Source organism: Lemur catta, chromosome 10, assembly GCF_020740605.2.
Source record: "Lemur catta isolate mLemCat1 chromosome 10, mLemCat1.pri, whole genome shotgun sequence".
Lineage (NCBI taxonomy): Eukaryota > Metazoa > Chordata > Mammalia > Primates > Lemuridae > Lemur > Lemur catta.
The window spans coordinates 24388950-24677307 of record NC_059137.1 but is presented as its reverse complement, the minus strand read 5'-3'; the positions used below and the strand labels follow the sequence as shown (position 1 = coordinate 24677307).

The 288358-nt window shown below is 40.3% G+C and overlaps 5 protein-coding genes and 2 pseudogenes across 9 annotated transcripts; 4 read left to right on the top strand and 3 right to left on the bottom strand.

Moving 5' to 3' along the window:
* Positions 1–132046: 132046 nt before the first annotated feature.
* ACTL7B (actin like 7B) lies at positions 132047–134035 on the bottom strand. The gene has a single exon (XM_045562554.1). The coding sequence runs from the start codon at positions 133360–133362 to the stop codon at positions 132109–132111; it is 1254 nt and encodes a 417-aa protein (XP_045418510.1). The 5' UTR covers positions 133363–134035; the 3' UTR covers positions 132047–132108.
* A 1895-nt stretch (positions 134036–135930) lies between these two features.
* Positions 135931–137427, top strand: ACTL7A (actin like 7A). Its single transcript, XM_045562553.1, has one exon. It carries the CDS (start codon positions 135978–135980, stop codon positions 137298–137300), a length of 1323 nt encoding a protein of 440 aa, XP_045418509.1. The 5' UTR covers positions 135931–135977; the 3' UTR covers positions 137301–137427.
* A 5861-nt stretch (positions 137428–143288) lies between these two features.
* Positions 143289–210167, bottom strand: ELP1 (elongator acetyltransferase complex subunit 1). 4 transcript variants are annotated; one of them, XM_045562547.1, is made up of 37 exons: positions 209786–210158; positions 206848–207052; positions 205398–205550; positions 202791–202872; positions 201670–201750; positions 198378–198463; positions 195951–196047; positions 195164–195254; positions 193896–194019; positions 192859–192952; positions 189468–189698; positions 188220–188390; positions 184954–185053; positions 182957–183139; positions 180089–180195; positions 179654–179757; positions 178392–178445; positions 178191–178296; positions 177250–177365; positions 176807–176880; positions 175984–176062; positions 175819–175898; positions 174478–174615; positions 174283–174368; positions 173827–173981; positions 171428–171551; positions 170447–170544; positions 169788–169989; positions 167838–167899; positions 159077–159139; positions 157028–157088; positions 155368–155481; positions 154765–154876; positions 152785–152912; positions 151939–152093; positions 149142–149217; positions 143289–143617 (listed from the first exon to the last, which is right to left on the bottom strand). In XM_045562547.1, the coding sequence occupies exons 2-37, from the start codon at positions 206995–206997 to the stop codon at positions 143550–143552; spliced, it is 4005 nt and encodes a 1334-aa protein (XP_045418503.1). In that variant the 5' UTR covers positions 206998–207052; positions 209786–210158; the 3' UTR covers positions 143289–143549. The 4 variants fall into 4 exon arrangements, with proteins under 4 accessions (XP_045418503.1, XP_045418504.1, XP_045418501.1 ...); XM_045562548.1 differs by having other exon boundaries at positions 209873–210158; XM_045562545.1 differs by having other exon boundaries at positions 206848–210158.
* On the top strand, positions 150128–150484 carry LOC123646324 (annotated as a pseudogene).
* Positions 204887–205031, top strand: LOC123646829 (annotated as a pseudogene).
* A 97-nt stretch (positions 210168–210264) lies between the features above and the next one.
* Positions 210265–217396, top strand: ABITRAM (actin binding transcription modulator). The gene is made up of 6 exons (XM_045562552.1): positions 210265–210441; positions 211534–211585; positions 212472–212601; positions 215177–215253; positions 215335–215404; positions 215496–217396. The coding sequence occupies exons 1-6, from the start codon at positions 210363–210365 to the stop codon at positions 215631–215633; spliced, it is 546 nt and encodes a 181-aa protein (XP_045418508.1). The 5' UTR covers positions 210265–210362; the 3' UTR covers positions 215634–217396.
* A 372-nt stretch (positions 217397–217768) lies between these two features.
* CTNNAL1 (catenin alpha like 1) lies at positions 217769–283428 on the bottom strand. 2 transcript variants are annotated; one of them, XM_045562550.1, is made up of 19 exons: positions 283155–283428; positions 271741–271930; positions 265741–265928; positions 263668–263787; positions 260091–260180; positions 258869–259039; positions 255797–255997; positions 253008–253094; positions 249326–249484; positions 247450–247542; positions 240824–240974; positions 232667–232704; positions 227899–227949; positions 227599–227753; positions 223730–223778; positions 219906–219962; positions 219657–219770; positions 218853–218936; positions 217769–218722 (listed from the first exon to the last, which is right to left on the bottom strand). In XM_045562550.1, exons 1-19 carry the CDS (start codon positions 283293–283295, stop codon positions 218657–218659), a joined length of 2205 nt encoding a protein of 734 aa, XP_045418506.1. In that variant the 5' UTR covers positions 283296–283428; the 3' UTR covers positions 217769–218656. The 2 variants fall into 2 exon arrangements, with proteins under 2 accessions (XP_045418506.1, XP_045418507.1); XM_045562551.1 differs by lacking the exons at positions 271741–271930; positions 283155–283428 and adding an exon at positions 270488–270561.
* Between the last annotated feature and the right edge of the window lie 4930 nt (positions 283429–288358).

The window sequence follows — 288358 nt, the reverse complement described above, 5'->3', positions numbered from 1 at the left end:
TCCTAAGGACTTGGTACATATTATGGTTTGAATTGTGCCTCCCCAGCCCCCCAAATTCATATGTTGAAGCCCCAGTACCTCAGAATGTGACCTTATTTGGAGATAGGGACTTCACAGAGGTAATCAAGTTAGAATGAGGTCATTAGGGTACACCCTAATCTAGTAAGACTGATGTCCTTATAAAAAGGGGAGATATGGAGACAGACACACACAGGTAGAACACAATGTGCAGACAAAGGAAGAGATCAACCAGGGTGATGCTTCTATGGGCCAAGGAACTTCCAAAGTTGCCAGCAACCCACCAGAAGTTACACTAGAAGCATGGGACAGATTCCCACAGCTCCTAGAAGGAACCCACCCTGCCAATGTCTTGATCTCAGACTTCCAGTCTCCAGAAATGTCAGACAATATATTTCTCTTATTTAAGCCACCCAGTTTATAGTTCTTTGTTCTGGCAGCCCCAGGAAGCTAAAACACTACTCTCTCCCCTCTATACCCAAGAGCTCTGAAGAAAATGGGAGGCCATTTCAGCTGACTTTTAACGGGAAAGCCTCATATCATACCTCTTTACAGGATGGTCAGAAGGTCAAATGAATTGCATGGTAGGCAATTTGATTATCCATTCCATTGACTAATGTTTCCTGCATGCACACCAAGTGCCACCATAGGCGCATCTCCATCCCCACCATCAGTGAGCACACACGTGAGCCACAGAGGCAGGCTCAACACCAAGCATCCTAAGCACAGCACAGTACTGGCTCAGAGGACTGTGCAAGCAGCCATGTGGGAGCCCTCAGTCTGCCTGGGAGAGTCAGGGAAGAGATTTCACAGAAAATGTGACTTTTGAGAAGGTTTAAAAAGAGGATTAGGAGATTCCCAAGCAGAAAAGGTAGATAAGGATTCAGAGATGCCCAAACCCCATATGCCAAAGTCTGGAGTCCCCATTGAAGGGGCACATTGAGGGAACAATGGGCAGACTCATGGATGGAAAGGAGTCAGAGCTGTGAAGGGCTGTGCTCATTACAGGTTATTAGCCTGTGTGCAGGCGACGTGAGCAACAGCGTGATCTGGTCATTTTTCACGATGATCACTCTGAGGAGGACAGTCTAGAGGAGAGAGCCTAGAGACCAGGAGACTAAGCAGCAAGAGGCTTTTGTCACCATCCTGGTGATAGAAGACAAGGGCCCGAACAAGAGAAGCAGCAGAGGAGGCGAATGGACCCCCAAGACATTCCTGAGGCCAAATTAGCAGACCATGTTAACCCAGTCTCCACAGTATGTAAGGCAGCCTCAGAGGAGGTGACTCTGCCCACAGGCATGATCCCAATGTCTTCTTCCCACCTTCAGGAAAGAGGGCAGGTGATCCTGGTCCTCAGATCTCACACCCTTCCTAATGAATGTAGTGAGAAACCCATGGAGATGTCCTAATAGGGAAGCCCTCTGAGGGCAAGGAGGTGACATAGGTGAGGTTTCCCTTCAAAGCTTGTGCACACCCAGCTGGGTCTGCCCCCACTTTGGTAGATGGTGGCACCCAAGGCCATCCTATTATGCCCTGTACTCACAAAAAGAGGCAACCCTGTGCCTACAGAAAGAAGCAGGGCATCAGAACTCCAGCCAGGGGATACAGGCCCGTGAGGGAGTCTCATAATCATACCCACTCTGTCTTGGAATCTCAGGATCTGGGGGTTCATGGAAACTCAGCCCTCTTCTAGCCCAGGCTGCTGGCATGGGACCCAGTGGCCTCGAGAGCCTTCCGTCAGCCTCTCACCCAGTGTACCCTGAACCCCTCCTGGAAGTGGGTATCACCTCCTCCCTGGCAGCCTGGTAGATAGGTAGACAGCTCCGACTGTTCAAAAGTCTTCCTTATACCGAGCCCAATATGGCTCCCTGCCCTACCCCTGAGTGCCACAGGAAAAAGGTTTAATTCCACTTCTGCTTGAATCCGTTCAAGCACCTCAGGAGAAGGCTCATGTCTCACCCCCTTTTCTGGTGAAAGCCCTCCAGTTGTACCAGCCTCTCCCCAAGGTGTGACTTTACATTTACCTGTACTCTGCTCACACTCCTCTGAACTCATGCCAAGACCAGAACCACTTCCAGTTTAATCATTTTGGATTTTTATGTTGGAAGGAATCTTACTCCAAAGACTTCAAACATATTATTCCCTCTTCAGCATGTCACTACACCTCTGTGCATTCCAAAGACATCTCTGGTCCTTTGGGATAAAATGCACAAAGGGTGTAGAGTAGAAGACAGAGGCAGCCTAGGGGAAAGGAAGAATGGTGTGTGTGTGTTGAGAAACCAGGATAAGGTGGAAGAATTGGGGTGGTGGCTGGAGATGACCCCCTTTTCCTTCGTTCTGGTTCTTCCAAGTACACACCCAATGCCAGTACACTGGCATTGACTGGGAAGTCTGAAAAACAGTGAATTAGACCCTGGTGCCGGGGTGACCACAACTGGAGGTTCTATCCTCTCATACAGAGATTTGCTTTGTTTAGCAAATGAACACTGAGCGTTCTGAATGCTGGGGACAGGAACGTCCCCAGGTGGTGTGTAAGACAATCCAATAAAGTGAGAGTGAAATTAGGAATTATTAGGAATTTTATTTCTTATTTATTTCATACTTTTAAAATTTCTAATTTTTATATGCATTCTGTGTAATAGTCCATTATATAATGTATAAGTAAATAAATATATACATATTAGAGATACATGCTTAATATATTTTTACCAAGACACTTGAATAATCAAAGAGGTTTAAAGAACACTGCTCTAGATGGCAGTCAATTAGCCCACACATGCCTTCTTTTGGCATCGGGTGGTCAGGTGAGAGTGTGGCTGCTCAGAGCAAGGCATCAGCACTGCTGTAAGAATGGTCGTTTTGCACTGGACCCACAGACCATTGGAAAGTACATTATGAGGAGGGTGCTATTTAAGCTGCACTAATAGTAGTAGCATATCTGTAATGAAGAAGGGAACAGACCCATTCACCCTTACTTGTCCAGACCACACCTGAAGATTATGTTCCATGCTGGAAGTTATATTTTAAAAGATGACCCTAAAAGTAAGTCGTTTAGAGGACAGTGACAAAAGACCAAGGACACTGGAAACCACATAAGTGGAGGAACACTAGACGGAACTGGAGGTGTCCAGCCTGGCTGGAGTGTGGGATACCTAAGAGTCAGCTTCAGATTTCTAAAGGACTGTCTGGGGAAGTGAAAACAAACATCCTTTATGTGACCCAAGAGTTAGAGCTAATAGGTAGAATTACAGGTAAGAAAATGCAGGCACAATCTACAGAAGGACTTTCTGGCAGAGACACCTTAAGATAAGAACTGAGCTTCCTATCACCAGAGATGTGCAAACAGATGCAGGGTGAGAAGGTCTTGCAGAGCAGACTCCATCTTCAGCTAGGTGGTTCCACTAGAGTGTAAGCTCCCAACAAAGGTGTGCAGGGTGATTTTACGTAGTCCATGAATAAATATTTTTTATCTTAATAGTTATATGAGGATCTCCCAAGTATCTTTGATTCAGATGAGGCTGAGTTTACTGAAGTGGGTCAGTCAAGGTAAAGAAAACCATCAAGTAAAAGACAACAGAGGGGACAGGCAGACTTGGCAAAATGCATGAAGGACTGAAGACCAGGAAACAATGGGGTAAATGCTCCTCCCTACCTTGAGATTTCAGGATTCTCGAATCTTCAATTCTCACCCTCAAAGTCAAGATCACTTTTGACTTCTGACTTTCTCCCTCCAGCAAAGTGCAGGCCCCACACCTAGGATCCCCAGAGCCTCTATGTTCCCCTGGCCTCCAGAAACACCCAGTCCGGGCACCTTTCCTTTCCTTGTCCTCACCCAAATGCACCTGTCCTGGAGCCTGAACAATCTGCTTTATGTTACAAGACAAGATGAAACCGAGCCCCTGTTTATCCTGGGCTACCCCTCCTACCTCCATCTCAGGGAATGTGGGCTTATTTGAGCTGTGGCCTCCCGCAGAGTGTATTTGAATCCCAAGAGGGAACTCCAGAGTCAAGGAGGTTAAGCATTAAGGCAGGGGCTTTGAGGGAAATATTTTTTACTCAGGAAGGGCCTTAGGGCCCTCCCCTAAATCACATACTTACAGTGATATTAGAATCAGCTGTTTAGCTGTTCACAGTTTACAAAGCATTTCCCACACCCATTTTTCATCTGATCCTCACAACAGCCCAGTAAGATGGGTCTTATAATGATTATTCCCATTTTGGGACAAGGAAAGTGAGACTCAGAGAGGTTGCTTAACTAGCCCAAGGCCACACAGCTTTCAAACCCACACTCAAATCCCCTCACTCCAAATCCCCAACTCAATCCACTGTACCACACTGCCCCCCAGTGTCCCAGAGGAGGGACTCTTGCCCCTCTACAAAGAGCAGCTGCCATCCCCACATTCCTAACAAACAAGGGCTCTTTTTAGTTTTTATTGACTATCTTGATTGTGATGTGGGTGGTTAGCCTCCACACTATTCTCACATAGCTCACTCTGCCCCTCAAGGAGCCAAGCAGTATCTTCATCTGTTTAATATATGTGGTTAATACCTGCCCATCTCCTACGATGGTTCTAAATGAAATAATGTAAACAAAAGGGTCTGGCATATAGTAGGTGTTGCTCCACCACTGCATGCTGGGTCTGTTGGCACACCTCACTACTCTATCTGAGATCCAGATTAGAGAAGGAGGTGTGAAACAACTAGCTGAACTTATTATAAACTGAACTGGAACTGAAACCACAGATTTCCACGTCATGTATCTCCATTTGAAACCTAAGTGCATGCCCCTTCTTGTTTGGCCTACAGGAATTTTGTAAAATGAATCATTTCAGCAAAATGCATCTTCATATCAGAGAAGACAGAAACCCAGGAATTTGGGGGAAAAGGCAATAAAATGAACACTACTAAATTCCACTCTTTGTACACAAGGCATCTTCAGCACGTTTTCACCACATGTCCCAGATTTTCCAAGACGGTCTTCATTTCAGATGTTCTGTGCCTCTCTCAGACCATGTGGTGTACACTGTGCCAGGCCATGTGACTCATTTGGGTTTAGGAAAAGATGGTCAGTGTACGTGTGTGCCAGACCCTCCTTGGGAATACAAGAGTGAAGAAGGCACAGTCTCAGCCCTTTGAGGTATTCAGCCTAGAAGAGAAGGCAATAGAGACAGGATGGAAAAAGATGCAAAGTGACATAGCAGAACAGGAAACTGAAAGATGTTGGCAATTCAGAGGATACCAGAAAGTCAGAGAAGGTTTCCCAAGGAAGGGGCATTCAAATTGGATCCTGAAAGTTGACTAGGAAATTGCCCAAGGAGAAGAGGTCAAGCGGAACCTACCTGTGCTCTCATTCTGCCTGCAGTCCTTCGCCCACCTGCCTCAAACCTTCCACTCCTTATCTGGATCTGGTGGTTCACCTTCCCACCCATCCCCATAGATGGCCCAACCTCCTCCTCTTCCCCTCTGATCCTTTTCCAACCCAGCCCTCTCCCTCCTCCACATCTTCCTTTCACTATGAATCACAAGGCCGCAAAGAGCTTCCTTCTCTCTGAAAGACTCAAAATGGTTTATTTATCTAAGACTCTCCCTCCACCCTCAGTCCTCTCTGTCCTCATAAGACAGTGAAGTGAGGAAAACACCAGACCCAACAGAGGATAGAGAGCATGGTGGTGCTGCCGGGTCATGATTCATGATTCAACAGAGATGAGTGAGAGAGGCCGTGGTGGGTGTGGGAGCTGCCAAGGCACAAAGAGGAGGAGAAGGATTAATTGAACCAAGCCAAGCTCAACCTTAAAGATCCTGGTTTGGTTTGTTCCTGAAATAGGGTTGAGCTTATGGCTGGTTCTTACTTGTTAGTAACCAGTTCACCCATCCCTTCTCTTAAGTCCTTGTTCATTAATCTTCTTAAAGAAAGCAACTTGACTCTGTCAGCTTTGCTGGCTGTGTATCAAAAACCCATTCTTCCACGAAGAGAATGCAGAGGTGAAGTACACATATAGAAATCTTCACAGAGAACTTCCATACAGAAGAGGGAAATCATTCTCCCCATCCACTGTCATGAGGTACATATTGGTGAAGATCTGTATACTTAAGCACCAAGAAGGTGAGTTTACTTATTCCTTCACTCACTCATTAATTTATTCATTTATTTCAATGTATGTATTAGACTGTGATCCAGACATGAGCTACGTATTGTGAATATGAGCAACAATGAACAAGTCAGGTGTGGTCTCTACCCTCCTGGAATGATGAGGAAGAAATTAGACACATACACAAATAACTGCAACACACTGTAATCAGTGGTATAATAGAGACCCTAAGAGCATGCTTTGGGAATTACCAAAGGGATTAGAGATGTTTTCCCAGAGAAAGTAAGACTCAAGGTTTTTTTTGAGGTCAGGGACTGTGTCTTACTCATCACTGTGTCCCCTATTCATAGCATAGGGTTTTGCTCACAGGACGTGCTTGTAGATGCGTGCCAAATAAGTAATCAAGATCTCAGAGAATGAGTAGGAGTCACCAGACAGAAAGGAGAAAGGAGGTGCATTACAGGAAGAGGGCCCCATGAGGAAAGGCCCAGAGCATGGGCCTCTGGAGGAAAGACAAGTATTTCAGTATGGGTGTGACATTGCGAACAGCAGATAAGGCTGGAGAAGGAAGCTGGCTCAGTATGCCATGCCAAGAAGGTGGAACTTCACCCTGGGAACAAAGGGTAGATTTATTACTGGGGGCTTGCAATGGGTGGATCCATGTAGAAATACTTCCTCAATTAAAAACACTGTCTCTTGGATGCCAGTGAGTTGGAGACTTTTTTTTAACAGTAACAGCATTCATCTTGGTAGCTTATGGACTAGCCCAGGAAGCGAAGTGAATGTGTGAAGATTTCAATCAAAGCCCAGCCAGGTGTCTGCCCAGAGGCCTAATGTCTCCTACCTGGAGGGCCTTCTACAACTGAGAACCCAGGTCCCCCACTTCATTCTTCAAGGATATTACAAATGTGCCTGCTGGCTGACTGCTGCTCCTCTGAATCTGCGGTGGGCAGCAAATGCACAAAGCAGAAAGGGAAGTCACCAGAACCACAGTGGGGACACTCCCAGGCACCAAGTTGAGCCCAGCACACTGAAGCAATAACTGCAAGTCAACGTTTCCTAGAGCTTCAGCCATAAAACAAATAGCACTCAGTCACTGGACTTTCTCTTGTTACTTTGTTCCTTTTTTGATAACATTCACCATATTAATACATATGTCAATATTATAAACCTGGGTCCAATTCTAGCTCCACAACTCACTATGATACAATGATCAAGTCACTTAAAGTCTGTGACTCTTAGTTATGTCATCTACAGATGATAATGCATCCACATGGCTATTATAGGGACTAACAGAGAGGTCTCCAAAGCCCCTGTCAAAGGTCCTGGTGCTCCGCAGGCACCTGAGACACCTGACTGTTCCTCTGGCCTCCCCACCTATCCTGGTAGAGAATCATGTCAGGCCTGATTTACAGTGTTCAGTGTCACCTCCCTTGTAACCTCAGGTTACCGATGCCCTAAAAAGAAAACCTCACTGCTGGCTGCTTTATGAAATTGTGTCATTTCCTAGTGACTGGGGATGACTAAATCAATAACCAAGAAACAGACACAGGATCAAGTCTTGGCTCCTTAGCCTGGTGCACAGGGCCTCCATATTCTATCTCTCCCCTTCCTGCAAGAATCAGCTCCCATTCCGGGACCACCCCACCCCCACACACCTATGGCTCATAGCCACCATGTGTACCATGAGCCCTGCTGTTTCACTGCTTTTGCCCAAGAATGTCTTTCCCAAATCTCTTCACCTGGATTGATTTTCTCATCTTTCAAGTCTCAGCCCAGGTGTTGACTCCTCCAGGAAAAGAATTCACATGTTAGAACAGCACCCCTTCCCCATGCTCTTTCCACACCTTTTGCTCTCTGCATCTCATCATGTATCACATCATGCTGAAACTCTCTGGTTTTGAATTTGTCTCCCCAAATGGCATCCAAGATCCTTAAATACAAGAACCATGACTTGGGTGTCACCTTATCCAGGGACAAAGTGAGTATCTACAGCAGAGGGTTGTTGAAGGGAGCTGACAATAAGTGTGGAAGGAGTCCTGGAAGATTGTTTTCATCAGTTATCCTGTTAACAAACACCTAGTATCCAGAGGTGGCTCCCTCCCCATAAATTGTATCTCCCTGTATTAATGCCCTTGTATAGCTCCCTTCCGCTTGAATCTGGCTGGCCCTTGAACTCATCTTGGACCAGCAGAATGCAGAGGATGCGCCTGTGCATAACTTCCAAGGCTAAGTTAGGAGAAGCCTTGCAACTTCCACCTGGGTTTCTTGCAACACTCACTCTAGAGAAGTTGTCTCCCAATTCTAGGCAATTTTGTTTCCCAGGAACATTTGACAATGTTTGGAGACATTTTTGGTTGTCACAGCTGGATATATGGAGGCAGGTAGAGGACTTTCCTGCACCAGATGTCAAGGATGCTGCTAAATATCCTACAATGTGTAGGACAGCACCCACAATAAAATGGCCCAAAATGTCAATAGTATTGAGATTGAGAAATCCTGTTCTAAGAGAAGCTGGATACCATGTAAGAAGTCCTATTGCCCTCAGGCCTCCATGCTAGGAGGAAGTCTAAGCTGTCACATGGAGAGAGGGAAACCTGACCAGCCTCTAACTATTCTACCCATGAAGCTGAGGCCCTAAACACGTATGTGAAGAAGCCATCCCAGAAGCCAACCCTCTCAAGCATTCAAATGACTCTAGCCCCAGCCACCATCAGACAGCAGCCACAGAAGAGATTCCAAATGAGAACTGCCCAACTAGGCCAAGTCAACCCAAAGAAGTATGAAAAGCAGTAACATTGTTTGAAGCCACTGTGTTTTGGTATGATTTGTTATGCAGCAATAGATAATCAAAGCACCTAAACTGTGATGTTTCTAGGGTTCTTGCCTTTCCTACATCTCTCCTTTTCATTCTTTTATTTATCTTCCCCCTATCCTGAAGTCTGGGATGGTAAGTTTTTCATGCAAATTGGTCAGCTGGTTTCCCAGGTGCTTCAGACATATGCAAATTCCCTGATAGTTTCCTTTGTCTTACCAGTCTGGGCAGCAGGAATCCTGCAGCACTTTGTAAATGAGGGGCTGAGGTCATTTTCATTTTGTTGCTGGACAAAGGAGATAGTAAAAGTCAAACTGCTACTGTAGTGTGCCCAAGTAACAGGCCTCAGGAACTGCACTGGTCAAGGTGAGAAACTTCTGCCAGCGAAATAGGAATGAACTGTGGCTGAGAATTAGAGTCAGTACAAGGGGAATCCATCGATAATGACACAACACACCACAGTATCCCTGGCTTCCAAAACCACACAAATTTAATCAGCTAACTCAGTTCAATTCAGCAAGCCTTTCTTGAACATTCATTGCTGAGAAATTACACTGATCCCCATTGGAAGCCTCAGAGACGAAAAAATCTAATCCCTGCATAAAGTGGTTAATATTTTAGTCAGAGAGACTAAATATAAATAATCAATAGCAAGCTACAAAACAGAACAAAATGAAATCAATGCTAAAGTGAAATGGAAGCAAGTAAAGGGTCTGTTTGCATAATTATGTTAAGGAAGGGACACTCATTCAATCCATACCTCTTACCAAGCACCTGCTATATATGTTGTACATTAGGTCTCCAGAACTTATGCATCTTACAACTGCAAGTTTGCATCTCCCCATTTCCCCCACCTCCTAGGCCCTGGTGACCAGCCTTCTACTCCTAGTATCTATGAGTTTGACTTTTTTAGACTCTACATATAAGTGAGATCAGGCAATATTGTCTTTCTGTGTCTGGCTTGTTTCACTTAGCATAATATCCTCTGGGAAGAACTCATAAATCTCACAGTATTCACTATATTTTAAAAATTAAGAAGGAATGAGGAAATAATCTTTCCATAAAAGAAGGGAAATCCAGCATCTGAAATTTTTCATTTCACATCTGTGTTCCTCATCTTCCCAAATATGGAGTTTTAGACAAGATGCTTTTAGGCCATGCTTTCAAAATGGGGGCAGGCTCCCCTTAAGGAATTTGAGGGTAGTTAAGGGGTATGATGAGTGTGTCAGTCAGGATGGCTAGGTCATACTGTGACAACAAACAACCCTGAACTCTCAGTGGGTATAAACAATAGCATTTACTTCTTATTCACCCAACCTGTCTAACATGGTTTAGCAGAAGAACTCAGCTCCTCAGGTTCACTCAGGGACCCAGCTGTTGGAGGCTTCCTCTCAGCCCATACCTGTACCTCACCACAACTTGGGAATGTGGTCAGAATTGATATACTTTCCTTGGCCAAAGCTAGTCACATGGTCATGCCTGACTTCAAGGAGTCAGGGATACGTAGTCCTACTATGTGCCTCAGAGGGGGAAGAACCAGAAATATTTGATGAACAGCACTAATAACCATCACAAATCATCACAGCATAAATTCAGAAGGGCACCTTTTCAGAGCATCAATTTTACTTGAAGATTGATAATTCAAAACACTGATTTAATATTAAAATAAATATAGATATATAATGGGCTCAAGTTCAAAATATGCATAAATTTTAAATTGAAAAAACAAAATTTGAAAGGGATTTCAGGCTTCTAGATTCTTAGGACTATATAAACTCCCTTCAGTCATCATGCTTTGCTATTTTTAGCAGTTCCCTGGGAGAAAAAATTAAGAAGCACAAGTTTAGGATAAGTATTCCATTTAAGGGGCATGGAAGAAACAAATGTTTTGAGGCACTCAAGATGAGCAGTGGGTAATGTTCTAAATTTCCTGACAGGTGAGGCAGAAAAAATAAGACAGGAACATCGCTTCCATTTTTTTGTCAACAGAAAGCAAACATATGCATGGACAGAGGCCAGTGTCTTTCTGGCAATGTATTGTATGGGTAATGAGGTCATCTCCAACTGCCATTTATAAGAGAATAAAAATGCAATTCTTGCATCAACTACTATTGATTAAAGGGGTCACATCAAACCTGGGTCAGTGGAAGTAGATTATTTTCTGTATATTGAACTTAATTCAGGGGTAGAATGTGGGAAATCTTGAAAGACTGATAATAGCAACACATACTGAGTTCTTATTATGTGCCAAGCATTGTTCTAAGTCATCTCTATGCAATAACTAATTAAATCCTCAAAGCCACCCTATGTGGTAGGGGCTATTATTATCTCCATTTTACTGATAAAGAAGCCGAAGTACAGAGATATTAACATGCCCAAAATCACACAGCTTTTATGTGGTGGAGCCTGGGTTCTAAGTCGGGCAGTCTGACTCAGAATCCTCACTCGCAAGCATCAGGCTATTCCACCTCAGCGTGATCCATTATGATCCATCCACTGGGCATCTTATGTGCTCACTGAGCTCTGGAAAAATGCTGGAACTTACTCAGCTCCTTATTAAGTTACCCAAGTAGGTGTGGGGCAGACAGGCTGTGCTATTGAGTACAGCCCCGTCAATAGGCCTTCCTTCTTTATTAGGCCAGGGAGGTCAGGCCTCATCTGAGGACGATTCTGGACCAGATTCTCCTCTGACCCACAGTCAAGACATCTCAAGTTGGGCCTGGCATGGGTATCTGGGGCCAGTGTGATTTTCTGGGGGAAGATTTGCACTTTCTCCAACTCGCTTCCCAGTGATTAATGGAGACCCCAACGCTCCACACACTGCATTAAATGGAAGAGATGACTTCAGCATGGAAACATTTCGGGGGATGTAATACCAGCTGCCCTCCCTTTCCGTGAGAGAACTGACGAAAGTGAACTGAATGTGGTCCTAGGAGTGTTCCTTACTTTTAAAAGAAGAAAAGAAAAACTTTAGTTGGAGCTATTGGGTGAGGCTAGCTTTACAATATTTTTCTTTTATTTGGAAAATAATGACCAAGCATCCAGTGTGTGCTACACAGTATCCCCACTACTATCACACTACCACCATCATCCCCACCCCAAAAACATCTAGGAACTATACGAGAATTTGTGCTTGCCACAAATGGTTTGGGTCTATTCAATCCAAAACTGATGGTCAGTTCATGGGATTGAAGAAACTATAGCAGGGATAGTGAGTCAGTAAAGACCCAGAGAGATCAGCAGTGCAGGTTTTGGCCTTGTCAGAAGCAGGTAATAGCTGTGAGCCCACTAGAAAGAGCCCTGGATGTGCAAATAGCACATCTGAGCCAGGATTACTCTGCCCAAAGACCAAGATAATAAAGGACAAGGGCTGGACCTCAGCAGTGGAGGGACCACAGTGACCCTGTCTAAAGGCATTCCCATTGCATAGTTTTTTCCTCCATAAACGATAGGCAGCCCACACAAAACACGTGTTGAGGCAGAACTGAGCTGTGAGCTGCCTGCTGGCGACCTCTGATGCTGAGTTCCACTTTGGGGGCCATCAGCACAGCTACAGGACTCCAGGAATGTCATGGAGCTCCTCTGAGGTTTGATTTCCTTATCATTCAAGGAAGAGAAATAATCATCTCAACCTCAATGGAGTTGTCTAACAGTTTCCCATAGCCATTCGTATTTGAGCTTCTTGAGGGTAATGACTATTCTATCACTAGCTTTTGACATCCAGTCTGGCACACTGTAGGTTACTAAGTGACTTTTGAAAGAATGAATGAATAAATGAATGAATGGAATGTATGCCTACTATGTGCCAAACATTCCACTGGGTGCTCTACAACTACTGTGTATCTCATTAGAAAAGAAGGGGGCTCAAATGCAATCCCATTGGTCACAAACCCAAATCTTCCAAGTTCATTCCTTGTCCCTTTTTTCATCACTCCATGTAATCAATTCTTTAAGATGGAGGTGGGTTTTAGGCAGGAATTGACTACGGGTGGGTAGGATTAGGATCATGGCTTATTTCCATTAGCTTCATCCAGACAGCCTTTTCTCTCATTGTACCAACTTAATCGCTCACTTCGCTTGCTTATTCGTTTATTCACCTGCAGCTTCCTGATCCCTACACACTGTGCCAGGCTCCTTGCTACACCAGGGGACAAAGAGTTGTTGCCCTTGGTCCTGTCTTAGAAGAGCTCACCTTTTTAAGGTGCTGCATTTGTGGGACTCTAAACAAGAACACCACAGCCCACGCCAAGCCTCCAAATTACAGCAATGTTCTAAGGAGCAGCTGGGGTTTTATTTTTCATTTCCTCAGCACACCCGTCTCTCCACATTTAGTTGATATGTTCTAAAGAACAGGCCCTGACACCTGGGGGTATGTTTTTGAAAAATGTGTGGACCATATGCATACCTAACATGCAACAGGGCCATGGAGAAATTGGTACAATGCGGCTTGGCACCAGCCAGCATTTTTTTTTTAAATTCCTTAACATCTTGCCTACAAATTGCATCCTCAAGCACTTCAGAGAGTTGAATAACCCCCAAATGCTTATAGCTTATTTCATTATGCTTTATTGGGGGCTTTAAAGGAGGGGGGACCAGAGAACGTCAGGAATAGTTTAGCAGCATCAGGGCTGATTAGGTTGAAGAGCATTCAAATAAATTTATTTCTATATTCCTTTTGTTACCAAGATCATGTGTTTCGCTGAAAGCGATCTTGTGATTGCCTTACAAGTATGTTTCCTAACCTCTCATGAGCCCATTAGCCATTCTTGGCTGCCTTTTATTAATTTTTTAAAAAGAAAAGGGGGCAGGGACAGAGCTAGAGAACACTACTAAGGCAGCAGCCAGGGTCAAGCAGGACCTGTGCTAGGAATGGGGAAATGCAGCTTCTAGCCACTCTATTACTTCTAAGCTGTGTGGCCTTAGGCAAACCATTGCACTTCTCTGGGCTTCAACTGCCATCTTTGTGTAAACACAACCAAAGTGATGATATCTATCTCCAAGGAGTTGTACTGCTTACAAAGTCCTGACACAGGCATTGTCTCAGGGCCATCATGGAATCACAGCTCCAATCTGTGAACTGTGCGGCCTTATGCAAGTTAACTGAGCTCTCTGAATTCAATTTCCTTGTAAAATGGGGATAGGAACAGAAGAGCAGATGTGAGGCTCAAATGAGGCAAAGAATTCAAAAACCCTTTTTAAAAAGTTGTGTAAACATTTACAGTCATCTTTCCCTTGGCCCCACCTCCTCCTCCATTATCTTCACCAACATTTTCCCTAGCTTCCCCAAATGAACAAATTCATGACATAAGTAAGAACAGCTTGCATGCTGTGCAAGGACAGTTTCCAGATAAGTCTCTTAGCATCCACATCCAGCCAAATTGCTTTCCTCAATCCCTCCTATATAGAAGCTGCCATGTTGAGTTATGCAAATATTGTCATTCTTATTAACGTTATCAGTCACTGTATGACAGATCCAGTTAGTCTGAATTCTTAGGACTCCATAATTTAAAGATCACCTTTCAATGATAACCATAGGGAGGCTCTAACTCAGGTGGGTTGTAACAGTATGTAGTATTCTGATAAATATTATAACTAACATCTGCATAGTAATTTACAAGAAACTTTCACAATATACTTGTAATCCCATTTGAGCCTCATAACAACCCTGTGTTGTAATTAATTTTATGTCCGTTTCACAGATAATGAAACGGAAGCTCAGAGAGGTTAAGTGACTTGCCCCAAATCACACAGTAAGTAGGGGATTGCACATGAGACCCAGGTTTTCAGATTCTAAATCTAGTAACTTTTCACTTTCCCACTCTGCCTCTGGCATAGCACAGATGGTCACATTGTAAAGAAACCTTCCCTAGCTCTGCTTCCCATAGCCACTATCATTTGGGGTGAGGGATCCCCAAAGCCAACACTTTGCTTCCCTTCCTGGGAAAAGTAAGAGACAGAAGGAAGAGGGAAGGTTCTATCTAGAAGGTTTTGCCTATCCCCCTCAAATTTTTTTGTCTTGTGACCACTAAAAAGAGCTTTTGGGCCTACACTGTCTGAATGGCCTTCACATTTATACATATGAAAGCTTTTTGCTTCTTTTTTTTTTTTTTTTTTTTTTAAGAGTGGTGTGTTTCTCTTTAGGCCAACTTCTGAAAGCTCAGCCTAAGGCCGTTTACTCTTCACTGTCAGAACCACATTCAACTGAATTTCTCACTTTTCAAAGCTCAATGGCCACAACTTGGACTAACATTCTAACCCCTCACCTATTATTTATATATTGCTACCAGGAATCAAAGTTGTTATTAGAATGATTGGAGAAACCATTTTAAACAATGTTTATACAATGTTTAACTTATTGAGTGCACCTATGTGCAGCCCCTGTAAGAGGCCATGGGTCCTCACAGCATCACCCCATTCCCCAGGTGAGGGGAATGAGACTCAGCGAGGCTGAGCAGCTCGCCTGAGGTCCACAGGAACAGGAGCGCAGGACTGGAAGTCAGACCTGTTTGAGTCCAAAACCTAAGCTTTTAGCTGCAACACCAGTTCTGCACCCTGAGTCATGCACTTCTCCCAAAGGCATCTCCACTTCTAGCTAGTTATAGCTAAGAGTGGAAGGAAAAACTCTGTTTCCTGGTAAAGGTGGTTTAGATGAGAATTTGAGAAGAGGGGGAGGAGAGATGAGGGACATCAAGGAAACCATAGAAATCTCCCTAGATCTATCCTTAAATCCCACCTGGAAGGTAAAGGTGAGGCTAACCTGAATGGAAGGAGAAGGGAGTGAAGAGAAGCCTCAGGGGTGGCTGCTCTCCAGCCCCTCCAAGAAACACAGTTGTCCTCCCCATTGCCAGTTCTGCTGCCCAGCTGAAGAGGGGCATGGTGGCCATAGGCCCCATCCCTACAGATTCCTCCAGGCTTTGCCCTCCTTCCACAGCCTGAGCACCTGTCTGGCCTCCCCCAATGGCCTTAACTTTAAACCCCACTGTCCTCCTTGCTCCCAGCCCAGCCTTCCATGGGCATGTGTCATTAGATGTTGATTTAGTTGGTTTTGTACACTGTTCTCATCCACATCCCTCCAATAATGAGATTTATGAAAAGAGGCATCTCATGGGAACACATCCTCTCTATTTGTAAAAAGTATCATTGCTTTACCAGGTCTTGCAAAATATCAACACAGTACTTCTTAAGTACCTACTCTGTTCCAGGCATTATGTTTTTAGGCACAATTTTATTTTAATCCTGTGATAAATGCATTATTCTTACTCCCTCTCTAAAGAATAGGAAATGAGCCTCACAGAGACTAAGCGACTTGCCTGGGGTTATCCAGGTAATACCAAGATTTTACCTCAAGCCTTCCAGGTCTGGTGTCCGTGTTCTCTCAAATTCTCCACACCCTCCCCCATTCCTGGAGTCAACTAAGAAGGAAGGACCTTACTCAAAAACATAGCACTGAATAACTCGGCATACTTATGCAAATAATAATTGTGTTAGTCTGGGTCATCTGAGAAGCAGGTGTCAAGATAGGATTAAATGTGCCAGAACTGTATTACAGGAAACAGCTGTGAGAAGAAAACTGGTGAGGAGGTAGGGAAAGCTGGAGCTTTCAATCAGACCACGATGCAGGTGTGATCCCGAGTGAAGGAGAGAGGGAAGGAAGGACAGAAACAAGGCTGGGTAGAAATGTGTCAGATGCCATTCAGACCCCAGGGAAGTCTTGTCAGGCCATTGTGGGGAGTCCTCAGGCCAAAATAGCCCATTAGAGAGTTCCTCATTGTCCAGCAACAGGCCTCCTTTAGTGTCTATACCAGGTCCACTCACTAGCTGGGAGCAACCCATGGGAAGTGTGGCTTTGGCACAAACACAGTGATGAACTTCAGGGCAGCTGGTGCCCTTGGCTGATCACATTCCCTGTAGTCAGAGAGGCTCCTTTTTGTGGCTTTCATGATACTTTTGTACAGAATCATATGAAATATTTAGAACTCTTCTGAAACACTTGTGGTTGATTTGTAAACCTGGTTGGACATTTTGCGATTTTCTTCCTAAATACAAAAATAGCCAATATTATAAAACCCTTTATAAGAGACATGGATTCAGCATGGAAGACAATTCAGGCATCCTGTATGTGATAAAACTCAACTCTGACAAGAATACAGAATATAGATGATAATAGAGTTTGGTGTATGGATGGGTGCCTCCTTTTCCATCCTAATAAGCTCAGATGGAGTTTTCCTGTTTCTGATGTACCTGAATGGCGAGTTCATTGGACAAACTGCAAAGAGTCACTACAGCAGATAGACCCTAAAGTGATCCCCAATCCTTGGTGTTCACACTGTTGTAATCCCCTCCCTGAGTGTGAGCAGGACCTGTGACCCACTTCTCAACCAGAAAACGTGGCAAAGGCTATGAGATGTTACTCCCATGATTATAGTACAGTGTATAAGACTGTCTTTCTAGGGTCACTCTTGCCTCTTCCTGCAGGCCTTGAAGAAGTAAGCTGCCATACTGTGAACTGCCTATGGAGAGGGCCACGTGGTAGAGAACTGTGGGCAACATGCAGACCTGAGGCCCTCGCCTCCTATAGGCTACAAGGAAACAATTCATCCAACAACCCAATGAGCTTGGAAGCAAATCCTTCTCCAGTTGAGCCTCCAGATGAGAATACAGCCCAGCTGACACCTTGACTGCAGCTTTATGAGACCCTTAGCAGAGGAACCAACTAAGCCAAAGCCAGACAGCTGACCCACATAAACTGTAAGATAACAAATGTGTGCTTTTTTAAACCGCTAAGTTTGTGATAATGTGTTATGCAGCCATACATAAATAATAGTTATAAATATGCTTTATGTTGGGCACTATTCTAAACACAGTGGTCATAGTAGCTTGGTAGGCCATGGACCCAGTATTGGAAGGGGCACTGGAAGATGAACTAGTTAAACAGAGACAATAGTTATATCTAAACTCCAATGTAATTTACAAAGCATTGTAATGGACTTATAAACAAATTTCTGAGTGTATGCAGCCACAGAAGCAATTATTTCTGCTTTAGGGAATTAGGGAAAGCATTAAAGATATAACATCTGAACTGGGAAGGAAGTTCTAACACAGTGAAATCATTTCACATTCACAGAAAAGTTCTACATTTTGGGTTAAAATAATAGCATCCTTGACATGATGCACTTATTTAAATGTCCATTGAAACTCTAAGAAAAATAGTTTTTTCATCATGAAAGAATACTGTAATTAGAAATATTGTTAGGCTGGGCACAGTGGCTCAGACCTATAATCCTAGCACTTTGGGAGTCTGAGACAGGAGGATCACTTGAGGCCAGTAATTCAAGACCAGCCTGGGCAATACCAAGACCCTGTCTCTACAAAAAAAAAAAAAAGAAAGAAAGAAAAATTAGCTGGCTGTGGCAGCACACCCCTGTAGTCAGTCCCAGCTACTCAGGAGGCTGAGGCAGGAGAATCACATGAGTGTACTTGAGGTTGCAGTGGGCTATGATGACACCACTGCACTTTTAGCCCAGGCAAAACAGCAAGACTCTGTCTCAATAAATAAATAAATATTTTTACACTTGCCTATCTCCTCTGTGTCCCAGCTTAGCAAAAGACACACCTGTTCCTCTATCCTACACAGGGTGTGAAAGAATTGCTTGCCTGCAAAACCCAGAGGAATAAAACAGATGTTGGCAACATCACTGAAGAGGGTTTCCCTCAACCAACTGCCAGTCTCCATGGCGACTGCCAGCCACAGCCTATAAACAGTTACCTCGATTGCATTACACATCCCTGCAGACTCCCATGGAGGGAATTCTTGTTGATCTGTTGGTCGTCATGGTTTCTGTTTCTGCCATGATTTTGGACATTCTCTAAGCGTGTGTGTACACGCATATGTGCATATTAATGCCTGCACTGAAGCCTAGCTCATGCTGCCCTTTGCTCTTGGTGGAAGCCAAAACATGCTTGAGGAGTGACTAGTGTAATCTTTGTGATGAAAATGAAATAGTAATCCTTGCCGTAGTGAAAGGTCTGTGGTTGCTCATAGGATCAGGTGAAAAATTCCTTCAGATTGATTTATAGGAATGTAATATGATTGAATCTCCCCAGAGAAGAGTACATCTGCAGGCACTAAAACTACTTTTAAATTTTGGACTTGATGGAAAAATAATTCACAATGGATGGGTCAGTTTTGCTCAGTTTCCAAAGTCACCTTTGGAGTGGAAAGTAGTGTGCATATTCATAACATTTGCTCTAAATGACTAACATTTACAGCCTCAATGGTGCCACCATCTCATCCAGAGTATCAGAAACATGAACAAGAGAGTCATCATTGGAATAATTTCTAAATTGCTACAGTTGTACTTCTATTTGGATGCTGAGGAATCAGCCCCATTGTGATTTGGGAGCCACTGGTGTTTCTCAAACTTTAACATGAAATCAAATGGCCCTGCAGGTATTGTGAAAATGCAGATTATGATTCTCTGCATGAGGCAGTAGAGGAACCACTGAGCTACAAAAGGCTCTAAGAAGTTCTCACCATGATTGGAGCATGTGAGGATTCTCAGTAATAGCATAATTTATGTAAAATGTCACACACAGCCCCTTGCATGGAAAAGTACTTGATAAATGTTATTTCCCTCCTTTACAGAGTGTTTCCATCCTCATTAGCTCATTGGACTGTCACATAATCTTTCAAGATAGCTGGGGTAGAAACTGGGTGTAATTCCCATTTAAAAGATATAGAAACTAAATTTTAAGGAGGTGAAAAATTTGCCCAAATTTATGGAGCTAATGGAGTAAAGGCAGGAATTGAAACTTTGTCCTCTAATTTCCAGTCCTGTGTTCTTTCCATCACACCATACTGAGAGCCTTCATATCCACATTAGGAATGTCACTTAATTGATTCAAGATGAAGACCATCCCATTTTATTTTTGAAACCCAGAAAAAACTTGAAATCAAAACCTGGCACAGACACTACTCCCAAAAAACTCTATAGGCCAATCTCAAAAACATAGAAGCAAAAATCCTAAATAAAATATTATCAAATCAAATCCAGCCGTTTATTTGAAGAATAATACAAAATGACTAAGTAGAGTTTATTCCAGGAATGCAGGATAGTTTAATATGAGGAAATATATTAACATAATTCATCACATCAACAGGTCAAAGGAGAAAAACCATATGATCATTGCAAAAGATGCCAAAAAGACAGTTGATAAAATCCAAGAGTCATTCAAGATTACCAAAAAAAAAAAAAAAAAACTGGGAATTGAAATCTATTTCTTTAACATGAGAAAGGATAACTATCTGAAAACAATAGCCAGTAATCTACTTAACCATGAAACACTAGGAATAAGAACTGCCAAACCTCACTCCTATTTTTCACCTTGTTTTAGAAGTTTTAATCAATGCAATAAGACAGGAAAAATAAATAAGAAGTAGAAATAGTTGAAAGGAGGAAATCAAATTATAATTATTTTCAGATGCTAAGAGTTTTCTCCTAGAAAAATCCAAAAGAATTTATTTTAGAACTAGTAAAAAGAGTTCAATAAGACCAGCAATGACCAGTTTAAAAATAGTGTATTTAATCCAAGAGCAGATAAAAAAAAAGATTCCATTCAAACTAAAGACCCAGGCCGGGCGCCATGGCTCACGCCTGTAATCCTAGCTCTGGGAGGCTGAGGCAGGTGGATCGCTCAAGGTCAGGAGTTCGAGACCAGCCTGAGCAAGAGTGAGACCCCGTCTCTACTAAAAATAGAAAGAAATTATCTGGCCAACTAAAAATATATATACAAAAAAATTAGCTGGGCATGGTGGCTCATGCCTGTAGTCCCAGCTACTCGGGAGGCTGAGGCAGTAGGATCGCTTAAGCCCAGGAGTCTGAGGTTGCTGTGAGCTAGGCTGATGCCACGGCACTCACTCTAGCCCGGGCAACAAAGTGAGACTCTGTCTCAAAAAAAAAAAAAAAAAAAACTAAAGACCCAAAAAAACTGAAATACCTACTAACAAACTTAATGAGTAGTATTCACTAAGCTTCAGAATTTTACAATGAGGCATAAATGAAGGACTGAATAAATGAAGAGAAATTTCATGCTCCTGGATGAGAAGTCAGACTTTGTAAAGATGGTAAGCTTTCTCATTAATTTACAGACTTACTACTTAGTCAATAAAAATTACAATGATATTCTTGGAACTTGAGAAAATAATTCTTAAGTTCAGCTAGAAAAACAAATGCATGAGCACTATCAAAAAATATTGAAAAACAAGAATAATGTGAATAAAAACTTGCCCCAACAGATTTTAAAACGTGGCCAGGCGCGGTGGCTCACGCCTGTAATCCTAACACTCTGGGAGGCCGAGGCAGGTGGATCTTTGAGCTCAGGAGTTCGAGACCAGCCTGAGCAAGAGTGAGACCTCGTCTCTACTAAAAATAGAAAGAAATTATATGGACAACTAAAATGTACTATAATCCCACAATAAATAAAATATAGCTGCAAAGGTGTCAGAAAGAGAAGATAGACCAATGAAGCAAAAAAGAAAGCTCAGAGAGGGCCCCAAATATAACTATCTAAGAATGTATTAAATTACAAAGATAGCATTTATGTTCCATGGGAAATTTTGTTGAACTAATGGGTTAACTACGTGAAAGAAAATTGTCACACTTTTACCATTTATCACAGACCAAAATAAGTTATAGTTGGATTCAAGAGTTAATGTTTTTAAAAAAAATCACAAAAGAAATAGAAAACAAAAGTTATATATAATATGGAATTTCCTCCTTAACATAGCAAACTCAGAAAACTTAAAGAGAAATACCAATACATAGAACTACATAGGCCGGGTGTGGTGGCTCACGCCTGTAATCCTAGCACTCTGGGAGGCCAAGGCAGGTGGATGGCTCGAGGTCAGGAGTTCGAGACCAGCCTGAGCAAGAGTGAGACCCCGTCTCTACTAAAATTAGAAAGAAATGATCTGGCCAACTAAAATATATATATAGAAAAAATTAGCCGGGCATAGTGGCACATGCCTGTAGTCCCAGCTACTCAGGAGGCTGAGGCAGGAGGATCGCTTAAGCCCAAGAGTTTGAGGTTGCTGTGAGCTAGGCTGACACCATGGCACTCACTCTAGCCCAGGCAACAGAGCGAGACCCTGTCTCAAAAAAAAAAAAAAAAAAAAAAACTACATGAAAATAAAGAACTTGTGTACAGAAGAGAAAAAAGCAAATGACAAACTAGAAAACTTAAATAAAACATATATGATAGGGAAGGAATTAATGTCTTCAATGCAGTTAGAGGATTTTATAAAAATGAGGAAACTGTGGAGTCAGTTTCTGAAGCAAAGAATATAGTCAATAAATATATGAACAAATGTTCAACTTCAGTATTAATCAAAACCATTCAAATTAGAAATTCAAGATGGGGTATGTTTCCCATAAAGTTGGCAAAGACTATAACTCAGGGAAGGTGTTTAGAAATTGGCACTCTTGTACACTGCTTGGAAAACAAATTAGTACACAGTTTTTGAAAGGCAATTAGCAATACATCTCAGAAGTCTTAAAATGTAGGTACTCTCCAGTCAAGCACTTCCACCTCTGTAGGTTCATTAACCCCCCAAAAATACAAAATACAAATAGGTACAAGATAAATATTGCATAGGAATACATTTCATAATGTTATTTATAATAAAAAACAATGCTTTACAATAGGGAATTAAACAAGTCAATTACGGTCAATCTAGTCAATGGAAGCCATTGACTCATTGAATTATCCTATTTATTGACCTAAAAAATGTTCAGAATATATGACTAAGGCTTTAAAAAGCAAGGTATGAAATAGTATGCAGTGTTTGATAGCATTTTTATAATACACAGACACAGAAAAAAGTGGAAATATTTATAGGGATTATCCTAAAGTGATTAGATAGTAGGAGATCTATTTTTCCATTTGCTTTTCTGTATTCTGCTATTTTGGTACATCATGCATGAATTGCTTTTGTAATAACCACAAAATTTGTGTGTGCACATGTGCATCTTATTTTAGAAACACAAATGAGAGCTAGTGTTTAATTCTGATGAGTTGAATGACACATACTAAGTGAGGCTTAGGGAAATTGTTTTCACTGCGGAGAGAGGATTAGGTCAAAGAAGTGAGGATCAAGAAGCAGCAGCATAGCTGAATTCTGCTGTCGCAAGTGCCATACAAGATGTTTAGGGCATGGCCCAGAGATGGTTACCAGGTTGAAGCAGGTGAGATCCAGGAAGCCAGATGAAGATGAATCATCAGGAAGAAGTGATAGAGAAATGAAGATGTGGCCACTGTGGGGAGTGAGGGTGGAATGAGCCTTAGAGACAAAGGACTGCTGATGCAAACATAGCCACAACAAAGTGGGTCAGCAGGAACGTAGAGACAGATCATCTTTGTGAGGACACAGCCACGCAAGGTGGATCCTGAACATGAGGACATTCAGGGCAGAAGCTTTACTTGGGATGGAGGTTCAGAGTTTCTCCAGAATACTTCCGTCTCATGTGAATAATTATGTTTTTTTCCATTTAAAATATTTTTATTAATAGACTTTATTTTTTAGAGCAGTTTTAGGTTTACAGAAAAAACTGTGCAGAAAGCATGGAGAGTTCCCCTACATCTCCTCACCTTCTCCCCTACACCCAGTTTCCCCTATTATTAACATATGACATTAGATGATGCATTCATTGTAATTGATGAACCAATATTGATACATTATTACTAACTAAAGTCCATAGTTTACAATAGCACTTATGCTTTGTGTTGTATAGTTCTATGTGTTTTGCCATGTATAATATCATGTATCCATGAGTAAAGTAGCATATGGAAGAATTTCAGCACCCTGAAATCCTCTGTGCTCCACCTGGTGAATAATTCTTCATGGTTTACAAAAGTTGTTCTCTTCACTGATCTCATGTGATTCTCACAGGTGATCTGGTGACACAGGCATGCCAGTCATTGTCACTCCAGTTGTACATATGAGAAAACTGAGACTATTTTAAACACTGCCCAAGTCTCTGTTAAGTGGCTGAGACAGGATGGGAACCCATGCCTGTCTGTCCTCAAATCCAATGTTCTTTCACCTACATCCTTCTGTAAGAAGATCAATTTGCTTTAAAAACTGAAAATATTGGCTATAAAATAGAGCCCTTAAAGTCAGAAGGCCAAAGGCAATATAATTATACAAATGAAAAAGAACTGAGGAGATTTAATTAAGATTTACAATGTAGAATCCAGTGGTAAGAATAGAAACTAGAAGTGGATTTATCCATTCAGTAAATAGTTACTGTATCTGTCAGGATAATCTAGATTATATTGTGATAACAAAAAAATCAGAATTTCAGTGCATTAAAACAATAACTGTTTCAGTTTCTTTCTGGTTCATAGTACAAGTTGATCATGGGATATCAGAAAAGCTCTCTGCTCATCAAAATTACTGATGGATCCAGACTGATCAAGAAGCCAGCATCTTCTAGCACACTGGCAGTCATTCCAGAAAGAAGAGAAAGCTTTAGAGACTCTTGCATCAACAATTAAATGCCCTGAGATGGAAATGACACACATCATTTTCACCTCCATCCGTTAGCCAGACCAGTCACATGTCCCACCCAGCCACAGGGGCCAGAAGTTAGAGAAACACAAGATGGGTGAGCAGCATTTATCATCACTGGGGATACTGAATATCTGTGCTTGGCAATGGGAGAAGCACCACAATTGATTGCACTCAAGAAAGAAGAGTAGCCCAATGAGGAAGCTGACAGATGGATGTTGGCAAACAGATGAAAAAGTCTACCTAAGAAGATAAGAAATCATTTTGTTGATTTCAAATAACAATACAAATTATGTAAATCATTCAAAAGAAGATTGCTTCTCTTAGCTAAATGGCAGAACTTTAAAAAAAGAATCCTGGTTCTTCTTTACCTTCTAGCACTTAAGTAAGAAATGCTATCAGGGCCAGGTGCGGGAGCTCATGCCTGTAATCCTAGCACTTTGGGAGGCCAAGGCAGGGGGATCACTTGAGCCAGGAGTTCAAGCCAAGCCTGAACAAGAACGAGACCCCATCTTTACAAAAAATAGAAAAATTAGCCAGGCATGGTGGAACATGCCCGTAGTCCCAGCTACTTGGGAGGCTGAGGCAGAAGGATCACTTGAGCCCAGGAGAATTTTGAGGTTACAGTGAGCTACGATGATACCATTGTACTCTAGCACAGGAGACAGAGCAAGACAAGAAAAGAAAGGAAGGAAGGAAGGAAAGGAGGGAAGGAGGAAGGGAGGGAGGGAGAGAGGGAGAGAAAGAAAAGAAAGGAAAAGAAAAGAAAAGAAAAGAAAAGAAAAGAAAAGAAAAGAAAAGAAAAGAAAAGAAAAGAAAAGAAAAGAAAAGAAAGGCTATCAGAAGAGAATTAAGGGTTACAACCCAAAACAATAACTGAGTTGTAAATAGCGAGTCAGTCAACATTCATTTCAAAGATGCCCACTGGATGCAGAACGTTATCCCAAAACCGAGCTCCAACCAGTCCACCCACACAAGACAGTTGTTCTTATGAATGTTGAGGGACCAGAATCCTTCCTTTGCCCCAAGTGAAACTATTTGGTGCTCTTGGTAAATTTTTTTATATTGTTGACTTGGAGTGGCAACAAGATGCACTCAGAAGATGATTAGATTCTGGTTCAGAAAGCTGGAGTTTGCATCTTAACTTTGTCCAGGTTGTTTATTATGTAAACTGGTAATAATAATAACCTCAACTTACTAGTTTGTTGTAATAAGGTAAAGTGTGAAAAAGCCTAACACTTAGTAGGCATTCAATAAATACTCTTTTCCTTGCATTAAAATAGCATCTCAAGTTTGAGAATATCTGCCACAAGCAAGATTCCAGATGTGCAAAGCATGTTTATGACATCAGATTTCATTTTACAAGATTCATATCTGGACCTTGTGTAATAACTTCAGTAGAGAAGGTGTTAGATTTTTCTCTCACCTAATTTCTTTTGCATATTGTACCTCCTTCAAAAGCCAAATTGCTAGTTAAAAATCAACCCTTTCTAGAGGCTTGCCTCATATTACATGACAATTAGCTCAAGAATAAAGTTCAAACATATTTTAGCTAGTGATGAGTTTGAGGGATTTGTCAGTTAACTAAACAAGAACACCAGGAAAACTGACAGTCTGTTATTGGTGCACAGCCCACCCTTTGAGCCAGGTTAGGAACAAAAGCATTTGCCGTAAGGACCTAATTTATCACTGGAAAAGATAGCAAATATGTTATTAATGAAAGAATAAATCACTCTCAGGCAAGCAATGACTTCATTTTCTCTCAGGGGTGCTCAGAATAATATTTTTCCTGCAAACTATACCCATAAGGCAGCTCATGAGAGTCCTAGGAGAGAGGCCAGATGCAACTTTCTGCAGGCCTTGAGCACTATTCTGTGAGCAAAGCAGCAGATGCCCCAGTTACCTGAAGTTCAGAGCCTGTCTAGTAGCAGAGGGGTGCCTCCATCTCGGCAGGGCATGCCCTGGAGGATAGCTCTCTTTTCCTGGGCCTTCAACATCTTCCAGCTGTACCAAGAACTAGCCAAAATACAGATGACCACACACTGCACTGTGCATGAGCTTCCTAGGAAATACGTCCCCTCAGTGACTGAGCCACAAGTGGCACAGAGGGCGGACGTGAGAGGAGGAGAAGGGAAAAGATTAGGGGGCTTGGGGGGAAGGCAGCTAGGAGTTGGGACAGAGAGAGTAGGCACCACAGGAAGACCCACCAATAGGGCATGCAAAGGACAATGAGCACAGTGATACTGCTCCCAGGGATCTGGTACTGAGGGCAACGGTGTGAGACTCCCAAGGGCAATGGGAGGAACATGGGATATAGCAGCAGAAGACCAACCATGCATCCCAACTTGATCATGCCACTTTGGAAAAATTACTTAGCTTCTCTAAGCCTCTGCTTCCTCACACGTAAAACAGGGATATTGATCATCCATCACAGAGTTGAAGATCAAACGAGATGATATGTACTAAACTAAAAAGCCCTGTATAAATGTCAGCTGTTATGATTATTATGAGAGTTTCACTTATTCTTTCATTAAACACTCACTGGGTGCCTTCTATATGCCAAGTCCTGCACTAGGTTGGCAATACAAAGATGAACGGGTCAAAAATAACAAGATAAAAAGCCCTGCCATTTAGGAGCTCCAAATCTAGAGGAACAGACAAGGAAAACACTATGGAAATACTATAATGCAGGGGTCAGCAAATTTTTTTTTGTTAAGGACCAGATAGTACAGTGGAGCATGCCTGTAATCCTAGCACTCTGAGAGGCAGAGGCAGGAGGATCACTTGAGCTCAGGAGTTCGAGACCAGCCTAAGCTAAAGCGAGACCCCATCTCTACTAAAAGTAGAAAAATTAGCTAGGCATCATGGCACACCTGTAGTCCCAGCTACTCAGGAGGCTGAGACAGGAGGATCGCTTGAGCCCAGGAGTTTGAGGTTGCTGTGAGCTAGGCTGATGCCACCGCACTCTACTCAGGGCAACAGAGCAAAACTCTGTCTCAAAGAAAAAAAAAAAGAACCAGATAGTAAATATTTTAGGTTCTGTCCCAACTACTCTGCAGGCATCATCAAAAAGCAGCCACAGACAATATGTAAATGATTGAATGTGGCTGTATTCCAAAAGAATGGGGGTGGGAGACACGGTCAGAAAAGTAGGCAGGTCCGGATTTTACAGAGCTTTGGAGGCCATGTTAAGGACTTGGTTTATCCAAGGGGGAGACAACTAAATACCTGTCCCCCTGTGTACAGTAGCACTGCCCAAAGGCCATTCCTGAGGAACTTAAGATGCTGAAGAGCTCATTAGAAAGTTCCTCATGCCCTTTGAATCCGTATGGTAGGCATTCTCAATGCACGTTAGCATATTAAAGATTCTCAGGGTCCAATACAGTGGTTTATGCCTGTAATCCCAGCATTCTGGAAGGCAGAGGTAGGAGGATGGCTTAAGGGCCTAGGAGTTCAAGACCAGCCTAGGCAACATAGTGAGACTTCATCTTTACAAAAAATTTTAAAAACTAGCTGGGCATGGTGATACATGCCTATAGCCCCAGCTACTCGGGAGGCTGAAGCAGGAGGATCAGTTGTGCCCAAGAGTTCAGGGCTATGGTGAGCTATGGTCACACCTGTGAATAGCCACTGCACTCCAGCCTGGGAACAGAGTGAGACCCTATCTCAAAAAAAATTGAATTTCATTTCAAAAATAAAAAATTTAAAAAGACTCTCAGAGTTCTCTAAGAAAAGAAATCCATTTCGTTAAACTTTTCACATTTACTGGACTAACGAAAACTTTTTTTTTTTCCAAAGAACACCTGACACAAGCCCCTAGACGCAGCATTCCATGATGGAAAACACTGGCTGATGGGTCAAAAGCAACTGCCTTAGGAGCACAGGAGCATGTTCCCAGCCATGATCTGCCTCCTACAGACTATACTCCAGCCTCATCATCAGCTGATCCCAAACACTCTGGACTCTACCAACCTCAAGCCACTGTGGTTCCCTAAATACACTATGCCATCTCTTACCTCCTTATATTTAACACTCCCTATTGGATATGCTTGGAATGTTCTTCTCTTCCTTGTATACCTGCTGAATTCCTTGATCTTATAATAAAATCCAAATCAAGAAGTCTTCCCTTGTGAAATTCTGAACAACACCACTCTCTGAATCCATCCTGCCTTACACAAGACACACATCCATACACGAATGCACATACACACAGAAGGCACTATTCCCTTCTCCATATCACTTTATATCTTGTGCTGAATTCTGTTACGGCCCATATCATATTATGTTGTAAGCATATGTTTACCTGTTTGTGTCCTCTATAATAAGACCACTCCAGTGTCTAGCTAGTGGTAACCACTGCATAGAATTTTATCTGTGAGAAAAGGATACTATGAGTTCTACCCTTATTGAAGTCCTAGCTAATCTCTCCCATTCTCCTGTGAGAAGATAAAGGTGATTTAATTGGGGAAAATCCAAGGTAACATGTGAAGGCATTTCTAGTCTTTGATCCTATGTTGAAAGACACAGGCTTAAATAACTTAATGCGTGGCACATGTGGTTGCAACATTGTGGTGAACTGACCTGCCTTACCATCCATGCCATCAGTTAGCTGCAAGAAAGATCACCGAAAAGGGGTGTCAGGTGTATCCCTGCCTGCCTGCCACATGATACCAAGGTCAGAATGAGTGAAAAGCAGCAGGAAGTATGTCTCATGATTACCTAAGCCAGAGGTTCTCAAGCTTGACTGTGCATCAGAATCGCCAGAGGGCTTGTTATTACACAGATTGCTGGGCCCCACCCTAGAGTGGCTGATTCAGTAGGTCTGGGGTGGGGCCTGGGAATCTGCCTTTCTAACATTTCCCAGTGGCTGCTGATGCTGTTGGTCCAAGGACCACACTTTGAGAATTACTGATCTGTGGTTCCCTGACTATTAATGTAGAAAAATACCAGAACTACACTAGGAAGTAATTGAAGTAATTGCTTGAGCTACCTTCTTACTGCTCTTAGGGAGGTGGCAAAGACACCAGCACTAAACTTACATTCCAAAGACCAGTGCTGCCATTCTGTCTTCCAGTGGTGTGACAACTGGCAAATCATGGAATCTCAGAACACTTTAGCTTCTTCCACCAAGTAGTGGCAATTATTAGCCTATCACTATCTACCCTCACTGGTTTGCTGTGTGAATACCACGTAAAACTGACTTACAAGTATCTTTATATGCTGGAAAGCACTAAAAGAATGAGAAATTTGCTGGAATGAAATCAAACACACATGTGAATGGTAAAATACAAATTTTAAAGTGTCTGGAAAAGTGGAGGGCAAATCAGAGGAAGAGTTCACAAACAAATTTCTCTATATTAATAAAAAACTTTTTTGGACATTAACAGTTAGCAATAGAATATGACTTTAACCATTGAAGGGTTTTGCTGGGCAGAGACAGAAAAAATGCTTCTCTGCTATTTGGGAAAATATTTCATTGTTGTTTTAATAACATTATTTATCTGAAAAAGAAGATGCAGGCAGGGCACGGTAGCTCACACACCTATAATCCCAGAACTTTGGGAAACAAGAGGATTGCTTGAGGCCAGGAGTTTGAGACCAGCCTGAGCAATACTGCAAGATCCCATGTTTCTATAAAAAAATTAGTGCTGGAGTCCAAGCTATTCAAAAGGCTGGGGCAGGAGGATTGCTTGAGCCCAGTAATCCAGAATTACAGTGACCTATGATCAGGCCACTGCACTTCAGCCTGAGCAGCAGAGTGAGGCTCTATCTCACAATAAAAAGAAGAAAGGAAAGGGAAGGGAAGGGAAGGGGAAGGGAGGGGAGGGGAGGGGAGGGGAGGGGAGGGGAAGGGAAGAGAAAGGAAAAGGAAGAAAAAAAGAAAGAAAGAAGAGGATGCAAAACATAAATTTTTCATCTATTTTAAGCTAATTTTATTATACCTGATTTCACATAGTAGATATTCTACATGTTCCTAAAAGCTGTTTTTGTTGATATCCTGCACAACTTAATATATAAGAAATTAATTATGGATTTATTGAACCAACATTTGTCTAAAGAGAAAGGTCCCAGGTATCTAAAACATAAGAAGACAGGTTTTTTTATGCACCTTACAATCTAGCATTTATGGCCATAAAGAAAAAATTGAGTACTTGTGGTTTCCCCTTAGCTTAGTTATCTTATATTGCATTTTTAATTAAACTTTTTTGTTTTGAGATAACTGTAGATTCACATGCAGTTATAAGGAATAATACAGAGAGATCCCATGTATCCTTTATCCAATTTCCCCAATGGTAACATCTTGCAAAATTGTAGTAAATATCACAACCATGATATTGACTTTGGTACCATCCATTGATCTTATTCAGATTTCCTGTTTTACTTGTACTGATTTGTGCGTAGGTTGTGTGTGTGAGGGTGCATTTAGCTATATGCACTTTTATCACATGTGTATTCACCACCACAGTCAAGACACAGAACAAATTCACAAGCATCCCTCAAGTTGCCTCATAACCACATCAACTTATTCCCCCAACTCCTTTTTCTAGGCCCTGGCAACCATTAATCTGCTCTGAACCTCCATAATTTTATCATTTCAAGAATGGTATATAAATGGAATCATGCAGTATGTAACCTTTTGGGATTTCATTGAGCATAATTCCCTTGAAATTCATCCAAGTTGTCTGATTCAACAGTTTGTTCCTTTTTATTTCTGAGTAGTATTCCATACTATAGATGTACCATGGAATTTATTTGTTTAACCATTCACTCATTGAACAGGAAAACATTTTTTAAAATGCATGAAGGTGAAAAAACTTCAAGTGGTATCCAGGAAACATCATACATTTTTTAACTATCCTGCCTTATTCCAAAAATAATTTAAGAGATGAAGAGTAGACCCATTTGGTTAGAGCAATGGGTTCATCTAGAGTCAGAGTCCACAAATTTGTTCTATGAAAGGCCAAACAGTAAATATTTTGGGCTTTGTGGGCTACACTGTCTCTTTCTTACAACTATTCAACTCTGCAGCACAAAAGTCACCATAAAAATATAAATAAATGGGTATAGTTGAGTTCCAATAAAACTTTATTTACAAAAACAGGCACAGGACATAGTTTGCTGATCCCTGATTTAGAGGAATAATGGAAGAAAAAGTTGAAAGGGCAAGTTAGAATTAGATTGTGAAGAGCCTTAAATGTCAAGTAACTGAGTTTAGACTTTGGTAAACATTTGGAAGTCCCTGGAGATGTTTTGAGCAGGTATCTGGTGGATAAAGGAATGTTTTAATCATAATTAAAGTGAAATATGTGGAAGATTAATCTGGAAGTAATAGATAAAATGAACCTCATGGCACAAACAAGAAAAAAATGGAAACGGTAGGTGACTTAAATGACTACCAGAATTGTCCAAGCTAAAAATAAAAAGGGCCTGAACTGGGCAGCTATCATTGGATGTAAGAGGAAAGGGTGGAAATAAAATAAATTTTAAAGGGAGAACTGATAGAATTTGGAAATTGACTGGATACCGTGGCATGAGAGACAGAAAAAGCAAAAATACCTCATAGTTTTAAGGATAAGCTTTGGAATGAACCTAACTTGACCTTGAAATGTCTGTTCTACCATTTAACTGAGCAAACTATGAAATTTCACCTTTGGTTTCCTCATCTGTAAAAGAAGTAAGAGCAGTACCCTCCTTATAGTGCAGTTGGACAGACTGAATGAAAGAATACAGGTAAATCCCTTAGCACAATAACTGGTGTATATAGCAACTGTTCATTACAGAGTAGTGATCATGGTGTTAATTATGCCAAAATATCCCTCTCTGATCCCCAACTATGTTCTGGTAACAATTTTGTAACCTAATTTTTATACTTTAAATATCATGAACATTGTATGCTATCTCATGGTGTGAATGTTCCATAGTTTATTTAACTAATACTTTATTGGTGGACATATTATTAGGTGAAATAATGCACATTTAAGCCATTTTGAGTTGAGTTTGTTATTGTTGTCCTTATTTATAACCCAAAGTTATTTGCAATACTTACTGATCCATAATTTGGTACCAGAGTGGAATACTACAGGCAATTGATCCTAAAATGTAGAATTGGTGAAATAAAAGTGTCCTAAACTGAGATGACCCAAATTACTTCAGGTTGAGAAGCTGTTGAGTCTTGTTATGTTACCATGAAACTTTTTCTTAAGCTCTCACCTATGACACCTTTAGGATCTTGACTCTATGCCTTCAGAGGTATAGCACTGGGGGAATGGTAGGAAAAACTGAGGATGTTGGCATGGGTGGCCTAACTCTATTTGTTTTCAGTGAGATCCTGTAAGAAAGGGACAATCTTAGCTGAAGCGGGCACATCTGAATGCAGAAAGTGAAGAAAAGGCAGCTTTTCTAGAAGTTTTTTCTGCCTGTGGCCTGTAATATAGTCCCATAATTTGGTTTAAATACGCATTATTTCGCATAGCAAGAATAACTGAGGTGGGGCAGTTCCTGTCTTTTTTAATTCAATTTTTATATACAGGCTCACTGTCTATTCATAGTTCTCATTTCAAGATTTGCCTACTTATGTCCTGTGCCCATTTTAATTGTGATACTTGCATTTTCATTTGATTTGTAAAAACTCTTTATATATTAAGAACTTCAATCAGTTTTCTATCATATATGTTGAAAATATTTTCCCAGTTTCATATGTGCCTTTCAATTCTGTGATTTTTTTTCCTTTGGAGTTTTATGTTTAGCTTATTTGCTTAGGAAGTCCATCCCTACTTTAGATTGAATAACTATATCCTCTTATATTTTCTTCTAGAATATTTATGGTTTAACTTACGTAGAAATAGTTAAATTAATTCATCTGAAATTTATTTTGGTATGAGTTGTGAGGTAGCCATTTTTTTTCCTAAATGATAGCTAGTTATCCCAAAATACCTTATAAGGTACATCCTCTCTCCTCTGAATTTGAATGCCACTAGTGGTATATGCACTTTTACTGTGTAAAATTTATTTGGCCTCTCAAGTTCCTAGTCCACTTCACTCCTATGTCAGCTTCTTGTGACTTATGGTCACACTGTAGCATGATAGTTTCTTTTTACCACCAGGCAGAAAATTTTACTACACATTTCTCTTCTTTTTGAGAAGACTCTTGGCTGATCTGATTTTTTTCTCTCAGATGATCTTTGCACTTTTTTTGTCAAGCTGCCCCAAAATTTCTATTAGAATTTGGGTTGGAATAAAAATAAATTGTTGACATTAATTATGGAGAGAACCATAATTTTTATAATACTTAGCCATCCCTCCTTGAAACATCTTTGTCATCCCAAAGTTTTCTTTAAGGACCCTCTGAGAAGTTTTATAGTTTTCTTCATATGGAATCACATGTATTTCCAGAGTTTGTGGTGGTTATTGGTGGTAGTCTTCTATTGTTATTGTCATTATTGTTGCCATTATGAATGAGGTATCTTCTATTATTCTGTTGTTGTCTATATTTTGTATGGCCATCTCACTAAATTCATTTATTGGGATTCAACTCTTATTAAGACTCTTAATTTTTCAGGTGATTTCTGTTGCTTCTGCAGGTAGGCCATTTCATCCTCGGCAATAGTATTTCCAATACTATACCTATTTTTCCTCGCTTTATTACATTGATCAGCATTGAATTTCCAGGAACATGTAATATAATTAGTGATAGCAACCATCTTGATCTTGCTGTAGACTTTAATGGGAATGCTTCAAATATTAGGGTGAACCATATGAAACTAACACTCCTCCAGGCCAAAAAGGATCAAGTGTCAGCAGTTTCATAGGTTTCAAACAATTATTTGGCCATTAGGTAAAATATTGGAATTTGATTTCAAATAGGAATTCATTATTAATTAAACAAATATTTTTGAGCACCTACAATAGACAGGCACAGAGTTAAGCCATGGATATATAACTCTTACACAAGACACACACAGTTTCTGCCTTCTTAGAGTTGACACTACTATGGGAGAAAGCAGAGACCATACTTCAGCTAACAAAAAAAAAAAACTAATTAGAATGCTGAAAAAATTTTAGAGACATTACTACATACTAGAAACCAGAGTAGGGCCCCTTCAGACAGGGTAGTCATGGTAGTTCCTTCTGAGGAGAAATATCAAAGATGAACCTGAAGTCTAAGACCAAACCAGCCATGTGATGAGCTATGGGGACACAACTCTAGAAGGGACGAGCTAGGAGTGGACTCTGAAATGAGATGTGCTGGTGAATTCTGGGGTCTTTCCAGAGGCCAGTGTGGCCAGAAACCCACAAAGTGGTTCCCCAAGCCACAAGCCAAGCCTGAGGAATGGAGACTGGAGGAGGGAAGAGCCATGTTTTGAACTGGACGTGGAAAAACATCTTTGTCTGTACTGGGCTTCTAATACAGTTGAGCATCCCTAATCTAAAAATCTGAAATCCAAAATATTCCAAAATCAGAAAATTTTTGAGCACTGACATGACACAGTGATTTTGCTTTCTGATGGTTCAATATACACAAACTTTGTTTTACACACAAAATTATTTAAAATATTGTATAAAATTACCTTCAGGCTATGTGCATATGGTGTATATGAAACATAAATGAATTTTATGCTTACCTCATTATGTATATGTAAATATTCCAAAATAATAAAAAAAAAACTAAAATCCAAAACACTTCCAGTCCCAAGCATTTGGATAAGGGATAATCAACCTGTACTTGAAAATGAGACATGGCTTGTGGCTGAAAGTGACCCACAAGGAACAGGATCTGTCCTGAGCTATTCCCATGGGGTGGGAGAAGGAATACTGTGGAAGCACCTTTAGAGGCACTGGTAAGAGAAAAACCATTTCCTGATCATACTAAATAGCATTCAGTCATCCTATAACCTAGTATCCCAGGCTGGAGGCACAGTTGAGGACAGATTAAGGAAGGTGTTGAGCTTTACTTTGGAAACCAAGAGGAAGCAGTAATACTTTTGGAGCAAATAAGTTTACTTGATTCTCCAAAATCAGAGAAGGGGTCGTGGGACCCTAAGACAGAATTGAGGTCAGGGATTTGCCTCCCTGTAGCTCTGACCCATGGCTGGGCCTGCATTATTTGTGCACTCTTCTGTAAAAACCAGTAGAAAGCCCCAGCTAAACAACATAAATGTTCACAGCTGCCTCCAGGCCCTATTTTCCCAGAACGTGACTCAACATGCCCCACTGGCCTGTTGTATTTCAGAAAAGATGAACAAGTTGTGCCTGTTGCTGGCTAGAAGGCCAGGTGGCAGAGAAACCTCAGAGCTGGGTTCCAGTGAGGCCTATAATGTTTCAAGAAAGTTTGGAGGTGGGGAGATGCCCAGATGACAGTGGACATTCAGGCAGGTAAGCAAGGGATTTGCAAGGCGTAGTGTCCAAAGGAGTGAGTCTCAGTTGAAGGTGGGAGTCCAACGTGAACATACATATGGGTGTTCTGGTAAGGGGTAGAGTGTGATGAGGAGCAGGGGACACGAAAGCCAGGCTGGAGCAGTTGATTCTGTGTGTCAGAAGTAGCAGCAAGTCATCAGGCCCTATCCCCAGGAGGCAACAAAGTCCCAGGCAGGACTAAGGCTCAGACCTTCCAAAAGTCCCACAGGACCAAACATTTGATTGGAACAGGAGTGTGAGTCCAAAAAGAGATCTCCATGGGGCTGAGGCTGCTTACTCAAGTCCAGTAAGATCTAGGGGCTGAGTGGGAGCTAGTTGGTTCGGTATTTATTTCTTATTTGTATAAATTTAAGGGGTACAGAGCAATTTTGTATCCATCACCCAAATAACACACATTGTACCCATTAAATAATTTCTCATCATCCACTCCCTTCCACCCCCCATTCTTCCGAGTGTCCAGCCAGTTGGAAGAGGGAAGGTCAGTGAGTCTGGCCTGGGAGAAGGGGGCAAATCAGAGGCAGGGCGAGGACAGGGTGTTTGGCTTCACAGGATATTTTAGCCTGACAACAGCAGCGTCTGACCTCACCCTTTCTCTCCTTAAGGAAGCTCTCCTCTCACTCCCAGCCTTTCCCTGAGTATGTCTGGGCATGCCAAACCCTGATGTGAGCTATTGGAAACCTAGCCTGCTACTTGCACATAAGGACGTAACAGAAGAAAGAGGAAACACTGTGAGCGTCACAGAAGAGTCTCAAGAACTATTACCTACAGCACTGTTCATCACCGGACCAATGAGCCACTTGTCACCATGGTAACGACAATCAAAACAACAATTCCAGCTTTCTAAAGCCAGTGTTCAATGACAATTGTGTTACACAGAAGAGTAACTAATCCAACAGTGCATTATAAACAGAGTTGCTAGTATCCAACATTATCAATGAGGGAGAAAAATAACTTGTGACAGGACAAATTACATTTCTCGGGGTGTGTGTGCAGTTCACACCAAAAATGCCAGGAGGGAATCTCTTTCAGCTCAGCTTGAAGTAATTGCTTTATCCCCGCCTCCTTTTTTTCCTCTCCATCCCTGTTTTTAGGGAGGAACACCTTCATGAAATATTAAGAAACATGATAAATTTGTTTATGAACCCAGATATGCACATCCCTAGCCCTGCTGGTAAATCAGACAGAAATTTATTGATTACTATGAAATCATTGCATTTGGAGTGGATCTGATAATTCTCTTTTATGTCGTCAGGGCAACATATAACTCAGGCTTACCTCTTTGAAGCAATTGTTCCTTTCCAAATGCCTGATACAAATGTGAAACACAATCTCCCCTCTCCTCTTGTCCCTGCCCCCAAGCTGAGCAGCAGGACCCAGGTTCTAGGCCCATTGCTGCCACCCGTTGGTTGGGAAGCCAAATCACAGCCTCCCTGGCCTTGGATTTCCCATCTCTGCAAGTTCACCAATCTATGTGGCTTCTTTTTTCAAAGCCTGTTCCCTTCCTGTCTCTCATCAGGGTCTGAGAGTGAGAGAACAATTTATATAAGAGGGAGAAGAGCACAAAGAGAAGTAGACTTCAGTTTTCTTTTCCATTCTGACTGATCACTGGGCCAAGGGCCAAAACCCAACTTACTCTAGTTCCCACATCCCACTTCAAATTTGCATGGAAAGTCTAATAAGTTGTTGATTAGGCAATGAATTGACCACCCCATAGTCAGGTGTCCACCCCTTGACCAATCAGCTATGGCCAAGAGTGGGTGTCATCTGGTACCCATATGGCTGTCCAACCTCAGTGGTCATTCCCAGAAAGTGGGGGCACAATGGGGTTCTCAGGAAACCAGATTCTTCCTTGACACAGTTTAACCTTTGGTTGTCACTTTCTTTCTCTGTGTTTCTGTGTCCCTAACTTTAACATTGAGATGGTATCATACAGACAGTTATAATCAAGTGCCTGCTCTTAGGCAGCTATACCATTTCTTGGTTGTGAAACCAAGAACAATAACATAGCCTCTCTGAGCTTCCATTTTTTTTCATCTATAAAAATGAATCTACATTGTGGGATTGTCATGAGGATTTAAAAAGAAAGAAAAGATCATGCATGTAAACCACTTAGCATGGGGCCTGGTACCCACTCAATACAAAATTAATATTAGTTGTTGTCACCACCATCGTCACCATTATCATCATTTTTTCAGGAAGGCTATTTTCAGCGTTTCAAGTTGAGCACCCAGACTTACTTCCTGCCAAGCCCAGCCTCCTTTGTCCCACTTATGATCGGCGATCATGAAACACTCCCCGTTACTACCCAAGATCTGAGTCTTCCCATCCAGCATGGTGAGAAGAACAAAGTCAGTTCTCACCAAATTCCTCCTGAAATTGCATAGGCCAGAGACAGGAAAGAGACTGTATGAGAATGAGGGAAAAGGCACCTTCTCAAGTTTATGACCCCTAGGATGCTGGAGTAGGATTCATTGGAATGATGTGACAGCAAAATAAAATAGCAGAGATGGAATTCTAACAGTAAATCTGGTCCTATGTCAAGAAGTTTACTTGGGAGGAATATATTCCCTAAGAGTAGGAAGGTATTTCAGGAGGCTCATCAATAAACCCTCAAAAAAGAAGAGACTCTCTATTGTGATTTTGTGGGTTTGAGAGACACCACAAAGCAATCCAGCCATTGGGCTGCTCATATGGCCCAATGACTGGGAAAGAGATGCATGACCAACATTCCTTGGTACCTTCCTTTAACTCCCCCTGGAAAAAAATTTGCCTAGAGATGGAATTGAATAACACTTCAAAGAAGTTTACAATGTATATCAGAGCAGGAATGTTGGGGGAGAGCATGCGAAGACACATAGGGAGGGCCACTACTCTAGATCCTAGAGAACTGATTTTGAGTCCTGGCTCTGGAATGTACCACCAGAGACCTTGGGCAAGCACCCACCTTCTATATACCAGGAGAGAAGTGAATAAAATCAATGATTTTCAAGCACCTCCACCAAGTCCTGTAGTCCCTCTGTAGAAATTCAGGGGCAACTGCAGATTTTGGCATGAAGGAGTCCCAGTAGGGGTAAACCTCTGGGTCCCACTCCCTCCATCACCCTTCAGCTAAACAGTCACTGCCCTTTTGCTTTAGAGATCACTGTTCCAGATTCCAAGATTTTGATAAGAAAAATCTTTCATTTTTTTCTAGGCAAGAAAAATAACTAGATGATCTCCAAATGCATTCCAGTTCTGGCAGTCTATGATTTGAGCATGGAGGGAATGGGGTTACTTCAAGAAGAGGCTGGAAAGGAGGATTCTCACAAAACCACAAAAAGCTTTGCCTGCCGTGCTAAGGCACTTGAGTTTTAGCCAGTAGAGAGCCATGAAAGGGAAATAATATGAGCAGGTCCCTGGGCTAGCAAAGCACCCTGACGACTGGAAGAGTGAAGAATGCATTGGAGGGTGGGGTAAGGAAGCCAAGAGACCATGTTATTCAGAAATTCCCAACAGGAGGTAAGAAAAATGGATAGATGGGAAGGTGGAGGGTTGGAGTTGGTATCCTTCCCTACTCAGCAACTTCTGTCCTATGTTTTTTTCTTTTACTTTTCTTTGTCTTCCAATTGCATTCCCATCTTCAAACAGTAAACATGACTCTTCTCACTGTCAATGACATTGACCTGTCCCCTCACACCAGAGAAGCACAGTGATACCATAGCAAAAGGCATGTCATCTTCAGCTAATTAACAAAGGCTACGACACTGTTCCCAGCCAGATCCTGTCAACAACTGGCTGCCTGTCCTAGATGGATCCTCACTGCCCCCCGTCCCAGACATCCCAAGCTCCCAAACTATGTATCTGCACCTACCTAATTAGTTTCAAAGGATTTTCAGAATGCCACTGTCCCAGCAGCTTCCTCACCCACCATACCTGCCCCACCATCCACTCGGCCAGGGCAAGAATTCCCACAGGTTTCCCAGAGGACTTGTTAAAGATGAAAAAGCCACATCCAGACCTCTGATTTATGATGTAACATGAACTCGACACTTTTCTCATGTTCTTGAGTCCAACACAAAAGAGTGAAAGCAAATACTTAAAACTAGAAGTGAGAAAATACTGTATGCCTTTAGAAACACCAGATGGGACACTCCTCAGCTGTCCCACAACCTGGTGTGGAAAGCTCAGTGAGGAGCAGGGGACTGTTCCCTTGACTGTAGCTGAGGACCTGTTTCTGGAAAGAGTTGCCAGCCCAGACCACTGGCACCTGGATTCAATCCCATTCCTTCCTCCAGGTTGTTAGCCCTGAGTTTGTGCACATGCTATTCCTCTCCCTTTCTCTGTCTCTTTTCAGTTGTTCATACATTCATTTTTTAATTGATTGAACAGAGGAATGAATGAGTGATAACTACTTCTAGCAATCCAGCTTCTTGAAATCAACTTTGCTTTATATTATATTGTATATATTATATTTTATTATATTATATATGTTATATTTTATTATATCATATATATTTTATATAACAGCAACAAAATTTTGGAACCTGAGGATTGAAATGCAAAATTTTCAATATTCAGGAAGTCCAACCCATTCACTTTGAATTTGAAGAAATAGACTCCAACAGGGGAAATGCCCACTCCAAAGTCACCCAGGAATAACAAAGGCTAAGAGTTATTGATTGCTGGGTGCTAGGGGCTGTGCTAAATGCTTCACATACATTATCGCACTTAGTCTTCACAATAATCCTATGAAGCAGATGCCATTACTAGCCTATTTTCCCAGTAAGAAAATTAAGAGGGGAAATGACTAGTTCAAGTTATATAAGCTTGATGATGTCAGGTAAAATTCTAGGGTGGGTAACACTTGGCAGAGAAGAGAGAGAGAGAAGTTTCAATAGAAGGCTTTCTCCATGTACAGTCAATTACTTCACCTCTCTCATCCTCAGTTGTTACATCTGTGAATTGAGGATAATGACATAATTATTTATATTCCTAGGGTAGCTATGAGATTTTAAAAGAAATAATGCATGTAAAATTACTTGGTAAGCTGCAGAGCATTATAGAAATGAAGGAGAAAAATATCCTTTTGTCAAAATGAAAAGAGGATTTATTGGGTCTTTTTTCTGTTTAAAAGAATAATACGTACTTTTGTTTAAATAGAATAAAACAGTACAAAATATATATAGAAGAAAATAAGCATTATCTAAAGTTCCACCATCTAGAAATGATGATTAGTAACTACTACTACTGCTAACACTTCAGGAAATCACTTTGAGTGTGTTTATGTATGTATGCATATAATTATTAATATTAATAAATGATATCATACTATTCATGCTGTTTAGTGACCTGTTTTTTTCACTCAAGTTATACATGGTGAAAAATCAACAAAACTTTATTTTAAAAAGGCCATTCTTCTAAGTTTAGCTCAGCCCTGTGAAAAGAACCCAAGTAGTTTATTTATCATCCTCTTTTTGACTCGTGAAACTGGTCCTCAGAGGTGGTGTTGTCACCTGTAGTGGTACAGCTTGTGCCCTGCACAGAGGCCAGGGAGACACATGGGAGCTGAAAGGCAGCCTGTTCCAGTCCCTGGCATGGCTGCAACACCCAGGGAAGGGGGCCCTTGTGTGATTTGCACAAAGGCGCCATGTGTACTGGCCTCTGAGCAGGGCTGACACTAGCCATGGAGACCCTAAAGCTAGAGGGCCTGCTTCCGAGCAATGCTGGAGCCAGCGAGGGCAAGCAGAGTGGTGCCATCCATCTGCTACTTCCATGCCAGATCTCTGCCCTGTGCCCCAGAGCACAGGGTCAAACGCCATGGCATACACAGAGCAGGCTCTGAGAATGTGTGCTGAGTCAGTTCTGCTCTATGTGTGGAGTGCTTGTGGTGGTTTCATTCTTCTCCTCTAAGCAAATTGTAGGAAAATATTTAAGGGACAGGAAATTAAGCAAAGCTTTGGCCAAATGCTGCTTGTATGCTTCCTGGGAGAACTAGAGCCTCAACGTTCAGTTTCCCGAAAGGCTGTTTTTGGAGGTCTCTATATTTACCCAAAGCTCACTGAATGTCTCTAAAGCACTCGCAGGGTGAATGAGTTTTATATTGTTACATAACAAATTACCCCAAGATTGAGCTGTTGCAAATGAGTATCTCTTATTTCAAAGTTCCTGTGGGTCAATAACCCAGATGCAGCTTAGCAGGGTACCCGTAGTTCAAGGTCATTCATAAGATTGTGGTCAAACTGTCAGCCAGGGCTGCAGTCATCTCAAGGTTCAACTGGGGCTGGAAAGCCACTTCCTAGCTCATCCACCTGGCTATTAGCAAGCTTTGGTCCCTTGCCACCTGGGCTTCTCTATAGGGCTGCCTTATAACATAGCTACTGACTTCCATCGGAACCAGGGACAAGAAAGAAAGAGAGGAGAGGGGAGTACAGAGGGCAAAGAGAGGGTAGTCTTTTTGTAACCCAATCTCAGGAGCGATAGCACATCACTTTTGCTATATCCTATTCCTTAGATGTGAGTCACTAGCTCCAGCCCACACTCAAGAGGGAAGGATTACAGAAAAGCACCAACTTCTATCCTCCTGCTGGAACATGGATATAATGTCTAGAGTTCTGGCAGCCATGTTGGCCCATGAGGATGAGGGCCACAACCTAGGGATGGTGGATCAGAAAACAGGAAGCAGGAGACTGAGTCTCTGGTGATTCCATCACATCATCATTGCCTTTTACTCAAAAGAATAAAACCTTAAGTGTTGAGTTTCCTTCATATGCAGGCGAGACTCATCATAGTTGACTTAAGTTGCTAGCAGGGTTCAGATTCAGATTCAACCAGCATTTCTTTCTTTAACAGATGGGACACCTAGACTCAGAGAAGTAAAGTTATTCACCCATGATCACTCAGCTAGAGACTGCCAGGAATGAGGCCCAAACCCCTGCTCTCCACATTTACCCAAGCTGGTTCTGAGTGTCCCCAAAGCTTGTTGAACATTCAAGGCTCTGTTTGGGATGTTCCTGGCAGCTGGAAAAGTTCTGACTCCCTCAGGCTATGTATTTGTACCAGAACATTCCCTGCTCTGTTTCTCTGCTTACCAAGTAAACAAGTGAAATAGAAAAGGGAAAATATTTTGGATGAATCGATGCTTTGCAGTTCAAAAACTTTTGTCTTATGCACACTGAAGCCAGTAGCTATGGAAACCCTCATTTCACTTCCTCAGCCTGTCTCTTTGTACACCACTCCTTCTTTTGGAGCCCAGAAGTTAACAGCAACCATAGATTAAATAAAGTTCTATAGAGTGGCAAGGTGGTATAATTTTGCAAAGGACCTTGGTATACAAGTCCATAACCTGGAAATGATCATGTTTCCATTACAGAGTTGTCTCAGATGGCTCATCTTTTCAGAAAAACCCTTCCAGCCCACTTGCCAGAAGAATTGTCAGCAGAACCACACATTGTCACAGAGTCATCATAGCTGTAATGATAATAAACACTGTGTGTTTGTAGGAGACATGCTTGGTATCCTTGCCCAACCATGTCCCTTGCCCAGACTGGCCCACACTTGGCCCCTGCCAAAGGGCTGGGCCTAAGCCCCCATATTTGAACTATGTCATACTGCTCTCACCATCTCAGGTTGGCCACTAAGCCCAGGGGAAAACAATACATCAGCTGAGAAACTTTCTCTTGTATATTTAAAGTAAGAGACACAGAGAGTGTCATTAATCAATTGTAGCCAGTAAAACTAAAAGGCCATGTAGCATTAGCACTGGAGCAGCATTTTTTGGCCTTATACATAATAATAATAATAATAATAACAATAATAGAAAGCCAGTGCAAAGGAAGTGGAGACTAACTCAGAGAGAGAAAAAATGAAAAGAAAGCCTCAATTTTTAATGACTTCCCAGTTTCCAGCTCCAATGCTCACCAGGTAAAGCTGTGCTCCATTTCTCAGTGAGGTCCCAGGGCCCTTTCCAGAAGCTAGGTCCATCCTTGCCACAATGATGCACCTTCCAGCTTGCAAATCATTTCCACCTACATTATCTTGTTTGATTTTTCCCAACTCCTTGAAGACCAGCAGACCAGAAATGATTACCCTCACTCTTCTTTTATACGTAGGAAAACTGAGACTCATAAAGGTGAAGTTACTTTTCCAAGATTATTCACCCAACTAGCTGTAAGGGGCAGAACATGAACTCAGATCTTCTGATTCATGGTCTGATGTTTTACCCACCCATGTCAATGTGATCAAGAAAAATAGAAACTGAGAATGAATTTGACTGAAACTCCCATGATTTTCTCAGGTATTTAAGGTTTCAGGAAGAGGCAAGTAGACGTGGATCCTCAATGATGAGAGAGACAAGCCAAATCATTGAAGCCTATTTTAATTATTGATTTCTTTCCCTTTAAACCATGGACTGCAAACTCAAATGCCTATAGGGGCCAGACAGGTAAGGAAAAAGAGGAAAACAAGCAAGTGTATGACAACTGGAAGTGGTAAAGACTGGGGCAAATTGGAGTGCTTATGCCCAGCTTGAAAAAGTCTATCATTGTTCAGGTCTAGTCACGTGGGAATGCAAAGCCTACATTACCAGATTTTCTGAAGTTTTTTGAAAAGCCAGAACTCTGACTTTTTATGTGAAATTTCCTAATTGTTAAAATATACATCAACCAAATTATACTTGCTGGCCAGATACTACCCTCATACCACCAACATGCCACTTTTGCTCTGGATTGAAAGCATTGAGGCCAGGACTATGAACTATTCATCTCTACATCTCTAACACCAAGCACAGAGTAGGCATTCAGGTGATCTGATTAATTAAATGGATTGAATAAAAATCATGCCATTCTGGTGTCTATTCAAATGACACCTCCTCAGAGAGGTCTTCCCTCACCACTTGTGATTACCCCCAATATCCATTCTCCTATTTTTTTCTATAAAAAATGACCCTTGATTTTTAGCTAGACATGTGGCTACCTGGAATAGAGAAAATGTTTTTCAGACTCTCTTGCAGCTGGATGTGGCCATGTGACTAAGTCCTGGACAAAAGGATGTACACAGAGGTAGTATGTACAACCTCCAGGAAAAATCTTCCAAGAGAGAGCTATGCCCTTTTCCCTCCCTTTCCCCCTTCCTGCTGACTAGAATTCGGGTTTGATGGCTGGGGCTGCAGCCAGCCATATAAGGTCATGATGCATAAGCCACATACTGAGGATGGTGGAACAGAGGATAAAAGGAGCTGGGTCTGTGATGATTTTAGAGCTATTTTAACTGCTTTCAGAGCTACGAAAATCAAATGGACTGCTTGATTTTGCCTGAGGAAAAAAACATCTACTTGGTTTTATCTACTGTTTGTGGGAGGTTCTAAAAGAGCAAATTCTCGTATTCTATCCTCTCATTCTGCTTTATTTTTATTTAGTAATTATACTAAGCATAATAGCATATATTTATTTAACTAGTTAATTATTTTTGCTCCCTATTAGACTATAAGCTCCATGAGGGCAGGGAATTCATTTTGCTCACAGTAATTTTCCCAGTGTTTAGAAGAATGTCTAGCATAGAGTAGATGCTCAGAAAATATTTGTTGAATGTGTAATGAAATAGACTGGATTGGGTTAAAAGTGAAACTGAATTCAACGGTAACTGATACTCAGGTTCATGTCAGCCACCATCAGCCAAATTTCCTCAATGCTTTCAACAAATTATCTTAAAAGTTTTGGTGAAATGCAAATGAGACCAGGAAAGAAAAGTTAAAAAAGAACTGCAGCAATCCAAAGGACTTGTCCCAAATTTGCAAAGATTATGGGAAAGGAAAACAAAATCTGAAAATATGTTTCCACTTCCAAAAGCAGCACTTCCATACACAGGCCCTATTTTTACACAGTGACAGCCCAAGGCCAGGTGCAGGCAGGGCTCTAGGGCACTGCGGTGTGAGAACGCACATGCATTGAGTCCTTGTTGCTGCTGGGAGCTACTCAGAGTATTGGATTCAAGGGTGGCCTCCTGGATTTTAAAGAATATATTTTTTATAATTGTTCAAGCCTCATTCTGAAAGGAGAGTGCTGCCTCCTTCATAGGAAGGTAAGTCTGTGTTCAGAAAGTGAAGCCACACAAGCAAGGCCTGGCCCGGCCAAGTGGAAGCCCAGAAGACTTGACCCAGAACACCTCGGAAGGTGGCACGGCCCAAGGCACTGCATGGCTCTTTCTCAAAGCGGTAGCAGCAGTTTTCCTAATTAACAGAGGAGGCCTCAGGGAGCTGGAGAACCCCAGAAGAGGTAGGAAGTCCAGTTAAAAAAACTCTAAATGCACAACACTGGCTCTAAGTCCCAGGTCTGGAGGTAGGGGCCCAAGTCTGGACTTTTTCTGAAAGAACATTTGGGGTGCAGTTGGGGGATGGGGGAACGAAAGGCTGAGTGTGCTAAAATGCCACATTATATACTCAAAACAAACACCTGGCAGAATACCTTCACATCTGGAGCACGTCACAAGACTGCAATTACATTTGGCCAGGCCAAGTGCTCCACAGCTGTTACAGGGTAAATATGGATAATTAAAAACAGCAGGTTGCCATGGTACAAAATTGGTCGCTGCTGAATAATTTGTGTGTTTTTCTTTGGAGCTAAAGTACTAGAAGTGAGTTATGTCTTTGGGGGGACAGGAAGGTGATTTCTCTAGATACCTAAATGGAGAGGAAATAAAGGATAAAGGGAGCTAATTTATTAAGCACCTCCCCTGTGCCAGGTGCCATGATGTACTTTTTCTTTTAATATCCACCACAATCCTATAAATGGGAATTATTATCCCCCTTCTCCAGACAAGGAGATGGAGGACCAATGACATGCCCAGAGTCCCACAGCAGAGCCAAGTGGCCCAGCCAAAATTCAATCCAGGTCTGACTCCAGAGCTGTTCTCCTTTCCACCAGCTCATTGATCTGGGCCTGAAAATGCAAACATCACCAGATGATGGCAAGGCACGGGGAGAAAGAACACCAATGAGCTCATGGACATGGGGAAGGTTCTGGATCCCCAAGTCATTTTCTGCTAGAGGATAATCATTGAACACACAGACACACACAAGCATAAATTACATGTTAATTATCTGGTGAAGAAGGAGCCTGAGGCATCATGAAAATCAGCAAATGGTTCTGATCAGAAGATGAAAAAAGGCCTTCTGGTGAAGATGAAGAAAGTGGTATTTCATTGCACGTTTACATGAGGGGGCAGGGCCAAGAAAGGGCTTTGGCATTCAAGATAAGATGGTTGTCTCATTGAAGGATAATGCACAGGGCCATACACAGCAACATGGGGTGAAGAAGGCTCACAATGCCACTGCCTCTGCTCTCTGGCTGCATCCCATCCACCAGAGCACTAGGCCTCAGACCCTCCTCAGTGGGTTGGATGTTGACCTCCAAAAAGATATGTCTACATCAAACCCCTGAACACTGTTAAGTGTTGCCTTATTTGGAAAAAGGAAGCTTGCAACGTAATTAAACTTATAATCTTGAAATAAGATTATCCTAGATTATCTAGGTGGGCCCAAAATCCAAAGACAATTGTCTTTATAAGAAAAAAGCAGTAGAATGGTGGTCATCAGGGGCTGGAGAGAGGGGAGAATGAGATGTTGCTATTCAATAGGTATAAAGTTTCAGTTAAGCAAGATGAAAGTTCTAGAGATCTGTTGTACATCATTATGCTTACAGTAAATGATACCATGCTGTACATTTAAAAATTTGTTAAGAGGGTATATCTCATGTTATCTGTTCTTACCATAAGAAAAAAAGGGAGGGAGGGAAGGGAATGAAAGAAAGAGGCAGAGGCAGATTTGCAACACAAGAGAAGGCCAAGTGAAGATGAAGGCAGAGACTGGGGTGAAACAGCCACAAGCAATGCCAACAGCCACCAGAAGCTGGAAGAGGCAAGGAACACATTGTCCCCTTCGGAGGGAATGAAGCCCTGCCAACACCTTGACTTCGGACTCTGGCCTACAAACTGTATAAAAATACATTTCTGTTGTTTGAAGCCACCCAGTTTGTGGCAATTTGTTACATCAGACCTAGGCAATTAATAAATCCCTCCCCTTTCAAAGTTTCCACTCTGCACCCATGGGGCAGGAAGACCACACGTGGGCACATGAGCAAGTTTTGCCCACCCCCACAGTGCCCATTGGTTTCCTTTTCCCCTGTAGTGTTGTCCTTTGCTGGATCTTCAGCCTCTGCTGGGCAGCAAGTCATGTGACTGTGCCTTCTGCCACCATACTGTCAGCATCCACCAGCAATGGCACAGTAAGTCAGGGCAGAGGCTCTGTCCCCCTATGCTCCCAAAGCCACCAACATTTCCTGCTGCACAGCTTTAGGCTGCTCTTTCAGTCCCCACTAAAGCCCTGATGCTGCCACCTAATGAAGATGCTGGTACCATGTGCCATGGAGGAGCCTCAGGAAAATCCCCCCACTGGGGCCTGAAACACTTGGCACCAGCCTTGCGAAGATTCCTCTTGCTTATAGGCACGGGGTGGGGAAGGGGGTGCTAATAAATCCAGGCTAAGCCTTCTTGCCTCCAAGATATCTGTATATCTGTACTGAAGGAAAGGAGATGCTATCCACTAAACCCACTTCATCTGCTGTCAGAAGTGTGTTGTTTGCTCTTCTGAAACATCTGTTGCTAAAAATAGATTAAAGAGAAATTTGTCTCTATGTCCCAAATAAAGCAAAAAGAAGTCTAATTGAATTTCACCTTGGGTCCACAATTTCTGCATCAAAGCAAATAGTGACAAAGATCAGAAGAGATCCCTCTCTTCACTAGAGGGGCAGCTTCGGCCAAGAGAGATTCAGCCATGAGGATAGTTCCTCTATTTTGATCTACTCATTGGCTCTGGGGCCTTAGACCATTCCAAAAACTGAAGATCCTCACTGTCAAACAGGTTCCACTGACATATAGCTTAAGCTTTGAATTTGGTAGTGAATAAAACCTGGTAAGACTCTTAATCAATCTCTGTCTCTTGTGGCCCAAGATTGTCATCCCATTGACATTAAGAAAAATGAATGAATCTCAAATCATGTTAACCAAAAGAAGATGGGCATAATAGAGTAGATACTATATTATTTCATCTATAGAAAGTCCTGGGCACAGTGGCACAGGCCTGTAATCCTAGCACTTTGGGAAGTTGAGGCAGGAGGATCATTTGAGACAAAGAATTCAAGACCAGCATGATCAACATAATGAGACTCCATCTCTATCAAAAAGCAGAAAAATTAGCTGGGCATGGTGGCACACACCTATAGTCCCAGCTCCTTGGGAGGCTAAGGAGGAGGATCACTTGAGCCCAGGAGTTTAAGATTACAATGAGCTATGATCACACCCCTGCACTCTAGCCCTGGTGACAGAGAGAGACCCTGTCTCAAAAAAACAAACAAACAAAAAAAAAAAACTGGAACCATCAGTCCCAGAGAAAGGAGAATCCCAACACTGGGCAAACCCTGAAAAGTGACCACAGTACTCCAGCTGAAGATTCTGCCAACACCCACTGATGTCAGCCACTCAGTTAAGACCCTTGTGCTAAGACAGCCAGTGCTCTATGCTGCCCCCTACCAAGTGGGAGAACCCCTCTCTCCTCTCATGCCACATTCTCTGGCACTGGTCCTGAGGCTGTATGGCCTTGGACTCAGCATCACAGAATTATTTTAGATCAATGGAAAAAATAATAGAACCATTTTTACACACAACACCCTTTCTTCTCAGGACTAAGGTAAAGTTCACAAGAGCTGAAGCAGAGGAGAAATAAAAGTGAGAGACAGGCTCAGAGTTGCTCTTGAGGCCTGGCACCTGACCTTGCTATTGGACCAAGCTTACACACCAGACTCCTTCTTCCCTTAGGATGACATTTTACAGGAGGCTCCATGGTGGATGACAAAAATAGATTTCTGTTGGCAAACCCCACCAGCTCTTTATCCCAGGTTTGAACCCAATGGGGCCAAGTTTAAGCTGGGCTACTTCCTACACAAGTTCTGAACAGTCCTATACAGCCTCTACATGAAAACAGGAAACTCATCCTCAATTCTGAGAGTCCCTTTCTTGTAACTAAATGTAATAAGAGGTTGTATTTATTAAGCACCTATTATAGGCCACCCATGTCATAGACATTACCTCACTTCCTCATTACCAGCCCTGCAGGATAGGTTTTATTATTCCTGTTTTACCCACTTCAGCTGTGACGCGTCTGCCTACTGGGGACAGGATTGCAGGCAGCCTCAAACAGAACATGAAAAATATTATGACCAGTAAACATTAGCTGCTGTAACAAGTCCTGGGTGGGGTGTGTCACAGGCTAGAAGTTTTTATTCTTTCTCAAAACATGAAGCCCATAAATTAGAGGGCACTCAGTCCTGACAATAACATCAGCATCCGCTTCCCTGGACTATTTTCTTTAATAACCATGCTATTTTTCTTGAGGAGAGAACTCTTTGAATCCAACAAAAAAGCTGAATCTTGCAGGTTCTATGAGCAACAAAGACTCAGCAAGGAGTGACCAATGGGGTGGGGAGGGGATGTGGAGGAGGGTAAGTGACAAGTTACTGATGTTGAAAGTTTAGCAGGGCTTTGCAGCTAGAACTCAACTGAAATAATACTCATGGTTCTGGATGTTTGTTAAAAAGTTTGATGCAGTTCCAGTTAGGACATAGAAAATCAGAAGAGACTATTGTTCACACAGTAACAACATGACAGTCAGGTAAGGTACAATATCATAGTTTTTTAAAAAAAAAAACCTCAGAGAAATAATGACATAAAGAAACCGAAATGAACTAAATTCCATAAAGTGGAAAACTTCCCAGGAGAGAAAAGAAAGATTCACCATAGACAGGGAAAAGAGTAACCAGCTAAACTTTCAATGAACTGTTAACGCCAGGCATAAGATACAGTGATAGATCAGAATTCCAAGAAAGTCAGCCTCTACCAACCAACTCTTCCCCACAGGCTTTCCTCAAGTGCATCCTCATGGTATGCCAAAGGTGTGGGCAGGGCAGGAGGACTGAGAGAGATTCCCCTGGGTTACGTAGAGGCTGCCTCTAGCACAAGGCTGGAGCCTACAGACGACTGAGGATAGGCCCAGGAGAAATGAGAAAAACCCTCTGAGGCATGCCAGGACTTCACAGAGTGCTTAGCAGTCAGTGGTCTCCCAAAAAGTAGGGGCAAGCAAAAGAACTGACAGAATTCCCTGCCGGTTCCTCAAGGCCTTTATCAAGTGCATTGCAGTGGGCATTCAAAGACAGGTCAGGGCACAAGCTTGGAAATAGATCTCTCAAGGAGCAGAAAACAGCAGCAGAAGAAGAGAGGGAATATATGTTAAAGGTAACAAAAGAAAAGGAAACTTACATCTATACACATATTAGTTTCTTTGAAAAACTGACCAAGGCAAAAGTAATAACAATGTATTATGGGATTTATAGCATAATTAAAAGTAAGTATATGATAACAAAAGCACAAAGATTGAGAAGGGGGTAAATTACAAGTTCTTATATTGTTTGTGAAAAGGTATAATAATATTTGAAGGTAGAATGTTATAAGGCAAAAATGAATATTGTAATGTTCAGGGTAGTAGTTCTCAACTAGGGCAATTTTCCCCCAAGGGACATTTGGCAATATCTGTATATTTTTTGTTGTTACAACTGGGGAGGGGAATGCTATTGGCACCTAGTGAGTAGAGACCAGGGATACTGCTAAATATTCTACTATTCACAGAACAGCCCCCTATGGCAAAGAATTATATAGAAATAGTATCAAAGTTGAAAATTCTTCTCCAGAGAAACCAGTAAAATATAACACAATGAGATATAAGGAAAAAGATGATAGAGGCAATAAAATGAAATGTTAAAAATATTCAATTCACCCAAAAGAAAGCAGAAAAGGAGAAATAATGAGACATATCTTTAAAAAAGTATCAAGATTCTAAATTTTAACTAATCATATCAATAATTATGTTAAATGTACGTGGATGACATGCCAATTAAAAGGCCAAGATAATCATACTACGTGAAAAAGCAAGACCCAACTATATGCGGTTTGTTAGAAATATGCTTAAACAAAATAACACGGCCGGGTGTGGTGGCTCACACCTGTAACCTAGCACTCTGGGAGGCCAAGGCAGGAGGATAGCTTGAGGTCAGGAGTTCGAGATCAGCCCGAGCAAGAGCAAGACCCTGTCTCTACTAAAAGTAGAAAAAAATTAGCCAGTCAACTAAAAATAGAAACAAAAAATTAGCCAGGCGTGGTGGCTCACACCTGTAGTCACAGGCACTCAGGAGGCTGAGGCAGGAGGATCACTTGAGCCCAGGAGTTTGAGGTTGCTAGAAGCTAGGCTGACATCACGGCACTCTAGCCTGGTCAACAGAGTGAGACTTTGTTTCAAAACAATAAATAAATAAATACAGTAACACTAAGAGATTGAAAGCAAAGGTTTAAAAAGATATATCTTGCAAACACTACTCATAGGAAAGCTGGTGTGATCATATGAATCACAAAAAAAGTAAACATAAGAAATATTATCAAATACAAACAGGACATTTCATAATAATTAGAGTTAATTCAACAGGAAGACATAATCCAAATGTGTATGTACTTAATAGCAGAGTTTCAAATTACATGAGGAAAAAAATCACAAAACTAAAGGGAGAAATAGACAAATCCACAATCACAGTTGGAGATTTTAATATTGTTCTCTCAGTACGTTATGGAATCTGTAGACTGAAAAAAAATGAATAAAGATATAGAAGATCAATGAAACCAATTTGATGGTGAGTACATGTGGTGCTTATTTTTCCATTCTTGGGATACTTCACTTAGTAGAATGTGTTCCAACTCTATCCAGGAGAACATAAGAGATTCTATATCACCATTATTTCTTATAGCTGAGTAATACTCCATGGTGAAATAAAAAAAAAAGATATAGAAGATTTGAATAACACTACCAATCAAATTGCCTAATTGGTGCTGACAGAACACCACACCTCACAACTGCAGAATACACATTCTTTTTAAGTGTTTATGGAACATTCACCAGAATTAGCCATAAGTTGGGCCAAATAATGAATCTCAATGAATTGCAAAGGAGTCAAATAATGCAGAGTATGTTTTCTGGCTACAACTGTATTAAATAAAAAGTAAATAATAAGATATCTAGAAAACCCCCCCAGATTTTTTGAAATTAAGCAGTGTGTTCTAAATATCTCATAAGTTAACAAAGGAATCATAGAAAAAATCAGAAAATATTTTAAACTAAATAATAATGAAAACATGACAAAAGTAGGTGGGATGCACTTAAAGTAGTGCTTATCGGAAAACGTATAGATTCAGATACTTATATTGGGAAAAACATAAGGTGAAACCAATAATCTAATCTTGAATATTAAAAAACTAGAAAAAGAGGCTCAAACTTCTAAGTAGAAAAAGGAAATAAAAAATAACAGAATCAACGAAATAGAAAATGGATAGAGAAAATTTTAAAAGTCAAAAGGTGACTTTTATTCTTTCATCAGAATAATAAAATTTATAAAATACTAACAAGATCAATACATTAAAGAGAGAAAACATAAATTACCAACATAAAAAATGAAGGAATGAACATCACACCAGCTCTGACAGACATTAAAAGGATAATAGGTGATATTATAGATAACTTTATACTAACGAATTTGAAAAATTAAGATAAATGTATAAAACTGGTGTGTGCAACAAATGAATGAATCTCAAATCATGTTAACCAAAAGAAGATGGGCATAATAGAGTAGATACTATATTATTTCATCTATAGAAAGTCCAATAACAGGAAAAACAAATCAATGGAAATAGAAATCAGAAAATGTTTTTCTCTGGGGTTGCTGGAAGAGCAGAGAATTTGCCAAATTGGTGCATGAGGGAAACTTCTAGGGTAATGGATTGTACAGTTCTATATAATTGTCAAAACTCATCCACTTGAATACTTACATGTGCATTTTACTATATGTAATTATAAAATATACAAGTTTGATACAGAAATGTCTTCTGGAACATACAAACTTGGAAGGGAGGTTCTAAAAATCTACATACCCATAGGATTCTCACCCAGGCCTGTCTCTCTGAGCTCACCTAGGCCAAGGTACCACTGGGCAATTCCCTCAGGCACCTTGCGGTGGCTCCCTCTCCCCTTTCCCCAGGGACTGCACCAAGACTTCCCTACATTCCTTTAAGCCCCAACCCTGCCCTGGGGCTCACCTCTTCTCATGGCATGGTTTTGACTTCTCTTTTATTGGGAATATGCTGGCCCCTAAAACACAGTTCCTCAGCATCACCTCTTTCATTTCTTATCACAATATTCTCGCCTCCTCATAATTTCTATGTATCCTCCTTCTTCATGCCCCACCTCCACTTCTGCATCCTGAAGGAATAATACGACATATAGATACCTCTAGATAGATAGATAGATAGATAGATAGATAGATAGATAGATAGATAGATAGGCATACAAAGTTGGGGGTGGGGACAGTCCTAGCTTTCATCAGATTTTCACAGAGATCTGTGACCTTTTTGAAAAAGGTTTAGAACAAATGCTTTAGTCCTTATACTCTCTCCCTTGGCAATTTCCCGTGACTTTGACTCTTTCCTACATTCCAGTGAATGTCATACTATGCAATCTTGGACAACTCATTTAATCCCACTGATAATTTCTTCATCTCTAAAATGAGAGATAATAAACTAATAAAACCTACCACACAAGGTTGTTGTGAGGATTGAACAACACAATTGTACGAGAAACTAAATGCAGACCTGCTATGTAATAGATAAGGATCAGCTAACTTTTTCTGTAATGGCCCAAATAACCCATACCACTCCCTTGAAAAACATTGCTTCATGCCTTTACCTCCTACCTCTTACTACTTCCAACCCCCAAATCTCTCTTCAGTTCTTATTTCCAGGCCTGGATCTCTAACTGCCTATAGGAAAACTTCACATGAATGTTCTCTGCAACACAACACATCAAGAATGGAAATAATCATTCCTCTTATCAATCACTGAACCTAACATGGAACCTGTTACATTCCCCAAACATGTGAGCACTCCCAGGCTTTTGTGCTTCTCCCTCTGTTCTTCTGTCACCATCCGCCTCTCACCCAGCTGCTGAACTCTTACTTGTCTTGTAAGACCCAAGTCAAATGTCACTGCTTCTCAACAGCATCTCCTGACATCCACACTACTACCAGCAGCCACCATGGAAGATGGGTTGCGCTTGTCACTGCACTCCCACAATATGTTGGACTTTCCTTTATGGTATCTGCTATGATATTTTGTGCACATGTCTGCCTCCCCCACTTGAATGTGAACTCCTTGAGGGCAACATTTTTAAAACTCAAAATTAATGCAGAAATTAATTCAAATTCACACAAACTTAATACTACGGGGCAAATACTACAGAGAGGCAAGTGAGATACGTCATGCAAGTTCTGGGTCAGATCCTGCCTTTATTTAAAATTTTGACATTTTGTTTATCATGGAGCTTTTGCATCAATGTTGATTTTTTTTAATATTGCACTAAAATATTTTTATCTTGATTACTGAGTTTTTTGACACCCCCTTAAATTTGTAACCAAGGTGAGTCTTGGCCCTGAATTAGTAGCCAGCAGCTCTGGGATTCTAGTCTGGGTTTCGCTATTTCCAAAGCCATACTGCTTCAAAGATCAAAAAGACTAGACAGTATTTAACCTCTCAAGTTCATAGTCTGATTGCAGAGAGTGACAAGCAAGTGGACAGCTACAATAGAAGTGACATCTGCCACCTTGGATGTGACTACAGGGGGATGTGTACAGAAGAACGAGTGTCTAACCCTGCCTGAACCTATCAAGGAAGAATACACAAAAGAGAAAAGGCTTGAGCTTAAAGGATTTCCCTGATGTGGATTAACCCACTTGCCTTGGAAGACAGCAACAGCTACAGTAAATTTTGGACAATTGTTCATCTCTCTACCAACTATAATTGTCTGTTATTAATACCTTTGTTGTTTCCCATTAAATTTTAAGCTCCCTAGAACAGAGCTGAGTGACATATAGCAGATGCTCAGTAAATGGGGGTAGAATGTATGAGTGAGTAGACAAACAAATGAGGAGGGTTGACTGTAACACTGCAGCCTCTCTCTTCAGTGCACACTGAGGGAGCATAAGGCTCCAGGTGCCAGGGTGCTGCACAGGGACATCTGTGGGCAGACAACAGGGGGCAGCCACACCAACCTCTTCCCAGAGAGACATTCTGACAAGCTGATCCCAAGGGCCTGGGCAAGTGCACACACGTGGCCCACACAACGCTGCCTTTGAGCTGTGTGTGGAATGTGGCCCCTTTATGGTATGTGCTCTAAAAAGCCTCCGGTGTCCACTGGGCAGACAGATGGCACTGGCCCAGGGAGTCTAGCTCTGTGTCCACAGCAATAAAAATACCATCCGCAGCCACACTGGGCAGGGCTGGAGACACACCAAGGGAGGAGGCAGCACGTGATGAGGGTTGAATAAGAAGCCACTGTCAGGTCAAACCACGGCAGAGGACAACTGTGGGAGCCCCCATCCTTCCCAAAGAAGGCAACCCTGTTCTACAGGAAGAGTAATAAATGTGTGACCTGAGCAACTAGCTCACCTTCCCTGTATATTAATTGGGGGTAAAATTTCCTACCTGGTTATGAGGATTAAGAGTTTAGGTATAAAACTGCTTCCCCCAGTGTTGGCACACAATAGGTGCCCAAGAAATATTAGTCCTATTTTTAACAGTTTGTATTTTGTAGAGCAGTTTTAGGTTCACAGCAAAATTGAGAGGAAGACAGAGAGATTTCCCATATACCCCCTACCTCAACACATGCATAGCCTCCCCCTATCACCAACATCCCCCCTAGAGTGGTACATTTGTTACAACTGATGAACCTACATTGACACATCACTATCACCCAAAGTCCATAGTTTACATTAGGGTTCACTCTTGGTGTTGTACATTCTATGGGTTTGGACAATGTATAATGACATGTACCCACCACTGTAGTACCATACAGAGTAGTTTCACTGCCCTAAAAATTCTCTGGGCTCAACCTATTCATCCCTCCCTCCCCACTAACCCTTGGCAACCACTGATCCTTTTATTGTTTCCATAGCTATGCTTTTTTATCAGTTTTATTTCTGGTCTGCCTTCTCACCCAGAAAAATAAAATATGGTTCCAAACTAATTATCACCAGGGGTTTCTCAGAGCTGAAAAGTGATGGGATACATGGAGAAACATCAAACCCACTTGTGCTTCTCCCGTATGGAGTCCCAGGGTAAAATCCAGCTCTTCCACTTACTAACTGCCACCTTCCGCAGGTGACCAGATCTCTCCACTCTGATTCTTCATTCATGCAGTGGGGATAGTAACAGTGGTAGAGACTATCAGCTCTTTGAAAAGCATCAAATTCATTGCAAGTTTGTTCAGTCATTTATTTATACAGTCCACTCTTTTAAGCCTCTGGTGGGATGCCATGAGCTCATGTGGTGCCTCAACAATTCTATGAGGCAGAAACTGAGTAACTGTGATATTCAAGGTAATGAGGGACAAAGCTAGATTTGGACTCGGGTGTGTCTGGCTCCAAAGCCTCAGTTTATTCCATTACTAGCAAGTAACTTACATGTTGAACAGGGCAGCAAGTTCTATGCTTATAACAGTAAAAAGCAGTAACTTTTCAGCCCTGCCCCAGTGAGTCACAGAGGAGGTCATATGTGAGTTTGGTCTTCGCAGTAGATGCTATTGGTACCTTTGGCCCAGGCCCAGGAAACCTCTACTTGGTGGGTGTGCCAACCCCCCCCCCCCCCCCCCCGCTGCTGTGTTGGCTGCTAAGTGCTCACGGCTATACCTTTTTCCAGAGAATTGCCTGCAGCAGATAGAAACCACCCGGCCTGACAGTGCCTGAGAGGCTACACACTTCTGCCAGCCTCCCAAATCCCAAGAGGAACCCTCAGTCAATAGCTGGATGATTCAGAGTAGAAAAGGCTGGCCCCCTAGCTTCAAGGGTGCTCTGCACCCTCCAGAGCTCCCTGGAGGATCAGACTGAGGCTAGACTTCAGGTGAAACCCTCTCTTTGGCTTCATCCACTGCCTTATTCCATGTCCCTTGCTTCCTTACAGGCATGTCTTCTATAAGCACTTCCTCAGTAAGCCACATGCCTAATTGTCCCCATGTCAGGCTCTGCTTCTAGGAATCTGACCCAAGACAATCTTGAGGAATGAGTGGATATGTTTTTTAATTAAGAAAAAAAGGGGAGGGCATTTCAGTATGACGGAATGTCTTCAATAAAAAAGAAAACTGTTAAAGCTACTGAAACTTGTGTCAGGCACAGCAGTATGCACTAGGAGAAAGAGAATCAGCAATCCAAAATGCCTCAAACCTCAAGGAGAAGAAGGGGCTTACAGATTCTATAGAATGGGAGGTTGTATAAGGAAAGATCTAATCAGGATGGGACTTGAGAAAGATGTTCCTTGTCCTAGCAGGACCACGGGAGAGTAATTGGACTGGCAGAGGAAGACTAGAGGCAGGAAAATTGGATGTAAGATGGTGTTATCAGGCAAATGATTTAATTAGAGTCAGGAAGCATGCTGAAAGAGAAAGGAGCACAACATTAGAGAAAAATAAGTAACTAAAAATGTGAAACATTTATTAATAAAATTTTTCAAATATTAATGTAATCTGTTCCCAATGACTTTCTCTCATTCCAATGAGCATTTATTTCAGGTCTCAGGGTACAAACAATCCTAAACCCCATCACCTGGGAGCCGCCTGCATGCCAAGCCCTGTGCTGGGCACTGACCCCTGCCCTTGCAGCCCCCACAGTCTGGTACCTGAGCCAGGGACAGCTGCCTCCAAGATTAAAAACAAACCAGCAATAATCTTTTCCTTTTCATGTTAGCCCTCCCCCAATCTATAATGATATTTCTCATTTGATGTACTCTAATCCAATGTGTCACTGATAAATAGTGTAATTTGGGCAAGACGAGAGAGTCCTGATAATCCAGTGTTTGTATAAGGGCTGGTGCAATTTGAAGCCCGTGGGCTCCAGCATCAGAAAGACCTGGGATGCAACCCCAGCTCCATCTCGTACTGGCTGTTTGCACTAGGCAAATACTTTAACCTCTCTGAGCCTTGTTTTCTCATCTTAAAAATTGAGGACTATAATATCTACCCCTAAAAGTATTTAAGGGAATTAAATAGGACAAGAGAAATGAGTGCATAGAATAGTACCCAGCTCAGAGTAGACGTTCAATGAATGAAAGCAATTGTATTAACATTATTTAAATCCTGCTGCATTTTTAAAGTGATTTTTAAATGTGGATCCAGGGGAGACATTGATCTCCAGCTGTCTTCCTCATCTGGCTGTTCATCTCCTGATCTGCCAATCACCTGTGCCATTTGAAGGGTGACTGTTGAAAACAGATGTCATTTTGTGCCATGACAACCGGTATGTGGTTTCAGGACAATTATTGGGTCAGGTGGGTCAGGTGGCATCTCAAAAATGCATAGGAAATATGTGTCCTGGCGTAATATTCTGAGAAGTGAGCCTTTGTTCCCTCCGCTTCTTTACTTTCAAAGCAAGGAGGTGACATCTGTCCACATTCCACCTGCCTGGGATGCCAGAGAGACACAGCCAATGGGTGGGACCCCATGTTAGAAGAGTCTAGTGTCTCAGCTATGCTCAAAGGCCAGGAATTTGGGGAAAGTGGAGGTGATTGCCTACCCTTCTGCCCTGCAAGGCCTCCTCCAGCCCTGCTGCAAGAAGAGACAGAAACCAAGGAGGCTATTACTGCAGCTCCCTTCCCCTGTCAGGATTCCACAGTCTGAGGCCTCAACATTTCTGCCAATTTAGTTCTAAGGAAGCCAGCATCTGAAATCTCAAGGCCATGGGCCATTCTCCTAAACCCCCTTATCCAGTCACTCTCCAAAGTCTTATTGAAGAGACTTCTTATGTCTCATCAAGCAACCACACTTCCTTATATCTTACCTGGACCACTCAGACAGCCTTCTGAGGTCTCTCCCAAAGACTTATAGGGAGAAATACCTGCAAACCACCTCCTATCCTGTCACCAGAGCCTCCTTTATGAACCTTCCAGGAAGCTGTAAATATCTATATCTTGATCTGGGAAATGGATGTATACATAAGGAAAAATTTATCCCCAGTACACAGAAGACTGTTAGTGCCCTTTGTGCACTTTACCATATATATGTTATTCCTCATTGGAAAAAAGTTTTTAAAAATGCCATCTGAAGCTCTGTATGTATACTTGTGGTAAAACACATTTTGAAGAATAAAAGCCAGAGCAACATAAAAACAAACAAACAAACAAACAAAAAAACATAAACATTTCCCTTAAGCTTCGCGATTTCAGAAAAAGAGAATCAAACTTGATGGGAAGACCTCCACACAGATGTGAAGGGAACCAGACTCACATCCCAGCAATTAAAGTTTTCAAAATAAAATAAAATATTAAAATGGCAGACTCTGTACTAAGCCCTGCAAATTGATTCTAGCCTGGACTCTGCTCCTGGCTTAGTGGAAGGAGGCTATCTTTCCATACCAGGGCAAGAGGACACCATGTGCTTAAGATGCAGTTGGCTGTGCTTTGTCATTTACCTGGTCCCCCAGCTCAAGACAATCTGGAAGTACCAGCTCCTATTGTTCATGGGGCAATCTCCAAGGCTTTCATCCATACCCAAACATCAGTATAGACAGGGCTCATGTGGCTATGAGTCAAATACTTCCAAAACATATTATTGGACTTGCAGGATTGCGCTGACTGCCATTCACAGAACAGGCCCACATTATAAAGTAGTGAGTTTCCCATTGAGGAGGGACTACAGAAACTTCCTGGGATATTGTTGAGAAGTGGACCACAGTCCGAGGAAGAATCATTTTCTTCTCAAAGAGCTGGTGTTTTATGGCCTCATGATGCTGTGTGAGAAAGTCATGGAGGGAATTAGAACCACAATAGGGTAAGAACCTGACCCTGTGTTCCACTGACCATCATTCCATCAAATTTCTCTTTAATACCAGGGGGTTAGAATGAGGCAAACATTTTCATGCAGAGTAGGTTGATGAAAAAAAATTCACATTCATAGAACAAGCTCTCATTCCCAAATGTTTGCTTGTAACTGAGCAGGAACACCAAAATGAATGCAAGTTAGTGTCACGTGGTGGGAGAAGTATGAGCTGGGAATTGGGGTCTCTTCCTAATCTTGGCTCTGACATCTCAGTTTTATCTACTATAAAATAAGGCAATTGGACTAGATTACTTTTTCCCAGACTTCAGTCATGTGAGCACCATCTTCAATATGTTTCCCATATTAGCATATGCTTGCTATATTGTGATTTTTGTCATATCTACATGTCACCTGCACCATTTACATAATATTTTTGGTTAAAGTCTCACTTTTTTTCCTTGAAATTGACTTTAAAAGGAAACTTTATAGAATTACCATGAATGGAAACCACTGTCACTTGCCAGAACAGAGGCAGCCATAAATGTAAATACAGTAAAAACAGAACAATGCTTTTAATTATCTCTGGAAAGTGCTGCCTGTTGAGGACTGGCTGCCTGAGATCTGCTGTCTTTTGTTAAAGCAGGGAGGTCAGTAAATGGTAGAAGTCTTAAGGACATTCTAGCATCCACCAGAGCTTTTACCCTTGACTAATCAAAAAGATTGAAAGAGAACTTACAAGGGAATAACTTTTCACTATAGTACTCAAAGTTAATGTTCTACCTTTATCACCTAAATTATTTCAATACTCCTATGTGTTTTAGGAAACAATCAATAACTTTTAAAGTCTTCTACATTGATATCCCATTTGTGTCTAACTATAAAGAGAGGATGATCATAATTAGTGGAAAATCTGAGTTATAGACTATTCTGAGAGAAGTTACTTTTAATATCCAAACAGAAATGTTGTCAGAACATCTTCCAATTAGAAGGACTTTGAACATACATTAATAAACAGATAGAAATGATTTGTGATTTTCATGGTCTTCATTTATTTTCAAATAAACATTTCTAAATGATTTGGCAGTGCCTAAAAAATTGTTCATCCTCTTGAGTAATTTAAACACCACTCCCCTAAAACCTTGTTTACACCATCGATTTGCTTAATGAAGTATTTTGTCAGGCACTATGCAAAAATAAATTTAACCAGAACCTATATTGTCAAATTAACACAAATTCCAGATTAGTGAAGTTCAAATGAATCATGATATTAGGGAAATTATTACAAAAACAAAATATCAATGGATGTTTTGGCTATATATTCATTATGATAGATCTGTTGGATTCACACTGCAATGCCTTCATTATACGACTCTACAAGGGACTCATTTCCTTGGAAACATTTAAATATAATAATACTTGTCTTATTTGGACAAATGAGGATAGGAAATGCCCCTCAAATATCTCTGAATAATATTAGAATAATTGATATGTCTAGCCTGTGGACTGTAGCAGAATATTCACTAATCTTGGTTTTTCTTTCATAAATTTTTGTCTTATTGCTTTTGCTAATTTCTTATGTGATCTTGGCCAAGTTCCTTTCTCTTTCTGGAATTAATATTGCATATTTGTTTTAAAAGGGGGTGGAGCTGGACTAAAGTAAGAGTCAGCAAACTTTTTCTGTGAAGGTCCAGATAGTAAATATTTTCAGCTTCATAGGCCATATGGTCTCTGTTGCAACTCAGTCATTGTAGCAAGAAAGCAGTAGCAGGCAATATGTAAAAAAAAAAACAAGCATGGCTATGCCCCAATAAAACTTTATTTACAAAAATAGGTGGTAGGCCAGATTTGGCCCATAGACACATAGTTTGCCTTTCTTGGACTAGAGGATCTCTAACTTCTAGCCCTGACATTGTCTTTGTGATGAAAGGAAGAGAATTGTCCACAGTCTGCCATTTGACAGAGCTGGGATTAAAACCTGGGTCTCTGAATTTTAAATTCAGAAGTCATTTCTCCACAGCAGACTGTCAGATCAATCAAGAACCTGAAGCTACAAGACAGGGCATAAAGTGCCTCCATAGAGAATGGGAAGAATTACTAATGTTAATCCCATACCCGTGATCGAGGTAGCATTAAATTTTTCCCCCATTGCCAAGAAATATATCAGATTGGAAGAGAAAAACTCAAGGAGGCTGGGTGGGGGTTAAGGGGGAGATTTGGATATTCATCGAAGTCCTGAACTGAAAAGGGAACAATTTCTTCTTCACCTCACATGTGCACAGCACTACATGGTTTATAACAAAGCACTTTCATAGGTGGTATTTGATTTGTCACAACATCCCTGTGAGGTGGGACTGAAAGGCTCTGAGTAACTACTTAGTAAGTGACATCAGAGGCAGGAAACAACAGCTGCATTTCATTTATTCATTTGTCCATTCATCCATTTAGACAAATATCTGCCAATCGACAAGGCAGGAGATGGGCACTGAAAATGAGCCACATTGTCCCTGTCCTCATGGAGCTTACAGCCCAGAGGGGTAAGAGACAACAAACAAAAAAAGAAACCATTAACTAAGCCACTATGAACAGTGCTAAGAAGGTGCTAAGAGAAGAAAAATATGGTGAAAGGATAGAGGACTGAGAGTGGGGAGCTTCCACAGGTGCAAGGGTCAGGAGAGGCTTCTGAAGAAGAGATTGTAGATGAGCGAGGCAGGATGAGATGAAGCCACGTGAAGAGGGTAACCTGATGGGTTCCAGGAACTGAAAGAAAGAGCCTGGGGCTTAGATTCAAAGAACTGGCACCCAAGGTCATGCCACAACTGTGAGCCCCAGGTCCAATCATCGGCAGAATGAAAGGGATGGAACCAGACTACCAGGGTCCAGGCTCTTTCCTCTTCGTAAAGGATATAAGATCAGGAGCAAGTTACTTAACCATCTTATGACGACCAGAATGACGATAATGATACCCACCTTTATGGTAGGTGGTAGAAAGGTTTAATGAGATCATCCCATAAAGCATTAAGCACAGAGCCTGGTATCCAGTAAGTGCTCAATAAGCATGGATTGTTGTGAGAAATAGAAAGACAATGAAAGGAAAGGAAACTTTTTTTTTAAAAGAGGGGTTGTAAAATGGGGCATCACTGTTTTTATGACAAGCCTTTTAACACTACTTGACAATGTAAGGTATATCAGTTTCATAAAAATAAAACATGAATTTAAAAATTTTTCATGTACCCACATGGAAAGAATACGCTTCCCTTTCTTTCTCTTCACCTGTCATCAAAGCCAATGAGTCTGTGACCTCTCCCTTTTCTCTCCATCTCTGCTACCACAGCCACCCCAGCCCAAGCCACCTTCATCTCCTGCCTGGAGGATCCTACAGGCCTTCTTCTGGTTTTCCCAGTTAGACTATAAACATGAAGGCCATGTATGCACCTAATTTTATACTACAATGTTTGCTCAATAAGCATAAACAAATGAATAAATGGCTTCCCAGGGAGCAAACATATTTCAAAGTTCTTGTGGGGCCCTAACTATCAGCCTCCTGGCCCCTGCATGAAGAAGCAGGGATAGATAACAGAGTGAGAATGAGGAGTGAATCTCCACTCCCCTTTTGCTTTGAAGAGGAAGAGGGTTACTGCAGGCTGCTGAGACATGCCTGGAGAGCCTCCACGAAGAGATCTGTGCTGCAGGACTGGGAGGCACCTCTGCGCACCTCCTGCATGCTGGGCTGTAGCCTGGGAAGAAGGCCTGAAGCTGCTCAGCTAGGGGGCTATGACTGGTTACCCCAGCTTCGATCTTACAGAATTTGGGAAAGGTTGGGATCAAAAGAAACAGAATTTTGCTTCTGCCCCTGTATTAGTTTCTTATGGCTGTCGTAACAAATTATTATAAACTCAGCGGCTAAAAACAAAACAAATTAATCATCTTACAGTTCTGGAGGTCAGAAGTCCAAATGGGTTTCAATAGGCTAAAATCAAGGTATAGGGACAAAGCTGTATTCTTTTCTGGAGGCTGCAAAAGAAAATCCTTTTCCTTGCCTCTTCCAGCTTCTGGGGGCTGCCCACATTCCCTGACTAATAACTCCCTCCCGTCTCCAAAGCCAGCCACAGCTGCTCAAATCTTTCTTGGCTGCATCACTCTGACCATGGGAAACATTTTTTAAACTACTCTATGCCCATGCCATATAAGTGATTATTTTCATTATCCTCACATTCCTACTTTAAAGACAAAGGATACATACATTCCTTACCCAAAGTCACACTATGGTAAATAGTGAGATCAAGATTTAACTTAGGTCTGGGCAATTCCATAGATCGTAATTTACCTGGCCCCTTACTGTCATCCCAAGGAAACATCAGAAGCCCAGTTCTGCCCTACAGGGAAGACCACCTATCCCACCCTGGTCACTCAGGAGCCGAGATCCTGGTGGGGGCAGGGAGGGGGGCACCACAGTTCTGTTCAGAGTGAATAGGGAAGCCATCTAGGCATGTGAGTTGGGCTCCCTGGCCAAGCAGGATCCAGAATCCAAGGGTCCATCCCAGGCTCTGTCACCCATCCCAGTCTCCACCTACTCATCACAGTCTCTGAAAATCCCTCCCAGTCTCTGTCCATCCATCTCAATCTCCATTGGTCCATCCCAATCTCTGTCCATCCATCCTGGTCTCCATCCATCTATCACAGTCTCTGACCATCACAGTTTCTGTCTGTCCATCACAGTCTCTGTTCATCCATCCCATTCTCCATCCATTTCTCACAGTCTCTGTCCATCCATCCTAGTCTCCGTCCATCCACCCCAGTCTCTGTCCATCCATCACTGTCTCTGTTCTTCACAGTCTCTATTCATCCACCCCAGTCTCCATCTGTCCATCCCAGTCTCCACCTATTCACCACAGTCTCTGACAATCCATCCCAGCCTCCATCCATCCAACCCAGTCTCTGTCCATCCATCACGGTCTCCATCCATCTCTCACAGTTTCTGTCTATCACAGTCTCTGCCCATCCATCCTAGTCTCTGTCCATCCACCCCAGTCTCCATCCATCACTGTCTCTGTCCTTCACAGTCTCCGTTGTTTGGAGATGGAGTCCTCAGGCAGTCAAGTAAGCCGCATACCTTCCCTCCCAGTATTTCCTGTGCTATTTATTCTATCCATTCTACAAACAAAAACTCTAAGGCTCAGAGAACTGAAATGACCAGCTCGGAAGTCAACAAATGGGAGATGGCAGATCCAAATTCAAACCCAGATCAGCCCGATTTAAAATATACATTATTTGGCATTTTGTCAGGAAGCTTCTTCTTAAGTGATAGAAAAGACTTAAGGTAGTAGATGGCATTTTGGGGACTTCATATTTTAATGAACAGGATAATATAGGAGAGAAAAAGAGAAGAGAGGAGAGGAGAGGGTAGAGTAGGACAGAACGGAGCACAAAGCATTTTCCCTCACATAGCATATGAATTGGACTAATACAGAAGTTGTAGTCTAATAAATTGTAATGGTTTTTTCCCCTTTCCACTTCCCTTCCTTACCTTTAGTTCCATCCACCTACTCCATAAAGGTGCTCTTGTGAACCTCCCTAAAGATGCTTAAAAATTAACTGAATCTTCAAAGAAATTCCACAAAGAGCCACCACTTACTATCTACTATAAGCCAGGCACTATACAAGATATTTTTCCAACATTGTCTCATTTAATCTCTAAAAGACCTCTGCCAGATGGGCAACATTACCCCCACTGTAGATGAGGAAATGAAGCCCAGACAGGTTAGGGTCCCTCAGTCACAGAGAAAAGACCAGAGCAGAGATTTGCCCTTGGACCTAATTCTAAAGCTCTTATTCTCTTGTACTGTCAGGCTGCCTCTCAAGCAGTGAATGGGGTTCACTTAAGGAGTAACTATGACCTGGTCACAAGGGAGGTGAATCCTCATCCAGGTGTCCCTCCGGAGCACCATCTGGTGACCACCTGAGAAAGCTGTACACCAGTGCTGCTCAAAATGTGGTCCCCCAAGTGGCAGCAATGGCACCAACTGGGGGCTGGTGAGAAATCACATCCTTGGGCCCCACCCAGACCCACTGAATCAGTATATACGAAGACAGGGCACAGAATCTGTGTTGGCAAGCTCTCCAGGGGATTCTGATGCCCACTAAACTTTAAAAACCTCTGCTATACACAGCATCTGTGTGTGACTGGCAGCAAGGAGCATTATTGGCCAACTACAGATAGGGAAAACTAGACATGAAAAAGGAATGTCTCTTCTTCCAAGGACTCAAGAGTTCCTTGGGAATGGAGAATTGAACCCAGAAAGCTTCACTTCAGGTTCCATTCCCATAATTAGGAATTTATCCATCCTTGCAGTCAGGAAGAATAGAAGCTGAAACTGGCAAATTAGAATGTTCAATAGCAAAGCCAGCCCCACCTTAGGAAATTGTGGAACCCACTGCACCCTCAGTTCATCATGGGACTTCTATCTCTGGTTAGTTAGTGAATCTAAGTCCCCAACAAATCAGGGCTTGCTTTTCTCTCTGTGGTTATTTATTGCTCATTTGTGTCCATTCTCACAAGTAAATATTGAAAACAAAAGTACTCTTCTCGGTTTCCAACTTGGCAGTCCTTTTGCTTTGAGTTTATTGATTGCCTTGGGATGCTACAAAGTATGGATTACAGATGCTTAAAGAACAGTTATTAACTCCAAGGGGGAAAAAAGTTGTGAAATCAAGTAGATATTTAAATTTGATCCTGCTATTAATAATGCCTTGCCTTCTTTTTCTTAAATCAACCTTAAATGTGTATTCAAAAAATATCTGACTTCAGTTTATTTTGGAAATGCTTTAACATTGAAAAGCAATGGCCCATAATCTCAGCACATTAATATAATTATTTTCATTTTTGCCCATTCTGCTTCAGGCCTTGTTTTCATTATTCATATACGATTTTGCATGGTTGCAATTACACAGTAGAAGTGATATTTAACTCTTGCTTTTTTTCCTGGTAAAAGGTTCAGCCTAAGTGAGTTCCTGCATTATCTCCATGAAGATCATTTTCAATTTCTGGACAATGGACTCATGAGTTGGCATACCAATTACACATGCCACAGTGAGTCAGGGAGTACTTATTGAGCTCCTACTGTGTGTCAGATGCAATTCTAGGCCCCCAGGAATCTAGCATTGAAGAGGACAAAGTCCCTGCTCTGGAGATGCCATTCACACTCTTGTCTACGTGAATGGTACCCCTGGAGCTGGCATCATACAGCCTATGTGGCTCACACTGGAGAGTTACTTCCTTAGGGCAGATTCCTTTCATTCCTTTAGGGATCAGGTAAATGTAACTAAAGGCCGGGAGCATTACATCTAGGGATATATACATCTTCACGGCTGTTGCTACCATAATATTACTACATTGTTCTCCTAAGGCATTATACCAACTTTCATTGCTAGCAGAGATAGTAAATGTGTCATTTTCAACAGAAGCTCATCAGCACTGGGTATTAATACTTTTTTCAAATATTTGCCAATTGAGTTGATTCACGACATTGCCTGAAGACAAGTTATGGATTTAAATATGCATGCTCCCTGGCTTATTCTTCCTTTAGGGGCTTCCTTCCATATATAGGATGACACTGTTAAGGACTAAATGTTTGTGTCCACCCTCAATTTGTATGTTGAAATCCTAACCCCAATGTGATGGTATCAGGAGGCGCTTTTGGGAGGTGATTAAGTCATGAGAGTGGAGCTCTCATGAATGGGATCAGTGCCCTTATAAAAAGACACAAGAAATTTGTTTCCTCTCTCTCTCTGTTTTCCACCATGTTGGGATATAACGAGAAGGCCATCTGCAAACCAAAAAGCAAACCCTCACCAGACACTGAATCTGCCAGCACCTTGATCTTGGACTTCCCAGCCTCCAAAACTACAGTAAATATTTGTTGTTGAGCCACCCAATCTATGGCATTCTGTTATATTAATAGCATCCCAAGCTAAAATTGACACTTATCGGATGACAAACATCAGAGTTAAAAATAGTACACTGATATATTTGAATGGTCTTCCTAGAGCTAAAGGCAGAAGAAGGCTTATCCACCAGGGGTTAAAAGTTTTCTCTGGGGAACAATCTGGACCCTTGTCTTATGTTGGGCATGAAAAGGGAGGAGAAAGAGGGTGCAGCATCCTCCAATAATCCCCATCATCTCAGCAGCACTCCACTCCTCGGAGGCTGGTTCTCCTCTCCCATCACTGGTTCCCCATCCCCTCAGGATCCCCAAGACACTTCCTCATTGGGCAGGTCTTTCCCCACCCCTGTCCAACAGGCAGAGCTGGATATTCCCCCACTCCTCTCTCCTTGCTGGGGCAGATCTCGATGGAGGCCCTTTGCTGCAGGAATAGTCAACTTGCCTTTTCACCTGGGTCTTCCCTATAGACCCTGAAGGCCAGGACCTGTCCTCCACTGCCTTGTGTCCCCAACAGTGACACATGCCTAGCTCAGGATAGGTGCTCAAAAGATGTTTGCATGGCCTAGTGAGGCAGAAGGGTCAGAAAGAGGATAAATATTCTGGCAGATGGATAATAGAAGATGAGTCATAGTCACCAGCTTGATGTGACCCTTGCCAATATGGTCCTTAAGGAATCCCCAATGAATTCCAGATCCCTAAGTTCCCTCCCTTCAGAAGCTCAGGGACATGAGCAGATCTTATATGTTTCCCATTTAATCCCAATCACTCTTTCCCTTTTATTTTCAGATATCTTTAATTCAGACTCTGCACTGAAATTCTGCAAGTTCTCCCATTATTGTGTTTCATTTTTTAACCCAAGCCTAACCCTACACATTTCAGAACAGAAAAGCATATTTCATCGTTCTTGTGCTTCAAAATGAAAGAAATAAAAGTAGTCTCATATTTCATGAGTAGCTTACAGTAATACCTTCTTCACAATCCTCAAAAACAACCCTGAGCAGAAGGTGGTATTATTATCCCATTTGACAGGTAGGGAAGTGAAACTCAGAGAGGTTAAGTTAACTGCCTGAAGTCATGCAGCCATAAATGGCAGGCAGATTGCAAACCCTGGCAGGCTCTGCCCCAGGTCGTTGACTCTTTGCTTTGTATTTTTGCTACAGTTAATAGCAAATGCCCCACAACTGTCAGAAAGCTGAGTTCTCCTTTAGCTTGGCCACTGACTTCCATGAGAATGCTTATCACCATTGCCTTCATGGCATGCTGTCCTGCGCTTAGCAAATGGAAGTAAATGCTAATGCTGTCCCAGCATCAAAGGACTATAAAAAAGAAGAATTGTGGGCCCCAAAACCAAGCAGGAGTTCGGAGTCTTTGATGCGTCCTTGTGTTGCTCATCAGAACAGCTTGTTCCAAGGCATAATGTCTACTTTTAGAAAGCCCCAACGTGGCTCCTAGGGCTAGGTTGCCACAACATCCATAAATCACAGTGACAGTCATGTATAACATGTCTGTCTGCTCTTCATAACTAGAATTCACACAATTCAGGTGAGTTGGAGAATCTCACTTGTGAGCATAGCCTCTGGATTTGAAAGTGAAAAAACGTCAGTGCTGGAAGAGTTTTGGAAAGTACTCAAACCAATCTTATTGTTTCACCCATAAAGGAACTGAAGCCCAAGGTCCTAGCCCCACTCTGATCCTCAGTCTCCTCGTCTGAGGGAAGGTTGAACTCACTCCTCCTGGAAGGCTTTTCCTAATCTAACCATCTACAAGACTAGAGGCTCAAACTCACCTCTCTGGACTGGAAGTGTATAGTCTCAGAGCTCAGGGGATATGCCAGAAACAATAAAAAACAAAGAAGCTGAGAATGCTCTTCTAAGGCAGGAAAAGGAAGGAGCCACAGCATATTTGGGGGCCATAGATGGGCCTCCTTGGTTGCATAAAAAATCATTGATCAAGACCAGTTTCACTTTCCTTCCCACAAATAATCCAAGCCATTGGAACAAGACACATGCTGTCTGCCAAGGGTGTTATGTGTACACAGAACAAAGTGAAGGCTAAGCTTCAGGTACCCAGCTAACAGAGCTGGTATCCCTAATGGAGATCAGCAAGGGACAAACAAAAAGGTGTCAACTTTTTACTAGCAGGCTACACTGTCTTAATTTTAATGACAGTGATTTAAATAGAAAAGGAATGCAGGAGCAGGCCATGTATCAATCTTAAATAATAAATTAAACGTAAAGTTGCTGAGGTTGAATTGTGCAGACTGGCTGTTGAGTAAGGAGATGAAAAAAAAGTCAGTCATGGAGCTCGCACGCCTCCTAGTGGCAGAGGTGGATGACTGCCGGGTCTACCCACTTGGAGCCATCAGCCCTGCCAAGTTTCACTGTGACACAGTCATTCCACATCAGTTAGGAGCCTTCCACGTACCAGGCTCTGGGCTATGTGCCATCACATACTTAGTCTCATTACTGTTCAAATTAGGTGACTCTCATTTGACCTATTTTATAGACAATGAAAGAGAAGTTCAAAAAGCTTAAATCACCAGTCCAGAGTCACCAAGCTGGAAAAGATTCCAACCAAGACCTAGGGAATTCCCAGTCCAGGGCTCTTTCCCCAACATCACGATGAATACAAAGTGCTGAGAGTACAGAGATGAATAAGACCCAGAATGTGTTGGGCTGTTTGATCTTACCGTGTTCACATATTTTAACTGGGCAGGCAGACTCATATTAAAGAATCAGAACACAAAGTCCTAAGTGCTGTTTGCACAGGGGTAGGAACTGAGCGTAGTTTATGTGCCCAGGTATCCCAGCCCTCCCCACCCTAGGGCATCCCTGACCAACACCCCCATGCCTGGGGGAGCAGGGTGCTGGTGTATGGAGCACTGCATTTTTAGTGAGGCCAGCTTGAGGAACTGCCTGCCTCCAGCCTGACACCTATGTAAGAAATGTGGCCCTAGGTTGAGTAACGGTAAAAACAGACATCATTAACTGGCCTAGACCCTCAAATGCTCCAAGTCAAGGTAGAGTCAAAAGAGAGTTAACAAGGCTTCCAGTTTGTCTTTTACAGGGTCTGATTTGTCAGGTCAAGGAAGACACAGAATCCTGTGGGAACTCGGCACACAGAAAGTCAGGCTGTTATTTTGGCTTATTGATGGGGCTGACAGGTTAAGAAATGACTGTGGCCAAAGAAGACCTGGGCATCTATTTTTGCAAGGTACCAGGGTGCCATTCTCTTTTTGGCACTGGTAACTAAACATCCCACAAGAGAGAAAAACAGTCACAGATTTCTTCACATGCCAGTCTTTTACATACATATAAATTATGAGGTGGAGTTTTTTCTTCTTTTGTTGATGCATATAAACGCAATTTTGTAGAATAACAACACAACTTTACATAGTAGGTTGCAAACTACGTTTTTTCACCTATACTGTGAATAATTTCTCATATTACTTAAATATTCCTCTATCTCATTTTTTGATAATTGCCTGGAATTCCAATTTATAGATTCAACTAATTTTAAAATATATAACTATTTACTTATTTAATAAAAATAGAAAATGAAATTCATGTGGCTTCATATTTTCATAAAAATTCTTAAATCTAAGTCGTTGCTACACTTTTATTTTTTACATTTAAATACATGCATGATATATTTTTCCAAATATTTAACCAGTAGCTCCACATCTTTTATTCACATAACACAGAGGTTAAGGGTACAAACTTTAATGTTAGGTCCGGGTTCCAACTCCAGTTGTGCAGCATACTAATGGGGTGACATCAGGCTGGGCAGTGACTGCACCTAAGTTTCATTCCTTTATAATAAATGAGTAATGATAGTCCATGCTTCCGGGGCTACTGTAAGAAGTAAATAAAATAATGTATGGAAAGCCCTTTACCAATAGATAATGTTCAATAAATGTTAGTTATCTGTATTCCTTCCCTATTAATTCAAACTACAATTGACCCCTAAACAACACAGGTTTAAAATGCACAGGTCCACAGATTTTTTTCAATAGATGTTACACCAAGTGTGCCTGCCTCTCCTGCCTTTCCTGCCTCCCCTTCTACCTCCTCCACCTCTTCTGCCTCTGGCCCCCTTAGAAAACAAGACCAACCCCTCCTCTTCCTCCTCCTCTTCAGCCTAGTCAATGTGAAGATGGTGATGAACACCCTTATGATGATCCAATTCCACTTAATGAATAGTAAACATATCTTCTCTTCCTTATGATTTTCTTAATAACATTTTCTTTTCTCTAGCTTATTTTATTGTAAGAAAACAGTATACAAAATATATGTTAATTGACTATACAAACATATAGAACATATACAAAATATATGTTAATTGACTATGTTATTGGTAAGCTTCTGTTCAGCAGTAGGCTATGAGTAGTTAATTTTTCAGAGAGTCAACAGTTGTATGTGCTCAGAACCCCCATGTGTTCAAGGGTCAACTGTATTACCTTTACACCACTCTAGATCTGCACATATCTGCACCTTTTTCTAGGGTTTCTATTCTGTCCCATTGTTCTGTCTGATTACTCTTGCACCAGTAGGACATGGCTTTAATTTAGTGCTATAATTGGTTTCAATAAAGATGGGCATGGTTCTCCTCATTACTCTTCTTTATGCTTGTTTCTTAGCTTTTCTCACATTTTTTCTCCCAAAGAACTGGAAAACCATCCTTGTCAAGTTCAAAAAGTTCATGAGCATTTTATAGAAATTCTATTAATATTGTGTCTTTCTTTTTGATATAAAATCTTCTGATCAAGGAATCACTGCATTATTTATTCATCTTCAGTCTTTCTTCATCTCCATCTTTCTTCATCTACATGAAAAAAGAATCCAGTCTTTTTTCATGCCCCCTGTAACATATTATAGTTTTCATCATTCATGCACCCTATATGTCTCAAGTTTATTCCTTTTTTAATGTCTTTTTCTATTGCTATTAATATTATGTTTGGGAACTTCTATTCCCATTATATTTTCTATCTGTTTTTGCTGGTATTCACTCATTTATTCATTCACTTACTCAGCAAATATATATATGAAGCACCTACTATGTGACAGGTACTAAAGGTTTAGAAAACATCCCATGGATTAATCTCTCATATACACATACACACACACACACATACATACACACACCTGCTCTTGCGAAGCTTATATTTAGCAGTGGAAAACAAAAAATAAAAAATATTATATAAGTAATATATTTCACAAGATTTAAGTACTATGGGATGGAGGAAGGCAGGATAATGGGAATCAGAAGTGTTGGGGGAGGTTGCAATTTTAAACAAGGTGGTCAGAGTAGTCCTCATTGAGGAGATGTCTTTGAGAAAGGGCACTAAGGAGGTGAGGTAGAGCTGCCCTGGAGAAGCGTTCTAACCAAGAGGCTTCAGCCAGCCAGTACAAAGGCCCCGAGGGAAGAGCATGGCCAGTATCTTCAAGGAAGAGCAAGGAGGCTGTCTTAATAGGAAAGCTAGTGATTTCTGTATGGCACTTTAAACATAAGACTCAGTATCCGTACCAGTACCAAGATCTTGGAGAAGGTGGCACCCACAAAGATGTCCTTGAACCTCAAATAAGTCAGAGCCTTGGTTTTTGGGGGGTGGCAACAATACCCACACCTTGATCAAACCTTGTGATTAGAAACCATAGACTCCTCTCTCATCCCTCTAATCTAGTGCTTCTCAATGTGGTATGTGAGGCAGGAAAATTCTTCATTGTCCAGGACTGTCTCATGTACTATAAACAATTCAAGTCCCTGCCTCCTGCCTGCTAAGTGATGTCAATACTCCCTGTCATTGTGACAATCAAAACAACCCCAAATTTATTCCAAATATCTCCCAGCTGATGTAGGGTCACCAGGTACCAGTATTCCAGGCAAGTTTTGCTATTAGGGTTTTGTACACTTATCCATGAAAAGGCATACTACGTTGCTGACTGAATGGGGAGCCCTGTGAATTACACAGCAGCCATGTTGGCAGGAAAACTGATGATTTTTTAAATTGAATTTCAAAGATGTGAAGAAATTTACACGAGATAACACAGCTGGCAAGTGGATGAATCAGGATATAAGTCCCGGACTTCTGGTTCATTTTACACGTATGTGATAATTTAACTATCAGCAAATACCACCAATTCTAAGTTCACCCAGCTCATTTCAATTTCAGTAAAAGTGTTTCATATAAAGAGGGAGATAATGGGGGGAAATTGCTAATCCTATATAATTTAACATTAATAATAATAGCAACTTTAATAATAGCCAACAGTTACTGTGTTCTAAGTGCCAGGTACAGTGCTAACCACCTTACCCACGTTTCCTGCTTATACTTTTACAATGCAGGTATACTTATCACCACCCTTTTAAAAATTAGGAAGCCAAGTCTTAGAAAAGTAACAGGGTCATATAAAGAGAAAGGCAGAGGTGGGGTTTGATAGCCACAGCTAATCTAGTAACCATTAGGCTATCCCACCTTCAAATAATAATATCTCCTTGTGCTTGCACAGCAGCAATTAATAAATTGTAGAAGAATAACCCTGCAGGATTCTGTCTCTTTTTAAAACATTTTCTTTACAACAAATCAACCAATCTAAACAATGGAATCCCAGAATAGTGTCTAAAAGCTAATTCACCCACTAATTACCATTAAGAAGGTGTTTGGCTGAATTTAAAAACACTTATTGCGTCAATGGTTGCCTTTTGGTAACTCTTAGCATCTAAATTATTTTAAGAAGTAAATCAAACTTAAAGCTTTTTATATGTCAGGCCATAAAGGTTTCTTGGATGTCCAATAGGTTTTGATGAGCACTGAGAGTGAATTGTACTAGGAATCAATACCATATGCTTTATAGTTCCCTGGAAATAGCATACACCTGGGTTTGAGAAACAAGGGACAAAGCCTTGCCCATATCTATCATTTCTTGCCAAACACAAGATGTTTGAAAAAAATCTTCAATCCTACTGAAACAGGTCTGGATTTACCTCTTTTTCTACTATGTCATTCAAGACATTTAGTAGCTGGAATAACACATAAAGTGTAAAACATTCAAGCGAGAGAGTCACAAGAGACACAGTTTGGGAGTCATTAAGAGCAAGATTCATTTAGTCTATCTAACCTTGTCTAACATCTTATACATGTGGGAAAGTATAGGAAAAATATTTTTAAATGATTATACTACTTCATAGCACAACTGAATATATTTATTTGTTCATGTATTTGTAATTTTAACCCCTAATGCTTCCCCAAAATTAGTATCCTCAAAACAGAAAGATAAAATCTGGTAGAGGATAAATAAATGTATCAAAAACCCAGAGTTAACAGGACTAATAGAGTTATTATAACAAAACATTAAATTTTACTTTACTATTTCTGGCCTCCAATGCCCCCCGCAAAAAAAAAAACAACAACAAAAAAAAAGAGGAGTTATAGACTTCTTATTGCCACATGAAGAAAGACTGGTTACTGTTTGTCAGGTGAGACAAAAATTTTCCTGATACTGATTTCTGGCAGGAATTTATCACTTGGCACTTTATATGAGAGACATTGAAAATCATTCCCAGTGATATCGTCCACATTGATTTTATTAATACTAAAGGTAAAATACAGATTTCTTCCTATGGTAACTTACACTGACCATGAATAAAAGTTAAGGCATGACATTAAACTGCTTTTGTCTTGTAGGTGTCTGAGTTAATGCAGCTCAGGGGAGCATGTTAATGCTGATTGGTCTTTACTGCTATGAGGGTACAACTTAGAGTACGCAGATGAAAGGATGAAACATCACTCAGGTTTACTTCCTCAAACAGCAACAGTTCTTGGCCTAGCTTTGGACAAGGGCTGGATCCTTGTGGCTTGGGCTTTCTAACAACAGCATGGCATGGGTTCCAAGGGCAAGCATTTCGCCTTTTCACATCTAGCCTCAGAAGTCATGCAGCATCCCTTCTGTTGCATTCTATTAGTTAGAAGTGAGTCACCAAAGATCAGCCTATATTCAAGGGGAGAATTTGACTCCATCTTTTGATGTGTGGAGTACCAAAGAAATTTTGGACCTGTTTTAAAATCACATTTGGGTATTATCATAAAACTCTCCCATTTGGAGTTTTTCTAGCCACACTTCTAGCCCAGGGCATGTCTATTCCTCTTCTCCACCCGGGCCAACCTGTAGGTTTCCTGAAGGGAAACAGCTGAGGACTCCACAGATGGGCCTGTCTTGGAATTAGCTGTGGTTCTTGAATCCAAAGCCACAAAGCAGGGTGTACCCTGCCCACCACCCCAGGAAGCCCCCAGGGTTTTAGTTCCTATTCCCTCAGAAGCTACTCCCAATCCTACCAAGTTAGGTTCATGTGCCCAACATCTGGGATAGCCATGACTGAACCTGAACTACAAGCTCATGGCTCCTACTTTGCTATGCAGCCCCCTCACCCACTCAAGGAGATCTTCCTAAGGCTCCAGGCCTAACCACTCCGGTAATCCACGTAGACTCTGAAGCCAGCAGAGCTGTCTCCACCAACCTCTTCTCTCTTCTCCACTAGATGACCTGAGAGGCTTGCTGAGCCATGCCTGACCCTCCAAAGACAGGCTCTGCAATATGCACTTCTTCCTTCTAGAGCCTTTGGGCTCCTACCCTAGCCTGTGATCCCTCCTCCCAAGGACCTCTGTAGGGATTGTATCTCTTCTCTGTACCTCATTCTTCCCCACAACAAGGCAGATGGACCAAGAAACGCCTCTGACTCAGGGTAGTGTCCAAGGGGGAAACTCCCATGGTCTTGGACTAGGCTAGAACTTCCCACCAAACACTCTTTTCCCAAAGATTTCAGGCATTGTAAGGGTCCCAGGGATTGGGGAAGGGATAGGAAGAGGCTGCAAACCTGGAGCAGGTGGCAGCTGGCTGGAGTAAGGAGGGAAACAGATGAAGGGAAGTGGCGGCCCCCAGGCTGAGGGTAAGAGGAGTAAGGAACACTTTACAGAGGAGCTGAAATGGGATTTGCACCTCGTAGAATGAGAAGGAACTATTATACCAGCATAACTACCCTTCATAATCCTAGTTTGTTTATGATCTACCATGTCTCCTTTGAACTACACTAACAGTCTGTGGGGTAACTCAGTTTAAGTTCTCTTTAACTCGGGAGAGGATAATTGCAAAAGCAATCTTTAAAATGTAAGCAAAATAACTGGGGATTCAAACTTGTAAATACATTAGCCATTTAAAAACAGAAAAGTATTTTCTTTTCTCTGAGCAGCTGACATCACAAAACAATTCTTCATTTAATGTTCTGGAAAAGAGACTCATTTCTCCACACTATGCCTTTTTTATATCTCACAGTTAAAAAGTTTTGTCCAGGCACAGTGGCTCACACCCAAGTGATCCCAGCACTTTGGGAAGCCAAGGAAGGAGGATCACTTGAGGCCAAGAGTTCAAGACCAGCCTGGGCAACATAGTGAGACCACATCTCTATAAAAAAAATTAGCCAGTTACTCAGGAAGCTGAGGCAGGACAATCGCTTTGAACCTAGGAGTTCCAGGCTGCAGTGAGCTATGATCACACCACTGCACTCCAGCCTAAGCAATAGAGCAAGACCTTGTCTCAAAAAAGAAAAGAAAAGAAAAGAAAAGAAAAAGAAGTTTCACCCATAGGTTTCTGGTTTTTCTAAAGGAAACCTTCAGAATATTATTTTTGGATGATTATATCTTGGATGAACTCCTCATCCAGGAGCCTGGTGAAGCATTTTTCTTTGAACCTGTAAATTACTTTTTTGTTTGTTTGTTTGTTTCAAGAGACTTCACGGTCTGGATTTCATTCCAAGTTCAGATTGCTCGGAGGTCCAGTGGGATCACAACTTAGCAAAATATATCCCGGTTCCTAAAAATCAAGCAACTGTTACCAACATCTGAGCTTCCACACTGAGCGTTGAAAGGGCATTTTCATATCACAAGTGGAGGCGGCTTCCTGCTGTGGGTGGAGCAGAGCTGGAATCAGGGGAGGCAGACCCAGCTGAAACTCTTTTCAGCCCCACACGCCCCCTCTCACACTCCCACCCCCACCTCTTGGATTTGCTGGGCCTGTCATTTGAGGCTAAGTCATATAGACAAATTCAAAGTTCACTCAGGGACATGGGCAAGGAAAGAAAACAAAACACACATTCTTCTTTCCAACATCTTTTCCCAGACTTGAGATACTGACCTTCACATAGTAGACACCCAGTAAAGTTTATTAAATGCTTGAAAGAAAGAAACAAAGGAGCAGGGGGGAGATAAAAGGGAGAGAGGAGAAAGGAAAGGAGGGAGAGAAAAAAAGGAAAAAGGAAAAGGAAGGAAAGATTCTAAAGTGATTTTGAATAAATGCTCATTTATATATTTACATATACTGTCTTATAATAATTTTTTTTTTTGAAACAGGGTCTCACTCTGTTGCCCAGGCTGGGGAGCCATGGTGTCATCATAGCTCACTGTAGCCTCAAGCAACCCTCCTGCCTCAGCCTCCCAAAATGCTAGAATCACAGGCATGAGCCACCACGCCTCACCTATAATAAATTAATAATAAATAAAATTTAGTGCTTACTATGTGACAGACACTGTGCTAAACTGCATTACAGGCGTTAATTTAAACCTCATGATAACACCATGAGGCAAGCACTGTTATTAACCCCATTGTACAGGTGAGGAAACTGAGGTTAGAGAGATGAAGTAACTTATCCATAGTGCCAAAAATAAGTGTGGGGGCAGAATCTGAGTGTAGGGCTACCTGATAAGAATCTGATCTCTTTCTTTCTCATTTTTGTCCTCTACTATTCATCCTCAGGGCCCGAGCACACTTTCTTTCTCTTCTTTTCACTTTTCACACTGGTGAAAACCAATGTAGGTCATGGGCACAAAGGTATACGCCTCAGCAAAAAGCAATCACATGGCTCACAGAGTTCATTCACCAAAATGGGGGTGGGGGTGGGTGGGGCGGTGCCATTGATAGGCTAGGCAGGCTGAGAGAGAGAGACAAGAGGACTCCTTCATGCCAGAAGTGAGGGAACGGCACTCTAAGTAGAAGAAACTGTACTACAGTTCTTAAGGCAGGAAAGAACATCTCAGGAACTGAAATGACCCAGTGTGGCTTCAGTGATAGGAGTAATGATAAGATTTTATCCTGAGCGCAACAGGAGACTCTGAAGGGTGTTAAGTAGATGAGCAATATGGCACCATTTATGTTTTTTAAAGAACACTCTAGCTACGGCACAGAAATGGACTACGAGCCAGACGCCCAGAGAAAACCCCTTGACACCAATCACTCAGCAAGCCTTCTGATCCCTGCTTAGTGCCTGGGGACAAATGATTCCCCTGATCATTTTGATCCCCAAAGGGGACGACCCAACGGACACCAAGATAATTCATACCTGATTCCTGTCCTCCATGAGCTCTCAGTCTGGAGAGGGAGGAAGATACTTAAATAGAGCAGTCACACTGTAATAGGGACAATGGGGGCTGAAAGACCAGAGTTGGGGGCTGTCACAGAATGCTCCACTGAAGAAGAAAGGTTTGAGCTGGGTCTTAAAGAGTGAATAGGAGTTCTGTAGGCAATTACGGGAAAGGCATTCCAGGCAGAGGGCACAGCATGGAGAACGGCACAAAGGCATGAAAGCGCACGCTATGGTTAGGTAACCTGATGAAGTTCTGCATGGCAGAAGCACAGGGTTGGGGTAGAAGTCTGGGGAAAGGCAGCGAGGAGGAGGGCAGGGAACTAAGGCCCCACACAAGCTCAGAAAGTCCTTGTCCATCATCTTACAGGAACAGTACTTTTCCTCAGGGACTGGGGAGATGTGGAAAATGATTGAACAGGGAGATTTTCCTTTTTAATTGATCCCCTTTGATGTAAGAGATGGAGAGACCTAGAAGGGAGAGATCTGAGGGTCCAATAGAAGAGAGAAACATACACTTCCAGTCTCTGACAGAGGTGACTGGGACGCACTGGCCATTACAATCTGCCTTGAGCCACTGCCCTCAGTCCCAGGCTTCTTACAAAGCCTCACAGGCCAGAGGCCGCTGGGCACTCTCAGCTCAGAGCAATCCTCTTGTTCCTAAGAACTACAAGCCAAAGAAACTCAGGAAGAGGGAGGGTTGCAGGAAACAGAAAAAGAGCTCTGGTGCAAACTGAAGTCAGAAGAAATTCTGAGAGCTGTGTGTCACTCCCACCCCATAAGCCCTTCCTAAGGGAGCTCTACTGTTCACAGGGCCTCTCCAGGCTCCTCCCCCAGGACCCCTATCCACATCCCTGGGGTCGCTGTATCTCCCGACCCCTCCATCCCCCACCCAGGGTCTTCACTAAGCTCAAGGCACCACAGTGGGAAGAACACAATTCTGCCCATCAATGGCCTGGACCCCAACACCCAGCTCCCACACCTATTAACTACACTCCATCCCTGGGCCTCAGTTTCTCTGTTTATAGTCCTGCCTCCCACAGAGAATGGACAGAAATGGGCTTTATGGGATATAGAGCACCACTGATGAGGAAAAAATCCTCTTCTCACTTCTGAATGCTTTTAAATCAATTTGATTTTAAAACAACTGCCTGAAGCAGAGATGATTGTTTTCTTCAGCTCATAGTGTGGGTACTTAGTAAGGACTATTGTTGTAGAGACCATGGAAGTTTCCAGAAAAGCAATTCTGGAGCTTAGGGCTCGCAAGATTTGTTTTGATGCTTTCTCTTGAGTTCATGGTCAAGACAACTGAAGCCTCACGAGAAAGAAGGGCAAGCCCAGGTCACTCCAACCAGTTCCCCTGCAACTTAAGTGGCTGGCCCTTCTTCCAATGCCAAGGAGCCAGCTGTGTATAGTGCACCCTGCCTTCCTGAGACAGAGATGGGCAGAGGGAGGTGGTGGCCTCACAAGGAGGGGGAGACAACCAGGCATTGTTTGACCCCTGAGTTCTGGCAGGGTTGAGCCTGAGTGGGCAGAGGAGTGGGCTGAAGGCTCTGGCAGCCTGTGGGGGCAACCCCTGTGGTGGGGGAATGGCCGGGAGTTCTGTGTGACAGCTGGACTTACAATGGGGGCATTGTTCCCTCCCTTTGATACATCTGTTCCCCAAAGGGTGGAGGGCAGTGAAAGAGAACTGAGTCCGGGAGCACCTGCCAAGGCCCAGAGAGGAAGCTGTGAGTGTCCATCTAGAGGAAGGGAAGTACTGAATGCCCCTGTGGCAGCCCACCCGTAAGCCACCTGACAAAGGTTAGAGATGCAACAGAAAACCATGCCCCATTTTCTCTGATCCTTTCTCTTATTTCAGTCACTTCATGCCATGCTGTGCTTTGTGGTTTGCCAGCTTTTGTAATTTTTTTTTTACTTTTTACTATCTAAGCATTTCTTTTACATGCTCCAAAATTTCCCTAAGTAGCTTTTTATAACTTTTTATATCTATGATATTGACCTTTAAAATCAGAAAATTCAATGCTGGTGAGTTTGCACTGAAACCTGTATCTTCTCATGACACCACTAATGATTCTGCCTTCTGAAAATAATCTGATGATATGGATCAAGAAGAATAAAAATGTCTTTAACCTTTCTGATGAAACTAACTCATTTGAGACTGCTATGGGCTAGTACTTACATAGTATCTCATTAATCCTCATTAAAATCCTATGAGGTACAAATCAAGTTTACAGGTGAGTTCAATGACGTTAAGAGTAATTTCCCCAAGATCACACAGGTAGTAGATCAGAGGCCAGGTCTTCCGACCCTAAAACCAGTGCAGCTTCCATGGTGCCACCCTTGCCAGGTCACCCCATAATCCCACTCTTGGGAATTCATGCTGAGAAATTTTACTTTTTAATTTTAAAATAAAAAGTGTTCACTGTATTGTGGATTATAACAAAAGTCAGAAGCAATCTAAATATCAATTACAGAGGAAAAATAAAGCAAACTGTAACAAATCAACTAGAAACAATATTATTAACAATTAGAAATTAAAATGTAGAATACAGAAACATAAAAATTTTTCAAAACTGAAAAATGCATACTTGTACTGTGAACGCAACTGTGTAAAAGTATACCTACATAAATCACGGCAGGCAGGGCATCAGGCAAAATGAAAGCATTATTTAACAGGAAAGTAGAATTCTGGGAGAATTTTTCTTTACAAGTGTTTTTTAATGCCATTTTGATGTCTTCACGATAAGTAAGTTTATAATGTTCCTGCTGATGTTTCAATGCCAGATTGTATGTGCTTTCCCAAATTATCTGTTCTGTCTGCCAATTCAAATAAATTCAATTTTGCTTTACAGAAATAAACATAAAATAACTTTCTTTAAACCAGGATTTTTTAATTCCATATTTTGTATGGGTTCTTTTATAATTTTTCACTTTCTCTTTTTGGGACCTTAGTATACATCAAAATCAGGCCAATATCTGCAATTTCTCCTTGCCTTTGACTGCAATTATTGTGCTGTAACAACAGTTTGGCATTCAACCACTGTGGGAAAAGAAGAAGAGAAAACCGCAGAAAGAGATCAACCCTGCTGAAAACGGGAGCTTGCCGCGGCTTCGCAGCAGCCAGGGGACTCACAGGAAAGGCGCCTGCTCCTACACAGGGCCACCTCTCTGGGCCTCAGCTACTGCCAGTCTATGAGGACTTTGAGAATTCCAGTGTTTAAATCATAGACTATTGGGTCACAAAGAACAGAAATCCACTTAAACTAGCTCAGGTTATGCAGGAGTTGACTGTAAGATTCCTGGAGATATCAGCGGTGTCCCCAGAGCACAGGAAGTTCAGCCAGGTCTTGTGGGACTGGGGAAGACAGGGCTTGTCCCTGTTTCTTTCTCTCTTTCTCTTTCTTCCTCAATCTCTCTTTCCCCCTCCCTCTTCTGCAGCCTGGACCCCTGCTCCTCACTCAACAAGTCTCAGGGGACTCAGTCCTGGGCTGCCCACTGCTTCACCAAGACCCTGACACCAGCATTTTCCTGGCTTTCTCAAGCCAGCTTCCTCTGCCCGCTTCCCCTCGCTGCCTCATCCCCTCAGACAGCAGCAAGTTCTATCACAATAAATGGAGTCCCAGTCTGATGCGAACAAAGATCTAGCACAAAGAATGCTCAATGCAAAACCCAGAGTAAAGGTGGGTGGATCAGGGAGGCTAACACAAGAACACCCATCCCGTCAGAATCAGCCAAGATCAGACAGGGTAAAAAATCAGGGGTTAATAAAATACCCAGGGCAATAATCCAGGGGAGAGAAAAAGAATACCTATCCTCAAAGTAAACAGAAAAATAAAAAAGTCAATAAACCGGACTGGGTCACTGTTAAGTTGGTGGCAAGGTGCTTCACCAAGAGCTGCCCTGAGGCTGCCCAGTGCTGGGGAACAGCATGAAGCCCCCTGCATATGGTGTCTACCTGGCTGACTCAGACAGCAAGAGAAATAGTGGAGCAAAGAGGTAACAGCAATAAAAGGGGAACTGTGGGTGTTTACTGGACAGCATCAAATAAGCAAAGATAGCAGAACTGCTGGTTAGGAAACCTGGCTCTGCCACTAATTTATCAGGTAGCATTGAGTAAATTATTCTCCTCTTTGGGCCTCAGTTTCCCCATTTATAATGTGAAGAGATTGGACTAAAAAATCTTTGAGGTCCTGCCAACAATGGCCCTTGAGGCAGAGGTGTGCTGACGTCACTCTTACTGGCTTGTGATAACCAATAAATTGGGGGGAATTTTGTGAGCCTATTGTTAGACACAGCCATTAAAAAAATAATAATTTAAATGTAAATATACATTTTTAAATTAAAAATTAAATTTAAATAGACATTTACAATCAAATAAATTAACCAGTAGTAAATATACTCAATATCACCTCCTAATTATTTTACTATAGTTTACTATTATCTATGCCAGGGGTCAGCAAGCATTTTCTATAAAAGGACAGATAATACTTTAGGCTTTGAGGGCCACAGACAGTGTTTGTCACATTATTCTTTTTTAAAAAGCCCTTTAAAAATATAAAAACCAATCTTAGCTCATGGGCTACACAAAAACAGTACATCGGTCAGTTATGACCTATAGGCCATAATTTGTCAACCACTGACATATCCTTTTCAGGATCTATTTGCATCTATTTGACCTGCATGGAGGAGACACTGTACAGTTGTGTGCTACTGAGCAGCTTTTCCCAACTCCATGTTGTGATGTCATGTTAGCAGCTTAACATAGGCTGTGGTGGGAGTATTTACACTATGGAAATGGGCAAACACTGCACATCAGGCCCCTTTTTCCTGAAAAGCCAGTTGTTAAACATTTACCAAGACTCCACTGTTCAGAGGTCACGGTACGAGAGAATCACAGAAAACTAAAGCATTTACCAACTCACCCAGGAAATTAGGTAGGGAAGCCAAATGAAAAGGGAAAATGCAGCCCATAGAGTCAGAGGAAAAGCAGGACTGAGAGATACCCAGGCCTGCATGGCTATACAGGACCTCATCCACAGGTGATCTTTTGTGACCACCTCAGGTTTCAGGTTTGCTTTTCTATGCCTGAAACTTATTCTATTTTTCTCTTCTCTCACTTTGAAAAGGCTATTTTTGTCTTCGCTGCTGCCCTGGACAGTAACAAAGTAGTTCAGGTCTGCTCAGAAGCCACCAGGGACAGACACTGTACAAAGTATTCATGGCTGCAAGGGAGACAAGCAGATGCCACAGGGAAAGGCGGTCTCGTGTGGAGCAGCCTCGTCTGCTATTCTGGGGTGGATTTGGGGCTTCTCTTAAAATAGAACAATAAACGTGCAGGTCTAGACTAAGCAGCAATTTTGGTTTTAGGGAAAGCCGATACCCAGCAGGCTGAGAATAACCCTGAGAAAGTTTGTTTTCAACAATTTGGGCTCAATTAGGCAGGAAAAGTGCCTGGTAAGGATCGAAGACACAATCTAAACCAGGAGTAGGCTTTTGGAGCATTCGTGAGAGGACTCTCCTACAAATTCCCAGGCTGCAAACACTAGCAACATTGCTACTGCCTGTGGGGTAAAGAGGTGCAGCCTTAACTCTTTTGAAAGAAGTGTCTCTAGTGCCCTAACACCAGGGAAAATCCACCCTGGATATATGTCCCACTTCTCATCACCTGCTCTGCTTCTCCCCGCCTATCATCACAAGGAAAACTGATGGCAACCAGAAAGAAGTCATGGTGTTCTCCAGCTCTCAGTCACCTAATGCAAAATGCTGGGGCAGGGGGATAGCATGGGCAGGTGGTGGATGGACACAAGGATGGTTAGGGACAGCTGCATGGACAAAGGAACCCTTGAACTAATCCTGGAAGTAATAATCAGAGAATAAAAGTAAAGGGTAGTCATGGAACACAAAAATGCATGACATGGTTATTATATGTAAAGGTGTTTGAACCCATTAGTCATGGGGGAAATTCAAATTAAAAACCACAGTGAGACGTAAAAGCCACAAAAGAACATCATTCCCCACCCTAACAATGATAAAAAAGCCAGATCGTCAACAAAATTATAACTTCCTTGAGCCCATCAGAGAGCCAAGGTTACAAAGCAGCCTAGAGAACTGAATTCCAAAGAGAGGCGAGCCCCTCCAGAGAGAGACACACAAACTCTTCCACCTTTGCCAAAGCCTCTATTGAGAAAGTGGTGGCATGGCTGCTGTAAAAGAAGATAAGAAGAGCTAACATTGTAAGAAATTATTTTTTTATTGATACATAATGATTATACATATTTCTGAGGAATATGTGATACCTTGATATCTACATACATGTAATAATCAAATCAGGATAACTGGGATATTCACCTCCTCAAACAGTTACCATTTCTTTGTGTTAGAAACATTCCAAATCTTCTCTTCTAGCTATTTTGAAATACACAATAAATTATACATTATAACAGATTCTTAAAAGCTGAGTGTGGATGGGTGTGACTTAAGAATTCCTTGAGCCCAGACACAAGAGGAGTTCATACTCCAGCTCTTTTCCACAGCCTCCACGAGGTGCTCAGAAGAAAGACTGGGGCAGGCAGCAGAGCTGAGAGAGCCCTCACTGGCCCTCAGAAAGGAAATCCTGCCCACAGAAAGGAAATCCTGCCCATTTTCCAGAACTTTCCTCTTTATTAGAAGCCAAAGCCTTAAGCCACTAGGGTAGGAGTGGGCAAGCTTCCCACTCTCAGGCAAAGATCCAGTCTTTGGAGAAGAGGTAGAGGCCAGGCCACCTGCTTCTGGGGAAGGAGGTAGAAAAGCTCTCTGTCCCCACGACGAGCCTTCTGCTGAGGAATAGGCCACAGCAATCTCCTGCTGGGGGGAAGAGAAGAAAACTCCCTGCAACTGGTCTTAGCTAATGAGATACCACTACACACCCCAACAGAATGGCCAAAATTAGTAAGATTGATGATGCCAAGAACATAGAGCAGCAGGAACTCTAATACACTCCTGGTGGGAGTGTGAATTGGTACAACCACTTTGGAAAACTGTTTGGCAATACCTAGTAAAGCTAAGCATGTGCATATCCTATAAGCAAGCAATTCTGCTTCCAGGTATATATACAAGTGAAATGAGTACATATAAGGGTCAAAGGCTTGTAAAAAAGTGTTCATGTCAGAACTATTTGAAATATCCCAAAACTATAAACAACCCAGTAATGATTTATATTATATATAAATTATAAAACAATAGTTTCTTCACACAATGGAATATGAATACTATACCACGGTGATAATGGCCAAAATACTACTACCTACAACACAAATAAATCTAGTCAACATGTTGAGCAAAAGAAGCCAGTTGAAAAAGAATCCATGAACTCATTTATATGAAGTTCAAAAACAGGCAAAACTAATATATGATGATGGAAATCAGACAACAGTTATGCTGTGGAAGGTAGTAACTAAATGGAGGGAGGAGGGGAATTCTGGGGTCCTGGCAATGTTCTACTTCTTGATCTGGATCACATTGTGAAAACTCATCAAGGTGTACCTTAATGATTTGACACCTTTTCCATTTGAAGTTATACCTCAATTTAAAAAAAAAGTTTAAAGAAAAGTTCATAGTATGATGAGAAATGTTGAACAAATCGGCCAAGCCAAAGTCATGAAGGAGAAGATGGAAGGTGTGTGAGAGTACAGCCAGAATGTGAAAGGGCTTTTTGAGTTTGAGACCAAGGGGTTTAGAGCAGCTCCTTTGAGCTGATTGTAGATTCATATGCACTTGTAAGAAGTAATACAGAGAAATCCGTCATCTAGTTTCCCACAATGTTGACATCACGTAGACCCACAGTATAGATCCCAACCATAAAATTGACATTGATGCAATCTGCCCACGTTATCCAAATTTCACCAGTTTTACATGCACTCATTTGTGTATGTTCATGTGTTCAATGTGATGCAATTTTATCACAGGTGTAGATTTGTGTGACTACCACCACAGTCAAGATACAGAATAGTTCCATCACAAGGATCCCTGGTGCTACCCTTTAACGGAATCATTAAAGAAACAGTGGTATATCTACAACATGGGATACTACCCAGCAATAAAAGGAAACAAACTATTGATACATCCAACAACTTGGATAGATCTCAAGGACATTATACTGAGTGGGAAAAAAGCCAATCTCAAAAAGGTTACATACTATATGATTCCATTTATATAACATTCTTGAAATGACAAAATTATTATTTTTTTTTTTTTTGAGTCAGAGTGTCGCTTTGTTGCCCGGGCTAGAGTGAGTGCCGTGGTGTCAGCCTAGCTCACAGCAACCTCAAACTCCTGGGCTCAAGCAATCCTACGGCCTCAGCCTCCCGAGTAGCTGGGACTACAGGCATGTGCCACCATGCCCGGCTAATTTTTTTTTTATATATATATTTTAGTTGGCCAGATAATTTCTTTCTATTTTTAGTAGAGACGGGGTCTCACTCTTGCTCAGGCTAGTCTCGAACTCCTGACCTTGAGCGATCCACCCGCCTCGGCCTCCCAGAGTGCTAGGATTACAGGCGTGAGCCACCGCGCCCGGCCGACAAAATTATAGAGATGGAAAACAAATGAGTAGTTGCCAGGGCTTAGGGATGGGGGGTGGCAGGGAAGTGGCTATGGCTGTAAAAGGGTAGCACCAAAGGCTTCTGAACAGGGGATGGCCATGAATAACACATGCCAGAGAATCCAGCTCATTCTTAGTGCCTCAACTATGACTTCCCAAGACTTAAATCCTCCACCCTTCACCCACACCATTCCTACCCCTACCTCACTGCTACCCTCAGCAGCTGCCTCCTGCTGCTTTAATATCTAGTAAATGAGCGATGGCTTGGGCCTTGATTAACACATTGACTGCCACGTGAGTTGTATGTAACTCACGCTAGTTTTGAGCCTGGGGCCTTGTGAAGCAAAACCCTGCAGTTGATTCATGAAAATCTTACTTGTTGATGTCCTTGTTGTTACAATTAATATTGACCAATTAATTCTAAAAACATGGATTGTATTACATATAACTCACACACAGAAAATAATAAAAAATAACAAAATAGAAAGGATTGTTTTATTTTAATAAAAACACCATAGCCCCGAGGAAAACATTTTTTTTCTAGTGTGGCAATCAATGTGTTAAAGGACCCTGTTGATAATGGACCCTCCCCACTGGCAGCACAATATGGTGCCATCTGTCCACTGGGGACCATAGCTTGCCCTTCTGTTCTGTGACTCCTTTTCCTCTCTTGCAGACCTCCTTGAGGAGCTGAGAGCCCTTTGACATACTTAGTGCATGAGCAGTCTTGTGAGTTTGGAGGGTGTTTTGTTTTTTTTAATTTTTCTCTTGCTTCAGTATGTTCCCTACATGTAATTCTATTAAACTGCTTCAAAAATAAATATGTTGTTGCAGAGGGTTGGGGAAGTAGTTACTACGACATTTCTCTGTTATTTTGAAATTAGACCCATGGGAAGTCTCCAGGAACACAATAAAGTCTGACTTAATCCACTTACAAAGGAGATTAAGGGGCTGATGGTCTCGCATGAACAGGCAACTCCCTGATGTACCCATGGATGGCACACTGGGTCCCAGAAGCCAAATAAGGAGAAGGTGCATTTCACAAATGCACACCAGGAAGAAAAACCCATGCCCTGTAGAGAGGCGCACATGCCCCAGGAACAACTGGCCCCTGAGTAGACTCCAATGCAGGGCTGTGAGCCAGGCCCTATTCTTCTAGTTGGGGACGCTGTCCCTGTATTAAGCAGACTACTTTTGATGTAGGGGCAGGACATTTGAGCTGGGCCTAAATGGTGAGCAGTTTGCCAGGCCATAGTGGGGAGTGGTATTCCAGAAAAAGGGACCAACAGCATAAGGAAAGGTGCAGGCTTCACTGGGGCACATGGGGCAGTCTGTCATGACACGCTCCAGGAAAGAGGGGAATAGAGATCAGCAGAGGCCTTGTCTGTCATTGTGAAGAACTTGGCCTTTAAGCAATGAGCAAGCACTGGCAGTTTGGAAAGCACAGATGTGACTCAATACTTTAGAAAAATTACCCAGGTGGCCCTGTGCCAGCAGATAAATTAAAGGGGCAAGACTCTGGTCAGAGAGATTGGTTAGGAGCCCACTGCCTTCTGTCGTCCTCCTCACTGACAAGAATGAGCCAAAGAAATGACCCAACTTTCGGGAGATGTACATGTTAAGGTGGTTTGACTGAAAGCGCTGCCTCCTCTTGCTGGGACACAACTTGTCAAAACAAGGATCAGACTTTTGCTGACGAAAAACAGAAAAAAGCATTGAGTGTAGTTTTCAGTCAGGCGGGGACTCCCAGCTCAAGGCTGCAAGATTCAGGCCTTCCTGAGCCTGTATGATGAACCACCAGTGGGCTGCAGATAGGCCTTGAGAAAGATCTAGTGCTGAGTGCAGGCTGGGGAGTCAGGACATATGGCTTATCTGACAGAGGGGAAGTGGCCTGCCAAGTGTCTGTACGGAGGCTGGTTAAGGAGCTTCCTGAAAGAGGACATATCCTCAGGGAAGAAAGAGCCTGTTAGGCTGTAAGAAAGTCGTCAGCGTAGGAAAACTCTGAGTTCAGGGAGGTATCTGCCCCTCCAGTTTGTCTCTTGACTCAGCCCCCACTGGGTTTGTATCAGAGTCCCTGTTAAGAGAGAGGCCGTGAGTAAGAACAAACACCTTGGAGCTTTGTGGCCCCTCTAACAGTGTGACACAGGAGAGGGGACGGTCTTCCTCCACATACCTTGGGCACCTTAGGGCTCAGAGGGCAGCCAGTGAAGAACTGCAGGAGAAGTTGTAGCCCTTTACAGACCGGCACAGATCAGAACAGCATCCCACCCATGCCACTGTCTTTTTCTAATTGGACTGTTAAAACAAAAATACCGTAAACTGGAGGCTTATAAACAACCAACATTTATCACTCCTAGTTCTGGAGACTGGGAAGTCCAAGATCAAGGTGCTTACAGATTCAGCATCTGGTGAGGGCCTGTTTGTTCTTCATAGATGGCACCTTCTCGCTGTGTCCTCACATGGTGGAAGGGGCAAGGGTCTCTCTGGAGTCTCTTTTATAAGGACATTAATCCTATTCACGAGGGCTCCCCTCTCATGACTAGTCACCTCCCAAAGGCCCCACCTCCCAATACCATCATTAGGATTTCAATCTATGAATTGAAACAAATTGACACAAACATTCAGTCCATAGCACCTACCCGTAGCAGCAATGCTCACCACAGGCATGGCCACACTGCAGCCCTCTGAGGTGACTTAGTATGGACGTGAGAACAGCAGAAACACTCTGAGCTTATGGGAAACACACCCTTAAAGAGTTGCTGGGGGCCCAGAGGGAATCTCTACATGGTGAGTCAGGGCCAAGGAAGGTTCGTGTGTCACATGTGCTCAGTGCAAAGGTAGCAATGCCTCCCCAGAAGTCTTCATTTGTCAAGTTCTGAATGAGTGTTGGTCATACAAGGAATTATTAGTAACCTTGAGACAGTCTAATGTTAAAGCAGAATTAGAATTTAATTAGAGCAGGCAAAAAATTTTCCAGACTGCACCCTCTGCCACAATTTGACATTATCTCCTTTGAGCATAATAGTTTTGAGTGGCAGCTGACATTTGTGTGATGATCTTCACAGTATTCCTACTGTTCCCCATTATGTAAACACTTCCCAATACCTGTTATTTCCCTACATCCCTTCTTAGGAACCCACCTGGCCTGTATGCAAATGTTTAGATAACTTGGGATTTTCAAGCACATGGTCATGATTAATCTTAGAATATCAAGTGTCAAGACCAAGGCTTTAGATGAAAACAGGAGGGACTCTTGTTTAATGTGTTGCCATGGTAATGGAAGGTTGATGGATTGAAAGAAATGTAAGGGTTATTGTAATGTGAGATATTACAAAATCTTTGTGAAAGTTCCTATATCTTAGTTGGCCCTGGATTGGATACTGCCCACTCTAGATATGGTGGGCACCACGTGATCAATAAAATCTCCTAAGACTTTCCTGCTAAGACCATCTGCTCCACATTACTTTGGGATCCCAAGGGCCCAGCTTACTGATGGATGAGCCTAGAATAGCAATTATAATCAAAGCGATGTTTTCCTTCCAGTTCCAAGCTGAGAACTATGTCACAAACACATAATTCAAATGTTTTTGGGCCAAATTAATAGATTGGTACAATTTTGCCTTCTTTCTTTTCCTCAAACAAGCCAAGTTCTTCCCCTTGCCTTCTCAGTTATTGTTCTCTTCTACTAGAACACTCTGAACCCAGATCATTGCATAGCTACCTATTTAGCATTCAGGTCTCACCTCAAATGTCACCTCCTCAAAGCACAGAACTACCTCTAGGGTATTGGCAGTGTTCAACTTCTTGATCTGGGGAGTGGTTACAGGTGTGTTCACTTGGTATGTATGTTATACTTCAGTTAAAAAGTTTATTTCCCAAAATAAGTCATCTTCTCAGAGAAGCCTTCCCTGACCACCCCGTGCTCCTCACCCTCTCACTCTCATGTTGGCCATATGTATTGTCTCCATGGCATTATAACTATCTTATGTCAACTTGTCTATGTCTACTTGGTAATGTTCTGTCTCCTTCTCTAGAATATAAGTACCAAGAGAGAACAAGGGCAATTCCCATCTTGTTGCAGGCTGTGTCCCTAGTGTCCGTAACAGTGTCTTGCAAAGAGTAGTTAGCCATGAAAAACTGAAAAAATGAATGGCAAATTTTCTCAGGTCCTGTTCTGAATTATCTGCATACTTAGAGTGTCTCTGAATGAAGGATAAAGATGTCTCCTTTTGTGGGTCACTTAAGCCAGGGACTCTCAAGGTCTTTGAGGCCACAATACACTCTGGTCAGTGAAAGATCATACATCTCTTCTACTCCTGGTACTGCAGCAAACACTCTGCCCTGGAGTCCCTCAGTCCTGCATGTGTGACCTCCCTGAGCCTCCACTCTTCATGTACGAAGTGGCGAAAATAATCCCTATCTTGGTGGCGCTTGAAAAAATTAAATGAGAAAATAAATGTAAAATTTCTTTTAAAGTAATGTGGAATATAAAACAGCTTTTAAACAGACTATTATTGTTTTAAGAATAATTCAAGAAATGGCTTTTCATTTATTTACTAGAATTCATTTACTTTTGGATAGTATTAAAAATGGATGGAAATGAAGGATATCTTTCCTTCTATACCTAAGAAAAAAGAAGCATTTGTGTGTCTATCAAAAAACAAATTAAAACAAACAACAGCAGACTACAAGGCGGCCCAACGGAATCTGCCAGGTACTGGTAATGTTCTGTTTCTTAATCTGAGTGCTAATTACATGGGTGGGTTCCATCTGTGAAAATTCAAGCTATATACTTACAGTCTTTGTTTTTCTATATGTATATTTTACTTTAATTAAAAAATCTTTAAATATGTGGCAAACCCAGCTATTAATATATCTTCATAAGCCACTAATCCAAAATACATGAGAAGGGCTTCTATAAGGTTCTCTAGTTGTTGATATTTTTTGATTGGTTACCCCCCCAGGGGGAATATAGAACAAATATGATGAAAATGACCCATTTTGTCAACTAACAAATTCAGAGTTCTATTTATACTGCCACTGCAGAGAACCACTTATATCCTTACTTAGATTAGATAAAAAATTCCTGATTATAATGCTCTTGGTCAAAAGAATTTATTAACCTTGGATCTTGCTATAATATGTATGATAGAGACACATAAAGAGGGTACAGAAAAGCCAAACATTTTCATTTATTTGTGGGCATTGATTCTCTCATACAAAGCAAAACCATCTGCTTAAAGCTCACAAATAATTATTATTGAACACAATAATACATGTAAGGCTAATTAATTAACTTGCAAACTGATCCCCCCCGCAAAATGGTCAACAGTCTGTAATGTTCTCCTCACAGTTTTGAGATATGAATCAATTAGAAGTCCATTAGTGAAACTCTTTCTACTATTAGTGTCCATTTGATACAACATAGATGTGTGGGGTCTCTGATTGTGTTTACCTCTGTGCTGGTCACAAAAAGGACTAAGATGAATCCAGTGCCACAGCTCTGTCCTACAAAGCCAGCCTAACAAGCAACCCTGCCCTCCAAAAGACAGTTAACTTCAAATAATAGTAGGCATGATTAGTATTAACTGGTTTTCCATAAAATCACATGAAATTACTCATTTCCTGATTTTTTAAGTGTTTTTAATTTACTTATTTATATATCCTTCCTTATTTCCACATTAGATCTGTTTTCCTGAAATGCTTCCAAATGAACTAAAATTAAATGTGTGCTTCCACATTTCCTGTGGAAAACAACTGGAGAAGTCTTTGGAGATTGCCTGAAATTGCCCAATTCCCTCAAAACCTGTCCTAGAATCAAGTAATCTGCTGGTAAAAATAACAAAATAGTAAATAAAGAACTTTTTAAAATTTTTAAATGGGAAATAGTTTCATTCTAACCACTCCCTCAGATTCCATGGATCCCTTCTCCAAATGGGCTAGTTGTATCACAAACACCAGCAACCACAACACCTAAAGCAAAGACCCCAGTCAGTCCCCTGGGAAGGAAGTGGAGACAGCAGCTAGCTCCCATCCGTGCTCACTTTAGCACTAGCAGCTGGGTAAGAGTGCAGGGACCACATTCAGGGAGATTTTGCACATTTCTACTTAAGAAACTAAGACATATCACTTAACAGTTTCCAGGCAAATGCAATGGCTGTGACCTTTCTCATTGGACATTTCCCCCCAATAAGGTGAAAATCACTTGAATTGGGTTTTAAACAGGCAAGGGGGACTTGATAAGACAGGAGAATGGCTATAGAAAGCAAGGACAGAATAAGCACAGAAAGGAGGGGACCACTTCCCAGGGGCTTCACTTCCAGATCTTAGGCAGTGGGTGGTAGCCCCCTCCAAGTGCAGAGTGAGGAGAACCCACTCCCAACCTCAGAGAGAAGAAAGAAGGGTCCTGCCTCCACAGAGGTTTCTGCCAGGTTCCAAATTCTATGTCGAGAGGTAACATAAACATGTGGATTGGGCAAGGTTAAAGTGAAAAAAGAGTAGAAGTGAGCTGGAAAATGTGCCTTTCATAAAGGCATTTCAAAATACACATTTCTAAAAGTACCCTATGCAGCAACTGCTAGTTTTCTACCCAATATCCAAATTCCCCTCCTTCCTTAGCAATAGAACCCATGTTTTATTAAGGATGGACATGGTCCACTTAAAAGACTACATTTCCCAGACTCCCTTGCAACTTAGGATGGTCATGCAACTATGTTCTGGGCAATGAGATAAGTCGTGCTGGCAAGGAAGGGGAAAGAAGTGGTTGATGGCCAGAGAATCAAAAGTATCTGTCCCAGTCCCTGGCAGCAGGGAACCCTCATATAGTGAGAGACACAGACAGGTGCATGATACCTGGATTCTATTCTGTACAAAAGGCTATAAAGATACTAAGTGGGAATTATTCTAATGTTGAAGGGATTTTCCTAATGTTACATAAACAAATGGATTTTAGAGCAATATCTAATTACCAGCTGCATGATTTTCAGCAAATTACCTCTTTGAGCCTGGGTTTTCTCACATTTGAATGGAAAAATAAATCCCACCCCGCAGAACTACTGTGAGGATTCAATGAGGTTAATTATTTAAATTACCCAGCAGGAGTCAATCATATGGTAAATAATCTAAACCTGGCATCCCCTTCCCATCTTTTTCTTATGTCCTTTGAGAACTAAAGGCCATTATGAAGAGACAAAGATGTTGAATGTTGAAAAGGATGGGGTCTAATAAACTGTTTACCTCCTTTCATTCACAGGACAATTTGATAAACCATCTACCTGCACAAGAATCTTAGTTTCTGCCCTCCTCCTGAAACCAGATCTTATTTGGGAAAGTGGGAATTTCTTTACCACTAATAGAAGACTCATGTATTCACATGGTGTCAGTGATGCCTATCTGATCCACTCCCCATCACCATGTCAAAACACGCCAGGTGGGGGTCAGGGAGTGGGGGAGTGGGGAAGGAGGGCCTTCAGGAGCTTTAAAGTCTGTTTTTATGTCTTTGGCAAGTGTCACATACATTTCACTGTCTTGATTTATGAGGCAAACTTAGCCAGGAAAATCATCTATGCTCTTCAGGGAATTTGATGATGAGGGAAAAAGACCAGATTGTTGAGCATGGAGTAAAGTATCTTTATCAGCAGCTCTCCCCTCCACTCTCAAATTATAGATGTTTTTATGGGAAAAACATAGTATGGGATTCAAGAATCTGGCAGGGGACCAATAAGACCTCAAGTGAACAAGCACCACTTTTAAACATTACATAGTGACAGCCCTAAGCCAACTTTCAATTGCTAATTTCAGGCTCAAAAACATCATGGTGGTACCACCTGGCAGCCAACAACAGCTTCAGTAGCATCATCTTCTTTGCCGTAAAGGGTTTGTGACTGGTGTGAATAGTTTATTTCAGTGATTTTTTTTAAACAGTGAGTTGGCAGCACTCTGTTTGCTCCCCTTGGAGCTCCTGCACCCCCTTCCCCACCCCTACATACACATACTCTGCTCCAACCACAGGATTCTTCAGTGATCTGTTTTACTTACTGGACTTGCACATAGGTTTCATTTGAAAAAAAAAGGTAAAAATCTAAAGCTAAAATTTTTTGAGAAACATTGTTTTCTTTATTGTTCATACTGTTTTTTTTAAGTGTCTTAAGCATTTATATTGTGTGGGGAACATTGAAAATAAAAATCCTTTCTTCTAACTATTTGAAAATATACAATAGATTTTGTTTGCTTGTTTTGTTTATTTCAGAATATTAGTGGGTACAGGCTGGGTGCAGTGGCTTATGCCTGTAATCCTAGCACTCTGGGAGGCCAAGGCAGGAAGATCGCTAGAGGTCAGGAGTACAAGACCAGCCTGAGCAAGAGCAAGACACCATCTCTACTAAAAATAGAAAAAAATAGCCAGGTGCAGTGGTGTGAGTCTATAGTCCCAGCTACTCAGGAGGCTGAGGCAGGAGAATCCCTTGAGCCCAGGAGTGTGAGGTTGCTGTGAGCTAGGCTGATGCAATAGCACTCTAGCCCCAGGCAACGGAGTGAGACTCTTTCTCCAAAAAAAAAAAAAAAGAATATTATGGGGATACAAATGTTTTGGTTATATGGATTGCTTTTGCACTGCTTGAGTCAAAGTTATAAGTGTGCCCATCACCCAAATAATGTACATTGTCACCTGTTAGGTTATGATTTTACCCATCCCCTCTTCCCCCACCAGCTGCATGATTTCTGTTGAGTTTTACTTCCATCTGTGCGCATAAGTGCTGATGAATTAATCCCAGTTTAATAGTGAGTACATGTAGTATTTGTTTTTCCATTCTTGCTATACTTCACTTAGGAGGATAGTCTCCAGTTCCATCCAGATTGTTGGAAAAGATATTAATTCATGTTTTTTTATGGCTGAGTAGTATTCCATGGTGTACATATACCACATTTGATTAATCCACTCATGCATTGATGGGCACTTGGGTTGATTCCACATCTTTGCAATTGTGAATTGTGCTGCCATAAACATTCTAGTACAAGTGTCTTTTTGATAAAAATGACTTTTTTTCTTTCGGTAAATATCCAGTAGTGGGATTGCTGGATCAAGTGGTAGGTCTACTTTTAGTTCTTTGAGGAATCTTCATACTATTTTCCACAGAGGTTGCACTAGTTTGCAGTCCCACCAACAGTGTATAAACGTTCCTTTCTTTCGGCATCCATGCCAGCATATATTGTTTTGGGACTTTTTAATAAAAGCCATTCTCACTGGAGTTAGTGATTATCTCATTGTGGTTTTGATTTGCATTTCTCTGATGATTAGTGATGTTGAGCATTTTTTCATATGTTTATTGGCCATTAGTCTAGCTTCCTTTGAAAAGCTTCTGTTCATGCCTTTTGCCCACTTTATGATGGGGCTACTTGAGGTTTTCTTGCAGATTTGCTTGAGTTCTTTGTAGATTCTGGTTATTAGCCCTTTATCGGATGTATAGCATGCAAATATATTTTTTAAAAAGGACAGTGGAAAAGTGAAAATTTTAATACTGTTAATAAGTATGGGATTTACAAACAATGTATTTGAGAAAAATTATGGTACTTGTTAGAGGTGTTAATAGTGACAAATCTTTACAGCCTTTTTGGTTATTTATCTAGTTAATGGTGTTTTTCAACTATGAATACAATAAGAAAATTAAAGAACATGTATGAAATGTTGGAAAGACAGCATCAAAGCTTGTGACTAAAAGACAAGGTATACTTGAGACTACATTTCAGCCATTGTGTTTACAATCTCTACCCTGTAGTTGGTATATCTATTCTTGGCTGTGTTGAACTTTCACATAATTTTTAACGAATGTGTAAATGTATAAAAGTAAGACATTAGGCCGGGCGCGGTGGCTCATGCCTGTAATCCTAGCACTCTGGGAGGCCGAGGCGGGCGGATTGTTTGAGCTCAGGAGTTCAAGACCAGCCTGAGCAAGCGCAAGACCCTGTCTCTACTAAAAATAGAAAGAAATTATATGGACAGCTAAAAATATATATAGAAAAAATTAGCCGGGCATGGTGGCACATGCCTGTAGTCCCAGCTACTCGGGAGGCTGAGGCAGAAGGATCGCTTGAGTCCAGGAGTTTGAGATTGCTGTGAGCTAGGATGATGCCACGGCACTCACTCTAGCCCGGGCAACAGAGTGAGACTCTGTCTCAAAAAAAAAATAAAAAATAAAAGTAAGAAATTACCTGCAATCTGGCTTTTTCCAGTGCTTTGCCTGATAGTATCCTGCACAGTGAGACACTCCAAGGAAATAGCCAAGATTGTACAGACCAAGTGGAGGCTTGTCAGGGAGCACCTATATCAAACACGTGTAGAATCAAATGGAATTACTCTGGACACTAGGTCAAAATGGGTCCCAAGTCAACAAACTCAGGAAGCCTCTAAACTGGGAAGGAGAATTAGAAGGCTACTCCTCCCAGGCTGGCTGGTGGGACTAAGGACAGAGGAGGAACTAGGAAGCCTCCACACAGAAGGTTTGAACAAACTTCAATGGGCACCCACAAGAAAGGAGTAGTAATTAGTCAGTGCCTAATATATAGTCCAGGTTGTTCTGGAAAGTCTTATTAGAAACAAAATATGAAGTTTGGAATATGATTTGTACTGGACTGGCCTAGAAATTCCTAGTTAAGAAAATACAAATGTTCTTTCACAGTTAATTCTAGAGCAGTGCTGTCCAAGAGAGAAATATAATACAAGACACATATATAATTTATAAAAAATTAATAACATATTTTACATTACATTTGTTTTATAAAAATCCAGTGTATATTTTACACTTAACAGCATATCTCAATATAAATGCTAAATTTTCATAGGAAATACTTGATCTGCATTTAAATCATGAAATTTATAGCTAAAAAAATAGATTCACATATCCTGATTGTTTCAAACTTAAAAGTTTTCCAGTAACTGAATTATTAGTTTCTAAATTTAAATGTATTAAAATTAAACAAACTTTTAAAAATTCACTTCCTCAGCACTATTGTAGGCACATGGAACTAGTGGCTCCCATAATGAACAGCACAGTTCTAGATAATCAGATTGTATGTCTGTCTATTTTTACACCAGAACCATTACTGTATGAATGTCTACTCAGGAATAGATAGTAACATAAGAGAAATAAGAATTTTTTACTTTTTCACAGTGCTTTGAGATTTATAAAATGCTCTATAAACCCAACAAAGTATGGTGGATAGAATAGGGGCTTTGATAGGGAAAAGATTTCAGCCCAAATTCCAGCTCAGACACCTCCTATTTGAACTTTTTGCATTAGGTTTGCCCAGCCTCAGTTTCCATGTAAGTAGAAAGAGGTTGACATTTATGTCCACCCAGCTCATGGAGTTGATGTGAGGATCAAATAAGATGATATATGGGAAAATGATTGAAAGTTATGGAGATGTTAGTTGTCATTATTATTGTAACTATATGAGATGAGCATCTTGTTTTACAATAAGGAAATTCAGTCTCAGGAATTTAATCAAATAACCCAAAGTCATACAGCCAGGACATGGTAGAGGAGAGACTCAAAATTGTGTCTTCTAGCTCCAAGTCAAATATTTTTTCCACTATTGGTAATACAGATGCCTTATAGAAAATCTAACTCCAATATGAAGATACTTAGAGGTTCTTTTCTTTAAGTAAAGAAAAGAAATTTGAATCAAGAAATTAGAATTCAATATAGCAAAAGATGATGGAAAAAAGTGAAAAAGGCCCTACATGCTCTAACTTAGAGCTAACTGACCATAAGAGGAATGACCAGTTTTCTCATACAAAGCTTTAAATGGCTGGTTTGCCAAACTACTTCTCAGGACTGTCAGAAAAATGCCAGAGATTGCAAAAATGTTTTCAAATATAGGTGATTATATTCCCTTACAGAAACATTATCAGCCTCCTGAGTGACTCAGTCATGTCTTGGAAGGGCACAGAGCCTTTGGGGATGGATCAGAGTCAGAAAACATTTCCAAGCCCAGCAACAATTTTAAAGACAACTATTGTTTGAAAACTGAGGTTTAAATATAACAATTTGAGAATCTGTTTGCTTTAGTTTACTGTACTGGTTTATCTTGACATCAAAGGTGATGCTTATGGATAAATCTTTTTGTGAAAGTAGGGAATTGTTCACTGAACAACAAACTGGCCATCTTCTAGGGGTCTGACACCAAGATATTGGCAGGATTATGCTCTATGAAACCTCTAGTAAAGGATTCTTCCTTGCCTTTTCCAGCTTTGGGGGGTTCCCGGTATTCCTTGGGTTAGACACATCACACCAACTTCTGCCCCTATCATCACAGGAGTTCTCCCCCTGTGTCTGTCTCTGTGTCTCTTCTCCTCTTCTTATAAGGACTCCAATCATATAGGGCCTACCCTAATGATGTTATCTTAGGATATTATTTTAATTGGATAACATCTGCAAAAAACCCTATTTCCAAATGAGGTCACCTTCATAGGTACTGGGAGTGAGGACTTGATCATATCTTTCGGGAGGATACAGTTCAACCCGTAACAATGGGAAAATCCCCTTTACTTGATTTCTAAGTCTATTCCCTCTCAGATACACAAGGACTTTTCAATCATCCTTTCCTGCACCATCATTTTTTTTTCCTTTTTACTGAACCATCGCCATCAGCATGCAAATATGCTATAATACCTAACATATGAAAAACAAAAGCCAAAAAAACAAAGCCCTCCCTTAATCCATCTATCTCCAACTATGGCTCCAGTTCTCTCTCGTTTTATAGCAATATTCCTCAAGAAAGGGTCCTTTTTTTCACTACCTCATATCCAACTCTCTGTGAACCAGCTCCACTCAGCTTGCTGCCTCCAAAATGCTTTCTGTCAAGGTCACAAATGACCTTCACATTTTGAGACTCCAGTGGTAAATTCTCTCCCCCTACCTCCCTCCTCATCTCACAAGGATTGTTCACACTGATTGCTCCATCCTCCTTGCAAAGCTTTTTTCAGTGGCTTCTGCAACCTCACGTGAACTCATCAGATTTTCCTCCTATCTGAATCACACTCCCCTTTCCAAATTCTAAGGTGAAGTGCTCTTCAGGGCTCAGTCTACTCTAGATGAACTTATACAGTCCCATAGCTATAAATATAGTATTTACACTGCTGACAAATATATATGTTTTTGCAGATGTATCAAGTTAATATAGTATCCTAATAATATCCTAAGATAACATCATTAGGGTAGGCCCTATATGATTGGTGTCCTTACAAGAAGAGGAGAGACACTGAGACACAGAGGGGAGAACTCCTGTGATGACAGGAGCAAAGGGTGGAGTGATGTTTCCAAGCCAAGGAATGCCAAGGATTGCCGGGAACTACACAAAGCTGGAAGAGGTAAGGAAGGATCCTTTTCTAGAGTCTTCAGAAAGACCATAATCCTGCCGAGACTTGGTGTCAGACCCCCAGAAGATGTCTTTTATATATATATATATCCCTGACCTTTCCCCACATATATCCAACCACATAATTACATCTCTGCTTGGATTTGTAACAGACATTCAAAACAGAACTATGGCATGTCCACCTCCAATTCCAGCAAAATTTTGACTCTCCCTACCTAGTGAATGACACCATTATTCACCCAGTTGCTCAAACCCAAAATCTTGGAGTCAGAAATAGCAAAGGCATTATCTCTACCCCAATTTTGCCTTCCAAATCTCATGTCAATACATCTGATAAGTGGAACTCAAATTATACTCAGAACACTAACTACAAGGGAGACCAAGGATCATTTTTCTCATACCCCACATACAATCCAGCAGTAAATTCTGATGATTCCATCTTAAAAATATATTCTGAATCCAACTACCTCTTACCCTCTCTACTAACAAACACCATCCTAGTCCAAACCATCATGATCTCTACCCAGATAGCAAGAACCTCTAACTGGCTCCCTAGTCTAGTCATGCCCCCAAAAACCTAGCTCCACGCAGTAGTAAAACTAAATCAGATCATGTCACACCTCTGCCCTCAACCCTCCAATGGCTTTCCATAGCCTCCCCTAACATGGCAGGAAAAAATAAATAAATGGCCATGCTTGCCAAGAGAAACACAGGAACAGCAAAAGCAGGACATGTACCTCGCCTTTGCTTTCCAAATCTTAGGTAAGTGCAAGCAATTTGGTGGAACCTAAATAACATCTAGAACTCTAGCTGCAAGGCAGGCTGGGAAATGTAGCCTCTTAGTTCAGGAAGGCCCTTGAAAAGAGATTAGAATATATACTAAGGCCAATCCACCAAGTTCCCACAATGTTCACTGCAGCAGCATTTACATGAGCAATCAATAAACAGGAAACAGACTAAAGGACCAAAAGTAAAGGGCTGGTAAAATAAAATGTACTATATCCAGATAAAAAAATAACATGCTCGTTTCTGAAGGACGTTTTATCAATGAAGTAAAAAAATCTTACATTGTATCATTTACCAAAATAAAATCTGATCAAAAAGTAGTACATTCAATCTCATCCCTATTTTAGGGGCAACTAGGGGAATTTGAATATGGCCTACATATTATATGATATTGTTGAATCAACACTAATTTCACGATAATGGCATTGTGATTATATGGAAGGTCCTTGTTCTTAAGCGATGAATGTGGAAATGTCTTGAATTTTTTAATTACTTTCAAGTAATTCAAAATAAAAGCAGAGAGAGAAATGTTAACAACTGGAGAATCTAGGAAAATGATATCTGAACATTCATTATACTATTCTTTTAACATTTGGGTTCAAAATTTCTCAAAATAAAAATTTAAGGACAAAACTGCTGGGGAAAAGTGACTAGTTTTATTTATTTGCAAGGCTGCTCTGAGTTCAGGCTGTTTCCTTTGCTCATGCCACATCTTAAAAAATGTGTGCTTTAAGAATGCATATATGCAATGTTCTCATCTCCAGTAACCCAGTGTGGGTTTAGGCTGTTCTCTATTCCTTTTTCCATTTTTACAATATGTACTGAGACACTATAGCTGTTCTAGGAAATGATGCATACACACACACATACACAGGAAATAGTCAAATGCGTGATACCAAATGTATGGCATAAATGCCCCACCAGAACCCCTATTACCAATGGCAGTCACACTAATCAATCAAGGTACTCTCTCCTGTCAAACCTTGTTATGTCTCAGAATCCTTAACACAGCTCTCTAGGAAGTCTTGACTAATGCATGGGAGTTGGTTTGTGAGATGAAAGCTTTGCCATCCATTTATTAAATAGTTGACCTTAACAAAACCTAAAAAAATAAAAATAAAATTATTATTGTCATGAGTGTCTCTGAGACAGCTGTGAAAAAAAGAGCTCAGAACCCGGAGCCAAAAGACTTCCAATTCACCTTGTGTCTCTTACTTTTGGAACCCTGAGAAAACCTTTTAAAGTTCTTTGGCCCTCAGTTTCCCCATCTGTAATGAACCTTCCTCACAGGGGTATCAGGTGGAAAAAGAGATAGTGGACACTTTGTAAATGTCAAAGACATACGAAGACATATGAAGAGTGAGATCAAATGAAGAGTGGCACCATGAAGAATGGAAAATTCACTCTTGCAAAAGCCAACTTGTTAGAGTATTAATTATAATTCAGAACGGAAAATGAGTTATAAGAGCCTAAAGTGTTATCTGTTTTTATTTTTTTTAAAGCCAGTCCAGAAACAGGGCAAATTCTAAATGCTCCTTCTCAATGTCCTATTGCTTCTCATTTCTCCACATTCTAAAAGCCTCAGGGTCCAAAGCCTTAGACCATTTTGGTGCTCACTCCATAGGTGATTTTCTCTAATCTCATGGCTTTAAGTATGATTTACAGGCTGTTGACTCTCAAATTTTGAGAGTATAACAAGATGTTAAAAGGGAGTTTGGGTGAAGCTCCAGCACAATAGGTATCAAATATAAAAGCAAGCGGCTGATGCAAATGAGTATCTTCCAGGTGGATATCTGAGACCAGTTTAACTTGAGCCCCTCACTGCAATCAAGGGCATAAAATGGTCTGGTTACTAGCAATTGACAGGGGTAAGGAGGATTTATAAAACGTTTTCTTTGGAGAAAGCTGTGCTGTGAATAATTCCTCTCCATGGGAACAGAAAGGGCCAGAAAGCTCCCCCACCACCACCTCGCCAGCTCAGATCTCGTGATAGAGGATGATTTGAGAGCTGACACATGTTCGCTGTGGTTTGGACGAAAAAGGGAGAGAAGCTGTCTAATTAACTGAGTCTGACTCCCACCCTAGGAATGTAAAGGTGAGAGGCTGCCAAAGCAGGGGGTGGCAGCAGAGAAGAGATGATCCTCTCAGATTCTGTCAAGGCACAGGGTGTGTATCTCCTATGGACAACAGGCAGGCCATACAGGAGACAGAGGCAGCCAAGAGGCTTATCATTCTTGCTCAAGTGTTGTGTTTGGTAGAGTGATGGGAACGTAAGCAAGAAAGCCTATGTGGAGTGAGCTGCAGGAAAACCAGCGGCAGCTGGAGGAAGAGGATGCATCACTCACACCCCGCTGTGTGCTTACAGAAAGAGGAGCCACAGCAGGGAGGCCCCCATACAATCCACGGAAAAACCGAGGAAGACTCAGCGTGAAATACTAGCCAGCCCCAGGGAAAGTGAAATTATGTTAGGACAGCACTAGCCAAGTAAGAACTCTCTGATCCCTTTCTGCTTTACCCTCCAACGTCTCCATCTGTCGAGTGGTTGAAACCATAGCTAATGAGAAGACGAACAAGAAAAGAGAAAAAAGCTGCCTATAACTTCTTCCCCAGCATGGGTAGTCTACATGCTACAAGCACGAGCTTGATAGGTTTAAGATCGGGGGAGTTGGAAGCAGAAGAACCATGACGTTTTAAAGATAACATTAAGTATTGATTAATAAACTGAACTGGACATTTATTTCTGAATCAAGACTGTGGTTTCCTAAAGAGAACCATGGGACTTTCTGATATGTAAGAGTGACCAGAAAAATCATGGTGCCTATCAGAGTTTTCACCCAATGGCAAGGAAAACTTTTCCTCCACTGATGTTAAAAGGACATTAAGAGACAAAAATAAAATTGCATTCAGATTGTATCCCTGGAGCTATATGCTTCCTCACAATATCTGTTATAGTGTTATAATAAATATCTCAGAATGATCATATTCAAAGACAAACTCTTTTTTTTTTTTTGAGACAGGGTCTTGCTCTGTCTCCTGGGCTAGAGTGCAATGGTGTCATCATAGCTCACTGCGACCTCAGACTCCTGGGCTCAAGCAATCCTCCTGCCTCAGCATCCAGAGTAGCTGGGACTACAGGCACACGCCACCACACCCAGCTAATTTTTCTATTTCTTGCAGAGACAGGGTTTTGCTGTGTTGCCCAGCCTGGTATTGAACTCCTGGCTTCAAGTGATCCTCCTGTCTCAGCCTCCCAAAGTGCTGGGATTATAGGCATGAGCCACCATGCCTGGCCTAAAGACAAATTCTTGATTTCCATCCCCCAGACCTGCTCTTCCCATAATCTTCCCCATCTCATTAAACAGGAACTTTATCATTCTACTTGGTCACCCAAAATCTTTAAAGTCACCCTTGAATCCTTTCTTCCTTCTACATCCTAGAGCCAAACTATCAATAAATCCTACAAGTTCAGCTTTCAGAAGTTATTCTGAATCTAACCGCTTTTGACTGCCATCTGATCTAAGCCATCGTTGTGTCTCCCCTGGATTCCTGCCATAAGACCTCATAAGAGGTCTTCCTGCTTCTACCCTTGTCTTTCTACCGTCTGCTCTCAACACAGCAGCCCAAGTGACCCTTGTACATCATGTCAGAGCTGCTCAAAATCCTTCAATGCCTTCACTTTTAACTCAGAGTAAAAGCCAGCATCCTCAGAATGCCTACATGATCTAGCCCCTAATCTTTTTCCAACCTCATCTCCGACCACTCCCTGCCTGCTGGCTCTGATTTGGCCACTCTGGGCTCCTTTATTTCCCTCAAACATGCAACACACACTTCCAAGTCAGGACCTTTGCACTTGCTGTTCCTTCTGCCTGGACTTCTCTTCCACTGTCAGGTTTCTGCTAAAATATCACCTCATCAGAGAAGCCTCCCCTAACTGCCTAATATAAGTAGCAACTCCATCCCCTCTTCTCTTCCACTCCCTCTTGAACTCTGTCTTCCTCCCCTTACTACAGCTATGTCCATGTCAATTATAGCCACCTGAAATACTACATACTTATTTACTTTTTTATTGCCTGCCTTCCCCTACCAGCATACAGCTCTCTAAGTCTAGGGTTTTGTTTTGTCCACTGTTGTAGGCACTCCATATTTTTTGAATAAATAATAATTTATATTAAAATACTTGTAAAGGTTCCTAAGCTCCAATCATTATATGAAAAAAAAAAATCTTCCGTGGCCTTTTGCAGTACTTGGAAAAAAAAATTCTGAAATGGCAAGGAGCTGGGTGCCCTCAGCCACCTCCTGACTCCTTTCAGGCCTACTCTCCCCCAGCCCCATCCCATCTTTCAACAGGAACACACCCCCTTCCACCCTGCAAGCCTTTCCAGGACAGACAGCGGTGGAGGGAGCCCAGGGGGTTCTCTCTTTGGCAATTGTGGCTGCACATCAGGACTCGACTCTGACACATGCGGGCACCAGGGCCAGATCCAGGGCTCTCCAGGCCTCTGTTCCGACCGCCAGACAAGAATGTCTCTGTTAATTTGACTTAAGCTCTGTTTAATTACTAACTTGGTAGTTTCTGTACTCTGCTTAGCTGCTTGTCAAGTATGTGGCACTTTTGATAATTTAAGGGTTGGAATTTAGTCTATTTTTGCGTTTGAAAATCAGCCTGGAGCCAGAGTTTCCCTTTTATTCAGAAAGACAAAACAGACAGGACATCAAAGGCGGTCATCCTATAATTTTGCCTTTTGTGATACATTAAAAGCAGGCCTTTGCACACTGGCTGCTTGGTATCATTAGAAACTTCTATCAGGCCTGTAAATATGAAGTCTAGTGCTTTCATATCATCAGTTTTTATCTTTCTATGTCCAGCTTTGTCAGAAAAGTTATATAGCAATGACATATGGCCATACCCAGAGGCGGCCTGGGGACAGGGGGTTGCCCTGAGAGCATGGAGCTGGAAGCAGAGCCTGGGTCCCAGGACTGGCTCCACAATCTCTGAGCTCCATGTCTTGAATGCTTACTGAAGACAATTTTAGCTGTATTCATGAATTCTGCAACATTTAGTCACTCAAACTAACATTTATTTCATACTTCATAGACATTAGGCACAGGGACTACCCAAGTGAGAAGATACGGTTCCTGTCCTCAGAAAGTGCTCAGTCTAGTAAAACAGGGAAAGAGACCATCTCAGTCCCCATAATTGCTGTAACCAAACTGTACAGAAAGCAAACAGGACTAAGAGGGAGCCTGTCAACTTGCAGGAGGGAGGTATTTACCAGGATTCAGGAAGTGGGTGAGTGTTCAGGACAGAGAGGACGGCCTGAGACAAACAGCAAAGGGAATGTTCAGTAGAGGCTGTGGGGTGAGGGGAGTGAAACTGTGAAGACAGGATGAGCATGTGAAAGTGAAGAAAGTGAGGCTCAACCTGTTAAAGTTAGATTAAAGTTAGGTTAAAGTCAGATATGACAGAAAAACTTGAAGTTAAATGGTCAAACGGGCACAGGGATGATATATTATTTGCTCAAGATGGCTCAGCTGGGAAGAGGTGACGGGAATTCAAGGGTAATCTGTTGACTCCAGAACCCAGTCCTTAACCATCACACTGCCTTGCCAGGGTTTTGCAAATATTAAATAAGCTGATGCATATGAAAATACTTTGCAAACTGTAAAGTGATGGCCAAATGTAGCCACTGGTGTTTATTAGCCTTGTTACAAAGATCCCCAAAACAGGAGGCCTTTCCTCTTCAATGATATTTGACAGTGCAACCTGGAGCCTTTTTTCCCAGGCTCAGAGTAGCAAGCAAGAAAGGCTACAAGAGACAGAAATCACTCTGGATGAAAGGAAAGGAAGCCTGGGCTTTCATGAGTCACGCTGAGTGACAGAAGAATGATAAAATCAAACCAGGCAGCCCTTCTGAAAGCTTAGCCTGTGCTGGCACCTGCTGGTGCCCAGAGTAGATGTGCCAGCTTTACCTTCCTCTAAGAATTATCCCCTGGTGGGTAAATGCCCCAGGGCAGTTGTATGTGTTAAGGGGATGGAGGGAAGGGGAAGTGTTACAGCTGGGAGACTTCTTTTCTTACCTGAGAGGCTGCTGTGCATTTTGGAAAAACCTCCAGCCTAGAATTCACTAGTAACGACCACAGCTAAGCACCTCCTATGGGCATCTGTGGCACTGAGGGTCTCACACACCTTCCTCAAGAACAGTACCCTCACTCCACCTCTGTAAGACACAGATACCTGGAGGAGGTTACTTGATTTGACCAGGATCATACAACTAACTAGTAAGTGGCAGCCCTAATTTAGGGCCAAAATTCAATTTAATTCATAATCTTTTTATAGCACTAGGTTGTTTCTGAAGATTTAAGTTCAAAGCTTTTTTTTTTTGCTCTTTTATCTGGGCTAAAGTGCAGTGGTGTCATCCACAGCTTACTGCAACCTCGAACTCCTGGGCTCAAGCGATCCTCCTGCCTCAGCCTCCAAAGTAGCTGGGATTACAAGCATGGCTAATTTTTTTATTTTTTGTAGAGACAAGGTCTTGCTGTGTTGCCCAGCCTGGTCTCAAACTCCTGGCCTCAAGCAATCCTCCTGCCTCAGCCTATCAAACTGCTGAAATTGCAGGTGTGAGCCACCCTGCCCAGCCTCAAGTCCAAAGCTTAATTCTCCATTTGCTATGTCTAGGATCCTGGCCCCATCATTTCACCACTGGGAGCTTTGTTCTGATTGATTGATGTGTTGATACCCTTTCCTTATTTTGGAAGAGATTTAACATGACTACCTTAAAACTTTTTCTGCCATAGTGGGAGAATCCCATCCAACAGTGTTTGTAGAGATCCTAAAAAAGGGCTTGAGTCAAAAAACATAAATAACAATATATAACTACCTTTAAAACCTGAAGACTTGCTACTTCATAAAATGTATCTTTGAAATTCACAGCTCCTGACAGAAACAAGAATTCTAAGGTGCCCCCTGAAATGGTTTCCAAACTTACCAGCATGGAAACGTCTGCTCTAGGTCGCTTGTCAGTTAATGTTCACACCTTTGAAAATTCTCTTAACCTTGAGTGTGTCCAATCAAAGATCTAGAAAACTCATTTTCTAGAGCTCAGTTAAAATTTAAAGAAAACACAGATACAAGGTTGAACCACATGAAATTGCCAATATTTGACTATTTTGACTTACAAAGATAAAAATAAAAACAGCATATTGATAGGATTCAACATAATTTATGCAGACTTTCAATAAGACAGGTCCTTTATCACTGCTAAGTTACTGGGCAAACCCACTCTGGGCCAAACTTCAGCAGGCAGGAACAAGAATCACCTGGGCAATTGTTTAATATGCAGATTCTAAGACCCACCCCCAGAAATGCAGATTCAGTACTAGAGTTGGGGTGTGGTAGTAAAGGGTGGCTGTGAAAAAAGCACTCCAGGTATCCCAAGGGAGATGATGCAACATTATTACTGGTCTGAAGAATAATACACTGTTCCTAAGTCCTCAAAGACAACAGCCCAGGATGCTGTATTCTCAAAGGGCATCCTCTGTCTGCTGTGGGCTGGCCAGTTTGAGGACTTCTGCTGTATAAGTGGGCAAGAACCTGGAGAGACGCAGTTTCAAATCCCACTTCCATAACTTTCCCCCTGTGAGAGGTCTTTTGAGTACCCAGCGTTTGGTTTTAATGACTCACCCTTGCCTTTTTTGTTGTTGTTTTTCTTTTGTTTGTTTGGTTGCCTGAAATTAATAATTATTGCAAGAGGACCACTTTTTGAATAACTGCTTTTGGGTAATATGCCCATCCCCATCCATCTACCCTCCAGAAGAGAATTACTGTGGCTCCGCTTGTTGGTTTAGAGACTATTTATAAGCATCACCCATCTTCCACATCAGATCCAAACCAAAGCCTCATTATTTCCACTGTGTTTGTTTTGCTGCACAACGGTAACATTTACATGGAAATGGGTCTTTTTCTCTATCCTGTAATTTGGATTGTTTAGTTTTCCTTTTTGGACTTCTTTGATGCTGCTGAGGAAAGAAGTCCACAGGAATCTGGAGAAAGGAAGGCAGTGCGCTGCAGGGGGTGGAGTGGGTGGCAATGCTGTTTGCTTCTCCATCTCCGTGGCCCCCACCACCACTTCCCCTAGCTGCATTAAGCTATCTCCCTCCTGTTTCTGCTTTTCTGCCTCATATAGCTGGGCAGAAATATGTCGGCATTTAGGGCTGGGAGTCCAGCTTTACCACTGACTCCATATGGGACCTGGAGCAAGTCTCTTTCCCTCTCAAGGTCTTGCTTCCCATGTGTACAGGTGTCTAACCACATAATCTCTAAATTCAATTACTTTTATAACCCCACTGGGCTGTCAATCATACCCTTCTCTTTTCTCTCTGAGGAAGTAAAAAAATTGCTTCTTTATAGGCAAGGCATGAAAATAATAACCAAGTCACATTCCCCTAGAAGTCCCTGAGTTGTAAAGATGATGCCACTACTATCTAAGATCTCCCAAAGACTTTCCAAGGGTTTAAATCCTCTCACATCCCTACCACACCAAATACCCTCACTACCACCCCCCACTAGCCCCAATTTAACTGCAACCCTAGAACTTTCTAGGCTAAATTTCTGTCTCTCTTCTCCCCTTTATTTCTTCCTGGAAGATTCTATGAGAAATGTAGTTCCATTTCTAGATATGTACTTTAAAGAGGCACTTGCCAATGTCTACAATAAAGCATACAGAAGTATGTTTGCTGAAGCCTTGTTTACCATAATGAATAAAAGGAAATGAATTTTTACCAACTTCAAAAAAACTGGGAAATCCAGTTAATGGAATACTATACAGAAGTTTACAAGAATGAAGCAAATCCATATGTACTATTATGGGTAGACTGACAAGATACATTGTTGAATAAAAGAAGCATGCTATAAAATGATATGCATAGTATGCTATATTTTATGTAAAAAATAAACTATACATATTCTATACAGACACATTACACACAAAAAAAATGCATAGCAAAGACTTGGAAGGATGTATAAGAAATTGGTAACATTGTGTACCTCCAAGGAAGGTATGGTCAAGGGGACTTTATGTGAAATGTTTTAATATTTTTACTCAAAGAATTAAATCATCACTTAAGAAATTTAAATTTGAAAAAATATATCACAAAGGATGGGGGAAAGGAAAAGTATCCTATTGTAAAGTTCTTTCACTATACCTGAAGCAGTATAATATTCTTTGAAGACAACTACCTAAAAAATTTGATAAATTAAATAGAAAACTAGTAAATGGTACATTTAAATACAACCATATCAGTAACAACAATGTAAATGGTCTACACATACCAATTAAAAGGCAGAGATGATCATATTGGATAAAAGAGCCAAGACCCCATGATATGCTGCCTACAAGAAACCCACCTTAAATATAGACTTAAATAGGTTAAAAGTAAAATAATGAAAAAAGCTGTGCCATGCAAACACTAATCAAAAGAAAGCTTGAGTGCCTGTATGAATACCAAAGTAGACTTCAGAACAAAAATATTACCTAAGATAAAGAGTGTCACTAGATAATGATGAAGGGGACAATTCACAAACAAGATATAAGAATCATAAATGTATATACATCTAACAGCAGATTTTCAAAATGCATGAAGCAAAAACTGAAAGAACGCAAAAGAGAAACAGACAACTCCACAATTTTAGTTGGACACTTCAACAATCCTCTGTCAGTAATAAAAGAAACAGAAAAATCAAGGACTTTGAACACCTGAACACTATAAAAACACCAACTCACTTATATTTAAAGAAATCTCTATTCAACAACAGCAAAATATGTAGTCTTTTCAAGCATTCATAAAACAGTCACTAAGTTAGACCATGTATTGAGTCATAAAACAAATCTCAACTAAATTTTTAAAAATTGAAATTGTACAAAGTATGTTCTCTCACCACAATGGAATTAAATTAGAAATCAAGAATAGAAAGATATCTGCAAAATCCACAATATTTGGAAATTAAAAACATACTTCTAAATAACTCAGAGAAAGTCAAATGAGAAATTATAAAATAATTTGAATTGAATGAAAATTAAAACACAACATAACAAAAGTTGTGGGATACAGTTAAATCAGTGTTTATAGGGAAATTCATAGCATCAAAAGTTAATAGCCATAGCATTCTCGAGAACATATACGTTCCTAGAACTCACCAGACTTTCAGTAAAGTGTGGCAAGCACCACCCCCCCATAATGATGCTGTGCAAGGAGGGCGAGGGCTCTCTGTGTGCCTGGGAAAAGCAGTGACAGAAAGCAGAATGGCTCCAGTGAACAGACTAAGCCAATTTTCTAGAAAAAAATCTGAAGATACAAAAAGATACTGCTGAGCTTAAAATTGTGAGCCAAACTGCAGATCTAAAAGAATGCTGGCCATTAAAAAATGGAAGCATTTTGAACTGGGAGGAGATAACAAGAGAAAAGGTCAAATGATCCAGTCCTAAGCTTCATCTTTTGTTTTATCATAAAGACAATAAAATCTTGAGGTTATGTTCACTTCAAAAAAAAAAAGTTTATAATGAGAAAAATGGTCTCAAGTGAATGACCTAACAAGTATTCACCTTAAGAAACTAGGAAAAGAAAGGCAGTATACAACCAAAGCAAACAGAAGGAACAACACAATAAGGAGGCCCTCAATAAGGGCGTGACTGCATCGGTACCTGCATTTCCAAGGCTTTGCCCCCGCCGCTCCACCCGGTCTTCTAGACTCAGCACGGCCGGCAGCTGTGATGCTGGAGTCCCCAGGGCGGGACCCAGAGTTCTGCCGCTGCCCCCTCTCCAGTCGGCCTCATCTCTGGCCCCTGACGTGCTGCCCTGGCGGGCCTCTACCTGGAGCTCTCTCGACAAACGGTGCCCCTTGGCCTTGCTGAGGACACCAGCACCTTTCTGGCCCAGCGAGATGGCGGGGGGCCACGTGGGTGATGGTGCTGCGGGGGGAGTTCGAGATGCCGAATCCCCGCCGAGTCCAGGTGGCAACTGCAGGCCTCGGCCCAGCCGGGAACTCAGGCGCTGAGGAGAGGCTTCCCGCCCCCTTGGCCTCCTCGAGGCAGCTGTTCTCGGCAGGTGTACGGCATCGCTTCCGCCTGTGGAAGGGTGAGGTCTGGGGCCTGGCCTGAGTGCCGTGCACGGAGCCCAGCAGGCAGTGCGTGGGCGGCCTCGATCGCCGGCAGTGGGCGTCAGAAGTCACACCAAGGTGACGGTGGGGATGTCTTCCTCGAGTTCAGGCGGAGAAAGCGGCTCCCAGCTCCCGCGGTGCAGACTCCGCGCTCTGACAGGGCCACTCAGGGCCTTCTGAGGCCGCAGCCCAGACCACTGGCCCCAGTGCTACACCCTGAGGGCTGAGGTGACGGGACAGCTGGTCGAGCCCGCAGGCAGGAGCGACCAAAAAGGCCCCCTCCATCCCACTATGACACCTCTGAGAGTGGCCCCTCGCCCCTGTTTCAGGACTCCGCCGCCTCTGGACACACAGGGCCTGACGCCTCGCGAGCCCCGCCCCCAGGCCGCGGCCCTCCCTCGGATATGGCCCCGCCCCCAGACAACTCCGGGCAGGGCCTCCCCTGGAGACACCACCCAACCCCTCGCCCATTAGTTCCCCCAATCAGTTGCTGACCGTTAATTAGGTGCGATGAACCAGGCCAGCAGTGAGGTAGAGAAGCTTCCTTAAAGAAGCTAAATAGGTAACCCAAAGGTGGACCAGTGAAACAAGTTGTAATGAGGAGAGCAAGGGCACCAATCCCTTCCTGAGACGGTCCCGGAAGGCCGCCCAGAAGGCCACGTTTTCCACGCGGGAGTAGGAAGGAAAGGAGGGTGATGCGACAGCTTTGGAAGATTTGATGAGGAAAAGTTCCCATCTGAAGGCCCGTGGTTCCTTCACAGGTGGGCGCCGTAGCAGATCTGTTGAGGGGGTGGGAGGAGCAGCAGTTTGAGAAAAGCGAAGCAGCTTTGATGTAGTTTTGAGTAGCGCAGCGAGGGAGCTGACTGAGGGACAAATGTGCGCCGCATGCGGCAGGCAGCTTCGTTTTCCTCACTGATGGGTCCCAAGTGCTCAGAGCAATGACTACCACACTTCGCCCAAAGACTCCTCCGGTTTCACCGGAACACGGACAATGTACAGTTGACTTAGTTTTTTACAAGCGACCTTCCTGCCCTGGGCCTTGTGTCCTGAGACAAAGTTGCTGAAATAAGAATTTTAGCCTTTTCCCCCTACGTTACTTTTTGTAGAAGTCTATTCCATCTGGGGCAAAAACTAGAGAGAGGTTTTGTTCACTAGGGTGTCAGCCAAGTCCCTGGCCTAGGAGGGTGACTCTCTTGGTAGGACCTTACTTCCTGCCTCTCCTTGATTCATTTGGCTTTAGCTCTCTTAAGGACCTCTCATCCTTTGGAGCTATATTCTTTTTCTGGCTTTTCCTTGGAGCCTGAAAGTTAGGGACACAGGGCTTCTGCCGACCCAGGCTGCTCCACAGCTGGGGATTCCTTGGCCTTGACCATCTCCCTGGACTGGAACTTTAGCCCTTCAAAGAATTTCTAAGTTCATTCTTAAATTCATCTCCATCGTCATATTCCTAAAGTGGAAACTCAAAGAAGATACTGCCATTCTGTGCTGAGCACCTTTCCTCTGGAACTTTCCCCTAAGGGCTGGAGTTAGGTCTTAAGGTGGGAGCAAGGTCTGGGGCTGAGGAAACAGTGTGGGATTTGTTATCTGCATTTGGATTGGGGGAGGGGAACATGAGATTAAATAAGAGAAAGGACAGTGATGAGGTACATCTGTCAAAGAGTAGAATAGCCAGCACGAACTTTCTGTGCAGAGAGGGGAGACCTCAGAAGACCTATATGTCTGCTGCAGAGGTCCCCGAGGTTTGGGGATTTGGAAGCTCCTAAGGACTATGGAGTTACTCTAGTTGGCCTTCCTATCACCAGAAGGGTTGAAGGGCTGTGGGCTGGTGCTCAACAACCAGGTAGTTGGCAGAATTGGCAGAATTGAGTTGGTAGTATGCCTTCAGTTGCTTTAGAAATTATCCCTTCTTCTTTACCTTCTCCTCCCATGTTTGGAAATCTACACTCTTTGAGACTTGTATCTCCAGGGGCTTCCAAAGAGTAGTGCTGAGGAAAGAGTGCCTACCTGTTTCAACAGGTCTGTTGCAGGGTCTCCCCTGAGACAGAACCCGATGGATGGAAAGAAAAAAGCTGCTGCTGGAAATCACAGTATGAGAAAGTAGCAAGAAACAAGTCCTCAGCAGACACCTGCCACCAGAAGCAGGTTGAAATGGGCAAGTTTTCTGAGCAGTCAGTGCCTGAGATTGTTGCAACAGAAGAGGCCAGACAAAGGGGGTTTTCTAAATGTGAGCTCTCTGGAACCGTATTCCATAGGACAGAAATCATGCCAAACTGAGTCAGTGTTAAAGTGGAGTCTGGCAATGGTGGTGTAGACAGTTGATGGGGGAAAAGGAGTGACAAGTGAATCAGTAGGATTCCTGGGGTGAATGAAATACCGGTGAGAGATGAAAGGTTGAGGTCCTGAAGAAGAGTAAGATTGTGGGAAGAGGCGGGGTCTGGTTGGGAAAGAGGGTCGAGTATCTAAGTGTGTCCTGGGGGAGAGGAGGAAGGGTTAGTTGTGAGGGGAGAAGATGGTCCCTAAAGATTATGGGCTCCAAAAGCAAAAAGGAATCTTGTGCCCAAGGTTGAGACTGAATAAGAAGCTCTGGGGTAGGGATGGGAGGGGGGTGGAAGCAGAGAGGACCTTCTATCTATTAGTTGAAAAGATGAGAAAGCTGATAGAAAGTTAAAGATTAGGAGAGAAAGGGGCAAGGTGGACTCCCATGGCAGAGGAGATACGGCCATGGTGGGAGTGGAGAAAGAGAAGAGTGAGAATGTGGAAGCCAACAGCAGAGCCTCTGCAGGCAGAGAGAAGGCCAGTGATGGAGTAAAAGGAGTGGTGAGGGAGTGGGACCTGTTGTGAAGGGGAGGGTGCCATGAGAAGAAAACAGCCTTTGGAGAGCAAAGGCAGAGACAAGCTACGGTGCAGGGGTGGGGATGGGACTCTGAAGGGTCCGGGCAGAGAGGCTGATAATAAGTCAGAGATAGAAAAGACTCAGAGGGAGGGCTGGTAAAAGGGTGGAGGCCAGAGTTAAGGAAGGCTCAGGCACAGGAGCCAGGAACCCCAGGGGACACAGAGGGAGCAGCATCTCTCTCAGGCTTCCCAAAAGCAAAAAGTCACCTGCCATAGCCATGCTTTCATACCTCTCCCTGCACAGATCGTGATCCACAGTTAGCAAAACTGCATTGATCAGGGTGATTTGCAAAGATTATAACCAGTTTTATGAAAACTATGGATTGGTTCACTCAACCTCCATTCCACCCTCCTTTAGAGCTGCCCTAATCAATACAGTAGCCACTAGCCACATGTGGCCATTCAAATTTAAATAATTAAAATGTAAAATAGAGTTCATCAATTGCACTAGCAGTATTTCAAGTGCTCAATAGCCACATCTGGCTGGAGGCTACTGTACTGGGCAGTGCAGATAGAGAATATTTCCCTCATCACAGAAAGTTCTACTGGACAGTGTGGCTCTAGAGTGCCTTCCTGTATGGCAGAGGTTAGAAAGTCCAAACAACACTTGCCATACTCCTTTGCAGGTTTTGGATGCAAATTATGTTTACCTATTAGATATGCTTGCATGAGTTCGGTAAGGCAAAATGAGACAAGCGCAACCATGAGGTTGCTTTTCTGCATCTGCTCTCCAGCCTCCTGGGGGTCAAAGGCAGCTGTAGCAGTGGTGTTGGCCTTGCCAGCAGTGCCAGTAGCTTCCAGATTTCCACTTCCTTATCCCTGGGAAGAGCTACAGTGATGAGTTCTTGAACTTGATAGTTTCAAGTAGCCTCAGAAGTGGTAGCTTTCCTGGTGGGTGCTGTTTGTGTAGTGTTCTCCAAGTCAAACCTAGAGACCCAAAACCACAGCCAGCTCCCCCAACACTCACCACTGTTTTGTTAAGCAGAATTTGGTAAGATTTCATGTGCTAAATCATCTTCCTGCCTAAAATGTTCAGAATGGATTCTGTTTCTTGAGCCAAATTTTCATTGATAGGGTACAAAGCAGACATATGACACAGCTTTTGTGTTTCCAGATCAGTCCTTTACGTTCCATACTCCATAAATGCAATCCAGTCTCCTAGCAATTGGACTAGGTAGCCAAGCATCTGATTGCCTTTCCACCCACCCCCGCCCCCCGCTTTTTTTTCCTAACCACTAGACCACCAGGGATGATTGCCTTTTGAAATTGTTTCACCACTTCACTCTCCTTTATGATACTATTTATGCCTTTCCATATTAAACTTTGACTGCAAGAAGTAACTGTGGTCAATGAAATAACCTAATTCCCTGGACTGATCCAAGCATGTTTGTGGACCACAACTGCACTGTAATAAATTCACTGTATAGAACACAAATTTTTCTAAGTCCACCATAGTGAATAACATAGATTTTCTCAGATAAGAATCCTATCAGTGTAAATCAAACAGATGGTTTTCTTGTTTATTTCTACAGGAAATGAGCTAGACCAAGGAGTAGGGGGATTTGGTTGGAATGAAGAGGGGGTGGCAATCTGAAACCCGGTATGCAGCAACTTGGAAGCAAGGCAGGCCACAAGCACAGGGCAGAATGGGCACGGGGCATCTTGTCATTGGAGGATTATAATCTCTACCATGACTCTTTCCTTGCTCCTTAGACCCGAGCCTGAGGCTATGAGTTAATATAGGTGTCTGGGAACGAGCCTGGACATGTGCCACCATGAATCACATCGATTCTGTGGAAAAACACAGTCTGTGTCCCAAACAACAGGAATATAAATGAATTGTCAAATCACTGGTCATTTATAAATTGGGTACAGCCTGAAATTACAGCTTCCTGCTGGTATGAAACAACCAAGCCCTTTTTATTTATGAGCTTAAGACTTTAAACCACCAAGGCATAGTCAGCACCTGTTTTCAAAAATACCTTCCCACTTACTGGGGAGGCTTCATGCCACAAAGCAAAGAGCCTGGACTCTGGAGTCACAGAGACCTGAGGTTCAAATCATGATCCCATCATTTATTAGCCATGTGATCTTGAGTGAATTGCTTCCCCACTCTGAGTCTCAGTTTTCTCAGCTATAAAATGGGAGATAACCTGTTCATAGGATTATTATAAGGATTATAGGAGAAAGTCAATTTGCTCACTTAGGAAATTATCAGAAAAGAAAAAGAAAAAAGAAAAGGGATGGGGAATAGTTCTACAGAGAAACTCAGTGCCCAGTGCAGTAATTTTCCAAACGTATGGTCTAGGGTCCTTGGGGTTTTGTTAAAAATATTATCCACTTCTTACTGTGCTCTACGATTTTAAGTCAGAGTAAAGGATAAGTTTCTATATCTGAAAAACCCAAAAAAATAGCTTAAAGGAGATGATGTTTGTTTCTCTGTCACTAATGGTCCTGAGGTGCAGGTTGGTGAGTGCTTTTTCTCCATGCATCATTGAGGAACCCAAGTTCCTTCCATCCTATTGACATCGCCACATCCTTGTCTGCATGGTCAACACTAGGCCATAGGCACATTCATGTTCAGCGCAAGGGAAGAGGTCAGAGCTGCCAGGACAAAGAGCTTCTTTTACATTGAAGATGACCCAGAAACTGCATATAGCACTTCCAAGTACACCTCATTGGCCTGAACCTAGTCACATGGCCACTCTGAGCTGCAAGAGAGGCAGGTAAATGCAGTCTCCAACTGGGCAGCCATATGCCCAGCTAAAAATCCATTACTATTGAAGAAGGGGAATATTTTGTTATCAGTCTCTGCCATGGTCTTCCCCCTTCTTGGTCTTGCTGTGAGCCTTTGCTAGTCACTAGTTTGGCCCTTAGTTGGGAAAAGCCTCCTCAGCACCATCAGACCTCCTAGTGAGATACAATTAGCCATTTGGGCTCCTTAACATGGAAAGGAGACCTGAGGCCCAAAGAGGGAAACCTGGGAGGTCAGGCCAGAGCTAGGGCTCTTACAGCCTGAATCTGGCTGTTTCCTGAAGAGACAGTTTTGATGTGTGGGGTCTTTCCCCCTAGGATTATGAGTGATCCTCGCTTGGCTGTTACTGGAGGTGATTCATACCTGCTCTTTATAGAGGGAACATAATCACATTGTTCCTGCAAAGGGTATGCTCCTGCCAGGTCACTGGCACCCACAGACAAGTCTGCTCCTCTTTAAGTGATTCTTAAAGGATTAAAGAGCACACAGTGCAGAGGCCTTGTATGTGCTGAGTTGCACGTAGCTGAACTAGAGGCCTCAATGGCATGGAGAAAGTGCGAGACCAAAACTGGGAAATCTTACACTAGTCTCAGCTCCTCTGTTTGTCAGCTGTGTGTCCTTGGGCAAGTCACTTTCCAACCCTGGGTTTCTGTTTTCTCATCTAAAAAATGTCAAGCAGATTATTGCTGTAACTCTCTTCCTGTTCTAATTTCCCAGTTGTCTATTATGATATAATAAAAAAATAGATTTTTTTATTTAAAAAGCTTTGTTCTCTGCCGCTGGTTCATGGCACGTAGCTCCTAAAACCCTTGGAATCTCTGGAATGATAAGAGTTTCTTTTGTATGCTATTGGAAGACTGGTGATGGAGTCCCCTAGATAGCTTCAGAGTGGAGGCTGGTTGCCAGAAAGACCAAGGCATGATTGGAGATTTGGAAATTTCAGCCTCCCTCTGTACCCTCAGACCTCCAGAGAGAGGACAGGTACTGGAGATTGAGCTAATTACCAACAGCCAATGATTTAATCAATTGTGCCTACATAATAAAATGTCCATAAAAACCTCCAAATGGGCCAGGTGCAGTGGCTCACATCTATAATCCGAGCACTTTTGGAGACCGAGGCAGGAGGATCACTTGAGGCCAGGAGTTTGAGACCAGTCCGGGCAACATAGCAAGACTCCATCTCTACAAAAACTAAAAATAAATAAATAAATAAATAAATTTTTTTAAACTAGCCAGGAGTGGTGGTGCATGCCTGTAGTACCAGCTACTCAGGAGGCTAAGGTGGAAGGATCACCTGAGCCTAGGAGTTTGAGGCTGCAGTGAGTTATGATGACGCCACTGCACTCTAGCCCAGGCAATAGAACAAGAAGATCCTGTCTACAAAAACAAAACAAAACAAAACCTTAAATAAGATGAGTTGGGAGAGCGTGAGTTGGTGAACACATGGAGGCTCTGGGAGGGTGGTGCACTCAGAGTGGGTGTGGAAGCCCCGCACCTCTTCCCCTATCCCTTGCCCTAAGCATCTCCCTCTTTGGGCTGCTCCTGAGTTGTATCCTTTATAATAACCTGGTGATAATAAATAAAGCACTTTCCTGATTTTGTGAGTCATTATAGCAAATGATCAAACATGAGGAGGGGGTCATGGGAACCCTCTGTTATAGGTGATTGGGACTTGTAACTGATCTCTGAAGTGGGGGGACAGTCTTGTGGGACTGAGTATTTAACCTGTGGGGTCTGTACTAATTCTGGTTACTTAGTATCTGAATTGAATTATAGGACACCCAGTTGATGTCTAGAGAGTTGGAGACTTGGTAGGTGTGAAAAATGGGGGGAAACCTACACATTTTGCATAAGAAGTGTTATGACTAAAAACAGTTCATTTCAATGACCTCCTCTTGTCTGTTTCTTTTTGGAGCATTTCAGCAGTAACTACAGCGGAAAGACAGTTCCTCCCTTCTCATTCTCCTTCTTCCATTACCAGATATGGGAAAATCCAAGGACCCTAAAGTGACCTGCCTCTTTGCACCCTGGGCTAGCATTTGGGGCCAGTCTCAGGTATCTAAGGGATTTTAACACAGCATGTGCCACTGGTTCCCACAATCCAAGTCCATGGAGAGACTGAGGTAGATAGCAGACACTGAGGAAAATGAAAATTGTGTGCAACTGTTAGAGCAATATTTCCTCCTTAAGCTAAAATTCTATGGACACATCCAAAGCATGAGCAAAGACATCCTGAGACATAGATTCTTGTTTCCGGGGGTGAAAATGACCAAAACCATAGATGTCCACAAAACTCATTCCAGGATGACTAAAGAAAGAATGAAATGCAAATGGGAATCCCCTTTTCAGGCTCTTACACTAGTTTTCTAAAATTTCTGGTTTTTAAATTTTCTTTAAAATTTCATTTGAATAGGTAGTACATAATTGGGGGAAAAAAACAAAAGTAATAAAAAGATACAAAGCAAAATGTGAGCTCTTCCTCCACCCCAGTTCCCTGGTCTCTCAGTTCTCCCCAAAACCTGCCTTCCAGGGGCAGCCTACAAACATACAAGCATATGCGCAGCTCTATAACTTTGGGAGATTTTCATAGTTGCCCTGGGTTTTATGGGATTGCCTCAACAAGTATAAATTAAATTAAATATTAAGAACATCTGAGTTGCAGGTAAAACAGTGGCGAGGAGGTGACAGCATTCTTTTTCACTTCTCATTCAGTCTTCCGGCAATTTCATTCATGCCCTTAGCTTTCCTCACCTCCCCTCTGAAGCCCCCCAGACATCTACCCCTGACCCTGGCCTCTTTCTGGAGGCTGTATTTGAATTCCAGCCCCATCTCTGCACCTGGACTGGGCACTCAGGCGGAATTGGTCACATTCTCCCAAACCTACTTCTCTTTACCCCTTCCCAGACTCCAGCCTTTCCCACTCACCGCCATTGGGAATGTCACTCTTCTTTTTCTCCACCTTCTGCCTCATGGCTCTGCTCCTCCAGTCAGTTGAGTCCAGTAACTTGAACCCTTGGAATGTCTCTTCCTCTTCCATACCTTTTCCACTGCCCTAGTTAATTCTTTACCACCTCTTCGCTCTGTACCAGGCACTCTCTTAAGTGCCTTATGCATATAAACTCATTTTATCTTCATGACAGCCCAACAAGGTTCATACTATTATTATACCCATTTTACAGATGAGAAAACTGAAACCAAGATAATAAAAATTCCATTCCCTAAGTTCACCAGACTCTATTGTGCCTCCCATGCCTAAACCTTCTCATGGCCTCTTCAGCCTTCAAGACCCAACTCAACTGCTACTTCCTCCAGGAAATCCTCCCAGAGTCCCCATTGTTATCACAATAGTTTTAGACTTTTAGTATACCTTCTCCCATGGAGGGTTGTCAGATAAACTACTGCCAGTTAAAATTGCATGGTCCATATTTATACTGAAAAATTATTCTTTGTTTATTGAAATTCAAATTTAATTGGGCATCCCTATTTTTATTTGCTAAATCTGACAATCCCAACCCCTCCTTCCAAACCATAAGCAACTTGATGGCAAGACTTATACATTTTCATGTCCCATCCACTCACCCTCATTGGCTAGCACAAAGCCTGGACCAGGAGGTGCTCATTCAGGTCATTGTATTGAACTTAAGTCAGGTGCTCAAAGAAGGCTTCATTTGTCTGCCCTGTTAGTTTTTACCACCCTGCCCACCTCTTATGTCTTCTCAATGCACCAGACACAGTGCTATGTGCACAGTAACTAAAGTTGACACATCTCTGAGCCTCTGTTTCCCCATCTGTAAAAACAGAACACTGTTAAACACCCACCCCCAGTCTTTTGTTTAGGCTACTTGTGAGAATCAAATGCCACAAAGGAGGTGCAATGGTGCTTTGTAATTGAAAAGAGCTGCACCATCCTGGAGGAAGACTACCACCAACATTAGCAGTTCTAATTTAGTGATGGGAAATATACATATCTAATTCAGTTTTTCAATAGTTTTACATATTGAAAGCTACTAATTGTCTGCTAAGGAATGGCGTGGCACTTGGTTATCTAAGAACCAGGGTGAAGTGAGAGTTCAGACAAGGATTTGAGAAGGTGAGAAGAGCCAGGTGGTCCCAAACAGCCAGGAAGAGGGTAACAAGAAGAGCAGAGAGGAAGTATCCATAGGAGACAAGAGCAGATACTGCCCTCATAGGTGCCTCTGCAGAAACTCCAATGCATGGGGACCCAGGTCAATGCCAGGAAGCTCACCCAAGATTGCCAAATGGTTTTCCACATCATTTTTCTTAGTACCATTTCACCAGTTTAGGAAAACAAGACCACGAATAGTGAAATGCCATGTCCAACTGCATCAAGGCTTAGATATCCTCAAGTCACCAGCCATTTCTCCCCATGATCTGGACCAGTAGTAAGGTTCTTTTTTAGTTTCAAAAGGGAAAAAAGGAATAGGATGCTGGGCTGGACATCAGTGGCTCACGCCTGTAATCTTGGCACTCTGGGAGGCCGAGGCAGGAGGATCCCTTGAGGTCAGGAGCTCGAGACCAGCGTGAGCAAGAGTGAGAACCGTCTCTACTAAAAATAGAAAAAAATTAGCTGAGTGACTGAAAATCGGAAAAATTAGTTGGCATGGTGGCACATGCCTCGGCACTCTAGCCCGGGCAACAAAGCAAGGCACTGTCTCAAAAAAAAAAAAAGGAATAGGCTGCAAAAATATCCCACACTCTTTAATTATGCCTTCTCCAATCTCTGAAGATTCATTTGGTGAGTTGCCTCCAACTCACTGAGCCAAAATGTTAAGGATTCAATTACTTGGGAACCAGAACACACAACCAGGGATTAAAGTGGATGAAAAAATGCCATTCAAAAGTGGAAAGATGGTGGCTGGTTCATACATAGCTACAAATTCTTGGAAGATCATTAGAAAATCTTTGCCAGGTAGCCAACATTGAGGCTGATCCCTTGTTCCAAATCCATTTCGGAGGTAAAAGACCTTGAATTACTTGTTCTCTAGTCATATACACACAGCTGATCAATGAAGTAATTACTTTAATAATCCAAAAAGCATACCGGTGATCTAGATATTTCCAGTTGCATAGATAGACTTTTAAACATAAAATTGTCTCAGTTTTCTGATATATTTTGAACTTATCCCTTTTTTACCTCATTTTTACAAATGTTCCAGTAATTTAATGAATTTAATTTATAACAGAAGCACAGAAGGTGATAGCTTCCTTCTCCTTTACATTGGCATTCTTTTCATTTTGTGAAAGCCTGATGCCAGAATCAGCTTTTTCCATACTTAATGTGTTTTTAACTACCTTTGTAATCAAACACAGGCATTAAGAGGGATTTAATATTCACTAATGGGATGTCACAAGTCCTAGCTTGTTCCCATCCCAGGTGTCCTCTCTCTTCTGGCTTCTTGCTGGGCATAAATCATTTGGGAACTAGGCCCTTTCTTATTCTCAGCATTCATTTTCTCTCTTACACTTAGCTTCATCTATATTGGCAAAGTGAAGAATTCAGATTACCCAGATAATTCAACCAAAATTGCCCTTACAGGAATTTTATTTATGTACTTGTTTATGTCTCTTAGAAGTGAAAGTAGGGGCTTACTTTTAAACCTAAGTGACCTTGAAAACCAACTCTGCTGGGCAAACCCATGGCCGGTGGAGTTTTGCTGGAACAGAATCTATTTATACTCCTAACACCAGAAGTGCTATTATTTACCTTCTGTGTGCCTTGGGCTCCCCCTCTATGTAGAATTAGGATCACAATTCCTACATTGCCAGCTTGCTGTTGAGATTAAATGAGATAATAAACATGAAAATTTCTGCCTACAGTAGGTGTTCTGCACATATTTAAAAACAAACCCATTTGTATATCTGTGCAATATACATTGCATATGGATCAGAATATTTATATTGCACTTTTACAATTTATAAAACACTTACCTACATTTTCTTGTTGATCTTCAAAACAGGTGATCGCCAATGTACAAAGAAGAGCCTGAGGCTAGATGAGGTCAGCTGGCTTGTTCAAGACCACACAGCAAGTGTCAGAGCTGATGTGTATACCCCAAAGCTCTCCACTGCCTCCTACACTGACTCCCCATGCTCCACACAGTTGGCAAAGGTATTCGTTCTCAAACTTGGCTGCACAGTGGAACCATCTGAAAAACTTAAATATTAATACCTATTCCTACCCCCTGAGATTTTGATTTAACTAGTCTAAGGTGTGGCTTGTACATTAGAATGTATATTTTTTCCTCTATTTCTTCATTCATTGAAGTTTTTTAAATTTGTTTTTTTATTGCGAGATAATTATAGACTCGCGTGCAGTTATACAAATTAATATAGAGAGATCTGGTGTATCTTTTACCCAGTTTCCCCCAATGGTAACATCTTGCAAACTACAGTATAATGTCACAGCCATGATATTGACATTCATACAGTCAAGATACCTAACCTCCCTTTGGGCAAAAGCAAATTCTTCACTACACAAAAAGTGACATTTGACTGAATCCTGAACATTTTGAACATTATATTCTGAGACTCTGGATTCTATTTAATATTTTTTTCATGGAAATTCCCCCTATAGAGAGGTATAGCTCAATGGCCAGATGCCTCAGTAACACTACCATGGCAAAGGTGGAGTGCTGAATCACTGCCTTGTTGCAAATGAGTTGTGTGAAAGTTCAGCTTCCCCCGCAGCCCCGTTAACACTTTCCTCAGCAAAAGTGGGTCACTGACTCCCAGCACCTCGTTGCCTCCAAGTGGAAGTGTAAGATCAGCTCCCCTCTGGGCCCCACTGTCACCAGGGGATGGAGGGTGTGGAAGAAGCTGAGTGAGAACTAGCCCCACCTCTCATCACCTCGCTCCATCTCATGGATGCTAGGTGGGGATGAAGGTTCAGTTCACTGCTGGACCCACTGACACTGCACTGCTTGGGGAACCTGAATATGGCATCCATGTCATGGGAAAGGGAGGGTGGGGTGAAAGATCAACTCATACAAGATTCCCCCTTGAAATTACAGTTCAGGTGGGGTGATTAGGCATGGTCTTTGCATTAGTGTTTGGTTGGAATAGAGTGGGTATTGCCAAAAAGGTTTCATTAATCAGGCTTTATTTGCTCCCAATTTCTCTGTCTGCAATTGCTCAAGGGTCATCCTTAAAGCATTGCTTTCTTGGCTGACTTTCCCAGTACTTATTAAGCATAGTTCTATTGGTTTTGCTATGACTCAGCTGATTCCTAATTGTTATTTTACATATTTATCCAAGTGCAGAAACCAGGAGGGGTGGGCTCTTTCAGAAGCCCTGCAGTGTCCTCTGGGATGTTGAAGGGTTAGAAAACTGGCAGATTCTATGGCTCCATCTCAGGAAAATAACATTTTTCTAGGCTGAGAGCTGCCTGATAGGCTGGTGTTTCTCCTGTGAAAATGAAAGACTAGGTCATGAGGCTTCCCTAGAGCAGCAGTTTTCAACTGGGCTGCGAGTCAGAATGGTTTTTTGTTTTGTTTTGTTTTGTTTTAAAAAAAAGCTATCTTTTTATTTTTTAATTTTTATTTCAGCATATTATTTCAGAATCTCTTGAGGGCCTTTTAAATCCTAATGGTGCTTCTACTCCACCCCAAACATTCTGATTCAATTGGAGTGAGTTTGGGCACTGGTATTTTTTTTTTTTTTTTTTAAAACCTCCCCAGTTGATTCTAACATGCAGCCAGGATTGAAGGGTTGAAAACTAATACCCTAGGAATCCTGCAGAGTTCTGGGAAGACAGACAAACAAACAACAAAAAGTGAAGGACTAGCAAATACAAATTCAGGTACCTATGAGCAATAAGTCCAGCATATTTTCTCCCAGGCACCTGCTCTGTGCCAGGCCCAAGCCTGCTGGGATGGACAAGACATATCTCTGTCCTTCTGCTGAGGTATGCAGATGATAGAAACCAGGGCAGATGTGCCCAAGGCCACTGAGCAGTGCTAAGGGGACACAGGGAGGGAGCTCCCTGCCTGGGCATGTTAGGAAACATGTTCCAGAAGAACAGACCTTGGGGTGGTGACTTGAAAGATGAGTGGAGCTTGGATAGATGGTGAAATATTCTGACCCAAAGTAGCAGCCTCTTAGTCACCCAGCACCTTTGGTTTGTCTCACATCATGTCACAACTTCTTGTTTACTTCTAAACATTTATATTGTGCTTAGTACGTGCCATGCACTTTTCTGAGCAGTTTGTTTACTAGGAGTGTCTATTAAAATCACCTGGGGACTTTTCAAATACAGATTCCTAGGTGAATCACAGTCTGGGGTGAAGGTCCATAGGCTTTTGCTTTTGTTTTGGGAACTAGCTTCTAGGTGATTCTGCTACCCACCATTTCTCTTGCACTCCCTCACTTCCTCCTTTAAACAAGCTATGGGTAGAGGGGGACCCAATTTGTAGTATTTGCTGATTTCTGTTGGGGTAAATACTCGCTCCATGGCAATTTTCAAGCTACCAATAGTTAATTCCTGAATACTTAACCATCAGCTCTAATCAGTCATTAAGAGCTAGCTCCAGCATACCAATACCCCACACCTCTACCCACCCTCCCCACTGGTTAAGAACCGCTATACTACAAGAAAATGTATGGTTAAAAAACTACATTCATAAAACAGCAAACCCTTAATGGCTTGTGTTGTAATAAAGTTAGTTTCTTGAAAGCACTTGTGCAAATAACTCTTAGAGCAACCTTGGTAATAAACATCTGGGGGAGAGACATCAGGCTGCCTGGACAGGCAGAGGCTAACAGGCCTCTTGCTGTGTCGAAGTTGTAAGACTTCACCACTTGATGTCGCTCTCACACTTGCTTAAGTCTGAAGTCTCTGCAGGAAAAGACCTTTGCTAAAAGATTGTCATTCTTAACTTTGAAACCTCAGGATCATGACTACGAAATTACACCATATTTGTTCATGATTGGAAAACAATTTTTGTAAATATTTTTTTCTTGGAAAAAAGATTGGTAATTTGAAGAAAGGAAAAAGACAAGGGCAAAAAGACTGTTAGGAATCACAAACTTTGATTTAGCACAAGACTTTGAGTTACCAGGCACATGAACTTGGACAAAACTAACCTCTCTATGCCTCAGTGTCCTCATGTGGTGTTGGTCTCAATGTTTCAATTATAAGAGGCCTCTCCAACCCTGGTCTCTCCTCCATGCAAACTTGCTCCAGAGGAATGCCATTGTTGAGAAGGAAAATGGAAGCCACTAGAAGGTTCTCAGTTGGGAGGAACAGACATACAACTCTAACAGGTATGAATGATGAGATTGAATGCATTAGGTCACAGAACTAAAACATTCGGCAGTAGGGGCCACTCTAGGCATGGTTTGATTCAGATGTTCACTTTGTCATCAGAGCACCAGTTGTTTCTCAGATTCTCTGAGTTCCACAATCCTTGGTGGATCAAGTTGGCTTCCTTCCTGGTAACAAATATTGCCACACCAGTTCCAGGGCACACACTCCAATCTCACATCAATCTTCCAAGCAAAAGGCTTATGACTCACTCTACATGCCTGGACTGAGATCACACGTTCATCGAAAGGCAATCATTATGGCCAAGGAAATGGGATGCTCTGATTGGCTGAGCCTAAATCACACACTCCACTCTCAGAGCTGGAGGGGGAAGCCAGCCCTGGGCCACATCTGCTGCCCACATGGAAACTGGGAGTTGTGGGGAAGTGGTAAGGGGGAAGTGGAGACATCGACTATTCCACCTTGGGAATTTTTGCTAGATTGGAGTTTCTGATTTGGAGAATGGGCAGGTGGTGCAGACCGAGTTCATGATCTGCTCTTCACACACTTCCCTCCTCCTCCTTCTCTGTATTAACACCATCTTTAGAGAAAGAATTCTTCAAATTCTTTTCCTGAGAAATATATAGGTAGAGGCTGGCCATGGTGTTCATCCCTCTACCCATGGGGCATGGGGGGTGGGGTTATGCTTCCAGATAGAGACCACAAGTTTCCACCCAGCCCCAGCCTGTTTTCACTGGCATTTCCAAGTCCCAAACTCCTGCTCATCATGAACAGGAAGTCACCCTGTTCTATAGAAAGCGCCCTGCACAGTTCAGGCTGCAGCCTTCCTGCCTTGCTTCTTTCCTTGCATCCACTCTCCTTCCAGAATCAGGTAGAAACTTCTAGCTTCCTGCAATTTCACCATTCTCTTATCTGCAGTGGGATTATGCATTTATAGTCTCTACTATCACTTTAATGGAGTCTTGGAAGGCAGAGGAGATAAACACACAGGGTCAATGGGTCATCTTAAGCTGGAAGTCACTGACCCATTTTTCTACCATAATTAAATCTGTCATGCCTGCAGTTGGCTTAAATAAATTCATGTCAAGGATTAAGCAATTTCTTTAGTGTTTTTACAGCCCCTGCGCCACATAAGGGATGCTTTTGAGGTGATGACCAGGTAGAGAGGAGACTGAAGCTGTGACTGCAGACACAAAAGTGCTGAAGACACGGGGAGGCAGAAGGGGATGGACTGAAGTGGTAATAGACAGACATGGCTTTCAGAGATCTTCAGGACCAGCACGTAGCATTCACACATAGCATTTGCTTACTGCTTGCACGATGTGGGGCATATCACTTTCCCCTCTAAAAGCCTCAGTTTCCTTTTCTGCATCTCATCAAGTTTTTACAATCCGTGTTAGTCAAAGTTTCTTGGGTTGCAAGCAACAGACACTAATGCTAATTAAGCAAAAGTTGTGTTGAAGCAGCAGGTGTGTACGAAGACATCCATGTGGTAGGGACTCTGGCAACCTTGAAAATGTACGCTCCACCGAAAGAATTCACATTCAAGAAAAATGTGAATTTTCCTGTGTTGGCCAAACACAATGTGTGTACTGGTCACCTCAGCCCCCAGGGCTCTAGTCTGTAATGTCCCTCCTACAGGCAAGAGCCCAAGCTCCATGCCTGGCACCAAGGCCCTTGTAGTCCAGGACAGAAGTGCAATTCTGGGCAATGGGAAAGGACCTTAGGTGATAATGATGGTGTCTAGTTCTTGCTCAAGTGCACAGCCCCCAGCACTGGGCCCAGGACAGAGACAGACTCACGGAGTGCCCCAAATCAGGACTCTGCTAAGGTAAGAGGTGACTCATGGACATTTGAGTCTCAGCTCATCTAGGACTATGCAGTTCACCAATGCCTGATCCCATAGATGGATGGGCAAGGACCAGGTCATGGGCTCTACCAGAAGGTGGGGGTAGGGAAGGGGGCAGGAACCACTCTTCTAGGTAGGCAGTCAGTCCCCAGCTGAAGCCTCACAAGCCTCAACAGCCTCTCCCTCAGCCACAAAGTTCATAAGTGCCCATCATGCCCAGCAACTTCTCCATTTACAGCTTTCTAATACACCACCATCATCTTCCCACCCACATGAACACTTTGCTTAGACCTCATCTCCCTGCCAATGTGGCTGACCACCAGCTGTGTGATCCCAAAGAAAGGGACCTTGTTCTGGTCATTTCTCAGTCCCCTGCACTGGGCATGTCCCACAGTAAATGCTTGCTATGTGCTTTAGGTTGCTGACTAACCATTAAGAACCATGTTGGCCCTTCTGGAAACAATCACAACTTGGGTCAGGAGACCTGGGCTCAACCACTCACGTTGGACTGGCCCTCAGCTTCCCCACCTCCACAGCAGGGAGAGGACCACGTGATTTCTAAAGGACCTTCTGGTTCCTCCGACATCCTCTGCGTTCGCTGGCTTTGCTTTGTGACTGCAATTTTGGCTGGAGCTGAAAGGGGGAGGGCCATTGATGGGTAGAAATGGACCTTCACACTAGAAGATGCATGGTCACACCTGTGGGCTGCCACTGTGAGGGTGGCAGGCAATAAGGGGAGGTTAGTGAGGGACCTGGGGTGACTGCAATGACAAAAGCTGGGAGCAGGCAAGTGTCAGGAGAAGGAAACTGAAGTCAGACACCCAGCTGTGAGTCTCCCCGAGACCACTGCTTAACTATGTGACCCAAGCTGGTCACTTCATCTGAGCCATTCCTCACTCTGTTGATGGGTGAACAAGCAACATGGAGTGTCTGTTGAATCAGGTTTTGAACCCAGAGGAGCTAATGGAACAAGAAGCCACACTCTGGGCTCTGAGATGATGCCACCCTCATGAGGCAGGCAGAGGGGGTGGGCTCAGTAGGGGACCCCTCCCTTTATCTACCTCCTGAAGCAGAGCAAAATGTTCTAATACTTGTAAGTCCAACTCCCCTTCTGCTATCAGATCAGAGCAAGAAATCCAGACTGGACAAGAGCTACTGTGCATTAAAGTTTTATGTGAAACTCTGTAAATGCATACAGTGGCCCGTGGCCACCGCTCAGCACTTGCTGTAGATGGCAGCGCTGCCCCGCTCCTCAAACTCCTCCTTGCTGACCCAGAGCTGCTGGAAGGCCTGCAGGGAGGCTAGAATGGAGCCGCCAGTCCACACGGAGGTCTTCCTCTCAGGAGCGGCGGCCACCACGGGGCTGTCCCCAGGGCAGAGCAGGCTCAGCTCCCTCTGGAAGCGCTCGGGGAAGCCATCCAGCATGGTGCAGCCACCGCACAGCAGCACATTGGCGGCCATCTCCTCCTTGAAGCCCGCCTCCTCGCACCGGCCCAGGCAGGCGGCTGTGAGCGCCGGCAGGCCCGGCTGGCTGATGCCCACCAGGGAGGGCTTGAAGAGCATCTCGGAGCAGCGGAAGCGCTCCTGGCCGATGGTGATGTGCTTGCCGTCAGGGAGCTCGTAGTCCACACGCAGCTCCTCCAGGGACAAGCGTAGCTCCTCCTCAGGCAAGAGGGCCGCGTAGCCGCACTTCTTCTTGATGTGCTCTATGATGTGCAGGTGGTCGTCCGTGAACTTGTGGCCAGCCTCGTTGAGCAGCTGCATCAGGTAGTTGGTGAGGTCACGCCCCGCGTAGTCGGCGCGGCTCGTCAGGCCGGGCAGCAAGTCGCCCTCCGAGATGGGCACCACGTGCGAGACGCCATGCCCGCTCTCCACCACCAGCCCCGAGGTCTTGCCGTAGGAGTAGATGGACAGCAGCGACTGGGACGTCACGTGCATGGCAGGGATGCCAAAGGTCTCGAACATGAGCTCGGCATACTTCTCCCGGTTGCTGCTGGGGCTGAGCGGAGGGTCGGAGACCAGCACGGCGTGCTCCTCGGGGAGGATCTTCATGGCCGTGTGGAAGACGTACTCCCAGATGTTCTGGACGCAGTCCCAGTCCACCACGATGCCGTGTTTCAGTGGGTTAACCAGCTTGAGGGGCGTCTCCATGCTGAGCAGCTCATGGCCCACATAGGTCTGCTTGCTGGTGTCGCCCGAGTCGGCTGCCTCGGGGCAGCGCTTGCCCACGGTGGAGGAGATGAAGTAGGTGGGCCTGGGCTCTCCCGCGTAGCCGCACTTGCAGTACTGGGAGCCCAGGTCGATAATGAGTGCCTTGACCTTGCGCACCTTCTTGGGCTTCATCTTCTGCTGAGTGGCTGAACCTGTGTCCCGGATGCCAGCATCGGGGCCTGGCAGCGTTCCTGCCTCTCCAGGGTCACCCTGAGCCGTGCCCAGGGTCATGAGGCTGGGACTGTTCCTTGTCGCCATCTGCCTTCCTTGCTCACTTCTCACATCCACATCCTAGAGCTCCGTAGGGAGAAATGAGAGCCCACCTCCAGCAGTGCCTTGGCAACCACCCAGGATTGTGATGTCACTGGGGGCTGGTCCATTCAGGCAGCCGAGGGGTGGGGGGCGGCGGCTTGGCTTCCATGGGCTCTTGGTCTGTCACTCCAACCCCTGTCCCCCTAAGTCAAGTTTGATCCGGACAGAGCAGGTGGCCAGCAGTTTTAGAAATTTAAACACACTGGGGTCTTGGAGTTTTCTGCTCCTCCCATTACATCTCCGTGCCTTACTGACGGAATGCCTTTTCCTCTTCTGCTTCTTGGTGGAGAGGGTGCTAAATATTTGAGCCCCTACAGTAAGTCAGGCACTGAACCAGGGACTCCACTTATGTTATTTTGCAGAATTCTGGGAGGTATGCAGAGCTGAGGAAATAAGAAGCTCAGAATTCAAAGGACTTGCCCAAGAGCAAACAGTTCTTGGAATGTTTGTACTTTAACCAAAGTTCCTCCAACTCTAAGGCACCAGGCCTCCTTAAAGAGCTTGAGGACTCCAACAGTACTTCCCTCCATTCAACATTTACTGGCGGGTGTAGCAGGTTCAGCCCAGTGTAGCCTGCCAGTGACAGAGGAAACCTTGGCCACAAGCAATGCCCAGTCTAGGTGAGGAGACAGAATGGATGCAGATGAGTTTGCAGGCAGAAGTCTGCTTGGAGAAGAGAGGCGCATGATGGAGGGAGTGCTTCTTTGAGGGAGGAAGTCAGCAGGTTCTCTAGAGAGGAGGTGATGCTTAAGTCAAATACTGAAAGAGGTGTGGGTATTTATCAAGCAGCTAAGAGGAGGGAAAGGCATCCCAAGCAGAGAGTGTGGCTTAAACAAAGGCTCAGAAGGATGCACAATGAAGAACTTCCAGTAGTTACAGTGTTTAGAAAAACAGACGTAACTAGAGAGGTCACAGAGCCAATTAGGGAGGGCCATAAATGCTAGGAGTAGGCTTAGAACAAACTGATGACAGCTGGGGAACCAATGAAGACTTTTAGCAGGGGAGTGGTCGGATTTGCCTTCCAGAAAAATTTTGCAGAGATTTGCATTTGGCTGTAATGTAGAGAATGGATGGGAGGGGTGAGACTAGAGGCTGAGACCTGAAAGCAGGCCATGGAAGAAATTCTTGTAAGACTTGAAGGTGGCCTGACCTAGGGCTGTCATAGTGTGGAAGACACAGGTTCTAGAGGAGTTTAGAAGGTGGAATTGAATCTCATCTGTTGGTTCCCCAACCAACTTTAATCCAAACTCTTACCCTGGCATTTGAAGCCTTCTCTCATTGGCTCCTGTGACCTCTTTAGCCTCAAACACTGCACTCACATTAGATGATTAGATGTGGGGCATGAGGAAGAGGGAAGGAGGAATCCCTACCTGTGCCCAAGAAATATGACCTGCCACCCAAAAAGGACAATTCACTGGGTCCCCACATGGACCTCCATCACTGCCTGCCCCCTTCAGAGCAGCAGCAGCATCAGTCCCTCATAGGAGTATGAACTCCACTGCAAACTGCACATGCTAGGGATCTAGGTTGCATGCTCCCCATGAGAATCCAACGCCTGATGATCTGAGGTGGAGCTAAGGTGGCAACCACCCCCTCCCCATCCATGGAAAAACTGTCTTCCATGACACTGGTCTCTGGTGTCAAAAAGGCTGGGGGCTGCTGCTCTAGAACATGCCACCCAGGAGTTTGGAATGGCCAGCTGTGAGTGACAAACTTTTCCTCACACAGGGTATCTGTACCTCTCTGAAGCCATGAATTGGTCTACTCTCAAGGTGGTGCAGGGCAAGAGAATTCTCCCATGACAACCTCAGACTATTGAAAGGCAGTGCTCAGAACTGCCTGAGCCTGCTTTTCTTCCATTCCTTATGGAAAGCCAGTACAGAAGAGAAGGAAGACTAAGGAACTGGACTCAGAAGACCTGGGTTCAAATCCAGCTTTATCACTTATAATCTGTACAACCTTGGGCAGACTACTCAAAATGTTAGTTGACTCATTACTATAGTGCTATGTCCTCTCATAAACTTGAGCCCTCTCCACCACCTCCAGGTTTCTGTCTTGAGCAACTAGGTGGCTGGATGGTGGTGCCACACACACTCACACGCATATGGAATGCAGGAGGAGGAGCTTTCTAACATATATTTATTTTGGTTATTGTCTGTCACTCCTCAACCCCCACCAAGTAGACTAAGAGATTTTTGTCTTTTTTTTCACTGAATTCCCAGCTGCTTTGCACATAGCAGGCACTCAATAAATATTAATTGACTAAATAAAGTTTATGACAAAATTTAGAAAAAAGGTGCAATTTGGATTCCTGTGGTATTAAAAATTTTAAAAAAATTAAAACCCTAAAAATCCCAACATTTAGAAAAAGGGGAGGTATTTCAAAAATACCCCAAATATACCCAAACATTGGACAAAGTTTCCCAGTAACTAGAAAGCCCAGATCACCATATTACATCATAATCAGTGATGTCACTGTTGGGAAAATTCTCAAGTTATCCTCTGATTTAGGCCTTTCAGGCCTTGAAGCCAGCGGGATCGAGGAACTTTCCAAGAGCAGTATGGCTCTTGACAACGTGTGGGGTCCACCGGCAGCAATCATAGGGGATGGGCCTGCCAAGAGGATGGGTGATCAGCCCCCCACACAGACACAGGCCCTCCAGATTGCCTCCTTAAGGGATGGCCCAGCAAAGCGGGCAGTGTGGGTCCGCCATAAGACTTTGGAGCCAGAAGATCCTACCAAATCAGCAGTGGCCAATGGGAGGCCCAAGCAAGAGGTGGCCAAAGCAGTGGTTGTGGACCTTGGCACTGGCTACTGCAAATGTGGCTTTGCCGGTCTGCCAAGGCCCTCTCACAGGATCTCAACAACAGTGGGCAAGCCCTACATGGAGACTGCCAAGACTGGGGATAATCGCAAGGAGACATACGTGGGTCAGGAGATTGCCGATTCAGAGCTTCATCTCAAGCTAGTTAATCCTCTGAGACATGGCATCATCGTGGACTGGGATACAGTGCAGGATATCTGGGAATATCTCTTCCGACAAGAAATGAAGATCGCCCCAGAGGATCATGCAGTCTTGGTTTCAGACCCACCCCTGAGCCCACACACCAACAGAGAGAAGTATGCTGAAATGCTGTTTGAAACCTTCAACACTCCTGCAATGCACATCGCCTACCAGTCCCGCCTGTCCATGTACTCCTATGGAAGGACCTCCGGCCTGGTGGTGGAGGTTGGCCACGGCGTGTCCTATGTGGTCCCCATCTATGAGGGATACCCTTTGCCCAGCATCACCGGAAGGCTAGACTATGCAGGCTCTGACTTGACATTCTACCTGATGGGCCTGATGAACAGTGCAGGGAAGCACTTCACTGAGGACCAGATAAGCATCGTGGAGGACATCAAGAGGAAATGCTGCTTTGTGGCTCTGGATCCCATCGAAGAGAAGAAAGTCCCTCCCAATGAGCATATGATCCAGTACATTCTGCCTGATGGGAATGAGATAGAACTGTGCCAGGAAAGGTTCCTCTGCTCAGAGATGTTCTTCAAGCCATCTCTCATCAAGTCCATGCAGCTGGGCCTCCACACCCAGACAGTGTCCTGCCTTAACAAGTGTGATGTTGCCCTCAAACGGGATCTCATGGGGAACATCCTGCTCTGTGGGGGCAGCACTATGCTCAGCGGTTTCCCTAACCGTCTGCAGAAGGAGCTGAGTAACATGTGTCCCAATGACACCCCACAGGTAAATGTGTTGTCTGAGAGAGACAGTTCAGTGTGGACTGGTGGCTCCATCCTGGCGTCACTTCAGGGCTTCCAACCACTGTGGGTCCACCGCTCTGAGTACGAGGAACACGGGCCTTTCTTCCTCTACAGAAGATGCTTCTGAATGCCCATGAGGCGCGGCCACTGCACGGGCAGTACATCAGCTTTGCTGGGTGAGTGCTCTCCTACACACAGGGAGCTGAGCCAGCACCTTCATTCCTGTAGCATTAAACACCCCTCATGTTCCCCTCCACGGTGTGTTTCGCTATTTCCTGACTTAATAAGAACTTTAAAGATGCACCATATGCCTTAAAATATACATTTGCCAAAACAAAAGCAACTGGGGAGGATGAACAAAAAAAGACATGCATTATATGCTGATTGCCTAAACACATTTTCCTGAGAGAAACTAGCTTTAAAATTATTCTGTTCCTTATTTTGTGCATTCCCCATCTCAGAAACTACTTTATTGTTAAAATCTGCTTGGAAGGGGGAATGCAACGAAGGTAGATTATAGGTAAATGGTGTCAGGGCATATAAGCAGCTCCCTTTCCATAATGCCAATAGGAGGTAGCTGTATTGGTTCAATCTCCCACAAACCAGCACTGTATATTACATACTTCATAAGCAATTCTGAAGGCTTGGAAAGAGCTGGTAAAGATGTCTGACCCCTGCTTTACCTATACTTTCTTTTAGTTCTAGTCACTTAAATCTCAATACCAGTTCTTATTAAGCCATCATGGTAACTGCTGCCAGAGCCTAGCATATTATGACTAAGGTAAGGGGCAACTCTTCAGAGAATGAATGCTATATAGATCTCCCCTTTTTAAAAACTGGGGTGAGATTTATCTTGGGCTACTAGCATTGAGGTCAAGGATGGAAGCCACGGTCATTCTTTAGACACTGCAAGAAGTAGCTGCCCATCTCCCACCAGAGTGGATTCTCCATCAGCCTACAGAGCATACAGTTTGGGGTGGGCTCAAGTTTGGGGTGGTTATGGAGCTGATAGTGTAGGTTTATGGAAGCCTGCCCTGTGCTGATCATTTTAATTCAACCAAGGAGCCCAAAGGAACATACGTATCCTCAGTAACCAGGGAAGCCCTTCCAGAGCTGACCAAGTTCTATGGTATTCCTACAAAGGGAGTTTGTACTTGAAGCACTATGAATTGGTGATTCTTATAACAGCCCCCAGTACATTCTTTGCCCTGACTTTAAAGCTCAGAAATCTGAACACCATCAGGAGGCAACATGAAATAGTGGGAAAGAACATGGCCTTTGGGACCTATGGTTTGAAACCCTATTTTGCTCTTATCTATGTGACCCAAGTCTTTGCTTATCTATAAAATTGAATACAAATGCCTACCTTACACAGCAGATATAAAAAACTAGAGACAAACACCTAAATATCAGGCCTCTGGGAGGTGTTCACAATAGACAGTATCTTGCAGACTTCTACCTCTTATACGAAAAGCCAAAAATCTCCTACTATGGTCCTTAGCCACACAGGCACTCAAAAGCATTCAGCAGAGAGCTGGCATCTCTACCATCTCTAGGGAGAAGTCCTACAGAGCCATTCCCACAGCCTCCAGGTTTGCCTAGACAACCTTGAAAGGCCTCAAGTGCCTGATCCTGGATCCAGGTCTGGTGAGTAAGCATATCTGGCTGGCATCAGCAGACAACCAGCCACAGAAGGGCAGCTGAGCTTCCTATGATTCAGCAAAGATGACCAAACCTCACACTTGAGTATCTAGGCATCAGCCAGGGATTTGGGTACAGTGACTTGACAGAGGTACATCTTGTTTACGCCGGTTTCCAAACCACTCTGCAGTCAACACTCCACAATCATTCACTGACAGGCAGGGTCAAGTTTTGGTTAGTTCTTAACCTTTGGACCTCTCTGGCAGGGTGGTAAAGCCTATGAACTCCTTCTAAGAATATTTTTAAGGGTATAAAATAAAGTGTTAGGTTATTAAGTATGGAATGTCCGATTTCCTTAAGTACTAACTTTGACAGTTGACATCTCTGACATTTCACTTTGATGCTTCTTGTTTTATGTTTATTGTGAAGGTACACCCTCAGTCTTTCAAACCCATGTTTTGGCTTGTGATTATCTTTCAAAATTTTTTTAAGAGCAATTTTTGTGAAACCATGAATATGTCAAAAAATTTGTGTTATTTTTGAATATGAGTTCCATCATGGAACCAGTGCAGACAGACAGCTCAAAATATCAATAAAGTGTTTGGGAAGGATGTGGCTAATGCATGCACAGTATATCGATGGTTTGAGAAGTTCCATTCTGGTGATTTTAATCTTGAAAATGAGCCACATGGGCGACATGACACCAAGGTGGATGATGATGGGCTGAAAGCTGTAGTGGAAGCAAATACATCTCGACCTATGTATGAATTAGCAGCAAGGTTTGACATTACTATCCCAACAATATTGAACCATTTGAAACAAATCAGCAAGGTGAAGAAGCTGGATAGATGGGTTCCACATGAATTAAGTAAGCATCAGAAGAGAAACTGTCTTGAAGCTTGCCTTTCTTTGCTGTCACGACATAAAGGCGAACCATTTCTACACCGTATAGTTACATGTGACAAGAAATGGATTCTTTTTGACAACTACAAGTATTCAGCACAATGCTTAGATCAAGATGAAGTGCCAAAACACAGCTGAAAACCAAATATTCATCCAAACAGCTAATGGTGTCTGTTTGGTGGTCCAGCGCTGGTATTATCCACTACCCCTTCATGAAATCTGGTCAACTGATTACAGCAGATGTCTACTGCAGCCGATTGAACAAAATGATGAGGATGCTTGCAATTAAGCAGCTGAGATTGGTCAATAGAGTCAGGCCAATCCTCTTGCAAGACAACGCTTGACCACATGTCGCACAAACACTGCTCAAACTACAGATGCTGGGCTTGGAAACTCTCTGTCATCCACTGTATTCACCAGACCTTGCACCAACTGACCACCACTTTTTCCAGTCTTTGGATCAGTTCTTGCAAGGAAAAATATTTAATTCTCAACAAGCTGTTGAAAACAGCTTTGGTGATTTCATAGCTACTGGCTCTCTAGGCTTCGCTGCTGGCATAAACAAGCTACTGTTAAGATGGCAAAACTGTGTCGATAGTTTAGGTGCATACTTTGATTAATTGTACTGCTTCTTGTTTGAGATATAATAAACACTTTTGATTGGAAATCGAACATTTCATGTTTAAGGACCTAATATATAAGATCACAGAGAAAACCAAATATACTTCTATATTCAGATATCTTAGGAGTCTATGAACCCCAAATCAAGAATCCCCCAAAAGGCTAAGGTCTTGATGAAGGGGAGGAGTGGGAGGTGGTTCTGGTGGAGGGAAGTCTTCAGGACTTCCTAGGCCTAAATGTTCATTTTAAAATGAAAAATACCAATACATAGTCTTTTTAAAAGCACTTTTATAAATTCTCTCACTTGATCCTCACAATTGCCCTAGTAGAAAAAGAATCCTCTAGTTCATCAGCTGGAGGTAATTTTGACCCCCAGGGGACATTTGACAATATCTAAAGATATTTTTGGTAGTCATAACAGGGGTGGGAGTGTATACTACTGGCATCTAGTGGGTAAAGGCTAGGGAAGTTGTTAAATATCCTACACCTGCACAGGACAACTCTCTCTGCCCCACATACAAAGAATGATAAGACCCAAAATGTCAATAGTGCCATTAAAAAACCCTACTTAGCCTGATGGGCATTCAAGCTGGAAGAAAGCAAGGCTCAAATTAAGGGGCCTTGTCTATGGACACTAAGATGGTGGACACATGACCCAAAACCTTGTTCTTTCCTTTATACCAGGAGGACATCTGTTCTTAAAGTTCCTGGGACTTTAGAGCCAATAAGAGTAACAGTGGGGCAGCCTACTGCACACACAAGACATAGGCAAAGGCTCAGCAAAACAGAGAACACAGGAGCACAAGAATCAAAACAGGCCTTCAGCACTGCCAAATGTCACCATATTAGCCTTGGCTTGTCTACAGCCTCTTGAGTATTTGTAGTTACCTAGCGCTTCAGATTTTCATCCTCACTCACTTACTAATAAATAAGACAAAGAAGGACAATAAAGACTCCCAACAACTTGTCCAGGTGATGCTTCTATAGAAGCACAGATAACCAGCACTACAGGAGGAAAAATAACTAATTTTGCTTCCCAAACTTGCAGTCACCTTAAATTCCTAAGAATCGTCAGTTTTATTTTTTTAAAACACCCTCTTCAGTCATGGCTATGACAAATTTCAAGTGTGTGTGTGTGCGTGTGTGTGTACGTATGTATATGTGTATATAGAGAGAAATTTATCTTAAAATATGCAGCCGTGCTAAGAAATTACACCAAGCTACACTCATAATAAAAACATCAGCTCCTGCTCAGTTTTTTGAAAAATGTAAAGTTAAAATCACTTTGATCAAAGAAGACAATCCTCTGCAAGTTCCCTCTCGATGTCTGGAGCATCTGAGCAAAGCTCTCTGACTCAATGGAATTAAGAAAACAACTGAAGATTCTAGCTTATTGCAGCATGAACTTGCTTTTGAGACAGGGTACTAATTTTGGGGAAGGGTATGTACTCTTTTCTATTAACAGAATGTAACAGAATCTTTTTCCAAAATTAAGTATTCACCACTCATAGGAGTTTCTCCTTTTCCTATACACTCCATTTTTCCCATGAATCCTTCCTTGGCTTTGCTGTTGATGTGGAAATAACTGACAATAGTTTGCATCCACACAAATTCTTTCCTACTGCTTCAATACATTATCTAAAGGAAAGTTAGCATTCATGAACATTCAGACCATTATCAACAGACACATTTACTTCTATTTCCAAGCTATCAGCATGGGTCCCTTTAATGTTATACAAAGCAAGAGCGCTATAATATACTAAAATGTCACATGAGTGACCATGCTCATTTACCCATGCCAAAGAGTAGTCACAAAGTACTTTCGGCCTTTCCACGTTGGGCACTTAGTTATAGCAAATCTGTTATGGGTATGAATCAAAAAGTAGATTTCCCCATAGCAGAGTATATCTTCTTCCTCTTTTTCCCCCCACTATTATTTTGTGAAAATTTTCAAACATACAGGAAAGTTGAATTATACAGTGAATGCCTCCAGATTCTATAGTTAACGTCTTGCTGTATTAGGGAAAGTCTTCTTAAATTACAATTTTGGGTATATCTATTCTCTGAGGATTCAAAGCAGCATTACATGTTAGTTCATGTACAGTAATGAAGGTCTGGTCTGATAGAAAAACATGGAAGAGGTTTTTTACCTTACCCAAGGATTAGCCATAAAACTGTTATCAGAACAACCAGGCTTTTCGTCGATGCACCAAAAAGAGAAAACATTCTCATTTCTTCCAAAGAAAATAACTGAAAGTTCTTTTGAGAAACTGAATGAAACAGGGGTGAGTTAAGCACCATAAAGAGAAATAAATAAAATGGCCTAGACACTGACAAAAACATTTCAGTTAAAGGAAGCAGTATTTGGAGAAGAGATAATTTACAACCATGCATGCTATACACTGCACACTGCTCACCTAAACCAAATGTGCATGATACTATTTAGAAATTCTAATCTGTTCCAGATCTAACATTGCTAACTCTCTAGCAGAAAATACACAGGCAATAAAACAGTTCCTATGGACAATGTAACTATAAAAGTCTCAGCCCAGGTATAACTGAAAGCACATGATCTGGTAAGGTGTTACAGAATAATAGCTGTCAGCATAGAAAAGCTTAGAATTTCAAAGGATACTTTTTATTCTGCTTTAAGATAAAAAGAAGCAAATAGTGATTATATCTGACCAAATGTTGGTAGCACTAATAGTCGTTGTTTATATATAATACTCTCCCCTTCAGTACAATTTAGAAAATTATTTCACTTGTCTTCACACTTTTGAGGTAGAAACCATGAAACATTATTCCCAATTAACAGATGAGGAACTGCAGTACAAATCAATTATGGAACTTGCCCAAGGTCCCTATACGAATCAGATCAGTAGCTGGGAAGGAAATCCTATCATGATTAGCATAAATATGCTCTCAAACAGCACACGTAAAAGAACAGTAATTGTCACAAAAATGATGCTGTATTGATTAAAGATTAACATTTTGCTAATGATTAAGATATATACACAAAATAAAAATAGAATTGCTTGGTGTCTGCTGAAGTCTGGGGCACACAGCAGCTCTCAGCAATGCTAAAGGTAAATCATCATCTTACTCTTCCCAGTTCTCGATAGCCAGGCCTCAAAGAGCAAGAGGTGAAAGGACAACTAGGACTCAGTGCAAAATGGTCATCTCTGCTGGAGCCCTCCTAAGCTGTAGTCAGTCACTCTAGCAGGCTCAGTTTCCACTGGGTTTTCTTGTTGATCTTTGGTGGTATAAAAAGCTCAGCATCTAAAAGAAAGGAAGAAAGGAAAACTTTGACACACACATTCTTGTTGGTGGGAACTGAGGCAATAACTCTAAGCTAAACGAACTATGAGACTGGGTTTTGTAGCTACAAGATAACTATCAGAGCTAGAGTTAATGTTTCTACAACCCTTGTAACCTTTAGGTCAGAGCAAACAGACTGGAGGCCCTGCCCTGAGAGGAGGGACTGCATTTCAACTTTAGGCATGCTCACCAAGTGATTCAAAGCGGAAGAATGTTCCATACTGAAACTGGGAAGGGTGGTGGTAGATGCATGGCTATAAACATTAAAACTCTTCAAATTATACACCTAAGATCTGTACATTTCACTATATGTCAAATTTACCTCAATTTTTAAAGAGTAAAAAAAAGTTTGGTAGCATGTATTATAGTAAGTAAAGTTAATGGACAGAAACTACTTTAGGATAAAAAATTCTAAAAACATTTGATCAATAAAAATGCCTCTGCTTTTTATATTATTTTATTTTATTTTATTTTTTGAGACAGAGTCTCACCCTGTTGCCCAGGCTAGAGTGCCATGGCGTCAGCACAGCTCACAGCAACCTCAAACTCCTGGGCTCAAGCGATCTTCCTGCCTCAGCCTCCCGAGGAGCTGGGACTACAGGCATGCGCCACCATGCCCGGCTCATTTTTTTCTATATATATTTTTAGTTGTCCGGCTAATTTCTATTTTTAGTAGAGATGGAGTCTCGCTCTTGCTCAGGCTGGTCTCAAACTCCTGAGCTCAAACGATCCACTGCCTCGGCCTCCCAAAGTGCTAGGATTACAGGTGTGAGCCACAGTACCCGGCCGATGCCTCTGCTTTAATAAAAAATGTAAAGGAGGTGGAAGGTTAGTGGAAAATTTTGCCACTGTAACCTAAAACTCCTAGGCATTCTTTCGGTTAGATTTGTGAAGTCTCTTGTCTAACCAGTAATCATATATAGGAAGCAGAAACATGAGAAAATATGGATATATATAAGAATGTTCTTTCTCAGCACTATTTATAATTAAACTTTTTATAGTGCATCTGCACATGAATCATTCAAACATAAAAATTACAGTTGACCATTGAACAATGCAGGGATTAGGGGTATCAACCTCCCCTCCCCCCACATAGTCACAAACCCATATATAACTTCTGACTCCCCAAAAACATAACTACTAATATAGCCTACTATTGACCAGAAGCCTTACCAATAATATAGTTGATTAACACACATTATATGTATTATATACCATATTCTTACAATACAGTAAGTTAGAGAAAAGAAAATATAATTAAGATAATCTTAAGGAAGAGAAAATATATTCTGATTCACTAAATGGGAGTGGATCACCATAAAGACCTTTCATCCTCATTGCCATCATGTTGAGGAGGAGGAGGGGAAAGAGGAGGGATTGGTCCTGCTGTCTCAGGGGTGGCAGAGGCAGAAGAGGTAGACGAAGAAGGGGAGGCAAGACAGGCAGGCACACTCAGTGTAACTTTATAGAAATACACCAAGATTTCTAATTTTTTTTGCCTTTTTAGTCTCTAAAAATGTTTCTATACAGTACCAATCCTTCCACAGTTTCCTTTAGTTTCAGTGCTCATATCATCAAAGGGTCCATGCAGCTTCAAGGCTCAGGGGTTAGCAGCTTTATAGATAAGGGCAATCCTGATCATAAACCCAACTGCATTTGCACAAAAGAGTAGAGTTAGCCAATCCCTTCCTGCCTTAAATCCTGGTGTTTGCTTCTCTTCCTTACTAATAAATGTCTTTTGTGGCATTTTTTCCATAATAGGGTACTTCTGTCTGTGTTCAAAACATATTCAGGCAGATATCCTTTCTCCACGATGATTCTCTTAATGGTGTCTGGGAACTTGTCTGCTGCCTCTTGGTCAGCAGAAGCTGCTTCTCCCATTATTTTGACATTTTTTAAGCCAAACCTGTTTCTAAAATTATCAAGCCATCCTTTGCTGACATCCAGTTTTAGAACCTTCACATTTCTTTTGCTTTACGCTCTCATATGACTTCAGCTTTTCTGGAATCATGTTAGTCTATATGCATACCTTTCTTATAGCAATCCTGCACCCACATAAAAGCTGCATTTTTCAATATGAGATAAAAAGGTACTTCTCAAAAAGTGCAAGGTTTTCATGCATGCTGGCATAGCTACAGCAATGGCTTCATGAGTTTTCTTTTTTTGTAATGTTCCTTAGGCTGGATTCATTTATCTTGAAATGGTAGGGAATTACAACTGTAGATCTCAATCTGTTGGTCATAATCAAGCAATTCAACTTTTTCTTTTTTTGGTAGAGACAGGGTCTTTTTATGTTGCTCAGGCTTGTCTCTAATCCCTAACCTCAAGAGATCCTCCTGCCTCAGCTTCCCAAAGAGCTGAGATTATTGGTTTGAGCCACTGTACCTGGCCTTTTTTCCAGTGACGTCATGACTTTTTGCTTCTTGGGAGCACTTCTAGCATCACCAGTGGCACATCCAGTGGCTCCCAATTAAGGTTTATGGTATTAACTAAACATGATTTAAAAAAATATACAAGAACCATGAGCTATCACTTTTTACTGCTATACTCAGCTTATTGGAGACAAACTGCTCATGCAGAGATGATTAGCACCACAGGGCATTTTAAGTGGATACTCAAAACAGTTAAGCTCACTGCCATAGCAACAAGAGGTGGCTATGAAATTACCAGTGTGTACTACAGTTAATTTTATGCACTTATGATTTAATATTGCATCTTTACATTTGTTTACATTTCTCTTAAATGCATGTGGTAAGTATGTGTTAAGTTCTGATAAATTTTAACTGTTTATAATAGATTTGTGTATGTTTTGTTAGTAAATGATAAAACAGACTAGTATCAACATGTACTTTATGCATTTGACATACCGTTTTTTTTTAATTTTTAAATATTAAATAGACTAGTATCTACATGTGTTTTATGCATTTATGACATACCTTTTTCTTAAAATTTTAAAATATTTCCAGGCTGGTTTGTCTGTTTTTTTAAATTATTGCAAATCTCCAAAAGATTTTCCAGTATATTTATTGAAAAAATCCAGACGTAAGTGGACCCATGCAGTTCAAACCCATGTTGTTCAAGGGTCAACTGTACTTTGAAAGAATATTTAACAATGTGAGGAAAATCCTCAAGATAAAATGTTTTCAAAACATGATTTTTATATTATACATAATACATGCATGCATATATACAGACATAGCATGACTAGAAATTATCGTTCTATTAATAAATTTTCTTTGACATACTTTATAATTCAGATTTTCTCTGCAACCTTGTCAGTTTTGTAATTACACATACACTTACTGTTCTCCATACTGCCAAAACAAAAACCTACACAGACAAAAGCCAACAGGAGGTTTGGGTTATATAAGAATATCGCCACTAGGAAAAGGCTGCTTAAGTGAATTCACTGTCAACAAGGTCCACAATTTCATAGATGGTAAAGTCTGAATAAGACGATCTTTTAAAGAAAAAGGAACCAGTTATGAAAATAATGTATTCTCTATCTTATTTTTTTCTCCTTTTATTTGAGATGGGATCTTGCTATAATTGCCCTGGGTCTCAAACTCAAGTGATCCTCCACCTCAGCCTCCTGAGTAGCTGGGACTATGGTCACATACCACTGTGCCCGGCAAGCTCTATCTGGTTTTTAAAAATCAGGCATAAATACAACTATATTTGATTCTAGATTTAACTTGGAATAAATACCAAGTATTGACTTTTGTGCAAGAAAGTAATTATTCTGACAAACTGTGACAGCAGGACATGACATCTTTCACATTCCCATGTTTGAATTTCATAGCACAAAAAAACAGTCACTTTTATAAAAATACCTTGAGGGATTTTCAATGTTTCCAAAGACCTCTCTTAATTCTTTGACAGGTAAATCATTTGAAGTGCTTATTTTGTTATAAATTGTAACAAGTCCAACTCAGCTGTAATGCAAGTACCTTCCCAACGTCACTTTAATCCATTTTATGAAATACATTTTTGCAAAACTTGCAACTGATCTGCATGATATTGCACTGCATCAAAGCACGAAATAATCAGAGAAAATGCCCCATCAAGTCACTGATCCCACTTATGGAGATGTGTGAATACTTAACCACTGTTAGCTGGGCAGGGCATTTGAGGAATATCTGAGTGGGACTCATTTTGTAATTAGTTCATCAATGCCAATTTTTGAATTATGAGAACTTCCCTTTTCACAACCATGTAACCACAGGACAATGACAATAAACACTCAGATAATGATGAGCTCTTAAATATTACAGAATGGCTTTATGGCTCAGCTAGGAAATGAAAGTACTCTCTGAAATGGGAAAGCCATCTAGAATACCTCAGGGAATGGTGCGACTGGATCTGACCTGAAGGTCAGCACAAGGTCGGCAGCAAGGAACTCAAGAGGCAGAAATCACAACTTGACTGGACAACAGTTCAAAATAAATAATAGACAAACTTCCTCAGGTCTAAGATGAATTTTTAGCAACTCAGAAATAAATGTATGTGTTGGAACTGATACCAAATGCAGCTTGCTAGACTTCAGAAACAAGGGGAGCTGGAGATACAGCAGTTACTGTTTGGATGTATGACTTTAGCTGGCATGGAAGGTAGTAGTTCATTCATGGTAGCAACATAAGCTGTTAAAATTAAAATTTAATTTGAATCCCCACAGGCTACTTCAAATGTCATCTAGATGCTACTATAGTGCCGCACTTAAATGAAAAAATTTCAGAACATTGGCTGCCACATGCTAGAAAATGCAAATAATAGCAGTAAAAACTACTAATTATTTTAGAAAAATATCACTAACTTTACAAAGCGAGGTGCTATGCTTGACTGATCCACCTGAAAGGCAGATACTCAAGGTGCCAAGTTGATCCAACAAATGTTTCTAATGAACTTTCAAAAGAAAGCCTTTAGGGCTTCTAACTTGTAGGGATATATGTGATCTAATTGAGAACCACCTCCCCCCAACAAGCAAACAAAACATTTTCTGTATACCTAAATAAAAAATACAGATAAAATGATAATATTCTTTGGGTTTGCCTTCAAATTATACTGTCAATTCTAAATATGATAGAAAGCTCCCATTCATAAACAAACATTATGAAAATATCCCCAAGATGCAATATATAACTGCCAATAGCCAAAAATGATACTTCAGAAGACCCTTTCAAATGTATATGTGAACGTAGACCGTTCAGACTGAAACTGTAACAGTGATGTCTATATGGAAAAGTATTTGCCATTGTCGGTAAAATTTTTTTAAAAAATTATACATATAATAGTTATGTTGGATTTCCCCCAACCAAGTCCCCATGAATAGAAGCATAAAACTGATCTTACTAAAATGTAATCTTAGAACTGAGCAAAAATTGTAGTCAATACCCAATCTCTCCTTATACTGCTGATGTTTTAATACTTACAGAAAGATATTCCTTCAGCTTACTACTGTAATAATTTATAGGGAAAAAATACTAACCAAAAACAGGAGCCGAAGTCTTCTGTTGTTGATAAGAGGCCATGATACTATTTGCAGTAGAATTGGGACCTAGAACCTAAGTAGAAAGTAGACTGTATTAGCAAGGATTATCTTATACATTTGATGACTGCAAACACCAAAGACCAAGTCTCTACCAGCAGTAAATAGCCTGTTATTTTTACTGGTATAGTATCAAACAGCAATTCTTCTTTCCCTATGTGATTTTAATTTGCCAGTTTCTCCAATTTCAACTTAGACCCCTAACTTTCTTTTCTCCCAGAAAAATGATGAAGCAGAAAGGAGAAAGAAACAAAAGAAACTCTACAATGATATATGCCTGGCCTTTTCCAAATGAGCAAGCCATTCCCTGAGGGAAGAGGAAATAATACAAGAGGCTACAGAATACACAGAGTATCAATTATACTCAGAGTTGTAGGAAACATTTTTATATTAAAACAAATAACAAACGTGTAAATCATGGAATAGAATGCAAATTCTGCACGTGTTCAGGGTAAAACACAAGATTTCATGGGAATATTAAGCCTGCAGTGAGACTCTGGGCACATCCCAGGCCCACTACTTTGTGCAGTGCCTTTCGCACTCAGAAACAAAGCCATGCACTCAAAGCACTTCCAAGTGACTCACAGTATCCTGCACATACCATTGCCATGCTTTACCAATCAAAACAAAACACAATTTTCCTGGTCTTTTTCCCTAAAAGATTCATAAAGTTAATGTCTAAGAAGTTAATATACATGGAATAGAAGAGGGGAGGGGAGGGGAGGGCACGGGGGTAGCATTATTATCAGATTTAAGCTCCCCTTCTCCACTGGCTGCTGTGAAAAGCTATCTTTGCATTGTTCCCAGGTTTCCCTACTCACCACAGTCACTACTCCCTCCCCTCAACTCCCAGACTCCAGCATCTTTATTGCCAGAGTCCCCAAACTCTCACTTTCTTTTCCATCTCCTGCATTGGATACCCCACCATGTCAGAGCCAGCCGTGGACACCATCTCCGAGATCACCACCAGGGGCTTAAAGGAGAAGGAGGAAGTTGTGAAGAAGGCAGAAAATGAAAGGGCAGTTCCCTGGCTAATGGGACCACAAATGAGGAAAATGGGGAGCAGAAGGCTGACAATGAGGTAGATGAAGAAGAGGAGTAAGGTGGGGAGGAAGACGAGGAGGGAGGAGGAAGGTGACGGTGAAGAAGAGGATGGAGATGAAGATGAGGAAGCTGAGGCCGCCAGAGACCAACAAGCAGCTGAAGATGATGAGGATGATGATGTTGACACCAAGAAGCAGAAGACGATGAGGATGACTAGACAGCAAAAAAGGAAAAGTTAAACTTAAAAAACTTAAAAAAAAAAAAAAAAAAGGCCACCATGACATATTCACCCTCCATTTCCTGTCTCAGAATCTAAATGTGGTCACCTTAGAGAGACTCGCTTGCCCACCATGGGCAGTGCTGCCTGCAGATGACATGCACTCTCTACTACCCAACCAAAACCACAAGAATTTGCAACAGGGGAAGAAAAAAGAACCAAAACTTCCAAGGCCCTGCTTTTTTTTCCTTAGAAGTTATTTAAAACCAAAAAAAAAATTTGTTTGTATTTTTTATTTACTTTTTGTACATATTGTTAGGGTCAGCCATTTTTAATGGTCTCAGATGACCAAACCAGCTTTTGGAGTGTTCTCTGTCCTACTTCTGACTTTACTTGCTGTGTGACCATGTTCATTATAATCTTAAAGAAGAAAAAAAAACCTTCTAAAAAAGGCAAAAACAACAATGAAACAATCTTATTCTGAGCATTCCAGTAACCTTTTTTGTGTATATATTTAGCTGTACTGTAAGTAGTTGGTTTGTATGAGATGGTTCAAAAGGCCAAAGATAAAAGGTTCCTTTTTTTCCATTTTTGTCTATGAAGTTGCTATTTTTTCTTTTTTAGGCCTGTTTATGTGTGAATCAATGTTGTCCACCAATAAACTGGAATTTTATTTTGCTAAGTTGTTCTAACAATAAAAAAAAAAAATAAATAAATAAATTATCAGCTTCAAAACCACTGCAGTTTTGAAGATGATCACATTTCTTCCAGGAAATATCTATCATAGTAAATTCAAGAATTTGGGGGGGGGGTCCTGATTCTTAGTTGCTTTTATTTCTATGCTTTGTAAAGTGTTTTTACATCCACTCTCTTATTTAACCTTTAAAACATTCCAGTAAACCATACAGGGGAAGTATTATCACCATTTTCTAAAAGAGTGGGCAGAGGTGTAAACAATAAGCCAGATGACAAAACATTAGATTTCTTGATGGGAAACAAAACTGATTCAGCCTTAAATATAATTAGCAAAGCTCATCACAACAACATAGAAGTGACAAGTCAAATTTTCCATAAAACAAAAGGAAAAGTAATTGTCTGGAGTCCCTTTAAAGACTTTGATCCCATCCATGAGTTCTGAACTGGGAAGTGAGAGGCTGACTCTGATCCTATCCTTCCCCTCACCCCATCCCAACCTCACTGAAGACCAGGGGCAACCACCTGACTTTCCCATCTCCTCCATGACAATTGCTTCACCCAGAGAGGAGAAATAACAGCCTGGTTAACCTGCATCAAGGAGTATTAATCACTGTACAGGCGAATGTAAAATGTTCTTACTGACACAAATCTGAGATAATTTAACTATGGTATATTATGTATTAAGAACAGGAAAGTTTCTGCTTTGACTTTTAAAGGATTGTATGAAGAAAATAATGTGAAAATGATGAAAAAAATGCACACTGTCTTGAGAAAACTTACAGGTGTGGCTAAATTCTGCTGGTCAGTGAGAATCCAAATTTCTGGAAGTGACCTTTCCATCAACTGCAGAGTATCTTCAAAGGCTTTCTGTAACTCCCTTCCTTGCTCATCAAACTCAAAGAGAAAAAGTACCTTTAAAATATGGTACACTTCATCTAAAGAGAAGAAATGTGAGAGTGGTAAGTTGTGTCCCCAGCTGCACTGATAGACCCATAGCTCCAGAGGCAGTTTCTTTCCCAAGCAAAAATTTCTAATATCATACTACAGTTGCATTCTCCCGCATCTTCTTTCTTCCCAAATGCTGGAGTAATTCAACACATCTACTACAAAAACATACACACTGGGGCCAAGCAGGAAGCAGTGTCCCACAATTCTTTATCCTGGCTTGAGTGCTAATCTCTCATAGTTCCGTTAGGTGGATGCCAAACAGAGGAAGGCTTCTCAGTTACCGGCTGAGAAAGACTGTTTCAGGAATGTACGTGGAAATGACCCTTCCTGCTGAAAGTTTTCATCTTTTGTCAAATTAGGAAACTTGTATCTTAATTATCTACTGAATTCTGCCTGTCTGTGCTGCCTGTTTACTATTTTTTGTGGTCAAGAATCACCACCACCTGCCTGAGCAGAAGAGCAAGACCCCCATCTCTATAAAAAATAGAAAAATTAGCTGGGCATAACACGAGTCTGTAGTCCCAGCTTCTCAGGAGGCTGAGGCAGGAGGATCACTAGAGCCCAAGAGTTTGAGGTTGTAGTGACGAATGATGGCACCACTGTACTCTAGACCAGGCAACAGGGTGAGACTCTGTCAAAAAAAAAAAAAAAAAATCATCATCAGTATTGAGAATATACCTTTCAATTTCTCAGTGTTCTGTACCACTTCATTCAGTGCCTCCAAAAGGGCTAGATCCTCCAGCGGACTCCCTTCTTTGAGGCTGTGCTTCTTCCGCTCCACTTTGCGGCGATTCTTAGATGATCTCCTATTAGAAATTAGAGAGATGTTTTAAAAGGGGCTTTCGCTGTGCTGAACAAACCAAAATGAATATGCCTGTTGGCCACCAACTTTCTGGGAAGGCAGAGTCTACAGATGATATTTGTATTTCGGGGGGGAAAAGGATGATGAGGTGTTAAAGCAACACAGAAAGAAAATTGGGAGGGGCAAGTCTTACAGGCAGGAAATAAGGAAAATCCTAAAGGGGCATTTTTTGCCTTAAAGTTTTGATCAAAATACAGAGTAGGAGGAGGCTACATCTGGTAATACAGTATTCCCCATTATATGCAGTTTCACTTTCCATAGTTTTAGTTACTGAAGGTCAATCATGGCCTGAAAAAAAGAAATGGAAAATTCCAGAAATAGACAATTCATAAGCTTTAAATTGTGCACCATTATGAGTAACATCATGAAATCTCATGCCATCCTGCCAAGAACATGAATCCTTCCTTTGTCTTGCATATCAACGCTGTCTACACTACCCATTCATTAGTCCTTAGGGGATCAGACCAACAGCTGCAGTATGACACTGCTTGTGTCCAAGGAACCTTATTTTATTTAATAATGGCCCCAAAGTGCAAGAGTAACGCTGGCATATTGTGATACTTGTTCCTCTTTATTATTAGTTGTTGTTAATCTCTTGCTATGCCTAATTTATAAATTAAACCTTATCATTAAGGTATGTAGTATAGAAAAACACAACATATTTCGGGTTTAGTACTATTTGAGGTTTCAGGCATTCACTGGGGTCTTGGAACATATTCCCCTCATGGATAAGGGGGGAATGCAGTATGCTGGAACAAGAATGAAAGAACCACCAACTTAAATTTTAAAACTAAAAAAACTAAGAAACTGAAAAGCAACAAAATAAAATTTAAATAAGGCGATAAGACATAGCAGATCAGAATCTGATCATAATAAAGTATGTACGAATCCCATTCTTTCCTACCTCAGAGGTCTTTAATCATGCCATTTGTTCTGTATGGGACCTTCTCTCTCCAACTTTTTTTGCCCATCAAGAGATGAGGTCTTACTATGTTACCCAGGTTGGAGCATAATAGCTACTCACGGGTGTGATCATAGCACACTACAGCCTCAAACTCCTAGGCTCAAGCGATCCTCCTGCCTCAGCCTCCCATGTAGCTGGGACTATAGGTACAGGCCACCACACTCAGCTTTTCCCCAACTCTTAGAAGCCCAGTTCTAACTGCCTTTCTTGCAGTTTCTGATCACCACACACAACTTCACAGACCTCCATTCTAAATTCCTAAAGCACAATTCAGTTTAAATATATAATCTTGCATTGTTTAATGTCTCCCAAGCAAGACTATAAGCTCTTGTAACTCATATCTCCTTGTAAGTTTCTGGTAACATCCACTGCATCTAGCATGAGTGTTGAAAAATAGTTCTGACAAATTACTATAGTGAGTAAAAGTGTGATGACTTCTGTTTATGATCTCTTCTAATCCTGATTCTAAATTAAAGCAGTCTAAAACATTTTTTATTCATAACCTTTTCATTTTTTTCAGAGCCTACACATTATGGTCACTTAACATTTATTCAACAAGTAAAATCAGATATTATATAAATTGAGTGCCCAGTGGAAGTGCCTCACGGGTAATGGGCAAACACACAGGCCACAAAGCCACAGAAGAAAACATTTCAACACTAAGTCTAATCTGTTAGATATGCTGGGAAAGTCTTTACACAACTTCCGTGTAGCCTTGAAGAATATCCTCCCCAATCCCATTGCACCATCCTAGTAGAAAACCAACCTATTTGGTTCTACTTTCTCCATATGCTCAGGACATGATCAATGTGCAGAATAATCTGATACATACGCTGATATCCTGGAGTTACTATGGGAGTATCTGCCACTCATCTCACTGCCACTCACAATGCTGCTAGTTTCAGAGAAGAGATCTGACTCTTGACCATGGAGCACCTCATCTTCTGGAAAAGAAAAACCAGATGTAGATGAAAACATTGCCTGCTAACGTGGTTTTACCTGCAGGGAGGTGAATGGACTAGAGTCAACTGGGACATATCAAAGGACAGAAGAAAATTATTAATAAGTTGACCTCAAAATGAATATTAAATTCAGTTATTATTACTGTAAATCAGTAGTTTACCAAACTTTTTTCTTTCTTTTTTTTGGGAGGGGGGGATTTTGTAAAACACAGAAGTTGTCAGCTGCTCTGGTTGAGGGAGGCTGGAGGATGTCTGGCAGAGCTTTACCCATTCATTCATGGCTGGTACTGCCCCCAAGCCCTTCCCCAACACACAAACACAGACATACACGGCCCCTAAGGGGTTTCACAAAGGCCTCAGACTTCCCCATGGCACGGTAATCACATCGCAGGAGGAATACTACACAGCTCAATGTGTGGTGCTGCTCACCCCCATTCCCCAGCAAGTCTCAAGGTCTTCATGTAGACACTTACCCAGATTCACCTGCTGTGCTTGCTCCTTGAGCTTTCGAACCACCAGTAAACGTTTCTTGTGGCGACTGAATGTGGTTGTCTGAGAGTCCAAAAATACCATATAATTTTTCTGGGCTAGTGATGCAGAATGGAAAATAATTTGAGTATGATGTTTAAGCAAACAGAAAAAAACTAAGAGGGAGGGAAGTGAGGGCAGGATTAGAATTCAGCAAAAATAAAGAGGTTACTAGGTCTTCCAAGCAACCTTTTTGCTTAATGAGCATTAGTTTACTGGAGATTGAGAGCCCAGATTTTAGAGTTCATCAACATCATCCCAGAATACTTTCTTCTACCACTAAACTTGTAAAATCACCTGAATGAAGACTTGGTATTTAACCCAAGAGAGGACTGGCAAATAAAAGGAGTGCATAGGAAGCTGTTAACAAAGATAAGAGGAAGAGTACTTGACTGTTTCTTCCTACACATTCATCAAAATGCCCATGGGTGTGGAATAAACGTATCTAATGATTTCTGGAAATTACTGCCCAATGGAAAAATACATGAGAAAAAAATGACACTAATAAAACATATTAAAAAAAGCAAAATGCTACTATCCAAGGCCACATTTTATTAATAGATATAAGGTCTATACAGATGAATTATCAGCATTTTTCTAGGTTCTCATTAGTAGTAAAAATCTAAGTAATGGCTGACTGGATGGATATAGGGCAAGGAATGATGCCTTCAGTATCCAATTAGGGGTACCTAAAATGAATGATACAAAAAGTACCTCACCAACAGTTTTAATTAGGATAAGGAATGGAGGAACAGGTAGGGTAAGGATGTGAACACATGTAAATGTCAGAAAGTCCAGACATTACTTACAGGGTAGACTCGCTTACAAAGGCAGAGTTTAAAATCAACCCTCACTCCCTAAGATTTCTGTAAATCAAACTGAGGTCCTCCTCCTTTTCCATCTTGCTTTTAAGGGGTCACAGTGACCATGTGAGTATTCTAGAACTAGTAATATTCATATGTTCTATAGGAATTATACACTCCATTTGCAAAGGTGTATTTTTAAACTTTTTATATTTTGAAATATTCCAAATCTACATAAAAGTCATAGTAGTTCAATGAACACACATATACCCCTCACCTAGATTTATCAATTGTTAACATTTTACCGTATTTTTTTGTTTCCTGTTTCTCTGTGCGTGTGCATGCACACGCGCACACACACACGTTATTACTTTTGTGGAACCTTTTGAAAGTAAGTTGCAGATATGATCCTTCACTCCTAAATACTTCATTTCCCTCTTAAGAATAGAATATTATTTTACATAACCACGCACAATTATTAAATGCAGGAAATTTATCACTGATATAATACTATTATTATAATATAGTTCATATTCATGTTTACCAATTATTCTCAAATATAAAGATTCTTAATTGTATTTTATCATAGGTTTCTAACATTCAAATCTTTTATGTGTGCCATCTAGTAGTTTAGCATATTAAAAAATTCTTGTCAGAATTAAGTATACCCAGTGGGAAATTTTGATTAAGTCTACATAACATATTATTTAAAAATGCAGTAATAGAGGGAGACTCTCCCATCTCTGTTTTCCCCTTCTCTATACTTCCAAATGAAGAATTCTATCTAAAATATAACCCTCACCTTCTAAAATGGAAGGCTTTATGTTGGTTTCTATAATATCCAGTCTGTTGTATTTGTATACCTAGAAGGAAAAACATATAAATTTTAGGCAGGAAAACTTCTAGCCACTGGAGAGGTAAGATATTTGGAAAGACATGCATCATATTCAGAGGTAACCATGATGTTTTCCTAAAAAGCAGGCCTCCTCCAAGGCAGCCAACGAAATGCAACTCATTTCAGTAAAAAAAACAGTATGTTTTACATGTGGAGAGCTAATTCCAAATATTATCAAGGCTAAATGTTCAAAACATTTTTAAAAATACTGCTTATCCTTAGGCTGGGAAGCTGACCTATTTCTATTAGGTTATTATATATGAAATGAAATACTTCCTGAAGTACTAAGTTTGACAGCTGATATCTCTTGACATTTCATTTTGATACTTCTTGTTTTATTTTTATTGTGAAGGTAGATCCTTAGTCTTTCAAATCCATGTTTTGGCTTGTGATTACCTTTCAAATTTTTTTTTTAAGAACAATTTTGTGAAACCATGGATAAGTAAAAAAATTGTGTTATTTTCAAATGAGTTCCATCATGAAACCAATGCAGTGCAGACAGCTCAAAGTATCAATGAAGTGTTTGGGAAGGATGTAGCTAATGAACACACAGTATGTTGATGGTTTGGGAAGTTCCATTCTGGTGATTTTAATCTTGAAAATGAGTCACATGGGCGACATGACACCAAGGTGGATGATGATGAGCTGAAAGCTGTAGTGGAAGCAAATACATCTCGACCTATGTATGAATTAGCAGCAAGGTTTGACATTACTATCCCAACAATATTGAACCATTTGAAACAAATCAGCAAGGTGAAGAAGCTGGATAGATGGGTTCCACATGAATTAAGTAAGCATCAGAAGAGAAACTGTCTTGAAGCTTGCCTTTCTTTGCTGTCACGACATAAAGGCGAACCATTTCTACACCGTATAGTTACATGTGACAAGAAATGGATTCTTTTTGACAACTACAAGTATTCAGCACAATGCTTAGATCAAGATGAAGTGCCAAAACACAGCTGAAAACCAAATATTCATCCAAACAGCTAATGGTGTCTGTTTGGTGGTCCAGCGCTGGTATTATCCACTACCCCTTCATGAAATCTGGTCAACTGATTACAGCAGATGTCTACTGCAGCCGATTGAACAAAATGATGAGGATGCTTGCAATTAAGCAGCCGAGATTGGTCAATAGAGACAAGCCAATCCTCTTGCAAGACAACGCTCGACCACATGTAGCACAAACACTGCTCAAACTACAGAGGCCGGACTTGGAAACTCTCTGTCATCCACTGTATTCACTGGACCTTCCATCAGCTGACTACCACTTCTTCCAGGCTTTAGACCACTTCTTGCAAGGAAAAATACTCAATTCTCAACAAGCTGTGGAAAACACCTTTGGTGATTTCATAGCCACTGGCTCTCCAGGCTTCGCTGCTGGCATAAACAAGCTACCATTAAGATGGCAAAACTAGGCTGGGCACAGTGGCTCACGCCTGTAATCCTAGCACTCTGGAAGGCTGAGGCTAGAGGACTGCTTGAGCTCAGGAGCTCAAGACCAACCTGAGCAAGAGCAAGATGCCCTCTCTACTAAAAGTAGAAAAAAAATTAGCTGGGCATCATGGTGCATGCCTATAGTCTCAGCTACTCAGGAGGCTGAGGCAGGAGTATCGCTTGAGCCCAGGAGTTTGAAGTTGCAGTGAGCTATGATGATACATACCACTGCACTCTACCTGGCGACATAGGGAGACTCTGTCTCAACAACAAGAACAAAAAAGATGGCACAACTGTATTGGTACTTTGGGAGCATACTTCGATTAGTTGTACTGCTTCTTGTTTGAGATATAATAAACTACACCTCGGATTTGAAGTCAGACATTTCATACTTAATGACCTAATACTTAATTGCACTAACCTCAGAAGACAATTCCCACCTGACCTGAACTCTCTTGCGTGTGCATGCTCGCCCTCTCTACTTAGCACCTGACATATGGAGGATTTAAAAAATTCTCTTACCAGCCTCAGAGCTTCTTCCCAGGCAGCTCCTTCTAACAGCAAGAGCACAGCTTCTTCATAATCCTGACAAGGCACCAGTAAGGAAGACAACAGATGAATGGAGCAAGCAGATCAGATGCTTATCACAACCAACTGTAAACTGCCCACAGGTCTGCCTCTATCTTCCTGGCCAGCCTTATCCCTTACACTCCCAGTTCTTAGGATCGTGCCTGGCCTAGAGTCCATGCTCTATAAATATTGATGCAGTAGAGAAAGGAGTGTGTATTCTGGACGTAATGACATAACACAAGGTAAGCATCATATCTCTACATCCCTGGACATCAAAACCACCAGAAAGATATATTAAAAATGACCATTGTCCCAGCTTTATCATCAAGTTTGACTCTGCAGGTTTAAGTGGGCTCCCAAATTGAAAATATGATGAACTAGAACAGTAATCTTCTAAACATTTTTTTTTGCTCTTTTAAAATGTTTATTTTTCTCTTTTTATTTTGGAAAACTTTAAACTTACGGGAAACTAAAAAATTAGTGTAATCAACATCTCATACCCTACAGTCTTCAGAAAGTTTTGATACTGTACCCTTATCAGTAAAAAGGTTTTGATCATGTGTCCCAATACATAATTATTTAATATACTTATAAGTCATATAAAACTTAACATATTTTTAAAAGATGAAATATATAAGACCATCAGTTGGGTTTCCTCAAATATTCACTGTCATAAAAAGGGGGGCAAGGAGGTGTACATTAAATTAAAAGATATTTAAAGGACATAAGATACAAAATTCAATATACAGCCCTAGATTTTAAGAATCATTGGAGAAATTCAAATATTGATTATTAGATAAGATTAAAATGTGTTCACATGAAAAGATGAAGATAATACAAAGCAAAATAAAAACAGAATACAATTTTATTTTCATTGAAAATACATATATGCATGCATAGAAAAAACTATGGAAATAAATACGAGGTGCTCAAAATACCAATCTTGGAGTGTTAGAAATAAACTATTTTTATTTTCTTACATTTGCTTTCAGCATTTTAAACAACGTATAATATGTATATACTATTATACTTTGAAAAGATTAAATATTTTCTTCCTATACCCCAATCCACAAAGGGATATAATAGGATGTGCAGATATGCTGTTTGACCTCCGTATGTGTTTTATTGAGGTGGAATTCACATAACACAATCATTTTAAAGTGTACAATTGGTGGTATTTACTGTATTCCCCATGTTGTGTCCTCTCTACCTTCAAAAGATTGCTGATGGAGGGAGGGGTTAGGGAGAGAGGATGGGGGATGGGGATGGGTGGAGAAAAATGAAGGAAAAAAAAAAAAAGTTTTTCATCAACCCATAAAAACACTTCATACCCATTAAGTAACCACTTCCCTTTTCCCACACCCTCCATCCCCTGGTAACCTCTAATCTGCTATTTGTGTCTATGGACTTGCTTCTTCTGGATATATCACATAAAATGAATCATATATGAGGTAACCTTTTATGTCTGGCTTCTTTCACTTAGTAAAATGTTTTGGAGGTTCACTCAAGTTGTAGCATGTATCAGTTCTTTGTTCCTTTTTATGGATGAATAATATTCCATTGTATGTATGTATCACTATTTATTTATTCATTCATCCACTGTGAGACATTTGGGTTGTTTCCACCTTTTAGCTACTATGTATAATGCTGCCATAAATATGCATATAACAAGTTATTTGTGGACATGTTTTCATTTCTCTTAAGTATATACCTAAAGACCCCAATTCAATGTTTACCCTTTTGAGAAACTGCCAAATTGTCTTCCACAGCAACTGCACAATTGTACATCTCCACCAACAACGTTCGAGGGTTCTAATTTCTCCACATCCTTGCCAACATTTATTTTCCTTTTTTTCCCCCATTTAACTGTGGCAAAATATCCATAAAATCTACCATCTTGATTATTTTTAAGTACAGTTCAGTTAATGTTAAGCACATTCACATGATTGTGCAACCAATCTCCAGAACTCTTTATATTTCCCAAAACTTAAATTCTATACCCATTAAATAACAACACCCATTCCCCCTACTGCCAACCCATGGCAACCACCATTATACTTTCTGTCTCTATGAATCTGAGTACTCTAGGTGCCACAAATAATTGGAATCATAGAGTATTTACCTTTTTGTGAATGGCTTATTTCCATTGTTTTTTTATTTTTTTGATTAGAGCCATTAAGTGACAGTCCATTGTGGTTTTGATTTGCATTTCCTTAATGACCAATGATGTTGAATATCTTTTCATGTGCTTGTTGGCCATTTGTATATCCTCTCTGGAGAAATATCTATTCAAGTCCTGTGCCCATTTTTACATTGGCTTATCTGGTTTTTTATTGTTGAGTTATAATAGGAGTTCTTTACATATTCTGGATATTAAACCCTTATCAGATATGTGATTTGTAAATATCTTCTTCCATTCTATAGATTGTCTTTTCACATTCTTGACAATGTCCTTGATGTCTAAAGTTCTTAATTTTTATGAAGTGCAATTTATCAATTTTTTATTTTATTGCTTGTGCTTTTGGTGTTAATTCTAAAAATCCATTGCCAACTCCAAGTCAAAGATTTACCCCTCTGTTTTCTTCTAAGAGTTTTACAATTTTAGCTCTTAAATTTAGGTTGTTGATCCATTTTGAATGGCCTGCAATTTTTTAAAACTCAGGTAATATCAAATAAAAATCCATATTTCCAGTTTCTCTTGGAAAAAAGAAGAAATATGGAAGAAAATTTGGGGTCATTTTTAAATTCCCTTAAACAATAACTGATCACTTAAAGTAAAAGCAGTAACAAATTATGAAGTTTATAAAATACATAGAATTAAAATGTTGGAAAGAATAACACAGAGGAATAGCAGGCAGACAGGAAGTATACCCTTTTAAGGAAGGTTCTTACTCTATACATGAAGTGGTATACTATTATTTGAAGGTAGAGTATTGTCAATTAATGATATCTATTGTAAATCCTAGAGCAACCACTAAAATACTAAAACAAAGAATATAACGAATAAGCCAATAGTAGGGATAAAATGGAATTATGAAAAATACTAAATCCAAAAGATGAAAGAAAGAAGAAAAGAAGAAACAAAGAATTAATGAGACAGACAAAAAACCAACAGCAAAATGGCAAGTTTAAATCCAAGTATACTGGTAATCATATTAAGTGAAAATGGTCTAAACACTCTAATTAAAAGGTAGAGCTTGTCAAATAATATAAAAACAAGAACCAAATATATGCTGTCAACAAGAAACCCTCCTTAAACATAAAGACTACATGTAAGTAGATTAAAAGCAAAAAGATGGGAAAAAATATGGCACAAAAAGGTTAATCAAAAGAAAGCTGGAAGGGCTAAATTAAAAACCCATGGAGTAGATTCTAGAATAAGGAATATTAACAGGAATAAAACGGGATCTCATTATGAATTCATCTAAAATACAATCATAAACATTTATTCATAGAACAGAGCCTCAAAATACATGAAGCAAAGAATGGCAGAATTAAATGAGAAATAGGCAAATATACTTTTTTTTTTTTTTTGGAGACAGAATCTTGCCGTCACCTTGGCTAAAGTGCAGTGGGGTCATCATAGCTCACAGCAACCTCAAACTCTCGGGCTCAAGCAATCCTCCTGCCTCAGCCTTCCGAGTGGCTGGGACTACAGGTGCACACCACCATGCCTGGCTAATTTTTCTATTTTTTATCAAGACGGGGTCTCATTCTTGCTCAAGGTGGTCTGCAACTCCTGACCTCAAGCGATACTCCCACCCTGGCCTCCCAGGCAAATACACTTTTGCAGTTGGAGATTTTAACACTCTTCTTTCCCAGTAACTAACAGAGCAAGCAGTGAGAAAAATCAATAAAGATATAAGAAACTAGGACAGCACAATCAACCAACACAATCTAATTGACATTTCTAGAACACTCCATCTATTAATAGTAGATTTCACATTCTTTTCAAGTACACACACATCATTCTCTTAAAGAGACCATATTCTGGGCCACACATCAAGAGGACTGGATTAATAAAAAATATGTTCTCTATTCACAAGAGAATTAATGTAGAAATTAATAACAGACAAAGGGTTAGAAAATCTCCAAATATCTGCAAGTTAAATAACATACTTCTAAATAACCCATGGGTCGATGAAGAAATCACAAAGGAAATTAGAAAATGTAGACACAGTATGTCAAAATTTGTCAGATGTAGCTAAAACAGTGCTTGAGAGAAATTACAGTATTATATGCTTAAACTATTAATGGAAAGTAGGAAAAGTCTCAATGATTTTAAGCCTTAAAATGCAAACTGAACCCAAAGCAAGCAATACGTAGGAAATAAGAGAAATTAATGAAATAGAATACAGAAAAATAATAGAGAAAAAATAAAATAGGTTATTGTTTTTCAAAGATCAATAAAACTGATAAACCTCTAGCCAGAATGATAAGAAAAAAAGAAGATACAAACAACCAATAAATGGGATGAAAGACTGGATGTCACCATAGACCCTATGGACAATAAAAGGATAAGAGAATACTGCAGACAACTTTATGCCAATACATGTGGTACATGCCTATAGTCCCAGCTACTCGGGAGGCTGAGGCAGGAGGATGGCTTGAGCCCACGAGTTTGAGGTTGCAATGAGCTATGATGACGCCACTGTACTCTAGCCAGGACAACAGAGCAAGACTCTCGCTCCAAAAAAATAAAACTTTATGCCAAAAAACCTTGATGCCAATAAATCTAATTTAGATGAAATGAACAAATTCCTTGAAAGACAGTCATTCCAGAAAGACCAAATGCTCACTCCAGAAGAAACAGATAACTTGAATAGGTTTACGTCTACTAAAGAAACTGAATTCACCATGAAAAATTTTCAACAAAGAAAAATCCAGGCCCAGATAGCTTTATTGGTAAATTCTACTAAACATTTAAGGAAAAAAAAATATCACGTCAGGAGCTCAGCTGATCTGGGGGAAAGAGTGCTGGTGTCAGAGTAGCTGATTAAAGCAACAAGCCCCAAATGAAACAGTTAAGCCTCTAGTCATTGAAGGCTAAAACCAGAGAAAGTGCCAACTCTCTGTGTTCCATCCTTCCCCAAGGAACAACACTGGCTGAGGGTCAGGTGGATCAGCACAGATGTGAGGGTTGTCTCACTGTTCAGGGAGACTGAAACAAAAGGCTTTAGCAGTTTTATTGACCTTGGGGGTGGGGGCACAAAGAGGGAGGGCTAGGAGTGGAAAAGTACTGGGTAGTGAGTCAGAGTGGGAAAAAGTGTCTTCAAGGTTTCCCACTCCTCCCTGTATGAGGTGGTCTTGGCAGAGGTGCTCAAAGATGACCTTGGCCCAAGGCCTCAGATAAAGAGACCTAGGAATGAAGGCGCCAGGGCTGGGAATACAAACACTGTACAAAGCGCAAGACCAGCGGGGGGCCTGAGTCCTTGACTGCAAACTCTAATGCATTGGCAGTACCCCAAGTCTGGCATGGGGAGGGTGGCTTTTCCCCATGCGGCCTCCTAGTGAAAGTCTGTAATTGCTTATGGTCAGGTCTGAAAAATCACATACAGATTTTTAACCAGGAGCCAGCTCCTCACATCAATTCTACACAAACTATTCCAGATAACAGAAGAGTAAGGAACACTTCCCCATATTTTATAAGAGCAGCATTATCCTGACACCAAAACCTGACAAAGACATAGGAAAACTACAAACCAATATCCCTCATAAACACAAACACAAAAATCCTCAAAAAAATTTTAGCAAATCTAATCTACTAATATAGAAAAAGGACAATAGATGATGACCAAGTTGGCTTTGATGCAAGGTTGGTTTAATAATGAAAAAATAATCAATGTGATTTACCATATCACTCTGGTCTAAAAAACCACATCATAGTTGAAAACACATTTGACAAAATTCAACAACCATTTATGATTAAAAAAAAAAAACTCTCAGACCTAAAATAGAAGATTTCCTGAACCCAAGAGGGCAGGAATTGGCAAATTTATATAAAAGGCTAGAGAGCTTCCGTGGGCCAAACCATCTCTGCCACAACTTTTTACTTAACCCTATTGTTACAGTATAAAAGCAGCCATACACAATATGTAAACAAATGGTCATGGCTGTGTTCCAATAAAACTTTATTTACAAAAACAGGTGGCATGCTTGATTTGCAGCAGTCTGTAGTTTGTCAACACCTGCAATAGAGCACACTAAAAAAAGCAAACATTATACTTAATAATAAAAGACTGAATTTCCCCCCCTTAATATGGGGAAAAGGCAAGGATGTCCACTCTTACCATTTCTATTCAACACTGTACTGCAAGTCCTAGCAAATGCAATAAGGATAGAAAAAGTATATATAATAAAATACAAATTGTAAGGAAGATGTAACACTGTCTTTATTCATAGAAAACATGTTCATTTTTTTAATGCAGAAAGTCCTACAGAATGTACTCAAAAGCTTCTAGAATGAGTTTAACAAGGTTACAGGATACAGGTCAATATACCAAAAAAAAGAAAAAAAAGAAAACCTCAGCTATACACTAGTAACCAAAAATTAGAATTAAAAAAAAAAAAAAACAAAAAAACTAATCTAGCCATGAGATGACTCCAGCCCTGGCCAACAACTTAATTGTAGCCTCGTCAAAGAGCTTGAGCCATAGAATCCTAGCAAAGCCCCTGCCCAGATTCTTGACCCATAGAAAAAGTGAACTAATGGTTGTTTATTGTTTGAAGCTGCTGAGTTTTGAGGTAAATTGTTTTGTTTTGTTTTTCTGAGACAGAGTCTCACTCTGCTGCTCAGGCTAGAGTGCTGTGGCGTCAGCCTAGCTCACAGCAATCTCAAACTCCCGGGCTTAAGCGATCCTACTGCCTCAGCCTCCCGAGTAGCTGGGACTACAGGCATGCGCCACCATGCCCAGCTAATTTTTTCTATATATAGTTTTAGTTGGCCAGATAATTTCTTTCTATTTTTAGTAGAGATAGGGTCTCGCTCTTGCTCAGGCTGGTCTCAAACTCCTGACCTTGAGCAATCCACCCACCTCGGCCTCCCAGAGTGCTAGGATTACAGGCGTGAGCCACCGCGCCAGGCCTTTGAGGTAAATTGTTACACAGCCACAAAGAGTATGTCTAGTGTCACAGTAATTAATACACTTAGTGTTGGTGAGCAGAGGAGCAACAGAGGCACTGACTCATCGCTGGTGGGAACACAAAATGGTACAGCCACTGCAGAGAAGTTTTGCAGCTCCTTACAAAGTTAAACATCCACTTACTGTGTAACCTAGTATTCCCACTCCTATCCCCCCAAAGACATGTACTAGAATGTTCAAGCTGCTTTATTTATAAATGATAACCTCACACTGAAAACAAACTAAATGTACATCAACTGATGAATGGATCCACATATTTCTGATATATCCATGCAATACATTATTCAGCAATAAAAAGGAATAAACTACAACATGGATGAATCTCAAATGTATTATGTGAGACAAAAAAAAAAAAAAAACTACAATGCCATATGGTTCTATTCTTACGAAATTCTAAATAAAGCAAAACTTTAGTGACAGAAAGTAGACCAGTGGTTGCCAGAGGCTATGAGTGGAGGGAGAATACTGTAAAAAAGAAGGTAGAGAACTTTTTGGGGAGTTAGAACTATGTTCTATTATCACTGAGTGTGGTGGTGGTTACACAACTGTAAACACTGGTCAAAATGCATACAACTCATTCTAAATTGGTGCATTGATTTTATTATATGTAAATTACACCTTAGTTGTACAACATATCATTTTATTATGTGTAAATTATGCAAAATAATTTCATAAATTAATCTTCATTTACAATGAAAAAAAAAGATGATGGCATCTTATCCATTTAATTAACCCTCTTAGGTGATATCTTTCCACTCCAACCTCTATTCTCTTAGGTATGTTCTATTCATTGATGTTTTTAACTCATTCACCCAACATACTTTTTCTCCAGGATCTAATAATGCAAAATTTTAGCTATCTTCTTTCACCTACTCTTACTACATGAGAGATACTGAAATATTTTAAAAGCACAATTATGTTATGTAAATGTGCCCACCAGTAACAACTATAAAAAATACTTTTATCAAAGGCCAAAACTTTCTTTACAAGGCAGTAATTCCTGGAGTCAGCTGTGTACTTACCTACTGTTTAGTCTGTGGCCAGTGTCAGTGTAGTTTTATTATTTTCATAATGAATCCTATAATTCTATTAAAAGCTCATATGGGCACTTATCCTTATAATCTATTATAAAAATGGGACCCCTCAAGCTGCCTGAGGTAAAAAAAGATTTTCCAACAGAGAGAATGGGAATAAGAGACAAAAGAGAATATAATGTCCAATTACTTTGTTTTATAATGGTCCCTTCTCACTGTTTCTACTTTGGTGAAGTTAACAACAAAAGCACAACTACCTTGAGATTTAATTTAGTACTTCCTACCACGGTCAAACCACTAGTATATATCATAGTATGCCTCTGTGGTATTCTACCTCACAAAACTTACTATTTAGAGATGTACTGAATTTAGATTTCCAAGTCAAACCATCAATATGGAAAACCTTCAGGGCAAACACTATTTCTGGACTTCACAATTATTCATAGTTCCTTTATTTTTCATGATCACTAAGGTATAACTGAGAAGTCCTTTCTTGTTCACTGGGGGGGAGTTTTAGAAGGGAGGAACTGAATTTACCTGGGCATACTGTTCCAGAACTACGGCTGCATCAATGTGCTTCCTCTTCTCAATTAGCTTTTCTGAAAAGACAGTAAATATTTGACAGCAAAATTAAATAGATTTTTTGGCTGAAGAGATTCTTTAATGTCTTTTTTATAATATGTATCAAACTATGTACTTTGTGAATTTCTGTGAGGAGACCAGATATATATACCACTGAGTTCTACCTTAAATGGCAGTTAGAATCTAAATGTAGCACAGGATTTGAAATCAGATATAGTCAAAATTAGTCTTGAAAAATGCTTCCAAAGGCACACATATGGGAAACTGACCGAGGATCTCTGACTAACCTATTTCTTCCCTTAACAGGAAGAGACTGCTGTTTCTTTGGTTGAGCACTAGATGGAGGTAGCTGACTGATGCTTGGGGTTGTCACGCAGTGTCTTTAGATCCTAGTCACTCTTGGCCCAATAGAAATAAAGCACACCAGAGGGGCACGCAGACCCCGAGGTTTACTATGTCTCTCATCTCAGGCCCCCTCCAGAGCATGTAATCGCTGGGGGAAAAAAAAACAAGGTAGAATCACCTCCACTATTTAAATAGTTTTCTTTCTTTTCCTGGTTTGTGTAAACTGCCTGAGTTAAATGTGCATACAAAGTGACACCGCTGGATAACATTTCTCAAAAGTCCTTGACCACTCTGTTCTCTGAGGGAAAAAGAAAATCTTTGACCACTGCCCTCCTCACCTTTTTTTGCTAAACATCTGAGAGAACTAGGTATACTCCATCATTAGCCATGGTAAATAGCAAGCCGAGAGTTGTAAAGAACATAAGAGAAGACAATAGATCCCAAGAACAGAGCTAGAAGGTATAATAAACTAAGGTATATATTACCAATAACATAAGTTTCTAAAGCGGAAGTAACAATGGAGCCAGAATAAATTAAAAGTGCAGCTTGGAAGCTGAGAGGGATTATAGATGAGACCATAGATCTAATAACCAGAAAAAGAAACGTGATAACCTCATACATTTTTATAATCTAAGAAAAAAGGAACAATGCAAGCAACAAAGGAGGATATGTATATAAATTTAACATGATATAATTTGGAATTTTTTCAGGAGTCTTATTTTTTTTAGACTACAATAATATTTACAATATTTTTTAAAAAGTAGGAGAAAAAATATACCAATCATTCCTTTACTTCAATTCAAGAACTGGTGAGAGGGCCAGAGGCCCTACTCAACTCTTCTCATAGGCATCATTAACCTCTCCTCCACTCTAAGAAATCACACTCTGCTACTAGCCTCACCTCTGGTTCAGGCAATCCCTAGCTAGACCCTGAAGCAGCTAAACTGCTTTTGCTTTCAGGCTGCCTGTTCATCTGTCATTTTCTTTCACCTCATTCCTGACCATTGCTGCTACAGTTTCCAATGATTTACTGCCAACACCAGAATAGTCCATCCCAAAATTCATCTTTACCTTCTTACAGGGCACATGGACTCCCAGCTAGATAGTATTAGGTGTGGCCATATCATGTAAATTTCAGTAAATGAGAAGTAGAAATGATAGTTTAACTTCTAGGTCATTTCTAAATTAATTAAAGGTAAAGCGTTTTCCCATTACTCTAGCTTTTCCCCCTTTCCAAGGACTGAAATGCAAATGTGGAGATAACCCAGCTACAGTCCTCTGCCTAAAACGCTGCAGAGCCACACAATGAAAGGACCTGTCAGTCCCTATGTTAGAGAGAAACAAACTGCCTTTTTTATTATGTCACTGCATTTTGGGACTCTCGTTTCAGCACCTTAACCTTTACCCTAGTTAATAAACCATTCTAAACTAATTTTTATCAGTGAGTATGAAAATACCTCAAGCTTTGCTGCCCTAAATTTATTTGCAGAATTACCAAACAAAACAAAGAAAGAAACAAAAAACCTTTATAGAAGTAGATAAATAAATGACCACACTTACCTGCCAGAGTTCTGGCAAGGCCAGCCAGCTGGTCTTTGGTCAAGTTAAGCTGGGCTGCCACACAGAGGGCTTGCTTCCAGCTGCCACAAGTCAGAAAGGCCGAGAGAGCTTTTTCGTGGGCACTGCATCGGGCAAACACGAGCCCCGCCGGCTCATACATGTGCTCCTGCATCAGGTGTTCCCCATAAGCAATGCTGATATCCTATAACAAGAGGAGGTTTGGAGTCAGTGAAGAAATGTGATACAGCTCCCGTGTACAAGCCTTAGTCACCACACTTGAAATGCTCTTGAATTACCTGGGAAAATCTTATGGTTGATCAGTTAGCGCATCATTTTTCCACTCAAAACCTTACTGGGGATGTACCATTTATTTACTCAACAAAAAATCACTAAGTGCCTACATATGCACTATTCTGGACAGTGGAAATAATATAGCAATGAAAAAAAATAAAATCAAACAAGAACTACCACCAAATTCCTGCCTGGGCAATTTCTTCAGAACAGGTCAGGACCATTCTCACAGATAAGCAGTTCAAGATGTGGCTAATTCGTTTTTAAGATGAACCTTGAAACCAAGGACAGTATTATGAACTCAAGATCCTCAACTCCTTTTATGCATAGAGCAAAATCATGAGAGCCTCACTTCACATTCCACGTACCTTGTACTGTTGCGAGTTTGGTGGATATAACTTCAGAGCTTCATTATACAAATTTTTATCTTTTATTAAGTTTAAGCATTCTGGGAAGTACTCGGGTCCTGCAGGAATAAGATTCATACAAACACAAGCTTAAGACTTAGGGAAGCACAATGGACTTCATTTATACCAATGTTCCCCAAACAAAATCAATGAGGGACTTTGAAGACCCACATAATCAGAGTACCTGGAAAACAGAATCCAAGAATTTGAATTTTTAATGAGTACCACTGTAGATTCTGAGGTAGGAGAAGCACTGATTGGGATCAGCTTTCTCCTTAAGAGTTCCAGCTATCCAGCTGTTTTCTCAACCTCCCTGGGACGCTTATTAAACTTACATACACCTCAGGCCTATCCCAGGCCAGCTGACTCAGATTCTCCAAGGATGCTGGAAGCTGAATGCTTAACACACACCCCAGGTGATTCTTCCTTGTCCCCACGTCAGTCCTTAGTGAAGAATCACAACTGCTCCAGCACAGGACAGGGACAGGGTGAAGCAGAACAACTGGCACTATGTTTGTTCTACTCCATCACTGCCAGTTAAAACCGTGTCTTTCCAGACACTGGACAGTGGGCCTTGCCACTCATTCCAGACAATCCGTGGTTTCCCTCATGTTTGCAAGGACCACAGGGAAGGGTGAATCATCAACCAGCTTTGATTTTGAAAAACCAAAGTTAATTTCAGAGGTGTTCGTTCTTAACCCAAAAAGGATCTGCTCTGTGTTCTTAGCTAGGGAGCTCCACCAGTTGGTTAAAGTGATTTGCTTTACCCTCAGCTTTTCAGAACATAGGACAAAATAGGTGAACATATATTATTGTTAAAGTTTTCAAGAGTGGAAATTGAAATCAGTCTCTGTTTAAACTAACATGTTATTTTGATTTATACCTTACCTAGTTCCAAAGAAGATTTGCAACAGAAATAAACATACTAATCCTCACACTTACCACATTTGCTGAGGTGGCCAATGGCTTTTTCATAACGCTTCAAGTATTTGTCTATAGTAAACCGCTGATAATTAGTTTCCATTTTCTTAAGTGTATTAAGAAATGGAAGATATTCTTTGGGATCCTAAAAAAATACATAATAAAAAGAACTTTATTATTTGTGATATTTATATGTAAAAATGGATATATATAACATTTAGTTATAGCAATAAACCCAAAGCTACATAATTTTTAAATGTATATCATATACTAACCTATACATCATATAATATGTAAAATTAAGTCCCCAGTATCCGCAGCAGATTGGTTCCAGGATGCACCCCCCAATACCAAAATCTGAGCGTACTCAAGTCCTGAAGTCAGCCCTGTGGAACCAGCTTATGCAAGAAGTTAGTCCACCAAATCCGTCGGTTTCGCATCCTACAAATACTGCACTTTTGATGTGCATTTGGTTGCGGATATGGAACCTGTGGATACAGGGGGCTGACTATATTTATTTCTAAAAATCTGTGTATAGGTGAACCCACAAAGCTCAAACCTGGGTTGTTCAAGGGTCAACTATGCATCAATCATTTGGTAAAAATACTTTCACACATGATTAGTTTACATTTGAAATAATAAACTAAGTCTCACAGTATCACTTACTTCATAGTCAAAAAAGGAAAACAAGGTTCCAAACCAGAAGATATTCAATAAATGCTTCTAAGTTTCTCCTAAAAGTGCAAGACATTGCTTTTGGTGCTATTTTTATGACATTTCATGCCCTTCATTTGCAAAGACCACAAGTTAAACCAAAAATAAAATTATACTGAGTTGGACACAAAACTCTGAGGCTCTGCCAACCTAGTATTTTTGGGACCCCCAACCCTAGCTCTGTGCATCTGTAACTCTGTAAGCAAATAGTTTTTTCTTCTTAAAGAAGAAGTGTTTCCTGTTCTTAATCCAATTTCACTAAGCAAACAGGATGAATATATGTAAGAATACAGGAAAAAACAAAAAAAGACAATAAATAATTAAATGCACATGATGTGGAAGATGACTTTGAGTCAACATATTCCATCAACAAACAGAATCTGATAAATACAAAGAATGCGACATAACCCTTAACCTCAAGAAACTTCCACTCTAGAAGTAGTCAGATTGTGGTATGCTGGGGTAGGTTCAGGAAATAACAGAAGCACATAGGAGGGCCATCTCACCCAGTCCCTGGAGGGAGGCAAGAATGGCATACCTGGAAGATGCCACCTCAGCATCCTTCAACCTAGATGAATACAAATTAGCCTAATGAATGGTGAGGGCAAGAGTAGTGGAAACCCATGGGAGGCAGAAGTAATGTCACCTGCAAAAGCATGTGGTGGCTGGCAGTGGTGAGGGGGAAGGGGCACAAAAGCACTATCTTTCCTCAATGGGAGGACAAAAAAATGACAATGTCAAGAGATGGCAGAAAGATACACAGAGGCCAGATCAAGGAAGGATTTGTAAGCAATATTATGGCTTCTGAACTTTATCATAGGGGCAATGGGGAGCTTATGAAGGATTATAAGCAGAGGAATGAAGGATCAGATTTCCCTTTTTGGGCCAGGCATGGTAGCTCACGCCTGTAATCCTAGCACTCTGGGAGGCTAAGGCATGAGGATAGCTTGAGGTCAGCAGTTCGAGACCAGCCTGAGCAAGAATGAGACCCCATCTCTACTAATAACAGAAAAATTAGCCAGGCATTGTGGTATGTGCCTGTAGTCCCAAGCTCCTCAGGAGGCTGTGGCCAGAGGATTGCTTGAGCCCAGGAGTTTGAGGTCGCTGTGAGCTAGGCTGGTGCCATGGCAGTCTAGCCTGGGTGATACAGTGAGATTCTGTTTCAAAAAAAATATATAAAATATCCCATTTTGGAAAGATCACTCTGGCAACAGCAAAGAAAGGACTGATAGGGGAACAGATCAGGTTGCAAAAAAACAGATAAAAAACAGACCAGTGGTGCTCAAACTTTTTGACCATAGCATAAGTACCAAGGTGAGAAAAGAGGCCCTAGGCCTTTCCAAGCTCCATGTGCCCACTCTCTACAGGAAAAAAGAGCTATGTGATAAAGAACTAGAGTGGAATATGAACATTTGTTATGCTTCCCTTATAAGAGAAAGATTAGTTCATACATATGCCCATAATCTTAAAATAACCATGTAACTTCACTTCCTTAACCTAGCAATTAAAACCCTTTGATAAATGAAGAGCTTTGATAGAGAATGAGGCTTAGGAACATGGGCCCTGGAGACTCAGAGATCTGTCTCCAGTCCTGTACTCACAGCGTAACATCAGAAAAGATACTGTACTATTAGGAACAGGCTTTCATATTACCATGATTATATAAACAAGAACCAGAATGATATAAAACTAGTAACTCCACATACCTTCTGTGACTTCTCAGCCACCATGAGGACCAAATCAAAGTCATAGGTCCCCAGAGAATGATCATATAATTCATTAACATCTACCAGAAGCAACAAGTATTTCAATGCCTCTTCAGCACCCACAGCATCAGGAACAGAGGAAGGTTTTCCTGTCACTGTTTAGAAAACAAAACACAAAACCATTAGAGGAAAAAACCCACAGACCCAGCAACATAACCAAAAAGACAGAGTAATAAATTTTTCTGACAGAACTGGATACCAGATGAATATATACTTTTCACTCTTTAATACATGCTCGTATGGCAGCACTAAAAAAAACTGACAGAGGTCTTAAAATGGCGACCAAAGAGCCACACATTAAATCTGTGACGTGCAATGGCATGATAATGGTCATCTGCAGAAGACTGGCGATAGTTAAGACCACTTTAAGCACTTTCTCTGTGAGCAGGTCACTACCTTGAAGCTCGTGTACCTTCTGCAGCACAATTTCCAGTTCTGGGGTGGTTTTCTTGATGTGAGACGTGAGTATTGATAGGCAGTACCTGAGGAAGTAAGTGAAGAACATGAGAATGAGAAGGATGAATACACTGGACAAGGACAACTATATACTTCTCTTATTCAAAAGATGCTAATTAGCAACAACATACATACTTGTGAGGATTTATGCTCTCCATGGCTGCTCTCATAGCATCACAGATAAGGTCTAGCTTTTTCTCATCAGGATCTCTGGACAGGGGGACACTGCTGGTAACTGGTGGAGGATACATGGTCTTTGTGACATCTTCTTCCCTAAGAAGAGTGTGTATGAAAAGGTCACTAACTGAACATGAGGCCCAGCAATCAAACTACTAACATATACCTGGCATGGTGATGAGACAATAATAAAAGTGACTTTTGGAAAACAGTTTAATTATAAAAATATTGAGAAATAGAACATGCTACAAAACATTTACATGAAAATGTTTGCAGATGTTTTATTCACATTAGCCCTGAACAGGATACAACCAAGGTGTCCAGCAACAAGGGAATGAATAAACAAATGTGGTTTATTTACATAATGTCATACTACTGAGCAATAAAAAAAGAATGAACTAGTGATTCATGCAAAAACATGGATAAATCTCAGGACAATAAGCTGAAGAAAAGCAGCTTTATTTACATAGAAGAGTAAATACTGTATGTTTCCATTTATATGAAGTCCTTGAACATGCAGAAGTGATCTATGGTGAAAACTCAGAACTCAGTAGTTGCATGGGGGCTTGGGGAACAGAAAGGGAATAACTGAGAAGGAATTTGAGGCAACTTTCTGAGAAGGAGGAAATGCTCTCTTAACAGGAGTTCAGGTTCCATGAAATGTACATTTGCCAAAACTCACTGAATGGCATACTTAAGATTTGCGCATTTCACTGCAGATAAATTCAACCTAAAAACACCAACAAAACCAACCAATACACAAAGAATGCACTCTAGTTAACACCATGCAAGGTGAAGTGCTAAAGGTAAGTAAAGTGGACTAATGCCTACAACTTACTTTGAAATTTGTCTAAAAACAAGAGGAATGATGAATGGACACATTATAGATAATGATAAAGCATACACAGAAAAATATGAACTGGAGAATCTGGGTGGTACAGAGTGCTTATTGAACAATTCTCTCAATTTTTCTATACATTTAAAAAATTTCATTTAAAAAGTTGGGGGGAAAACCAGAAAAAGACATTGTTTGATTTCAATCTCCTAAAAAAAACAGTTTTATATGTACACCTAAGAATGAACTCAAATAATAATTCTGAATGACATGTTTTAAAGTCATTTTTAAATAGGCTATTTTTAAAAGAAGAGAAAAGACCAAAACACCTACTGGCATCTAAGAGTTACAGTAGTTTTTAAAAAATGAACAGTATGTAATTTTTCTTTCTAGCTTATGTTTAATTTCCTTAACAAGAGAGAAAATTATGGATATGATATTCATGAATTATTCAAAACACTTACTTCAATTCTGTGAAAAACAAATTAATATAATTTACAGACTCTATCTGTCTAATGAAGGTTTCTACATTTTCAAGAAACACCTACCAAAAAAAGAGAAAAAAAGTTTTAGTACAGAACATTAATTCAAGTATAAAGTAAGCTAAAGTAAAAGATTCAAAAAGTTACCTTAGGGTTATGATCATACATCAGATTGAGATTAATTCTCAGTTTCCTCATACATTCAAATGCTTCTTTAAACATAAGTCTGTGAGGAGAGAGAAAATGGACAGAAGGGGTATTTCACAAAAACTAAGCTCCCCTGACCCAGCATATTTTCATTATTATGCAAATCAGTCACAATCAGATTACAGCCCAAATGCCAAACAATTACTACTGGATTTCTACTCTGAAGTTACAGAATTAAAAAAAATCAGGTACCACGTTCATTTCCCTTCTTAAAAGGTGTGGGTAGTCATCATAGCAATCTAAGCACTACATCCTCACATATACACAAGAGGGAAATCATGATAGAACTCAGGTCTACATTTTAAACAATGCATTAATATAGACATTTCTAATATAATGTTTCCCCCGAATAGATTCAGAAAATCAATCATTTCCTTCACAACAGTGGCTTTTTTGGGTCATAGGCCCCTCTATAAATCTACTGAAAGCTGTGGGCTTTCTACCTGGATAAATACACATAGACAGTTTGGTGCACAATTTCCCTGGTTCACAGGCCACCTAAAGCCCAGATGGATCCCTTAAGAGAAGCCCTGATTTACATGATGAGCATCATGACCCTTTCTGCTAGAAATGTCCACTGCAATATATAGTATTACAGTAAAAAAACAAAAAAACAAAAAAAAGCCTCTGAGAATCTATTTGAAGATATCTGTAATAAAGGTTTTTCAAACTTACAAGTTTTTAAAATTATAATAAAATACTTATTGTCTTCACACATAAATCACAACAAGTTAACTAGTCATATATAGTACATGGCACTTACTTGTCCAACCACTTCCGAATCTGAGCTAAAACCAGGGCTCGATGATGAACAACTTCTAAGTTTCCTCTTGGCATCTTAAAATAAATAAATCAAAACAGTAACATTTTTAATTAAGTAGAAAAAATTTAAATAGCCAGGATACACAATTTTATCTAACTCTTCTTACAGAACTACCACAATGCTATAAAGTGAGCATACATTTATAATAGCAAAACCTAGTTGTTCTCAATATTTATCTTGACTTTAAAGAAAAGCTTCTCTGAGTCTTACTGGTCGGAGCCTGTATCAACACACCTTTGTATAAAGCTAGCAGAAAACCAAGCAAGGAAAGGTTTATAATAAATGATTACAAATTATAAGAGAGCCTAAAATACAACCTGCAGGAATTCTGCTTGGTACTGACTGATCTACAATAAGAAAGATAGCCTGAAAAAACAGCTTACCTGTAATATAAGCTTTGTGTCCTGGGGCACAACAGTGACAATCCGTGATCCCCTTTCCACCTTCCGCAGAATCTCCCCATTGGACACGTGACTGCTGCTCAGACCTGCCTGTAATGCTAAAGACACCATTGGCTAAGCCTTAAAAATTATGACAAGCTACTCTCCATTAACTGCAGTTGACACCACACCTATTATCTGAAACAGAAGAGAGCAAATAACAACCAGATGCCTTTGCTCTCCCATTAAACCTCAAGACCATTAGCCCTTCTGATAAACACTCTCATCCCTGGAACTTGCCCTCTCTCTTACAGGGCCCTCATGCACGTTCACGTACACAACTTCTCAAATGATTTGGAAAGATTAGGGCAGTGTCTGTTTCTTAGCATTATCAGTGTACTATAATCATATCAATGAAAGAAAGATTCTCTGTTTCAAAGTTAGAGCAAAGAAAGTAAGTGGGCTTTTTAGAATACAGAAAACACACACACCCACATAGAGACACACAAATGGCATGGAATACGAGAAAAAACGGAGTCCATATCCTACAAATCACGAGATGGAGTCCAGGTACAATGGAGGGTAGCCACAGTAAGAAAGGAAGATTACAAAGAAGTTAGAACATAATGCCACTTTGGGATCTATGTGATAATTCAAAATAAATTATTAGATAAATTATGTAATAAAATTTCTTGAAAAATGTTTCACTGTAGAATGTGTTATTTAAGGAAGGGCCTCATTCTTCAGATGTCTTTACCAACTGATGCAGAATGATGTAACTGAGGTATTATGTTGAGATTGGGGTCTAAGGAAATGAACTCTGAAGGTTTTCTCCAGTCTAGGACTCCATGATAAAAAGCCAAAGTAGGCAAAGAATCTAAAAGTCCAAATGACAAAAGACTTTGGAAGAGGTATTATTTCTATTTTATACATTGAAAACTTACTTTTAAATGAAACATCCCGCAGGCAAAAACACTGGCAGGTATGGGAATCGGTTGTCAACAACAAAAATTCGTCATATACTGCGAAGGATGTGATATTTGATGCAACCTGCCACAAGGCAAGAGAAGCAAGGGGGAATGTTAGCAATATTACTTGGGGCCGACAGTGTGAAAAGAATCAAACGCTAAACAAAGCCTTGGTACCTCAGTGTCATTGATGAAAAAGCGACACCTGTCAGTCAGACCAAGGACACATTCCTGTAAAGAAATAAAATTGAAATTACAAGCAATTCTATTTAATATTTCAAACTAGTTACACCTGACTTTTCTATTACGTAGTTCTATTGCCCTATGATTTCACATCTAAGTTCTTGTCATCAGGACTGAATATAGATACCTAAGGCATGACTGGTGCAGTACAAAATGGAATGTGATGCCATCCAATCCAGCAGCCTGCCCATCATTTCTATCTCCTATGTAGATCTCAAATACATCTCCTTCCCCACCTTCCCTGACTCCACTCCAACAGTCTCTGTGTTGATCGCGCATTCCACTTTCACCCCTCTCCAACCTGCTCTCCTCTGGGTAGCCAGAATAACCTTTCAAACCACAAAGCAGAACACATTACTCTGTTGATTAAAAATCACCAATAACTTTCTAATTTTTGTTAAATTAAAAAAAAAAATCCAAACTCCCTCCTATGACTTGTCACTAAGTTCTAGCCACACTGCTGCCATTCAGTCCCTTGAATAAAACGAGCTTCTGACAAGCTCAAGGTATTTATATTCCTTCTACCTGGAATACTCTTCCTTTCTTTTTTCTTCATAGCCTTCTTTTTCTTCATATCTCAGCACATATATCACCGCCTCAGAGAGGCTTTCCCAGACCACCAAAAGTAGGACTCCCATTCTCATAGCTATCATCTTCTAATTACCTCCCAAACACCTCACTATTCTCTACCATAACACCCTGTTCATTTCCTTCACTCTCCCATCAAAGGGAATAATCATATCTCTGTTGATAGAGTACAAGTACCAAAAGAGCAGGGATTAGTCAAGTTGTTTTGTTTTGTTACCACTGTTATCCTACTATCTACCACAATTATAGACCTTCTGATATTTGTTGAATGACAACCTACTGAATACTATTTTCAAGTTCACATTTCTGTTTTCCTCAAAAAAATATTTAATAAAACTTGGAATGTTCTGTACAACTAGGGATAAAACTTTGCCAATCACATATATTATCTCATTTAGTCTTCCTCCCACTCAAAGATTGACTGATTGATTGATTTTCCCATTTTATGGATGAATAAGGTGTGGCTCAGGAAAGTGAGATAACTTCCCTCTGTTGCCTTGGGATTTAGTGGAGAACTAGGTCCACCTCCAAAGCCCTCACCCTTTCCACCTAATGCTGTCAGTCCCTGGGTAACTAAGTGGTAAGTTTCCTGCCCTGTGTTCACTTACCTCTCCTCCAATCATGGCCAATTCAATCTGTGTGCACGGATAAGGAAACTGTACAGGAAACCCACCAGGGTTCTTCCATGGTGTAACAGCCAGAGAAGGTGACTCTGCAAGGTTGGTAGCTCTGGTTTACAAATAGTGATGTGCTCTTTACAAAAAATCATTAACACCAATACTTGCTAAAACACTTAACATGAAATTTGGATCACTTTCCAAATGTATTTTGGAAATTCATTAGGGTACTCCAGTTCTTTACAAGAATAAATAGGAGTAGAATACACCTGCCAATTCCAGTCCAAAGCTTAAGGCCTTCCAGGGTAGTTAAAAGACCTAACAATTAATGTTGCTCTCCCCACAAGATACTCACAGGTAGATGTTCTCAAGAATTAAACATCTATGTAAGTCATACACATGCTTTCCTAACACTTTGATACTCACCCCAAAGGTACTTAAGTATCTGGCCATCAGCCAGCTGCAATGCTACTGACTTGGTCTTGGAACTGCAGCATAGACTAATTATGACTCCATTCACCATCACAGATGAACTGATAAAAGTAAGAAAAAAAAAGTGGGGATGGTGTGAGCAGACCATTTTTCTCAAGAGTAGTGACATTTCACTGATTTTGCAACAAAGAAAAAGAAATAAACAATTTCCCTGTAGTTGTGCACTGCCTATTTCAATATTGATACATAATACATATATACACAATATTATATATGCACTATATACTTATATACATATACACTTATAGAAGAATAGATGGAGGAATGGCTGGTTGGATACATAAACCATTCCAAGCTCAAGCCCAGATAAAGCCATACCTGTTACGTGACACTATTTTCTGCAAAGCCAATGAGATAGTTGTCTACATTGTGAAGTCATCACTCCTATTCAGGCCACAACTTATTACAACTTACTGTAACTTATTACAACTTATTGCCTTCATTAGACATGGATGATCAGTATCATTTGTCTTCTTAAAATATAAACTGCATTAAATAAAGCAGTCAGTAGGAAAATAAGCACACTCAATATCTCTTTTGCTATCATATACACTCATAGAAAACTGTGGGTCCTCAATAATGAGGAGGGGGGAATCTGTTACTGCCATTACACTTTTTTCTGAGTCAACAGAGAGAAGCAGAATTTCTTAAAGAAAGAGGAAGAGAAGTGATAAAAACAAATGGTGCTAATGTTAAAATTTGTAACTAATCTACAAAAACCCTAAAAAGTATAACAATGGTTAATTTCTCTAGAAATGCTTCCAATTTCTTGAGGATAAATTATCTGTCGAGATTAAGAGAACAGATTCTGGAGCTAGACCAGCTGGGGGTGATCCTGGTTCCATGTGTATAATCTCAAGCAAGTTACTTAACTTTTCTATTACTCAGTTGTCTCATCTGTAAAATGATGGTACTAACAGCAAATACTTCAAAGAGGTATTATGGGAAATAAATGAACTAACATAGGGAAAGAACTACAGGGGTACCTTTTACAAAGTACAAGTAAATGTAAACTATTAATAGCTGTAAACTAAGAGACTTTGCATTCTTCAAAGACATTAATATTTTTGTATGAACAAAACAGTTTTTTTTGAGAAAACAAAAGTCAAAGCAGCAGAAACATACTGTAACTTGACTTCTCATTTCCTTTACAACAAATGAGATGACTACATCTAGCTTTTCCATCTCCAGGCTAATGACAAAGAATTTCAAATTTGAAGAAATAGAAACACAGTAAATTGCTCTGCTTTTGAAAAAGTAAGCTACTGGCTAACTCTGAGTGTGCATTTACTTAGAATATATTCTGTGTCTACATATATTCACAAAAAGTTTTTTCAAAATATCATCAAGTATTGAATCAAAAAGCAGGAGTAAATGACTGCAATAACATGTTTCATATTTACAGTAAGAAAGGTTCCTAATTTTGTAACAAGAGTTCTCAGAATATAAATCTAACCAGTAGGGCTTTAATTACAAATGAATCTGGGGATTAATATTAGTGTATGACTAAGTTGTCACGTCTTGACATTAGAAACCTAAAGGTTCTAGGAGCTGGCCAGAAAATGTTATTTATATCTATTGCACAAAAGGCCTTGCATTACACAGAAGAGCATTCATTAACTAAAACCTGTTACATAACGAAGATGCAGTAAAGAATCAAACAAAAATCAGGTCCAGGAACAGTAAAAGTTAAGCAAAGAAATACAGAGGAGGCTTTCCAGTGGTAAATGTAGTCAAGTGCCAAACAGGATGTGTAGAAGAGGAGGCCAGAAGAAGCATTTCGAAGTCTCCACATCAAAACAAAACATATATACATTCATGCATTGCTTAATGACGGGGATACATCTGAGACATGCACCATTAGGCGATTTTGTTGTGCAAAATCTTAAGAGTACCTAAAGAAACCTAGATAGTATAAGCCTACTATACACCTAGGCTAAATAGTATAGCCTATTGCTCCTAGGCTAAAAACCTATACAGCATGTTACTGTACTGAAAACTGTAGGCAACTGTAACACAATAGCAAGTACTTGTATATCCAAACATATCTAAACATAGAAAAGAGGGATGGGTGCAGTGGCCTGTAGTCTCAGCTACTTCGGAGGCTGAGGCAGGAGAATTGCTTGAGCCCAGGGGGTCAAGGCTGCAGTGAGCTATGATTGTACCACTGCACTCCAGCCAGGGCAACATCTCTTCTCTCAAAAAACAAATAAGCACAAAAACAAAAACCCATTGGATTTTAAAGACTTAGTACCAAAAAAAAAAAAAAAAAAAAAAAGATACAGCTCCATTATAATCTTATGGGACCACCATCATATATACAGTCTGTCACCGACAGAACATCATTATGTGGTACATGACTCTGTGTGTGTGTGTGTGTGTGTGTGTATATATATAAAGTGTTTATTTATATATATATATAAAAAGTCTTCCAATTGCATTAGCCTATGAGAATTAGCCACTCTAATTACACTTGATAGTTATTAAAATCAATTATAAGATTTAGCAATTACTCTGCAGGAATGTGGGTAGATGGTGAATTAAAATATTCAACACATCTTAAAAATGATTTGTCTCACATATTGATATTTATCCTATTTTTCACCACTTTCTGATATATTTTTTATCTGTTATTTTGATATGACTCAAAACTGGACTTAACCCTCTCGATAAGTGTGTCTAAACGAAAGCTACTGTTCCTCAACCTTGCTCCGTAGAAGGCAAACACAGTCCCATGCTCAAAAAAGACAAAAGCCAAACTCTGTTTGCTTACTTAACACATGAAATACAGGGAAGAACTACCTGACACTGAGCTGTCCTTGCTCTTCTTCCATCTCAGAAGCAGCCACAGTCAAATGATGAATGACACTCTGTGCGCTGGACTGGCTGTGGCTTATGGCCAGGAAGATGTCTTCTTCAATCCAGGTGAGAAGGCTGAGCTTCAGTGGGTTTACTTCTTGATCTTCACTATTCTCAAATTGAATTCTGTTTTAAATATTAAAGAATATCCAAGATATGAATAAAACTTTAAAAACCATTCAGATTTTCTTGAAAGAAGGAAGAATGAAGCTCCTTGTATACAATCAATTCCTAATTATTTGGAGGGACAAAACCTGAGATAATACCAAATACTAGCAAATCCAAAAATAGTATTTGTCTGAGAATATGTTTTTATATTTACTTCACATTAAATTTCTAACACACTGAAATCTTTAGATTTGAAGAGAATGCTTCAGGAAACTGACAACACAAGAAAATTTCCTGTCCCAGTCCTTAATGAACCCCAGAGCCTATACATTGTCACTACTTTCCAGTATTTACACCAGATTCTAGCAGGTATTTGGGTTTCAGTAGAATGGGTCCTTTCCTAAGCACCTTACGTCAGAATGGTTGGAGAGATGCTTTCCATGCCTGTAACACATTCCTTCGGTAGCATTTACGCATCTGACCAGGGCACTGATTTTGTCACCTCACGTAGGAACCTATAATGGCTACATCCTGCCTTTTAGATCAAGCGGCAAATCCTCAACTCCCACTGGGGAAGCTGGTCACTACAGCCTCATCTTCCTACTCAACCAGCTCTCCCCGGACTCAGGCTCTCCACTGCATTCAGCCCACAGTGCTCTCTCCACGCAGGATCATACCTACCTCTGGTTCTCATGACACTCTGCTCCCCACCAGACCCAACGTGCCCAATTCTTCTTTGACAATCCCAAACCTATCCCTTCCTCAAGGATCAACAGAAGCATTCATATCCTTCATGAAATCTCTGAATGACTTGAAGTTATCCTTCTCGCAATTATTTTTTAATGAAATTATATTCTAAACTACCTCACCTGTTCTAATTTGTCTTACATCTCTTAGTGATTTCAAGTCTGTGAAATGAAATCAATCATGTAAATGTTCTTTAAAAACTACTAAGCTTTATATAGGCAGCCACCAAATCATGCACAAGTTGGATACTCATACTATACTTATTAAATATATTACATATATTTAAGAAACATATTTATTAAATTCTGTTATTTGTTGTATTCAGTTGTTTCTATTAATTTAAAAATAAATGCTCCCAGGAGGCAGAATAGTTCAATAATCAAAAACATGGACTTATCAAATAGAACAAAATCAAATCCTGGATTCTCCAGTTACCTGGTCCATGACCTTGGGCAAGTTGCCTAACCTGTACACTTTGTTTTCTTATCTGTAAACACTCAATAAGTGGTACTTTTAAAAAACATATTCTCACAGAAGTGGCATTTTAATTTGGCTTCCAGGTCATTCTGCAAATGCCTATAGTGTACCTGAGATATTCAATTATACCCAGTTGTTTATAATACTGTTTCAATGGTAAAATGCATTTTTATTTCCAACCTGGGAGCCTCGAAACATAACACATAGAAGTTCTGGAGTCTGGAATGAGGCAAAGACAGAGGCTGCATTAGGTCATTCATATGAACAACCTACACAGTCCTCACTTACGGAAAACAGTGCAATACCATCTTATCATCACCATCTCCATCTTTCCCATGTGATTTTCCCTGGAGAATCAAGGGCTGTCATGGGGAGTGGGTCCTAGGCCAGTTTACAACTCATACTCCCCTCCTACCCATCAGAATACATGGCATTCAGACAAACTAAGTGACTGGCTTCCCCAAGCAAGCTGAAAAACTAGGGCCTGAGTGTTATATTTACTTCTTATTCCACTCAGCAACAGGTACAAAATAACAATAGGTTGCTGAATTTAGGACTAAATGCTGGCTGATTCCACTGTCAGAGGTCTAAAATAATTAAGAACATACTTGTATCTCTTTTCCAGCTGAGGTGTTCTAAGGGAAACTTTAAATCCATTTCCACCCACAGCTCCCAGTTTCACTGTAGGGTCCGCACATGGACTATCACCTAGAAAACAAAAATGCAAATACTATCATTGTAGACTATAAATATTTTTCCTAGTACTAAGAGGATGGGGTTCTGCAATTAACGATTTCTATAAGGCAAATAAAGCAATCTAGAAAATAACCACATCTCAACCTCCTTCTTAAAATCTCTGCCTTCCTTTAATACCACGTCTGTCACAATCTTTACCGACAAAAACCACACCTCAGCAAGACCAGGTAGAGGGGCTACCCCCTTACCCTGGTGCTATTTCCTCCATTGTCCTCAACCATCTCTCAGTAACCTTGGATCTTCTGAAGTCCTAAGCACTGCACTCCTCTGCTCCAAGCCTTCTGGTGGCTTCCTATCTCACTCAGAGTAAAAGCCTTCAAAGCCCTACAAGAGCTGTTCCCTGTCACCTCTATGACCCCACATAGCTCTCCCCTCATTTGCTCCACTGTAGCCACCTCAGCCTCCTGGCTCTTTCCTAAACACCACAGGCATCTCTGTAGCTGCTTTTTACTCTGCTTGGAATGCTCTTAGCCCAGATGTCTGCATGGCTCCCACTGAGATTCTCACCACGTCTCTACTTAAACATCACCTTATATCCCTAAATATAAAAGCCACCTTGCCCCAGCAGGATCCCCCTACCTTCAAGCTCTCCCTATCCCATTTTGCTTCATTTTCCTCCACAGCGCTTGCCATCTGATAGATTTTATTTATTTACTATCTTTGTCTCCAACTAGAATAAAATCTCCAGAAAGCAAGGACTAGATAAAAGCCTGGCACATAATAAACAATCTGGAAAGAGTAAGGAGGGCAGGGGAGGAATGATATTTAGGACACAACAAATGAAACCTTTGACTTCAATCTCTAATCTTTTCTCTTGTCATTCTTTTTGATCTGAATAAAATCTACTATTCTTCAACCTTTACTTGACTCCCCAGTGTAGAAGCTGACATTAGCAATTTCTACACTAGCACTTCTTAATCTCTCACCAACTTGCCCTCTTACCATGCTCACCTTACAGGTGCCCAATGCTGTCATTTATCAACTACAAGTCCATCTGAGCTGCCCAGACCAAGGTCATCACCTGAACTCCATGTTTGAGATGCTAATCTCTAAACCCTACAGTCTAATAAGGACTTCCACAACCTTTTTCCAGATTCTCTTATATCCAAACTCTCTACAATGTGTTCCCTAACTTCTCAGGCATTTTTAGTTTCTGGATTTGTATGATCTCTCTCCTTTCCATTTCTACAAACACTGCCCTGGTGCAAGCTCTCACTGTCTTCTGGCTAGACAGTTTCTCCTAACTGTTATCTCTGCTCCCAGGTGTCCCCCACCCTAGGCAGATCCCACATGTTGATGCCATCAATCTTCCAAAAGCAGAGCTCTCAATCTGCCCTACCTCATCACGGGGAGTTATAAGTATCAAGTAAAATAAACATAGGGTGGTACAGGGTTTCATTCTGGGGAGATGAAAACATCCTGAAATTGATCATGGTTATATAATTCTGCGAATACATATGCACACATACGTAAACCATTGCATTATACACTTTAAATAAATGAATGGTATAAAGCTATTTTTAAAAAAGTAAATATGGGACAAAACATCCCATTCATTATAAAGTGATATATAAACTTATTAGCATCATACAGTAAGCACCACAAAAGCTTACATCTGATTCTTGCTAATCTCACAAAACCAACATTAAGACACTCAAACAGTAACAGAGTACAGAGGCAAACATTTGTTTACTTTTGATATGACTGTCTGATAGAAAACCTTTCAACAGCATTTAATTTTTGCTTTTTCTGATTTGCCTTGACAATGAACACATTAGTATTATTTTTTAAAAAGCTATTTTAAAAAGTTTAAGGAGGATGGTAAGGCTTCTGAACATCGTGGTACCACAAAGTAATAATGGTGGTAAAAAAAATACAGCAATTCTTAAAAATGATTTTCAGCTCTAGTACCACAGCTGGATTTAAAACAAAGCAAAACAAAAACTCAGCTAATGATTATCAAAAAGGGGGGAGTAATGCCTTATGTGTATCAGTGCATTCATAAACGTCCCTAACTATTAAACATGGGGCTCCTTCTTAGTTTTGTTCCTGCCGTTTGCAGTATCCTTTGTATGGAAGTCTCAATCACTTGCCACTTCCCATTTTAATAAAACCTATAGGTTGCTTTTATAATAAATAAATATTATTAGCATAATACTATAAATAATAATAAACACCTATGTTTTCAACATCTCAAAAAATAATAATTTTCAGTGTTTTCCTCATGAATAAGCTTAAAGACAGTGCGGGGGGGGGGGGGCGGGGGGGAGTATCATGGGTTCTGTCTACATAATAGCATTTGTAATAGCATTTTACAGAGTAAAACTAAAATCAGAGAAACTGGTGATCTATCCAGATAGGATTCGTGTAAACAGCACACTGGTGATTTAACAGAAAAGCTGATATGAAAGTAGGGTATTCCAATATAAATTAATTAAGTTTGATTATTCTCTCTCAGCAACTGTCTAGGCTTTTGCTAATTTAGAATTCAAAAGATATTTGAAAACAAAGCTACCACTGTAATATGCAAGTACTATTTATGACATGACCACAGAACTCACAAATAAAAACAAATTTCAGGTTCTCCAGTCCACCAGGAAAGCAACAAGGAACTGACAGCAATGGGACTATGGAAAGACAACTGGATTAGAAGATAGAATGCCTGTGCTAAAAGTCCTTACTCATTCTTGCTCAAATTGCAAACCCTCTAACATAGTGTTCTCTCATCTATAAATGAGAAAACTCCATCTCTGACATAGTTCTTAGGAGGGGCATGAGAACAACTGAAAATATGTGTAAAGGCAATGCAAATAGTAAAACATGTTAATGATGTAATAAGATACTATGTTATTTCCAGGGTTGAATGTTATTCTTAAATGGATCCTCAGGTTCAGTAAGGCAAAAGGAATTGTTCTTATAAGCCAGAGTAGGATTTAAAAAAAAAAAAAAACAAATCAAACTCAAGTCAATTAAATATCATCATGATAATGAAATCAATTATAGACTTCAAAATTTTTAGAAACACTAGAGCTAAGGAAACACCAAATTATAATGTGCTTTTGTGTAGGAGTGGGAGAGACTTGATTCAGGACATCATGGTAACAGTTTTCTAACATACCACACTTATATACAGAAATCTGGTTACTGGCGTCCAGGACAGCAAGGTCGTTACTCTTTTTAGGGTGTGCAAAGAACGTGACTTGATTCACAGGGTGTGGGAGCAGCAATCGGTATGTGCACATGGGAGGTGGAACCACAGTCTGCTGGAAGACTGTCACCAGTACACTCTCTGCACATGAAAAAGAAAAAGGAGGATTAGACATATGGATATTCAATTTGTAATATAAGGCATCTGAACATCATGGTATCACAAAGTAATAACAGTGGTAAAAAAAACATACAGCAATTCTTAAAAATAATTTTCAGTGTTTTTCTCATGAAAAAGCTTAAAAACAGTATGGGGGGGGAAAGTGTGATGGGTTCTGTCTATATCTGGTTATTGTCACCTCCAACCCTAGAGCAGTCCACCTCTGAACTTGGAGTTTCAGGTGCCAGGGACTAAGGCAAAAAGGCCAAGAGGTCAGAGCTCTAGCTTTAAACCTGGGCCTGCAACAAAGCCACACTAACCTTAGGGAATCAATACCTTCAAAATTTTTAAAGTACTTCCTATGTATGGATTTGGTAATAAGGCAGATCCAATTAAGTTCTCTATATAGAACATACTTATATAATCAGTATTATGACTATTACATAGAACATGAATTAGTATACCAACTCACATTACAATCTCAGAAGCTAGTGTCCTTATGTTGTAGCAATAAGTAAAGTATCCATTCAGGTGAGGATTTCATTCATCCTGCCCCCCATCCCCCAGAAAATCCCTCCACCTAATTATAAAAGGCCAACTTAATCCTCATAGTAGACAGATGTTTATGACATGAACAGAGCATAGCAAAGAGTTACATAATGAGCTAGTATTTATATCAGGAAACAAAGCAATGCAGGTGGAGTGGTATAAGGGTCAACATAAATCTGTGTCAGGGCAAACAGACAAGGATAACACACTTGATCTCACAGACTCTACTGTTGTCCTCCTCTCTACCTGAGGTCAAAATTTTCCAAGTCTTTAAAGGCCACGCATATAGTACAGCAGGAAACTGGGGTGGGGAGGAGGGACTATAGTTCTTGAAAGAGTATAAACCCAAGCTAAGGGCATTCCCATTCAATGAAAAACAAAATAAATAAGTAAAAATAAACCAAACAAGTCAGACAAAGATTCCCCACTGTTCTAGTCAAACCACCACATCTGCAGGTCCTGGGCTCAGGATCACTTGCAGGATCGTGGACATATTTCCCAGCAGCTTACTTCCATCAATGACAGCCACATTTGCCAGGTCACTTGAATTATCTCCCAAGCTCCGGTCAGTTGTCCAATGCCAGTCATAGGAGAGGTAATGCCAGCCCTGACAGAGAACATGCAGCCGGTATGGGGTGACTGGGTCCCACATCAGCGACACAATCCTGTTCTTCCCACAGGTGCTGAAGAGCAGACTTTGTTTAAGATACCAGTGATAGTTTCCAACAGTCCAGAGCTGAACTGCAAGGGAAAATGAAAAGGCCTTCAGAGGCCAGGGAACCATACTTCATACCATGTCCTACAGGGAGACAGGGGCAATCTTTTCTTTTTCACAGGACCCTCCCTGCTCAGTTTCTTCATTAAAATCATAATGTAACAATAATTGTTAAAAGATAGTTTTCCATGGAGATAAAATGTCAAGCATCAGTAAGGTCAGAAATACTCATTTATTTTCACCTTTACCTTTAAACTGTATGATCATGATGGAAAGCTAACTAGGATAAGGCAGTGTTTTACTAGGTTTTTCATGAAGATTTAGGAAGAAGATAATATGGCAATTAGATTAATAGTATTATTAATAAAACACTCAATGCAAGATCCGGACTAGCATCACTATGTTGTATTAGGCTTAAGATGCTTATTTTCTTCCAGGTGCTTTGCGTGCAATTATGTCCAAGGCTGTCTGGTATTAACTATAATTCAGCTGCCCAAGAGAGATTAGCATGCAATTATCCTTTCCAAGATCTATTAAAAGAACATGACCTAATTATGCCCAAATCAACCTTTATTAAACAGATGACACATACAAATTACGATCTTATATTATGAATTATCATTATATTAAGGAGTATTGGTTATATTAAGGAATCTATTTTCATAATCTTGCTCAATAATTCTTATCTTAGCAATCACAGCAAATATAACAGTCTTTAACCATGTTATTAATATACTTCTATGTAGACATGGGTTGGTAAGTTAGACGATAGGCTCACACTCTGTGAGGATAGCTATTATGGCTATTCTTGTGCAGTATTTTTACCCTGAGCATCTCACAGTGCCATCCCTTGACACACTGGCTAATCAGTACTTTTTAACTGTGGCTGTATGTTAAAATCACAAAGGAGCTTTTTTTTTCCTTTTAATCAAACACTGATGTATCATCCCCATCCCAACACACTGAACCGAACTCTGAGATGAAGCCTGGATATCATTATATTTTTCTAAAGGTACAGCCAGGGTTGAGAACTATTATGTTGAATGAATGAATGAGTTTCTTAATAACATTTCAGTTAAATGGTTCTATTGATTAAAGGTTTGAAAGCCACTTAGAAAGTAATCAAGTAAAAAGATTTATGAACAAAAATGTTCAGTGCATTGCTATTGACAATAATGAGAAATTATAAAACTTTAAGTGTCTAACAGCACAAGATCTAATAAACAGGCACAAGAGATTACACAACAATTTAAAATGATACAGATGTACAGATGCTTGTGAAATGGAAATATGCTCATAATACAGAGTCGAAGCAAGTTACAAAACTACATGTATCACACCTACACTTTTAACAATGAGATCGTAGCTATACTGAGATATACACTAAAAAAAATCTAAAAGAAAAATTTTAATAGTGATTATTACTGAGTGGTAGAACTATGAGGTTTTTTTTTCTCATTTTTATTTTCTAATATTTTCATGTTATTTAATACTTAAAAACACATATTTACACATTTTAAAAGGTATAGAAAATATTTTTTTTTTTTTTTGAGACAGAGTCTCACTCCATCACCCCAGCTAGAGTAAAGTGGCATCATAATAGCTCACTGCAACCTCCAACTCCTGTGCTCAAGTAATCCATCTACCTCAGCCTCCTATAGGCATGCGCCACCATGCCTGGCTGATTTTTTCCTATTTTTTGTAGAGACGGGGTCTCACTTTTGCTCAGGCTGAACACTCCTGAGTTCAAGTGATCCTTTAGCCTCAGCCTTAGAAAAGATTCTTACTTAATCTAAATCTTCTTTCACTTCCACAGTATTCCTTTGGTTAGTGTTTGACTTTCTACAATAATACCATCCAAGAAGAGAAAGCACTGATAACTTATGATGGTTAATTTTATGTGTCAACTTAGGTAGGCCATGGTGCCCAGCTGTCTGGTCAAACACTAGTCTAGATGTTGCTGTGAAGGTGTTTTGTAAATGTGATTAACATTTACTATCAGTTGACTTTAATTAAAGCAGATTACCATCTATTAATATAATGTCAATGGGTCCCATTCAATGACTTGAAGGCCTTAAAAGAAAACACTGAGGTTTCCCAGAGGAATTCTGTCTCAAGATTGTAACACAGGAATCCTAAGTTTCCAGACTGCCCTAAAGATTTCCGCCTCAAGACTGCAACATCAACTCTTACCTGAATTTCCAGCCTGCCCTAGAAATTTCAAATTTGCCATCCCCTACATGACCCAATTTCTTAAAATAAATTCATCCATACCTCTCTTACTCTCCCCTCTCTCCTTCCCCACGGCCCCTCTTTCTCTCTGATATAAATAAAGTTGACCTTTGAGCAACACTAGTTTGAACTGTGCGGGTCCACTTACACACAGACTTTTTCTTTCTTTCTTTTTTTCGAGACAGGGTCTCGCTCCATCACCCTGGCTAGAGTGCAGTGGTATCACTACAGCTCACAGCAACCTCAAACTCCTGGACTCAAGTGATCCTCCTGCCTCAGCCTCCTAAGTTGCTGGACTATAGGCGCATACCACCACACCCAGCTAATTTTTTAATTATTTTTTAAATTTTTGTAGAGACTGGATCTTACCACATTGCTCAGGCTAGATTTTTTTTCACTAAATACAATCGGCCCTCCACATCTGTAACTCAAGATTGAAAATACAGTATTTTCAGGATGCAATACCCAAGTACACAGAGAAGGCCAGCTCTTCCTATCCTAGAGTTCTGCAGGGCCAACTTTGGGACTTGAGTACATACTTGAGTACAGATTTTGGTATCCACAGGCAACCCTAGAACCAATCTTCCCAGGATACCAAGGGACGACTACATATATACATATACATACACACTATATATGCACACACTATATATGTATATATAGTCACACATACTATATATATATATGACTATATATATATATATATCTCTATACACAAACACACACATATATGTATCTCTCCTACTGGTTCTGTTTCTCTAGAGAACCCTGACTAATACCTGACTGAAATCCATAAATAATCAAAACCTAACCACTCCTCCATCTCCATTTGCCCACTTCAGCTTCTTTGATTCCACTAAGGGACTAAGTAGAAGGAATGAAGGAAATCCCATACCGGTCTACCTTCAACTACATCTTATAGGGCATAAGGCTGAAATACTATAGCTGTCTTACCATAGGTTTTCACAGTGGAACTTTTTTCTCTCTGTAGGTCTTCCAACCAAACTGCAAGCACAGAGGAATCTGCATTCCAGAGCAAGTCATTTACCTAGTAGAGAAAAAAGATCTGTCATTGGCCTTTAGTTATGCATTTACTTCAAAATCTTTATAATAGCTGAATTTCTTTCCCTCATAAATCAAATAATCCCACTGGCTGAGCTGATCCCTAGCTGTAAACTACTAACTTACAAAGTCATTAAACAAATCTGTGAACGATGTCATTTTATTTAAAGTAGAGGACTTTAAAAACAATAAATCTTTAAGCACTATGCTTAGAGATTAAAAGATACTTAATCAGATGCAAGATGACATTTTTAGACAATCAGAGAAATTTGGATATGGACTGGGAATAAGGTAAGGTGTAATAATAGAATTATGGTTATGTGAGGAAAAATGTTCCTAACTATTAGAAATAAATATTGAAAACATGATTTCTAGAATTAAAACTCCAGGAAATAAAATGTGTGTTTGTGTATGTATGCATAGGCCATGGAGTAGTGGACAGATGAAAATAATTTTGCCAAGTGTTGGTATCTGTTGAAAGTAATAAATACTTGAGAGTTCATTAAACTATTCTCCAAATTTTTAGGGTGTTTAAAATTTTACATAATTAAAGACTACCATTTGATGTGTTTCTACTTCAGCAAGGATCTTAATGATACACAAGCTTCTTCAGGTTTAAATGTTATAAATGAAAAATACCCTTATTACTGGAAAAATTATGCTTTTGTCAAAATAAGCAATAAACATTAGCATATCTATTTTCCTGCCTGTGTTTTATCTAAGGTAGTGAAGAAATGCCATTTATTTTTTGCAAAATCTCTTTGGAAAAACAATTTCTCTTTTACGAAAGAAGAGTCAGTTATAGTACGCCACCAATTTTATTACTGTCTATTCTGGATCTTCTATTTACATATCCCTATCAAATATAAACTCCCTCTATAGCTGTGGAAAATCCTCTAAATCTGATGGCAAACAACTCAGGCACCTACCTTAACCTCATCTTTGAGGAAAGGAAGTGTAAAGTATCCATGAAGAAGCCCATTTTTCTCAAAAAACACAACATCCTGCTGGTTGGGTTTATCTTGTGTAGATGCAATCAAACTGCCTGATGGTCTTAAAGCAAACCCACAGTGTTAGAACAAAAGCTCACCCAACTGGCTTGTGAACAAGATAAAATTCAGACAAGAGATTTTTTTTCAGAAAAAAATAAATGAATGAATAAATATCTTTATCTTAGGAAGTTTTAAGTCTCATGTGCCCTTGACTCTTGGCAAGCAGTTCACCCTAATATGGGAATGCACCTGCCCAGAGGAAAGATGCCTTTTCCCAATTTTCACAAAAGCTCCATTTGCCCACAAAGCCTTACAGATTTAAATTGTACTAAATCACTCTTAAAAAATCAATTAAACCATTCCAAGCATAATGACTTAAAAATTATAACCTATTTATCCTTCAATTATATGACTCTAGCAAATATTCTATGCTCAGGCAGGTATTTTTTATGACTTTCTCCATCTATTGAAAACATCTTATTCATATTTGTCTCCAGAGTTTTAATTCAAATACACTTCTCTCTTGCTCTATCATCCAATATCACACTGGTGAGAAACAAGATGTCTGAAACCTAGAGTCCCACTGCATATAACAGATGCTGCTGAGACAGCGGAAAAATTTCTTCTTTCCATAATCAGGGCAGATCTGCACAAGGGTACTGAGCCAAGGAGGTGAATGGAAGGAGAGGGCCTGAATCCAGCCTGCATGTTCCTTGGTAAGCAGATCCCTCTACTCTGGGATCTACTCTACTCTCATGCAGAGAAAAGAAGCTCTTTTCCTAGTTTTCACAAAAGCTCCATTTTCCACAGAGCCTCACAGATTGAGACTAACCTTCTAAGCACGCGTTTCTGCTCTATACAACGGCTTCCCTACAGAAGCTGCCTATAATAGAAACCTTTTAAGAATTAGGAATGCAAAGTATATGGGGCCCTGGAATGAGATCTGTGAAGAAGCCCAGAATCGACTATTCAAATTGAATCCAGACTTCAGAGAAGAAAATAAAGAAGAAAGAAAGAGAGAGAGAGAGAGAGAGAGGAAAAGAAAGAAAAGAGAAAAGAAATTAAAAAAAGAAAGATACTGGCTTACAACCAAATGAAGAAAAATTAAATATATTTTTGTGTTATATTCAATGGGTACCACCACCTCTACCCCAGTTCCAAAAATTTCTCTGAAGAAAAGTACCCAGGTTTCTTCTCCCACTTACTTCCAAGCCAGAGCTGGTCCTAGTCCTGCCACAGGCTCACTGGTTGACTGCAAAGCAAACTCTCGGTTCCACACTCTGACCTTCCGAGCCCCTGTGCAGCAGGTGGAGTCAAATAAACATACACTTAAAAATTCTGATAAATGCTGTCAAGTCAGAACTTTTCAAACACTTTCCTTATAAATAAAAACTGCCAAGGACGGGCGTGGTGGCTCACGCCCATAATCCTAGCACTCTGGGAGGCCAAGGCGGGTGGATCGCTCGAGGTCAGGAGTTTGAGACCAGCCTGAGCAAGAGCGAGACCCCGTCTCTACTAAAAATAGAAAGAAATGATCTGGCCAACTAAAATATATATAGAGAAAAAATTAGCCGGGCATGGTGGCGCGTGCCTGTAGTCCCAGCTACTCAGGAGGCTGAGGCAGTAGGATTGCTTGAGCCCAGGAGTTTGAGGTTGCTGCTGTGAGCTAGGCTGATGCCACAGCACTCACTCTAGCCCAGGCAACAGAGTGAGACTCTGTCTCAAAAAAAAAAAAAAAACACAAAACTGCCATGATTTTACAAAGCCAATTAGATTAATCTTGTTAAAAATTTGTATCCACCAGATGGGAGGATGGACCAGATGACTTCAAAGGATCTTCTACTTAACTCTAAGCTCATTTAACATCTAAAGCAGCACATCTTCATGTCTTACATGTAATTAATATCTCACTCAAAGCAAAAGGCAGAAAACTTTCCCGAACTTTAATAAGATAGAAAAATTTTTTTGATTGACTGCAATTTATTTCCATACCTGTTTCTGGGCAAACAACACTCACAGCAAAAAACTGTCCATCCCCACGCCAGGTAACTTGTGGTCTGTGGTCATCCCAGGGCAAAGCAGACTCATGCTAAAGAGAGGAAAACATACCAGTACTAGACAACTCTTACTCTAAGCAGGTAACAGGAGTAACAAGCCTTCTCCAAAGTTAAAAGTATGGAAAACTACCACTTTCTGAATACTACTGCAGATTCCCTTAAAGTACTACTTTTTAACATCTTTACTACAATATAATATACATATCATTAAGGTTCACCCACTTGAAGTACACAATTCAATGTCTTTTAAGTGTATTTAAAAAGTTGTATAACCATCATGATAATCTAAATTTTGAACATTTTCACCATCCCAAAGGAAACCCCATCTCCATTAGCAGTCTCTCCCTCCCTGTCCTGCCCCTCTGCCCTAGGCAACTTATTTACTTTCTGTCTCTATAGATTTCCTATTCTGGGCATTTCATATAAATGGGATCATATAATATGAGATCTTTATGACTGGCTTCTTTCACTTAACATAATGTTTATGAGGTTTATATATTACACATATCAGTAAAGTATTATTTTTTAAACATAAAATATATGATCTTAGTCCTTCTGAAAACAAAATGACTTAAAAATTACGGGAACATGAAAACCAACTACAGAGGATCACCCCAAAGAAGCAAGGTTGTGTCTTATGAATACTTACTCCATTTTTCTGCCCTCTAACAATCCTTTACTGATTCTAACAGATCAACAGTTTTCAGAATTAGACTCACTATGGATATTTTATTCACAACACAGTTGTTCTGACATAAAAACTATGTTTATTTTTTAAAGTTTCAAAAATTATTTGTCCACTAAAACAAGAGCAGGAACTACCATTTGAGTGCCTACCCTGTGCTGATGCTGTGGTAGCTGTTTCATAAATATTATTACCTACAAATCTCAAGCCCTGTAAGGAGACATTATGTCCCCTTTACAGACAAGGATACCGAGGCTCAGAAATGTTAGGAAGTTTACCAGTGTCTCACAGCTACCAAATGTCATGATGATAATGTAATCTGTACTTATCTAACACTGGTCCCCAACCCCTGGGCAGTGGACTAGTACCAGTTCATGGCCTGTTAGCCTGTTAGGAACCAGGCTGCACAGCAAGAGGTAAGCAGCAAGAGGTAAGCAGCGGGTGAACGTGGAGTTTCATCTGTATTTACAGCCACTCCCCATTGCTCGCATCACTGCCTGAGCTCCACCTCTTACCAGATCAGCAATGGCATTAGATTCTCAGAGGAGCACAAAACCTACTGTAAACTACACCTGCAAGGGATCTAGGCTGCGTGCTCCTTATGAGAATCTAATGCCTAATGATCTGAGGTGGAGCTGAGGCGGTGATGCTAGTGCTGGGGAGCAGCTGCAAATACAGATTATCATTAGCAGAGAGGTCTGACTGCAAAGAGACGACAATAAATCCACTGCTTACAGACTCATATCAAAATCCTATAAATGAGTGGCAAGTGACAATGTAATAATAATAAATATAATGCACTTGAATCATCCTGAAACCATTCCCCTCCACCCCCAAGGTCCGTGGAAAAATTGTCTTCCATGAAACTGGTCCCTATGCCAAAACGGTTGGGGACCACTACTCTAACAAGATATATGCTGTCCTTAGGGGTACTTGGCAATATGCCAGAGGACAAACAGGGCACATCTTCATGGGGCATTAATTTTATTTGAGAGTAACATTTTTTACTTCATATGCTAAAAATGATTCATATTATATAATATAAATTTAGATAAAATATAAGAATTTAAAGAAATTTAATGTGATAGTAGACATTGAAGCTGCTTCTCCAGGTGACTTAAGAGTATGCACTCCTCTGCTGTCAGGGACTCTCTACATTAGAAGACTGGTAAGTGCTGCCTTGAATCAAGACATCATTATGTGGTCTTTAGAATTTTCTAATCCAGAAAGAAAGAAAACAAAGAGTTTCATCCAAAAGAAAAAGTCAGAAAAAATATCTAATACACACATATGTAGGAAAAGTATGAGAAGATGCGTGTAAATGATCAACAGTGAATGCAGGATGGCAGCTATCTTTGGGGAGGAAGGAGAGGGAATTCAGGAAGGGCTATACAGGGTATTTCATTTCTGTCTGTGATGTTTTATTTTTTAAACTGGGTGATGAATATTGGTTATAATTATTCACTGCACTGAAAATAAATCACAAAGCAACTTGGCAATAAGAAAGGAAAAAAGATCTTTCTAGAGTGACTCATTTCCTGAGGGTGTTAAACAGTTCTACTAAAGCAGAAGAGAATTATTCATGATCGCCTCTAACTGGACACCTAAGAGTTCCTGTGGGTGGCAGAACTTCCACTTGTTCCAATCAAAGTTCTTTATCCATCAAACCAACCTTACCATTTGCATCTGAAAGGCTGCTTGCCTGCCTTCTGATCCATGGAACTGTGTCTCCTTCTTGCCCCATCCAACAGTGATAAATTTGCCTACAGAACAATTGGTTGAGAACATGCAATACAACGAAATAAGCTGCATGACATGAAATAAAAGCAGTTTCAGTGCTATTCTTCATGAAGTCTAAGACCTCTCGATAAATTTAAACAAGTCAATATCTAAAAAAACTATGTTCCATATTATATGCACCAGTAATTTTGAAGAATTTGAAATGCCCTTAATTATTTTGTTATTTATTCATTTAGTTTACTCCTGGCAAGCTGTGACTTCTCCCTTATTTTGGAAAATGCTGTACTGCTATCTTATATATTCCAAATTCCCTTAATGACAGGAGTCAACAATCTCATTCTTGCCTTACAAGTAAGAATGAAACAAAGAATTTACACAATATGTCCAAAACATAAGACTCCAAGACAAGACCTGGGAATAAAATTCTAATTGTAAGATTTCAATCAACTAAATGTATCCAACCCCCCTCCCCCCCACTGGTGGTAGAGGGGACCATAGATCATCGAATCCAGCTCCTCATGTAGACTTAATGGCAGAGCCTAAAACTAGAACACAGGGCTTCTCCCTCCCAGACCAAGTAGGGTTTTTTCTAAATCATAATGCTTCTCTTACACAAAACATAAAGGTCAAGCTGCTGAAACAACACAACCCTTCTGTTCCGGGAGGTAAGATCCGGCATCCATCTGCAAGAGGTACCATGAAGAGAGTCCTGAAAACAGCCAAATCCAGGACCCAATTCTTCCCTCCTGCCACTGATTCTGACTCTGATGAAGCAGGGCTATAATCATTTTTATAAATTATGGGTTAGTATGACCATTTCCTGTTTGCTTACATCCAAGCACTATAATACCTCAAAGCACACCTTGCTGCTGTATACAAATAGCAGTGCCTATCTTGCTGCACATCCCCGGGCTTCTACCTGCAAGTTTCCACAGAGGCAAAGGATCAAGAAGTAAGGCCAGAGAACTTTTCCTCAGAGATCAGACAATAAGTGATGGGCTTACAGCAGGAATCTGTCAACTACAGCCTATATCTGCTTTCACAAACAAACTTTTATTGGAACACAGGCATGCTTATGTATTGTCTATAACTACTTTCACACTACAACAGCAAAACTGAGTAGTTATAACAGAGACTGTACAGCCTGCAAAGCCAAAAATGTTTACTACCAAGCCCTTTCCAGAACAAGTTTGTTGACCACTGGATTAGAGGAAAAATATTCATCACTCCATAGAGTAATTTTTTTGTACTGATAAATACATTTCTAAGGCCTAACACCCTAACTTTGACTATCTTACCCTTGATTTACTACATTAGGCTTCTTATGAAAAAGTCAGTGGGAAAAGCCAGGCCCAGAACACTTTCTCATCCCAAGGAGTGCTATGTAGTGGTACTCTCCCTATGACTGTCCTCAAAGCTGGATGCCCCAAAGTTCCACCCTGGATTCTAGACTCTTCCAGCACCATATATGGTCCCTGAGCAAGTTCATCTGCTCCCAAGATTATAAGAATATCCTACATACCAAATCACTCCCAGTCAACAGCTTTGGCCTCTCCTGAGCTTCAGCCTCTTATATCTGCCTACTGCATGTAGCGATCCCATATGGCCAGTCAACAAATCCAGAACAGAACTCACCACCTACCCCTTACAAACCAGCACCTCCCCATCTACCCTCTCTCAGTTATTGGCATCATTATTCCCATTACCTGGCTGGTGTCCCACTAAACTCTTTCTTCCTCCACCTTGTATACCAGAGTCTATTTATTTCACTTTCTAAACTGGTATTTCTTAAACAGGTCTAGGGTAGGAGGGGAACTATGCACATATATTCCAAAGAAGTTTCTCAGATAATTCCAAAAAATGTTCTCCCACCCTCACTGAGAATCAAGTTTTTCCTGAATTCATTCCCTCTTCTAGCCCCATACCCACCTCTCCTCTCTCACCTAGATTCCAGTAGCAACTTCCTACCTGATCATTCTGCCTCTAGTCTTTTCTCTCTCCACACACACAAACAAAAAGATATGTAATCAAGACCCATCTTTCTACTAGAAAAATCTCTTTAACTTCTCATTATCAAACCTTTAACAGCTGATCAACTATAACTCAATGTCAAAATTCCCTACCACAAACTTAATCAAAATCAGTCCCTTTTATTTCATTCTACACTCATGTCCTGCCACTCCAGCAATGTTCACAGTTCTCTGAAAAACCATGTTTCTATGAAACATCCCTCCCTTGAAATGGACTTATTCACTTGACTAGACTACTCCCCAACCCTCAGCCCTCATCTACACAACACCAATTCAGCTGAGACTCAGCTCAAGTCAGCCTCCTTAGGGAAATCTTTCCTCTCCAGTTACTGATTTTCTTCCCTTATGCTACCCTATACCTGCATTATCATGTCATTACTGTACTTATGAGACACCCTAAGAGAAAAATCTAACTACTTAACTATTTTTTAATTATTCACAGCACCAAACACACTGTTGGGTTCACAGTACCTACTCAAAATTATTTCTGAACAAATAATTTTCTAATAAATAAACAAGTAGCAGTTTTCTAAATGATTTCCCAGAGTTAGTAGAGCAAGAAGACATGAAGTTAGGCCTCAGCAAAAGTTGAAATACCTTCTCCTCCATGCCTCTCTTCAATCAGGCCAGCTACCTGGTATCGTCAAGTTGGCCAGAACTTATACTCAATAAGCATCTCCCCCCTCCTCCCTCTTCAATATTCCCAACAGCATAAATGCCCAAATGACTTTGGCTAGATCTTAGCAAGAAAACAATCTGACAGTTCCCATGAAAATGCAGATTCAGATCTAATCAGTAGTAACAAAAATCAGCCTTCTATCCCACCTCTGTTGTTCTCTTCTCCCCAAAACTGCACCCCAGAAATGTTCTCTTTATTCTAGCTTATACAATCCCTTTCCTTAAACCCCAACCTAAGCGTTTCCTAGGGTTTGTGAAACAACTACCCAGGTGACCTCAAGCACAGATTTCTATTTTGGTTACTAACAAAGCCAGCAGCCTCAGACCTACAGGGACACCTAAGATATGCCTTTTAAAATCCAGGATGGGCTAAAGGAACTGGGCTAACAGACATTTAGTAAATGGGGGTTTAAGTTTCACAATTCTTTAGGTTTATGATGTGTCCTGCAGTGCACAAGAAAAATGATCAAAAGTGGGAAGGAACTTAAGGTAACAAAATGTTTAAACAAAGATATACTCACTTTCTCCAAAATCATACTGGTGGATTTGCTGCTCCATGATTGGTTCAAAGTCTTTTGTCATCATAATCAGGGTCTGTTTACCTTAGAGGGACACAAACAAGAATGATGTTATTTTCATGTAACAAATTTGCCATTTCATTAATATCTATGCCACTATAAGCTACAGAGCTGGAGTGAAGGAGTCAGATAGGGCAGAAAGAATTCACTCAAAATGCTTTGACTTAAAAAAATAAAAACAAGGCCGGGTGCAGTGGCTCACGCCTGTAATCCTAGCTCTCTGGGAGGCCGAGGCGGGTGGATCGCTCGAGGTCAGGAGTTCGAGACCAGCCTGAGCAAGAGCGAGACCCCGTCTCTACTAAAAATAGAAAGAAATGATCTGGCCAACTAAAGTATATATAGAAAAAATTAGCCGGGCATGGTGGCGCGTGCCTGTAGTCCCAGCTACTCGGGAGGCTGAGGTAGTAGGATCGCTTAAGCCCAGGAGTTTGAGGTTGCTGTGAGCTAGGCTGATGCCACGGCACTCACTCTAGCCCGGGCAACAAAGCAAGACTCTGTCCCAAAAAAAAAATAAAAATAAAAATAAAAACTTTGCCTGGATAAGTCACCTAGTGCTTATTTTCAGCTATTTAAGTGTGCAAAGCTGATAGCCCTCCTCCACCAACTTCAACACCTAGTTTCCATCCAAGACATCTCTGCAAATATATACGTTATCAGTGGTGCTCATTTACTGAACTCATCTGGATTGAAGAGACTTAAAGGAAAAAAATAGGAATGCAAGAGGGGCTTTTAGAATCTGTTTACGTAACAATGCTTAGAGTAGGTTAAAATAAATATTGCTGACATTTTTAACTATAACTGTGGACTTAGCAGCCTCCTCAGGTTTTATGACTTTGTTTCCCACTTGTAAAGACTGAAAAAGTTACAAGAAACAACTTTTCATAAAATATACTAAGAGGTAAAACTTAAGTCAGAAAAAAACACATTCACTTTACTATTTATAATACTGGTATCATTGTTCAAAGAAATTTTTTAAAACTTAAGCACTCCAAAACCGAAGCCTGTAAGATATTTGGAGTAATGTTTGCAGTAATAAGTCAGGTAGGCACCAGGGACAAGCTTACCTGTGGCAAGGAGCACTAGCTCTTGGTCAGGACTCCAACTCATGACAGAGATACCACTGGCTACACTCCCAACACACTCCAGCTGAGACAGAGAAAATTGAAGAGAGAGACCCAAAACACTAGTATCTCAGTAAAAATTTCCTATAATCTCAATCAAAACAAATATACAAATGTGAATTTACTTAAGAAATATATCTTCAGTAACAGGTATCAAGAAACTAAACCTGTTATTAGGCAAAGGGATTAGAAATGGACACCCCATTCTTCCCAGAGCTATCTCATAAAAGAGATAAAAAGATGATTCTACAGAGGATTAGAGCTTTAACCAAGATCTTCAGAAGCAAAGCAGGTCTCAGTGCAGGAAATGACAAGTGGTCCAGCACAGTTTTTCTGAGGCGATGTCTCAAAGAGTGATTATAGGGGGAGGAGAGAGAGATCAAGAGGAAAAATAGTTACTGAGGCATAAAGCCATAAAAAGAGCAGTTAAAAATCAGCTTCAGTCAGGTGTGGTGGTATGCACCTGTAGTCCCAGCAACTTGGGAGGCTGAGGCAAAAAAATCATTTAGGCTCAGGAGTTACAGTGAGCTTTGATTGCACCACTGCACTCCACCCTGGGCAACAGAGCAAGACCCCACTGGGAAAAAAAAAAAATCAGCTGCAACTAGAGCATAAGGTATACATATATATGTACATAAAGGAATAATGGGGGGGATGAAACTAAAAAGGAATCTGGGGAACAGGTAGTGAGTGAAAGGTCTCGCTAAGGCACAATAAGAAACATGGACTCTATCTTCCAGACAATGGAGAAGCCACAAAGTGGCAAGATCAGCACCATTAGATGACATAATGAACTGGAGGAGCTCAGTCATCAGGAAAAAAATTCTACAAAATGTTTGGGAAGAAAAAGCCTATCTTTTAAATATAAGAAATACGAATTGAGTTGTATGTGATGGCTTTGACTTTTCTCACCATGAAGTGAAAATAAGGTTTATTACTGTACTACTAAATGGAATTGTTTAAAGCAAAGGTGCCAGATTTAGACTGCCAGGGTTCAAACCCCACCTGATGACTGTGTGACTGCAGCTTAGTTACTTAATCACTCTGGGCTTCAATTTCCTCTTCTGAAGAATGGGAAACAACAACCTACTTCCTAAGGTCATAGTGAAGATTAAATAAATTTGCATGAAAAGCACTTGAAAAAGTGTCTGCACATTGTAAACATTTAATAAACGTAAGCTCCTATTATTATCCTACCATTAGTAATACTATAACTCCTGTGACACAATCAATATTAAAGATCACACCTAATGGAGTAAGCAAAGATTAAAAAAGAATAAAGCAATCGTAATTTGAAACTCTGGCTATTAAGAAGGTGAGGATGGGAATCCAAAAACTCACTCTTAAGCTAGAGTAGAGAAAGAAACAATTGGGGCCGGGTACAGTGGCTCACGCCTGTAATCCTAGCACTCTGGGAGGCAGAGGCAGGCAGATCGTTAGAGCTCAGGAGTTTGAGACCAGCCTGAGCAAGAGCAAGACCCCATCTCTACTAAAAAAAAGAAATAGAAAGAAATTAGCTGGACTACTAAAAATATATAGAAAAAATTAGCCAGGCATGGTGGCGCATGCCTGTAGTCCTAGCTACTTGGGAGGTTAAGGCAGGAGGATTGCTTGAGCCCAGGAGTTTGAGGTTGCTGTGAGCTAGGCTAATGCCACAGCACTCTAGCCTGGGCAGCAGAGTGAGACTCTGTCTCAAAAAAAAAAAAGAAACAAACAAACAAAGAAGCAATTGGCTAAAATCTATGTCTCCTGGCAGTCTTAAAATATGAATGTAATGATAATGTATTACTTTAGTGCCTATAGTTAGGGACTCTAAAGTTGGCTAATCAACATTCACAACTAAAAACATAAGCCATACAAACATTTCAAAGACTTTCTAAATTGAAAAAGGCTACAACTCAGGATGAGATTCTGATAAGAGGTGATTTACACCACACAAGAATGGCCAGTTTTTATTTTTTTAAATAGCTCTCATTTGGAATGTTCTGATTCTAATTAATAAACGCAGCAGACAAAACTGAGTTTTAGAAGAATCTTGAATCACTTCTCAGCCTTTAGGCTAAGATCAAGTGTAGAAGAATCTTAAAGCCACACCAACAATTTTTTGGTTTTTTTGGACATAAGGTCTTGCTCTGTTGCCCAGGCTACAGTGCAGTGACGCCATCATAGCTCACCGCAACCTCAAACTGCTAGGCTCAAGTGATCTCCTACCTCAGCCTCCTGGGTAGCTGGGAACTCAGGCATGGACCACCACATCCAGTTAATTTTTCTATTTTTTTGTAGAGATGGGGGTCTCACTATGTTGCTCAGGTTGGCCTCGAACTCCTGGCCTCAAGTGATCCTCCCGCCTCGGCCTCCCAAAGTGCTAGCATTACAAGCATGAGCCACCACACCTAGTCCAACAATTTTTTTATAAAGAAATAGATAATACAAAGACTGTAATTTGCAAAAGCTTAAAGATTATGGCTACTGATTTGAAAACATCCATAATAACAAGTGATCTATTTGAAGATGCTTGAGACTTCCTCCTCCCTGAAGTCTTCTACTTACCTGCTGCGTGCTAAGACTGCAGAGTATGACATCTCCAGAGGCTGTGGCCACACACACAGACTCCTGATCTAGCAAGTCCTGAATACCAACAATGCAGCCACTTCCATCCTCTGGGAGAAAGCCTTCTGCCACCAAAGAAATTTCATGTTCCACCTTTCCCCAAAGGAAACACATAAGCAAATTAATCCAGTATATCTTCAAGAAAAATTCATAACATTTCCAGAAACAGAATACTTTTTAATGCTTCTTTTATAATATAAAAGTTTTTAAAATGTTTTTTAGACTAAAATCCAAGCTTTCATTTGAGAAATGTCACAACTGTGTCATCTTTAATAAGAAAAATAGGTAATGTAACCTTTTTGCCAAACAAACACAAGAACAAGCAACCCAGACTCTTTAAAAATGTCCAGTAAAGCATGGAGCTAACTATGGTCTCCTAAGATTTCTACAGTATGGAGGAAAGGCACTAAGAAGGTAATCGCCTAAAATACATTAGTACCAAAATATAATTAAGGAAAGATATCAAAATCAACCCACTGAGCTTTTAAAAGTATATATGGTTAGGATCCAGCACTAAAGATTCTGATTTAGTTGATATGAGATTGGGGCTCAAAAATGTTTTTAAGGGCATATCCCAGTTACTCAGGAGGCTGAGGCAAGAGGCCTGCTTGAGCCCAGAAGTTCAAGACCAGCCTAGGTGATACAGCAAGACCACATATCAAAAAAAATAAATAAAATAAAAATTTTAAAAATAAATTTTAAAACATATTTTTAAAAAGCTCTTTGGGGGCGGGCGAGGTGGCTCACACCTGAAATCCTAGCACTCTGGGAGGCCAAGGCAGGCGGATTGTTTGAGCTCAGGAGTTCGGGACCAGCCTGAGCAAGAGCGACACCCCGTCTCTACTAAAAATAGAAAGAAATTATATGGACAGCTAAAAATATATATAGAAAAATTAGCCAGGCACGGTAGCGCATGCCTGTACTCCCAGCTACTCGGGAGGCTGAGGCAGGAAGACTGCTTGAGCCCAGGAGTTTGAGTTTGCTGTGAGTTGGGCTGATGCCACAGCACTCTAGCCGGGGCAACAGAGCAAGACTCTGTCTCAAAAAAAAAGCTCTTTGGGTAATTTTCATGTGCATTGTCAGTTGAGAATCACTATTATAAATAGTATTTACATGGTAGAAAGGGTAAAAAGTAGGGCACCCACTTAAAATATAAGGTCAGAATTTTACTGACTTTAGCAGCAGAGTTAAAGGTAGGTTACTATTTAAGCTTTGTCTAACATAGCTTAATAAAGCAAAGAGAATAATATAGCAATAATAAAGCAAAGAGAATTTTAAAAAGATATAAATTCAATAAGATGTAAAAAAAGACTATCCTGGGGGAAGAAAGTTTGGAAGAAGACAAGTCAGGAGTCATACCCAAGTGTGCATTCTCTTATCAGTAACTTACTTCTCTTCTGACGGGGTCTACTTCTATCAGTCCATGCTCTGAGCCAATGAGCACTGTCTTCTGTTCAGTTCGAAGACAGAAGCACTGAGGTTTCCCTGGAGCTTGAATATCCCTGAACTCCAAGGTCCGAAGTAACTCCAGATTTCTCATGATGAAGTGATACCCAAGAAAAAAGTACAGATATCCCCTGATGAAGCACTAATCCCTAAGAGATAAAGGAATAGCTTAATAGTGATAAATGACCACACCTACATAAGTAAAATGATTCAGGGGGTAGAGAAGTGGTAGTTAGAATTAGAATAACCAAGAAAAAAAGCTCCCTCTCTAAGCACACACCCACATACAGATGTGTGGCAACAACCTGACCCACTGTATACAGTTATGGTCAATATTTGAGGATTCTGAAATCTATCTAAGTAAGAAAAAAAAAGAACAAGTGTTAACATGCTAGATATTTATACTCAGATCCCTTTAAGATTTATGATTGTAAGCCCCTAACTTATGGTAGGGGTGGCAATTACGCAGACCAGACTGGTCTTACTGTCACTTTAATGCAAGGTGAATTCTCTCATCTTGGCATTTCATATACATGACATTGAAAGAATAAAGATGAATCAATCCTTACAGTCCATAGCAGATAAACGTGAATTGTAATAGGAATCCTACAACATATAACGTGGGTTAAGAGGAGGGCAAGATCATATACGGTGGAAGTAAGGAAGAAAATCAAGGCAGACAATGGTTTTAGTAAGTTTTGGGTGACATTTACATTCAAGAACTTCTAGAAATTATTTGAACCTGTACCATATCATGCAGGTTTTTAAGTTAAATCTAATTCTGTATTATATAGAGCTTGGGTTTTTCAAAGTATATAAAAATCATATCTTACATCTTTAAACATCATAAAAATGCCCACTGACATAGATTTGAAAGGATAGGTACATTCGAGATGAGAGAATGCCTGGCACATCTGGCTAAGGGGAAGTAAGCAAGGGACAGAGTAGCAAGAAGTGAGCACAGCAACAAGAGCCAGCTGTGCAGAATTTCCTAGCTGTTTTTCACACTGGTTTATCTAACAATAATCATGCCGTTACTGTTGCCCTGACCAGATTATCATGTCTCCATATCCCTCCCTGTGAACTTGGATTCTGTTTAACCAAGTCTGTGGAGCCCTGGCTGGGGTCCATGGACCTCAGGATAAGAATGTGGGAGGGAGGGTAAAGGCACAAGTAGAGGACTCACTTTTTCCTGTTTGCTTGCTGTTCCTGTCACCCTAGCAACAGGCCAGTATCTAGCACTCCCAGGACCAGCCTCATCACCGCCCCTCCCCCCACCCAGCCAAAGGTACCAGCACCACTCAGGCAAGGGGCCCTCTAGACAGCTGAAATCTAGCTCCACGGGTCTCATCCTCTGAATTCCTGAGCCATCAACACCAGAAGTCTGAGGCAGGCTTCGCAGTGCCTCTTCTCCAAGGTTTAGGTCCTGATAACCCCAACATCTTCCCTTGTTTTGACCCCCAGCCCTACCTACGTGTTGTAACTGCTTCCTCCAGTTTACTTTCTATGTCACTTCACTGCTTTTACTTTTTGTTCCTCTAATAGCTATTTAACCAATTCTTCATATTAAATCCTCCCTGTTGAAATACTGTATGGTTCCTACTTTTCTGACTGGACCGTAACTGACAAATACAGCAAACAACCTGAGTTCTCAAATTACCACGCTTTCAATATTACCAAGTTCATCGCCAAGGTGAGCTCAGTCATCTACTTCCCACTCCCATCCCCTTAGCCTCAAAACTAACTTCTGTGAATTTTCACACCAATCGTCCTTGTTCCCTTATCTCCTCAGAGAAAGCCGTGTATGTCCCCACTCCTTTCAAGGTTAGGAACGGAATATCTTCCAAACTCTCCCAGGCCTATTAATACTCTTTCTTTGACATCTGCAATCTCTAACTCCTCTGTCTCCATTGATTCAACTTTTCCCAGCCTTTAAATGTGCTAGAGATCACTCCACACCACAGGGCAATCCTGGATCCTCTCCTAATTTTCTGACAACTCTATTTTCTTCCCTCGCTTCAACTCTCTAAGTCTTGGCTAATCATCATGCCCTTGACTACACGTACCAAGCAAATCACTAACACACCAATTAAACTGAAATGTCTAGCCCTGACTTAATTAGGCCAAAGTGAACACTAAGCCCCCATTTTCAACCTCCTGATGTTATCACAAGCATCTCTCACAAGCTCATCAAATGCAACCTGGAAAACGAAGAACTTACTATTCTTCCACCAAGTAAGTGTGCCCTATTTGGGGATATGGCATCTCTACTCTCTGTCCCCAAGCTGAAAACTGGCTTTGCCTCCTTTTTGCTCACTCTTTTTCACTGAACTGTGGCTGTCAACAGACAGTTGAATCCTTTAAGTAGTACCTTATCCTACCATCCGTTTTGTGGCCTACATCAAACATCCATTGAGCGCCTGCTAAGTGCTAGGATCTGAAGATAAGAGATTATTCAGTCACTACCTCCACAGAAATCACAGTTAACGGGAGGGGAAGCCACATAAAATACCACATTAGATGGACAAGCACAGGGAACACAAGCTCCACGAAAAAGTCGCAGACGAGAGAAGAGACCCACAACGTAGCACCCGAACCTCTATTAACCGCCGCCTTCATCGTGGATTAATTCATTCGCTTTCTGCGGTATTATGCACCCTCTGCAAGGAATACGGAGGCTGGGTTAAGTGCAGTTGGAGGAGCAACACGTTAACACCTGGATGGAGCAGGTGGCAAGACCGCAGAAACAGAATGTAAAGCTCTAGGGAAGAGCACTCCACTCCTCGGACCGCAGCAGGCAGAGAAGCCTCGGGGTCCACTACACCACAACGCCCTTGGGCGGACCAGGCCCAGTCCCGTGCCCGGGTCGCCTGACCTCTCACCTGCGCCGCGCTCGGAGGACCCCCCAAGTAGCGGTCCGCCCCTACCACGCGCAGCCGGCCTCCCAGAGCCCGCCCCGGATTGCGTACGCGTCTCTCCGTCCGCGGCTCCTGTGCTCTCAAGGCGCGCACTAGGCCTCGGGAGGGTAGAGCCGCGCGACCCCGGAGGGCCACAGCTGAGGCGAGGCTAAGAAGCCCACAGGCGAGCCAGACACGCGCCGAGCGGCGCGGGAGTGTCGTCACGAGGCGCGGGCGTGGCTATGCAGGGGGCGTTTCCCTAGTCGCTTGCGGCGGCCGGGCTTCTCTGAAGGACGAGGGAGGCAGAAGCGGAGGAGCTGCGCCGGCCACCGCCCCGTGTCCTTCCGCCCTCCTGCCCACCGCGTTGTATTTGATCCCTGCTTTGATGTCGGACCCCAGACAGTAATTGGCTGCTGTGGGCGGAGCCTGCGAGGGCAGGGAGCAGCGCGCGTGCGCAAGACGCCAGCCGCGCGCCGGAAGGACACCCCCCCCCCCAGCCAGGGCCTGCCGGGAGGAAGAGCTCGGGTCCTGGAGGGTGGGGGTGGCGGCGCAGGGGGTCGCCATGGCTACCGAGCCCGAAGCCTCGGAGCCGGTGGTGCCGTCGCTCGTGGATCGTTACTTCACTCGCTGGTACAAAGCGGGTAAGTGCGGAATGATGTCGCTCTCTAGTCAGCCGCATTGGCTTGAGGCTGTGGAGAGTATGGTGACAGATCATGGCCACCCACGCTCTACCCGGCGCTTCCTCCCCATGGAAGAAAAAAACTGGACCTCTGCGTTCCCTTCTAGGCCGAGGGGGTAGTATTTGCAAAGTCTTGGAGGACTGAAATACAGCAGGGCGCGTTCAGGGGCTGGCGAGAGCTTTGCGAGCTCGAGTGTGTGGCGCTCCCGAAAATGCTAGTCTCAACTGAGACCCCCGAGCTAGGCGGGGTCTGGACTACAACAGTCCTTGAGTGCCTGGAGGAATTTGAGGGACTCAATCCTACAGGGAGTAGCGATACATAAAATTATTAAATGATCAGATGAAACTAAGATAGAGGCAGCAATGATGGAGAAAAGAGCGGGTTAGGTTACAGACAGAAAGTAGAATCCAGTGTTTTACTTAAGGAGAGGCCACTGAGTGGTATTCATTTACCACTTCGAAGTAGGTATTCCTGTTGTACTATTTTGCGGATCCAGTAAATACCAGTGGCAGTAGCATCATGGGGGTCTGTCCTCCAACGCTACTTTCTTCCTTTCATTCAGTGATATTGGACATACTCGTTTAAAAAAATATTGTAGCATATTTTCTGTTGGCCAAATTTAGGGTGAGCAACTGTCCTGGATCACCCAGGACTGAGGGGTTTCCTGGAATTCGGGACTTTCTGTACTAACCATCAGGACAGTCCTGGAAACCACCAACAAAAATTATACTACTATATCATAAGGAATGCAGTGCTAATCACATTTTCTATTAATGATTGAAATAATGGGTGTACTCATTTTGCAGTGAGGATAAAGATGGAGCAAGGAGTTAATGACCTTAACGTTGAATAAATGATTCTGTCTGGGCCAAGTCTCTCTAAATACTTCGTAAAAAGCCTTTAGGTATGTCTTTTTGAGTAACGAAGGTATACCAGTGATGAGTATGTAAGTGTCCAATGTTCATAATTAACTGTCTCTATGAACCAAAGAATGTACCACATAGTCGTAGTAAATATTGATTCAACAACCAACAGACTCATTTATTCTACTAGATGTCAAAGGAAGACCCTGTGAGGACCACTGTATACTACAGCACTCTAACCGGTAAGTAAATTGGGAATTTTAAATTATAAAAAAAAATTTTTTTCTTTTTTTTGTGATATTGTAGTTCAGCCCAGTATGGTCTTGGATTGAATAAATGTTCATTAAGTGAACATTTCATTAAATTATCTTACATTGTGTTGAAATTTTTTTTTTGAGATAGTCTTGCTCTGTCAGCCTAGCTAGGTGCCGTGGCATCATCACAGTTCACTGCAACCTTGAACTCTTGGGTTCAAGTGATCCTCCTGCCTGAGCCTCCCGTGTAGCTGGGACTATAGGTGCGCTCTATCATGCCTGGCTAAGTTTTCTATTTTTTGTAGAGACAGGGTCTTGCTATGTTGCCCAGGCTGATCTTGAACTCCTGGCCTCAAGCGATCCTCCTGCCTCAGCCCCCCAAACTACTGGGATTACAGATGTAAGCCACAGCACCCAGCCTGAAATGATATTATTATAGGAGTTTGCCTGGCAAGAATGAGTCTTCCAGTGCCTAGTCACTCTGAACAAATAAACTTGGTTATCCAAAATTCCAAATGGAGGACCACCCCATTAGTCAACTACTGTGCCTACCCACTGACTACCAGAGCTCACAGAGAGACATACACAGGCATGCCTTACTTCTCTTTCTTCTACTCCAAGTGCTACCTATCTAAAGACCTCTGGTACTCTTCCCTTTCCTGGAGAGGAAATTTGGTACTGTTTTTCTCCTCTTTTATTATTGCATTCTCCATTCTACAGTTATGCTCCAATAGGAGCCAAAGGAAAAAGAGGAAGATGATAGTTTAACTAAACAAATATCAGTGCATACATTCTTGTGCTAATGGAAGTACTGTGTTATAGGAGGAAGAATTATATCAAGCAATAACACAGGATCAATTTTTTCTCCTTGTAGAATATGTGTCATCACATTGGCAGGATCTCATCCGGTTCTTCAAAGTGGAAAAACAATTAAAAGCATTTCCTATCAGATCAGTACCAACTGTAGCAGGCTTCAAAACAAGGTCTCTGGGAAATTTAAGCGGGTATGTTCCTGTAATTATGTGATTATCTACTGACATCCTCTATATTCATAGTAATGATAGAATTACTGTCATTCTCAGAATCCAGTAATATATGCTCAGCATACTTCTCTAAGAGTTTGAGGTACTGATTTTAAGTACAGTTTATTCCTAAAAAAATTCTCAGACCAAAGAAATGAGGTATGTCTTTAAGAGGCACAGTATTTGCTGTATTAGGTTGTGTACCACCATGCCTGTTATGCCTAGACTGGAGAAGGGGGAAGGCAGGCCTTTGAAAGGACAACTAAGCCATTATCTCAAGTTCTATAAAATTTAAGTGAATAACTTTTCTTTACCATATATTTTCACATATAAACTTTTTTTTTTTTTTTTTTTTTTTGAGAGACAGGGTCTTGCTCTGTCACCCTAGGCTGGAGTACAGTGGCACAATCATAGCTCACTGCAGCCTTGAACTCCTGGGCTCAAGTGATCCTCCTGTCTCAGCCTCCAGGTAGTTAGGACTCCAGGCATGCTCCACCATACCCAGCTTCACATATAAATTAAACAGAAAAAAAATATCCTGAGAGAGTAGGAAAAAACATCAATATGAGAAAGTATATAGTATTTGCTCCTTACCATTTTTCCATTCATAAAGCATTGCCAATCTAATGTATGTCTACCCACACCCTGTACCTCCACATAATGCTCAGTTATACAAAATGTTCTCTCTGCCCTCCCTCTATAACTCTAGGTAAGATTGACATTTTATTAAAAGACAGCATCACACCAAGGACAATTTAGTGACATATTAAAGTGTCCTGACAGCCCCACTGGTTAGGAAGGTTTCTGTGGATGATTTAGTTCCTTTATTTATTGAATTTATACTAAATTAAGAGGTTCTGCTAATTGCTCTCACTATTCTAGTAGACCCTTATTTGAACTCCCCTTTGTAGGCCTGAAGTCTCCTAATAACATGTCTTATCATTATTGATTTTTCCTCACTCAAGAAACAAATGAGCTTAGAAAAGCATGCACCTACCTTTCTTAAAAGATAAAGTCTACAAATTACAACAGTTTATGCTTGTGAGATTCCTATGATAAATCTCTGTCCAAAATGGTAACACTGTTGTCACTATTGAAGAACAGAGAGGGACCTGCATATTGAACCCACTCCAGATAAGTTTTGATTGGATCCCAGAACTGCCCATTATTTATTCTCCCGAAGGAGGTGATAAAAAGTGGTAAAAACACTTCTGCTCTTTTAACACAGACCCAGCTATAAATAAGCCTCCAAGATGAATCCCTATCTCTCCTTGCAAAAGCAAGGAGTCACAATGACTCTGGTATTTTGAAATGAAGTACCCACATACAGAGTAGTAAAGCCAATGTAATAATATCTAAATGTCATTTAATAATGTTTTGAGTGGTAAATTAAGAGATCATAAATAATAGCATCTTAACCTCAAATACTTATTCACTACAGGAAAAATTCCTGGGGAAAAAAAGCGCAATACACCAGCCTGAGCAACATAGTGTGATCCTGTGTCTACAAAAAACTAGAAAAATTAGCCAGGCATGGTGGCATGTGCCTGTTAGTTCCAGCTACTCGGGAGGCTGAGGCAGGAGGATCACTTGAGCCCAGGAATTTGAGGTTGCAGTGAGCTATGATGACACCACTGCACTCTATCCCCAGTAACAAAGGAAGACCCTGTCTCAAAAAAAAAAAAAAAGGTAACACATGAGACATCCCTGCATTGGCTCTCATGATATTGTCAGAACCTTCCTAGGTACATCCATCTAGTGGAGTACATGAAGCAATAACTAACATTCAAACAGATATATGTCAAAATTTTGTATGGACTAATGGCTTATAGGATAATGGGCAAATTATTTTGTGACTTAAAACTTTATTGTATTTTCCAAATTTTCTTCAAAGTATATTTTTTCTTAAGTAGGAAAATATTCCTTCTTCAAAAAGTCTTAGTGATTGACCCTGGTAAAGGAGTTCCTTTATCTATTAAGTTCTAATATAAAAATAACGTGGGAATGTTAATGAAACTAGCTTTGTACAATATTGCTGTCATAGGAGAGAGTGGGTCAGTGAGCAAGTGGAAAAAAAAGGAAAAATATTGCTTTCATAGTCTGTCATGTTGAATTTATATTATTGCTTGTTGATGAATTTTCCTACATTTTTGAAATCTTTACATTTTGCTATATGTAGCTTTGTCATTTACAGTTGATAAAATATATTATTAGTCTGTTCTGAAGTGATGGGCCTTGCTTAAAAATATATATATATATTTAATATAATTAGTCTGTAACTAAATTACCTATTTATTATCTATTATCTATTATCACATGTGTCTTAGGTTTTTTCCCCCTAGAGTCTAGGATGGTACCTGGCACATAGTAGGCACTTATTATATATGTGTTGGAATAAATGGCTTTTATTTACTTAGGTCATTTTTATTTAAAACACCAGGACTACATCCTATTAAAACAGTTCTAGGAATATATCCTATTAAAACACTGAGGGCTGCCTCTCAAAGGAAAGTGGAAATGTACATCAGTTAGTAACTTCTTCCCTTTCATTACACAGGGAGCACAGTTTCTAACAGAACTTGCACCTCTGTGTAAGATTTACTGCTCAGATGGAGAAGAATATACCATATCTAGGTGAGTAACTTTTTAGCTACCAATTTAGAAGAAACAAGGGAAGTAATATTTTTCTTAAAAATAATACTTTTTTTTAAATAGTTGCGTTAGAGGACGGCTGATGGAAGTGAATGAGAACATTCTCCATAAGCCATCTATTCTTCAAGAAAAGGTAAAAGAGAAAAAGTATGATCCCATCCACATACCTTTTATCAATTTTTTTTAATCATTTGACAATACTAAATATTCTGTTTGCTTTCCAGCCATCCACTGAAGGCTACATTGCAGTTGTGTTACCCAAATTTGAAGAAAGTAAAAGCATAACAGAAGGGTTACTGACACAAAAAGAGTACGAAGAAATCGTAGTGAAACGTATTAATGCCACTACAGCTACATCATGAGGATTGAGATGGAGTAAAAAGCAAAGCAGGATTATCCTTACCTGGCCCAAACCATCAGTGTGCTAAATGAGAAGTCCCAGTATATGTAAAGTGTACTTCACACCCAGCTACCCACAGGGGAGGCCTAGTTTTCCCTCTTTGTCTTGCTTAATGACCCTTGATTCTCATTTGTCTTCAGCTTCTCTGATCTTCCCTGTCCATGTACTCACTCTGTTCTTCTCTTTCTTCTGTCTAACTAAACTGCCAAGCATGGGCTGTTTTTCTGATTAAAAGCAAACAAAGCTCTTTGAGAAAGACTTAGAAAATACAGAAAAGTTTTTTAAGTAAGTAGCCAAGTAAAAGTAATTGACCCATCATCCTATAACCTGGAAGTAAATACAGTTGACCCTTGAACAACATGGGTTTGAATTAAATGGGTCCACCTATATATGGATTTTTTTCAATCCAGTGCAGATCAAAAATATAAATATAGTGTTCATAGGATGTGAAACCACATAAAGAGCAGGCCAACTTTTCCTATGCTCAGATTCCACAGGGCTGACTGCCGGACTTGAATAAGCACCGATACGGGTATACACGGAAGGCCCTAGATCTGATTTATCCCGTATGTATACCGAGGGATGACTTTACTACATTTTGATATACTTTTGTTTGTGGTAGTATGGTTATTGTTTTGCCTCAATTTTTATCAGTTTAAAGTTGAAAAAACCTAACTAACCTTTCTTACCCAATCTGTGTCAGTGTGACACTACCAAAAAATCTAGTCCTGCCCCTTCTACCTCAGCTCCTCTCCCTTTAGGTTGTAGGGAAGAGGCAAGAGTATAAAGTGTACCTTCTCTCTTCATGCCTATGGGATGGCCCTCCTCTGTGAAACAAAGTGGAATTGTAATACTGACTTCTTAAATGAGGGACACATGAAAAGGCTTTGAAAAATACAAAGGCTTTCCTAGCAAATGGAAGTATTATAAATGCAATGGTAAGCTGATTCTTACAGTACATACATTGTAGTCACTCGGTTTCACACACTCTAGTTACAAGGTAACCAGCAAAGAAGTTGCTAAGAATATGTCATTCAAAGGCACAGATGCCTATGAACAGAACAAAGGCTTTTACATCATTTAAACTAAAAAAAAAAAAAAGCAACAACTATGAATATATGGTTTATGATTGGATACCTATTTACACTGAATTTTAAATAAAAGGACTTTAAAACTTGTTATTTTTTGTTAAGGGCTATAACACATAATACATTTAAATATCCCTATTTTTAAATAAAATGCATTTTTGCACAGAAGAAATCATGATGTATAAATCCCTTTGGTTCTCTATTCTGTGCTGTTAAAGTCATGTTTGTACTTTCATAAAAGAATATTCTCTTTTCAGGTATATAAGAGGGAGTTTAGTAAATAAAAATCATTTTTAGTTCACAAAAACACCTTGTAACCTGAGTGCCGACATGACTATCCCCTAAATAGACCCACTAGACGGGATACAGGTAGTAAGTCTATAAACACCTCCGGTGATGGTGCTATGAGCTAAAAACAAGCACAAACCAGCAGATCCTCACTTCAAGTGGGACAATGATTCTTGAAGACTTCATAAAGATATGTATATTTTGCATATGATATTACCTCACATATCATTCTCCCATTTCTATTGTAATTTTTTTTTTTTTTTACAATTCGTACCATGCAGGAATTACCATTTCTATTGTAATTTAAAAGACTATTTTGGTTTCAGAGAATAAAAACCATGATTGATCATTTTGACTATTTAAAGAAGTATTTTATAAGGGCCATTAACCAAGCTGAGTGCATCCATCCCGTTTTCTCCCGGAGGACTACGGTAGAAGTTTTCTTCAATAATAGATTGACTGGTTCTTCAAGATCTTTTGTGAATATTGATTGTGATTGGCTGACCCAGATGGATCATCAGACAAGCTTATGTATCTACTGCCATTTGGCAACTGACATGTCCTGTCAGATTTCAAAATGAATGTCAAAGTATTAGGATACAAACACTATGAAAGTAGTCCAAAACAACTTTACACTATATCATAAGGAGAAAACCTATAAACCAGATCCTTTGATAAAAACCCCAAACCACAAAAACAAGAAAAGCTTTAAGCCTAAAACTAAAAAGACTAAAGATGTTTATTTGTTTTATAATGAATATTTCAAAGCCACATATGTAAAATGCATGATTATTTGGAATTTAAACAGCTGCTTGGTTCATTCCATTGTTCTCTTTTTGATCTTCCATTCCATCAATCAATACTGAGAAGGACAGTTCAAAATTTTTTAAGCCAGTAAGATGGGCTTAGAATTCCAGCTAATATTCAGGGCAGACTGGCCAGCTATGCTAGAACTAGAACCAAAAGATAGCCATCTCATATCCTCCAGGAGTTGTTACACAATTCTGTGGAGTTCCATTACTCTGCCGTTGGGAGTAGGGGAGGAACACATGCAACACAACCGATAACTCTTGCTTTGTGAAACGCTTATTAGAGAACAAAGTTGCTACTAGCATGGATGATCTGTGACAGAGGGGGCATCAGAGGTGCCCTTGTCATACGTGATGTACAGAAAGATTGAAGAAGAATCCACAGGTTTAAGGAGTTCACCCAGACTTCTGTACATTTTCTGCTGAAATTAGTGTTGTAGATGATAGGCTTAAATAAAGAAAAGAGTTAAGGTCAAATATGCCAAAAGTGAGCACATATTCAAAATATCTTCTTTGGATTAAACTGTCATTAAGACAGTTGGAATATTTGGTTTGACTTTTAAAGAACATTATTAGTGCAATATTCCATTTTAAAAATCACTGCAATTAGCAACTATTATGGCATTTATTAGTTGTCAAAAAGCTTCACAAGAGATTTCATGATCAGAAAAGAAAGCAAAATTTCAGTATTGTTTTCTTTATAAAATTGTTGAATTTCTGAAAAGATAAAGGATCAATTGCTTTTTTAAAAATGTCAGCTTTGCTACATGATGTTCCAGAGATCTGACCCAAAAATCTTCTCAAGTTTTACTGTCCATGGTGTCTTTATTTGTAACTGAGACCCATCTGTTATTCTCCACAGGAAGCTGGAAAGAGTTAAGACAATTAGTTTCTGCTTTACTCTGAAAAAAAGTTGCAAAATCAAGTAGTAACTATTATTTTCTTTTGCATTTTCCTTTAATAAAAAACAATGATAAAATAGAAAAACTACCTCACCTTCTTTAACAGTTTATAGCAAAGCGAAAGAAGTTGGACCAAGAGAGCCATCATGGATCTTGTCTTTATAATACACTTGTCAACCTACAGTGACAGAGAGCATGCAAATCATATTCTAAAAGTAGTATTTAAAAAAAACTTTATCATTTATTTAGTTTTAAAATTATAAAATTTCTCCACCATGGAAATCTAAGGGATCCTGAAAGGTATATAGATTAGGGTATATGTGCTGCCTTGAGGGCCCAGACCACAGGTGCAGGGGTTACTGCCCAGGTCTCATGCCTGTTTCACAAAACTCCAGGAAGAATAGGTGGAAAATCAGCTGTTCTACTTCAGGCTGTTAGGGGCTTTTCAAAACACTCCAAATAGTGGCAGTGAATCCCTTACTTTGCAATTCCTTACACTCTGTTTTGTGGGCATAAGGCCATATTCCCTCAGATAAATTATCGGAACCCACATTCAGAGGCATTTGTGCCCTAGTTAGGTGAAGGCTCAGGATTTAAGGGTAGCTTCTCAGTGCTATGGAATTAATCATGTCCAAAAAGCTAATCTATTTGGTGAACCTGCTGCTCCCTGGGGTCATTTATGATAGCAGATAATAAATGATTCTTTTGGACAAGAATTTGTTGTTAAAAAATTTTTAAAAATTAAATGATTCTTGCAGACAAACCATGAAAAATGGAAATATATTGCCCTTCTATGGGTAATAATACTTCAGTTAAAGAAAAAGAGGCTGAAGCTAACCTGATAAAAAGTGTGAAAGTTTCTCAAGTGTTTACCTGAATAACCCTCCCTCTCTTTTACCTTTAGAAATACTTTGTTCTGCAAAGATGTCTTAGTTATTGTCTGGAGCTGGTGGCATAGAGGAATTAGCTTGTTTATTTCCAGGAGAAGCATAAGCTTGTCATCATCTTTCAGCTGAAATATAATTTAGAAAGTTAAAACAACCCCAACAAAACTTTTACAACTTAAATACCTTTATACCTTAATAGTATACCCCCAAAGTGGGTACATGACATCACCACCAGCATCAGTCAGGTAGACATGTGTTACCTGTTTTGAAAAAGCTTGTACACTTGAAGTAAGCTTTAAACCCTCTGCAGCAAAAACCTGGTGGGAAGGGAAAACATCACTATTTTAGATTGATGTCTTATGGATAGTTGGTAAGAAATATACTCATTAATAATTCTTACATAGAATTTAAAAACTAAAACCTAGACATAAAATATCTGTTGTGGAACTCCTGAAGTTTTTGTGGTACCCAGGAAAACATAAGGGTTTAATTGTTTTCAAAAGTTTTCACAGACCAGATACAGAATCAACTCATGGAGACCTCCAATTATTCTGGAGGGTCACATAGACCCATGATACTCAGCTATACAAATGTCTGGATTTCTGGAGGTATTCAATGTTCATCTCATAATATCCCCAATTACAAAAGGATGATGAATCTTGGAGCATGAGGTCAAAAGGTTTAGAACTTTCCTGCTTCTATCTAAGCAAGATAAAATTTGTTACCCATACACATTCCATAACCAGCCATTTGAGAGGACCAATTCAGATGGTTGGGTTTTGTTGTTTTTTCAGATTAGTTTTGACTAATCACCATGTACCATGCATTTCACAATTTAAGTGATGCAAACAGGATGATGGAGAATAGTGAAGAATAAGGTTGGACAGGTAAGATAGGAATATTGAAAATATTAGGTTAAAATAGTATGGGGAATATTTTAGAGTGAGAGATACCAGGGGAGTAAAGGAAGAAAGATTTAGCTTGAGATGGCAGCAGTAATAAGTAAGGAAGAGAACAAGGCAAATCTGAGAGTGAATTGTGAAGAAAAATAACAGGTCATAGTAATAAATTAGATACACAATATGAAGAGGGAAAAGGCAATAATTCCAGGGTTAACTTTTACCCTCTCTTTTCAACAACCTTAATACCTTACTATCATTAGATAAAGTGGTCTCAAGGTTAAATTGTCCTTTGCATCTTTCCCTATCTTTTAAAACTGGGGTCCCTAACCCCCAGGCCACAGATGGTCTGTGGCCTGTTAGGAACTGGGCTGCAAGCTTCTCCACTCCCCTTCCCCTGCCCTGTCACCCCTACCCTGTAGAAAAATTGTCTTCCATGAAATTTAGGAGCCGGGGGCAGAGGTACAGCAGGAAGAGAGCAGCAGGTGAGTGAGCAAGTGAGCACACGAGCATATTTACAGCTGCTCCCCAGCGCTCACATCACTGCTTGAGCTCTGGCCCCTCACATACCCTCACCCAGTCTGTGGAAAAATTGTCTTCCAAGAAACCGGTCCCTGATGCTAGAAAGGTTGGGGACCACTGCTTTAAAAGGAAAACCAACAAGCTTTACATCTAGATTTTAACCAAGCTGAATAATCCACTTCCCCATGTGTTCCTTATCATTCCACATTATCACTTTCTATTCTGCAAATCTTCTCTTTCCTTCTAGCCTGCAAACCCCTTGGGGGCAAGATCCATGTCTCTCTCATAGAGTGTCATAGTTTTAAAACGACCTTAAAGCTGATAACTCCCAAGACTCTCTCTCCAATCCTGAACCATTCTGACACCAGTCTTGTACAGTCATCCCTCAGTATCCACAGGGGACTGGTTCTGGTACCTTCCCAAGGATACTAAAATCTATGGATGCTCAAGTCCCTTATATAAAATGGTGTAGTATTTGCCTATAACCTACACACATCTTCCTATATATATTAATCATCTTTAGATTATTTATAATATCTAATACAATGTAAATGCTAAGTAAATAGTTGTTATACTGTATGGCTTTTTATTTTTCATGTAACTCTAACCTGTAAGATTTTTTTTTTTTTGAGACAGAGTCTCTCTCTCTGTCACCCAGGTTAGAGTGCAGAGCTCACTGCAACCTCAAACTCCTGGGCTCAAGCAATTCTCCTGCCTCAGCCTCCTGAGTAGCTGGGAATACAGGTGTGTGCCAACACACCTGGCTAATTTTTCTAATTTTTTGTAGAAACAGAGCCTCATTCTTGCTCAGACTGGTCTTGAACTCCTGGCCTCAAGCAATGCTCCTGCCTTGGCCTCCTGGTGTGCTAGTATTACAGGCATGAGCCACTGAACCTAGCCAGAAATTCATTATTTTTTATTGTTGTATTGCTATGTTTTATTGTATTTTCGATCCACAGTTGATTGACTCTACAGATGCAAAACCCACAGATAGGGAGGGCCAACTGTATATCCTACTTGATTTTTGTACTTAACATGAGCAAAACAAAATGCTTGATTTCCACCCTCTAAATATGATGTTCTCCCTCAGTGTTCCCTGTCTCAGTAAATGGCACTGCCATTTACTTTGTTGGTCAAGCCAAAAACTTTTTAAAACATGAGTCAGATCGAAGCCAAAACCCTCAATGAGTTTACCACCATGCTTTAAAAAAAGTCAACATTCTTTCCATGGCCAATAGATGTGTCATATTTTAGCACTCCTTCTGCTTCACTCTACTCCATCTACAATTGCCTCCTTACTCTTTTTCAGATACACCCAGCCCTACCCCCTGCACCTTAGGGCCTTTGCACTTATTCACTTTATCTAAAGCCCTTTATACCCATTTATCCATCCAACTCACTCTTTCACTTTATGTCTCTACTCAAATGTTACTTGCTTAAAAAGGTCTCTTCTGACCGCCCCTCTATCATCTCTATATTCTTATCCTACATGATTTTATCTCCAAGTACTTATATATGTACATTACATATATAACTTTTAATTGTCTATATTCTGCCATTACAATATAAACTATAAGGTGGCAGGAACTTTGCTTTGTTCACTTTTCTACAAAGAGCTCTTTGCCCCAAGATCTGACATACAATACAACCTCAACAAATATTTGCTGCATGAAGTATGCCATTTTATGTTCATCACAGTTTGGAGACAGGTCAGCAGACATTGGTTTAATGAATAAGCTGGGGCCTAACTAAAAACAATAAATCCACAATTTATTCCAACTATTTTAAAGGAAATAGCTCCCTATTAGTAGACTAATAGTAAACTATGAAGTCTACTTTACAGAAAAATCCAGAAGACATATTTTCTATAATTCTTCTATGTTGACAATCATGCCCTTAAGCTGAAACCCCTTTCCTGAAGAGGTTCAGGTAGAAGTGCATGGGAAGGCCAAAGGAAACTGTATGAGAGCGATAAAGTAACAGGAAGTTCAAATTTCAAATGCAGGAATGCTCTCGGTTCTAGAAAGGCAAACAGGCTACCATGAAGATCAGGGAAAACTAGAAAGGAATTCTGCAACCCACTTGCCAATCTCAAGCCTCTAACTAGAGGTAGAATTACAGATGGGCCTGCGTGGAGTCTCATGACACACAGGGCACAAAGGTGGGTGTTAGCATATCTGTCTCTCCCTAAATGCCCTAACTCATGACGAATATGGAAGGAAATAAAGAAACTAATACATACTGAGTCCCCTCCATTGGTCTCAAGCCTATGACAGATGCTTTTTCATGTATTATCTCATTTAATCAGTATCATTCATCCAATTCAATAATGAAGATGCCAAAAAGTCTTTCTAGAATTCTGAAAAGTATAAGGGATTTGCATCTGCTTACAGGACATTTTCATCTACTTGGGAAAACCTAAAACTTATTGCATCTATTGACTATCAACAAAGCCCATTCTACTTTATTCCTATAATTTTTAAGTTTCTTTTCAATGAAATAACCAAGAAAGTTCCACAAAATCTTACTGTAAGCCTTCTACCTTTCTACTTTTCTACCACTCTCCGTAAAATACACATAAAATGTAATCATTTAGAAAATCAGTTATTACCCATTTTTAGCCCAGAATTAAAGTAGTAGTATAAAATGGAAACAAAACATACCTCTAGTTGATGAATTAAATCCTGGGAAGTTTTCAGTGGCCCCTCTCCTCTAAAATAAAATGAATATTAACAAGGTAACAAAAGTTATTGCCTGGTAATTGCTTTTATACTACTAAAGTTTTACAGCATTTTATCTATTAACAGATCCAAACTTTTGAAGGATAATATGAACAGACTAATAATATTGTGACTTTATTCTTTTTTTTTGAGACAGAGTCTCACTCTCTTGCCTGGGCTAGAGTGCCGTGGCATCAGCCTAGGCCACAGCAACCTCAAACTCCTGGGCTCAAGCAATCCTACTGCCTCAGCCTCCCGAGTAGCTGGGACTACAGGCATGCGCCACCATGCCCAGCTAATTTTATATATATATATATATATATATATATATATATATTTTTTTTTTTTTTTTTTTTTGCTGTCCAGATCATTTCTTTCTATTTTTAGTAGAGACAGGGTCTCACTCTTGGTCAGGCTGGTCTCGAACTCCCGAGCTCAAACAATCCGCCTGCCTCAGCCTCCCAGAGTGCTAGAATTACAGGTGTGAGTCACCGCGCCCGGCCTGACTTTATTCTTAAAACAACTTCAATATTTAACTATTACTTCTTAGGGTACTTCTTTTTCCAAACAAAAATTATATATGTTAATTTCATAATATAAAAAATTTAAAACTGACAAGTTATATTTAAGGTCCATTTGTCCTTAACATTTTTCTTCTTATTTCATAAATTAAATAATATGAGATCTGATAATATGTCTTAACCAAAGGCTTTTGTTACATAATGGAAAGAGGATTAGACCAAAAGTCAGGAAATTTCACTTCTAATTCTAATTTCAACTCTGGTAGGAACTCAGTTGTCTAACTTTGGTGAGACATATCATTTAAGTTTCAATGCTGAGTGCATAAAATAAACATAACACTTCGGCTACCATTCTCCTCAGAAGATTGGGGAATATCAGACTAAAAACTACCAAGAAGAATTAAGAACTCTAAAAAATGAAAAGTAAATTGCAACAAAGAGAATAACAGAATCCATTAAGAAAAGCAATGGACCAGGCATACATAAGAGGATCTGGAATCTAGTAGCAACCAGTTGTGCTGCTTAACAGCTATGAGAAAGAAACATAACATTCCTATTGCCTGATAGACTATTGTGAAGATCAAATGAAATTATGAAGCAAAAGTCATGTTAAAAACTATAAGGCACTGGTAAGTTTGAAATTTTTTTAAACTATAAGGCACTAGAAAATCTTAAATATATAAATTATTAAGAAATATGAATTATTATATATAAATATTAGAAATCATATAAATTATTAAGACAACCTTAAAGGATAGCCTGAGGAAGGGCTATACAATTGCCCAGGAAAACTGCCGAACTTGACACTGTGAAGGCTAACAGATGGTCTCAGGACGAAGTACCTAGATGAAGTTGGTAAACCTCAGTCTTAAGGAAAAACAGAAAAGATTGTTGCAGGGTCAGGGAAACAAGTATACAGACAGTGTGGGTAGAAATCAAAACCAACTTGAGATTTTACCAAAAAGAGGTAATTATTACTACATTACCAAGACTTGCCAAAATGGTACAAGGTATTTATCCATTACAAAAAATCCATTTTCTTTTCTTGAACTTCATCATTTCTGTCCAATAACCATATTCTGGTAACAAGTCCCATTCCATAAAACTTTAATAGTCTCTACCCCTCATGGTGCAGCCCCTCCACCTCCCAGAATCCATGAGACACACGCTATCCCTTACCTAAATCAACTATTCTGACTCTGAAACAAAAAATGCTGACCATATCATCTTGAAATATTCTGAAATAAGAACTAATTAAAGGGGCAGTTACAATCTTGTAAAAAAAAAAAAGTCTACTGATGAACTCTTTGGGAAGATTTTATACATCAAATTATACTAAGTAATATTTCTCCAGTTTTTATTAGTCAAAAACTTTTTTTAAAAGCATGATTTTCATCACCATTGAGATAACTAGCATGATTCCAGCCAAAAGTTGAGATTTTTTGTTATTTCAGTTAGTCTGTACAAATAAATTTATTGTTGGTAAACACAGAAGTTCTATTTTGCATTCTTTTGCAGACTTGGGCCATCAGATTTTAAAAAGGTATGAACTAAAAAAGGAGGTCAAAATTCATGCTGAGAAGACTCAACTGTGGGAGAAGTTTGCTAACAATAGTTAAGAGCAAAGGAAGGAAACTACCGGAGGAATGGTCTGCAATGATGGAAAGTATGGTGAGCTAAACAGCAGCTAAAATGATAGCTAAACAGCAGCAAAATGACTAACTCCCATCACTTACACTTTCTCCCTCCAGAAGAATTACCTATCTAGAAAAGGTAGAAGACATCAGCAAGGGGAAAATGAATCCTCCTAGCTTGGGAGTGCTTCTTCCTTATTTCTAATCTTCCTTCCACATGAAGAAATCTCTACGAGCACAGCATCCCTCACTTCTCCGCTGCCTCATATATTTTCCACCCCACAGAAGGCACCAGATCCTCCTCTCTTCAGTCTTTCTGGTAACTTTGCAAAAATAAATTGGACATGGTAGCTCTTTGTTTTCTCCTTTTTCTCTTGGAAGTGAGGACACCTTTGAGAGATACTTGGTCTTCCATGTGTTTTATAGAAACACATTCTGCCCCTCTGAGGTAAGACTTCTTAATTCTAGGGATCATTTTTAAAACCTACTTGCCTGTGGATATAAACTATATTCTCCAATATCAGCTTTATCAATATAAATGTTACTGTCTCCCATCTGCCTATTATTTTGCTTATTTTTTACTTTGTTCAGAACTTAGGTGGGAAAAAGGGGTGCTATTTATTGAGCCCTAAAGCCTACACAGTTGAGATCCTTTACTACTTTAATTGAGCATCAGTTAACGCGTTACCTTCCAGAATACTGAAACAACTTGCACGTGTATCCCACTGTTGACAGTCTTTTCAAAATCAAAATGAGTAGAAGGGCTAGAAAACTGGAGATAACAAGTATTTTCCAGGTTTCCAAAAATGAAAAAGATAGATTTCAAAAAAGATAGATAAGCAAAAAGTCTGAAGTTATTCCTTGAGAAAATTCTAGAATAGATTACTGAACAGATAACTGATTTTAGCCAAGCAGAATTACTATACTTTATGTATAGATTACTATACTATTATATAATGGAAGACTGGGGAATGTGATCAACATTGACTTCAACAAGGCATTTGATCAAGACTCATATAATATGGACAAGACAGAGAATGTAGGTCAGGTAATACAGTTAGGGAAATTCTCCTCTACATAGTGAATGCTGATTCATGGAGATCTGGCACCCTACTGAGGTAGGCCTCATAGCTCTATTCTTTTTATTATTTTTTTAAAATTATTTTTGTAGAGACAAGGTCTCGCTAAGTTGCCCAGGCTGGTCTTGAACTCCTGGCCTCAAGCAATCCTCCTACCTTGGCCTCCCAAAATACTTGGATTACATGTGTGAGCCACTGTGCCCAGACAGCTTTATTCTTTGACCTGTGTCTAATCAATCACTTGCATAAACATATAAAAGACACGTCTTTTTAAATGCACCGAGGCTGGCTGGCAGAGAAACTGATATGCAAGATGACAAAAAGTAGGATGTACAATTATTTCAATTATGAAAAGAATGAGGCACAAACCTAGAAGAGGATCCCTTCTAAGTCTAAATCCTAATTAAAGACGTCTTCCTGTTGCTGTTGCATTCACTTAAATAGTCATAACTACTTCTAGTCTTTTTACCATATATTTGATACTGACTTCAACCTATCAATGATTTAACATGTCACTTTTTTTTATACCAGATATTATTACACTGATTTAAAAAAAATCAAAATGTAACTACATTTACCTAGTAAATAAATATAGAGAATAGGCCATACTGGACATGTTCCGTCCATATCGAACAATCTCATTCTCCTGGTCCTCCCACTTCTCAGTTTCACAGTTGGCATCAGAAGTAAGTAAACCCAGCTTAAGTCCGAGCTTTGCTATCTTGGCTTGCTCCTACAAAACATATATTTTAATCACAACTTTGTCACTATTGATGTAAAAGGAAGATTAGATGTAAGACAATGTTACCTGGCTCGTGCGTTGATTGGAAAAAAAAAAAAAAAAGATGTAAAACAACAAACAGAGGAAAAAGTCTTACCTCAGAGTCAGGCTTGTCGGGCTTTAATGATTTCAGGTTTGCATTATTCTTCTGTGACAATAAAAAGATTAAGATATCTTAAAAAGCAATACATTTAATTGTGAGGAAATATAATACTAATAGAAAGCATTAACAATTACTAAACATTTACTTATAATAAAATCTCATTTAAAATATTCAGTAGGTAGTTAAACTATATTAAGTAGTATAAATCAAACAAACAACCAGTTGTAAATACTCTACTAGCAGGTGAGTTCAGCTTTGAAAGGCCATCAGTTTCAAATCTGGGGCCAGGGAGAGCAGGCCAGTGTCCTGACCTGGTCTACAGTCTCTGTGTTTGCAGTTGCTTTTCTCTTTTTACAAGGAGAGACAGGGGCTTCAAGACAACTTCTACAATATTCCTGGAATCCAGTTATTATATCCCCTAACCTCCCTGGCCTCTCTGTTGAGCAAGATTATTATAATGCTTGAATTACTCTTATGAAATGATATATGAAAATTAGCCACTATATGTAGTTTTCTATGTGTTCCTAACATTATGACTCTAGAATTAACTCTCTTTAATTTGCCCTTAGAAGGCTAAATTTCAACACTCTAGTTTAACTGACATACTAACTGCTAATCCTATATCCTAGGTTATAAAGAGATTAGAGTTAGAATTTAGGGTTCAATACGTGAACCAATATTCAATGGCTCCCTATTTTTGGAAGAACAAGTTTGTTTTTATTTAAACTATCTGGAACTCAGAATGTATTTCCCCCAGAAGGGGAGAAAATATTCAATACTAGTTAGATTACTAGGCTAGTCCAGAGGTGTCTGTTTCATTGAAGAATAGAGTGCTAAGACAGACCATACCATGGACAATAGAAACATTTCTTTGAAAAATATATTCAAAAGTTCTCTGGAGATGATAGCCTACATTGGAGACTTCTGAAACTCTGAGGTCTGGAGGGAGTTTCCATAGTTGAGGCAGAAGTTCCAGAGTGGCTAGGACTAGTAGAGAAAAAGGGGCCAGCAGATGCAAGCCGCCATCTTTTGTTAATGGAAACATGTATTTAAATTATATAAACACACACACACACACACACACTGGGTACATATTTACATACACACACACAAAGTATAAATTGTAATAAAATAAAACACTCGTCTGCTTAGTTGGGAAAAAAATCACCAATACCTTAAAGAAAAAGATTATTACATTTGTTTGTTTCCCTTTTTATTGCTATGACTTGTGACTTCTGACCAGCTACTCTGTCACCAGCTTCACTGGAGAACAAAACAGCCTCACAGAGTTTAAATTGATCTGCTCATTGAACACTGCCCTTTCGAGATTTTCTAATGATGTTTACCATTAAAGAAACAGGTGAAGTTGAAGGACAGGAAATAAAAATAGAGAAAGTACAATTACACACACACAGAGAAATATACAAGCTGCCTCTTGTGCTCATTAGAGAATAAACAAAGATGATCAATGATCTCTCTGGCTCTTCCTTGTATAGGTGGCAACTGATAAAGCATTTAAGAAAGTTACAAATACTCTCCAGGTTTTCAGGTTTTATTTTATTTAGAATTGTATAGCTCATCTTATTCTTTAAATTTACTTGTCTTTTCATTATTTTTATTTTCACTTTTACAAATTATTACTATTGTTAAAGTGTTTAACAAAGACTGAAGGGGGATTACCTGAAAAGGTAAATAAACCATCTTAATAATGTAACGAAGTTTACCATCTAGTGGACACTGTTTTGCAATGCAGTCAGATGCATCAGTTTCAGTCATGTAAAACTAAAGACATCAAGCCCTTAAGTATAAATAGCACCAGACTTCAACTTTGCTTCCTAAAAAGGACAGGTACAATTTTCTAGGAATATAATTAGCTATGCTATCCTCTACTAAGGAAATGGTTTATGATTTTGAAATGATTTGTTACTAAAGATAAAAAACGCTATTCAGTTAAACAAAATCTTTGCTCCATTCCACCTATTAAAAGTTCTGTAATGTCTTTTCTAATTCTCAAGAAATTATTTTCCAGTAGCTCTAAGTTATAGCACTTAACAAAACAGTGAGTCTACCCTTATTTACTTAAACCCAGTGGATATTAGCTATGACACCATTTGGTAGGGTTAAGTTAGCTTAAAATAACAAAACAGACAAATTTCTATCCATATTTTCTAACTGTTATGGGCATAGCTTAAGGCATAGAAACCGTTTTCAAAAAAGCCATGTTTTCAAAGCCATGTGCAGTGTCATTACTGCTTTTTTTCCAGCTATATTCAATTTTCTAATGTATTTCAGTATTAAATGCCAGTCCCTTTTCAAAAAACATACTAATTAATTATATGCCATTTTTAAAATTTGGGGATTTATCATTTGTTCCACCATTGACCACTCCCACTGTCATTTCTACAACCCCAGCTTAAGAATTTTCTTTTCTTTTTTAATGAGAAGTAGGTTGGAATGTAGCCTCGAACTCCTGGGCTAAAGCGATCCTCCTGCCTCAGCCTCCTAAGTAGCTGGAACAAGAGGTGTATGCCACCACTCCTAGCTAATCTTTTTTACTTTTAGAGACAGAGTCTCCTGTGTTGCCCAGGCTGATCTTGCACTCCTGCCTGGCCTCAAGCAATTCTCCTGCCTCAGCCTCCCCAGTAGCTGGGATTACAGGCACAAGCCACCACACCACCAAGAGTTTTATTTTCTATCTCTTCATCACACATTCTCTCTTCTGAGACTCACCATCTGTTCTTCACCACACTATCACTATTAATAATCGATAATTTTTGTCTCCTCTCTATTCATTTTCTTTTTATACAAGTTTAAATCTATACTATCCAATATAGTATTAACTGAATACTGTGGCTACTGAATTCTTGAATATAGTGGCTACTGAATTCTTGAAATGTAGCTAGTATGAACTGAGATGTGATGTTATGGTAAAATAGATACCAGAGTTTGAAGACTTAGTATGACAAAAAGAATATAAAAGATTCCCATAATTAACTGTATGTTAATCACATTTTAAAGTGATACTACTTGGGATATATTAGATTAAATAAGATATACTATTAAATTAATTTCACAAGTTTCTTTTTTTTAAATGTGGCTACTATAAAATTTTAAATTACATATGTGCCTTGAATTACAGTTGTACCTCTCTATGCTCAAGTCCCTTATATAAAATGGCATAGCATTTGCATATAACCTATGCACATTCCCTCAAATACATTAAATCATCTCTAGATTACTTATAAAACTTAATACAAAGCTGGGCATGGCGACATGCACCTATAGTCCCAACTACTCCGGAGGCTGAAGCAGGAAGACCACTTGAGCCCAAGAGTTCGAGACCAACCTGGGCAACATAGTGAGACCCTGTCTCTAAAAAAAAAAAAAAAAAAAAAAACCTAATACAATGTAAATGCCATGTAAATAATTGTTATACTGCATTAGTTATTTTGTTTGTATTATGTTTTATTATTGTATCATTATTCCTTATTTTTCTTCCAAAACATTTTCAATCAAAGGTGAGCTGAATGCCTGGATGAGGAACCCACTCATCCAGGGCCAACTGTTTATTTCTTTTGGACAGTGCTGAGCTAGACAGCAAGAGGAGGAGAGGCTGAGCCTGTTTCATTGACTCAGCAAATTATCAAATCATTTTTTGAGGGTCAAACTTGTGCCAGGCAGTCCTAGGCAATGGGAATACCACTGTGAACAAAATATTTTTAAAATCCTTCCCTGTGGAATTTATATTTTGGCATCTTTTTCATCATTATTTCACTAGTGCCTAGCATAGTATATGGCAAATAGTAGGTGACCAAGAAATATTTAATGAATAAATGAATAACAAATGAATTTTTTGTCCCTCTCACATAAAACATTTGATGAATTATAAATACTGTGAGTCATCAAAGTGCTCCTTTAAGGATTTCCTCTGTGATTGAGGAACTGGGTATAATTTTATACTGGGCATAATTTACAAGTCTTTGCTTTTCTCGTTTGCTATCATGATTACTTCCTGCTCAGAACCTACTTCTACATGGTCCATTGTTTTCCTCTATTTCGGAAGTTAGAGTTATTAGGACACTTGATGGTTTTCAGAAGAAGGTCCTTCTCAATAACCGATTTTAATTATCATCTCTGCTTTCCGTATCCTATATTTTATTCAAAACTATAAATTTTCATACAGTGATCTCTATAAATGAATTGCTAAAGTCATCAAAATGTTATTACCTGGGTAATATGACTGATGTTAAAATGCTATCAGCTGGCAGATAAAAATTTTCTTTTTTTTTCTTCTAAAATTGAGTGGGTCTGTGGAAGGAATTTTCATTCCCAAAAGGGATCTTAGGCCCAGTGCCTAGCTAATATATCACTCTGGATTTCTTTCCCACATATATGGCATGTTTTCATCTAGGTAGTAAACATACGAAAAAGTTCTTTGTTTGCAGAAAATGATTCCGATATGGCTTTGCAAATTAGAGCCAAGATATGGAAAACAAAATGACTTCTGCTCTCAGATTATGGCTTCTTATTAATCATAAATTCTGTTACCTATTCTCTCAAACCCTTAAACCCAACACAAATATTCAGAGCATGGGCCACATTTAGATTGCTACCCAGAATAACGACTTTGAAACCATTAATGGCCTAACTTTTTTCTGTGATGTCAATTTTTTTGTAGGGGGGAGAGTAGCAATAGGCAATAAGAGCATAATTTGAATTCTGAATAAAAACATTCAGAAATGTACATAATTCTGCTACTTACCATTGGCTTTGGAAGTGAAAGGTAGCCATACTTCTCTCCTACAAACAACACATATAATTTAAAATTTTTTATTCTATTAACATATTTTTCTATTATTCACATTTAACTTTTAAAATATTATTAAACAAACAGGAATGTTAATACATTCGTTTTGATAATTTAGTCTACAAATTATATGTGATTCAGAAATAAAATTGTAATTTGGTTGGTGAACATGAAGACTATATCAACAGCTACATCTCTAAGGTATTGGATTGGTTGGCCAATCTCTACCTCTCCCAACATAGAGGGAGAAAGGCGCAATGTCTCTCTGACATTTACTTCCACTTACAATCAGCTTCATTCATGGAGCACTCCTTGTAGAGCACCCTGCCTGTAATGATCCCTCTTTTATCAGTACCAGTATTGGTGCTTGTTCCTTTCCTGCAAGTACCTGACAAAATCATTTACAACTAACCTCATAATGTGTTCTCCCAGTCAGGGAAGAGGACAAATCCAGTGTATAAGAAAGGAAGATGAAATAAAGCAAATAACAGGTGGACAGAATTGAAACATGGCACAAAGCACAATAACTGAGGAAAGGAAGATGTGCAATACCTACTTCATCGCTGCCCCATCTATCATCTTTCTGGTTTCCAGATCATGCATACAGTCAGGTTACAATGGATACTAGATTTTTTTTTTTAGTTCTTTTTTTTTTAATTTTTTCATTGATACATAATAATTATACAGATACATGGAGTACATGTTACACTTGATACAAGCACACAACATACAATGATCAAATCAGGGTAACTGAGACATGATTCACCTGAAACATTCATCATTGCTTTACGTTGGAAGCATTTGAAAATATCTAGCTATTCTGAAATACAATAAACTATTGTCAATTATAGTTGCCCCATTGTACCACTGAACATCAGAACTTCTTCCTTCTATTAAACAGAATTACCCCTTCACCAACACCTCTTCATTACCCCATCCCACCACCCTTACCAATCTCTAGTAGCCACCATTCCATTCACCACTTTCTTGAGATCAATTTTTTTTTTAGGTCCCATATATGAGTGTGAAAATGAAATATTTGTCTTTCTGTGCCTGGTTTATTTCACTTAAAATAATGTCCCCCAGATCTATCCATGTTGGATACTAGATTTTTTTTTAAAGCTGGTTTGTGATATCTGAGATAAAAATTCAAGATAAGATTTGAACAGTAATTGTTTCTTAAAGGAAAATTACTTCTTCAAGGAAAACACGTATATTCAGCTATAATATATTAAGCTGAAGCATATGAAATCACTGATATTCAACCATATTGAAATTTAAAAATATCAATTTCATATGCTCCAACCTACTAAAAGTAAATATAATATAAAAGCACTAAATCATGCCTTTTCTTATAGCACGACTATTATATGAACAGGGTGAACTTGTTAGACTCAGAATGGTTTATACAAATATTTAAAATTTCTTTTTTCTTTTTTTTTTGAGACAGAGTCTCACTCTGTTGCCTGGGCTAGAGTATCGTGGCTTCAGCCTAGCTCACAGCAACCTTAAACTCCTGGGCTCAAGCAATCCTTCTGCCTGAGCCTCTTGAGTAGCCGGGACTATAGGTGTGCACTACCACACATGGCTAATTTTTACTATTTTTAGTAGAGGCAGGGTCTTGCTCTTGCGCAGGCTGGTCTCCAACTCCTGGGCTCAAGCAATCCTCCTGCCTCTGCTTCCCAGAGTGCTAGGATTAAAAGCATGAGTCACCACACCTAGCCTAAAATTTTATCTAGAACTGTGCTATTGAATATGGAACCCATACATGACTACTAAGCCCTTGAAACATTGCTGGTCTGAATTGAGATGTGCTGTAAGTGTAAAAAACATGCCGGATTTTGAAAACTTAGTACAAAGGGGGAAAAAGAGATATGAAATATCTTATTAATAATTTCAAAATATTGAAATAGTATTTTGGATTTATTGGGTTAAATAGAAACTGCCATTAAAACAAACTTAAGGCCCGGCACGGTGGCTTATTGCCTGTAATCCCAGCATTCTGGGAGGCTGAGGCGGGAGGATCGCTTGAGGTCAGGAGTTCAAGACCAGCCTGAGCAAGAGCGAGACCCTGTCTCTATTAAAAATAGAAAAAATTAGCTGGGCTTGCTGGTGCATGACTTTAGCCTCAGCTACTCAGGAGGCTGAGGCAGGATGATTCCTTGAGCCCAGGATGAGGTTGCTGTGAGCTAGGCTGATGCCATGGCACTCTAGCCCAGGCAACAGAGTAAGACTGTCTTGAATGAATGAATGAATGAATAAATAAATAAATAGATAGATAAAACCTAACATGCTTTTTAGTTTTTCTTGTGCCTATTAGAAAATTTTAAATTACATACATGGCTAGCATTCTATTTCTATTGGATAGTGCTCATCTATAAGATGAATTGTTGCTAAGAGTCAGCTAATGGAACTTGGGAACAGCTTTATGATTCAAATCATTACTTTGTAATGTCAGACTTGTACGGGAATTTTATTAATGGCTTTCTGATCTCAGAATTGTGAGAGAAAAAAAACCTTAAAGAAGAAAAGGCTATTTTCATGCCTTGTCTCCAAGCCCTGATGTAAAAAGTACCTGATTTAGCTGCAAGAAAACAAACAGAAGATGGTCTTCAGGTAACTCAGAATCTCAAAATTCACCATCTATCTTAATGCAAAGTCTGAATCCTGTCCATAAGATCCCTAAAAAGTCATTTTAATATGCTATTAAAAAGGGCACAATCATTACTTAAATGTATAGTAATTAGCTTAGACGAGCAATCTTGTATTGTCTAAACTTGTGATCCTCTATAATGCCCATGACCCTAAAATGGGTTCACATTCACTCTCCAAAAGGGGGTGGGGGGCAGAGGCAGGAAACCGACTGTTTCATTATCTCTTATACAATAGAGTTAAGGATACAACAGAGTCAAAGAAATAGAATGTAGGGAGAAATAAATGCAATGAAAAGAAAGCTTTTATATAATCTGGTTTACTACCATTACCATCCACCTAGCAGTATTGATCACTTGGCAGTTCCACTCCCTGTGGTCCTCTTATAGGTACTTTGTTTTGCTTTCTGTTCCCATCATTCAGTTAGACTCAGAATGATGTATACAAATTTGAGGATAATTACAAAATTGACAATTTTTCAGATAGGCCTCCTCCATATGCTATGCAGGTAAGGTTGTTCCCATTTCCCCCAGTTCCAATAAAAACCAAACAATTTTCCAATAATACAAGAAAAAGGAAGATAATACTAATGATGGATCTGAATTATTTTAATTTTATAGATGTTACTTCCATGTGGGTCCAAATTTTTTTTTTTTTTTTGACACAGGGTCTCTCTCTGTTGCCTAGGCTGGAGTGCGGTGGCATCATTATGGCTCACTGTAGCTTTGAACTCCTGGGTCCAAAGGATCCTCCTGCCTCAGTCTCCCTAGTAGCTGGCTAATTTTTTTTGTAGACACAGGTTTATGTTGCCCAGGCTGGTCTTGAACTTATGGTCTCAAGCAATGGCCCCATCTCGGCTTCCCAAAGTGCTGGGATTACAGATATGACCCACCATGTCTGGCAGATTCTGCTTTCTAAATGTCTCTCACCTAACCCATCTATTTTTCCATCCTTACTGCCTCTGCCTTAGTTTCAATCTGATCATTTAATAATTTTATGTATCACTACTCCCTATAGGATTGAGTCCCTTAAATCCCTCCAGGCACTCAAGGACTGTTGCAGTCTAGTCCCCTGCCTACCTCAGGGGCGTGTTGGCAGGTGCTTGTAGTCCTAACCATGTGGGAGGCTGAGGCAGGCGGAGCACTTGTGCCCAGGAGTTTGAGGCTTCAGTGAGCTATTGTCCCACCACTGCACTCTAGCCTGGGCAATGAAGCAAGACCCTGTCTCTAAAAAAAAATACTTTCTAAATCCTTTATTTAGTTAACAACACAATTGTGCTATCTCCTAAGTTTATACCTCAAGATAACTTAAGTTCACAATTAAGTTCAAAAGGCCCTCTGACCTTAAGTGGGTACTAAAATTATTTCTTATGAAAATCTAATTGAGCAGTGCTGCTCTCATTTTCAGTATCTGGAGCCTTTCTGCATATCTACAAAATAAAGCTCATTCCCCAAGAATAAAAAAGCCTTATTATTTCACCAAACATGTGCTAAATTATTCCCTATTAGCAGTTCTTATAATTAGTTTTCTTTGGTTCTGGAGGTGTTTTGTATGGCATGATCAATCAGAAAACAATCATGTCCTGAGACCCACTTCAAATAATGAATCCCTGACAAGGACAGGCAGATTATTAGCTAAACTCAGGAGTAGGATTAAGTATTCTAATCCAAACCTAACTGTCATCCTCAAACGCCTCCCTCTTCCTCACTTCTATATTCAACTGACCAACAAATCCTACCAATAATATTTTTTAAATTCTTCTTTAATTAGTCCTAGGCACAAGTGCTCCTCCCGCTCCTCCCTCCTCATCTTCATTTTGACTATCACCCTAGTTTAGGCCACCACCTCTTGTCTAGACAGATCACTCCCTTGTTCCAGGTTCATACCTCCCCCAAATAAGCTCATCTTTACCGGCAAACATGTTCCTCTTCCTGTACTCCCCATTTTAGTAACATCTAATCTGCCAAGTGATAAAATAAGCCAGGGCTATGAAACAGGGCTACCGGAAATAAGAGAACAGTAGTTACAGAACTGAAAACTAAATTAAGATTCTTGGGAGGAGCCTTGATTAAAAAAAAGAAAGTGGTTTATGAAAATATGCCATCCATGATCGTAAGTGCCCTACACAGTTTAGCTAGAGGAGCATCCCTATAAACCAAAGCTCAAGCACATTACTCTAATGGCTAAAACAGAACAAAGGGAATTCAGTTTCCTTAAAGGAGAGAGAGAGAGTCTGCAAGCTATGAGAGAAGCCTCCTTTTTGACATGTATTTGTTCAAAAGAATCTCAAATTCTAAATGCTGACACCTATTCATCACTAAGGAAAAGTGGAGTCTTTTAGATCTGGTCCCTTCTAATATGAAGACCACAGCCTCCCTGGAGGTTTGGATGAGAAGACCAAATGACCAAATAAGATGAAAGCAGAAAGGAAGAAGACAAGTATTGATTTTAACATTCTTGAAATTTCCAGGAGGTCCTAGTATGAAATTTGAGTGTCTTGGGTTAAGGTGGACAATGACCTAGCTCTTTGACTCCAAGTGTAAGAACACTAAAGGCTCCCTCTCATTTTTTAGTATGATGTTTGCCACTTGGCTGGTTAAATGATACTAGCTAGCATGTCTGATAATTTTCCCAATCACAGGAGTCAAGTTATGCAGAGCAAAACTAAAGTGGCTAGAACACAGCAAAGGCCTACTGATAATAGTCATAATGACTTACAATAGTAGCAAAGAGAAATCAGGACCTGAAGGATACACCTTTGTATGGAAAGCAATGGGCAGGTTTGTCACAACAGCCCCACATAACAGCAAGAACACCACTGTGGCACTGGACTCAGTCCAGTCAATACTGGCTGACTGAGAGTCAGACATTTTTGTGGAAAGAACTATGCTCATGAGCTTCATGATAAAAGTCAGGACAAAGAGAAGCAGTGCAAGAAATCAACCAACTCCATGTCAACATGCCTTTCTGAAAAGAGAGGCACTTTATCAGTTAAACAATGGGTGTCCCATCAACTGAAGGCAGCACAGTTTCTCAGCTAAAGAGAAATTTCTGTTCAGCCCTTAAGAAGTTAAGGTAACCCTGATTTTTCAGTATAGGTTACCTAAATCTAAAGAAGAAACCATTTACATAATATCCAGCTTTTAAAGTAAAAGAAACCACAGTGACCATGTAGTTCAAAACCAAGTACAGGATTCTCCTGTTCAGCTCTGGTCTATCCATAGCAGATGGTAGAGTACTGTGCTGAGAAAGACTGAGAGGTCACATGTGAGCTCAATGTGAACAATGAGAACAATACCAAGACCAATCAGCAATTTTTGTCATGGAGCAAGAATGGGGAATGGCAGCTGTATATTTGCCTGTATCGATCTAGTCTAATTCTCTTCTTTTAAAGATGGGAACCTCAGGGATAGAGGATAAAGGACTTGTTACAGGTCACGTAATGGTAAAAACAAATGCAAAACATCTGTTACCACTTACTATATTGCAAGCACTATGAATAAATTATTTCATTTATGTCCATTGAAATAAACTTAAATTCAAAAGGTCAGGCAATGTGCCCAGGACTCCATTACTAACAGATTACATCTCTTCTGTAGTTTAGCCAGCCCCATCCTCAGCTAATAATAATAGGTAGGCCAAAACAAGAATCCAGTCACTGCTTTTTCCTTGCTCTGAATCTTCTGAACTGTCTAAGATTGGGATCTCCTAGTTAGTTATTTCTGGAATGGCTTTGGGAGGGAAAAAAGCAGAACTCAGAGCTGCAGTAGTGAGCACTTTTTGCAGAATTCGTTCATTATCATTAGAATACTTTAAGGCTAGAGTGGAGTTTTACTGCTTGAGTAATAGAGTGTGGGTGGTTGATAAAATTTCATCTTTGGGCTGTGGGTGGTGTGGTGGCTCAAGTCTGTAACCCCAGCACTTTGGGAGGCTAAAGCAGGAGGACTGCTTGAGGCCAGGAGTTCGAGACTGGCCTGAGCAATGTAGCAAGACCCTGTTTCTATGGGGGAAAAAAAAAAGAAAGAAAAAAGAAAAATTAGCCAGGCATGGTGGCACATTCCTGTAGTCCCAGCTACTCGGGAGGCTGAGGCAGAAGGATTGCTTGAGCCCAGGAGTTTGAGGTTGCTATGAGCTAGGCTGACGCCATGGCACTCTAGCCCCGGCAACAGAGTGAGACCCTGTCTCAAAAGAAAAAAAAAAAAAAAGCACACTAGCTTCAGGTAGTGCTCACAAAAGACTTTTAGAGCTGGCAGGTCACTGAGATCGCTGAGCCTAAGACCTTCATTACTGAGCTGAGGACACTCAGGCCCAAAGCAGGAAAGAGCTTGCCTGACACCAGTTAGAGAAAGAGCTGGGCCTTACAGACACTCCAGCTAACCCAGGCCAAGTTTCCTTTCACCACATCAATTCACTGCTCTTCATTTCCTAACAATTCCTAAGGCTAAGTGATCATTCTTGCTTAAATGTGGATCAATTAGATCACTTTACCTTTTAATATAAGAAACTTGCCTCATATAAAAATCCATACAACCATAAATACTTTACCAAAATGATATGCTATTCAGACTATCATAGAAATCTTTAAATGTAGAAGAATGGTAAACATTTATTATACTTTACAAATGATGTTATAGCTACAAAATCTAATATTCCCTGATATTTAAGCAAATCAACATTTATCCTAAATGGGTATTTTTAAAATATGAAATGTTTAAATGTTCATATTCAATAAAAATAAATATGTAATTTGATGTTATAACTTTAAATAACATTTTATTTAAAAATAAGCATGCTTATTTAACACTAACAGAAGCCATTCAAAGAGAAAAAACATAAAAACACATAAACAAAAATAACAGCATGCATAATACAATGGTAAATAAACAAAATTCCCAGTTGATATTAAAAAAAAGAGTAAAAATGATGCCTTCCTATACATTGTATGGTGCTATTCTACATGTTGTAGAAATACCAATGAACTTACCCACCACAGGCAATATTCCAAGATTATGTAGTCATCAAGGAAAGAGATTCCATCCAAGTGGAAGGAAAGCAATTCAAAAATCAAATAACTACATTCATTTAATTATAAAGCTATAGTAGAATTAAATTATAGTAGAATTAAATCAAAGAATTACTGTATAACCAGGAGCTTTTGTACTAAAACTAAAAACCAATTTAGAAGAAATAAAAAATAGCTTAATTTCAATAGGAAAACTAGAATGTTAATAATTCAGAGAAATATAATTACACTGTTGTACAACAAATTTTACTGCTTAGATGCTAAAATAAAGGACAAAATAATATTTTTGTAATTTTTCTGTGAAAGATATTTTACTATAAAAATAACTCAGCTGGGTTATGACAAGATAATTCATTTGCATCTGAGGTTTGACATTAAAAAACTAATAGAGTCACATTAAAACAAGAATATATTTCAATATATGGACAGTTTCTCACCTCGTCTTCCTTCAAACACATCATTGATTTCTCTCAGCAGTGTTGACATGTCATTAATTTGGGATTCCCAAGCTTCACAAAATACATCTAGGTTTTCTTTAGCAATTTTACTAGATGGATGCAATGTCAATGTTTCAGCAGCAGAAATTATCTAAAGAAACAAATGTGAATTTCAAAATCTTAGCCCTCAGAATCACTTTGGAGACCAAACTTAATTCTGTGCTATTCAATTCAACTCAATAAACAACCATGAAGTAATTTCCACACAGAGGCCCCACCTTGGGCAATATAGAGGTACATAGTAGAACAAAACTTGTTGTTTCTTATCATCTGACTTACAGATAAATAGTATGCGTTATATATACACCTGCATTCAGGGAGCAATTATCTTTATTCAAGGAAAGCTCTGTTTCAACCAAGTTATTTCCACAGCATAATTCAGAGTTATATGCAGACTACAAAGAATGTACTGTATATGGAGTAGGAGAGTTAGTAGTAATACTGTTGGTAGTAGTGGTAGTAATAGTGGCGGTAATGGTAGTAGTAATAGTGGCAGTAGCAGTGGTGGTAGTTGCAGCTGTGGCAGCAGTAGTGGTGGTAGTAGCAGCAGTGGTAGTGGTGGTAGTAGTAGTGGTAGTAATAGTGGTGGTGATGGTAGTAGTAACAGTGGCAGTGGTAGGAGTAGCAGTAACAGTGGAAGTGGTGGTGGTAACTGTGGCAGCAGTAGTCGTGGTAGTAGTAGCAGTGGTAGAGGTGGTAGTAGTAACATATACGTATACCTATGAGTACATGATAGATACATGCATAAGATACTGTGTTGGGTCTCTGATAAACATTAATCCCCTAGACACACAAATAAAATACTACCCTTCCAAAATAAGCAGCATTCCCATTTTACAGCTAAAGAAACTGAAGCTCAGAGATTCCAAGTATATTACCAGTCCAAGATCTCCAGATTCCAAGATCCTAGAACCAGTCTATGCAGAGCTGATACCTGAACTCAGATCTCCCTAACTCCCAAGTGCAGGCTCCTTCCACATCACAACCTCTCTCACAAAACATACATATACACACAAAGTGGGCAGGAATCTTCCTGGTACTTTTACATGCCACCATACGAGCTAAGTAAATGTGTTGAATAAATAAATAAACTGTTGCAGAGACGGCTATATTTTCCTCAAAATCTGTTTTGTCGATCACCTGGACACAAAGCAGGATTCTATCTCCCAGCCTCTCTAGTAGAGGAGTATGGCTATGTGACTGAGTCCTGTCCACTTGACTGTGGGCCACCAATTCCATGCCTAACATGACAACACCTCCCTTACGCTCCTCAGTGCTCTCTCCCTTCCATATCTGAGGGTTCAATGCACATGATCCAGCAGGGATTTTGAGGTCCTAGCGACTGGCGAGCCACAAGATGGAAAGAGCCTGGCTCACCACGAGAAAGAAAGCCATGCCACAGCTCAGGACTTGACATAAGTGAGAAATAAACTGCTATTGTGTTAAGCCACTGAGATATAGGTTTTTAGATTTTACCTTATGTTAACTGCTACATGAATGAATTAATGAATCAACTAATATTTTATCTTTCATGTAATAATCACTCTAACACAAAAGACTTGACAGATGCAATTTGTAATACAGGCAGAAAATGGATGGCTGAACTGAATCTTCACACACTTCCTGACATGATGTTCAATAGAAATTACACTTTAGCTCCTACCTGAAAATAGAACCCATCAAACTACTGAAATTTCCTGGTGGCCCATTAAATAACACACAAAGAAAGATCCAGGAGCTAGGAATTAGGAGTCCAATTTTGACATGTGTATAGCAGCTCCTTTCCCTTCCACTTCTTTCATCTCCTCTTCATGACAACAAGCGTTGACTCTGTCTACATTCCAGGTTCACAGACTGGGGATATCATATCAAACATTTGTTCAATAAGTATTAGTATTTTATAGAATCCACTGTGTAAAAAAAATCATGCTAGGTATGGGGGATATAGCAATGAAAATGGTAAAACCCCTCTATTATGAAGCTATATTCTAGTGGAAGTTTGGAATAATAAACAAGCATACAATTAAAATAATTATAAATTATGGTAAGTGCTATGAGGGAAATTAATATGATCATGTGACAGAGAAGCTATCAAGTGTTACTATCAAGTAATGTTGCTGTTTCAGGGAATTCATTATATAGGATTATTCACACGCAAACATATGTATATGGCTAACATATAACCAGTCATTTACCTACTGCGTGCTAGGTACTGCACCTGTGTCCCAGGTGCTAGGGAAATAGCTTTAAATGAAGCAAATAAGTGTCCCTGTCTTCATAGGACCCACGTTATAGTGGGGAGACAGACAATTAAAATAATTAAACTATAAGATATTTCATAAGGGGATAAATGACATGCATAAAAATAAAGGGTAAGCAGGATGGATAAAAATAAAGAATAAGCAGGTATTAGGTGGTCACAGTATTTTAAGTTAGGTGGTCAACAAAAAGGTGAGGGAGCCACAGGATAAGTCATTTGGGATGAGATGGGAACATTTCTAATATGTTTAAGGAAGAGCAAATAGGCCAGAGGAATAGACAGACATGAGCAAGGGGAAGGTGGCCAGTGGTCATGTGATAGAGAAGCGTATATGGAAAGGGCTGGATTTTCTTCTGAGTGAGAAAAGAAGTCACTGGAGAGCTTGCAGAAGATTGATATGATGAGAGCCATGCTAGCTGATCCAGTTAGTACCTTTGAAAGAATTATAACTAGGTGCCCCTCTGGGCACAGTCCAACAGGCACAGGATTTGCCAAGAAGATAGTAGCTTTAAGAGAAGAACAAGACTCCTCTTTTTCAGGGAAAATGGGCACACAACTTGCCAATGGACTACAGACTAGATTTCAGCACTGCTGCCTTCTCAACTAGGGGCCTTTGTGCAGTGTGCAAACTGCTCAACTATGCCCTGAATATGATCTAACATTTTAAAGGAAACATAAAAATAACATTGCTAAAGCAGAGATATCCAGAATAAATAAAAATTATCCCAGAGGCATGCTCTATTTCCTTAAATTATCCTTTTGTGAGACAGTTGGCAAAGATTGGAAGGGGAAGCTGAGGCCGTGGGAACAGAAAAGGCTTCTTAAATTATAGAAGTTATTAACAATAGGCTCTGCCATCATCCTGGGGAAGAAAATATGGCTATTCCTAATATCTCTGCTGCAGCAGAAACAGTAAGCCAAAAATTGCCACCAGATGGTAAGCAGAGCCTGAGGATAGGAGGGAGAGCTGATTGCATATGGCAGGAGAGTCAAACACTCCAGTTCTATGGAAATACATTTGCAGCCAAGGCAAGTAGGGTGACTCCCATGTAGATAAGCAAATATTGAAGCCTTGGTTTCTCCCAATAAACAGATATTCCCTGATTGTAATACAATGTTTAGCAGATGATCACGGTGGAGGTTCACTCATATAGTTCCTGCTTCCATGATAAGCCTTTGACACTTTTCTCTATGGGGTAGCATGAGATCATCCCTCCAACATCCAACATGATCCTCCTGAAGGGCACAAATCACCATTTTGTCTAGGTCACTTTTTCTGTTCTCAGCTATATATCAAAGCTCCAGGGACTCAACTTCCACCATCCAATATTGCAATTTAGGAGCAAGTCCTTTTGGCTGACCAATAATAAATGAAATAAGAACACCTGTAAAGCTGTATTTTAGAGTTTAGATTTCAAAAAAGGAAGGTATGTCCTTCACTTTTTTCCTTAGGTTAATTCGACAGGTACAATATTAAATGGGATATTAGTTTTAAAAAGGCTTTTAAAAATTACAAAGTAATTGCCTTAGGGGTCTTCTTCATAAATTCTTTGCCTAGACCAATGTCTGTAAGAGTCATTCCTACATTTTCTTCTAGAATTCTAATCATTTCCCATTTAAGGTTTAAATCTGTTATCCACCGTGATTTGATTTTTGTGAGAGGTGAAATCTGTGGGTCCTGTTTCAGTCTTCTACATGTGGCTATCCAATTTTCCCAGCACCATTTATTGAATAGGGATTCTTGTCCCCACAGTATGTTTTTGTCTGCTTTGTCAAAGATTAGATGGCTATATGAGGATGGTTTTATATTTGAATTTTCTGTTCTGTTCCACTGGTCTGTGTCCCTGCACTTGTGCCAATACCAGGCAGTTTTAAGAACCACAGCCTTGTAGTATAGTGTGAAGTCTGGCAAATTAATACCTCCCATTTTGTTTTTATTACTTAAAATTGCTTTTGCTATACGGGGTCTTCTCTGATTCCATACAAAGTGTATAATTATTTTTTTCTAAATCTGTGAAAAATGATGTTGGTAATTTAATAGGGATTGCATTGAATATGTAGATCACTTTGGGTAGTACAGACATTTTAACAATGTTGATTCTTCCGATCCATGAGCATGGTATGGTTTTCCACCTATTTACATGTTCTGCCATTTCCTTCCTCAGTGTTTCATAGTTCTCCCTATAGAGGTCCTTTACCTCTTTAGTTAAATATATTCCTAGATATTTTATTTTCTTTGTTGCTATTTTGAAGGGTACTGAGTCTTTAATTTGGTTCTCCGATTGACTGTTATTGGCATATATGAATGCCTCTGATTTGTGTGTATTGATTTTGTAACCTGAGACTTTACTGAATTCATTAATCAATTCCAGGAGCCTCTTGGTTGAATCCTTGGGGTTTTCCAGATATAACATCATATCATCAGCGAAGAGTGAGAGTTTGATCTCTTCTTTCCCTATTTGGACTCCCTTGATTCTGCTCTCTTGCCTGATAGCTCTCAATGGGACCTGACTAAATTAAAAAGCTTCTGCACAGCCAAAGAAACAGTCATGAGAATAAACAGACAACCTACAGAATGGGAAAAAATTTTCGCATACTACACATCAGATAAAGGACTGATAACAAGAATCTATTTAGAACTCAGGAAAATCAGCAAGAAAAAATCAAACAACCCTATCAAAAAGTGGGCAAACGACATGAATAGAAATTTTTCAAAAGAAGATATAAGAATGGCTAACAAACATATGAAAAAATGCTCAACATCCCTAATCATCAGGGAAATGCAGATCAAAACCACAATGAGATATCACTTAACTCCAGTGAGAATGGCCTTTATCAAAAAGTCCCAAAACAATACATGTTGGCGTGGATGCGGAGAGACAGGAACACTCATACACTACTGGTGGGACTGCAAACTAGTGCAACCCCTGTGGAAAGCATTATGGAGATACCTTAAACAGATTCAAGTAGACTTACCATTCGATCCAGCAATCCCATTATTGGGCATCTACCCAAAGGAACAAAAGTCATTCTATGACAAAGACACCTGCACCCGAATGTTTATAGCAGCACAATTCACAATTGCAAAGATGTGGAAACAACCCAAATGCCCATCAATTCACGAATCGATTAGTAAATTGTGGTATATGTATACCATGGAGTATTACTCAGCTATAAGAAATAACGGTGATACGACATCTCTTTGGTTCTCCTAGAGAGAGTTGGAACCCATTATATTAAGTGAAGTATCCCAAGAATGGAAAAACAAGCATCACATGTACTCACCAGAAAATTGGTTTCCCTGATCATCACCTAAATGCACATTGGGGAATGATACCAATTGGATATCAGACTGAGGTGGGGGGTGGGGGGAGGGGATAGGTGTATGCCTACATGATGAGTGTGTTGCGCACCATCTGGGGAATGGTCATGCTTGAAGGTGCTGACTCAGGGAGGTGGGGGGTAGGGGAGGGGATGGAGGTATAACTACATGGTGAGTGCCAGGCGCACTGTCTGGGGAATGGACACGCTTGAATCTCTGACTCGGGGGGGATGGGCGGGACATGGGCAATATATATAACCTGAACTTTTATACCTCCATAATAAGCTGAAATAAAAAATAAGTAAAAAAAAAAAATTACAAACTAGTATCTGTACTATAGAAAATCCAGAAAAAAAGTCACAATGCTCCCAATGAACAAGCAGAATTTTCATTTCTACATATTCCCATATAGTCATTTTTACATGAATATACATTTTATATAGCATACACACAAATCTATATCCTGCTTTTTCCACTTAACATTTTAACAAAACATTTTTCTGATGTTGCTAATTCTGGTTATCATTATTATTTTAATGTCATATAAAGTATTATTTGCCTAATTTAGGATAGTAATTTTGTTTCCAATTGAATTTTATTATAAGTAATTTTGTAATAAACATCATTTTGGTTTGTTTTTTAATCTCCTTATGTCATAATTATTAGGTTGAAACATGAATATTTTTGTGGTTTGTTACATAATGATAACAATCTCCAAAAGTGTTCTAACAGCCTGCATTGTAAACAGCTTCATTCAAAATAGATATAAACTAGGGCATCAGTTAAATGAGCCAATCTACAGTTTGGCAGATGACCAGATAGTCCAATGGAAGGTCAGCCGTGATCCAGCACATTACCAACGAAAATTCTCTTAGTAGATTTGGCCTGTGGTTATGCAGAACGATTTATACCTTCCTTCTATGCAATTTGTTATGACACTCAGGCAAGAGATAACATAGAAGGAACAGTCTGCTGTTATCATACCTGTTGGCCAGTCACCTGAAATGTCTCCTCTGCGTGTATACAGGTTATTTCAAGAGGTTCTGTCCCAGATACATGTCGCAACAATCGACAGGTCTATGAGAAAAGATGTCTCTAGTTCAACTTACACATTCTCAACCTTCACAATACACAGTATCATTTTTGTAATTAAAGAGAAAATAAAATTTATTCAAATAAATTTGTACATTACTGAGAAGATTATAATACTACTATATTGGTACTAACAGATTCTCTAGGAATAAAACAGGTACACATAAAGGTATGGCATAATGTTTCTACTTCCTAGTCTGGCAAGATAGTCATAGAATACTGGAACGAGAGGAATCTTTGAAAGGATCTAGCAGTGCCCACATATTTTATGAAGAAATTTGGCTCAGAGGAGTGACTTTTCTCAAGGCCTCACAGCTAAACTATGTCAGAGTTACTACAAGCTACACATTCTATCAACAAATAACACTTCCTCTCCTCATGATTATTTAATTAATCACACCTTTCACTGGAGTGACACTAGTGTAGGCAGACTGGTGTAATGATTACAGAGCCTTTATCAGAGGAAATTATTGAAACCCTTAATGCTTAAAACAGAAAATTCAAAAAAATTTAAAAAATTTGTTTCAGGATTCTTAAAATTAGCAAGTTTCCCTACAGTCATAATATTTGGTTTATAAATGTAATACCAGCAAATCTCTTAAACAAAGGAGATGTATCTATAGTCATTTCAAGAATGTTCCCCAGAAATGTTCAGGCTCCTATGTAAATAAGTAAAGAGAAAGAAGCTAGACCAGTTAGTCTAAAGGTTCCTTCCAATCACTAGTCTTTGAGATTTGGTGAGCAGGATATATAAGATAATGTGAAGACAATTAGATGATTCATATCTGTGCATTTATATACCTACACGCTGGCTAGCACATACCTCATACATACAAGGTATATGTGAGTTAAGTTTTTTGGGTTTTTGTTTTTTTACTAGCAGATATCTGACATTTTCAAAAGGTAGACGACTTAGAATATCAATTAATAAGCCAAATTGGAATTACAACAAAAGTGGTAGGTGAAGCACCAGTAACACATAACAGAGATTTGGGCAGAACACCAGAGGTTCACGGAAGGAATAGTATGCTGGATGTCTTCTCTTTACCCTCCTTATCCCTCCCTCCTCCCTTCTCAAATCTGCTTTTTGCCCTGGGAGACTGATCCATATGGTCTACAGCTGTGCTTGGCCAATGGGCAGTCCCAGCCACAGAAGAGCAGGAATGAGGAGAGAAAGGACCTTGACTACCCACACTCCTCCCCTGCAGGGGTCACCCTGGGCTGTGTCTGGGCCCAGTCCTAAAATCACAACCTCTCAAGGCAGTTCTCTGAAAGGCTTTCAGGTTCCACACTCTCCTGCTAATCTAGGCCTGGGGATAGTACCAGCTCTGCTACCACTAGCCCCAATTACTACTCTCTCATTCATGGGTTCCCCCACACCCTGTCGATGCAATCGTGAAAAGGTCTTTCTTAAAACCTCTTCAAATTATCTTCATTTGAGAGTGCCATCTCTTCCATGCTGAGACCCTGATAGATTCAAACAGAAATGAGGTCATACAACATACCTCCACTGCTCTACTCCAAACCTAATCTTTCTGAGAGGATAAAGGAAAAGAAGATTAAGAAGTTCATTTGTGACTTCTAGCATTTTTTGTTTTAGAAGCCAGACTGTTGTAGGAATAGAACAGACATTTGCTATACCTTTAAGATTCCAAAGAAGAGAGAGAATGGTCAGTTAACCAAACGTTGTATTCATGCTAACATTCCCTCATAGTAGTAGAACTGTCATTAAACTACAATTTCTTTAGCAATCAAACCTATTACTCACCTCGACAAGCTGTTCTTTCTGTTCAGAGAGTTTACAGGCATATTCAGCCAAAGCTTCTAAATTTCCTTCTACTCCAGTAAGTTTTAATGCTTTTAGAACCACATGATCAGCATGGTATTTTAACAGATCTGCTGCCAGCTGTGTTGCTGTACTGTGAAGCTGCAGATGTAGGGGGTGAAGGGTGATGAAGGAAAAAAAACAAACAATAAGGTTTTGTGGCCAAGCACCTCATAAGCACTTTAAAAACTAAAGAGGAGAAATCTCAAAGCAGTCCCACTGGTTCCACTAAGGGGAAAGTGTTGAGTTCCCTGTGGGAACAGCAAGAGTTGTGTAGCATTGGGGAGCATTATAGGTTCTCCCAAGGGCAGGAGTAATGTCTAATTCATCCTTGAATCCCCTGGGGCTGGCAGTAATGCTGTTTGTAGAAGATGAACTGGTCACTGGGTGGCTGAGCAGCCTGGTCCATTTCTCATCCTATTATCAGCCAGATCTTTCCCACATAGCTTCTCTCTTAAAAAATGCTTCTGCTGCTCTTAAAATTGGTGAGGAATGGAACAGTATCAAAAGTGTGGTATTCAGAGTACTAAGAGGAAAATCAAATGGCAGTGCATGATTATTAATAAGTTTTTTAGCATGCTTTTGAAAAAGTATCAATGTGAGATTTAGTCAATTGGGTATTCAATAGAATTTTATTAACACCTACATTATGGCCGGCACTGTACTAGACAGGCTGGACAGACATGACAGGTAGGACCTGATCCCTGCCCTCAGGGAGGTTGGAGTCTGTCTATAGCTGCTATCCAGAACTTTACTCTCTACCTCTATGAACAAATTGGGTCCCAGGATAATAGAAATAATAGATAAAAGGATAACAAAAACCCTGAAGTTTTATTTAACTTTGGGTGGAATGGATTTTAAGCATTACTCACTCTCATTTGGACACTATTAACTCCAAAATCTTTTCTTCTTATCCTGCCTTTTCTTTTTTATGATGTGACAAGTTATTTTGGGGTTGTCTAGAAACGGATCATTTTTAATAACATTGTTCTAAGAAAAATCTGACTTTGCATTAAGCCTATTGGAATGAAGTGATTTCTTTTTCTCTGGAAGTAGTCCAATGTCAATTCAAATTATAGGACTTTCTACAAAATAACAATAGGGTAGTCTGCATTCATGCAACCAAGTGAGAATAATTACAGTCGGAAACAAGGACGTTAAAATTCACTTTCCTTTGGAAACTAAATGCCACATAAGAATTTAAAAGGATTTAATTTAACCTCCAGAGCCTTAGAGAATATCTAATGCCAGCCTTTTATTTTACAGACTATGAGACAGGTCCACAGAGACTGAGTGGCTTGCCAAGGTCATGTAACTCTTACACATGGTTCTGGAGACAACTCATTAACAACTCTAAGGGAGAAAGAGAGAACAAATGTGAAGTTCCTGCTCTGTGCAATGTCCTGACAGCAGCTTTATATATATTATCTCCCTTATAGGAATTTTTCAGGGTTGATGTGGTTATTCCCATTTAAGAGATAACGAAAATAAAGTCTGTGGAAAGTCATTCAGTCTATCACCAAAAGATTTCATGTTCTACTGATAGGATGTTAACAATATTTTATTTAACATTGAATAGGCTGGAATAAAATAGGTAGGCTTTAAATACGGCATAGAAAATCATGTTCTTCTATCTTTAATACAATGTTTAAATGGAGGTTTCAATAGACTTATCAGTACCAAATAAGATGTAAAACAGATCACCATGTATACCATTTATTAAGAAAATCCAAAAACCAATTTCGTTTTCTTGAGTCCTTGACCCTCTTCAAAAATTAAAAAAAAAAAAAAAAGAAGAAATTAGAGCTAAGGGAGAGGTTTTCATGAGGTAGCTCTGTTTGGAGAGCTGATGGGTGCTCCACCTCAAGGCATACCTCAGAGTGGAGTGGAGCAACATGACATGGGAGTTGGGGGGTGGGGACAGGAAAGCATCTGAAGAACACAATAAAGTACCCATGAGAGAGAAAGTCAACTTTAAAAGCCTACCAAACCCAAAACCATCTTATAAGGGCATTGGTCACTAAAAACTTTCTGCCTCCTAACTTCCTCTCTTCTCTCCCTGGTTCCAGAACCTGGCAAAAATCATAAACAGCGGCTACATAATGGAGGGTGAAGGGAGTGAAAAAGAGAGAAGAGCCCACATCTCCCCAAAAAGCTCTAGGTACAGGCCTTGGGCAATAGCAAACAGGGGAGAAGTCCTGCAACTGAATGAATATTGAAAAACCGACTAATATATTGGAGTGATATAATTTTTGAACTAAGATTTGGTTTTATGACTTAAAGCAGGAATTGGCAAACTTTATCTGTAGAAGGTCAGACAGTAAATATTTCAGGCTTTTCAGGCGACACAGGCTCCATTACAGCTACTTAACTCTGCTATTGTAGTACAAAAACAGTAGACAGACAACGTGTACACAAAAGGGCAGGATTGTGTCCCAAAATACTCTACATACAAAATAGACAGCTCAATCATAGTTTGTGAATCCCTGACTTAAAGTGACCACAGGATTTTCAATTACCTGAGAGTGGCCAAGTCATGAGAGGACCAAATTTTCATTCAGGGAACAGAGAAATCTTCCCAACCAAAAAAATAATTTTAAAAATCAACTTTAGTGAGGTATAATTTATATACAACAAAATGTATTCATTTTAAAGGTACACTTTGATGAGTTTTGTTTTTTTTTTTTGGTTTTTTTATGAGACAGAGGCTCACTTTGTTGCCCGGGCTAGAGTGCCGTGGCATCAGCATAGCTCACAGCAACCTCAAACTCCTGGGCTCAAGTGATCCTTCTGCCTCAGCCTCCCGAGTAGCTGGGACTACAGGCATGCACCACCATGTCTGGCTAATTTTTTCTATATATTTTTAGTTGTCCAGCTAATTTCTTTGTATTTCTTTTTTTTAGTAGAGACAGGGTCTCGCTCTTGCTCAGGCTGGTCTCGAACTCCTGAACTCAAACGATCGACCCCCCCTCAGCCTCCCAGAGTGCTAGGATGACAGGCGTGAGCCATCAAGCCTGGCCCACTTTGATGAGTTTTGATAAACATATACATAGCCATGTAACTACCACCGCAATTAATATTTCAAATATTTCCTTTACCCCAAAAAGTTCTACCATCCCCTTTATAGTAAATATACCCCAACTTCTGACCCTACGCAGCCGCTGATCTGATTTCTGTCATTTTAAATAATTTTTGCCTTTTGTAAAATTTTTTTCTAAATAGAATTTTATATATACTTTTTTGTGCCTGGCTTCCTTCACTCAGTATAATGTCTTACTGATTCATCCATATTGTTACATGTATCAGTATTATTCTTTTTTATTGCTAAATGGTATTTGGTAGAGTTATTCCAAAATTCATTTATCAATTCCCATGTTGACAGAAATCTAGGCTTGTATCCAGTTTTTGACCATTATGAACAAAGCTGCTATGCACATTCACATACAAGCTTTTGAAAATGATGGCACCAATAAAATGGTGGCTTCAAAGTAACTATGTCGAAGGAAAACTTTGAAAACCACTTTCTAGGCACATGAGCATATTAATACTAATGCATTTCACACATACCATACAACATGAAAATCAGTAAAGAACTCTAAGAGGCTAAATTTCAAACTATACTTACTTCTTTCTTAAGTTCATTAAGACTGTGACCAATTTTCAAAATACTGAGTTCCAGTTCTTCAGTGATGCTTTTTGTTTTCTTGCTTTGCTAAAAATTTCAAAAAGTACATATGTAGTGTTACCTCATCTTTTTAATCTGATAATTCCAATTTTATTTGAACTATAAATTATAATAAATTTTAATATCATTCTGTGACTATAAGTAGTAATTTTTGAAATTTACTTATTTAAGGATAGAGTAGAAAGTAAAATGTTTGTTATTTAGTTATATTTTCCCATGCTAACTATAAAGAGGTGAATTTTTAAAACTTAATCTTCTTTAATAAATTCATCATGTCTAAAATTAATCTCTTTCATTTCTGCCTAGAATGTTCATCCCTTAACCAAGATAAAATTTAAAATCCCATTCATCTTTAAGACCTTACACAATGTCTCCTTCTCAGAAAGGCCTTCTCAGATCACGCAATTTAAATTAGACCCTCTTCTTACCTGCACTCATCTTTCCTCTAAGTAATCATCCCAGTTTGCAATTACGTATTTATTTTTTGGGTTTTTTTATTTGTTCATTTAAAGTCTATCTTCCCTACTAGGCCTATATGAACTCTATGCAAGCTGGGCTCACAACTATTTCACTCACCACTGAATCCAAGTACCTGGCACAGCAAACGGCAGGTAGTTGGCATTCAATTCTTTGCATGAGTAAATCGAAGTTAAATGTCAATACCTTCATGAAGCCTTCTTGACTCCTCTTTCTAAAATATAAATTCATCCTCCTTCAAACCCTCTCAACACATAATCTATACCTTCTCTTAGGACACTTACAAAGCTTTTTATACTTGTCTCACAACTTCCTATAGGTTTCTACATAGTAAAATTCTTGCAGGCAAAGACTTTGTCTTATTTATCTTTAGATTTCTGCTGCCTGGCATATAAAAGGCACTCAGTAACAACCCTAAAAAAAAATGAATGAATGAAAAATATATCTGGCATGTAGAATCAGAGATCTGAGCACTTGTAAAATATGTGAAGGATGCTAATTGCAAATTTAAGTATTGAGAGAATCGAATTCCCAACACAGAGCATTTCATCATAAGAAACTTTTTTTTTTGAGACAGGGCCTCACTCTATCACCTGGGGCTAGAGTTCAGTGGTATCATCACAGCTTACGGCAACCTCAAACTCATGGAGTCAGGCAATCCTCCTGCTTCAGCCTCCCAAGTAACTGAGACTACAGGCGCTAGCCACCATGCCCTACTAATTTCTCTATTTTTTGGAGAGGTGGGGTCTTGCTCATGCTCAGGCTGGTCTTAAACTCCTGGCCTCAAGCAATCCTCCCATCTCACCTGCCAAAGTGCTAGAATTATAGGCATGAACCACCGTGCCTGGCCACAAGAAACTATTTATAGTGAATGTTGGGAACCAAATTTAACATTGAAGCAATCTACACTTCAGATTACATATCACATAGATAATTCTATCTAAACACAAAATATTGCTCAAATCTCTGACACCACTCTGTTCTAAAGCAAGATTCCCTATTAACATGAGCATTGTACTATTTTTTTTTTTTTTGAGACAGAATCTCACTCTGTTGCCCAGGCTAGAGTGAGTGCCGTGGCATCAGCCTAGCTCACAGCAACCTCAAACTCCTGGGCTCAAGTGATCCTTCTGCCTCAGCCTCCCGAGTAGCTGGGACTACAGGCATGCGCCACCATGCCCGGGTAATTTTTTCTATATATATTTTTAGCTGTCCATATAATTTCTTTCTATTTTTAGTAGAGATGGGGTCTCGCTCTTGCTCAGGCTGGTCTCGAACTCCTGACCTCAAGCGATCCACCCGCCTCGGCCTCCCAGAGTGCTAGGACTACAGGTGTGAGCCACCGTGCCCAGCCTTGTACTATTTTGATACCAAGAAAATATCTAAGAAATCTGTAATTCATGCCTATTTTCATTCATAAATCAATATATTTATAAGAAAGTCCCAATATCAACCATATTCACCCGCCTTCTTTGTCCTTACTGCCAAAGCTTTGTTCATGATTTTAGATTTGTTCTATTCCTACTGTATGTTATAAACCATGTTAAATACTTTTTTGACAAAGCCTAGGTCTAAGGAATAAATAAGCAGTGCCAGAGACATGTCCCAGGGCTCTGTCTCTCAATTTTGTAATCCATCTGCTATAAGAGATTGTGCACACAGTTCCTATGCTGGCCCACTTCTGTCAGTCCTGACCACTCATACCCAAATAACTGCCTATTTAAGGCTCATGATGTGGCTGCCCACCAATTTGAGACCAGGAATCTGGGCAAAGGTGAAAAATCTTTTACCTGCCAGCTGGATCTACCTTTGTCTTCATTGCATCTAGACCTCAATAAGTTTTATAAAGCATTGTGTCTGTAAATCAGTTGTCCTCAGAGTTAAGAACTGTGCACATCTGAATGGCTCTGACAGTACGACTCAGGTCCCAAGAACCTCTAGGTGGGGGTCTACTCCTCTGCTCTTCACTCTGAAGAAGGATTTTAGGGAATAATTTTCCAGAGGTGAGTTTGGTAGAGGTATAGAATCCAGACTGGCCAGGATGAGAAACAGTGAGCCTCAAAATGTCAAGTACTGTGAGAGCTGGATGGGAAGGACAGTTTGGCCCACTAGGAGGGAAAAAAGGGATGAGACATACTTGTCCCATCCTGGACCAAATTCATATTCCTGGTGATTATGTTAGTTTCTGTATCTCTCAAAACTTTAGGGAAAAAATATTACACAAGATTTACTTTGATGAAAAAAGTTCTTACAGCTTGAATCCACACAGAAATTAACTGCTGCACTTCCATTCTCGCCTGAGTTGACAGTTCCAAGATGCGTTCCCTGTGCTCATGGCTGGTGTAAGCAGAATCAGTAAAGTCCTCTGTACGTTCCAAGATAGCTTCTAATGTCGCAGAAAGGTTCTCTTTAGAGTGAAAATAAAGATTCTCCCGAAGAGCTTCAATATTCATCTGAGAACAAAAAGGACATACATCCACGAGTCAATATTCCAACCTAACCAAAATGGGCTGTAATTTCTAACAGTACCCAGGAAAACACTAGGAATTTCTTTCCTAAGCAGAAGGAAAATACAGCCTCCAATAATAACTATACTCTCCACTAACCCAGAAGGACATATTGCTCAAGAGGTTATCAACGGCCATGCAAAGCTTCATTCCCAGAGTCATTAACACAATGGCATTCCAAGAGATCCATGAATACTAGCTAAGGCAGAAAGAGTATCATCATGTAGCAACAGGTAGGAAAAATGAACTAGCCTCCAGGTAAAGGATTTGCATCTGGGAAATTGCCTAGGCAAAGTCCTGTAAGATATTAATATGTTACACATAAATATGATATGTGCTAAGCCCGGGGGGATGGGTGTGGAAGGTGTGGGGTGTGATTGGGACTGGAGAAGGCATCAATTTTTCCTTCATTAATTCAGCAAAGACTCTCCAAGTCACCTAACTGGTCTCCCTACATTTTGTTTGATGAACCCACCAGCACCTCACTGGCCCAAGCATCCTCTACCAGGAGGCCTGTACAATCTCTCTAGAACATAAACCTTCTGATATTGCCACCTCCCTCTAATCAGCTTCTCACCATCTATAGAGACTCAAACCCAAACTTATATGGTATAACACAAAATCTTCTATGTTCTTGTTTTTATAAACCTCTCTAACAATGTATCTCAGGCCCTGAACTCCCAAGTAACCCTTCACTTCAGCCACTCTGTTTAGAGTTCCTTGAATGTGTCATGAGCACATCCTCACTTGTGCAGTCTTTCTCTCGTTCATCTTTCTGAGATACATTTTGCCACTTCTGCCTTATTTAACCTTTGGTTCATGAAATAAGTCACAGAGACAACCTGGGCCAAGGGGCAATAAGCAGTGATGCTCAATATTGTGGTTACAATGAATGTGCTAATAAGGATAGCTTACATTTGTTTAGCACTTTAAAGTCCTCTCACAAATGTTATTTCAAGTTAATCCTTACATATCACCCATTTTAACATGACCATGAAAATACCAAAGTTTAGGAAGGTCAAGAGGCCAAAGGGGAGTGCTTGTTTCCCTTTCTCCTCTTGGTCCAAGTTGTATCTAACAATCAGTCTATCCTAGGTAGACAGGAATTTTTTTTTTTTAAGCTAAGAATGTGGAAAATAGTAAGGTATAGAATTGACAATGAGGATCTGAGAATTTAAACAGAATTAAAACAGAAAAATCAGTTATATTGACCTCACACCATTTATGTTAAGTTTTCCCTTTAAAAAGAACATAGACATGTTTTTAGATAGTAACTTAGTAGAGTTTTGTGGGGTTATTGAAGGCTATTCATTGACATGGTTTCATAAGATTTGTCCATATATTCACAGCACCAAATATAGTAAAGTATCCAGTTTCCCTCTACAGATTATACTCTCCATCAAAACAAAAGTAAAATGCCAAAGAGATAACCACTGAGACTGAGCCTATTTATAACAGTTCTGCTTCCGGATGCCTGATCACAAAAGGGGCAGCAGCCACAGGCAGCCACATTCAGCCTGCCCCAGAGCAAAAATGCAGAGGCAAGAGGTGAAAGACCTGGTTCTAACCTGATTTATTTCCCTAATTATCCTTTGACCTTTGGCAACACATCTCCTCCGTCTGCATTTATAAAAAGAGAGGCTTAGAAAAATAATCGCTAAGATCGCTTTCAGCAATGAAATTTCTAAGAGAATTATTGGTCCTTGAAGCTTCTTTTCCCTCAGGAAGAGACTTAAGGGTAGGACTGGCATCAGATAAACAAACCTAGATGTGTAAATTGAAAGGTCATGGACTTTAGGAATAGAGAGTCCTGGGTCTAAAGATGGGTTCTACCACTTATTAGCTTTCCTCTTCAAAGAAATGGATATAATTACATCTACCTAAAAGGGCAGTTAGGGACTAAATAAGATATTTATTAAGAGCATGGCCCCTAAAAAGAAATATTCTTTTCATTACTTTCTTTCACCCCATGTTCCTACTTAGACCCTCACACAAGTAGAAGTCAAAGTGCAGTAAGATGGAAAGAATACCACCCTGTCACAGCCCTGTCTATTATAGACGTGGGCAACCCTAAGCATATTAGATAACTTCTCAGGGTCTTAGTTTTTCCATCTGTTAAATGAGGGGATTGTACTAGATGATTTCCTAGGGCCTGACTCAGACCCTAGAACAGATCATCTTTAACCCACAGAACATCTTTTACCCATAGAGCATCTTCACCATCTCTCTGATTTCTGATGAGAAGAAGTCAGTCACACTGCCTAGTTTCAAATTCTAACTCTGGTTCTTGAGAAGATTATATGAGTTCATACATTTAAAGTACTCAAAACAGGGCTGGCACAGAGTAAGGGCTTGATAAATATTAGTGTGTATTACTGTTTATTTTTAAATTTTAATTATTGCTAATACCATTACTACAGTCTTAAAGTATCAACTCTACAGCATAAGGAAGAGCAGAAATTCTAGCAGAAATGATATGCTATTTGTCATCATCCACGAATGATATGGCCCTGCTCAAAAAAATGAGAAGGGAAAATCCTTCTAAATGTTGGGTAGGATGGGGAAGGCTACAGCCAAGCCATACAGCTAAATAGTGTTAGAGTAACTGCTATAACCAAAGACCAGTAGTCTTTGTAAATATAGCACTAAGCCAAATATTGCTGAACATTAGGTTTGTACATAGTGGCACTACTTTAAAGAGATATATCTGCTTTTGAAGCATCATTCTAAAACATTACACAAAAATATGAACACTACATATAATAATGTTCCTTTAAAATGAAAGAAAAAATCAAAAAATATTGTCTTTATTCTTACCTTGAATTCTTTAATTCCAGTAAAAATACTGATAGATGAAATGTCAGTCTCTCCATTCAGTTTACAGTCAGTCACAATTTCAATGACCTTATCTAATGCTACTTTCATGCGGACAAATACTCCTTCTTTGTTTTTATGAGCTGACTCGCAGCTGGGATGCCTGAGACATGTCTTCAAAACAATTGAAAATTTTTATTTTAATATTTGATCCATATCAGAACACATAAAATCTTACAGAGAACATGTCATGCTAATAAAAATGGTTCTTTACCAAAATCTCCTGGGTCCCTGGCTCACTCAGCTGCTTCTCCTCACTAAAGTGGAAGCAGGATGAGTAAAAAGCGATAGCAAGGTTAAGTGAAAAATGCAGAGTGCAAAACTATACCTTTATACTTTCATAATAAGGTTACTTAAAATTTTTGCAGGAAAAAAACCCCTATCTCTTCATCATGATTAAAACTATTTTAAAATGTTGCATATTCAAGAACTAAAAAAGAAGGAGGAAAAATGAACAGAGATAAAATATGACTGTGGATGAATCTTTCACTTTTAAAAAATGATGTAAATAAAAAACTACCCAAGGGCCTAGATAGAACAGAGCCTTCCAAGTGGGCTCCCTGAAGTCTCTGTTTTTGTGCCTTCGCTGATCCTAGCATAGAGTAAATACTCTCAAAAGAAAAGGCAATTCTAAACAAACTATTAAGAAGACATTTACTACTATAGTTCATTCTTGAATTACACCAATTTGCTGGCCAATTGCTGTTTGGAAATATAAACTCTTGATTGATAATTTTGTTGAAAGTAAAAGGAATTAGAGAAATGAATTTACAGAATAAATAAAGAGCTGACTTCATACTCCACTGTTACTTAACAGATCCTGACTTGCTTAGCTTTTTCTAGAGCACGTATACTGGCTCCTCAATAAAACTAGCAAAACCCTGCAGGTAATGACTGTGTCTGACAAGCTTTGATTCACAGTACCTAATATATCATCTTTTGCTTATCTCCTTAATCCAAGCTGACTCGTAGATTAATTACCATTTGGAATTGGGAAAGAAAGTCTAGCATCCTTGTAAAGAATAACTGAGATTTGACTATTTGGACCTATGTTCTAAGTTATCACTTTGATCTTTTTTAAAATGTAAAATATGTAAATTAAATGCATTTAATCAGGTTTTCTATTTATTACTGTATAACACAGTAAAAACAAAAATCTTCTTACCTTTGAAGCTGTGAGAAGCATCATTGTACACTTTTCAAGAACTGCCCTAGCTGCTGCCATTTTTGCCTTTTTCTTTTCATCTTTCAAATCCTAAATATGAAATAAAATCACTGAGCAGTCTAAGATCATGTAAACAATCCCACTTCTTGAAAAATCATTTATTCAACATTAATAATACTCAAAAATTTAGTAACATTGGTAAGCAAAAAAAAAAAAACAAAACAGGATAAACTTTTATAAATTGTCACTGCTTTGATCTAAATACAGCAACACAATATGAAGAAAAAAGAACTACCCTTAGTAGGGGCAGTAGAGCCAGGAACTGAGACAGAGAAGGAGGTGGCACACAGCTTGCATTCTGGTGGTCTGCCACACCTGACATCCTCGTGCCCAAGTGCACACACCTCACTCCTAACCAGAAACACCTAGCCCATGTCTCACTTAGTTAAAAGTGACTTTTTTGTCAGCACCTATTGACTATTATTTCTTTCAAAACAGAGACTTAGAAGTCAATTCATTCAGGGACCATGTCTAATGAATCCATCTAACTGCTGATGCATCTCAATATGAGGTTTGTTTGTCCTAATCTTAACCAATACACTGTTCTGAAATGTTCTTAAGATGTTTCTTGGGTATATAATTTTCCCCAACTATTAACAGATAGATTATGAACACTTAAGCAAACACTATGTTTTGAGTTTTTGAAGCAGCTTTCTCTTCACAGAGCCCTCAATAGAATGTGCGCTATTACATGGGGTACCCAAAAACTTGCTGATCAAATCTATAACGAAACACTCTGATAATGGTTTGGTTACTACATCTAAATCAGAGGTTGGCAAATGTTTTCAATAAAAGCCCAGATAAATATTTTAGGCATTCTGAACCATATGGTCTCTATTACAACTACTAGATTCTGCCATTGTAATGTGAAAGCAACCATAAATAATACATTAAACAAATGAGTATGGCTGTGTTCCAATAAAACTTTATTTATGGACACTGAAGTCTGAACTATATAAACTTTTTGCCCGTCATGATTAGTCTTTTTTTTTTTTCATTTGTGAGTTGGGTTAAAAGCCCTTTCTTACAAATAAGAAAAATCTAAAGTTTGAAAATGATTTGCCTTTGAAATTTGTTTTAATAAATTAGAATAAATTCAGAGTTATCCCTATTATAATATCACTCTCACTCACTTGCATCTGGTATAGCTTCCTTTAGTATGAGATAGAGATGGAATTACATCTAGTTCATGAGAAACTGCACATAACTCAAAAGCTAATTCAGGTCACATCTCAAAGCAGCGTGTCCTACATGTGAATATCATCCATCATGAGTACCTATCAGAAATAAAGGTTGAGGTTGCTTCTAAAATTTCCACCCCTTCCTTTTGTCTTTATCATTTTGGACAGGACTCCTTTCAAAACAATGCGTGGGTCTAGTTGAAATGTATCAAGTGTATATGCCATATATAATACTTGCAAGCCACCACATACTGTAAATGGTGATAGCAAATGACTGAAAAAGAAGGCATCTCTACTCGAAAGGGCTGGTCCACAGGACAAAACAGAGACCTCCATAAAACCCAAATGATTCAAGAAGCACTAAGTGACACATCCCAGTACTTCCAAAAGTATTTGCCCTGGCTTGGGTAAGGCTCTCACCACTGCCACTTTCTACCACCTTTGTCCATGGCACCACCATCCCTCACTGGGTTACTATAATAGCCCCTCAAGTGGTCTCCCTAACTCTGACCTTGTTTCCCTACAAGCTATTCTCAATATGGCAGCTAGAGCGATACTGTTAAAATGTCAGGAAATGTCACTTGCCTACTTGAAACCTCCCATGTCTCCCCATTTTACTTAAAGTCAAAGCCCTTACCCAATTTGGCCTCCCCATTACCTCCTTGGTGTTCTTTGAACACATCACACGTTTCTGTTTTATTGTCTATCTCCTCCCACCCCCACTAAAATGTAAGCTCCATGAGCACAGAAATTTTTGTGTTTTTATCTCCAGATGTATCCCCAACAGCTAGAATAGTACCTGGTTCACAGCAAGCAGCTGATGAATATTTGCTGAGTAAACTGAATGAATAAATTTGTACTACAGCTATTTTCAGAATATTTTGACCATACTAGGGGAGAAAGCATTTGAACCCTGGGTGCATATTCCATAAAAATGATCCAGAAGAAGCACTTATCAAACACAAAGATGCCAAAATGGCTGCTAGTAAGTTTTAAGGGTTCCAAATTTGATGAGTTAAATTTTAAAAATAGGTAACTGTTCAGCTAAAGTGTACACAAGTTTTAAAGTGTTGGATCACAATCTTACAAGAATTGAAAAAAATACAGGCTCTCCAAACCAAATTTCTAAGTACAAATCAAAATAATGGTTATGTCCAGAGGCTGAAGAGGATCCTACAGAAAGTGTAACTGAGGGATGGTGGCTTTAGAACCTATGAATCATGCCATGCTTGCTCCAGTAATCAAGAAAATGTTAGATGATAAGCTGTTATCATTATGAAAATCGTCAAGCAAATAATTTTTATGGGGGGAGAGAGAGGAGGAGGAGGAAGTTGAAGGAGGAAAGAGAAGGAAAAGAAAAATTATATTATAAAGAACAATGTTGGCAGAATGGAAAATGAAACAGTAAGGTGCCTATAAAAGCAGCTTAGGTATTAGAGACCAATGTCATTATCCAGCCTGTCACTCTCCAGGCCAATATCCATCTCTCAACCCTAGCAGCAACTAGGAAAGTTCATGTCCAAAACTAACAGAGTAAACTATGGGACTATACTCAGAAGCATTTCAAGAAACTATCAATTATTATATATTTAACCTGCTGACAAGATGGACTCATATACAAATATCCCAAAAGGAAAGTCAATCCTGGATATAATATGATCTTCCACCTGCCTAAATTTAGGAGCTTACAGTCTGAATTAGGTAACAGGCCCATTAAGAAATAATATCATGTTATAGTGTGAGAACTATAGGCTTTAGAATAACTGAGTTCAATCTACTAGCATAGTGATCTTGAGAAAGTTTATTATCCATTCAGGTTCAGTCCCTCATATGTAAATAAACAGTAATAACAATACCTACCTCATAGAGAAGTTTTGAGAATTAAATGAGATCATGTATCTAAGTAAGTATCTAACACATAGCCAGTGTATATAATTAATGGTTTGAGTTATTACTATTAATCTAATATGGTTAAGAATAACAGAAACATAACAAGATACTATAAGAATACACACGATGACTCAATTTATTTGCCTGAGCCCTGGTAGAGGAGTTAAATGGAAAGCTTCATAAAACAGAAAATACTTAAGTTGAGCCCTGAAGGCAAGTATGACCTTTCCCAGTGTGTAAGGTGGGAACATAATTGTTACATGTGTGCAAAAATGGCATACAGAGCTACTTACTTTATCCTGGTTTAATTATGAAAGGCTTTCAAGACCAAGATTATAGATTTAATAAGGAAAGAAACCAACCTAAATGGTCCCAAGGATCACACCTCTATCCCAACTAAAAAGTATTCATTTATCTGAAGATTTTAAAATGTGGCAAATACATACATTTTGTCTATCTCCAGTCAGATGTGCAAACTCCACCATTTCATTTCCAAATTGACTAAATATTTGGACAAACTCTTGAAAGCTATTCACTCTCTCTAGTCTTTCCATAGTTGCAAGAACCTGCAAAACAGAGAATATTTTATTATCAAATGAAAGATAGGAAAGAGACTGAGATTGTGAAAGCTGAGGAGAGAAGGAAAACAAAAAAATGAAATTCACAATTCTAGGGGAAAGCTGAAAAAGGAGGAGCCAGAAAAGAAGACAGAGAAGGAGGGGCTCAGAGAAGAAGAGGCAGATTGAAAAGTTAGAATCATTTAGGGAATGATGTTTTTAGGACAAGGAGAGGTGGACTTACTCGAAAAGGAAAAGGAAAAAGGGTTAATGAAACAACTAAATATACAAATGAAGAGATTATTTATGCGGCCAAGTCTGGAGAAGGTGGGGACAGGCAAGAATGCAGTAATCAAATCTTCAGAGGATTAGGAAGGGGTAAGGATGAAAGACAACACACAGAAGCCTTAAGGTTCTGTGAACCAGGAGAGCAGGAACCCAGTCTTCCCAGGAAAGCAGAAGGAAGGTCATCTGTGAGTGAGGAGTGGAAAGGGAGGTTTGGGACTTTATAAGCAGGAAAGCAGTTTGGACCAGTCAGGAATGGCCTGTGTTGAATAAATCACTTGCCAAAAAGCTTTGGGCAGTTAGAGGTGAACAGAGAATGTGAATCTGTAGCAGAGCCAACAGACCAATGTATCGTGTTTTCTTGACATGAGAAATAAAGTAAATAGATGTGAAATGTATTTTCAAATACTTTTCTTTAAAATAACAGTACTGGATTAGTTTTAGACCAAGATAGGTTAAAAAAACACAGATATCCTGTGTTTACTTATTTTTAATGAGGATATGATGAATATTTGTCATGTTAATATGCCCTGGCAGCTCAGGAAGTCCAGGCAACTAACACAGATAAGGCACATTACCACCACTGAGCGAACCTCTGTCTTTCAGAGAGGAAGGTTGTTTCTATTCCTCTGGCTCTGCCAGATTCACATCTCCAATTACTTTTTTTTTTTTGGAAACAGAGTGTTGCTCTGTTGCCCCGGGTAGAGTGCAGAGGCACCATCATAGCTCACAGCAACCTCAGACTCCTGGGCTCAAGCGATCCTCCTTCCTCAGCCCCCAGGGTAGCTGGGACTACAGACATGCACCACAATACCCAGCTAATTTTTCTATTTTGAGTAGAGATGGGTCTTGCTCTTGCTTAGACTGGTTTCCAACTCCTGAGCTCAAGCAATCCTCCTGCCTCAGCCTCCCAGAGTGCTAGGATTATAGGCATGAGCCACCACACCTGGCCTCTAATTACTTTTTAAACTTATACTTTTTGATTCACTCAACACTTATCAGGTGTTTCGTCCTCAAACTGTATTAGGACAACCCCTTCCCTGGCTGCCTGCCCTCCCCCTTGCCTAAGGAATAATCCAGGGAAAGAAGTGATCATGTACACCCTGGGTTCCTGGATGATCGAGAAGCACAACCATTACCTGAGAGACTAGTAGGAGTTCTGGACTGGAAGAGTATAAATCCATGCTCTAAGTTTTGTGATCAGTAATAGTTAGGGACTCTGTATACAGAAATTTTGTAGCTGTGGATAATTATGGTTTCCACTGATTTAATTTCATCTTAAATTTATAACTTGTTACTCTCTGATTTAGAAAAACAAAAAGACTGAAGAATTCAGTATTTGTTATTAACTAGGTTTCTACTACAGACATGACCATGGTGCTCGGCTTTTCTTTTTGAATGTTATACACATTTAAAGCTTTTACCAACAAGCCTCAACAAGTAGATAATGATTTTCTGAGAAGAAACATTATTTGCATTCAAAAGTTTAGGCCCAGTACACACATCATTTAAGAATTACAGGTACAAAAGAAATACTACTTTTAAATTATAGATAATTAGAGTTATAAACAATTATAATAGACAAGCATTGCCAAATTATCTGCAATTAATCTAAAAAACACTTTTGAAGAGAACACTGAAAGGCAAAAGTATAGCCAACACCAGGAAGGCAACTACCTTATTTCTTGATGTTATTATCTGTTTAATGACGACTCGGTCTGCCAGCAACAACACTTTTGTCACTGAAGAAAGAAGTAATCTTGCAGCCTTTATAACTCCTGTTTTGTCTGTAAAAATTGTGATCTGGCCATCAGATTTGGGATGATTCAAGTTGGTTATGTCTGTAAGTGCTGCAATTGTTTCTCCTAATAAGAAAGGGGAAGAGGAAAAGTTAAATTGCAGTAAGACACATTTAAATTAAAATCTAGACTTTAATCTTCAAGGTAATGAGCATGATGGGGAGAAATCTGGCTTTGGAGTCTTACTTCAGGAACAAGAAAACAATTTCACCTTGATGATCAGAGGGACTGTCCACATAAAGTTTTCTAATCAAAAGTTACAGGACACTCTTAAGGAACTGTGAAAAATTTTTACCTTCACCCAGTTTCAAAAATATCATAATTTTTGTTTCCAGTGGCACTGCAAACTATACAATCTAAAAGTCTCCTGCTCTACAAGACAGTAAGAGAAGTCCCAGGAGTGCAAAACCAAAGCAGTAAGCACGTGCTAAGCCTTGGGCCAGGGCCAGGCCAGAGGGAAGGTGGGAAAGGGGTCATTGCCAATCTGCACAACTGGAAAGGGCTGGGGTTTTTAGAGAAATTCAGGGAAAGAAGAAAGATAAGGCTTTGGGCCCCATGGGGTGACATCGTCAATGAAAAGGGGGCCTAGAAAAATCTGCCAATAGGCAAAGGGAAATAATAAGCAAGTTTGTCTGTCAGTCAGCCTGGACTCCGGAGTCGGGAAAGGAAACGAAACAGAAGCCTGCCAAGAGTTCAAACCACAGGCTGACCCTCATTCAGGTTTGCTGTTTGAATTTATACTTCTTATGATACCCAGTGGAAACCACTCTACCAAATGAACTCCCAACCCTCTTGAAAAAATTCTCTTCATTATTGCTCTCAAACCTATTGGTTTCTATAATGGCAATTATATCCACAATAAAACAATATAAATGTTTGCCTCCTCAAGACTATAATATTCTCCAAACCACCTTACTGTTAAAGTTAACAAGAATAAAATAAAAATAATAAACCTTAAAATATCTTATAGTGTTCAAGACAATTTTTTAAGTCCTAAATAAACCTGTGTGCGTAATGGATTAATTTTCTCACAAAAGCCCTCTTGTCAATTCTATTACATACACACACTAATGTATCAGCCATAGGCTAAGGATCTTTTTTTTTTTTGAGACAGAGTGTCACTTTGTTGTCCTGGCTAGAGTGAGTGCTGTGGCGTCAGCCTAGCTCACAGCAACCTCAAACTCCTGGGCTTAAGTGATCCTACTGCCTCAGCCTTCCAAGTAGCTGGGACTACAGGCATGCGCCACCATGCCCGGCTAATTTTTTCTATATATATTTTAGTTGACCAGATAATTTCTTTCTATTTTTAGTAGAGATGGGGGTCTCGCTCTTGCTCAGGCTGGTCTCGAACTCCTGACCTTGAGCGATCCACCCGCCTCGGCCTCCCAGAGTGCTAGGATTACAGGCAAGAGCCACCACTCCCGGCCTTGGATCTTAAGTATTGGAATCTTAATGGACAGACCAGTGCTAAAATTCAATAGTAGAAAGATCAGTCTGGTGGGAGCATATAACACGGAATGGAAAGGGGAGACTTAAAGCCAGGCCACTATTTCAGTTGTGGGTATGAGATAGTAGGGACCTTTCTAGGATGGCAGGTAGCCATAGGAAAATGATGTAGGTGCCTGTGAGACACTGAGGAAAGAAAACATAAAGTCAGTATCTGACCAGTGATAAGAAAGAAAGGAAGAATGAAAAAATGGCTTCAAAGTTGTGAACCTAAGTTGCTTAAAGAAAATTCCAGAAGGGCATGGGAAGGGAGATATTAAATTTAGTTGCAGGCAACAGGAGTTTGAAATGACACAGAATTCATAAAAGATAAGCCACAAGATACAGATTGGTAATGCAGATTCTGTGGTAGCCAGCCTCCAAGACGATCCCCACCTACTGGTACTCACAATTTTGTGTCATCCCCTCCCACATTGTACCAGGGTTGATATGGCAGAAGGGATGGTATGTAACTTCCGAGATCAGGTTATAAAAGAACTAAGGCAGCCACCTTGGTTGCTGTCTCTGTCTTTCTCTGAAGGAAGCCAGCTGCCATGTCCTAAGCAGCCCATACTATTAATACAATGAGGCCTACATAAAGAGGAACTGAGGCCTCTGACCAACAGCCAGCAGGGAAGTGAAGCCTCCCAACAACTATGGGAGGGAGCCTGGATGCATATCCTGCTGTCCAGCCAAGCTTTCAGACAACTGAGGCAGGGTCGACACCTTGACTGCAACTTCATGAGACACACTGACCCAAACCACCCAGTTAAGCCATTCCCTGTCCTGACCCTAAAAACTGTGTGAGATAATAAATGTTTGTAGTTTTAAATTGCTAAGTTTGGTTAATTTGTTACAGAGCAACAGGTAACTAATACAAAGTTTTTATGGCAAAATAATACAGAGAACAAAAGTGCTCAGAACTAAACCTTAATGAAAACAGAAAGGGGCAGGAGGAAAGCATCAATTTGCATTCTATCAGCAATAGCTGAAAGGATGAAATGTTTCCCATTCCTCTAGATACTGTCAACTTTTCCTGTAGTTCTCAATCACCAAAGATATCACATATGAGACTGCACATATTGCATTATTCAACCTTTCCTTTTTCTGACTAAACCCTAGGCATTTAATTCATCGGATGGTAACATTCGGTCAGCTCCACCAACATAGTCAAATGCTTCCTTAATGTTATAAAGGTGTTCAACATGTAGACTGTTCAGAAAATAGTTCTGTGAAAAAGTCACAAAGCTTCATATCTTATAGCTTCATGGTTGTCATTTTTAATTTATTACATGCAATTAGTTGTATCTTAATAGGAAAACCCAAAGTCAAACACACAGAAATATTTATTAAGCTTCCATATAAAATATAAACCTTGCCTGGTAGCCAAGTAAAAAGTAACAATATAACGCAAGAGTCCAACACAGGAAAATAAGAATAAAAAATAATTATTATGACAACTAATATTTATTGAGTATTTATTATGTGCCAAATATATACAGGTATCATATCAAAACACCTCTATAAACACTAACAGCCCCTTTTATAGATGAGAACACTGAGGCTTAAAAATATTTAATAGCTTGCCTAACGTCACACTGCTAGCAAGGGAAAAAGTAGGGATTGAAATCCAGGCAGTCTGACTATAAAGCTCTAGTTCCTTATTCCTACTTTATATAATTCCCCTCACATAAATGCTAACTTGTTCAGAGGAGAAAATGATTAGTAGGGGCTGAGTGGGCCAGAAACATGTCAGGAGTGATTTAATGAAGTCTTAAATTTCCATGTGTTATGAGAAAAAAAGGTTTTCATATTACACAACTCCAGCAGGCACCATTCTCATCCTCTTACCTGAGTGACTGTAAGAAGCAGAAGATTTGTGAAGCCCATGACACTTGAGGGCTTCCAAAAGACTCCATCTATGGAGTTGCCTGGCTTTACAGTACTTGGGTCAGTGTACCATGTCCTGGTCTCTCACCTTACACTGAGTATAGTGATATACTATAAAACCAATAAGGAGAGCAGGACTTAGGTTCTCCTTTCATTAAAAAACCCCTCCTCTTGCTTTAATCAAGGGTTGTTAAAAGAAACAGTCATATGAAGAACATCTCTACATTTTCTGTTGAATTGTCCTCTGTATTATGTAATGTCTGTTTCATAAGCACCCACACAATAATTTAGTGCCATGAAAAGTCTCTCTCTCCTCTTACAAGCTGGTTTGTTTCCTTACAACAAACAATGAGAATTCTACAACCCTTTGTTTCCCACATTTTTGTCTTGCCTTCCAGGAAAAACAAGGATAAACTTAATGCTTAATTAAAATAATAATGTTTGTCAAAGTTTCTGGTATATTTATTTCATCTCCTATTTTAATAGGTTTATTAAACATGCCTTACAGTAAGCTCTTTCAAATTTTTTCTTAAAGCAGGAAAAATACAAATTATGAATAGAATAAGGACATTCCCCTGCTTCTCACATAAAACCTATTCTCTATCCCAGTGAATGGCTAGAAACCAGAGAGTCAACCCAGAGTCCTGCCATTCCTTTCGTCAATAACCTAGTTCTATCTGTTCAACCACCTTAATGAGTATTTTGTGTACTCTACCCGTTCTCTACAGACCTATTACATTCTCTTGGTCTAGCTGCTTTCATTGTAAAAGCTTCCCTATTAATCTCCCTGCCTTCAATCTCAACCCTCTCTCAACCTGCCCTCATTCATTCATTTCCTCCATACTATCAGAAAGATACTATTAGAAGGATTTCTAACACAAAACAGTATGTCTTTCATCCGGCTCAAAATTCCTCAATGACTCCCTATTACCTATAGAATAATATCTGAAGCTATTCATATAACATACAGGACCAAGTATGATCTGGTGGGTCATTCCATATTTACTTGGCCTTATCACAATCACTCTCTCAGTGACCCTCGAAAAACAGCTGCTCCTCCCTCAGGGTTGCCCAACTCAGTAAATGGCACCACCATTTACCCAGCTGTTCATACCCAAAACCTTGGAGTTATTCATGACTCTTCTTTCTGTCACATCCCACATCCAAACCATGAGCAAATCATATCAGCTCCACCTTCACAATATACCCAAATGCAACCACATTTCACCACCTCAAATGCCATCACCTACTAGTGTCAGTCACCATCATCTGTCATCCGGACCACTGCAACAGCCTCCTAATTGATTTCTCTGATTGCATCCTCACACTCCCTATACAGGAGCCACCAGTTATCCTTTTAAAATACAAATGAGATCATGTCACTGCCAGACACAAAACCTCCCACTAGCCTCCCATAACACTTACAACAGTTCTACAGAGTCCACAGTTCCTGTTATTCCCTAAAAGGTCGTTCTTTTCCTTGCCAGGAATGCCCTCCCGCAAGTATTCACATAGCTCAGGCCCTCATTTCATTAGTCTCTGATCCAATATTCCCTCCTTAGAAGGTCCTCCTAAACCCCTATCCCAGTAAGTTCTTACCTTGGGGCATTTTGACCCCTCAAGGGACATTCAACAATGTCTGCAGATATTTTTGGTTGTCACATGGGGGAAGAAGGTATCTACTGGCATCTAGTAGGTAGCAGCTAGGGATGCTGATAAACACTCTACAATGTACAGGACAAGCCCCCACAACAAAGAATTATCCAGCCCAAGATGTCAATAGTGTCAAAGTTGAGAAGCTCTGCCCTCTCGAAAACAGCAGCTCCATTGATCTCCTCTTACCCTGCTTTATTTTTTGTCTTCATAACTATAACTTTATTTTTTTCTTCATGATAACTATCACTATCACCTTCCCTCACTAGAAAACAAGCTCCAGGAGGGCAGAATTTTGACTGATTTGTCCACAGCTATATCGGGATATACAGCCATGAAGAATGCCTGGAATATCACCAGCACTCAGTAATTATTTGTTAAAAGTATAAATGGATAAATGATACTTCAACAAGCTGAACTATTTGCAGCGCTCAAAACTCTCCATGTTCTCAAAGGCTTCTATGCCACCAGCTATAGATATTTGTGAAACATCATGAAGTTTTAAGTTACTGAGCTTTGTTTGCTACAGAGTACTGGTGCATACTAATGTTTATTCACACTTCCTACTTGGTGGAAAATAGGCTAATACGCTCCTTGAGAGCAGAGTCCACACCTCACACTTCTCTGTCTATCTCACATCTCATTGGCAAATCACTACTCTGACCAGTGAAAGAGTCCTATGTTTCAGATTTAGGACTTGAGCCAAGAGAAGCTAATCCAGGCCTGTAATGTCTTAGGCATCCATAATCGGAAAGCTATACATCTTTACTCAAAATAAAACAATAATGTGTCATCATATCCAAAGCAATAAAACTGGTATGAATAGACATCAAAATCAATATCCACATACCTGCTTGCTTTGCTTCAATACAGGCAATATTTATTTCTTCTTTCAAATCCCAGTTTTCATTGGCTATAGCTTCCCCTACTTGAACAAATCTTCCAACTGCCAAGTTGACGGCTTGCCCTACACGCTGAATTGCTTGCAGAGTTTTATCAGACTTTTTGGTATTATCTTTATGATTAATAAGTGTGGTGATCTAAAAATAAAAGATAAAAGCAATTTGCTTAAATTTTACTTCAATATGTTTTTACTGTAAGGTATATCACAAAAAACAATAAAAATAAACCCAGCATACAGGACTAGCCCAATAGACTAAATCAATAGGTTCAGATGTTTCAACACAGAGACAACCAATAAAGTATCCTGTATGGTTCCTCATGACAATGTTTCCATTAATTACAACTGCAAGTTCACCTGAGGGCAGTTATCTGGGGCATACAGTTCCAGAGGCCCTCCAGATCTTTCAATAAATCTGAAAGACAGGAAAATAGTAGGAGAGGATAGATCATTACATCCACAGAACCCACAGAAAACCAAAGTACTTCAGGTCCAGCTTCCTCTACTATGACTCGAGCTGCTGTGAGAGTAGAGACAGCATCTTCTACTCCTTGCATTCCACTCCATGGCCTACCATGGTGCAAAGGTTGTACAAGATAGTACTTGTGCCATACATATTTACTGCATTAACTAGATACTTCAGAACAATCATTGTGATCTATGTTTTATACTTTGCTAAATTTGTACCAGACTCAAAGTAAACGAAATTTCAGAAGTTTTAACACTTGGTTCCAGGCCCTGAAATAAAATACAAAAGCTAACAAGTTCAGCTCGTTGAAACAAACATAAATCTTCACGATATCTTAGAAAACTAGTAAATAAACTATGCTGACATATAAAAATATTTATTAAAGAACATGGCCTAAAAGACATAGATCCCAACCAGTACAGGTATGCTGAGTATAACTTTGAAATAATGTATACAGTATTTTTATAAATACCAAACATAGTAGGGAATTTAACAGAAGAAGAAGAGAATCACTTTTACTCTTCATGCAACTTACTGTGTGCCAAGCACTTTATATGTTTAGGCATTAATAGTTTAGAATTAAAGAAAGGCCTAGGTTTGAGTCTTGGCTCGGCCATTACTAGCTAAGTGTTCCAGGAAAATTTATTTAATCTCTCTAAACTTACTCATCTATGATATTTTTTCATCACATTTTGAATATCTATTAGATGCCAGGTCCTGAAGATGTATCAGTGAACAAGACTAACATGATCTTGCCCCATTAAGTTTACGGTATGGTAAATAATTCAGTCACATAAAATATATTTGTTGTACGCTATCATATGCCAAATAAAATTCTAGGCAATAATAAGAAAGAAAAAGCCCATGTTCTCATGGAGATAACATTCTAGTGAAGGAGGAGGAGAACCACACAATAATCATATAAATAGGTAAATCAAACAAAATCTTTAAAGTGAATGCTATGAAAAATGTTAAAACAGGATAATGTGATATAAAGTATCTGTAGCTACCAGAAATTGGTTGGTCTTCCATCTATGAAGAAGTGATATTTAAGCTGAGATCTAAATAATAGCAAGTAGCCAGGCTGGCAAACATCAGGGGATAAAGAACATTCTAGAGAGAAGAAACACTTGGTTTAAAAAAAAAAAAAAAAAACAGAAAGCTCCTAGGAATAAGCCTGTCCTGTTCAAGGAATGAGGTAAGGCCAGAAGTGGTTAAAGCATAGTGGGCAAGAGGGCAAGTGTCAAACCAACATCCAAGAGACGGGATGGGCAGGGGCTGGCCAAGGCTGTGCATTGGAGTAAAGAACTTTATTCTATGTATTACAGAAAAGCCACTGAAGGGTTTTTAAGCAGGAAAGTGGTACAATTTCTGTAGTGGTTTTTAAATGTGTCCACAAATTGTTTCATACTTCTCCCTTCAAGAGGGGGAGCCTCATTTCTCTGCCCTTGAGAGTGAGCTGGACTTGGTGACTCACTTCTAATGAAGAGAAAAATAGTAGAAGTAATAGAGTGCTTTTGAGGATAGATCATAGAATACATTGTGATTTCCATCTCGCTCACTCTCTCTCTCTGAGATCAATTTCAGTGGGAGAAAGCCAGATCCCATATCACGGAGGGCATTCGAGCAACTTTACGGAAAGCCCCACGATGTAAGAAACTGAGGCCTCCTGCCAACACGTAGTGATGAATTGAGGCCTCCTGCCAACAGCCAGTAGAGTAAACCTGGGAGTGGATTCTACAGCCCCAGTCAAGCCTTTGGATTACTGCAGGCCCAGACAAAAATCTTTATTATAATTTCATGAGAGACCTCACTCCAGAACCACAAGGTAAGTCGCTCCAGAATTCATGACCCATAGAAACCATAGGATAAATGTTTGTTGTCTTAAAGCACTAAATTTGGGGTAATTTGCTCTGCATAAACTATACTTAACTAATACTGATTTTGGTACCTGGATCTGGGGTGACGCCATAACAAAACCTAAAATGTGGGAGTAGCTTTGAAATCAGGCAGTGGAAGTTGAATGAACTTTGAGGAATGAGTAAAAACTAGAAGTAGTGAAGAAACTTTGTAGAAGCATCATGACTTTTGAGGAAGTGGTCTTAGTCAGTTTGGGCTGCTATAACAAAATACCTTAGACTGGGTAATTGATAAACAACAGAACTTTATTGCTTAAAGATCTGGATGCTGGGAAGTCTAAGACCAAGGCACTGCTGAGATTTGGTATCTGCTGACGGCCCATTCCTCATGGATGACCTTCTATGTGCTCACGTGGCTCCCACAGCCCCTTTTATAAGGGCACTGATCCCATTCATAAGGGCTCCCTCATGACCTAATTAATCACCTCCCAAAGGCCTCTTAATACCATCACTGTGGGGGTTAAGTTCCAACATATGGATTTTGGGGAGATAAGAACATTCAGGCCACAGTAGAAGCTATGGATGAAAGCTTAAAGCAAAGCAAGAAACATCTTATTGGAAACTGGAGAAAAGGGGATCCTTGTTATGTAGTGACAGAAAGTCACCCTCATTGAAAGGAGAAAATATACCTAAGGAACTGGGTGATCTAACTAATGAGATTTCAAGGCAGATTTGGGGGTGCTACCTGGTTTCTTCTTGGTGTTTATAGTAAAATGTAAGAGAAGAGAGAGAAGTTAAAGGAGACACTGTTAAACAAAACGAGCCAGAACTTGATGGTTTTGAAAATTCTTTCTCCAGATAGCACACCATGCTAAAATTAAGAATAGCTTCCAGGCAAAAATAAAATCCAGTGCACTGTCAAGAGGTACACTCTAAAGATGAAGGTAAGGATGTAACCTTCAACTCTTATGTTAAGATCTCTGAAAGATGCAAGGTGGTGCTTCAGTCAACCATTCAGTTCAACAACAGACCTCCTAAGAAGTTTAAAGGGGTTGTCCCTCAGCAGGCCCAGCAGAAGCCCAAGTTAGAGAAAAGTATATCTCAAAGAAACTTTTGGGTATGGCTTTCGTTTAATGGAGTGAGTCCAATATAACTCACAGGAAACCAATAAAATTTTTAAGATAATTGTGTTAACAGAAACACCACTAGCTCGGACTGAAAGAGACAGATCAATACAAAATGAATGGAAATATTTGTATCTCCAAACTCCCATAGGCAGAGAGCAGGCTGAGAAATCTATGCAGCTGTAAACATGAGCTACTTTTCCTGAGAAAGGATAACTCAGAGGGCAGTGCCAAGAGCCAGGAAGAATTATTTCCAGGCCTTAATCAAGGAACTGTCAAACTCTGCCCAGGAGGACTTCAGAATGCTATAAACCAGTAGCTCCTATTTTTCCCACTTTTGAACAGAAGTATATAGCAGTTATTCTACACTTCCTATTTTCCTGTTTTTGGAACAGAAGGATCTATAGTGGTTATCCTACAGCTGAAAGCAGTTACACTTAAAGAACTACCACATACAAGAAGGCTCATCTGAACCAGATTTAGATTCCAGCTGATTTTGTGACTTTTGGGAGGATTGAGGTGGAAAGAGGTTATCTGCAGGTAGAACGAAGGTAAATAATTAGTGGCCAGAGTTTGGAGTATGGAGTTTTAAAATATGTCCACAAATTCTTTGCTATTCCTGCCTTCAAGAGGTGGAGTCTCATTCCCCTCTCCTTGAGTGCAAGCTGAATTTAGTCACTTACTTCTAACTAATAGAATAAAGCAGAAATGCTACTTTTGAAGGCAAGTCATAAAGTCACCGTAGTTTCTACCTTTCTTTCTAAGATTATTCACTCTAGGGGAAGCCAGTTCCCATATCATGAAGACACCTGACCAGCCCAATACCTGGAATGCCCCTTAAAAGAGGCCTCAGAGAGCTCTCTCACCCTTTTCCACCATGTGAGGACAGTGAGAAGATAGCTGCCTATGAAACAGGGAGGTAGACCCCCTCACCAGACACAAAATCTGTTGGCACCTTAATCTTGGACTACCCAGCTCCAGAATTGTGAGGAATAAACTTCTATTGTTTAAGCCACCAAGTCTAGGGTATAGCAGCCCAAATAGACTAAGACAACTGTGTTTATTAAATGCTTTATTTATATAAAGTTTTAAATTTTCAATTTTAAAGAAAAGATCCTGCAATTAGGCTAAAATACCAACTATTGTTCAGTTCTAAAACACACACTTGGCTTTCAGTACAAGCATCCTCCCCAGTGCATAATTAGGTGTGGCTGCCTTCCTCTTACTGGAAAGCTGTCTGGAAAATGTTCAATTCCAATGCAGGTATGCCTTTAAAATTTTCATTTACAGGAGCTAATTCATAAAATTCCTTATTAAAAGGCCTACTTATGTCCTAAAATTATTTTCAAATGTTTTAAAAGGGAGGTTCAAAAGTTATACATGTTGATTGTTAAAAAAAGAAAAAAAAAAGGAAAAGAAACAGGAATTGTAGAAAAGCCTCAAGAAATAAAAATAACCTATAATCCCTGCACCCCTGTGAGCGTTTTGGCATAATTCTCTCTAGTCTTATTTTAAACATATACATACCTAGACACACAGTTTTACAAAATTGAGATTAAACTTCAATTTCCTTACTGTGCAAAAAAATAAGACTAGCTAACATTTATTAAGCACAACAGTACCAGACACTAGCCTATGTGTTTTGCATGTATTAATTCATTTAATACTTACATCTCTTCGTATCTAAGAGGTACATACTATTATTGTCCTCATTTTATAGAATAAGGACCAAGTCACAAAGCCAGAAAGTTGCCTCCACTCCTAATTATGACACTGCCTCTCTTACCTCCCAGGATTATGTTAAGGATCAAGCTAGTAAGAGTTCTTTGTAAATTATAATGTGTCAAATAAAATTTTAGCTATTATTCTGCAAAACTAGGAGGCATATTAGATTGGGTGTCCAGAACTTGGAGTTGCCCTGACACCAGAGTCTAGAGAATGCCTGAATGAACCAGAAAAGAGGGCAGAGAAGGCATCCCATGGGGAAGAAAGAGGATCTGGTGTATTGAAGAACTCTGCCTGGAATAAAACAATAAGAACTAGGGCTTACTTGATACCGCCAAACAAAGGGTGTCAAGAAGTACAAATCACCAATAAAGTATATCTCAGCAGTTAAAAGCATGGACTCTTACATCACTCTGCCTAGGTTTGAATGCTGGCTCTACCATGTGACCATGGGACAAGTTATCTAAACTTCCTGTGACTCCTGTTCTCACCTGTGAAAACAGGGATAATAACAGTACCCATCTCATAAGGTTATTGTGGGGAACAAATAAATTAGTAAATGTAAAGTACTTAGAATAGTGACTGGTATATAGCGAGCACTGCATAATTCTTCGATATTATTACACTGGTTAGATTTCCAGAATCTCTGTTCTTTCCTCATGATTGTGATATTGTTCTTATTTTTTAGAATAAATGACAGTATACCCTTGATTGAAAGACTTTCTTAGTTTACGTACTTATTTTGTGGAGAGGTAAGAAAGCAAGTGAAGGAGGCTAGGAGGAAAAAAAAAAAAAGTAGTATCAACCCAGAAAAAAGAGCAAAGCCTAATTCCCTGGAACTTGAATAATCTAGGAGCCAGCCTGGGACAGAAAAGTTCATCTCTGAGCTTAACTCATCAGTTATATATAATTCTCAGAATTATAAGAATTTTAAAATCATCTAATCAGCTATAGAAAATAATATAAAAGTAAACACATCAATCATGGGAGTATGTTTTCAAGAAGGCAGAAAGAAAGCCCTTGCACTTACTTTACAAACCATTTTGTTTGGATTTTGTTTTATCTTTGCACTTAAAAACACATATATATTCACATACGCAGATCAGCAAAAAACCCAGAGAGAGTGCCTTATCTATTCTCTTCATCCCCAACTTACTGAAACAAGAAGCCTGAAAAGCTTCCAGGACAACGGAGAGAAAAATGGGAAAACGAGGTGAGCTGCCTTAGACATTTAAAAGCTCCGTACAATGGTGATTGAAGGAAATCTATTATAGACAGGAAAAGACTGGTGGGCAGAAGAATAACATTCCACACTAGGGTGGAGTTCTGTGGCAGATAGCCTTCTTCCCTTCCCTGGATAAAAGCATTTTTAAGATTGGGAGTGGGAGTTTTGACAGGAAGAATAAAGTGATTACTAAAGGAGGTGAGGAGCTGCTCTGAAGAAAATGTACTTGGTTCTTAGCCCAGGGCTTTTCAAAAAATTATCTGAATTATAAAATATACACCATATGAGTATATATAACATATATTAATACATGTACTCACCACCAAGCTTAAGAGAACAATGCCAGTATCTCTGATGCACATGTACCCCCCAGGCTCCTCCCCATCCATATCACCTCCCTTCCTCTTTTCAGAAAAAAACCAATGTCCTAACTTTGGGCTTATCACTCCCTTACTATAACTACTGCACATACAATGTAGCCCTAAATGATATTTGGTTTAGTTCTGCTGGTTTTAAACCTTTATTTTTTCTCACTCAACATTTTCTCACTCAACATGCTTTTGGAATTCATCCACACTGATAATTATAGCCATGGTTCATTCACTTCACTGATATTATAGTATCTCATTGTATGAACATACCACAATTTATTTAAACATCCCACTGTTAAAAGCCATTTGAGAAAGAGGGTGAAACATTTGGGTAGTTTCTAGTTTGGGACCATCAAAAGTAAAAATGCTATCCACATTTCAATCCATTTCTCTAATACACATGCGGCAGGGATTTCTCTAGGGGTATAGACTTAGGAGTGGAATTGCTGGGCCATAGGTAACACCTACCTTCAATTTTAATAGATTACACCAAACTGTTTCCCAAAATGGTTGTACCACTGATACTCCCACCAGCTCCACACTCATCAACGCTGGTTCTCACTGTGAACCATGAAGAACGCTGGTTCTTCATTTTAATGAAGTCAAATTTATCAATCTTTCCATAGAGTTTGTACTTTTGGTGTATTAAGAAATTCTTTTCCACCACTAGATGGTGAAGACATTGCCCTATTTTTTTTTTCCTAAAAGTGTCATAAATTTTTACTTTCATATTGATGTTCTTCATATTAATAATTTTTAACATGAGACAGAGATCCAATTTCATGTCTTTCTATTTAAATAATCAATTGTTCAAGCTTCATATTTTTAAGAAGTTTTTCCTTCCTCACTGACCAGCAATGCCAACTGTAATTTACTGAGTTTCCATGTGTATGGATCTGTTCCGGCGTTCTCCATTCTGATTCACATGTCTATATTTTCATCCCCATTCTTATATCCACATTGTCTTAATTACTATAGCTTTATAATAAATCTTAAAATCTGGTAGAGCAAGTCTATTCACCTTGTTTCTCTTCTGGCTATTCTTGGCCCTTTGTTCTTTCATATAAACTTTAAAATTATTTTTATCAAATTCTACCAAAAAATCCTGTTGAAATTTTCTCACATTACATTTGATCAGTAGAGAAAATTGATATATCTATAATATCATTTCAACCTAGGTATGAACACAGTAGTTCTCTCTCATTTATATAGCTCTACTTTGGCTTTCGATAAAATTTTTTAATTTCCTCCATGTAGTTTGGCATTTTCTTTGCTATAGATAGGTAGGATATAAATAGATAGATTCCTAGGAACCTCATATTTTGCTGTCATTGTTATTATAACTGGGGTTTTTAGGATTACTTTTTCTGTTATTAATGTAAAAAATGCAATTGACTTTAGCATCCAACATTTAGTGAACCTCCTAAACACTCCTTATTTTTATAATTTATTGTAGACTCTTTTGAGTTTTCTATGTAGATTATTATATTACAATGAGACTTTTGATTTTTCCTTTCCTATCTTTTCACCTTTTGTTTCTTCTCCTTGTCTTACTGCACTGACTAGGATTTCCAGTATAGTGTTGAATAGAAGCTATGATAGCAGACATCCTACTCTTATTTTTGGTTTTAAAGGAAATGTTTTTTTTAAGTTTGACTGTTGCTATGATGTTAACTATAAGTTTTCTGTAGATACTCTATCATGTTAAGGTAATCTTTTTCTACTACTTGTTTGCTAAGGGCTTTTTTATCATGATTAGAAGCCAAATTTAATATTTTTTCTGCATCTGTTGTTATGAAGGTCTATCTTTTTTAATCTGTGAATGCAGAAAACTATACACAGTTTTCTAATATTAGCACAACCTTGCATTCCCAGAATAAGGCCACTAACCCAGGACTTTTCACTTGAAGACTTGGAAGAAGTTAAAGAATTGGAAGAAGTTAGATGATACCAGAATAGAAACTATCTACTTTAAACTGTATAGTGCTAGTTCTACTTGTTTACTTGAAAACCCTGTCTCCCCCATGTCATTGTTCCTGACTCATCTATGCTGTCTCTGAGCTCTTAGAGTACTTACTATTGATGATGTTCATTTGACACTTTGCATGTGCTATTCCATACATGTCCTGTCTACCACTTAGAATATAAGCCCCTCAAAGAACAGCAACTAATAAGCACACAATAAACACTTGCTTAAAATGTTTAAAATATCCTTGTGGATGTGATGGTAAAACATGAGCTGGATAATTATGTAGCATCCTTAGAAAATGAGGCTTCTGGAAATATAAGTTTTCTAGAGAGCTGTTGTTTTAATCTCCTAACACTCACTGAAACTTCAAAATCATTCTAAATTGTACTCCACACTTCCCTGCTTTGTTAACAGACTATGCTGACCATGACTTATACAGTTTTTGAATTAAGGATAATTTAACTTTTTCTTGTTGAGGACAGTCAACTATTAGGAATATCAGTTACAGTGTTGTGCTAGAGATATAGCTGTGGATACATAATGTGTGGGATGCAGAACCTCAGCTGTGGCCCTGAACAAGTCTTTAAAAGGGAGAAAAAAAAGGCAGGCATTTTTCCAATTTGGCATTGATTGCTAGTTAACTCTCAGCAGCAATTCATACTTTTCTTCCACCACTCTCCTATTCTCCTCACCTTCTTTTGCCCCAGAATTACATAATGCAGAACTGTAGGACTGTGAAAAGTTACCATTTTAACCACAAAAAGTTACCAATTTCCTAGATTATAGACTATTAGCTTGGTTTTTGGTTGCAGACTCTCTTTGTCTCTATACCTACTACTAGCTGACCTCATCACCACTTCTAGTCTCTAGAGGGGACACAGCATATAGCGTAGCTAAGGTCATATTCTCTAGATCCAGGATACCAAGGTTCAAATCCCAGTTTGGCACTTATAGTTGAAAACCCTAATGACAAGTTACTTAACCTTATCATTCCTCAGTTTCTTCATCCATATCATGAGAATAAACATACATCTACCTAACAGGATTGTTATGAGGATTAAAGGAGTTAATATTTACAAAGTGCTTAGAACATGGCCTAGCACACAGAAATCATTATGTGGGTATTACCAAATAGATGGATAAAATAGTATCAACTTGAACTCCACCACTGTCTTATCTCCCTGTCTCTTAAAACTGCTTCATTATTTCTCATTTGGGGTTGTGGTTGTACTGGTGGTGGTGGTCTTCTTTTGGGGGAGAAGGAGCAGGGCAGACATTACCAGCCAGCCTGCCTTCCCACCGCTCAGTGCCTCTACCAGACAGGGAGAAGAGGGAGGGGAGGATCATGTACGTCCATCACTGCTCTATTAGCCATGCGAAGGTGAAGAAAATGGGGCTGTTTATTTAATCAGCATAACAGGAATCTAGGGACATGTGTAACTGCTGTTTTCAAATATTTTCAGGGCTGGGCTGGAGGAGAGGTGGCATTTAAAAATCTGTGGAACAGCTACAGGCTTCCCGACACTGAACGTGTTTAAGCAGGGTATTGGTAGCCAGCTGTCAAGGATGCTATAAGAAAAATTTTTTTTAATTTAGAGTCAGACAACCTTCAAGATTCCTTCTACTTCTAAAATTTTGGTAATCCTAGTATGAGTCACTAAGACATACAACCTAGGTGTGAGTCACACAGCGCCAACGCGCTCCCGAAGGCACAGAATTCTTCACTCCCCACAGCGCCTGGTACCTGGCCACAGATCAAGGTGAGGAATTCTAGCCCTCAGGCTGCGTAAAACTCGGCTCAGAGTAACAAAAACTTGTCTGAAGCTAAGCGCCTCGGTTAGCCGATTAGCAAATCCAGTAACGCCTACATCCCAAATAGGACTTGGCAAAAAAGGTGCGTATCCGGATCAACTATCAGACAGTCCTTCACGTCACTCTTCTGAGAGGCCGGACAGAAGCAGACTGACGAGAGCAGCAGGTTAAGGCGAAGGGGCAGGGTGGCCGGGAGAAATGAGAGATAGGCGAGCTGACACACAGGGAGGGGAAAGGGACAAAGGCCTTGGGGACAGCGCGCCGGGCTTGGAGGCCAGTAGAAATGCCCCGGCCAGAGGGGCCAGAGGTCCGGGCTCTGGACTAGGGATGCGAACGGGTGGCTGCAGCAGGTTGGTTACGCAGCGGCAACCAGGAGAGCCCCAGGTGCCAGCGGGGGGGCCCGCGGGGGTCCTCTCTGCCTCCTGGAGCTGGGCTCGGCTGTCCGCCCGCAGAGGTGACCTCGCCGCGCCCGGGGCCACCCAAGCCCCTGCGCCGAGGCGGGTCCTGGGGGCACAGGCCGGGCAGCGCGGCTGCCTGGCTCCCCCGGCTCGGCCCCGCACCCACGCCCCGCAGCCTTCCCTGCTGCTCAGCCCACACAGCCTCGCCGCCAAATTTCGGATCGTCCAGTCTCTCGCCGCCTTGGTTGAGGCCCGTCCCCGAGCCCCAGACAGGCGGCCGGACAAGCGACGCCGCAGTGCCGGCGCCGAATGTCGGGCAGCGGCTGCCTCCCGCCCGGTCGTGCGAGCGGCCGCCGCCATCGCGGGCCGCGGCGGGAGGGCGACGAGGAGCCGCGCCGGACGCCGCTTTACCTGAGAAACCAGCGGCAGCAGCGTCTGCTCCACCGAGCGAGTTTTGATCTCGAGTCCCGAGTCGAAGGCGAAGCCCGATGGGCCGGAGCCATAGACAGCTCCGGCGCCGCCAACGCCGGCAGGGCCGGGAGAGGCGGCCATCGTACCCGGCTCGTCCCGCAGCTCGCACTCCGCGCCACCGCGAGCCCGCCGCCAGTCAGCCAGCCCGCCCGCCGCAGCTGCGGCAGCCCCAGCGCACCCGCGCCGCCCGAGGCCCCGCCCCCCACAGGGCCCGCCCCCCAGCCTGGATCCCGCCCCCGCGCTCCGCTCTTGGGCCCGCTCTGAGGCCCCGCCCACCAACCAGGTCCTCCCCCCCCCCCCGCAAGGCCCCGCCTCCTCCGACCCTATTCCCTGCCCCGCCCCTCTCTCTCCTGAGCCTCCCTTCGCGCCGGGCTGACAAGGACAAACAAAACACCTGCGGGCCTCCGGCGGCCACGTGGCCTCTTAACTGGATGTGGACGACCGTCCCCAGTAAAGCTGCCTGTCCTCCTTATAGGTGACTCGTCCTAAATCAATTCTGAAATCCCACAGAGATTTCTGGAAGCTGCGCTGAAGTTGAAACTGGTAGAGCAGAACCAGAGTCGTCTGCGGGGAGATGCCTTTACCCTGGGACCGGTAATCCTCGTTCTGGGGCTTCTCCGGAAGATCCCATTTCCCCTCCACCCTCATTTTTTGACCATATGTTTCTCACACTTTCAGTGAGATTGAAGGAAATATTCGAAAATGCAATCACTTAAGGAGCATCTGGGCACTGAACAAGAAGATAGTGTATGTTTCAGGGTACCGTTTAGCCTGTTTACTGTTTTTATTCTTCAAAAGGAAATTAAATACAACATGAAAGGCATCCTCTACTTTTCAACACTATTACTTTTTAAAACCAAAATTACTTTTTCCCTAGTGCCAGGCACAGAGCAGTTTCTTGACTGTTCAGGGCATGAAAAGATAATTAGTGTGTATTTCTGACTGAATTCACTTAAGGCGGCGGCTAAGAATCAATCTGTAAGCACAACTCTGAGCTTACACAGAGCCCCAGGATAGCAGGCAAAGTGGGACACTCTTTACTTACTCTAAGCCTTGGGGTCACGTGCAGCCTTCTGGATCCTTGAGTGCAGCCTTTTGATTGAATCCAAACTTTACAGAACAAATCCTTTTACTAAAGGTATTTTATTATTTACTTTTTAACAAAGGTATTTGTTCTGTGAAGTTTGGATTTGGCCAAGGGCCTGTACTTGGGGATCTGGAGGGCCATATGTGGCCTTGAGGCCGCAGGTTCCCCACTCCTGCCCTAAGGTTCCCTGGAGCCAAGCCAAAAGATGTCTGAAGGATGCACGCTTTGAAGGAGTTCTATGCTTAAGCAATAGACTGAGAAGCATGAAGAAATGCTTTGTGAACTACCATATCTGCCATGAGAACCTATCACTAAAAAAGAATCTCGGCTGGCCAGTCCACCCTCACACCTGGGCCTAGATCATTTCTGCTTCCATAACCTCAGATTGATCAGCAGGATACCATCAACGTGAGGTGGCAGAAAGCTCTTTCCCGAGCACTGCTGAAATGTGCTTTGCAGTGCTTCCACTTGTCAGTTCAGCTTCGTATACCAGTACTGTACAGGTATCTTTGGCATTGGAGATAGCCAAGCTTAGGCTTCTTCTGTCCACTCAAGAAGTGCAGCTCCTTAATCCAACTTTCTTCTCTTCCAATTCTTACTTCTCAGCCACCAACCTCAGCACTTCCTTACCTACCACAAGGCCACCTTCCCCTGTGCACTGAGGGGCCTTCACCCTCTTTAAGGTGCCCAGCATCCACTCCCCAGACACACCTTCCCTTACGAAAGTTAACTGTATATCATAAAAATCCAGTGTAAGCACTGGTGCCAAAGGAAAAGGCAAGATACAAAGCTTAAGGGACAGATGGATGTATTCATTAAAGTTTGGCTTCTATTAATAAAAAGATCAAGTTTCTCAACAGATAGGAGACTGTTTACCACATGAGTCATCCAACACTAGTAAATTTATTTCAAAATATAAATATTTTACATTTACAAAGATACATCAGTAGAATGTCAAAGCAAGTTAAAGCTAAGAAACAGCATTTATGTGAGAATATTTATTGTACTTGAATATTCTTTTTTACTTTCAAACCATCCCTCCTTTGCCTGAGAATGCACAGATGATACATTTTCAAAGAATTACACAAACAGTTACAACTATATATCCAATTTGGTTCAAAATCAAATGGTATTTGAAATACACTCCAGTCACCTAAATAAATGGCACTGCAAAGGACAAAGAAGGGTTTTCTTTGAGATAAGTACAATAAGAGTTACACTTTGAGTCACCACAATAAAAAAGAAATGGTATTTGATAAGCCAAAATGATAATACTTTACGATTTGTTTCCATACCTTTCATTGTAAAACATAAAGCTGGAAGAAAATTAAGAAACCAGTGTGGAGGAAAGAATTGTGGACTTGGAGTCAGAAGTTCTGCAACTGAATTCTGGCTCCATTGTTTCATGGCATAACCTTAGGGGGAAATCACAAAAAAAAAACTTTTCAGAACCTCCAGTGCCTCATCTGTGCAATGAGGATAATACTGCCTGTCTCACAGGGTGTTACTAAAGGTGCCTGAAAACTATAAAGTGCCATACAAAAGCATTATTAAAATGTAATATCAATATATAACCACTATATTTGCACATTGATCCTTGAAAAACTTGCAAAATTAAACACAAATACTGATTGTACACACCATAGGTGGAAAAGAATCTCTATACCTTAAGTATACCTCTGAACGGCAAATATGCTTTCTTTCTGGTATCTCACTAAACTTCAGGATTTATTACACATTATTACATGGTACCCCAGTAAGATCTGCCATTCAGTATTTCCATTACAGATGTCTTCTAAAAAAGTAGTACACTTGATTGAGAGCCATGTTTCCCAAAGGACCTGTGGATGCTCGGAGAAATGGAAGCGGGTGTGTGCAGTATAAGTCAAACAGTCTTTGTCCCCTCTTACAATTTCACAATGTATAATGACACGTTAAAAACTCTTGGAAGTCCTATGGAAAGAAAATAAACTCAGCATTCCTCAATTTTAATTGATCATGGAAACCCCTCCCCCATACATACTTTTTTTCTCTTACAACATCTATTAATATCTCTTGGAACCACTGCTATAAGGAACACATTTTGCCAAAAGCTGCTCAACTATCAGGAAAAAGGAAGAGAAGTAGAACATAGAACAATGGACAGAGGAAAAAGAAGTATTTTACTCTGAATTCTGTTACTAACTGGCTGTGTTTCAGACTAGACACTTTAACCTATGAATTTGTTTTATTCTCTAGAAAATGACAAGATCACCTAATTATATATGGCCCATTCTAGCACAGAATGAGACTCTAGTACATAGCACATCTTGATTTATAATTCTATTTTTAAATAATCAAAACATGACTGCTCAGTGGCTTCAGATATCATGTGTATTTTTTGTACATTCTCAATAATAAGTTAATAAAGTGAATATATTTTGATGGCAAAATGTGTAAAGACAAGATATTGATAAAAATAAAAAGTATTTGCTTTTAGCTGGAATATCTGGAGTTATGTTACCTGAGGCTATTTCCACCCTCAAGGTCCTACTGTAAGTCTCTTGTAAGGGTCTTGGGAGGCTCCCCCAAAGCAGACTGCAAGATCAGGACCTGAGTATGAAAAGCTCTGAGGGCTTTTTCCTATAAAACACTGAGGTTGAAAGCTCTGGATAGCTCACCTAAATTACTTTGCTCTCATCTAATTTATCATGACCTGACACATTCCTGAGGTACTAATATAACCAAAATGGGAAGTAGAGGTACTAGGAAGTCCTGACAGGTCACAATGTGTTCATTTAGTGGCCCTTTAACTGGAATAAGCAGTTGCATTCCCAAAGCCTACAGAGTTTGTTTAAATACAGGGTCTCCATGTAACACGCCTTGGTTATCTTCCCACTGGCCAAGTCAACCCACACTAGACTCAGAAGTCAAGGGAAAGCTCGGCCACCTAACGACCTCTCATGGAAGAGGGTGTTAGCAAACCTTGCAATTTTAACGATCACTAAGACTGGTATGTGAGACAGTCTGACAGAGACACTTCCAGGAAAAGAAAGTAATAGGAATTTTGGAAATCAAGCAGGACTCATAATGACATGGAATTTATGCTGAAGGTCCCATGCCACCTTCTCTCTCAGAAAAGAAAGGAGCATATCTGCGTGGAAAACTTCTATCTCCTTTCCTACGTCCCGCCATTCAGTTTACAAATGAAGAGTGAATGTAAACTTGAAACTAATCTTTATTTATTTATTTTAGAGACAGGGTCTTGCTCTGTCACCCAGGCTGGAGTGCAGCTGTGTGATCATAGCTCCCTGCAGCCTCAAAAAAATCCTGGGCTCAAGTGATCCTCCCACATCAGCCTCCCAAGTAGCTGGGACTACAGGTACATGCCACCACACCTGGCTAATTTTTCTACTTTTTGTAGAGATGGAGTCTCACTATGTTGTACAATCATTAGTAAATCTATAAAATGCAAGATATCATGATAGATTTCTATACTCAGTTTTTTACTAAGGCTACTTCTACTTTACCTATGCATTATTTGTTACAAGAGAAACTTCCTCTTTCTAGGTCAAATTCTGACTGAGACTCTAAGGGTAGCTCATCTTTGAGACTTGAAGTTAAGATTCATACTTTTTCATACCACTTCATCTCTATGCCCTTTGAAAAAATTCTGTAAAACCTCTTCACTGTATCTGAGGAAGCATGCTGATTCTCTCTGGTTCTGACAGTTCCAAGAAAACTTCCCTCGCTGGCAGATCTTCCTAGTCCTTATGCTATTGCTGGAGCAATGGAGCAGTTCAAGTTTCCTGATCAGGACTGTGTAGCACTCTGGGGCACCTCTGCTCCTCATATTTCAGAGGGATATTATATCACCTGCTAATTTTGGCAGCTCTAAGCTATTCCCCTAGAGCTCAGAGTACCCTCTAAGAACATGGTATTCATACTAATAGTTATCTCAGCAACAGCTAAATATTAGCTCGTTTACTGTTTTGTGATATCACTTCATACAGCTAAAAGCACTTTGTATATATACACCAACTCACTGTGTATAACATTTGCCTTTTTTGAGTATGTG

Bases quoted from the DNA above. Each gene is read 5' to 3' on its own strand.
- ACTL7B (XM_045562554.1), bottom strand. From the start codon at position 133,362: ATGGCGACAAGGAACAGTCCCAGCCTCATGACCCTGGGCACGGCTCAG.
- ACTL7A (XM_045562553.1), top strand. From the start codon at position 135,978: ATGGCTCTTGACAACGTGTGGGGTCCACCGGCAGCAATCATAGGGGAT.
- ELP1 (XM_045562545.1), bottom strand. From the start codon at position 206,997: ATGAGAAATCTGGAGTTACTTCGGACCTTGGAGTTCAGGGATATTCAA. The intron at 177,366-178,190 runs GTAAGTTTTCAA...TGGTGTCTTTAG, and splicing joins GCGGGATGTTTCATTTAAAA to CATTACAGGCAGGTCTGAGC. The intron at 174,369-174,477 runs GTATGTATGTTG...TTACTTCCTCAG, and splicing joins GAGAGCATAAATCCTCACAA to GTACTGCCTATCAATACTCA.
- ABITRAM (XM_045562552.1), top strand. From the start codon at position 210,363: ATGGCTACCGAGCCCGAAGCCTCGGAGCCGGTGGTGCCGTCGCTCGTG. The intron at 212,602-215,176 runs GTATGTTCCTGT...TTCATTACACAG, and splicing joins TCTCTGGGAAATTTAAGCGG to GGAGCACAGTTTCTAACAGA. The intron at 215,405-215,495 runs GTAAAAGAGAAA...TTTGCTTTCCAG, and splicing joins CATCTATTCTTCAAGAAAAG to CCATCCACTGAAGGCTACAT.
- CTNNAL1 (XM_045562550.1), bottom strand. From the start codon at position 283,295: ATGGCCGCCTCTCCCGGCCCTGCCGGCGTTGGCGGCGCCGGAGCTGTC. The intron at 265,929-271,740 runs GTATGTGGATAT...CTTTCTTATTAG, and splicing joins TATTGAAGCAAAGCAAGCAG to GAGAAACAATTGCAGCACTT. The intron at 218,723-218,852 runs GTGAGGTAGTTT...AACTCTTTCCAG, and splicing joins GCTATAAACTGTTAAAGAAG to CTTCCTGTGGAGAATAACAG.